We start from the raw sequence: 288,358 nt of genomic DNA, 5'->3' as shown, positions 1-288,358 counted from the left end.
GCACCGTGTGTCTCTCCCCTTCCCCCCCACCGCCCGCTCATGCCCCATGTGTCACTCCCCTTCACCCCACCCCCCGCTCATGTCCCGTGTCTCCCTACTGTTCCCCCCACCCCACGCTCATGCCCCATTTCTCTCTCCACTTCCACCCCACCCCCAGCTCATGCCCCGTGTGTCTCACCCTTCCCCTCCACCCCCCGCTCATACCCTGTGTATTCCTACTGTTCCCCCCACCCCCGCTCATGACCCGTGTCTCTCTCCCCTTCCCCCCACCCCCTGCTCATGCCCCATGTGTCTCTCCCCTTTGCCCCACCCCCCGCTCATTCCCTGTGTCTCTCCCCTCCCCCCAACTCTGCTAATGCCTTCCCCCATCCCCGCTCATGCCCCTTGTCTCCCTCCTTTCCCCCACCCCCCGCTCATGCCCTGTGTGTCTCTCCCCTCCCCCTGCTAAGGCCTGTGTCTTTCACCTTCCCCCGACCCCCCGCTCATGCCCCGTGTGTCTCTCCCCTTCCCCCCCTCTCCCCCGCTCATGCCCCGTGTGTCTCTCCCCTTCCCCCCACCCCTCGCTCATGCCCCGTGTTTCTCTCCCCTTCTGCCCTATCCCCCAATCATGCCCTGTGTGTCTCTCCCCTGCTCATGTCCCATGTGTGTCTCTCCCCTGCTCATGCCCCATGTGTCTCTCCCCTTTGCCCCACCCCCCGCTCATTCCCTGTGTCTCTCCCCTCCCCCCACCTCTGCTAATGCCCCGTGTCTTTCCCCTTCCCCCCACACCCCGCTCATGCCCCGTGTGTATTTCCCCTTCCCCCCACCCCCACTCATGCCCTATGTGTCTCTCCCCTTCCCCCCCACCCTGGCTCATACCCTGTGTGTCTCTCCGCTTCTCCCCACCCCCCGCTCATGCCCCGTGTGTCTCGCCCCTTCCCTCCACTCCCCGCTCATGCCCGTTTCTCCCTACTGTTCCCCCCACCCCCCGCTCATGCCCTGTGCCCCTCCACTTCCCCCCACCCCCCGCTCATGCCCCGTGTGTCTCTCCCCTTCCCCTCGCTCATGCCCCGTGTGTCTCTCCCCTTCCCCCATCCCTGCTCATGCCCCGTGTCTCCCTCCTTTCCCCCACCCCCCGCTCATGCCCCATGTTTCTCTCCCCTCCCCCTGCTAAGGCCTGTGTCTCTCACCTTCCCCCGACCCCCCGCTCATGCCCCGTGTGTCTCTCCCCTTCCCCCCCACTCCCCCGCTCATGCCCCGTGTGTCTCTCCCCTTCCCCCCACCCCTCGCTCATGCCCCGTGTTTCTCTCCCCTTCTGCCCTATCCCCCACTCATGCCCTGTGTGTCTCTCCCCTTCCCCCTCACCCCCTGCTCATGCCCCGTGTCTTCCTACTGTTCCCCCTTCCCCCGATCACTCCCCGTGTGTCTCTCTCCTTCCCCCCCGTCCCCCGCTCATGCCCCGTGTCTCTCTCCCCTTCCCCCCACCCCACGCTCATGCCCCGTGTGTCTCTCCACTTCCCCTCACCCCCTGCACATGCCCTGTGTGTCTATCCCCTTCCCCCCACCCCTCGCTCATGCACCATGTGTCTCTCCCCTTCTCCCCAAGCCCTGCTCATGCCCTGTGTCTCCCTTCTTTCCCCCACCCCCTGCTAATGCCCCGTGTGTCTCTCCCCTTCCCCCCACCCTCACTCATGCCCCGTGTGTCTCTCCCCTTCTGCCCTATCCCCCGCTCACTCATGCCCCGTGTGTCTCTCCCCTTCCCCCCACCCCCGCTCATGCCCCGTGTGTCTCTCCCCTTCCCCCCACCCCTCACTCATGCCCCGTGTGTCTCTCCCCTTCTGCCCTATCCCCCGCTCACTCATGCCCCGTGTGTCTCTCCCCTTCCCCCCACCCCCGCTCATGCCCCATGTCTTCCTACTGTTCGCCCTTCCCCGATCACTCCCTGTGTGTCTCTCTCCTTCTCCCCACCCCCCGCTCATGCCCCGTGTCTCTCTCCCCTTCCCCCTATCCCCCGCTCATGCCCCGAATGTCTCTCCCCTTTCCCCCACCCCACGCTCATGCCTCATGTGTCTATCCCCTTCCCCCGACTCCTCACTCATGCCCCGTGTGTCTCTCCCCTTCCCCCAAGCCCTGCTCATGCCCCGTGTCTCCCTCCATTCCCCCACCCCATGCTCATGCCCCGTGTGTCTCTTCCCTCCCACCACCCCCACTCATGCCCCGTGTGTCTTTCCCCCCAATCCCCGCTCATGCCCCGTGTGTCTCGCCCCTCCCCCCACCCCCCGCTCATGCCCCGTGTCTCTTCCCTTCCGACACTCCCGCTCATGCCCGTGTGTCTCTCCCCTTCCCCCCACCCCCTGCTCATACCCCGTGTGTCTCTCCCCTTCTCCCATCCCCCGCTCATGTCCTGTGTCTCCCTACTGTTCCCCCACCCCAGGCTCATGCCCCCTGTTTCTCACCCTTACCCCCCACCCCCCTCTCATACCCTGTGTCTTCCTACTGTTCCCCCCACCCCCACTCATGACCCGTGTCTCTCTCCCCTTCCCCACCCCCTGCTCATGCCCCGTGTGTCTCTCCCCTTTACCCCTACCCCCCTGCTCATTCCCCGTGTATCTCCCCTCCCCCCACCCCTGCTAATGCCCTGTGTCTCTCCCCTTTCCCCCGCTAATGCCCAATGTTTCTCTCCCCTTCCCCCAACCCCTGCTCATGCCCAGTGTCCCTCCACTTCCCCTCCACCCCCCGCTCATGCCCCGTGTGTCTCTCCCCTTCTCCCCACCCCCCGCTCATGCCCCATGTGTCTCGCCCCTTCCCCTCCACTCCCTGCTCATGCCCTGTGTCTCCCTACTGTTCCCCCCACCCCCTGCTCATGCTCCATTGTCCCTCCATTTCCTCCCCACCCCCCGCTCATGCCCCCGTGTGTCTCTCCCCTTCCCCCCACAACCCCTGCTCATGCCCTGTGTCTCCCTCCTTTTCCCCACCCCCCGCTCTTGCCCCGTGTGTCTCTCCCCTCCCACCACCCCCCACTCATGCCCCGTGTGTCTCCCCCCCGCTCATGCCCCGTGTGTTCGCCCTTCCCCCCCACCCCAGCTCATACCCCATGTCTCTCCCCTTCCCCCCCACCCCTCGCTCACGCCCCGTGTGTCTCTCCCCTTCCCCCCACCCCCCCGCTCATGCGCCGTCTGTCTCTCCCCTTCCCCCCACCCCCCGCTCATGTCCCGTGTCTCCCTACTGTTCTACTGTTCCTCCACCCTTCCTCCCCACCCTTCCTCCCCACCCCCCGCTCATACCCTGTGTCTTCCTACTGTTCCCCCCACCCCCGCTCATGCCCTGTGTCTCTCTCCCCTTCCCTCATCCCCTGCTCATGCCCCGTGTGTCTCTCCCCTTCCCCCACCCCCGCTCAGGCCCTGTGTGTCTCTCCTGTTCCCCCCAACCCCCGCTCAAGCCCCGTGTCCCTCCAATTCCCCCCACCCCCCGGTCATGCCCCGAGTGTCTCACCCCTTCCCCCCACCCGTCCACTCATTCCCCGTGTCTCTCCCCTTCCCCCATCCCCGCTAATGCCCAATGTTTCTCTCCCCTTCTCCCCACCTCCCGCTCATGCCCCGTGTGTATCTCCCCTTCCCCCCGCTCATGCCCCGTGTGTCTCTCCCCTTCCCCCGCTCATGCCCCGTGTGTCTCTCCCCTTCCCCCACCCCCCGCTCAGGCCCCGTGTGTCTCGCCCCTTCCCCCCCCACTCTCCGCTCATGCCCTGTGTCTCCCTACTGTTCCCCCCCACCCTCGCTCATGCCCCGTGTCCCTCCAATTCCCCCCACCCCCCGCTCATGCCCCGTGTGTCTCTCCCCTTCCCCCCGCTCATGCCCCGTGTGTCTCTCCCCTTCCCCCGCTCATGCCGCATGTGTCTTTCCCCTTCCCCCCACCCCCCGCTCAGGCCCCGTGTGTCTCGCCCCTTCCCCCACACTCCCCGCTCATGCCCCGTGTCTCCCTACTGTTCCCCCCACCCCCCGCTCATGCCCCGTGTCCCTCCAATTCCCCCCCACCCCCCGCTCATGCCCCGTGTGTCTCTCCCCTTCCCCCCACAACCCGCTCATGTCCCGTGTCTCCTACTGTTCCCCCCACCCCCCGCTCATGCCCCATGTCTCTCCACTTCACCCCCACCCCCTGCTCATGACCTGTCTCTCCTGTTACCCCCGCTCATGCCCCGTGTCTCCCTTGTGTTACCCCGCCACCCCAGCTCATGTACCTTGTCTCCCTTGTGTTACCCCCACCCCCCGCTCATGCCCCGTGTCTCCCTTGTGATAACCCCCAACCCCCCACTCATGCCCTGTATCTCCCTTGTGTTACCCCCACCCCCCGCTCATGCCCCGTGTCTCTCTTGTGATAACCCCCCGCTCATCCCTTGTGTCTCCCTTGTGTTACCCCCCACCCCCCGCTCATGCCCTATGTCTCCCTTGTGTTACCCGCACCCCCGCTCATGCCCCGTGTCTCTCCCCTTCCCCCTCACCCCCTGCTCATGCCCCGTGTCTCCCTCCTTTCCCCCGCTCATGCCCCATGTGTCTCTCCCCTCCCCCCACCCCTCGCTCATTCCCTGTGTGTCCCTCCCCTTCCCCCCACGCCTCGCTCATGCCCTGTGTGTCTCTCCCCTTCCCCACCCCCTGCTCATGCCCCGTGTGTCTCTCCCCTTCCCCCCACCCACCCCCCACTCATGCCCCGTGTGTCTCTCCCCTTCCCCCACCCTCCACTCATGCCCCCTGTGTCTCTCCCCTTCCCCCCCACTCAACCGCTCATGCCCTGTGTCTCCCTCTTATCCCCCCACCCCCCGCTCATGCCCTGTGTCTCCCTCTTATCCCCCCACCCCCCGCTCATGCCCCTTGTCTCTCTCCTTACCCCCACCCCCCGCTCATGCCCCATGTGGCTCTCCCCCCCACCCCCCACTTATGCCCCGTGTGTCTCTCCCCTTCCCCCACCCCCACTCATGCCCTGTGTCTCTCTCCCCTTCCCCCCCACCCCCCGCTCATGCCCCATGTGTCTCTCCCCTTCCCCCCCACTCCCTGCTTATGCCCTGTGTCTCCCTCTTATCCCCCCACCCCCCGCTCATGCCCCTTGTCTCTCTCCTTTCCCCCAACCCCCAGCTCATGCCCCGTGTGTCTTTCCCCTCCCCCACCCCTCGCTCATGCCCCGTGTGTCTCTCCCCTTCCCCCACCCCCTGCTCATGCCCCGTGTGTCTCTCCCCTTCCCCCCACCCTCGCCCCACTCATGCCCCGTGTGTCTCTCCCCTTCCCCCACCCCCACTCATGCCCTGTGTGTCTCTCCCCTTCCCCCCAACCCTCCACTCATGTCCCCTGTGTCTCTCCCCTCCCCCCCCACTCAACCGCTCATGCCCTGTGTCTCCCTCTTATCTCCCCACCCCCCGCTCATGCCCTGTGTCTCCCTCTTATCCCTCCACCCCCCGCTCATGCCCCTTGTCTCTCTCCTTACCCCCACCCCCCGCTCATGCCCCATGTGGCTCTCCCTCCCACCCCCCACTCATGCCCCGTGTGTCTCTCCCCTTCCCCCACCCCCACTCATGCCCTGTGTCTCTCTCCCCTTCACCCCCACCCCCCGCTCATGCCCCATGTGTCTCTCCCCTTCCCCCCACTCCCTGCTCATGCCCTGTGTCTCCCTCTTATCCCCCCACCCCCCGCTCATGCCCCTTGTCTCTCTCCTTTCCCCCACCCCCCGCTCATGCCCCGTGTGGCTCTCCCCCCACTCATGCCCCATGTGTCTCTCCCCTTCCCCCACCCCCACTCATGCCCCATGTGTCTCTCCCCTTCCCCCCACCCTCCACTCATGCCCCGTGTCTCCCTACTGTTCCCCCCACCCCCGCTCATTCATGCCCTGTGTCTCTCTCCACTTCCCCCCGCTCATGCCCTGTTACCTCCCACCCCCGCTCATGCCCCGTGTCTCTCTCCACTTCCCCCCCACCCCCCGCTCATGCCCCCTTTCCCCTGTTACCTCCCGCTCAAGCCCCGTGTCTGCCTTGTGTTACCCCCCACCCCCCACTCATGCCCCGTGTCTCCCTTGTGTTACCCCCACCCCCCGCTCATGCCCCGTGTCTCCCTTGTGTTACCCCCCACCCCCCGCTCATGCCCCGTGTCACCCTCGTGTTACCCCCCCACCCCCTGCTCATGCCCCATGTCTCTCTCCCCTTCCCCCCACACCCTGCTCATGCCCCGTGTGTCTCTGCCCTTCCCCCAACCCCCGCTCATGCCCCGTCTGTCTCTCCCCTTCCCCCAAACCCCTGCTCATGCCCTGTGTCTCTCCACTTTCCCCCACCCCCACTCATGCCTCGTGTCTCCCTCCTTTCCCCCACCCCCCGCTCATGCCCCGTGACTCCCTCCTTTCCCCATCCCCCGCTCATGCCCTTTGTGCCCTGTTCCCCCACCCCCTGCTCATGACCTGTCTCCCTTGTGTTACCCCCCACCCCCAGCTCATGCCCCGTGTCTCCCTTGTGTACCCCCCACCCCCTGCTTGTTAGGGAGAATTCTTTGTTTAGGCTGAATTTCCTAACCTAGTGAGTCCCCCAGCAGCTTTGCTGGATTTCTGGAGTTTGTTTTTGTCTATCCTGCCAAGAGTGAGACTCTTTTCTCCCACTCTTGGACATGAATGTGATTGATTCCTGTGAATGTCAATGTGTTCTATGGGCTATGGGGTCTTTTACTCCATAGGGTCTCATGTTTTTTGCTATGTGTGTTACACCGCACCCTCCGTGCCTTAACACTGTGGCGTCCTAGAGGATCCCCACCATAGACTCCATACCCTGGGACTGACTACTGTCTCCCAGGGCATGTAAAGTCACCATTGGCTTTACTAGACCTAAAATTACTAACAGAACTAGTACAAACCATCCTATTGTGGACGTAGGGGTAATTCGATTACCCCTGGGTCTGTTATTCGAGGGGGCACTGTCCCGCCCCCCCTCGTCGAGTTTTGGCTGGTGGCAGTGGAAACTACTTGTTATATTCGACCCCGGATATAATTCTATGGGATTCTTCCCATTGTTGGAGGCTAATACTTTTTCCCGTTAGTCTCTAACATACCGCCGGTTTATTTGTCTTAAATAAATCTACCGGTTGGTATTTTCTGCCAGAACTCGGTTTTTAAAATGGCGTATGTGTTCGCCTCTGTAACTCCGAACCAAAGGTTGAGCCCTTTGTTCCACTTTTGGCGGGCTTCTTCACAGAAGCCCTCCAAAGTGGTGCCATTCTGTCTGGGTACCACAGGGGGTGTGGGAGGGGGTTTAGGCACCCTGGACTGAGTTGCCTTGCCAACTCAATTCGCACTCTGGTGTGATTGGCCCAAGTGGTGAGCCACCCCGCTCACCACTTAGCGCGTTTTGATTGACAGCTAGGCTGAATGAATGGGAGTTTCCTGCATAAAAGCAGGGCTTTTGGGACTGGATCTTCAGAAGTCGCCACAGGACCTAAGAATCCGACGAGGTTAAAAGCTGAGCCAACCTGCAACGACGACACCTCCGGTGGAGCCCTGCTGAACCGTCTCACCACTTCCCAACGACAGAGAAGATCTCCCGGCTGGAGAGTCTTCTTCCCCTGACTGGTGGGAACAACCAGTCCCTTTGTTTTTTTCTTCGCTTCCAGGGTGTAGTGGTCGAATTGCTCGTGCTGAGCACCCCGGCAACCAGATAGCCACTAGCCCGTACCGCAACCAAAAGCTGGTGCCTTGTGACGGAGCACTCCGCAGCTGGTCTCTTCCCTGGTGGTGCAACGATCTTCAACTTTCCGTCGACGACAAGATCATCTCATCTCTTGGCAAAGCCCCGACTTGCATCCACCACCAGGAACAACTGCCCCCGTCGGAGCTGCTTCTTCACTTACAAGGTACCGTGTCCGCCTGGCTTCCCTTGTGACGGTTAGCGTGAGGTTTCTTAAATCCTTACCTTTCAATTGGGTCGCCTCCAGACCTTCTGAACATTTTGTTCTAAACTGGTCCAACCTTTCTGTGACAATTTGCTACAAAGACTCGAAGTGCATTTCCACTGTGATACTTTTTGGGACATATCGCCTTGCCTCTCTCCGAGTGGGCCTGGCCTCTGAACTTTGTGATCCACAGTAGACCCTGCCTTACTTGCCTTGCATTTGCTTCGTAAAAGAGTTGGTACCGAGTTGGTTTCATACCCTGCCTTTTCTCTTCCATTCGAACGAATATTGGAGTGCCATCTAGGTTAAAGCATTCACCTCTGTCTGCAAATAAGTGATGCCGTTGAACCTAGACTTGTCAAAATATTGTTAGAGGAGTGAGATACTTATAGTAATTGTAATTGAAGTTGTTTGCCGTATTAGTGCCAGTGTGTTTTTCATAGATGTGTTTTTATAAATAAATAACTATATATCTTTACACCCAAGCTTTGTTCCGTGTCTGCTTGTTCTACTGTGTAAATTGCCCTATGTTGTATACTCCACATACTGCCTAACTCTTCTTGAGGGAAGTTTGACTGCTCAGCCACAGCTACCAAGTGAATCTGTGTGGTACAGACTGCTACCAAGTGGGTTTACTGCCAAACACCTGTAGACCTAAATCTTTTGCAGTGGTCCCAGAGGGAACTACACAGGTTTCCTCTTAACGCTGGTGTACAGCGGTGGGATTTGTATCGAGTATACAGTTTAGAGTGCTTTTCAACACTTTAGGATAACTAACCACAAAGCTTAGCACTAAAAAAAACAACTTTAAAAAACATGTATACTATGGAAGTTTACAGTCAAGAGTCCTTGTAAGGTGAAAATACTGAGAGTTTGAGAGCTCTCTGTAGACAAGAGAATCTTTCTGTAAGAGGCAGGAAAGTAGAACTGATAGCGAGATTGCTGGAAAACCAAAGTCTGGGTACTGGTTCATAGGAACCAACTTCTCCAGTGAATGTAGAAAACAGTGATGGTATTGATCTGAATCAAAGTCTTGATAATGAGTCAGAAGAGGAAAGTGAACCTAATGAAGTTAGTCACTCTGAGTCTCTGTCTGCCTTACCTACTGTACCTACCCATACCAGGTCCCACATGTAACCCTGCTTATTTTGAACTTGAAAAAATGAAGCTCGAATTAGAGTACAAACGGTTTTTTGCCCAATCTGAAAGAAAACAAGAGCTAGAGTTCAGACGGATGAATGCCCAGGCTGAGCAGAAGCAAGCTGAGTTAAGGCTCAGAGAAATAGAACTTAATCACAAGTTCGAGTTGAAAAAGTTATCTGTGGAAAATCTCTCTCCTCTGGTTCCTCTAGAAGTTCCAGTCCCAAAAGACCCCGGATGCCTAAGGAATTAGTGGGTATGTATGAACCTAGATTGGATGTGTTGGATTGGTTAAAACTGTTTGAATATAATTATGGGCTCCAGGACATCACAGGGAATGAGTTACTTCCCTGGTTGTTCTCTAGGCTTCCCCCTGTTGCGACTGATGTGGTAATGGAGTTGGGGGAGGTGGATAAGAAGGATTACGAAAGTGTGAAACTAGCTTTGATAGCTAGGTTCGGGAAGACCCCTTCCCAGTATCTTAAGAGGTTTAGAACCCTCAAAAAGCATGATGGTACCCCTTGGGCTACCTGGGTGAGTGAAGGGTTGAAAAACTTAGAGGGATGGATTAAGGGTTACAAGGTGAACACTTATGAGGGTATGAAGAATCTTTTTATGTTGGAGTCTGTTTATGATGCCTGTTCTCCTGAGCTCAGACAGCACTTGGCTGATTCGAAGGAATTAGATTCCAGGAAGCTAGCTAAGGCTGCTGACTTGTGGGTTGCCAACAGGGCTACTCATAAGGATTCTGGGGCAACTCAGAATAAGGATGAGGGAAAACAGCCTAAAAAAGACTCAAAAGAGAATTCTAATAACTCAAATTCCAAAGAGGGCCCCAAACAAAACCATAAGGGTAAGCCACAAGGAAAACCGCAGCAGAATAGCGTACCTTCTGGTGCCAAACCGGAGGGAGGCCAGAACAAGCCACCATTCCAGAAAGCATTCGGTAAATGCTTTGTTTGTGGCTCAACTGACCATGTGAAAGGAGATCCCAGATGCAAGGGTAAACCTTCAGGGGTCCAGCTTGTCTCCTTTTTTTTTTTTTTTAAATTTCTTTTATTGATTTTATGCAAACAAAAAAACAAAAACCAAACAAGCAACATAATCATAACAGTTCCATTACACATCGAGTTGTCTTAATCACTGCTCCCACTACCCCTCCCTCACCCCGTGAGCCTATTTGTCACTCTCATTCAATGTTTGGCACTTGTGGCTGGGTTTCGTTCTCTTCAGAGTCTGTTCGATCTGATATTACTCCAAACAATTCTGCTATTAGCATTTTCCAAACAGGGTGCCCGTCTCCCCTTCATTAGCCCGGCTACTCGCTTCTTGCCATGCCACCGTTTCAGCCTCTGCCCATTTCTGCAAGTCCTTCCACCTAACATCCACCTTGGGTTTGTGGCATTTCTTCCACCCCATGGCGATCCTACGTTTCGCCAGCACATACGCCGGATTTCTCAGTTTCTCAATATGCCTGAGTTTCTGTGGCCTAAGAAACCCGCCCAACAAGCAGGCCCAGGCCGTGTCTGTGACAAGAGTAACCCCTTTATTAGCCAGTTTCTGCGCCACTTCTCCCCAAAAACACCTAATGATCGGGCACGACCAAAAACATATGTGTTCAGGTCAGCGGTTCTCCAGGTTACATTTAGGACACACTTGTATTCCATCGTTTCGGAACCTAGATATCCTCAAGGGGGTCATGTATGCCCTATGCGTTGCATACAGATGTATTTGTTTTAATCTGGTATTCCTAGACACTTTTTTGTGGTAGCCCAGGGCACGCTCCCACACCCCATCCTCCATCGGAGCCCCCACTTCCGCCTCCCAGTCCAGTGTCAGATGTGTCAAATCTTTCCCCCGCCTTAGCCATCACCATCTCATACAGTCTCGAGATCTCATGACCTCCTTCGGATATATCGTATATTGCTCCCAAAACTGCATCTGGTTCTTCTATCAAAACTGTCTCTGGCCAGGTGTTCTTATCATCCGTACCAACCTAATGTACGTGACATATTGGCCCGTGTGTAGCCCCGCCTCTTCGCTGAGTTCTATGAATGCCTTAATGGATCCATCTTGCCAAACGTCACCTAACGTTGCCAGCCCCACCGATTCCCAGTAGGTCCTAAAAATCACCCTCAAATTGATTATCCCCTCCTGCCAAAGCAACCAGCGGTACCTGCGGGAGGCACGGGCATGGGACTTCCATCAAACGACAAGCCCTACGCCAAACTTTCCATCCAAGCCTCAACATGGCAGGATGCCCCTTCATTTTGGTATCAGACAGCCAAATCATTTCTTTCAAATAAAACGGAGCCGCAGTCCTGTCCAAGCACCCTGTGCTCAGGAGTCACTTCATCAGAAAGCCACTTAGCTACATATTGTAACTGTCCCGCTAAATAATAAACCTCAAAATGAGGCAGTCTGCTACCTCCTTTTTCATAAAAGTTCTGCAATTTCCAAAACGCCACTCTGTTTCGGGTACCGTGCCACAGGAAATCCCTACACATGCTGTTCAATTTACTAAAAAAAACTTCTTGGGTATTATGTATGGGATATTACTAAAGTAATGCAGGAGTCTGGGCAGAACTACCATCTTAAGCATAGCCCCCCGCCCCATCATCTCCAAGGGCAATCTTGCCCAGAACTGCATGCTGTTCCTAATTTTCTCGACGCCTACTTCCGTATTATGTCTGTGTTCTTCTTCCACCGTGTGATATACATCTACGCCCAAGTAACGAAAAGAGCTAGTTGCCCATGGTACCTGTAGCACCGGTAGTCTATCTACAGGGGTCCCCTTATAGCTACCCAGCGGGAATATGACAGACTTTTGGGGGTTCACCGATATGCCCGACAACTCTGCATATCTTTCCATCACCTCAAGTATGTATAAGAGATTTTCTTCTGGGTATTGCAAGTACAGCAACAAATCATCTGCGTACAAGGATATCAAGTGTCATTCCCCTCCTACCTCAATGCCTATCACATCATACTGTGCCCTAAGGCATATCACCAGAGGTTCCAGGCTAAGATGTAAAGCATCGGAGACCAGGGTCACCCTTGTCTGGTGCCTCTACCAAGTTGCCATCTCGCGGATATCACCGCTCCAGTTCGGACCCTGGCAAGCGGCTCATTGTACAGCTTGTTAGCCCATCTGATACTGATATAGCCTGGCCCCATACCATACCCTTCCAAAGCAGCCAATAGCCACGGCCACTTGACCGAATCAAAAGCTTTAACTGCGTCTAGAGACACTATCGCCATCTCACCCTCGTTCTTACTACCCCATTCGACCACCCGATGGAGTCGCCTATGGTTATGTGTTATGTTCCTGTTCGGGACATAACCCGTTTGATCAGGATGTATGAGTCTACCAATCACTTTCTGCAGTCGATTTGCTAGGACAGCCGTGAGGATCTTGCTGTCCTGATTTAGCATTGACAAAGGTCTGTAGGAACCACATCTATGCTCCGGCTTATTGGGCTTGGGCAGCGGTATTATAATTGCCTCTCTGAGTGACTCAGGCAACCGTCATATCTCAAACGCTTCATTAAGCATGTCCAGCATTGGGGGGAGGATTTCCTCTCTATATACTTTATAGAATTCACTGGGTAACCCATCTGCTCCCGGGGTCTTACAGGTAGGCCACTGCTTCACAACCTCCTCTAACTCCTCTAACATGATTGGCTCATCTAACTCCTCCCTCTCCTCTTCACTTATCTTGGGCCCTATGTCTTCTAACGTCTCGATTATCCTGCGTTGGTCACCCGTCTCATCATCTCCGTACAGCACTCTGTAATATTCCACAAATTCTTTGTTAACCCCCTCTTGCGTGGCCACTTCCTCCCCGTCCTCCCTAATAATGGTCCTAATCAGAGGCCTAGGGGTCTCGCTTTTGTATAGCCAGGCCAAAAGGCGGCCTGTTTTATCTCCCCCCGCATGCTGCCTCTCAACATATTTCCTATAATTGAGATTGCAGAGTCTTTCCCAGTGCCCTGCACATTGTTGCTGTAGTTGGAGTACCAGCTCCGTGTCTACGTCACCGCTCTTCAATGATGTTTCTAGCTCGGTTTCCGTCCTCTGCAGGTCAGCCAAGACCCCACCCTGTAATCCTCTGAACTTAGCAATGGCTGCCCCCCGCATCACCACCTTAAAAGCTTCCCATAATGTGCCCGCGGAATCAACACTCCCAGTATTCTCCTCAAAGAAGTTAGTAATCTCTTCCCTTATATCTTCTCTAAAGACTGGATCATTAACCGCCTTCGCTCGGAGGCGCCATGTAGGGATCTTCCCCCTCGGGGGGCAATATTGCCATCCGAGGATCAGAGGCGAGTGATCCGAGAGGACCCTAGCCCTATATTCGATTTGGGTAATCTCAGACATCACATCTGCTGTAGCAAAGACGTAATCGAGCCTAGTGTGCAGTTGGATGCGGGGCTGAATAGTGCGAGTATTGCCTTTCAGTGGGATGTTTCTCCTCCATGCCCCGTGTGTCTCTCCCTTCCCCCCACCCATGCTCATGCCCCGTTTCCCCCACCCCCTGCTCATGCCCCGTGTGTCTATCCCTTGCCCCTTCCCCCGCTCATGCCCCATGTCTCCCTACTGCTCTCCCCCACCCCCGCTCATTGCCCCGTGTGTCTCTCCCCTTACCCCCCACCCTCCGCTCATGCCCTGTGTCTCCCTACTGTTCCCCCAACCCCCGCTCACTCCCCGTGTGTCTCTACCCTTCCCCCACCCCCGCTCATGCCCCGTGTGTCTATCCCCTTCCCCCCAACCCCCGCTCATGCCCCGTGTCTCTCTCCCCTTCCTCCTACCCCCCACTCATGCCCCGTGTGTCCTCTCCCCTTCCCTCCACCCCATGCTCATGCGCCGTGTGTCTCTCCACTTCCCCCCACCCCCTGCTCATGCCCTGTGTGTCTATCCCCTCCCCCCACCCCTGCTCATGCCCCGTGTCTCCATACTGTTCTCCCCCGCCCCCGCTCATGCCCCGTGTGTCTCTCCCCTTCCCCCCACCCCTGCTCATGCCCCGTGTGTCTCACCCCTTCCCCCCCACCCCCCGCTCATGCCCCATGTGTCTCTCCCCTTCCCCCCAAACCCCGCTCATGCCCCGTGTCTCCCTCGTGTTCCCCTCACCCCCGCTCATGCCTGTGTGTCTCTCTCCTTCCCCCTACCTCCCACTCATGCCCTGTGTGTCTCCCCCCTTCCCCCCACCACCCACTCATGCCCTGTGTGTCTCCCCTCTTCCCCCCACCACCCACTCATGCCCCATGTCTCTCTCGCCTTCCCCCACCGCCCGCTCATGCCCCGTGTCTCTCCCCTTCCCCCTACCACTGCTCATGCCCTGTGTCTCCCTACTGTTCTCCCACCCCCGCTCATGCCCCGTGTGTCTCTCCCCTTTCCCCCCACCCACTGCTCATGCCCCATGTCTCACCCCTTCCCCCACCCCCTGCTCATGCCCCGTGTGTCTCTCCTCTTCCCCCTACCCCCCGCTCATACCCCATGTGTCTCTCCCCTTCCCCCACCCCTCGCTCATACCCCGTGTCTCCCTACTGTTCCCCATACCCCCCGCTCATTCCCGGTGTCTCTCTCCACTTCCCCCCTCTCCCCGCTCATGCTCCGTGTATCTCTCCCCTTCCCCCCACCCCCTGCTCATGCCCCGTGTCTCCCTCCTTTTCCCCCACCCCGCCGCTCATGCCCCGTGTGTCTCTCCCCTCCCCCGCTAATGCCCCGTGTCTCTCCCCTTCCCCCCACCTCCCCGCTCATGCCCCGTGTGTCTATCCCCTTTCCCCCACCTCCCGCTCATGCCCCATGTCTCCCTCCTTTCCTCCCACCAACTTCTCATGCCCTGTGTCTCCCTCCTTTCCCCCATCCCCCCGCTCATGCCCCTTGTCTCTCCCCTCCCCCCACCCCCAACTAATGCCCCGTGTTTCTCCCCTTCCGCCCACCCCCCGCTATTGCCCAATGTGTCTATCCCCTTTCCGCCACCCCCCACTCATGCCCCATGTGTATCTAGCCTTCCCCCCCAGCCCCGCTCACTCCCCGTGTGTCTCTCCCCTTCCCCCACCCCCCGCTCATGCCCCGTGTGTCTATGCCCTTCCCCCTACCCCCCGCTCATGCCCCGTGTCCCTCTCCCCTTCCCCCTACCCCCCGCTCATGCCCCGTGTGTCTCTCCCCTTCCCCCCACCCCATGCTCATGCCCCGTGTGTCTCTCCACTTCCCCACCCACTGCTCATGCCCCGTGTGTCTATCCCTTGCCCCTACCCCCGCTCATGCCCCATGTCTCCCTACTGTTCTCCCCCACCCCCGCTCATGCCCCGTGTGTCTCTCCCCTTCCCCCCACACCCTGCTCATGCCCCGTGTCTCCCTAGTGTTCCCCCCACCCCCGCTCATGCCTGTGTGTCTCTCCCCTTCCCCCCACCCCCCGCTCATGCCCCATGTGTCTCTCCCCTTCCCCCCACACCCTGCTCATGCCCCGTGTCTCCCTAGTGTTCCCCCCACCCCCGCTCATGCCTGTGTGTCTCTCCCCTTCCCCCCACCCCCACTCATGCCCCGTGTCTCTCTCCCCTTCCCCCACCCCCCGCTCATGCCCCGTATCTCTCCCCTTCCCCCTACCCCCTGTTCATGCCCCGTGTCTCTCCCCTTCCCCCCACCTCCCCGCTCATGCCCCGTGTGTCTATCCCCTTTCCCCCACCTCCCGCTCATGCCCCATGTCTCCCTCCTTTCCTCCCACCAACTTCTCATGCCCTGTGTCTCCCTCCTTTCCCCCCATCCCCCCGCTCATGCCCCTTGTCTCTCCCCTCCCCCCACCCCCAACTAATGCCCCGTGTTTCTCCCCTTCCGCCCACCCCCCGCTATTGCCCAATGTGTCTATCCCCTTTCCGCCACCCCCCACTCATGCCCCATGTGTATCTAGCCTTCCCCCCCAGCCCCGCTCACTCCCCGTGTGTCTCTCCCCTTCCCCCACCCCCCGCTCATGCCCCGTGTGTCTATGCCCTTCCCCCTACCCCCCGCTCATGCCCCGTGTCCCTCTCCCCTTCCCCCTACCCCCCGCTCATGCCCCGTGTGTCTCTCCCCTTCCCCCCACCCCATGCTCATGCCCCGTGTGTCTCTCCACTTCCCCACCCACTGCTCATGCCCCGTGTGTCTATCCCTTGCCCCTACCCCCGCTCATGCCCCATGTCTCCCTACTGTTCTCCCCCACCCCCGCTCATGCCCCGTGTGTCTCTCCCCTTCCCCCCACACCCTGCTCATGCCCCGTGTCTCCCTAGTGTTCCCCCCACCCCCGCTCATGCCTGTGTGTCTCTCCCCTTCCCCCCACCCCCCGCTCATGCCCCATGTGTCTCTCCCCTTCCCCCCACACCCTGCTCATGCCCCGTGTCTCCCTAGTGTTCCCCCCACCCCCGCTCATGCCTGTGTGTCTCTCCCCTTCCCCCCACCCCCCACTCATGCCCCGTGTCTCTCTCCCCTTCCCCCACCCCCCGCTCATGCCCCGTATCTCTCCCCTTCCCCCTACCCCCTGTTCATGCCCCATGTCTCACCCCTTCCCCCCACCCCCTGCTCATACCCCGTGTGTCTCTCCTCTTCCCTCTACCCCCGCTCATACCCCGTGTGTCTCTCCCCTTCCCCCCACCCCTCGCTCATACCCCATGTCTCCCTACTATTCCCCCACCCCCGCTCATGCCCCGTGTGTCTCTCCCCTTCCCCCCACCCCCTGCTCATGCCATGTGTGTCTCTCCTCTTCCCCCTATCCCCCGCTCATACCCCGTGTGTCTCTCCCCTTCCCCCCACCCCTCGCTCATATGCCATGTCTCCCTACTGTTCCCCCCATCCCCGCTCATTCCCTGTGTCTCTCTCCACTTCCCCCCTCTCCCCGCTCATGCTCCGTGTATCTCTCCCCTTCCCCCCACCCCCGCTCATGTCCCGTGTCTCCCTCCTTTCCCCACACCCCGCCGTTCACGCCCCGTGTGTCTTTCCCCTCCCCCGCTAATGCCCCGTGTCTCTCCCCTTCCTCACACCCCCGCTCATGCCCCTTGTGTCTATCCCCTTCCCCCCACCCCCCGCTCATCCCCCATGTCTCCCTCCTTTCCTCCCACCCCCGCTCATGCCCCTTGTCTCTCCCCTCCCCCACTCCCCACTAATGCCCTGTGTCTATCCCCTTCCCTCCACCACCGCTCATGACCCATGTCTCCCTCCTTTCCCCCCAAACCCACCGCTCATGCTCTGTGTCTCCCTCCTTTCCAGCCACCCCCCGCTCATGCCCCGTGTCTCTCCCCTCCCTCCACCCCCCACTAATGCCCCGTGTCTCTCCCCTTCCCCCCAGCCTCCGCTATTGCCCAATGTGTCTCTCCCCTTCCCCCCACCCCCCGCTCATGCCCCGTGTGGATTTCCCCTTACCCCCTACCCCCGCTCATGCCCTGTGTGTCTCTCCCCTTCCCCCCACCCCTGCTCATGCCCCGTGTGTCTCTCCCCTTCTCCCCACCCCCACTCATGCCCTGTGTGTCTTTCCCCTTCCCCCCACCCCCTGCTCATGCCCCGTGTCTCCCTACTGTTTCCCCCATCCCACGTTCATGCCCCGTGTCTCTCCACTTCCCCCCCACCTCCCGCTCATGCCCCGTATGTCTCTCCCCTTCCCCCCACAACCCGCTCATGTCCCATGTGTCTCTGCCTTCCCCCCACACCCCGCGCATGCCCCGTGTCTCCCTCGTGTTCCCCCCACCCCCGCTCATGCCCGTGTGTCTCTCTCCTTCCCCCCACCTCCCGCTCATGCCCTGTGTGTCTCTCCCCTTCCCCCATCCCCCGCTCATGCCCCGTGTCTCTCTCCCCTTCCCCCACCCCCCGCTCATGCCCCGTGTCTCCCCCCTTCCCCCACCCCTGCTCATGCCCCATCTCACCCTACTGTTCCGCCCACCCCCGCTCATTCCCTGTGTCTCCCTCCACTTCCCCCCTCTCCCCGCTCATGCCCCGTGTATCTCTCCCCTTCCCCCACCCCCCGCTCATGCCCCGTGTCTCCCTCGTGTTCCCCCCACCCCCGTTCATGCCCATGTGTCTCTCTCCTTCCCCCCACCTCCCGCTCATGCCCCGTGTGTCTCTCCCCTTCCCCCCACCCCCCGCTCATGCCCCGTGTCTCTCTCCCCTTCCCCCACCCCCCACTCATGCCCCGTGTCTCTCCCCTTCCCCCCACCCCTGCTCATGCCCCGTGTCACCCTACTGTTCCCCCACCCCCGCTCATGCCCCGTGTGTCTCTCCCCTCCCCCCACCCCCTGCTCATGCCCCGTGTCTCACCTCTTCCCTCCTGCCCCCTGCTTATGCCCTGTGTGTCTCTCCTCTTCCCCCTACCCCCGCTCATACCCTGTGTGTCTCTCCCCTTCCCCCCACCCCTCGCTCATACCCCGTGTCTGCCTACTGTTCCCCCCACCCCCGCTCATTCCCCGTGTCTCTCTCCACTTCCCCCTCTCCCCGCTCATGCCCCATGTATCTCTCCCCTTCCCCCACCCCCCGCTCATGCCCCGTGTCTCCCTCCTTTCCCCCCACCCCTCCGCTCATGCCCCGTGTGTCTCTCCCCTCTCCCCGCTAATGCCCCGTGTCGCTCCCCTTCCCCCCACCCCCCGCTCATGCCCTGTGTGTCTATCCCCTTCCCCCCACATCCCGATCATGCCCCGTGTATCTCTCCCCTTCTCCCAACCCCTGCTCATGCCCCGTGTCTCCCTCCTTTCCCCCCACCACTTATGCCCCGTGTGTCTCTCCCCTTCCCCCCACCCCCGCTCATGTCCCGTGTCTCCCTACTGTTCCCCCAACCCCCCGCTCATGCCCCGTGTGTCTCTCCCCCCACCCATGCCCTGTCTCTCCTGTTACCCCCCACCCCCGCTCATGCCCCGTGTCTCCCTTGTGTTACCCCCCCACCCCACGCTCATGCCCAGTGTCTCTCCCCTTCCCCCACCCCCGCTCATGCCCCATGGCTCCCTCCTTTCCCCCGCTCATGCCCCGTGTGTCTCTCCCCTTCCTTCAACCCCCGCTCATGCCCCCTGTGTCTCTCAACTTCCGCCACACCCCCGCTCATGCCCGTGTGTCTCTTCCCTTACGCCCCACCCTCCGCTCATGCCCGTGTCTCCCTACTGTTTCCCCCATCCCCGCTAACTCCCCGTGTGTCCCTCCCCTTCCCCCACCCCCGCTCATGCCCTGTGTGTCTATCCCCTTCCCCCCACACCCCGCGTCTCTCTCCCCTTCCCCCAACCCCACGCTCATGCCCTGAGTGCCTCCCCACTTCCCCCACCCCCTGCTCATGCCCCGTGTGTCTATCCCCTCCCCCACCCCCCGCTCATGCCCCATGTGTCTCTCCCCTTCCCCCACCCCTGCTCATGCCCCGTCTCACCCTACTGTTCCGCCCACCCCCGCTCATTCCCTGTGTCTCCCTCCACTTCCCCCTCTCCCCGCTCATGCCCCGTGTATCTCTCCCCTTCCCCCACCCCCCGCTCATGCCCCGTGTCTCCCTCGTGTTCCCCCACCCCCGTTCATGCCCGTGTGTCTCTCTCCTTCCCCCCACCTCCCGCTCATGCCCCGTGTGTTTCTCCCCTTCCCCCCACCCCCCGCTCATGCCCCGTGTCTCTCTCCCCTTCCCCCACCCCCCACTCATGCCCCGTGTCTCTCCCCTTCCCCCCACCCCTGCTCATGCCCCGTGTCACCCTACTGTTCCCCCACCCCCGCTCATGCCCCGTGTGTCTCTCCCCTCCCCCCCACCCCCTGCTCATGCCCCGTGTCTCACCTCTTCCCTCCTGCCCCCTGCTTATGCCTGTGTGTCTCTCCTCTTCCTCCTACACCCGCTCATGCCCCGTGTGTCTCTCCCCTTCCCCCCACCCCTCGCTCATACCCCGTGTCTGCCTACTGTTCCCCCCACCCCCGCTCATTCCCCGTGTCTCTCTCCACTTCCCCCCTCTCCCCGCTCATGCCCCGTGTATCTCTCCCCTTCCCCCACCCCCCGCTCATGCCCCGGGTCTCCCTCCTTTCCCCCCACCCCTCCGCTCATGCCCCGTGTGTCTCTCCCCTCTCCCCGCTAATGCCCCGTGTCGCTCCCCTTCGCCCCACCTCCCGCTCATGCCCTGTGTGTCTATCCCCTTCCCCCCAGCCCCCGATCATGCCCCATGTATCTCTCCCCTTCCCCCAACCCCTGCTCATGCCCCGTGTCTCCCTCCTTTCCCCCCACCACTCATGCCCCGTGTGTCTCTCCCCTTCCCCCCACCCCCGCTCATGTCCCGTGTCTCCCTACTGTTCCCCCAACCCCCGCTCATGCCCCGTGTGTCTCTCCCCCCACCCATGCCCTGTCTCTCCTGTTACCCCCCACCCCCCGCTCATGCCCCGTGTCTCCCTTGTATTACCCCCCCACCCCACGCTCATGCCCAGTGTCTCTCCCCTTCCCACACCCCCGCTCATGCCCCATGTCTCCCTCCTTTCCCCCGCTCATGCCCCGTGTGTCTCTCCCCTTCCTTCAACCCCCGCTCATGCCCCGTGTGTCTCTCAACTTCCGCCACACCCCCGCTCATGCCCGTGTGTCTCTTCCCTTACGCCCCACCCTCTGCTCATGCCCCGTGTCTCCCTACTGTTTCCCCCACCCCCGCTAACTCCCCGTGTGTCCCTCCCCTTCCCCCACCCCCCGCTCATGCCCTGTGTGTCTATCCCCTTCCCCCCACACCCCGCGTCTCTCTCCCCTTCCCCCAACCCCACGCTCATGCCCTGTGTGTCTCTCCACTTCCCCCCACCCCCTGCTCATGCCCCGTGTGTCTATCCCCTCCCCCACCCCCCGCTCATGCCCCATGTGTCTCTCCCCTTCCCCCACCCCCTGCTCATGCCCCATGTCTTCCTCCTTTCCCCCCACCCCCGCTCATGCCCCGTGTGTCTCTCCCCTCCCCCGCTCATGCCCTGTGTGTCTCTCCCCTCCTCCCAACCCCCGCTCATGCTCTGTGTCTCTCCCCTCCACCCATCCCTCGCTCATGCCCCGTGTCTCTCCTCTTCCCCCACCCCCCGCTCATGCCCCGTGTGTCTCTCCCTTTCCCCCCACCCCCCACTCATGCCCCGTGTGTCTCTCCCCTTCCCCCCACCCCCTGCTCATGTCCCGTGTCTCCCTACTGTTTCCCCAATCCCCCGCTCATGTCCCGTGTCTCCCTACTATTCCCCCACCCCCTGCTCATGCCCCGTGTTACCCCCCGCCCCCCGCTCATGCCCCGTGTCTCCCTTGTGTTACCCCCCACCCCCCGCTCATGCCCCATGCCTCTCTCCCCTTGCCCCCACCCCCGCTCATGCCCCATGTGTCTCTCCCCTCCCCCCCACCCCCTGCTCATGCCCCGTGTGTCTCTCCCCTTCCCCCACCCCATGCTCATTCCCCGTGTTTCTCTCCACTTCCCCCACCCCCTGCTCATGCCCCGTGTGTCTATCCCTTGCCCCTTCCCCCGCTCATGCCCCATGTATCCCTACTGCTCTCACCCACCCCCGCTCATTGCCCCGTGTGTCTCTCCCCTTACCCCCACCCTCCGCTCATGCCCCGTGTCTCCCTACTGTTCCCCCACCCCCGGTCACTCCCCGTGTGTCTCTACCCTTCCCCCCACCCCCCGCTCATGCCCCGTGTGTCTATCCCCTTGCCCCCAACCCCTGCTCATGCCCCATGTCTCTCTCCCCTTCCTCCTACCCCCCCACTCATGCCCCGTGTGTCTCTCCCCTTCCCTCCACCCCATGCTCATGCGCCGTGTGTCTCTCCACTTCCCCCCACCCCCTGCTCATGCCCTGTGTGTCTATCCCCTCCCCCCACCCCCGCTCATGCCCCGTGTCTCCCTACTGTTCTCCCCCACCCCCGCTCATGCCCCGTGTGTCTCTCCCCTTCCCCCACCCCTGCTCATGCCCCTTGTGTCTCACCCCTTCACCCCCCCGCTCATGCCCCATGTGTCTCTCCCCTTCCCCCCAAACCCCGCTCATGCCCCGTGTCTCCCTCGTGTTCCCCTCACCCCCGCTCATGCCTGTGTGTCTCTCTCCTTCCCCCTACCTCCCACTCATGCCCTGTGTGTCTCCCTCCTTCCCCCCACCACCCACTCATGCCCCATGTCTCTCTCGCCTTCCCCCACCGCCCGCTCATGCCCCGTGTCTCTCCCCTTGCCCCCTACCACTGCTCATGCCCCGTGTCTCCCTACTGTTCCCCCACCCCCGCTCATGCCCCGTGTGTCTCTCCCCTTTCCCCCCACCCACTGCTCATGCCCCATGTCTCACCCCTTCCCCCACCCCCTGCTCATGCCCCGTGTGTCTCTCCTCTTCCCCCTACCCCCCGCTCATACCCCATGTGTCTCTCCCCTTCCCCCACCCCTCGCTCATACCCCGTGTGTCCCTACTGTTCCCCCTACCCCCAGCTCATTCCCGGTGTCTCTCTCCACTTCCCCCTCTCCCCGCTCATGCTCTGTGTATCTCTCCCCTTCCCCCCACCCCCTGCTCATGCCCCGTGTCTCCCTCCTTTCCCCCCACCCCGCCACTCATGCCCCGTGTGTCTCTCCCCTCCCCCCGCTAATGCCCCGTGTCTCTCCCCTTCCCCCCACCTCCCCGCTCATGCCCCGTGTGTCTATCCCCTTTCCCCCACCTCCCGCTCATGCCCCATGTCTCCCTCCTTTCCTCCCACCAACTGCTCATGCCCTGTGTCTCCCTCCTTTCCCCCCATCCCCCCGCTCATGCCCCTTGTCTCTCCCCTCCCCCTACCCCCAACTAATGCCCCGTGTTTCTCCCCTTCCGCCCACCCCCCTATATTGCCCAATGTGTCTATCCCCTTCCCGCCACCCCCCGCTCATGCCCCATGTGTCTCTGCCTTCCCCCCACCCCCGCTCACTCACCGTGTGTCTCTCCCCTTCCCCCACCCCTCGTTCATGCCCCGTGTGTCTATGCCCTTCCCCCTACCCCCCGCTCATGCCCCGTGTCTCTCTACCCTTCCCCCTACCCCCGGTCATGCCCCGTGTGTCTCTCCCCTTCCCCCCACCCCATGCTCATGCCCCGTGTGTCTCTCCACTTCCCCCACCCCCCGCTCATGCCCCATGTGTCTCTCCCCTTCCCCCCACACCCTGCTCATGCCCCGTGTCTCCCTAGTGTTCCCCCCACCCCCGCTCATGCCCCGTGTGTCTCTCCCCTTCCCCCCACACTCTGCTCATGCCCCGTGTCTCCCTAGTGTTCCCCCACCCCCGCTCATGCCTGTGTGTCTCTCCCCTTCCCCTACCCCCGCTCATGCCCCATGTGTCTCTCCCCTTCCCCCCCACACCCTGCTCATGCCCCGTGTCTCCCTAGTGTTCCCCCCACCCCCGCTCATGCCTGTGTGTCTCTCCCCTTCCCCCCACCCCCACTCATGCCCCGTGTCTCTCTCCCCTTCCCCCACCCCCCGCTCATGCCCCGTATCTCTCCCCTTCCCCCCTGCTCATGCCCCATGTCTCACCCCTTCCCCCCACCCCCTGCTCATACCCCGTTTGTCTCTCCTCTTCCCCCTACCCCCGCTCATACCCCGTGTGTCTCTCCCCTTCCCCCCACCCCTCGCTCATACCCCATGACTCCCTACTATTCCCCCACCCCCGCTCATGCCCCGTGTGTCTCTCCCCTTCCCCCCACCCCCTGCTCATGCCCTGTGTGTCTCTCCTCTTCCCCCTATCCCCCGCTCATACCCTGTGTGTCTCTCCCCTTCCCCCACCCCTCGCTCATACCCCATGTCTCCCTACTGTTCCCCCACCCCCGCTCATTCCCCGTGTCTCTCTCCACTTCCCCCCTCTCCCCGCTCATGCTCCGTGTATCTCTCCCCGTACCCCACCCCCGCTCATGTCCCGTGTCTCCCTCCTTTCCCCCCACCCCGCCGTTCACGCCCCGTGTGTCTTTCCCCTCCCCCCGCTAATGCCCCGTGTCTCTCCCCTTCCTCACACCCCCGCTCATGCCCCTTGTGTCTATCCCCTTCCCCCAACCCCCCGCTCATGCCCCATGTCTCCCTCCTTTCCTCCCACCAACCGCTCATGCCCTGTGTCTCCCTCCTTTCCCCCCACCCCCGCTCATGCCCCTTGTCTCTCCCCTCCCCCACTCCCCACTAATGCCCTGTGTCTCTCCCCTTCCCTCCACCCCCGCTCATGACCCATGTCTCCCTCCTTTCCCCCCAACCCCCCGCTCATGCTCTGTGTCTCCCTCCTTTCCCGCCACCCCCCGCTCATGCCCCGTGTCTCTCCCCTCCCTCCACCCCCCACTAATGCCCTGTGTCTCTCCCCATCCCCCCAGCCTCCGCTATTGCCCAATGTGTCTCTCCCCTTCCCCCACCCCCCGCTCATGCCCCGTGTGGATTTCCCCTTACCCCCTACCCCCGCTCATGCCCTGTGTGTCTCTCCCCTTCCCCCCACCCCTGCTCATGCCCCGTGTGTCTCTCCCCTTCCCCCCACCCCCACTCATGCCCTGTGTGTCTCTCCCCTTCCCCCCACCCCCCGCTCATGCCCCGTGTCTCCCTACTGTTTCCCCCATCCCACGTTCATGCCCCGTGTCTCTCCACTTCCCCCCACCTCCCGCTCATGCCCCGTATGTCTCTCCCCTTCCCCCCACAACCCGCTCATGTCCCATGTGTCTCTGCCTTCCCCACCACACCCTGCTCATGCCCAGTGTCTCCCTCGTGTTCCCCCCACCCCCGTGTGTCTCTCTCCTTCCCCCCACCTCCCGCTCATGCCCCGTGTGTCTCTCCCCTTCCCCATCCCCCGCTCATGCCCCGTGTCTCTCTCCCCTTCCCCCACCCCCCGCTCATGCCCCGTGTCTCTCCCCTTCCCCCACCCCTGCTCATGCCCCGTCTCACCCTACTGTTCTGCCCACCCCCGCTCATTCCCTGTGTCTCCCTCTACTTCTCCCTCTCCCCGCTCATGCCCCGTGTATCTCTCCCCTTCCCCACCCCCCGCTCATGCCCCGTGTCCCTCGTGTTCCCCACCCCTGTTCATGCCCGTGTGTCTCTCTCCTTCCCCCACTTCCCGCTCATGCCCCGTGTGTCTCTCCCCTTCCCCCACCCCCGCTCATGCCCCGTGTCTCTCTCCCCTTCCCCCACCCCTCACTCATGCCCCGTGTCTCTCCCCTTCCCCCCCACCCCTGCTCATGCCCCGTGTCACCCTACTGTTCCCCCACCCCCGCTCATGCCCCGTGTGTCTCTCCCCTCCCCCCACCCCCTGCTCATGCCCTGTCTCTCACCTCTACCCTCCTGCCCCCTGCTCATGCCCCGTGTGTCTCTCTCTTCCTCTTCACCCCCCGCTCATGCCCCGTGTGTCTCTCCCCTTCCCCCCACCCCTCGCTCATACCCCGTGTCTGCCTACTGTTCCCCCCACCCCCGCTCATTCCCCGTGTCTCTCTCCACTTCCCCTCCTCCCCGCTCATGCCCCGTGTATCTCTCCCCTTCCCCACCCCCCGCTCATGCCCCGTGTCTCCCTCCTTTCCCCCCACCCCTCCGCTCATGCCCCGTGTGTCTCTCCCCTCTCCCCGCTAATGCCCCGTGTCGCTCCCCTTCCCCCCACCCCCCGCTCATGCCCTGTGTGTCTATCCCCTTCCCCCACCCCCGATCATGCCCCGTGTATCTCTCCCTTACCCCAACCCCTGCTCATGCCCCGTGTCTCCCTCCTTTCCCCCCACCACTCATGCCCCGTGTGTCTCTCCCCTTCCCCCACCCCCCGCTCATGTCCCATGTCTCCCTACTGTTCCCCCAACCCCCCGCTCATGCCCCGTGTGTCTCTCCCCCCACCCATGCCCTGTCTCCCCTATTACCCCACACCCCCGCTCATGCCCCGTGTCTCCCTTGTGTTACCCCCCCACCCCTCGCTCATGCCCAGTGTCTCTCCCTTCCCCCACCCCCGCTCATGCCCCATGTCTCCCTCCTTTCCCCCGCTCATGCCCCGTGTGTCTCTCCCTTCCTTCAACCCCCGCTCATGCCCCGTGTGTCTCTCAACTTCCGCCACACCCCCGCTCATGCCCGTGTGTCTCTTCCCTTACGCCCCACCCTCCGCTCATGCCTCGTGTCTCCCTACTGTTCCCCCCCACCCCGCTATCTTCCCCGTGTGTCCCTCCCCTTCCCCCACCCCCGCTCATGCCCTGTGTGTCTATTCCCTTCCCCCCACACCCCGCGTCTCTCTCCCCTTCCCCCAACCCCACGCTCATGCCCTGTGTGTCTCTCCACTTCCCCCCACCCCCTGCTCATGCCCCGTGTGTCTATCCCCCTCCCCACCCCCGCTCATGCCCCATGTGTCTCTCCCCTTCCCCCCACCCCCTGCTCATGCCCCATGTCTCCCTCCTTTCCCCCCACCCCCCGCTCATGCCCCGTGTGTCTCTCCCCTCCCCGCCTCATGTCCTGTGTGTCTCTCCCCTCCTCCCAACCCCCGCTCATGCCCTGTGTGTCTCCCCCCTCCCCCCACCCCTCGCTCATGCCCCATGTCTCTCCTCTTCCCCCACCCCCGCTCATGCCCCGTGTGTCTCTCCCTTTCTCCCCACCCCCCACTCATGCCCCGTGTGTCTCTCCCCTTCCCCCCCACCCCCCGCTCATGTCCCGTGTCTCCCTACTGTTCCCCCAACTCCCGCTCATGTCCCGTGTCTCCCTACTATTCCCCCCACCCCCCGCTCATGCCCCGTGTTACCCCCCGCCCCCCGCTCATGCCCCGTGTCTCCCTTGTGTTACCCCCCACCCCCGCTCATGCCCCATGTGTCTCTCCCCTCCCCCCCACCCCCCGCTCATGCCCCATGTCTCCCTCCTTTCCTCCCACCAACCGCTCATGCCCTGTGTCTCCCTCCTTTCCCCCACCCCCGCACATGCCCCGTGTCTCTCCCCTTCCTCCACCCCCCACTAATGTCCCGTGTCTCTCCCCTTCCGTCCCACCCCCCGCTATTGCCCAATGTGTCTCTCCCCTTCCCTCACCCCCCGCTCATGCCCTGTGTGTATCTCCCCTTCCCCCCACCCCCTGCTCATGCCCTGTGTGTCTCTCCCCTTCCCCCACCCCTGCTCAATCCCGTGTGTCTCTCCCCTTCCCCCCCACCCCCCGCTCATGCCCTGTGTGTCTATCCCCTTCCCCCCACACCCCGCGTCTCTCTCCCCTTCCCCCTACACCCCGCTCATGCCCCATGTGTCCCTCCCCTTCCCCCCACCCCATTCTCATGCCATGTGTGTCTCTCCACTTCCCGCCACCCCCTGCTCTTGCCCCGTGTGTCTATCCCCTCCCCCACCCCCGCTCATGCCCCATGTGTCTCTCCCCTTCACCCCACCCCCTGCTCATGCTCCATGTCTCCCTCCTTTCCCCCCACCCCTGCTCATGCCCCGTGTGTCTCTCCCCTCCCCGCTCATGCCCTGTGTGTCTCTCCCCTCCTCCCAACCCCCGCTCATGCCCCGTGTGTCTCTCCCCTCCCCCCACCTCTCGCTCATGCCCCGTGTCTCTCCTCTTCCCCCACCCCTCGCTCATGCCCCGTGTGTCTCTCCCTTTCCCCCCACCCCCCACTCATGCCCCTTGTGTCTCTCCCCTTCCCCCCACCCCCGCTCATGCCCCGTGTCTCCCTTGTGTTACCCCCCACCCATACCCTGTCTCCCCTGTTACCCCCCACCCATCACTCATGCCCCGTGTCTCCCTTGTGTAACCCCCCACCCCCCACTCATGCCCCGTGCCTCTCTCCCCTTCCCCCCACCCATGCTCATGCCCCATGTCTCCCTCCTTTCCTCCCACCAACCGCTCATGCCCTGTGTCTCCCTCCTTTCCCCCCCGCTCATGCCCCTTGCCTCTCCCCTCCCCTCACCCCCCGCTCATGACCCGTGTCTCTCCCCTCCCTCCACCCCCCACTAATGCCCCGTGTCTCTCCCCTTCCGCACCACCCCCCTGCTATGCCCAATATGTCTCTCCCCTTCCCCCCACCCCTGCTCAATCCCCGTGTGTCTCTCCCCTTCCCCCCAACCCCCCGCTCATGCCCCGTGTGTCTCTCCCCTTCCCCCCAACACCCGCTCATGCCCCGTGTCTCCCTACTGTTTCCCCCATCCCCCGCTCATGCCCCGTGTCTCTCCACTTCCCCCACCCCTGCTCATGCCCTGTGTCTCTCTCCCCTTCCCCCTACCCCCGCTCATGCCCCGTGTGTCTCTCCCCTTCTCCCACCCAATGCTCATGCCCCGTGTGTCTCTCCACTCCCCCCCCTGCTCATGCCCCGTGTGTCTATCCCCTGCCCCTACCCTTGCTCATGCCACATGTCTCCCTACTGTTCTTCCCCACCCCCACTCATGCCCCGTCTGTCTCTGCCCTTCCCCCCACCCCTGCTCATTCCCTGTGTGTCTCTTCCCTTCACCCCCAGCCCCCGCTCATGCCCCGTGTGTCTCACCCCTTCCCCCCACCCCGCTCATGCCCCATGTGTCTCTCCCCTTCCCCCCACAACCCGCTCATGCCTCGTGTCTCCCTCGTGTTCCCCCCACCCCCGCTCATGCCTGTCTGTCTCTCTCCTTCCCCCACCTCCCGCTCACGCCCTGTGTGTCTCTCCCCTTCCCCCCACCCGCCACTCATGCCCCGTGTCTCTCTCCCCTTCCCCCACCCACCGCTCATGCCCCGTGTCTCTCCCCTTCCCCTCTACCCCCTGCTCATGCCCCATGTCTCACCCCTTCCCCCCTCCCCCTGCTCATGCCCCGTGTGTCTCCCCTTCCCCCCACCCCGCGCTCATGCCCTGTGTGTCTATCCCCTTCCCCCCACCCCCGATCATGCCCCGTGTGTCTCTCCCCTTCCCCCAACCCCTGCTCATGCCCCGTGTCTCCCTCCTTTCCCCCCACCCCTGCTCATGCCCCGTGTGTCTCTCCCCCCACCCATGCCCTGTCTCCCCTGTTACCCCCCACCCCCAGCTCATGTCCCGTGTCTCCCTTGTGTTACCCCCCACCTCCGCTCATGCCCCGTGTCTCCCTTGTGTTACCCCCACCCATGCCCTGTCTCCCCTGTTACCCCCCACCCCCGCTCATGCCCCGTGTCTCCCTTGTGTTACCCCCCACCCCACGCTCATGCCCCGTGTCTCTCCCCTTCTCCCACCCCCGCTCATGCCCCATGTCTCCCTCCTTTCCCCCGCTCATGCCCTGTGTGTCTCTCCCCTTCCTTCAACCCCTGCTCATGCCCTGTGTGTCTCTCCCCTTCCCCCCACCCCTGCTCATGCCCTGTGTGTCTCTGCCCTTCCCCCCACCCCCCGCTCATGCCCCGTGTGTCTCTCCCCTTCCCCCCCCGCTCATGCCCTGTGTCTCCCTACTGTTTCCCCATCCCACGCTCATGCCCCGTGTCTCTCCACTTCCCCCATCCCCCGCTCATGCCCCGTGTGTCTCTCCCCTTCCCCCCACAACCTGCTCATGTCCCATGTGTCTCTGCCTTCCCCCACACACCCCGCTCATGCCCCGTGTCACCCTACTGTTCCCCCACCCCCGCTCATGCCCCGTGTGTCTCTCCCCTTCCCTCCCACCCCCCGCTCATGCCCCATGTCTCTCCCCTTCCCCCCACCCCTGCTCATGCCCCATGTATCTCTCCTCTTCCCCCTACCCCCCGCTCATGCCCCGTGTGTCTCTCCCCTTCCCCCACCCCTCGCTCATACCCCGTGTCTCCCTACTGTTCCCCCCACCCCCGCTCATTCCCCATGTCTCTCTCCACTTCCCCCCTCTCCCCGCTCATGCCCCGTGTATCTCTCCCCTTCCCCCACCCCTCCGCTCATGCCCCGTGTGTCTCTCCTCTCCCCCGCTAATGCCCGGTGTCTCTCCCCTTCCCCCCCCCGCTCATGCCCTGTGTGTCTATCCCCTTCCCCCAACCCCCCGATCATGCCCCGTGTGTCTCTCCCCTTCCCCCAACCCCTGCTCATGCCCCGTGTCTCCCTCCTTTCCCCCCACCCCTGCTCATGCCCCGTTTGTCTCTCACCCCACCCATGCCCTGTCTCCCCTGTTACCCCCCACCCCCAGCTCATGTCCCGTGTCTCCCTTGTGTTACCCCACACCCCCGCTCATGCCCCGTGTCTCCCTTGTGTTACCCCCCCACCCATGCCCTGTCTCCCCTGTTACCCCCCACCCCCGCTCATGCCCCGTGTCTCCCTTGTGTTACCCCCGCCACCCCACGCTCATGCCCCGTGTCTCTCCCCTTCCCCCACCCCCGCTCATGCCCGTGTCTCCCTCCTTTCCCCCGCTTATGCCCCGTGTGTCTCTCCCCTTCCTTCAACCCCCGCTCATGCCCCATGTGTCTCTCCCCTCCCCCCCACCCCCCGCTCATGCCCCATGTCTCCCTCCTTTCCTCCCACCAACCGCTCATGCCCTGTGTCTCCCTCCTTTCCTCCCCACCTGCTCATGCCCCTTGCCTCTCCCCTCCCCCACCCCCGCACATGCCCCGTGTCTCTCCCCTTCCTCCACCCCCCACTAATGTCCCGTGTCTCTCCCCTTCCGCCCCACCCCCCGCTATTGCCCAATGTGTCTCTCCCCTTCCCTCACCCCCCGCTCATGCCCTGTGTGTATCTCCCCTTCCCCCACCCCCTGCTCATGCCCTGTGTGTCTCTCCCCTTCCCCCCACCCCTGCTCAATCCCCGTGTGTCTCTCCCCTTCCCCCCATCCCCCGCTCATGCCCTGTGTGTCTATCCCCTTCCCCCCACACCCCGCGTCTCTCTCCCCTTCCCCCTACACCCCGCTCATGCCCCATGTGTCCCTCCCCTTCCCCCACCCCATTCTCATGCCCTGTGTGTCTCTCCACTTCCCGCCACCCCCTGCTCTTGCCCCGTGTGTCTATCCCCTTCACCCCCACCCCCTGCTCATGCCCCATGTCTCCCTCCTTTCCCCCCACCCCTGCTCATGCCCCGTGTGTCTCTCCCTCCCCGCTCATGCCCTGTGTGTCTCTCCCCTCCTCCCAACCCCCGCTCATGCCCCGTGTGTCTCTCCCCTCCCCCCACCTCTCGCTCATGCCCGTGTCTCTCCTCTTCCCCCACCCCTCGCTCATGCCCCGTGTGTCTCTCCCTTTCCCCCAACCCCCCACTCATGCCCCGTGTGTCTCTCCCCTTCCCCCACCCCCGCTCATGTCCCGTGTCTCCCTACTGTTCCCCCACCCCCGCTCATGCCCCGTGTCTCCCTTGTGTTACCCCCCACCCATACCCTGTCTCCCCTGTTACCCCCACCCATCACTCATGCCCCGTGTCTCCATTGTGTTACCCCCCACCCCCCACTCATGCCCCGTGCCTCTCTCCCCTTCCCCCCACCCCTGTTCTTGCCCCATGTCTCCCTCCTTTCCTCCCACCAACCGCTCATGCCCTGTGTCTCCCTCCTTTCCCCCCCGCTCATGCCCCTTGCCTCTCCCCTCCCCTCACCCCCCGCTCATGACCCGTGTCTCTCCCCTCCCTCCACCCCCACTAATGCCCCGTGTCTCTCCCCTTCCGCACCACCCCACTGCTATGCCCAATATGTCTCTCCCCTTCCCCCCACCCCTGCTCAATCCCTGTGTGTCTCTCCCCTTCCCCCCACCCCCCGCTCATGCCCCGTGTGTCTCTCCCCTTCCCCCCAACCCCCGCTCATGCCCCGTGTCTCCCTACTGTTTCCCCCATCCCCCGCTCATGCCCCGTGTCTCTCCACTTCCCCCACCCCTGCTCATGCCCCATGTGTCTATCCCTTCTCCCCATCCCCCGCTCATGCCCTGTGTCTCTCTCCCCTTCCCCCTACCCCCGCTCATGCCCGGTGTGTCTCTCCCCTTCTCCCACCCAATGCTCATGCCCCGTGTGTCTCTCCACTTCCCCCACCCCCTGCTCATGCCCCGTGTGTCTATCCCCTGCCCCTACCCTTGCTCATGCCACATGTCTCCCTACTGTTATTCCCCACCCCCACTCATGCCCCGTGTGTCTCTCCCCTTCCCCCCACCCCTGCTCATTCCCTGTGTGTCTCTTCCCTTCACCCCCAGCCCCCGCTCATGCCCCGTGTGTCTCACCCCTTCCCCCCACCCCCCGTTCATGCCCGGTGTGTCTCTCCCCTTCTCCCACCCAATGCTCATGCCCCGTGTGTCTCTCCACTTCCCCCACCCCCTGCTCATGCCCCGTGTGTCTATCCCCTGCCCCTACCCTTGCTCATGCCACATGTCTCCCTACTGTTATTCCCCACCCCCACTCATGCCCCGTGTGTCTCTCCCCTTCCCCCCACCCCTGCTCATTCCCTGTGTGTCTCTTCCCTTCACCCCCAGCCCCCGCTCATGCCCCGTGTGTCTCACCCCTTCCCCCCACCCCCTGCTCATGCCCCATGTGTCTCTCCCCTTCCCCCCACAACCCGCTCATGCCTCGTGTCTCCCTCGTGTTCCCCCCACCCCTGCTCATGCCTGTGTGTCTCTCTCCTTCCCCCCACCTCCCGCCCGCTCACGCCCTGTGTGTCTCTCCCCTTCCCCCCACCCGCCACTCATGCCCCGTGTCTCTCTCCCCTTCCCCCACCCACCGCTCATGCCCCGTGTCTCTCCCCTTCCCCTCTACCCCCTGCTCATGACCCATGTCTCACCCCTTCCCGCCTCCCCCTGCTCATGCCCCGTGTGTCTCCCCTTCCCCCCACCCCCCGCTCATGCCCTGTGTGTCTATCCCCTTCCCCCCACCCCCGATCATGCCCCGTGTGTCTCCTCCCCTTCCCCCAACCCCTGCTCATGCCCCGTGTCTCCCTCCTTTCCCCCCACCCCTGCTCAAGCCCCGTGTGTCTCTCCCCCCACCCATGCCCTGTCTCCCCTGTTACCCCCCACCCCCAGCTCATGTCCCGTGTCTCCCTTGTGTTACCCCCCACCTCCGCTCATGCCCCGTGTCTCCCTTGTGTTACCCCCCCACCCATGCCCTGTCTCCCCTGTTACCCCCCACCCCCCGCTCATGCCCCGTGTCTCCCTTGTGTTACCCCCCCACCCCACGCTCATGCCCCGTGTCTCTCCCCTTCTCCCACCCCCGCTCATGCCCCATGTCTCCATCCTTTCCCCCGCTCATGCCCTGTGTGTTGCTCCCCTTCCTTCAACCCCTGCTCATGCCTTGTGTGTCTCTCCCCTTCCCCCCACCCCTGCTCATGCCCTGTGTGTCTCTGCCCTTCCCCCCACCCCCCGCTCATGCCCCTTGTGTCTCTCCCCTTCCCCCCACCCCCCTGCTCATGCCCTGTGTCTCCCTACTGTTTCCCCATCCCACGCTCATGCCCCGTGTCTCTCCACTTCCCCCCATCCCCTGCTCATGCCCCGTGTGTCTCTCCCCTTCCCCCCACAACCTGCTCATGTCCCATGTGTCTCTGCCTTCCCCCACACACCCCGCTCATGCCCCGTGTCTCCCTCGTGTTCCCCCCACCCCCGCTCATGCCCGTGTGTCTCTCTCCTTCCCCCACCTCCCGCTCATGCCCTGTGTCTCTCCCCTTCCCCCCACCCCCCGCTCATGCCCCGTATCTCTCTCCCCTTCCCCCACCCCCACCCCCCACTCATGCCCGGTGTCTCTCCCCTTCCCCCCACCCCTGCTCATGCCCCGTGTCACCCTACTGTTCCCCCCACCCCCGCTCATGCCCCGTGTGTCTCTCCCCTTCCCTCCCACCCCCTGCTCATGCCCCGTGTCTCACCTCTTCCCCCCTGCCACCTGCTCATGCCCCGTGTGTCTCTCCTCTTCCCCCTACCCCCCGCTCATGCCCCGTGTGTCTCTCCCCTTCCCCCCACCCCTCGCTCATACCCCGTGTCTCCCTACTGTTCCCCCCACCCCCCACTCATTCCCCATGTCTCTCTCCACTTCCCCCCTCTTCCCGCTCATGCCCCGTGTATCTCTCCCCTTCCCCCACCCCTCCGCTCATGCCCCGTGTGTCTCGCCCCTCCCCCCGCTAATGCCCCCTGTCTCTCCCCTTCCCCCCACCCCCCGCTCATGCCCTGTGTGTCTATCCCCTTCCCCCAACCCTCCGATCTTGCCCCGTGTGTCTCTCCCCTTCCCCCAACCCCTGCTCATGCCCCGTGTCTCCCTCCTTTTCCCCCACCCCTGCTCATGCCCCGTTTGTCTCTCACCCCACCCAAGCCCTGTCTCCCCTGTTACCCCCCACCCCCAGCTCATGTCCCGTGTCTCCCTTGTGTTACCCCCCCACCCCTGCTCATGCCCCGTGTCTCCCTTGTGTTACCCCCCCACCCATGCCCTGTCTCCCCTGTTACCCCCCACCCCCCGCTCATGCCCCGTGTCTCCCTTGTGTTACCCCCCACCCCATGCTCATGCCCCGTGTCTCTCCCCTTCCCCCACCCCCGCTCATGCCCGTGTCTCCCTCCTTTCCCCCGCTTATGCCCCGTGTGTCTCTCCCCTTCCTTCAACCCCCGCTCATGCCCCGCGTGTCTCTCCCCTTCCGCCCCACCCCCGCTCATGCCCGTGTGTCTCTCCCCTTACCCCCACCCTCCGCTCATGCCCCGTGTCTCCCTACTGTTCCCCCCACCCCCGCTAACTCCCCGTGTGTCTCTCCCCTTCCCCCACCCCCCGCTCATGCCCTGTGTGTCTATCTCCTTCCCCTCACACCCCGCGTCTCTCTCCCCTTCCCCCTACCCCCTGCTCATGCCCTGTGTGTCTCTCCCCTTCCCCCACCCCACGCTCATGCCCTGTGTGTCTCTCCACTTCCCCCCACCACCTGCTCATGCCCCGTGTGTCTATCCCCTCCCCCACCCCCCGCTCATGCCCCATGTGTCTCTCCCCTTCCCCCCACCCCCTGCTCATGCCCCATGTCTCCCTCCTTTCCCCCCACCCCCCGCTCATGCCCCGTGTGTCTCTCCCCTCCCGCCGCTCATGCCCTGTGTGTCTCTCCCCTCCTCCCGTCCCCCGCTCATGCCCCATGTGTCTCTCCCCTCCCCCCACCCCTCGCGCATGCCTCGTGTCTCTCCTCTTCCCCCAGCCCCGCTCATGCCCCATGTGTCTCTCCCTTTCCCCCCACACCCCACTCATGCCCCGTGTGTCTCTCCCCTTCCCCCGCTCATGTCCCGTCTCTCCCTACTGTTCCACCGACCCCCCTCTCATGCCCCGTTTCTCTCTCCACTTCCACCCCCCGCTCATGCCCCATGTCTCCCCTGTTCCCCCACCCCTCGCTCATGCCCCGGGTTACCCCCCACCCCCCACTCATGCCCCGTGTCTCCCTTGTGTTACCCCCCCACCCATACCCTGTCTCCCCTGTTACCCCCCACCCACCACACATGCCCCCTGTCTCCCTTGTGTTACCCCCACCCCCCACTCATGCCCCGTGCCTCTCTCCCCTTCCCCCACCCCCCGCTCATGCCCCGTGTGTCTCTCCCCTTCCCCCCACCCCCCGCTCATGCCCCATGTCTCCCTCCTTTCCTCCCACCAACCGCTCATGCCCTGTGTCTCCCTCCTTTCCCCCCACCCCCCCAGCTCATGCCCCTTGTCTCTCCCCTCCCCCCACCCCCCGCTCATGCCACGTGTCTCTCCCCTCCCTCCCCCGATATTGCCCAATGTGTCTCTCCCCTTCCCCCCACCCCCCGCTCAGGCCCTGTGTGTCTCTCCCCCTCCCCCCCACCCCTGCTCAATCCCCGTGTGTCTCTCCCCTTCCCCCCCACCCCCCGCTCATGCCCCATGTGTCTCTCCCCTTCCCCCACCCCCGCTCATGCCCCGTGTCTCCCTACTGTTTCCCCCATCCCCCGCTCATGCCCCGTGTCTCTCCACTTCCCCCCCACCCCCCGCTCATGCCCCGTGTGTCTCTCCCCTTCCCCCCACCCCCGCTCATGCCCAGTGTCTCTCTCCACTTACCCCCATCCCCCGCTCATGCCCCTCTGCCCTGTTGCCCCCCACCCCCCGCTCAAGCCCTGTGTCTCCCTTGTGTTACTCCCCACCCCCTGATCATGCCCCGTGTCTCCCTTGTGTTACCTCCCACCCCTGCTCATGCCCCGTGTCTCCCTCGGGTTACCGCCCACCCCCCCGCTCATGCCCCATGTCTCTCTCCCTTTCCCCCCACACCCTGCTCATGCCCCATGTGTCTCTCCCCTTCCTCCCAACCCCCGCTCATGCCCCGTGTGTCTCTCCCTTTCCCCCCACACCCTGCTCATGCCCCGTGTCTCTCGCCTGCCCCCCACCCCCCACTCATGCCCCGTGTCTCCCTCCTTTCCCCCCACCCCCGCTCATGCCCCGTGTGCCCTGTTCCCCCCACCCCGCGCTCATGACCTGTCTCCCTGGTGTTACCCCCCACCCCCAGCTCATGCCCCATGTCTCCCTTGTGTTACCCCCTACCCCCCGCTCATGCCCCGTGTCTTCCTTGTTTTACCCCCCACCCCCTGCTCATGCCCCGTGTCTCCCCTGTTCCCCCCACCCCCCTGCTCATGCCCCGTGTCTCCCCTTTCCTCCCAACCCCCGCTCATATCCCCGTGTCTCCCCTGTTCCCCACACCCCCGCTCATGCCCCGTGTCTCCCTTGTGTTTCTTCACCACCCCCCACTCATGCCCCGTGTCTCCCTTGTGTTTACCCCCAGCCCCCTGCTCATGCCCCTTGTCTCCCCTGTTCCTCCCCACCCCCGCTCATGCCCCATGTCTCTCTCCTATTCCCACCACCCCCACTCATGTCCCATGTCTCCCCTGTCCCCCAAACCCCCGCTAATGCCCCGTGTTTCCTGTTGCCCCCCCCACTTTCCGGTCATGTCCCGTGTCTCCCTCCTGTACCCCCACCCTCCCTGCTCATGCCCCATGTTTCGCTTCTGTACCCCCACTCATGCCCCGTGTTACCCCCACCCCTTGCTCATGCCCCGTGTCTCCCTCATGTTCCCCCCACACCCCGCTCATGCCCCATGTGCCCTGTTCCCCCCACCCCTGTAGATGCCTCTTGTCTCCCTCGTGTTCCCCCCACCCCCCGCTCATGCCCCGTGTTTCCCTCATGTACCCCCTCACCCCCCGCTCATGCCCCGTGTCTCCCTCGTGTTCCCCCCACCCCCCACTCATGCCTGTGTCTCCATCGTGTACCCCCTCACCCCCGCTCATGCCCCGTGTGTCTCCTGTTGCCCCCACGCCCGCTCAAGCCCCGTGTGCGCCCTGTTCCCCCCACACCCGCTCATGCCCCATGTGCCCTGTTCCCCCCACCCCCGCTCATGCCCCGTGTCTCCCTTGTGTCCACCCCCTGCTCATGCCCCATGTCTCGTTTGTGTACCCCCTCACCTCCGCTCATGCCCCATGTCTCCTGTTGCCCCCACCCCCCGCTCATGCCCCGTGTCTCCCTCGTGTTCCCCCCACCCCCCACTCATGCCCTGTGTCTTCATCATGTACCCCCTCACCCCCCGCTCATGCCCCGTGTGTCTCCTGTTGCCCCCACCCCCCGCTCATGACCCGTGTCTCCCTCGTGTTCCCCCACCCCCTGCTCATGCCCAGTGTCTCCCTTGTGTCCCCCACCCCGCTCATGCCCCTTGTCTCTCTCCTTTTCCCCCCACCCCCACTCATGCCCCGCGTGTGCCCTATTACCCCCACCCCCCGCCCATGCCCTGTTTGTGCCCTGTTCCCCCCACCCCCCACTCATGCCCCGTATGTGCCCTGTTTCCCCACCCCCCGCTCATGCCCTGTGTGTGCCCTGTTTCCCCCACCCCCCACTCATGCCCCCTGTCTCCCCTGCTCCCCCCACCTCCCGCTCATGCCCCGTGTCTCCCTCGTGTTCCTCCCCATCCCCCGCTCAAGCCCTGTGTCTCCCTTGTGTTCCTCCCCACCCCCGCTCATGCCCCGTGTCTCCCTCGTGTTCCTCCCCACCCCCCGCTCATGCCTCGTGTCTCCCCTGTCCCCCCCACCCGCTGCTCATGCCCTGTGTCTCTCTCGTGTTCCCCCAACCCCTGCTCAGGGCCGTGTTTCCTTCCTTTTCCCCCCACCCTCTGCTCAAGCCCCGTTTGTGCCCTGTTCCCTCTCACCCCCCGCTCATGCCCATGTGTCTCTCCTGTTCCCCCCCCCACCCCCCGCTCATGCCCTGTTGTGTTCTTTTTATACACCCCGCCTTCCCTTTCCATGGTGGCCATCTTGGTAAAAGATTTCCCTTCCTACACCGGGACGCCACCCGGGGTTCCCACTTTGAGGACCTAATATGCTAGTGGTCTTCATCTATTGAAAAGAATGTTATGGTGACGTTGCACTAATAAAAACCTATACAATTCAGTAAAAAAATTGTGTTACAGGGACTTTATGGTTAAGTTGCACTAATAAAAACCTAAGAAATTCAATGAAAAAACTTTGTTAAAGGGACATTATGGTTAAGTTGCACTACTAAAAACCTATGAAATTCAGTGAAAAAATGTTGTTAAAGGGACGTTATGGTTAAGTTGCGCTACTAAAAACCTACGAAATTCAGTGAAAAAACTTTGTCAAGGGGACGTTATGGTTCCAAGTAAAACTGAAAAACCCTTGAAATTCGCTAGTTATGGTAAGCTAAGCAACCATAACTCGCGCCACCACCGTGCACTGTTAAGACTAACACCCAGGACATCAAAGATGACATCACAAATGTCATTGATGACATCACTAATGACATCACATGTCTGGCTTACTCTTTTTTCTTTTGCTGACATATCTAGGCCACATGGTTTTCTTCAGTAACAGTCAGAAACTAAAAATGTAATTTTATTTGTAGACGTATTCTTCAAGTAGGTTCTTACAGTAATTCCCTTAGAGTCCAGTCACATCATATGAAACATATACATACGGGAAGACACAAGCTTGAAAGACAGCAATCCTTTTTGTGCATAAAGATAATCAATAGACTTATGAGCACTTTCTGATAGTTCTGTTGTTTTTTTTATGGCTGTACTCTCCCTGTATATGGTCATATTTGTATACATTGTACTCACACTACTTTCCTTAGGGTCCAATCACCTCAAGTGATACATATACATAGGGTAAATAGCAGCTTTGCAATCATTTATTTGCATGAAAATAATCAGTTAAGTTATGAATTGTTTCTGCTACTAGTTGTGCTTTTTTGCTAACTTCACTTTCCCTGTATATACCCATATTGGTATGTGTTCTTGTGCCTTTGTGTTTTGTCTATAATAACGAAATTATGTAATAAATGTGTTTTATTAGCTACTTATTACATATTTCACAGTACACAAAAATCTATTAAGAAAACAATTTTCATTTCATTATTCAATTTATTAACATTACGATTATTATATCTTCATCTTGTACGCTGCACACAATGTTATGTTTCTGTATGAGTTGCTTAGTATACTAGAAAGAACCCCATAATAGAATGCTATTTATATCAATGCATCGTTCAATGCACTAATTAGGGTATGATATTTATTGCAATGATCCTTGACACTTGTTTCGCAACATTATAATAAGAATCCCTTGTACACATATTTCATGAAAAGTACATACACATGTGATGTCATCAGTGACATCATCAATGACATTTGTGATGTCATCTTTGATGTCCTGGTTGTTAGTCTTAGCAGTGCACGGTGGTGGCGCGAGTTATGGTTGCTTAGATTACCATAACTGGCGAATTTCAAGGGTTTTTCGGTTTTACTTGGAACCATAACATCCCTTTGACAACGTTTTTTCACTGAATTTCATACGTTTTTAGTAGCGCAACTTAACCATAACGTCCCTTTAACAAAGTTTTTCCACTGAATATATATATATATATATATATATATAACACACGGACCGCGGTATTGGCTGTGTAGCTATGGTTAAGTTGCTAAACTCATAGGAAGACCACTTTTTCGGCGGCTTACAACTTCGCTTCCCCTGGAGGAATTGTCATCAAACTTTGCCAAAAAGATATATGGCCAGCTCTGAATTTCTTCACCAAGTTGGGTGAGGTTTTGTGCAGGGGGGGCAAAGTTATAGGGGGTCCCAACATTTTTTTTTCTCCATAGACTGAACGGGGAAAAACTTTGTGCATGGCTAGTGGCCGAACAGATGGACAGATTTTCACCAAATTTGCGGCAGGATCGTGGGCTTGGGCCACAAAGCGTGCTTTTGTCTGTTTGGTGGAAATCCAACCAGTACTTTTGTTGCAAAGAACTGAAATGTACATCTCAATAAATTAGTGATATCTGGGTCCGCTCTGCGGACCCATTTCCCTGTTCGCTCCGTGGACCGAAGTCTCATTGGCTTCCAGTATGCCGTGATGTCGGTGAACATTGGACACAGCCAGTGGTTGGCTGGAGGGAAGCGTGCTGTGCATCAAAGTTTTTGGGAAACGCTGCCATGGTGTTATGGAGGATAGTGATGTGGTGTGTGTGCCAAGGCTCTAAACCATTGTGTGCATGGCTGGGCCTCTTGTACATAGCAGTGTGCCCACTAAAATTAGTCATATCTGGCTCTGCTCCAGTGTCCCATTTCCCTGTTCGCCGCACAGTCAACATTTTGATTGCAACGCAGTGTGCAGTGACATGATGTGTGTCAAAAGTTTTCCATAATGGCACCATGTTGTATCGGAGGAAATGCGGCGGCGAAAGGGCATCAAAAACATAGTTTACGGCATCTGGTGGTGGGAAGAAGGGATGGAAAGGGTGGGAGAGTGAGAAGTGCTTCAAGTGATATATCTCATTAGAAGAAGACGGTGGTTTGCCAGCGGTACCAGTGCATACTACGCCACTTTGCGGTTACCTCCACAGGCAACAATCTTGTGTGGTTATTGCAGGCAGCCTTCGTTATGGCATGCCAGCTGCAGCGGCGTTGCCTTTCTGTGATGAGTAGTGGCAGGCACATTTGAAGAAGGGGATTGCATTCCACAAGACATGAACATTTACAGATAGGGTGTACTATGGTATGCTGTGTGTGGTAAGTCCGTAGCCCCTTTAATGCATGGCTGCAGCACTTGCAAAGAAATGTGTCCATTGGTTGAAAAGGTCTGTCTACTGGTTGAAAGTCAGTGCCACATTGATGATTTGTGTGTGTGTGGTTTGGCGGCATTGCACACATTGTTGGTTGCATGGGTGTGGTGATAGTTAGAACATTCTACCGTTGTCGGTATATGGGTGGAGATGCTGCAGTGACCAGTCGTTTAGTGTGTCCACTGGGTGCACTAATGGAGTAGTGTACATATGGAAGAGGTTACGGTGCAACTGGTTCTTATATGTGGCTGTGTAGTGTGCATTGAGTAGATTAGTATGTGTTGCAGTGCACTATGCAGTATTACTTGTATGCACGTAGTAGAGTGTGTAGAGCAGGACCAAGGTTGTGAAGATTGTGTTGTTTGGTTGCCATTATTACAATGGTTTCTGAATTTAAGTGGGTAGTGGTGCTAAACACTGTTGTGTGTTTGTACATTACAGTCAGTGTAACATGTGTACTTGCATTCCTGCTTTAGGGTGCAGAGGTTGGGTAGAAGTGCTGGTGCCTATGTTGCCTTTCCGAATTGTGGCACATGGATACATGTTCGCCTGCATGGTTTTGCTATGTTGTGGTGGGTGTGGGCAAGGCCTAAACTGTTGGGTGCATGACCGAAGGCTGTAGGCCTGGGCCATGCACCCAACAGCCTAGGCCTTCATCACAGCCACCACAATATAATGTAGTAATGCACTTGACAGTGTGCATGCATGTCAGGTTGGTGACTTTTACGCAATGGGTGTGGAGGACATTGTAGACTTGTTAGAGCAGCAGAAGTGAGATGCTATGCGTACATTAGCATATGGTGCACATCACTGCTTCTGTTGCACAATAGGGAGCCACATGTCACCATTTGCGTTTGCTATGTTTACGTCCTTATAAGACCCTTGCTTTAGGAAGTTCTGTAAGATATTGCAGCATGAGGGGACGTGCTCAGCAGCACACATATAAAGTATGGCCACTGTACACAGCATCCTAAATACCATTCACCACACCTGCACCCAACAGCCTAGGGCTTCATCACAGCCACCACAATATAGTGCCGCCATGCAGTTGTCACTCTGCATGCATTTGAAGTTGGTGACTTTTACACAACGGTTGTGGAGGACATTGTAGACTTGGTAGAGCAGCAGAAGTGAGGTGCTATGAGTTAATTTGCATATGGTGTACATCATTGCCCCTTTTGGACAATAGGGAGCCACATGCCACCATGTGCATTTCGTATGGTTTTCCCCTTGCTTTAGGGAGTGTTTTAAGTTATTTCAGCATGAAAGGACGTGCTCAACAGCACACATGTAAACTATGGCTAATGTACCCAGCCTCCTACATACCATTTAGCACACCCAACGGAACGTTATGCAGCCATGCATGCAAATATGTGCCCAGTGTGAAAGCTGGCAGGCTGAATTGCAGATGGTGAGTGCAGTGCACATGGCATAAGCATTTAAACATAGTGTGTATGATGGTGTCTGCATTCATTTGAAGTTGGTGACTTTTACACAATGGTTGTGGAGGACATTGTAGACTTGGTAGACCAGCAGTGGACAAAGACTGATATTTTTAGGATATTTCTCCTCTGTGAAAGATAGTGAGCTAAAGACTCTGGTTAAGACTCTTCTTGTAACCAGGACTCAAGTCTGGCAGAGAGTCTCCCAGGACCCCCTTGTTATTTGCATATTTAAGTAACTTTGGGTGTCACCATAAGTTACTAGGGGAATCCAGACATGGACCCCTTGCTCATTATTCTTAGAGAGGCACAGCTACACCCTACTGATGAGGTTCAACCAGATGGAAACACATGTCTGGGGTTGCTGTTGATACTCTTGTTCAGAGGAGAATTGCCTAGCATTTCGGTGCTCGACTGCCCCAGGGCAGGACAAACACTGATATGTTTAGGATATTTCTCCTCTGTGAAAGATAGTGAGCTAAAGACTCTGGTTAAGGCTCTTGTAACCAGGACACATGTCTGGCAGAGAGGAGTCTCCCAGGACCCCCCTTTTTATTTGCATATTTAAGTAACTTTGGGTGTCACCCTAAGTTACTAGGGGGATCCAGACGTGGACCCCTCGCTCACTATTCTTAGAGTGGTACAGCTACACCCTACTGATGAGGTTCAACCAGACTGAAACACGTGTCTGGGGTTACTGTTGGTACTCTTGTTCAGAGGAGAATTGCCTAGCATACCGGCACCCGCGAATGGGCAATTACCGGTCCATTCATCTCATAATCGTAAACAATCCGCTCATGTACGTGCTCTTTGGCCAATCCTTTTGCAGATGTATTGTACTCGTGAATCTCTATTCCAAAGAAAAGAGTCTGTTTTTATTATTTTTATATTAAGGATTTTTTAACATGCTAAGGGCCTCATTACAACCCAGGCGTTAAGGGGTTAACGGCGCCGTAGAAGCTGTCGGCGCCGTTAAACCCTTGACGCCTGATTACGAGGTCCCTTTGCAGGCTGCACTTTAACGCCTGCTTTTAGCAGGCGTTAAAAAACCAACCCGAAAGGGACCAAGGAGCTAATTATGGCACCCTAATTTACGGTGCCATAATTAGCACCTTCCCCATTCCCATTGAGCCCTATGGGGCAAAAATGGGAATGGGGAAGGGCCATGGTGGCAGGGGAATTACTGCCCCGCCAACCTCGGAATGGGGTGGTAATTCCCCATTCCGCCATGGCGGAGTCGGTAAGTTACCGGCATGAACCATGGTGCTATTAGCACCATGGTCCAACGCTTGGGTCGTAATGAGGCCCTAAGTGTCAGTTTGGTTGTTGATTAGATCATGTGTGGCAACTACTTATTTTTATGAATGCTATATGTTTGTTTTTCCTTACATTACTATTCTGATGAATTGTGATTTGGGAATTGAATTTCTAATTTTAGTGCTGCTCAAATTGCCGTTTGAATCATGAAGTTAAGCAAACTAGTGTGTTTTTTCTCTGTTATTTATTTTCCTTTTTTTAAAAAGAGAGAGCAATTTTCAATATTTTTTATAGTGTTTACATTCTCCCTTCAGATAAAATAAAGTTATTTGAAGATTAACATGCAGTTTTTATTTCATTGGGTGTATGCGTGGTTCTCGAACTGCATTGTTGCTCAATGTACTTCCCCTCATCTCATTATCGCCTGAATAATTTGTAACATCATAATTTCTTGATTCGTTTTGGGTGGGAATAAAAACAAGGTACACTTTGAAACCATTATTTTATCTGGTTCTCGATTCACAAACTGTATTCATATCTTTATGTTTTTGTTAATTTTTGATCTCAAAACCCAAAGACATAGATAATGTTCATGAATCTAGAACTGCTGCTTCCCAGTCACAGTACTTTTGCAGACCTAAAGCTGAGTATTGTTTTTAAAGAAAACATTAATATTTATAGATAAACCGTAAAAGGAGTTCTGTGTTTGTAATATGTAAGGTATATTGTGTACCATCTCTGTCCTCCACACAATCCCCCCACTAACCATGTCTTGGTATTCCTCATTACACTCCTCAACTACCCCACCTCACTTTTCCTTGTCACCATTCCTAACTACACACCTCACTCTTCTTCGCCCCCATCCTCAACTACACAAATGTAGTTTCCTCATTACAGTCTCCTAACAAGTCCACCTCACTCTTCCTTGTCACAGTACACCATTACCTATCCATTCTTATCCAGTAGACACAAAAAAAGAAATGCTGGATAAACACACTGTTGTGTAGCTCAAGAATATATATTCACTAGCTGTTATATCCGGCATTACCCAGGATTTTTTTTTCTTACAGGTACTGTTTGTTAGAAATACCTTAAAGTAGCTTTACACTTTTTGGAAAGGCTCTATTCGCAAACTGAAAAGAAAAATGCACTACATTTGTGTATTATTTCTCATTTTAAAATGTTTTCTAATAAAGATTACACAGCAGCATGATGGGTGACATGATGCCGATGGTGCCAACAACTATAGACCTAAATATTACTAAAGTACATGTTCATTGTAAGGCTTGTTTATAACAAACATTTTTGTTTCCATTCCCAGGGAACACTGTCGCTTCAATTATGTTGGGCAGCAATTTGTTAACGCATAGCCTTGGGCCATTACACAGCCTAAGTGCGTCGAGATTGTGAAGCAGCATGATGGGTGACCCAACTTTCAGTCAAAGGTGATGTGATGGTATTCCCTTGGGGGTTGAGTGAGTTGAGGAATTCTGTTGGATAGTTTACGACTTTGTTGGCATCCACCACTGTATCAATTGTTGTACTCAGTAACTGCCCGAGCATATCCTGAATATGATCCTAGGGCCTGGACCTCGAGTTTTGTTCCTTGTGTCGGGACAGGTCCTTCTGCCACCACATTAATGTTTTGCTGTTTTCAGGCAATAGTCTCATGTGTGAAGGTGCTGAAATGGAGAAAGGGTGGGGTGTCCAAATGTCATGTAGCTAATAATGTCTGCAGGGTCCTAACAGGTGACTATGCAAAATTTGGTGCAGAATGGTGAAACAGTGTGGAATTGTATAAGGAACAATGCTTCGCCAAGCCACAAACCCACAAACAAATTTTGACTTATGCTGAAATCTAGGTTGGGTTTGTCAAGTGTCATCTAGCCAATAATGTCCTGCGGGTCCCAACATGCAACTGTGCAAAATCTGTTGAAGATTGGTGAAATGGTGTGGAATTGTATAAGGAACAATGCTTTGACCCAAATCCTGCCACATAAACAAACCGCCCTATAGTTTAGGTGAGTCGGAGACACATAGGAACCCCTCAAAATTTTATTGTTAATAACTTTGGATTTGAGTAATGGATGTGGCAGAAATTCCAGAAGTGATTAAAGGTCTGCGGGCCCCTCAAGACTACAACGTTCCGTAAAGATTTGTTACACAATAAAAAAGTTATTAAGAGTCAAAATAATGTTTTTTTCAAAAGTGCGGCCTACTTCCCATTCATTTTCCCATAGACAAAAACTGTCCCTTTTTGCCAAAGCACACAGCCTAAACCGCTGGACGGATTTGGACTAGGTTCAAAGCAACTTTGGCACGAGGCAAATGTGAAATTTCAAGCAACTGTGTGTCCACAGAGCTTTCCATCTCCTTTAATTGCGCACTAAGTATGTCAATAGGCATTTATTTTAGCTTAACAACTCTTCCAAAGATAAAATTCCAGGCAGCAGTGTGCCAAAAGTGCCTCTTCCTCATATGGCTGCACTACAAATTAATCAAAGTGCCTTAATTATATAAGAAAAAGCACTACACATTTATAGTTTGGATGCCGTGTGCCAGAGATACCTCATATCCTTAACGCAGTGCTTGTTAATAATTAATGAGCCCTTGTTGTGAGGTATCTGTGCTTCCATTCAGTCAGTGGACCGTCTGCATTACGCCCGCCAAAACAGCTGACAGGACAGGCCGGCTTGTTTCCTATGCAACCTCGCAGTTGCGTGGCCGCACCTGCGGTCTTCCTATGCTTGTCTTCACAACACATTCCAGCCGAGACCTCAGAGCGCGAACCACACCACTTTAAACAAAGTGGGCCTCATTCCGAGTATGGCGCTAACCAATGGCGCTATTAACGCCTTGGTTGACGCCGTACCCGGACCGGCAGCGCCTTGGTGGATGGCAGAATTACCGCCCCATTCCAAGGTTGGCGGGGCGGTAATTCCCCATTCACCAAGGCTCTTCCCCATTCCCAAATGAGCCCCCATAGGGCTCAATGGGAATGGGGAAGATGCAAATAACGGTGACCGTTCATTACGGTCACCGTTATTGGCTTGGAGGCCCCCTTTGCGCCCTCGACTTTAACACCTGCTCAAAGCAGGCGTTAAGGGCGAGGGCGAAAAGGGAACTCGGAGTATGGCGGTAAGGGATCACCGCCACCGGTCTCGTTACCGGTGGCCGCTATCCCTTAACGCCATACTCGGAATGAGGCCCAGTGTCTCAGAAGAGAACAGGCAAGTTATTGTGCCTTACCACAAATCTCCAGAGTCCGAAAATAAGTACAATGATATCGCAGGAGCACTAATTTAAGCGGCATTCCACATCAGCGCTTAGCCACGCCCTCTGTGCCATTCTAGAATATCTCAAAGGTCAATATTGGTTGGTATTTCACAGGGTCACGTTTGTCCCTTTCTTAAATATCAGAATTACCACTCATCATTTCCAGGAAGGGAGCGTAGGTCTCTTTGACTTATTAATGGTCATTGAAAAGGGTAAACGTATTGGAACCTGTCTTCTTTTGAATTTGAAAGGCATATTTGTATGAGATGGAATGAGAAGTATGCACAGTATAAGAACAGTATTTAAGTTTAACCCATCGATTATGCAGGCTTCTATGATGTGTCTAATTGTCAACCTTGTTCCAGTGCAAATTCCTGTGATGGCATAAGATTGGGTAGTACCATAATTACAGGACCTACTTTCAATTTTAGCTCCTGAAGATGCATTCATCCTACAGTATTTTGCTCTTTTGAAACTAAAACTTTGAGCCGGTAATTAACTGTTCATTGACACTGAAACCGCTCTGCCCTGTGTGAAGATAAGTGGGAGTTAGAAGAAGTAACTTGAAATTATTCTGAATGTTTGCGATAGTGGAAGGTGAAAGTAACCACGTAGAACCGTGATCATTCTGTTTGTTAAAAAGATAGCTATTGTTAAAGTGGAAGGGCACACAGAGGTGCACTTTGCCATTTCCACAGCAGAGTGCAACCTAAAACTGATAAATTGCTTTGCTAAAATGATGACTGTTGGTGAATTGCAAGGGCACACAGAGGTGTACTTTGTTACTTGGACAGCAGAGGACAACCTTACACTGATAAATTGCATCAGCTGAGTATAGAAACATTTGCAGCAGAGATGCTGAGAGAGGTTAATAACGTTTGATTTGCTGGATGAATTTGAATGACATTTTATAAACCAAGAGATTGTCAAGAGACCCCCAAACTGGACATTTTCGGAACAATCATCAACAAATGAGTTAGACATGTTTGCATGTTGAGGATTAGTGTAGTATGCTGTACATTGCTGTAGAAGTGTGGCTGTAGGAGGGCAAAGTGAGTATCTAAGTTGCTATGTGTGATGTAGCTGCTGTGTCACTTTTAGTGACAGGTAAGTAGATGTCAACAGGTGTGAGAATTTGCATCAGGTTAATGTATTTGAGTATTTGCTGTGTATCAGCATTGCTTACATGTAGCTAAGGAAAACATCATGATGATATGGAGATGGACATGTTTAGGGTAGCAGGGACATACATGAGGTGTGAAGATGCAGGGGAGGGAATGGACGGTGTAGGCCCATCAAGGGATGCACTGCCAACCACGGGAGGTTACAGTGTAAATCTGCTGACACTGTCTCAGGCAGGGTGGTCAGTGGAAGGTGTGTGGAGCATGGCATCATTGACTACCATCACCTTGCAGAGGAGGCTCACATAATGTAGCACAAACTGTGAAAGTGACTGTAGAGTGTGCTGTTGGGGGTACAAGTGTATTTGGACACAGGCTGGAAAAACCTGTCTGCTGTCTCACACATTAATGTATCAGCAGAGAAGTAGTCTATCAATATCCTCACTTCAAGTGTGTGATGGGCCTAATGTGATGCGGTATGTGTAGTTCAGCCATCTTTCTGACAGTAGGCTGACTACCTGGTAGAAGACGCTGCTGAATTAGAAATGTATCCAGGCATTTTGAGGGGTCAGAAATGCGAGACAGACACAAAGGTATAGTTTCCTCAAGGTTTGCCATTTTATTAAGGATAAACACATATTGTTCCCTATCTTAACAAGAATGTCCCTGCCTAATAAACAAGAAAAATTACCTAGTGTCCAAAAAGTCCCTGACTCTCAAGTTAATATACACAACAAAATTATACAAGGAATGTTTGGTTGTCTTTTCAACAAAATAATATGCCAATTAAAACGTAAAGGTTTTAGAAGGTACTCCTTGTAACTAGGGTAATCTCCCTTCCTCTGGATCAATTCAGGAATACCCTGAGCAACGTTCTGATTCAACAAAGTTCAGTTCAGTGCAACACAAAAAGTATTTTCCATTCACTGCGTCCTTCCACTTAGTAAAGTAAATGGCCCTCATTACGACCCTGGCGGAAAGTGACTGACCGGAGCGCCACAGCGTAAATAGCGTTTCCGCCATTGCACGAAGGAGCAAAGTGCGGCCCATTCCGACCCATCGGGCACGAGCACCACGCCACGGCGGAAGTGCAAAGTCCGCGATGGCGGAAATGACCCCAAAACGGCCCACACCGCCGCCGTACGGCGCCCTAGGTGCAATACCGCCACCCCTCTTAGCGGTCACCGCAGTGTGCGCCTACCGGAAAGTACGGTGACCGGAAATATACGGAAACGGAAGTTAAAACATGGGCCCGGAACGGGAAACATCCCGGCGTACACCTATAAAAACACTAAAACCACACAACCACTAAAATCACTACCCTGAAACACACCCCAACCCGTCACCCACCCTAGCGAAACCAAGAAAAATGGGAAAAGTAGCGAAGAAAGCGTGCGACCGCAAGCGGCAGGTCCACTTCTCCCGTGAGGAACTCACCGTGCTAACAGAGACCCTCCAGGAGAATGCTGCCGTCGTCTTCTCCACGCAAATGACCAGAACGGCACTTGCAAACAAGAAGACCATATGGGCTCTTGTGGCACAGCGGGTAAGTGCGGTGGGGACCGCACCCCGCACCCCACAGCAATGCCGCAAGCGATGGGAAGACCTGCGGATACGCGTCCGCAGCATACTCTCTGCCAACCGCAACATTGCCACAGCCACCGGGGGAGGTCCTGAATCACCCATCAAGTTGACCCCCTGGGAAGAAATCTGTGCCTCCACCATCGGAATGGAGAGCATAGAGGGAGTCGGAGGGATGGAGAAAGGAGTGCAGACATCCGAAGATTCAGGTAGGTGGCCCAGATAAAACAATGCCAAATCCACACAGTCCATCCATGTGAAGTACCATGCGTCCACATAGTGCAACAGAAACACATGTCCAGGAGAACGTCCACACACATCGGCCTGATAGCGCACGTTAAAACCCACAATAAATACATAAATAATTAAAAACCCCTAATACACGCACTACACGTGCAGCAGGCACACCCAAACTGCAGGCTGCCAAACAACTGCACCCTCACTCCACACACAAATGAAAGCACCTCCAAGGCCCCGACCCAAATCACCCTCAGGTACCACCCCAAAGCATGTGATACAATGCCATTCCAATTCCCACAGACCCATCAATAACCCTCGCCCTCCTTTACTCCACCACAGGGTCCGATCCAAACGACGAGCTACAGGACACCCCTACCAGCACACCTGCAAAGAGGGCCAAGACCAACGGCCAGAGACCCTCCACCTCAGCTGCACGCATCAAGACACGGCAGCAGCACAAATCAGGTGGCAGCACAGAGGAGGGAACATCAACAGGCACACCAGCAGCCAGCATGGCCACAACACCACCACCACAGGTCCCCCCAATGGATGCCACAGAAGGCACTGCCTCTGGTGGCAGCAGCACCATAGGTGACACCCCATTGATGGCAGCATGCTCGGACACAGAAAACGGGGATGTCGAAGTCAGATCCATACATGACCTGTCCCAATCCCCCTGTCTGTCCCATCCCGTACAACATGAGGATACCACGCAGGTGCAGCCACAAGACGACGACTGGCCATCCCCCACAAGCCCTGTGGCAAGGCAACATGAGGACAACAGCCCCTCTGTGACACCCCCGCAAATGGCCATGGCCCAGCAGAGGCAACAGTCCCTCGACAAGTTAATGGTACAAGAGCAGCAAATGGCCACACTCCTCAAGGACCATGCCGATGAATGTGGGGGCACTAAGGCAGACATAGAAACATCAACTGAGACACTTAGGGCAGAAATGGAGAGAGGTACAGAGACGCTAAGGGCACAAATGGAGAGTAGCACCGAGAGCCTGAGAGTCCAAATGGAGAGTAGCACCGAGAGCCTGAGAGTCCAAATGGAGAGAAGCACCGAGAGCCTGAGGGGGGAACTGCATGCGACGTCCAAAGACGTATGTGCCGAACTTGCCGCAGTGCGCCGTGTGCTCACTGAGCTCTCGCAAACCCTTAGGGACATGCATGGACGTGAGCAGGCAGACACATCATCCGTTGCAAGTTCCGTCCAGGGCAGCCCCCAACGTAGATCTGGAAGGAACCTGCGCTCCACAGGCAGGGGTGCCCCTGATACCCGCAGAGGGGGCTTGCAATAGCGACAGCCCACTGACAATGAGCATCTTTGGACACTGGTGTTCGGGGGGGAGGTAGGAGGGTGGAGGGGGTGTGTTGGGCTCACTTGGGTGGCGGGTCGATAGGGTGTTCAACATGATATCACATATGCCATAAAAAGTGCACGATCAACCAATGAGATGTGTGGACATTGATCTTTGTGTACTAGGCCATCATAGGCGTACAGTCCATATTGTGCATGTCCCAGACACACGCAGTGCCACGAGTCCCGTGTCCATGTATCAGCCACCAGGCGTGAGTGCTAGAAGCATACATCAATGAGATGCTGACGAATGTCAGGGGCCTCCGGTGCCTCGCAGACTCCATGAGGTGCTGCCACATCCCCACCCTCATCATGACCATCATCAGGTGCTTGCAGTTCTGCGTCAGGGGGCATGGGCACATTTCTACGTACGCACATGTTGTGGAGCATGACACATGCCATCACCATCTTTGCAACCTTCTCATGGCGGTACAGGAGTGCCCCGCCAGACCTGCTGAGGCAGCGGAAACGAGTCTTCAGTAGGCCGAATGCCTGTTCTATGACTACACGGGTACGTGAGTGGGCATGGTTGTAGTCCTCCTCATGCTGGTCCCGTGGGTTCCGGACTGGTGTGAGGAGCCATCTCTTCAGTGGATATCCAGCATCACCTGTATGTGGACGAGAAACGTATGATGTGGAATGCCATTGATACGTACGCACACCCCCCCCCCCTTCCTGCCAGGTCATTGCCAATTCACATACCCCACATCATCATGCATGTAATGAGACTCACCGAGTAGCCAGGATCTGTTCCCTGCGTGTCGCTCCATGTAGCGTGGTATTGTAGAGTTCCTCAAGACCATAGAATCATGGGTTGATCCAGGGAATCGGGCACAACAATGTGTAATGATCCTGTTGGAGTCACACACCATTTGTACATTCAGGGAATGAAATTGTTTCCGGTTGCGGTACTGGGCCTCCATGGTATGTGGGACGACCAATTCAACATGGGTGCAGTCGATGGCACCAATGCAACCCGGTATGCCGGCTAGTGCATGGAATCCCACTTTTGTGTTGGTAATTTCCTGCTCCGAGCGTGGTAGAGAGATGTAGTCGTCTGCGTGCTGCAGGAGGGCATCGAGCACTTGCAATAGTGTCCGTGAGAACAGTGGCTGAGAAATGCCGTGCAACTGTCCGACTGTGTGCTGGTAGGTGCCTGTGGCCAGGAAGTGGAGTACAGACACCACCTTCAGTAGGGGTGGGATGGCGGTTGGGCTATCAATCATGCTGACAAGGTCAATCCTCTGTCATGTCCACAATGGCGGCTATGGTGTCCCGGTCCAAACGGTAGAGGGTGTGGATCTGCTCATCAGTGAGGTTGAATGGATGTGCTCGGAGGCGTGGGATTGCGGGCTGCCTGCGTGGTGGTAGTGGCTGTGCTGGCGGCCCTTGCTGGCCCTGCCTTGGCCTCCTCCTCCTCCTGCGTCTCCTCCGTGCGGCTGGTTGTAGATGGTGTTCGTCTTCTTCTTGGAGTCGGAGCACTTGCAGTGCTATCAGGTCCCCCAGGGCCAACATCGCGAGTCCTGCCGGTAGCATTTCGGTGTGGTTGTGGGAGGAGGCTGGCTGTGCAATTTATGTGTTTTCAGGCTGTATGGCCTCCACCTGTGGTGATTAATTCCACCTGTGCAAACTGCTCTCCCCTTTGGCCGAGCACGTCCTGCGCACAACGCTGCAATTCGGGGAATGGTATCTTGCTATTGCAATCATGTATTTGTACCCGATGGCCGTGTAAGATTGGTTGATATGTTCATTCTGCTGTGGTCCCATTGTTTCCCATACTATCTGTGCAGTCGCGAACAGACTTGTGAAGGGTCAGTGGAACGTAGTACTCGAGTAACGGTGGGCCCTCATGCATCACTGTACCGAGTTGCAACGACGGGCGGGGCGTCCCATTTGTGGGTGAAGGCAGTTGCCATTTTCACACACAGCCGCACTCGATTGAATAATTAGTGATTTCAAACGGCCACAGATGCCTTTTCGACGTGATGTTGCAAATGAGGAATTCGAAGGGCGGCGCTTTCGGTTTCCAGCTAGCGGCGAGGAGATGCCCACAGGTCTGACTGCAAATATAACGTTCTATTGTTCAGTGTCCTTGAGACAGGGCCCATGGCGAGGGAGCAATGATTGATATGAATAGTTTGGGATGCGCAATAGCTACGTGGGCGATGAGGCCGGCCGTTCCCAGATACATGTTACTTCACAACACTGGAATTACGGCCTGGGGCACTGTGGATTTAGCAGGCTGCATAACGCACAGACTCAATGGATGTTTCTAATGTCATGTGAGTAAATAATCAGGCGTTTTGGTCCCGGGATGGGGGAATGATGAATGGATGCATGGGCAGGTGATTTGATACAGAGTTTGCCATGTACTTGGCTTCTTGGGATCTTTCCGCCTCCCCTACGCTATGTGATGCAGGGCTGCCTTAGTGGGACCATCGTCTATCTGGCCTTGTTGAGCCCTCCCTGTCTCGAGGCGCACTCAGACACTTGTGTCCATGCACGTTGACATTCCCATCTGATGGAATCTGTTTTGACAGACGCATGCACAGGTACACTCGTTTGTGATGGTGTTTGCACCTCGATATAGATGGTTATGAGTCGCAAGTGGTTTTGGGGTGGTGATGATCCTTTTGAGTGGGCTAGCATGCATATGGCTGTGGATTTCGTGTGATCATTGAAGTGAGTTGTTGGAATGTAGTTCTGATGGCCATTCTGTTCTTTTTCTTTTCTTTTGGTTGACAGGTATCTCCTCCCCTTTTGCCACTGCCATCTGTATGCCACTCCTGCAGATGGGGTTTACTCCCGACACCTGCTGCTTCGTGTTAATCAGTGGAGCAGCATTACGATCTTATGGGACGATCGCCAATGGGCCACATGCCCTTACGCAGTACTGGTGGCTCGGAGCAACATTTCGGCCTTTCAGCTGGACTAGTGCCTCCCCATTGGGACGGCCCTGCGGTTCTGTGCGCTTCCATGTTGCCTTTTCGTACGTGAATGTGGCTCTGTGTACCATGGGGGAACAGGGCGACACACAGGTAGTGGCTGGTCATTTCTTGCGGATGCAGCCCACGATGGTGATTAGTGTTTTGGAGTTCATGGCCTGATGGCTGTATGGGCTTGGTGACTTTGATGTGCATTAAATTTCTATTCTGATTTGGCCCGTGTAGCGTTTTTCTTTGCAAGTGATGTGGCATATGCCGATTTGGGGGGCGATGTGTTGTGAGGAGATCTGCATTGGGTTCCAACTTCGGGGTTTAGTTGCGTGGTACTGTGCTGGGCGCGTTTGCCTACGAAGCCCAGTGAGGTCAGGGATGGGGGCTGCCAATATGACTGTTTGAATGTTGTCATGCTCAGGGGCGGGGGATTGGGTTTTGTGTAACAGATGCCGGTCAGCCAGGTGGACTGGTGGAATGATGTGATTTTCGGAATATTGCTGGTCTCAGGTGCCTGTGTTAGCATGCGTTTCTTGGTGGGGGACTGTGGTCATGTCCATTGGGATGGCTTCTGTATTCGTGCCATCTGTGCCCTGCAGCTCCCATTGGCCCCTCTTGTGTTTCTTTTGTTCGTTGCCATGCATGGGTGACTTGTACATTTCAATGGTTGCATTGTGACTTCATTGCACCTACGGGGAGTTGTACTTTGTGGGCAGGGAGCGGTGTACAGGCACTCAGTGGGGCCGTTTACGGTTGATTCGCGATGCCGTACTTCTCGCCATGGCGGAATGGTACATTACGCCATGCCTGATGGCGTTAGGTACATGTCCGCTAGGGTCGGAATTGGCGTACCCTTGCGCCATGGTGGTGTTTGCGGTTTGCCATGGCGCGCGCGCGCGTGCTTGGTGCAGTTAGCGTTGGCGTTCACTACGGTGTCGCTAATGGCTTCGTACTTTGCGGTGACGGGTCATAGTCGCACCGAGCGCTATTCGATGGCGGTATTGCATTTCCGCCATCGTTTTTCGATTTCCGCCAGGGTCGTAATGAGGGCCAATGTCTTTTTCACAAAAGCTTGGGCACAAAATCAAAACAATTGTTGTTCCCCACTGGATCCTTCATGGTAAAGTAAGTGTCTCTCTCTCAAAACACAAGTTCATAAACCAAGACAATTACTCTTTCCAGAAAGCCAAGCAATTATTAGCATATCACACGTATTCTACAAAGGAAACACATTTGTCAGGAGAGCACAGCAACTTAGTTTGGTAATGCAAGAGTTTGCCAAAAAGGTGATAGAGTTTAGCAAGTTCCTTCTACCACACATTTCTACCACAAACACACTTATTCAAATCATCTTCTTCTTTCCTGGTATACTAGCCTGCCAGGACTAACTACAATTGCTCCATTTCCTGGTTTGCTCGCCTGCCAGGTTGAAAAATCCCCCAACTACAATTGTGCTTAGTGGCAATATCTGTTCCAAGATTCTCCACACCAGTATCGTATTTGAGGAGGTTTCAACAATGGCTGCTTCTTTTTATATTCTCTTGCCAATGTGGATTACATATTTCCTCAAGTTAGAATCCCAGAAAAGGGAGATTGTGCCCTTGTTGCCTCTGTATTACTCTTATCTAGCCTTTTGGCTGTTGACAATGCATGTTACAGGTTTCCCCCAATTGGTGTCCCATATATGGAGAGTTGCACCTCTGCTGCCTTTGTATTACGTTGGTGAAGCCTTTTGGCTGCTGGCAATGTAGGTTACAGATTTCCCTGAATTGGTGTCCCATATAAGAGGAATTAGACCCTTGCTGCCTTTGTCTTGCTTTACTTGTTCGGTATTGAAAAATATTAGTTGCTTCTAATTGTCTTGTTCGGAACACCCTGGGGTTACCTGTCATTTCATACCAACTCACCAGTTTTCTCTGGTGTCTCCTTTTCACTTGCTAGTGCTGGGGTCGATCTTCTGTGGTCTGTGCACTCTGCTGCAAGCTCCCACATGACTGTTGTGGTGAACACAATTCTTCGGTGGAGCTCTGACAACTCTGTGGAGTCTCCACTTGCTCTTCTTCACCAGAGCGGCTCACAGTGTGTTGGGAGCTCGTCTCCCATATGGCTGTGTTTCCATTTCCGTAGGCGCCACAATGCTGCGCTCTCTTTGCACTGTCGTATGCCTTCTCACAAATCTGCTTCAGCTGGCACTTCTTCTGATTTCACAGCAAGTCCTGCATTTCGACCTGCTGCTACCTCTACAACTCCTTCAGTGTCTCCTTCCCCCAGCTGCAACTCATTCCTGAGTTTAAATGTCCAGCTCAGTTGTCTCACGCTGCAACAACTAGCCTGCTCATTATGTTTAATGGCATCTTTGATAGTCTGTGACTCTGAGTCCCTCTTCCTCATCCCAGTACCACAGGCATTATGGATACTGACGTCCATAGTGTTTTATATAGCAGCAACATTAGTTGGTTCTATTTTACATTAAGCCATCAATGTTTCAGAGAGAACAGCGGAATCATGAGGAAAAGAGATCACCAAATCCCCCCTGATATGAGTTCCCTCCCATGTGATCTTCCCACATAATACCACCCGAGGTTCAGGATCAGGTAGCAGCTGCCTTTGCCTGGCCACATGAGAGGAAGTCAATATCGGGGTCTTAGTGATGATCTCACTAGATTCATCAGAGCTTGCAATGGGGGACAGTGTGTTGACATTAGTGTGATGTTCATGACGCCTCACTTGCTGAGTCCATTGATAGTTTGTGCATCTGTGTGTGGGTCACATTTCAAGGGAAGGAGGTTAGTTAACTGAAGACTTCACATAAGCCTATTGCACTCCCAGGTGGGAGGTCACCCTGGGTAACTTGACTGGCCAGAGGGTTGATACAACAGGTTGTAATTGGGGTTCTGTGTCAGATATTGCTACTGTGCCCACTCATCCCTCTGCCTCATCCCATTACCAAACATCCTGGGGTTTAGCATGCAGGGGCTGGTCAGAGAGTATGTTTGTCATGTCACCAGACATGTTATGCAATGTAGCGCACATCAGTAGGAATGGTGAGTCAATGAGAGGAACTACACATGGATTTTGCAACCTGTCTGCCAGGAGTCCTTGTGGACTTTGGTATTACCAGTGCCTTTTCAAAGCTTTTGGTCCCCTAATGGTGACTTGTTGATAGGCATTGAAAGCGAGGAATGTGGCACAGGCAACCGAGATGTCTCATACAGCATATGCCAGTGATGCCCTACGGTGTTCTTGCTGTGTGGATGAAGGAATAAAGGTGCATGCTGCCTGCGGCTTGACAATTGTGTAGCTTGGGGTGGTGGGAGTAGCTGGACTGCCCAGTGTCTGTTCTGTAAATAATTGTGTGTTAAATTTGTTCATTGCCGAGTCAGGATGTCTGACCCATGCCCAGACTTTGCTTCATACATATGTTGGAGCACTGCTGCAGAATAGTTTTGTCTCAGCTTGTGTGTCGTAGTTGCTGCACAACAACAAGGATGTTGGCATAATGCTCACTGTTCCCATGTTTGCTGTGTTGTCACAGGTGAGTTCCCTGTCTAGGTTCTAAGAATAGTCTTCACAAGACAGGAATCATCTTGCACCATTTGTGGTGTTGAGGTTGGCACTGTATGTTGTACAGGTGTGTTATATCAGTAGTAGTATGAATAGTAGTAGTAGTTTATATACCAAGCGCAAAATCAATTACCAATAAAACTAGTTTCAAGGTGCCAAAATAAAATCAAACTACTAACAAACAATATATACAACATAAAACAGCAGCTTCAAACAAAACACTACCACGCAGGATTCATCGTTTATTGTACTTAAAGGGACCCGAAATATTGCCTCAGACGATGTTTGAAGGTATTTTGTGTAGTGCTGTTCCTATTATCAATTGGTTACGTATTCCACAAGCAACAGCCGAGGACTGCCCATTATTCTTCACCCCAGATTGTTTTGTGGAGTGTTCCCACCACAAGCAGATTGTTAGCACTATATCTGAGTGAATGAGTTGGCTGATAGGCTTTAGCCATATAGGATAGATACTCAGGCACGATTCAGTTCACTATTTTCCATATTCGATTGAGGGATCATTCCTTGATAGTATCCTCAATCCGTAGCCAGCCGAGCTCTTGACATGCTTGGGAGATGTAGTCATATTTGTTCATACCAGAAATGGTGTGAATTGCTCTACTTTGTACTGATTGTAGTTTAACATTTAATTTCTTTGAGATACCAAGATAAATTGACAAGCAGTACTGCATTCTGGGAAGAGCTTCTGCCTGGACTAGAACTTTCACATCAAATTGTCTGTGTCAACGAGATGCCTACATCTGTGGATGTTGTATAGATGAAAGTGGACTGCCTTAACAACCGCATTCACTTCGGTGTGAACGTCAAATAGCACACCTACATTTCGGACCATCTTCACGAGAGCTGGTGGACTCCCGAAATAGGCAGGCCAGGGATCCTTGAAATGGAACAACTGATTAAGTTTCACTGCCTAGCAGGAGAACGTCTGTCATAACTCCATTTAATCGTAGACAGTTATCCCACATCCAGCGCTGCATAGCTCCTAAACAATCTGTTACCTTACTGCCTCTGCGAGGATCTCAATGAAGCTCAATCAGAATCGGCCAGCTCCATATTGTTGACACTCAAACCCATATTTCTCTATCAATAGAGCCAGAGGGAACATGTACACATTGAAAAGGAAGAGAGCAGTGGAGAGCCCTGATGTACTCCACAGAAGAGACACAATTTAACATTTTTACTTGCTGGTTTCTATCTTTCAGGAAATATTGCAACCATTGCAATGGGGAATCTGTAATATTCATCACTGTATTTAAATGTTGAATTAAGGGTATTACCCAAATTGTTCGTTTACAATTGTTCGAATGAACAATTGACCGAATTTAAAGGGTCACAATTGACCTTTTCACAATTGACCGAATATATATATATCGGTTTTGTTATATACATTCGAGCAGTTGTAAAACGAACAATTCGTATACAACCGAATTAAGATACCCTGATTCACAGTGTCAAACGCTGCTAAGAGATCAATGAAAGCTGTTGGGTTGCCCTTATCTCTGAGTTTCAGGAGTTTCTCCCTAATGCATAGAACAATTGTTTCTGTGGGAAATGGCCCAAAATGTCGCCCTCACAATTGCGACGGCCGAAATGGGCGATTTTTTTTTTAAACACCCCTTTTACATCACATATATATGTGGGGGGTATGGGTTATTATAATAATATGAGGGGGCCAAGGCCATCACAATTATACGTGGTTGCAGTGATGACATAGATCGGTTTCTGTGCTATCGATAGGACGAAAACATGATTGTACACTGGCTGAAATGGATCCCTTTTCCAGGAAGTTTGACAGTTGGGAAGAGGCTCCTTTTTCCATAATTGTATTCAAAAACAGGATGTTCAATGAGCCTCTTTCAAATGGGTGGGTCAATTTTGGTAGGACATTGAGGTCTAAGCAGGGTCCTCATGTGGAGGTGAGGTAATTGGCAACGAGAGCAAGGACATACACGGCAACTTTGTGAAGGAACTAGGATGGAGATGTTCTCACAGCAAGCAAGAGCAAGAGCAAAGAGTTTACAGATGGTCTTTCTTTAGGGTTATTATATTTTTTGGGACTATAGTAATGGATGGTAGGCATTTCTTTTTTTGTAAAATCGAGAGTCCCACACAAGAATATGGAGGGTTAACATATATGCAAGGGTGAGAGTGACAATATGGATTCTCACCTCACCTATCATTGCTTTGGTCAATGTGGGCTGTGAAACTTCAGAAATAGATGTGTGTGGCACTTTAGATACAGTAGTGTTTTGTGATGTTGAGGGTGATGTATGCCTTCGGTATGATGTAAACTCCTGGGCAAGGTGGTTGGAGGTGCCAACCCTGCTTTTGGTGTGTAATTGGCATTGATCTGCGTTTATGATGGATGGTGCCTAGAGGCTAGGCTCATGTCATACACACCATAAGTATATGTATGCATTGTCTTGAACAGGTAACACCAGGGGGTATGTGGATAATGGTGAGAGGTTTGAGGTGACCAGCGTGCTGGACATTTGATAGTGCATGTTTTTGGAGATGGTGTGAGGGAACGCCAGGTTGAATAATTCTGCCCAAGGGAACATGCACTAGTAAAGGTGATTCCAATTCTGAAGGGATGAACTTTTAGCAAGTGTGTGATAAGACACAGGTTTGGGGAAAATGATTTGCGTAATCGTGGACCATGCGTAAGAATGTGGCCGCACGTTTTACACTCAGCACAGGAAAAGGTATTTGTTTAATGCGATTGGTGAAGAAGGTGGCAGGGTGGCTTGTGGATTGCACCTTCTGGGAGTGTGAGGTGGTCGTGGTGGTATGGCAGTTAGGTGTGGTTACTCAGTGAACTGCAGGTTATTTTGAAATTATACAGCACCTGTTGTGGCCAGTGGGGACATAGGTGATTTAATGATTTTTTGTCAGAAGATTGTTTGGTGCTTTACACTGACGTATAACAGGTGGTGGAATTGGGTCGAAGGCTCTGTATTCACTATGCGACATTAAGTGTGCATTTGTACATTTGCCAGTACACACAAGTGATTATTGAATAGTGTGGACGTAGTTGGTGGACCAAATATATGACAAAAGGCCCTGTCTATGTTACTTTATGTATCCTGAGTACTTTTTGTGCATTTCACATGGTTCCTGCTGTGGTATTCCTCTTTCACAACAGAGTGCAAGTTTTGAAGGTTTAGCATTTTTTGGGTTTGACTGCAGCGCGTGCGATGGGAATTTTGCCAGGACAATGCTGAGTGCTTGGTTGTTTTGATGGAGGAGTTGGGGATTAGTTTGGCAACATGTAGAACAATTTTGGAAAGCATGAGTCTTCACCCTCTGGCAAATCTCTCTGTAATAAGGGTCCTGTGGGCTGCCAGCAGCAATGGTGCAGAGGTTCTCCAGCATTCTGGGTGTGACTGTACCTGCGGGGAAGATGGATTTAAGTAAGGATCAGCAATGGATGCCCTTTTGTGGTTTTCATGCAAGGGGTTTATCATGATACTCAGAATTTTCAGAACTGTTGTCATGTCAAAGTGAGGGCAAAGGTTTCAACATCATCGCTTGCAGGTATTGTAAGGTGTACAGGAGGGTGAAATGGTGTGTTTGACTTTTATTCTAGGGTTCAATTGGGTGTCCATGTGGCTGTAAGAGGTCCACCAGATTTTGGGGATACAAATGTTTGTGGAACGTCTGGTGAAGCTTGCTTAATTGCATTCCAGGAAAGAAGGATTTGTGATTTGATGTCTCCAGGTCATAGGAGGATGGATGGCCATTGTAGGAGTTACTTCCAGTTGTTTGGGCAGACAGGGAGTTCAACTTCACTGTTTATGAGTAAGAGGTGGTGAACATGATGCACAGACATAACCTGACTAGGGTGTGTATTGACTTTGAACTTACTTAGTTCAGATGTGTTTGAGGAACAGTGCTGTGTTTCTGGCAAAGCACCAGTCCTGAAAGGCTAACTGTCACACTGATGGGTTGTCTCTTTTTCAGTAGCAGATGTACCATGGATTGTTACCAGAAGTGGACACAGAAGTTTGGTATATCCCGGAGGAGCTGTGCCTTGTGGGCACTGGAGTAATATGGGAAGTTCATGGACAGAGGTTTGCAGCCCATTAACAATAGCGCATTGATCTAATGGTGTTGATATTAGGCAATATGTTTGGCAGGCAGTCATGATGTGGATGAAAGGGGAAGACATGATGTAATTGCATACATGCAGAGACAGATGCATTTCAATTGGTACAGGATGACAATGAAACCTACATTAGCTGAGATGATGTGTTTTGGGGGAATAATGCTGGCTCTGTCAGGTGATTGGGGGAGAGATGAGCAGGAAGATGTTGTGAGGCTGGGATGGAGAGAGAGGTCGGAGTTGGCAGGGAAGAAGCCCTTTACAGCTGTTGTACTTGGCGAGACCTTTGAGGTTTAATGGGAGTGTGTGTTTGTCCTCAAGGATGAAGCTGCTGTTTAGAGGCATACTTACAAGTTATTTATTCATGGGCTTCTGAATGTTGGGCCTATCTCAATGGAAAGGTGTGGATGGTGTGCTGTGAGGGAATATGAGGCAATGAAACAAGGTGCATTATATTTAGGTTCAAGGGGGGTTAGCAAGCGATAGTGTGGTGGTTCACTACTGGTGGTGTGGGCAACACAGTCATGTCCACTAGTGATTGAGCAGGTATGGAGGTAGATTTGCAGGTCAGCATTGATGTACTTAATTAAGACTCAGGAAGATGAAGAGATGATTTTCAGTCATGTTTTGAGGGTGTTGTGCAAGGCATTGTTGTCATTGTGGGGAGACGGCCGTGGTTATGTGACTCTTTATTTCAGGATAGATGCAGCATTAGAAGGGAAGTGGCTGTGGATGGGGAAGTAGGTATTTCATGTATTGGGGCCCTGAAACTCAGACAATTATGAGGGCTGAGTGAAACGTCAGGGGTGAAGGATTTGATGAGAGGGGTAGGGTGTGGATGGCTGGGTGCTGGTGAGCAATGTATTGTTTTATGTTGATTTTGGAAGCATAGACAGCTTGAGCGCAAATGGAGACTTGGTTATGACCCAGTTGCCAAACTTGCATTAGCACGGGTCGCTACTCAGTGCCATCTTGCCATTGCTAGTGGCAAACAGACACACTATGCCTCACTTATTGAGAACTCCATTAACCACACTAAAGAGTTGTTTAAAATTGTACAGGGTATTCCCTAAGCTGGGGGGCCTGATCTTGTCCCTTCATTGCAGGACCTGTGTGACTACTAAAATTATCGGGTCATCGTCTCTCCAGTCATTGGCCCCTCTTCCGCCTGCTATAGGGTACCTGTCCACCAGCTCATGATCAGTATTTTCTGACTTTTCTGCCCAGGATGTTTCTGCAACCGTATTCAAATTGAAGTCTGCCTCCCCCTGGGACTCGATTCCACTCTATATAATTAAGGACATCCTGCCACATTTTGTCCATTTATTGACTATAGCTGTGAATTCCTCCTTCATGACTGGGGTGATCCATCTGTCCCTCAAGCATGCTACCGTTATCTCCCTGTTGAAAAAAAACATCTCTGGACCCCCTGATCCTAGCAAATGTCAGGCCTATTTCTCTCCTCCCTTTCCCTGTGAAACCTTTTGAATTCTTGGTCTGTCCTTTACTCACGCCTCACAGTCCTCCTTCTTTCACACCTCACAGTCTGGTTTCTGCACAGGATGGGGAAACAAAATGTGCTGGTCTCTGTTATGGATGATCTGGTGCAGACTCAGAGCAAGGGTGGCATCAACGCTTTGCTGTTGCTTGATCTTTCGGCTGCCTTTAATACTATTGATCATGGGGACCTGCTAGATCGGTTGACAGGGACCGATCTCTCTGGTATCGTCCTGGCCTGGTTCTTTTCTTCTCTTTCGGACAGTCATCAAAACCTTTCTCTCCCTCTTTTCCTCTCTCAGGCAGCAGACCTCATCTGCAGTATTCCCCAAGGGTCCGTCATCTGCTCAGTCCTAGTTCACGCCTACGTTCAACCCCTGACCAAATGTATCTTCTCCCACTGCTTCCTCTGCTATTCATACGCTGACAACACACAGATTATGGTCTGCCTTGACCTTTCCATCACTGAGTTGGCGACCAGGTTCCATGTCTGTCTGAAGGCCATGGGGGAATGGATGCACATCAACTGGCTCAAGTTGAACAGCGGGGGTACTGAGGTGGTGGTGGTGTGCCCCCCTTCGGCATCCTCTTTCTGGACCTCTGATTTCTGGCCTTCCTCCCTGGGCCCTTTTCCTGCGCCTGTCTCCATTGTCAAAGATCTTGGGGTGAAACTTTCTTCTTCTCTTTCTGTGGAGCCACAGGTTAGCACGGTTTGTCAGCAGGGCTACTTTCAGCTTAAACTAATTTCTTTGTGTTCTTCCTTTTAATCCCAGTGCAGCTTTGCACTCCTGTAGTCTCTGCTCTCGTCATCTCCTCTATTGACTACTGTAATTCCCAATTTCTTGCCCAACCCGCCTATATCATACAATGCCTACAGGTCCTCCGAAGCTCTGCTGCAAGGTTGGTTACTTCTAATCCTGCTATGCCCACATCTCTCCCATTCATCAGAAACTTCATTGGCTCTCAGTAGCCCAATATATCCATTTCAAACCCATTTGTCAAGTGCACTGGGCTTCATATGGCCAGGGAGCCAAATATTTACAGTCCAAGTTTTGGCCTTATGTTGTGGGCCACACCTTCTGGTCTGCCAATGTTTATCTAATCCCCACTCCCAAGATTAAGTGCAGTGGCAAGGAGTATACAGAGATGGAACAAGTGGATCCTGCAGTTCATCAAGGTATCTGTTGTACATGAGGTGCATGTCCCCGATATTAAGTATTAAGTGGTACATTGTTTTATACAGGTCAGAGTTTGTTTTTCGATTTGTGATAAGAGTTGTATGTTTTGGACCTGCAGATAGTAGTTCATAAGGTGGTGGTGGCCTTGAAAGGTGTAGGATTGGTGGGGTAGCACTAGATTCTCTGGGCATGATATTCTTTGTGAGTGGGCGACTGCCAGCTGTTGGAATTGTTGGGTGAAGTTTAGAGTTTGTTATGTCATACAAATATGCAACTGGGGTGCTCAGACAGACAGACAAGGCGAGGGGTACTTTATAGGGGTGGAGACATTCAGGAGGATCATGCTCCTGATTGGTAAGATGTTAGGCCAGTTAGGATTTACATTTTGAGGGTTGATGGGGGGGTAATGGGAAATGGAAGTGAGTGAATATGGGCTGGTGTGGCTGGGTGTTTGCTTAACAATGTTCATTTAGTAAAGTCCATGTTGATTCTTTGTTCATCTGTGAGGCCGAGTGGCAAGGTTATCTGGATTTGTATGCTTGGGACAGTGACATTAAAAGTGCAATTTCAAATCGAAATGAGTCTTCCCTAGTTTCTGCACTTTATATCAAGGATGCAGATGGGACGATGTGTGCTTTTTTGGTTATGGAGCACACACTGGGCCTGATCACGACTTTGGCGGTAACCCCGGCGGTATTACCACTGGCGGTATTAGCCCTACCGCCGAACTCCCCGGTGCTGATAGCGCCGGATCACAAATTCGGCGGTAATGTAATTCCCCATTGAGCCCATTCGGGAATGCCCCATTCCCCATAGGGCTCAATGGGGAAAATGTGTGCTCTTACCACCAGCGGATTTCCCACCAGCGGTAAAAGCGCGAATTTTCGGCGGATTTCCCCCAGCCAAGAGCTGGGGCGAAATCCGCCAAAGTCCTGATTTGGCGGACCCTTAAATCCAGCAGTAATAGCGCGACCACCGGATTTAAGGGTTACTGCCAAAGTCGTGATGAGGCCCACTGTGTGTCAACCCAAGACAGGGATTCTCAGGGTATCATTTATGGGCAAACTGTGGTTTCCATGTTTTTTGATTGAAGGCCATCAAGGATGTGGGTTTGGTGTGTGTATTCCACTCATGATCTAATTCATATGAAGTATGTTTGAACAACCTCATTGTGTGTGTCCTGTCCCCTTGCCCTCTGGCCTGCTAAGGGAATGGGTACTCCCTGTGGCTGCAGGCACGGCCCCTTATGCACCTCTATTGGTATGCCACCACGGGTGGCAATATTATGCAAGATGCAGCGGGCCAATACAATATTGCATACAAGTGATGCACACAACAATATGAGTGATTTCAGCTCTCCTAATGTGCACTCCTCTATGCCCCTAGTGGCAATGTTTGCTGCATTGTAGCGGGAATCAGCTGGGTTAGCAGGATTCCTGATGGCATCATCATGAATGGTGATAACAGCTATGCATGCAGTGTCCACTTCAAAAGACAAGATAGATATTGTTTTAGGCGTAATTTGATAGTTGCATGTATAGGATGTGATAAAGGGCTGATGAGTGTGTTTGTGTGTTCATGAAGGTTGATACTCACCAATGAGCTTCTTGTTGACAAAGGTTTCCTATGTCAGTGCCTGGTGGAAGGGGGAATGGAGAAATATATAGCTGTCATGCGTACATCCTGTTTAGTTGGCACTCACATGCATGATGGGTCCCTTGACATCACATTGATTGAATGCCAATTTTTTCTATCCCGATATATATATGTATTTGGTGTCTCATGGGGTTTAAGAGCAACATGGGTCGATGGCTCCAAGTAACCATGGGAAGTGGGCAACTGCATAGAATCCATGTGCCACTCTTTGTCTTGCCTGCAGAGAGCACAATGTCTATGTGGCTGTGCATGTGTGCTATAATGCAGCACAGGTCCTGGTGGAGGATGTCTGGGGATGTGAATTTCCCCCAACCATGGCTGTGGTCCACTGGAATGAATCAGTCGCCAGGAACTGGAAGGCAGATAGCAATTTCACCAGGGGTGTCACTGGATTTGAGCACATGGTGAGTGACACAAAGTCATTCTCTCACTCCCTGACCAATTCAAGGATGACATGTGGGGGAAGCGATATGTACCATAGACATCTTCATCTGGTATCCTGAAAATAGGTGTTGGTGTATGGAACATTGAGGGCTCCGCCTCCTTCTCCTCCTCCTCCTCCTTCCATGCAGTACTATGAATGCAAGCAATGCAGGAAGGGGCATGATCGCGAGATTTTGCTGATATTGCATAGCACGTTGTATACTTAGAATTGCATGGAGCAGTTCAACTTTGCACCTGGTCATGGGTAGCGGTAAGATTTGGCTCCTTTCCAGTTAACGTAGAAGCGCGATTAAATCCGTTAATATGGGTACGTTTGCACTTGATGTGACATATTTGTATATTTGCACAGGGTCGCCTTCCCCATTATACCTAATTTTCCTACTTTAAGGAGGACGATTGCAAATTCTGACCCCTTCTCCCTTTTTGCGCTGGCCCTTCTCTCTCGCCTTGCGCTAAATGCACAGGCATTGTGTATTGTGCAAAGGACCAGTGCAAAGTACTATCTATGAATCAGTTAAATTAGATTTGCACTGCGCAAAGTGCAGTTTTGCAGAATAGAGTGCACTCATGCCACGCAAAACATTTAGAAAATTATGCCCAATGGCGTCAGAGAGGGGGATAAGCGGGATGCATAGACACAGACCATATATTAACTCAAACAACATGTAGAGTGCTGCCTTTAGTGTAGAAAAAAAGGAACATTCGTAAACTATGTTTTGTGGGGACAGAGTGGCTTGATCACTCGTCTAACCATGAGGAGAAGCTGGAAATATTATTTAGATGAGCCATTTTCTTCCCCAGGGTATATTTAGCTTGGGTTGATATCAGACCAGCATACAAGGAACCAACTGCCCATGATTACCTTTTGACATATTGCTCGTAGATGACTCGGATTGTCATACTGTAACAATATTTAATGAAAAGCACATAGCTGCTTGCTACTAAGCCAGAACACTCAAGAGAACAAAACCTGCTTCTTCCTACATGTGCACACAAGAATCTGTAACTTTTGGAGTGCTCAATTATTTGCCATGTGAGGAGGTAGCCCGATTATCTAATTAATGAAACTTTTTAATTGCCACTTTGGTTTTACTCTATGCCAAACATTCTCAATTTCCAAAGCAGTTACTTTTAAAAACATGTCTGCCATTTTCTGGCATTCATTGTGGACTTTGAATCCTTTCTCTTGGGTAGATTATCTGCTGGTTTTGGTTTTGTTTGGAAAGAAAATACGCAGCAGAACAACGTATCCATGATTTTCACCACAGACAAAAAAAGTTATAAAAATAATAAATGAATCCATTGGTGACTCAGAGCCAGGCTACCCTGCTTTTGCATTTGGCATGGCGGCTGTTCAGCATCATTGTTGTTGCAACTGAAACCTCTGCTATCTTTGCCAATTTACTCAAATAAACTTCTAAATTATATGTGTTTCAAGGTCCCATGGGTTTTGCAAAGCAACACAAATGATTTGCCAGCAAGTATTAGTGTCTGAGATTTTTCATTGTGCAATTTAAGGTAATGTAATGTGGTTTTATGAAGCAAAAGATCTGCCATTTTGTCGGGCTTTAGTGTGCAAAATCTATCCGAGGTGTACATCCGAGGTGTACAGTTAGGTGTGGCCAGCCATGTTAAACATTGCACATTTCAATTCAGAAATTATTTCTTTTATAATCTGTTTGCCAAAACGTATGTTGTATGGTGCTTATCTGTTATGTTACATTGCAGAACCCTTATAACATGCAATATTATCTATTTTCCCAGAGCCTTGAGACTGGCGGTTGTCTTGTTTAGTCTTGCGATTTTCCAATTGGACATGAGCTTGAAAAAGCGGATTTCCCTATGGAGGAGGAGGTCAGGGGTTGGGTTCTGTTATGTGTCTTAGTGGGAAGCATAGTGTTTTCTGTTTTGGGATGCGTGTCAGGGACGTCATTTCACCAAAATGCCAGGGGTAGTGAAAGTGACATCACATGCCCCTTGACCTCTGACGACCTCCGAGGAAGTGATGTCATGTGACCCCACCCAGAAGTGACATCACAGGAAGCGTTGGAACATGACCTTTCACCCATTGACAAAACAGGAAGTGGCATCACATAGCATTGTTCCTAAGTACACTACAAATAATATGGTTACAATATCACTATAAAGTTATGTACATTTCTTACAGGATGGATCACCATATGTATCTTTAATATCATTATGTATAGGCCAGGTTTGTCCAACTCCAGGGCTTTAGGGCCGGGATCCATGTTGGGTTTTCAGGATGTCCATCATTAAAATCCATGAGGAAAAATGTGCATATGTTTAGAATCATTGTATGCAAATGTATCTCATGAATATTAATGAGGGCTATCCTGGACACCCAGTATGGATCCAGCCCTCAAGGTCTGGAGTTGGACATTCCTGGTATAGGCCCATATTACCAAATTACTGTGAATGTAAGCAGACGTCCAAGGCCAAATGATAATGGTGTGTTATTGTATAGCACTTACGCTTAAGCACGTTATATTGAACAAATATGCATACAATATCATCCAACCTGTGTTGGTACCCATTTATCAACCTCAGAAGGATAAAAGGCTGAGTTGCGGTGTTTAAGAACAGACTAAATCAGTGACTCACCCCCTAAAGTGTGCCTGAAATAAACCTTTAATGAATCTTGCAATTATTGTACAGAATTCCAGAAAGACATGGGCCTCATTACAACCCTGGCGTTGGACCATGGTGCTATTAGCACCATAGTCCATGCCAGATTCTGCCATGGTGGATGGCGGATTTACCGCCCCATTCCAAGGTTGGCGGGGCGGGAAAATCCCCATTCACCATGGCCCCTTCCCCATTCCCATTTTTGGCCCATAGGGCTCAATGGGAATGGGGAAGGTGCTAATTACGGCACCGTAAATTACGGTGCCGTAATTAGCACCAAGGTCCCTTAGCGGGATGGACTTTAACGCCTGCAAAAAGTAGGCGTTAAAGTGGGAATCTGGCGTTAAGGGTTTAACGGCGCCGCAGCCTTTTATGGCGCCGTTAAACCCTTAACGCCAGGGTTGTAATGAGGCCCATATTATTGGTTATTCCTATTCTTTCCTTTTTAGGGTTAGTGTTAAAAGTGTTACACTTTTGGTACCCCCTGTTTTTTTAAGGGGTCTGAACAAGAAAGCCAGCCACTCCAGGAAAAAAGAGCCATATGTCACTGGCCACAGCCCAGGAGTTTGCATGTAAAAAAAGGAGATGTTTTTAAATTATTCTTTTTTAGGGGTAGCAAAGGAGACCACAGGGGTAGCAAGGGAGACCTCACCTGGCGACCCCCAGATGACGTCCCTGATGTGTGTGTGCGTGTTGTGTGTGTATGTGTGTTTCTGTGTGTGAGAGCATGTGTGTGCACGTGTGTGTTTGTGTACAGCGTGTTTATATGTTATGTGTGCATGTGTAGATTATAATGTGTACATTTTCTGGTAGGTGAGTTTCACTGAGTTATTTGTAAGCACTTAGTGCAACATATTTGTTGACATGTTTGTAGGTAAAAGGCATACATAAAAATAATGTTGTGGTGTATATTAGAATATAAGAGGGAGACTCTAAGAGGATAGTCTGTATGCCCGAGAAACTGAGAATGCAACAAAATCCCCAAGATTCAGTGTCAGACTGGGATAGTTCCCAGGTATGCTCTTAAACCCACTCCAAACAATGTTAACAGTCAAAAGGGCCTCATTATAAGTTTGCCGGTCTGGGAACTACGGTACCAGTAAGCTTGCCGGTGCCGTAGTTCCTGGACTGGCAACCTACGAGTTGTGCTCGAGGGTGCCTTTCTGTCCGCTAGGTCTGACCTGGCGGGCAGAGCGGCACCCGCGAGCACAGCATGTCGGATGCACCGGCACCGTTTATAACAGTGCCAGTGCATCCGGCTTCCCCATTCCCATTAAGCCCTATGGGGCTCAAATGGGAATGGGGAAGAATATTTTCTGGCGCCCAGGAATGGGCAATGCCACAATGACCCGGTTATTGTCCATTCCTGGGTGCCGGAAAAAAAGAAATACCAGCGGCAGCCTCCGAATGAGGCCCAAAGTCTCACTGCACCCTTTTTGGCTTACTGCACAAAAACCCAGACTCATTTAAAAGTGGAAAAGGTTGCTTTAATGTGACAGGCCAAAGCTTACAATTAAACGCTTACCTGGCTCCATGGTATTACAGACTAAAGAACTATTTTAAACAACCAATTAAATAATTAAACATTTTCATTTTCCCCCAACAATTAAATAATTAAATAAAACCACTTCCTCCCTAACTATTCCTTGGACCCTACCATCTCCTTACCCCTTCTCCAAGCGTCCCGCTTTCTCCCCGGGGCCATGCCCCTCTAGGCTCAATACCTGTTCCCCCAAGGTAGCCCGTTTGTGCAAACAGCACCACCCCATCCTTTCCCGTGCCATTTCCCCATTGTGTTTCCCTCCCCCCACATCTAAAGGGGCCATGCCCCCGGCAACCAGAACCACTTCAAGACCCCTCAGACTCCCCTCTACACCAATCTCCCCCTTCTTATGACCTGCAGCCAGTCTGACCTGCCACATCAGCAACAGAAACTTTACATTACAACTTCACTAGTGCCCAGACCTGTCACACAAAACTACTATACAATAGCTCCTTAACAGACACCAAAAACCCAGTAAAAACTTGACATGGAAAATAAAACCTTGCAGAACCCAAGTATCTGGTTCCCCCCCCTTAGAAATAAAACCAGATACCAGACCTAACCCAAAAGAAAGGGGTGGGAGGGAGGGACAATATCAAAGTCCAACCGTCGCCTTTCTCCCGAACCTTCCCTGACAGCTTAAGTACCCAAAGGGGGCGCTCTACCCCCCACGGCCACTCGCTGGCCGTGTGCAGCACCAAAATACACCCTGGGGGGAAATGCTTTGCGTTCCCCCCGGGACCCCACTTTTGGCTTACTGCACAAAAACCCAGACTCATTTAAAAGTGGAAAAGGTTGCTTTAATGTGACAGGGCAAAGCTTACAATTAAACGCTTACCTGGCTCCATGGCCTTACAGACTAAAGAACTATTTTAAACAATCAATTAAATAATTAAACATTTTCATTTCCCCCCGACAATTAAATAATTAAATAAAACCACTTCCTCCCTAACTATCCCTTGGACCCTATCGTCTCCTTACCCCTTCTCCAGGCGTCCCGCTTTCTCTCCGGGGCCATGCCCCTCCAGGTTCAATACCTGTTCCCCCGGGGTGGCCCGCTTGTGCAAACAGCACCACCCCATCCTTTCCCGCGCCATTCCCCCATTGTGCTTGCCTCCCCTCACATCTAAAGGCGCCATGCCCCCGGCACCAGAAAAACCCTCCACCGAGGTGTTCTCCCCCCCCCACTAGTTTCCTAACCTCCAACTCCTTAACCAATCTCCCAGCCAAGAGCTCAAGTCCGCCAGATAATGATTATTCCCAAATACCGATAAGTGTACACCATCCTCTCTAAATCTAATGAATCCTTCCTTATGGTCCAAAACCTGTACCGCCACCGATGCACAAAATTCTACCCTCTCTCTGTTTATCCCCTTCCTTGCCCGCTCTATCGCAACCACATTCCTCGCTCCCCTCCAAACTCTCCGCGGCAACCACTTAGTCCCCACTACACAATCTTGAGGCCACACTTCTGGGACCCATAAAAAAATCCCTTTTTATTTTCCTAAGAAGAGCCACACCCGTATCCCATTCCAGATCATTTTCCCCACCATGAATAATCACCCCATCTGGAGGCCCATAGCTTTCCCTCAACCCAGCCAACATAGGAAACAACTGATCCCAGCACAGCCCCCCAAACCCGGACCCTCTTACCACAACATCTTTATAGCTGCAACCCAGTTGCCTGCCAACAATCCTTTTCTCAGCTTCCTTCCCCGCCCACTTAACCATAGCATGTCCCACAAACTAGATTTGTGACATCTCACCCGGCCTCCTAGCAGCATCCGAAAAGAAAATACAAAATCAGTTACAAATCAACAACATCCTAATAAATGCAACACTCCTGCTATCTACTGAAAAATTTAAAGACATCCCGTTTGCCCCAGTCCCTGAAATACCCTTTGTATCTCCCTTACTTACAGCGTCCCAAACTTTCCACCTACTCCTCTGAATAGCCCAGCCTGCTACCTTCAGATGCTGCACACCTCCTAAATGAATGAGTTCCAACCTTCTAACCTTTCCCACACCACTAGTAACACCTTCCTCAGTAGCCTATCTTTCCTGGCCATCTCCTTATCCCTCTCAGGATTACACCCCCGGTCCTCTCCTACCTGTCCCCCTATATTTCACACCTTCGCCTAACCTTTAAACAATACACCTAATCCCACTTAGACCCCCTTTCTCCTCTAACCTATAACCCTCCTGCTCACCCTTGCCCCCCACCTTCCCTCACCTTACTAATATGGCCCTGCGTTGCCCAACCTGCCCCGGGGGCCCACGTGCACCCCCGTCCATGCAGGCCCTTTTCTTTATTACTCCTCTTCGCCACTGCACCAGGGGCCAAACCTGCACCCCGTCCATGCAGTCCATTCCCTATAACTAATCTTCAAGCTCCTTGTGTCCATTATCACCTGTTTCCCCCCTGCACCAGGGGCCCTAGTGCACCCCCGTCCATGCAGGCCCCTTTTATGCCTTACTCCTCTCCACCGCTGCACCAGGGGCCAAACCTGCACCCCCGTCCATGCAATCCATTCCATATAAATTCCTCTTCCAGCATCTTGCTTCGTTGCTCCATTTTTTCCCCCAGCTGCACAAGGGGCCCTAATGCACCCCCGTCCATGCAGACCCATCTCATCACTTCCCCCTGATGCACCTGCGGCGCTCCCGCACCTCCGTCCATGCAGCCTAATGCTTACTCACCTTGTCGTGCGGCAAGCGTGAGGGCCTCACCACCGTCGTCCATGCCCTCCAAACGACGACCACCACCCCTTAACAATTTCCATAGTTACATTCCCCCTGCTGCCCTCCCCTGCCCTACCTCAGTGTCTTCCTCCTCACCTCTCTCCTACCCCCTTTGAATTGCCCCCAAAACCTCTCATCAAACCTTGTGCCCCCCCCTCCATTTCCAATAAACTGAGCCCGACCTACCAGAACACACCAATTTACCGGGCATGCCGTCCTTCCCCCCACCTCCTTGCCCCGCTCCTCACCCTGACCCACTGTCCCCTGCCTGAAAACAATCTGTAACCGGATGCCGACCCGCACACCTGCTGCACTCGTGTTTAAATTTGCACATCCATCTCGTGCAGCCTTCTTTTTTTGAACGCCCAACATGCTGCTGAGGGCTGTCCTCTGCCTCCGCCTCCCACCCCCTCATGGGCGGGGCAACCAAGAAAGGGCTGGTAAGGCACAGGCAGACCACTTGCTGTGTGCAATGTCGGGGCAGGCCTCGTTGGGGCCATCCATTGCAGCCAAAGATCCATGTCTATTTCTCCCCACACAGCCTGATTGTCCTCCGCCATTCTTGCTCTGAATTCCTCATCATAGCGAACCCAGGCAAAACCCCCAAAACTCGTGAAAGCCTTCCTAATTACATCCACATATTTGAGCAGAGCCACGCATCGCTCTGGGAATTTCTATATGCTGGCATAAATGATAAATGCCAACTTCCAATTCTCAATAGCCACTGGGACCCTTGGGCGCGACGCCAGTTCCCTTTCTTCTTCCTTAGACCCCTCCTTTGCTCTCACTTCCCTATGGAGCAGCTTAAAAACATCTACAAATTCCCCCGCCTTAATCTTCTCCCTGGTCGCTGCCATCAAGTGCGCCCCCAAAGGTTTTGTGATACCCATGTACGGCAGTTTTTTCACCTTGCCTTTCACTTCAACCTCCTTTTCTTTTGCAACTTGCACCTCGAGCCCCAATGGCTCCATCACCTTGTCCGTTTGAACCTCCACTGAGCAAATGCCCTTCTCGTCCCCCAGGGCTCCAATGGCCTGTACACCAACTTCTTTCCTTCCCCCTTGCAAGCCAGACCTTTCATTACCCGTCCCCATTCTCGTGTCCCCTCTCTGCCATGCAGATGACCATTCCCTTTCCCGCTCACCTCTTTCCACACAGCCCGTCTGTGGTCTGGCGTCCACGCCGATGCTCCTCATCTCTTTTCTTAGAGGGCTCCTACTGCGGGGACAAAAAATGTCAGCAGACTCACCCAGCCAATTGTTCCCCCGACCTCTTGCCATCTGACCGCCCTGCACCTGTCTTTCCCACTCCCCCTCAAACTTCTTCTCTCCTCCCCCCTTTCCCTTACAGCCCTATAACCTTCTTCCTCCCACTGCCCCACATAATCCTCCAACCAACTTCATCACCCCTTAAATACCATTGTGGATGTGAGCTCATGCCTGAGTTGAGAAGATCTTCTTCCTGCGAGCCGGGGTGTCCGCCCCGCCACTCCTTTGACGTCTTCTCGGCGGGGCCGCAGAAACCCTTGCCTGGTCCTCTTCTCTCGGGCGAGGCATGCAGTCCTCCACCCTGTAATCCTCCTCGCTAGGGGCCGTGCTGCACCCTCTAGGCTCTCCTTGTGCTGATCGGGGAGGGGCCGTTCTTAAACCCTCTCCCTCCACCCGAACAGCGGGGGCTGCGCAGTGCCCTCTGCCCTCACTCCTCCTACCCGGGTGGGGGCTGTTCCGCGCCCCTCTCTAACCTCCTCAATTGATGGGGACCTCTCTCTCCTTCTCCCTCCTGCACTCTTCCGCAGGTATTTACCCCCTTTTCTCCTCTGCCCTGTCACTCCCTTCTGTGCCCCATCACCGCACCCACCGTGGTTCCCTTGACCCACCTCTTTTTGAGCACTGCTAACCTCCCCTCAGCTATCATTAACTCCCTCCCTCTCTGGCTCCCCACCCGAGATCATTTCTACCCCGGATGCCATCCTATCTATTTCCCTCCTCATCTTACTGCACCTGGATTCCCAAACCTCCCCTCTCCCCGCCGCAGGGGTGCAAGCCACCCCTGCCACGCGAGCCCTATCTGCCGCTGCTCTATGCTGCGGCCTACCACCTCCTAACTCCCCCTCTCCTGTGACCTCCCCCAACACCCCTTCCAATTGGGCCTTAGATGCCCTGCTAATGATTTCCAGGGCCTCCCTCAGAGGCCTAGCATCCACTAAACCCTTCTTACTAGCTCCCTGGCCCACCATCGTGCCACAACTAACCTGCTGTGCACTGAACCATGCCCCTCTACCTCCCAACTAACTAGCCTAAGATCCCGAGCCAAAAACTACCCGGGGACCTCTACCCAGATTGACAAACTAATAACTTTGAACAGAGTTAAATTAACTCCTAATAAAACCGAATTGGTAATATGTAATACCCAACTGATATTCTCAAAATGTATTTATTTATTAATTTATTTACTTATTATTTTCTTATTTTCACCCCCCCTAAATACTGCCCACCAATCAGTCAGTGCACTAAAATACAATCTTTCTGTTCAACTAGCTGTGCTAAGCCCCCCGAGCCGGCACCTACCTGTGGAACAATAACACACTAACGAAAACCCTGAAAAAAGAACGTTTTTTTTTTACAGACCCTGCCACTTAAAACAACCCACTGGCACCAAATTGCCCACAATATTAATAACACCCCACCCGATCTGCCCTTATCAAAAATTTGGGGTCAGCAAAGACAGAAAACACTCTGTCCCCGAGCTGCGCAGACACAACCACGTGGCTATTACAAAATACAAAAAATAACAGTGCGGTCCCTTTAAGGGATCCGCACTCCATCTCCTGTCACACGGCTGCACACACACTACGCGAGGTGCTGCAATAACAAAAACCAAGCTGTACAAAAACAAGCACAGCCCCCGTGTAGGACGCGACACTTACCCAGCCCCCACAGGGACCCGAAAGCGGGAGATACCACCGCGGTGGGGGGCTAATAAAACAAAGCCCACACAGAGAAAGCCAGCTCCCGACGCTCTCGCCGACACCCAAACCGATAACCCTATGGGCTGAAAGAAAACATGTTTAATAACACGGCAGACCCAGCACCAATTCCCCTCAGCCCCGAGCCCTAACAGAGACCAAAACGGCAAATCGAGGAGCTCCTAAAACGAAAAGGTAAGGAGGAGGTACCTTATTTACGGTACCTCCATTAATAGCAAATTATTAATATTATTATTATTTTTTTTTTATGCAATATATACTGCTAACTACCTACCCAACAACTGCCTAACCCCAACTCAATCCTTCCTCACAAAAAAACCCTCCACAGGCCTGAAAAAGGGAAGGCTCGAGAGCAGGCGACCAGGACTGTCAATCTCAAAGTCCAACCGTCGCCTGTCTCCCGAACCTTCCCTGACAGCTTAAGTACCCAAAGGAGGCGCTCTCCCTCCACGGCCACTCGCTGGCCGTGTGCAGTGCCAAAATACACCCCGGGGGGAAACACTTTGCGCCCCCGCCGGTGTCCGCCTTCTCTCCCTATCTCTTCCCAGTTTGTAAATCTAACTGCATAGTCTGGCACTGAAGAAAGCAAAACATGTATAGAATCCATCATTTCCTCCGTGCTCGGGCCTTTATGTGCATTGAGGTGTCAATCTGATATGTTCCCTTAGAAACCCAAAGGTGCTGGCTCAATGAGGGCTGTGTTGGGTGAGGTCTTCAGTGGGGATTTTGGGCAGAGCTGTAGTTTATTTGGGTGTGGGGGTGAGGCCTCTAGATCCTTTCCCCACTGTGTTAGCTCCCACATCAAAGCAACAGGGATTTACAATGAAATTAAATTAAATTAAATGATATTTTATTTATATCGCGCTCGTACGCAAGTGTTTCGATGATTGGAATGTGTTCTGGTGGCATATACATTGGAGAAGCCTGACTTCAACAGGCATATCTTCCATCTGCACAACCTTCACCCCTCACCAGTAAACACACACCCACTGCCACATAACTCCCAAACAGTGGATCTCAAACCTCACTATCAATGAGCGACACCTAGTTGCATCTTATCTTCCGGATTTGGGTCGACTTTCATTGGTATGCTTTGGAATACATGACAGCAATTGAAAACATTTACGAAATATATGTTGTAGCAGATGCAATAATATGCATTTAAATTTGTGAGTAAATGCCAGGAATTGACCCTTGAACACAGGGTATTGGACACATTCTAGAGTAGGTCATAATATTGGCAAACCGGAAGTGCTTCCAGCTTCCTTGGCTTTCCTATTTGTAGCGGTTGCCAAGCTATCAAAGTTCAGCTGCTCAGAGAGGGGTGGTGAAGTTTAGCGAGAGTACGTCATGTCTCTTTTCAGCTTGTGATCTACACTAGGCATGGTACAATTTGTGTATCTCATGAGTCAAACAATAATCACATCTCTCATGCAAACGAGTTAGCAACAACCAACAATAAATGGGCGGTATTAGCCAGAGTGGCTGCATGAGTCTTCCTGTCTAAAAGGGAGAAGGGAAAACGAGAATACTGCTGAGGTGGCCATTCACACGCACACTGAATGGCAGACACAGGAGCCATTGCCTCTCCAACCTTCCCTTTATTCCTCCATGCTCTTACTGCCGTTTCCCTTCCGTTGCTCCTCCCCTTCCTCCTGCCTCCCGCTCCTTCCCATTAGTCCCGGGCTTCCCTCTTAAAGGGGGACTGTCCTTTTCCCACTTACAACACCTCCCCCTTGCTTAACATGAGACTTCCCAGGTCACATTTGTTCGATGAGACGTTGGGGTCTCTTTGTGGCCCGGTGGGGCCTGCTTGGTTGCTCGTGGGTCTCTTCCATGCTCTCTTGTTGCATTGTTTCATAGGTCTTTGCTCTCTCCTCTTCCTTTCTCTCAATCTCTTCTCCCTTCATTGGTTCCTGCTCTTCAAAGTATAGCTCGTGGAGGAGGGAGTCCTTTGGCGTCATTTTGCCGTGGTTCTCTGTCATAGTTGTCACCTGCTCTTCGGGCACGTAGTCCTTCTTGTGGGTTACTTTGAATGACCTGTAGTAGACTCTGATGAGTGCGTGCTGTAGTGCTGTCCGGTGACTGAGACGGCTGTGTCCTCTGGCGGGGCTCGGTATCATGCGGATGGTGTCCGGCACTCTGCGGTCTCCTTGGTTCGGGTCACGTCGTGACTGTCCTTTGGGCTGTTTTGTCTGTGCTGTCCTCCATTGGGCGGCATGGTCTTGGGGTTTGTCTAGGGGGTATTCTTCCACCCTTGTCTGGTACGGTTGCTTTGTACTGCAGTTTTCTGTGACTTCTATTCCCCCCTGTACGATATTTCCAAGGACACTGGGCGGTTGCGAAGCTCATAGTCCTCTCGCAGAACGGGTGGGGTTCGTGTGCCAAGTGCTGGTCCGTAAGGGTCGAGGGGTTTTGCATTCCTGAGACTTCTGGGTGGGCTGGTGTTCACAACCGTGATGTCTTTTCTGATGTCTAACCGTGCTCTAGGTGTACTCGGGACTCTTGCCTGGGGTGTGGGTTGGCATGTCAAGCTTGTGGGTGGTCTTGTCCTGCACATTCTCTGAAGGTGACCTTCCTGGCCACAGCGCCAGCATGTTCGTCCAAAGGCTGGGTATGGTTGTCTGTGGGTGTGTTTCCACCCTCGCCCGTGGCATTGTTCTGTGTCCGGGCTTTCTGGCCAGTGTCTTCTCGGTTTCCTCCAGGGTCGAGTGGGCTCAGAGTATTGTGGTCGCTCTTCCGTGAGGGCTGTGATGGCGTCGCGTTCCATTTTCCTTTCAATGGTGTCTGCCTGTGCCTCAACTCTCTCGTATGTTTTTGCCATATTCAGTATTTTCCCTAGGGGTAGGGGCTTTATGAGAAGGTGTTTCCTGAACGTTGACGAGGTGCACCCTTCTATGATCCTTAGTCTTATAGCTTCTTCATCATTGAAGTTGGCAAAGTCAAAGTCTCCTTTCTTCTGCTGGAGACGTATGACGAACTCCCCAATCGATTCGTGCGGACGCTGCCTGTGTTGGTTGAATGCAAAGCGTTCGTAGTCTTTGTTGGATCCTGTTATGAGTTTGTCGTTTAGTGTATCGAGGAGACGTTGGTACGTGGTTTTGTCTGTAGCTGGGATTGTCTTGATGATGTCCTTTACCTCTTTTCCTATTTTCCTACCAAGTTCCTAAGTATGCTGAGTTTGTTTGGCGGGTCTTTGTTCCCAATTGCACCTAAGAAGTCTTCAAATTCTTCGACCCATTCCTCCCATCTTGTTCCTTGGTCATGGTGCAGGATCAAGGCGAATGGGTTGGGCCTTCTCATGATGGTGGCATATGAAGTGGGGCCCAAGTCTGCTAGGGCTTGCGCACTTGCGTCGGCATCTGCTTGCGCTGGGTCAGTCATGATGGCCGGTGTTTAGTTTGGGTATGGAGTCACGGTGCGCTTGCGTGTGATCTTTGGCGGCAGATCATTATGTTTTGATCCTTTGGTTTGTATGGGTGGCGTTGCTTTTACTTTTGCCGGTCCTGTCTAGTACGGGTCTTCTCTGCTGCTGGTACACATGAATTTGGGCGGCTTTTCATGTCTGTCTTCTCTTTCTTTCCTGTGCGTGTCCTTGTGGTGGTGTTGGCGTGGCTGGTTGTGGGTGCCACTGCGTTCTCGTGTCCCTCCCGTTGCTTCCCCCGTCTCGTATTGCGTTGGTCGGGGTGGCTGGGTGTTGGCAGGGTGGGTGCACTCTTGTGCTGGCTCTGGTAGTGGTGCTGCACAGTTGTGTTGGTTTTGTCCTTCTGTGGGCCTGTCAATTTTCTGCACCGGTGGCCTGCGTGGTGGGGGACACTAATGTGTCCCTTTGCTGTTGTAGCGCTGCATGGGGGTTCCAATAACATAGATCCACTGGGTGGGTGGCTCTGGGTGTTTTGGCGTGGTGTGGGTGTCCCCGTTAGTGCTCTCTGTTTACAGGTGTCTGGTTGTTTTGCTCCTGGGGTGGTACTCCCCTCTCTGTAGCAGTCTTTCTGTCGTTCTTCTTACCCCTCATTTGGGGCACCGTTGTGGAAACGTGCGTTGGTTGGGGTGACCGAGGGTGCTTTGTTGACGGCCTATGGGCCGTGTATCTGGGTCATGGGCTTCCCGCCCAAACTTGCTAGTGTTGTGGCTGTGCGCATTAGGTAGGGGCAGCCACGGGTGCTGTGCTGACGACCTCTGGGCCGTTTATTTCATTGGTGGGCTTCCCATCCAAATTTCACCAGCTTCACTATGGTTGGGGCAGCTGGGGTGCTGTGCAGCGGGCTTGCGGGTCGTTGCGGGCCGTTCGCTCTAAAATGGGTAGGGCGGTGTGTTCCGTTTCTCTGATCAGAGGCACCGTACCTCACGTGTGCGTGTGGCGCTGTGGTGCCACTTATTGCATGTACCGGGTGCACGTGTCCCTTGTGACCAATATTTTCTTGCTCGTCGGTCAGGGTATGGCCACTTGCGGGTTATTATTTTTTTTTCCGTAGTGTCACTTACAGGGAGACGCGGGGTTAATGCTGCTGGGCCCTGAGTTTTGGCTTTTATTTTCACTGCTTGGGTTTATTATTTTTTTTCAATGTCACGTTGTGGGAGACAAGAGGTTAATCTTGGTAGGCTAGTGTTTCGTCGCTTTGCAATGTCACGTTGTGGGAGACACGGGGTTCCTTTCACTCCCAGCCCCCGTCCAAGCTCCTTATTTGAGGTGTTGCGACCGTGGCGGTCGGGTGATTACTTTCTCCTCTGCGGGTGGGCGGGATGGATCAGCTGGGCAGCCGGGTCTGCAGCGCGGTCATGGGTGTCGCAGACGCGGTCTTCTCCTCTCCCTCTCTGGCGGCTCCGCAGTTGCTGGGTCTCCTCCCGCACGGCTCCACTTCGGTCCTCGGCTCCTGCGTAGGGCACATGGGCCCTTCTGGAATGCTGGGCGCGTAGCCCTCCAGTAGGGCACACAGGCCTCTGCTTAGTTGCAGGGCGCACCGGCCCTCTCGAACTGCTGGGCGCACGGGCCCTTCAGCAGGGCATACGGGCCTCTGCTTTCACACGGACACGGAGGTCCACTTAAACTGCTGGGCACACGGGCCCATCGACAGGGCACACAGGCCCCTGCTGAGGGCACACAGGCCCACACGAACTGCTGGGCGCACGGGCCCTCCAACAGGGCACACGGGCCCTCCATTAATGCTGCAGAGCGTGGGGTCGCATCTGTCTCGTCGCCAGTTGTTATACTGCTGAGGTGGGCCATTCACACGCACACTGAATGACAGACACAGGAGCCATTGCCTCTCCAACCTTCCCTTTATTCCTCCATGCTCTTACTGCCGTTTCCCTTCCCTTGCTCCTCCCCTTCCTCCTGCCTCCCGCTCCTTCCCATTAGTCCTGGGCTTCCCTCTTAAAGGGGCTCTGTCCTTTTCCCACTTACAACACTAGACCAACATTTGTGGAGGAGAAAAGTACAACCATATATGTCAGCAGTCTTCCCCCTAATTAGGGATGTTATCAAATGTGGCTAGGGCTGTTTTTTTAGCGAGCAGAAAAGAAATTGGGTCTCATTATAACTGTGGCGGTAAGGCAACAACAGTGCCGGTAGTGCTACCAGCGCCGTTGTTACCTTGCTGCCACATTACGAGTTCTGCTCGCGGGGGTCGCTTTGCATGCCTGGTCACACCATATGTGCAGAGCGGCACCCGCGAGCAGAACAGCATGGTAGCAACGGTACTGTTATGAATGGTATGGTACGAATGGTACCGTTATGAACGGTAACACTGCTACCATCCTCCTCATTCCCATTGAGCCCTATGAGGGCTCAAATGGGAATGGGGACGTACCGGCACCGGGTCCCGCAAAAAAGGGAAATTCCCAGGCCCTCCAAGGGCAAATTGTGTTATTCTGGGCAGATTACTTTATCTAATTATCTACTTTTGATTGCACATGTTTAATCAGCAGTTCGTTTTCTAAATCCCAATGTAGATTGTGCTTGTACTGCTCTTCTATATTCATGTAATCCACCCTTCTCATCACATCCTGTTTTCTCGGATCCAGTCCCAACCAGGTCCCATACCCTTCTATCATAGGATGTCTGTGGGAGTGTTAAATGAAGAGTCAATGTATATGAATGTCAATATGCTATGGCAAACCTTTTCCTTCTGAGCATCCTGGGACACGTAAAACATTAATCCTTTATCGCATTAATTAGAGTCCCCAGGAAGCGCAAGCATCAAGGTACACATGTTGAGTCAATTTGGGAACACGAAGGCCCGTTTGAACTTGTTTATAACATAACTCAGACTGAAGTTAACAGGAACCGTTACTAATGTACTTTCTGCCTATAACTTTGCAGCGTGGCAACACATGGCAGTTCTATAATCTAGGAAAGCTGTTTAAGTGAAGCATATAGATATCTTTACACAATAATGTACAGCCCTTCATGTTTGGGTTTCTACTGCCTTAAAATAATCCTCTATGTAAGACACCCCACTGCTCTATCCGCTGAGCCAAGTCAGCCCTATGAATAACCAAAGAAACAATAACTATGGACCTGACTTTGTTATTTAACTAGTAGAAGAGTTCCAACCGAGGACAGCGACATGCAAATATTTTCGTAGAGGCAAGAGGAAGCGGCCAACACAATCAGAGAGATCTATGTCAGTTAGAAGTCAGCTAAATGCAGAACAAGTTTGCCGGTGGGGTGGCCGGAATTACCTGTAGCTAAGAGCCAAGCATCCTACTCTCAAAAATTGCCATTTCTCTAATCTGCAATCATGAATTTTTCCGTGGCCCAGTTTAGATGAGTGTGCCATGATAAATGTGTTTATTTCGGACGCCAAATGGGATGGATACATCAACGAGTGAATAAGAGGAGCGGACCTCTGTTGAGATGCAATTATCCACCTCCTGTCTCCTTAAACCTACACTTAACTTTCCATACTGTGCCCTTTATAAACCAGGAATATCATACTTGAATTTATGTATTTATTTGTTTTATTTGTAAGACGTGGAACAAGAGCCCTTTGGTGTAGGGGCGCCTAGACAAAGCACAAAAGACACAAAACAGAAACAGAAGTAAGAGCGTGTAAGTGTACAGGGGCTCGCTATTACAAATCAACTTCTGGGGCATCAGTGGTCCATGGATGAATATCGGTTTCTAAACCATCAATCAGCCCCACACCTCTAGGACACCAGAAGGGATCCGAACAGATTGGAACACAAGTCAATTATAAACCTCCCTTTGGCAATGTGGGTGGAACGGTAGGCTTATCTCTGCAAGGTGGTGGATCTTTGGTTAGTTGCAACGAAAATATAATTGTTACCCAATGGTAAAAGGGACTGTCTAGTCCAGGTTGTATTAAAATATCTACTTTATTATTATTACAACAGACAGTTGTAGAACACTACAAAATAAGACCCACCCTGTAAAGGAACACAGAGAACAGACTGTTTCAGAAAGGAAAGGGATGCACTCTGGATACTGACAGGAGGGTAGTCGGTAAAGCAATCAGTCTTAACTGTTCAAGGTTATTTGGTTTCAGCACCAAAGGAGCAAGGGGTCCTAATGTCACTAGGGGCCTTTGGAGAAGGACCAGGGGGACAGAACCACAATGTACCTGGTGCCTGAAATTTTCTGGATGCTCGAATGTGTCGAGTTGGTTCCAGGACACTTTGCAGCTCCTGCGACAAAGTTCAAGACAGGAGACAGCTGCGGGTATCAGGGAGCAGGCATTTCGGCAAGCAAGGTAGGACGGACGGCTACAGGCGGCTTACACGGTAGCTCAGGGTCAAGAATTATTGTCTCTGTGCTGGTTGGTGTATCTGGAATGCTGGTTGAGGCGTCTCGGATGGCTTTAGTGACTGCAGCATGGCAACAGTCAGTGGTGCAGCCGGTCGCAGTATGAGGGCTCGACTACCTCAAAAATGTTCTTTCTAGGATGAACCCTGGTTGATGCTCGTGTGGCACTCCTCTTAGCTTCTTCGTAGGGTTCGAGGCACCCTTTCACAGCAGACGTCCCAAAGCTGAGGAGTGTGCTTGCAGGCAACGTCCTTGTCCTTTGTTCAGAGACTCTCTGGCACTACCCACCTAGGAAGCTTGCTGGAAGAACCTAGCAGAGAATGCTGTGTGCTGGCTGGGTACCGGTTCTGGAGCTGCTGGACGGGTCCTCTGAGTCGGTTATCCCCTCTGTTCCCTGAGAGATGTTTATGGGAGGGATCTTGCTTCCTGCTTGGAAATCCTGGCCTTTCCTCACAGGCGGAAGATGCAAGGCAGACTCTACCATCAGCCAGGGTCCAAATGAGTCCTTCTTCTTACCCCTTTTGATGTTTTGAATGATCTGCTAATTGAGGGGCTCAGCACTCTTTGAAAGCCAAATGGGCCCATGATTGGTGCAGGCTAAACCTACCTTTGAGGAACCAATCCGGGGTCCCATGCAAAAACACTTCTGTCATGCATGAGGTCAGGACCAGAGTGCTTTGCAACAGGAAAGGTAAGAGGTGACAACAGGTACTCCTATGTCCCACCCATGTGTGTTTATGTTTATGTTTATATGCTTATAGCGTGCCGAAAGCATGCAGGCATCCGGGCGCCCATCTTCCTGTCTGTTGTAGATCAAAGTGTCTCTCTGGTTAACGGAGTCCTCTGTGGCTCTTGATCAAAGCGCAGGTCTCCCTTGAAGTTTGTCGTGAGAAGAGACTTCTGTCTCCATCAAATCACATACTTCGTCCCTCTGAAAGGGAGTTTGCCTACAATAAACAGTTGTCCCAGACATGACATTCACTGCCCTTCGTACAGAGGGGTGGGAGCTAGCTTCAAGGTGACACATTGCATATCAAAGAGGTGTTCGTTTTCCTGGCCATTGTTAAGTTCTGTGACCTGACCTATTTGCAAGCCTGCTTCAATTAACTCTCATCAATAAATGCCTCCATCACAATAGAACAGGGCGGATCCATGGAGCCTTTTATATTTTATTAGGCTTGCCATGGGAGGAGGAAAGTGTTGCGCTTTTCCTTTGGATGTTTTTGTGCACTCCTCGCTGTCACCTGTCAAATCAATGTGACAGGTGAGGACTTGGCCTGTAGGCTGTGTCCCCCAGAGTACACTGGACTATGTGTTTGTTGTGCCTCGAGCATTAGAACATATGTGCAGATTAGCCCCACACATTTTCGGAGGTGGATCTCCCATTATTCCATTTTCAAAAAAATCATCAAAAAAAGCCCAGGTTGAATCCCTCACATGCCCCTCAGCCTCAACATGTGAACAACCACCCTACTGAGGGTCTGGTTCGTCATTAAAACGAAAGTACCAGCTGAGGCCAACTGCATTTCCATGCTGATAACCTGGCTTGTGCTGGATGTCCATATCAAATCGATGTAGGGATATGGCCCAACACAAAAGCTTAGGGTTCTCCCCTTGCATGGCCATTAACCATCGCAGGGGCCTGTGGTCCGTCTGGATCGTAAAGTGGGAACCAAAGATGTAGGGGTTCAGCTTCTTTACAGTCCACATGACCGTCAATGCCTCTTTTTCTACTACAGCCAGTTCCTTTCCTTTTTTGTCAACCGCCTGCTAATGTAGGTGACAGGTTGCTCTTCCCCTTCAGAGTTCAGATGCGCTAACACTGCTCCAATCCCAAAATCACAAGCGTCTGTATGGATAATCAATTCCTGACCATAATCTGGGACTTTCAGAACTGAAGCCCTGCACAATCCATTCTTTAAATCCTGAAAGGAGGCTTGACAGGCGTTGGTCCAAGTTACCTTATTCTGCATATTCTGGGAAGTTACATCATTCAGGGGCATGACAATAGTTCCAAAACCCCTGATGAATGACCGGTAGTACCCGGTGAAACCTAAAAAAGGCTCTCATCTGCTTCTGTGTGGCAGGGATGTCCCACTCCTTCACAGCCAGTACCTTCGCTTTTAGAGGTTGTTTCTTAGCTACACTGACCAGATGGTCTAGGTAAGTCATGGTACCCTGCTCTATTGATAGTCAGACCTGCATTCTGCAGCGCTTGAAGTATTTGTTTCAGGTGGGATAAATGATCCTCCCAGGTCTGGCTGAACACAGCAATGTCATCTAAATAGGCGACGCTGAAGTTTTCCAGACCAGACAAAAACCATCCGCTGAAAAGTGGCAGGGGAATTCTTCAATCCAAAGGGCATCACAGTGAACTGATAATGTCCTTCCGGGGTTGAGAATGCTGACCTCTCGCTCACTCCATCTGTCAAGCTGACCTGCCGATAACCTGCCGTGAGGTCAAAGGTACTCATGTACTTGGCAGTGCTGAGCTTGTCAATGAGCTCATCTGCCCGAGGAATGGGGTGAGCATATGTCTTCGTGACAGAAATGAACCCCCTGCAGTCCACACAAAAGTGAACTTCAGTTCTCCCACCAATGGTCTTTTTAGGGCAAGTACTACTGAACTAGCCCAGGGCTGTGTAACGGCTCTATCACTCCTAGGGACAACATCTTGGAAACTTCCTCCTTGATGGTGTCCCTGACCTTATCGGACATCTGGTGAATCCTACTCGTCACTGGCTTACTGTCTCCAATGTCTGCATCATGGGTGCACCAATCTACATGACTGGGAGTCAGTGAAAACAGACCAGCAAACTGTCCTGGTAAACGTTGGTCGGTTGCAAAGTATGACACCTTCAACTGACCCATCTGTGGCTTCACTGTGCAAGAGGTCTGGGAGGGGACCGGTCTCCTCCTCAGTCTCTCCATCAGTCACTAATGCCGTGACCAAGTCATCCCAGCTATAATGGGGTTGAGCCGGTTGACATGAAAGATACTGCACATCTATTTATGTCCTTTCACGTCAATGAGAACATTTACCTCACTGACCTTTTCCAGCACACACTAAGGCCCAGTACACTTGTCCTGAAGGGCACTGGGTTTGACTGGCTCCACAATCCACACCCACGGTCCTGGAGAATAAACTGTCACTGTGGCCTTCTGGTCATGCCAGTGCTTCATCCGCTCCTGACTGGCCTGTAGGTTCTTGGTTGACTGTTCCATGTACTTTGCCATTCAAGACTGAAGGCCGAGTTCAGTCAACCACATCCCATGTAGGGGATGAGGGTTTGCTTTCCCATGCGTCTTTCAGTAGACTGAGGGGACATTGTACTGGGTGCCCAAAGAGAAGCTCAGAGGGGCTAAACCCTACTCCATTCTGCGGCACCTCCCTGCAGACAAACAGAATAAATGGCAGGAGAGTATCCCATTTTTTCCTCAGGTGCTCCTCCAAGCCACCAATCATGCCTTTCAGAGTCTTGTTGAACTGCTCAACAAGCCCATTGGTTTGTGTATGGACGGATGTAGAGAACCTATAGGTGACTCCACACTCTTCTCTCATGGCCTTCATATATGCTGATATGAAGTTTGATCCCCTATCATAAGCGACTTCCTTGGAGAATCCAAACACAGGAGAATATTCCAATCAGAGCCTTCTCAACCACGGGGGCTATGATGCTCCTCAGAGGGACACCCTCAGGGTATCTTGTGGCGTGGTCTACCATTACCAAGATGTATCTGTTCCCTGAGCTGGTTTGAGGATCCAAAAGACCCACAATATCCATGCCTATTCCCTCGAAAGGCCGCCCAACCACGGGTAGTGGAATTAAGGGTGCCTTTGTGACACCATCTTACTTGCCAGACGCTTGATTCCTTAACCTTTGCGCCAAACTATGTCCAGTAAAAGTGCACAGACAATCGGTCTGATGTCTCAGTTACTCCCACGTGACCCGCTAAAGAAATATGGTGAACCAAATCCAAAAGGAACTATTTGTGGCATTGGGGAATCACCAACCTCCTTGTGCCCTCGCCCTCAGTGTATTTTGGCTTACTGTACAGGAGTCCATCCTCCCAGTACACTTTGATCAGGCCAGGGGCCTTGCCCTTAGCCTTCTCCTCTGCCTGCTTCCACAGACCCACCATAGTGGGACACTCTCTCTGTGCTGTGAAGAAGTCAGCCTGACCTGGGGCCCCAGCTGATGCAAACTCATCCAGATTGGACAGGCCCAGATCTGTGCCCACCTGGTCCTCCACCTCAGGTTCCTGTGCTGCGTCAGGCAACTCTGAAGTCACTGAGTCCCCTGCTACCAAAGTAGGGTACTCAGTGGCTACTAGCCCCCTCCCACAGGAGCAGGCGATTCAGTAGTCTGTGGAACTGCACTAGGGGCTACCGGCTATGCTGGTCCTTCCAACAAGCCCTCAGGAAGCACTTCAGACCCTAAGGCTCTGAGAGTGTTCAATCTGGCAATCCCTTTGGCCTTTGATCAGGTAGCTGCTGCAACTATCTTGGGATCAGGAAGATCATTATCCAACAAATATGGGACAGGGATTGAGTTTTTCACTGCTACACAGCGCTGGGTCATTTCACCTCGCCAGCTGAACTCAACTATCGCCAAGGGGTACTTATTCTTTCCATCAAATCCACTTACGCTACAATCAGGCCCATCAATATACTAGCCTGGCTGTACCCACTGCCAGGGTGACAGCAGTGAAGCTAGCCGCAGTGTCTCGGACCTCAGGAGTTTTGTGCCCATTGATATACACATGTTCTAGACAGAGTTGAGTATTATTGGGAAGTGGGATCTCTTCTGGAGACAGGGTACCATTCACACTCAGTGTAACCAATCCACATTTGGCCACTCCTTGACCTAGTCGGAAGTCCTTCTCTAAGAGGCCTACACTAATCATGGCCTCCTCCATGAGTCCAACATTCACTACGGCTTGCTTGGGTAAGTCCTTGCAAGCAGGATCCCTTTTACTATGTCCCAGCTCCTTACACACAAAACAACCTTTGGATGGTGAGAACGCAGGTGTCCCAGTGTTAGGGGTGCCTGCGCTCTTCTTATCAGTGTGCACGGCTGAACTAGAGTTTTGGGATTTCCCTCCATTCTTTTGGGGATCTGACTTCGAATAGGATTGGGTTGGACCTTTGTCCTTCCCATCCTTGTTTACTTTTTTGTCTACAGATTTCTCTTCCAGTGTGGGTGTGCTCGCCTGAGCCTTTTTCTGGACTTGAGTACTCACAAACCTGTCAGAAGCCTTTGCAAGCTCCCTAGGATCTTTGATAGTCCTGTACACAAGATGCTTGTGCAGGTCAACCTCACAATTTTCAATACATGCTCACATGCAATAAAATTGCACATCCCTTTATATGTGTCAACTTTGTTACCAGTCACCCGCCCCGCTCAGATGGTTCAGCGACAAGTATGTAAATGCTTCCAATGTCTGCCCACTTTTCTTTGTAAGCTCTCTGAAGTTCTTGAGATGCTGTTCTGGGGATTTACAGAACTTCCTGAGGGAGGCTGCATTCATGCTCTCATAAATGGGCCTTTCCTCAGGAGTTAACTGAAGAATTGCATGAGTCCTTGGTGTCGGTAAGCGATTCATCAGGACTGCACCCAACAGTACCTCATCCACCTCCTGTAGCTGGAAAGCCAGCTTGAGTTCTTCAAACTAGTCAAAATATCCTTCCACACTTCATAAGCCTGAACTAAGTCTTTGGGGATGTGCTGTCTGGGCTTATTCTGGGCACTCAGGTTTGAGCTACCACTGCTGTTTTTGATAGAGGTGGATCTGTTGGCCTTCTTTCGCTATTCAAGTGCTAGGTTGCGCAGCTCTATGATGACCTTGTCCCACTGTTTCTGTTCCTCTAGTTCTAATCTCATCTCCTCAAGCAGGAGCTTTCTAGCCGCTATCTCATTAACTGCCAGAACAATTACTGGGCCCCTTAGAGATTGTGCTGAGGCCTGGGACCTGTGGGACGCTGCACTAGCCCCTGTCCTCACTGACACTCTTGAGTGTTGAGAAACCACACTTGCCCCCGGTGGGATGATTGGCAAGAAACACTGCTCATGCTGTCTTCCTCGTACTTTTTCTCCTCCGGAAGGTCTTACCTGTTTGGGTACACAGGGCCTAGCCATCCCCAGGGGTCTTCTGCCCAACCACCCTCACTTCTATCTAAGTTTGGAGGTTGGTCAGCAACTCAGGCTTATTAAACTTAGTGCTGTGGGGAAGCCCTCTCTCTTGACATAAGACGTGCAGGACATCCTTGGTCGTGCCTTTTACAGTCTCCATGTCAAGCTGCATGACTATTACTAATACTTAGCAGTGACTAAACATTGCCTCCAACAGTACTTTTATCATTGGGAGACTAAGCTGTGCGCAAGGCTCCAACTGATCCCACTGCTTGCCACCCATGTGACAAATCAACTTCCAGGGCACAGTGGTCCAGGATTGAATATCGGTTTCTAAACCATGAATCAGCCCCACACCTCTAGTACACCAGAAGGGATCCGAACAGATTGGAACACAAGTCAATTATACACCTCCTTGTCCAATTATGGTAATGTGGATGGAATGGCAGACTTATCTCTGCAAGGTTATGGATTGTTGGTTAGTTGCAACACAGCAAAAATACAATTATTACCCAATGATGAAAGGGACTGTCCAGTCAAGGTTGTATACAAATATCTACTTCATTATTATTACAACAGGTATTTCTAGCACACTACAAAATACAACCCACCCTGTAAAGGAGCACAGAGGGCAGACAGTTTCACAAGGAAAGGGATGCACTCTGGATACTGACAGGAGGGTAGTCGGTAAAGCAATCAGTCTTAACTGTTCAAGGTTATTTGGTTTCAGCACCAAAGGACCAAGGGCTCATAAATGTCACTAGGGGCCTTCGGAGAAGGACCAGGGGGACATAACCACAATGTACCTGGTGCTTGAGATGTTCTTGATGCTCAACAACATTGAGTCAGTTCCAGGACACTTTGCAGCTCCTGCGACAGAGTTCAAGACGGAGACAGCTGATGGTATCAGGCAGCAGGCAAGCAAGGCTGGACGTATGCCTGCAGGCTGGCCTACATGGCGTCTCGAGGGTCAAGAATAATTGTCTCTGTACTGGTTGGCGGATCGGGAATGCTGGTTGAGGGGGATTTCGGATTGCTTTAGGGATGGCAGCTTCACATCAGTCAGTGCTGCAGCCGGTCATGGTTCTAGGGCTTGACTGCCTCAAAAATGTCCTTAAAACATGAAAACTAGTTGATGCTTGTGTGGCACTCCGAACTTCTTCACAGGGTTTGTGGTGCCATTTCAAAGCGGACAGCCCAAAGCTGAGGAGAGTGCTTGCAGGCAACAGACTTATCCTTTGTTCAGAGACTCTCTGACACTTCCCACCTTGGAAGCTTGGTGGCAGAACCTAGCAGGGCATGCTGTGTGCTGGGTATGTACCAGTTCTAGAACTGCTGATGGGTTCTCTGAGTCTGGTATCTCCCTCTGTTCACTGGGAGATGTTTAGGGGAGGGATCTTACTTCCCTCTTGGAAAACCTGACCTTCCTTCATTGGTGGAAGCTGTAAGGCAGACTATACCCTCAGCCAGGGTCTGAGTGAGCCTTTCTTCCTACTCCTTTCAAAGTCGTTGGATGATCTGCTATGTGAGGGGCACAGCCCTCTTTTAAAGCCAAATGGGCCCCAGTGATTGGTGCATGCTAAGCCTACCTTTAAGGAACCTATCTGGGGTCTCCACCAACAATCTTCTGTAATGCATGAGGTAAGGACAAGAGTGATTTGCTACAGGAAAGGTAAGAGGTGACAACAGGTACTCCTAAGTCCCACCCATCTTCCTGTCTGTTGTAGATCAAAGTGTCTCTCTGGTTAACTTACCCCTCTGGGGCTCTTGATCAAAGTGCAGATCTCCCTTGAAGTTTATGGTGAGAACATACTTCGTCTCTCTGAAAGGGAATTTGCCTACTGTAAACAGTTGTCACAGACATGACATTCACTGCTCTTCGTACAGAGGTGTGGGAGTTAGCATCAAGGTGACACATTCAATATCAAAGAGGTGTTCGTTTTCCTGCCCATTGCTAAGTTATGTGACCAGGCCTATTCGCAGGTCTGCTTCAATTACCTCTCATCAATATGCGCCACCACCACACAAAAGTTAGACAGTAGAACAGGGCGGATCCATGGAGCCTTTGATAGTTAATAAGGCTGGTCATGGGAAGAGGAAGGTGTTGCACTTCTCCTCTGGATGTTTTTGTGCCGCCCTCGCTGTCACCTGTCAAATAAATGTGACAGCGAGGAATGCACCTGTAGGCTGTGCCCTCCAGAGTACACTGGTCCACACATTTTCAGACGTTGATCTCCCATCATTCAATTTCCTAAAAAATCATCCCAAAAAAAACAGGCGATCCCCCACTCCCTGTGCAGATGGTCAAATCCCTCACAGTCGCCTCGTAAAACTCACCAAAAAATTACAAAAGTAGTCAAAAAGGTGCGTATGCCGGTGCAAGAAGTTGCACAGTTTTATTCAGGGCCCCAGACACAGCTGGGACAGTAAATCTAAACAGATTGTGGAACACAACTGCATGAAAAGGCGCTGTCAAAGAAACGCCCCTAAGGTTAGAACTTTTATACAATGTAAGTAATTAGTATTCGTGATCTTTTCTGCCCTGCCTGTGCAATGAGTGGGCATGTTCCTGCAAAATGTCAAAAAATCCCACCTGCTAAGCACTGTACTCTGAAACATGGAGTCATTCCCCTGTATCGCATTCCCCTTCCACGTGCATAATATCCTCTCCCATTCTGATACTGTCCCTGTACCCATTTCCCCCTCCTGGTTAGGGAGGGGGAAATGGGCACTGCATGACCCTTGGCTGCTGAGCATTTATGAACGTGGGCTGCTGCTGCATCTGTACCGTTCCCCACTGCTGGTTGGGTGGCATCTGAGTGTAACCTCCTGGCTGCATTACCGTGGCTACTAGAAGTCCTCCTTGCTGAGCTTCTGCAACACCTGGCCCTGTGAGTACTGCTCCCTCGATACGTATTTTCACCAGTTTATGCTGTACCAATTTGTTTTCTGCTTTGGTTTCATTATCGACTGTCTCCTTATCCTTCACCTTCTTCCTTTTGCAATAGTGTACAATTGTCTGTATATCAGGCCTCCCTTTTGCCTCAATTCCCTCTATCTTTTCTAAAGAGACCTGCACATCTGCGGTGATCCCCCTCACTAGAATGTGGTAAAACAAGGGTATTTATTGTCCCATGACTGTTTATTTTCCTGCATCCACATTTCTTATATGAATCGTATGTATTCAACCGGATTTTCACCAGGCCTCATTTTATGAGCCAATATAGAACCCATGTCTGACATGTCTGGATACAGCTCCCTTAGAGCCTTCCTAACCTGTGCTCGATAATTGTTGAAGGGTGTGTATATCAGAGCTTAATTTTACCTCGACGTATCTAGCCTGTAGCCATATTTTCTCCCCGACCAATACTGCCAATAAACTTTTATATCTCTTATGGGCAATAGAATTCCCACTGTCTCCTTTTCGAAAACATAAATCCACTTGTTCACCCCCGCCATTAATGAAGGTGAACTGTAAACCAAATTGTCCCTGTCCATTGTCTGCCATGGTGTGTAATGAACCTTCGCGCTCGCTGTCTGTAAAAGGGGCATTTGTGTGCAAGCTGTGTATGTAGTGCCATATTGTGGTCTCTTGGCTACTGCTATTCTGTTTTTTCTGCTCTGGGGCATATTTCCCCAGTCAACCAGTGATTGTTCTCTTTCTTTCTCCTCTCTCACATCTCTTCTCCTTTCCCTTCTTCTGTCTGTTAGACTGTGTGTCCCTATTTCATCATTCGCATGATCGCTGTCACCACTGTCTTCCCAGTCCATTATGGTGTGCCCTTCTTCTGCTGTATCAGTTTCACTATGGTCCGAGTCCTGTCCCCACTTGTCTATTTTAAACTTTATGCATCCTGCCGTCCACCCCTGTTCGTTTGCTCCCTTATTGTTTTCCTTTACTTTCTCTTCTATTTCCCTTTCCATTGCTTTTTCTGCTTCCTTGCACACACTGTCAAGTTGCTGCCGCAAGCTCTTTTGTATGTCATTTAAATATTTCCTCTTCCCTTTCTCGTCCTTGCTGGTAATGCTACTGTCACCCTCTTCTTTCTTTTTATGTGTTTCTTCCTTGTCTTGAGACACTCATATTAGATTTGTTTACCCTACAGCTGATTTTAATAACAAGTGTATTGTATGGGGACGGGGTGGTGCACTTCCCTGCTCCTCCACCTCTTTCCCTTTCTCTGTCTCTCTTTCCTTCTTTTCATACAATTTCAAAAGCCCCAGAATGTCCTTTCTCATTTTAAGCTTTGCTCCTTTGTATGTAGCTGCCAAATAGGAATACCTACATTGTATAATGTCTTTAATGAATGTCCCCGCTCCGGACCATTCTTTATAACACCCCCCCACTGTGTTGTGTACCCATTCAAAATTCTTTTTTTGTCACAATATCAAGGCATTTTTTGCACCAGTGGTTAAATGGACCATCGATCCAATAGGATGACATTGTCTCCACCTTATTCCTTGTTATTTAAATTCTCTTCTCTCCCTTTCCATTCCTTCCGTTCATTATTTTAAACCTCTAAACACTCAATTCCTCCTCAAGCAGTCCCATTCACTCCATTTTTATACTTACCACTTTCATTGATCGTCCTAGTTTCACTAGCTCAAGTCTTCTATGCAGGCACTGCCCTTTCACACCTTGCACTCAATGCTTGCACACAATGGCCTTCTCCACAGGCCCGCCTAGTTATATCGTATTAGTACAGAAATGGCCTTCTCCCCAGGCCCACCACCTTAACAACGACAGCCTAAATTAGTTAGGAAAAAGCAGCTACTCCTCCTCTCGATCAACTGCATAAGTTACTTGTGCTACCCGGCTCTATGCTATTTGCAAGTTAATTTGACTCTGGCACTTCATTTTTTTTCCAAAGCCAGATAAAACGAATACTATGACCACTTTCCACAACACTAAAAACAATCTGCCGTTATTCACCAACCACATGCGCGCATGTACCCCAAAATAAGTTTCCCCCAAAGAAAGATAAAATGACGCAACTATACCAATTGCCTGCACTACATGCAACTCTTATCTAACAAGGTCCGCCACTTACTATGGAACCCTCTGATCTAGCGCAGATGTGCAACTGTCTACCTGCTTCCTATCGGAATGGCAGACCTAACATTTAATGCTACTAGGGTCAATCGCCCTCCACCACTAATGAGGATGTGTCCTATACACCATAAAAAACAGTACCTCACATGTGTGGGTGCAACTACCTGGTCACAAAGGGAAAAGGCTAAAACACTGGTAACCGCAAGTCTTTCGGCAGAGCAGATTTTCATGAATTCTGCTCATGCGGACAACCTACAGATTTGGGCCTCGGGTGTCGAAGCCACCAAGGAAAGCAGGGAACCCCATGCATTTACGAAAAGCGGACACCCGTGACAATCCACAGAGGTCTGACTTGCACGAATCTGCCCCGAATTTATTACACACAATCCCTGGCAAAATTCCGAAATGTGAATAAAAAAACTCAATTTTCACATATTTCACTCTGCTCACCCACCAAACACGCTGCCAACAACACATGGCCTACATTCCCGCGTTCCCACAGGTGTCCCAATGAAAAAATGGTACCTCACATGTGTGGGTGCACATAACTGGGCACAAAGGGAAAAGGCTAAAACACTGGTAACCCCAAGTCTTTTTGCCGAGCAGATTTTCCTGACTTTTGCTCATGCGTACAACCTACACATTTGGGCCTAGGGTGTCAAAGTCACCAAGGAAAACAGGAAACCCCATGCATTTGCAAGAAGAGGACACCCGTGGGAATCCATAGAGGTCTGACGTGTGTGAATCGGCCCAGAATGTATTATCCACAATCCCTGACAAAGTCCGAAATGTGGCGAAAAAAAACACAACATTTTTGCAAATTTCTCTCTGCTCACCCACCAAAACACACGCCAACAACACATAGCCTGCCTTTGCGTGTTCCCACAGGTATTCTGACAAAAACGGTACCTCACATGGGTGGGTGCACCTACCTGGGCGCAAAGGGAAAAGGCTAAACCACTGGTAACCCCCAAAGGTTTTGGGGCAACAACCTACAGATTTGGGCCTAAGATGTCAAATCCACCTAGGAAAACAGGGAACCCCATGCATTTTAAAAAGAAGATACCTGTAGGAATCCACAGATGTCTGACTTGCTTGAATCGCCTCAGAATGTATTACCCATAAGCACCAGCAAAGACCCACATGGGAGACGGGTGCCCAAAGCCAGGGACATTACTACAGACTTTACTGGAGCACTGGCTGGCCTGTGTTACAGCTTCTCCCTCCGGGAAAGGATAGGGAATGTCCTGTGCCTTCCTGCAACCAACGCTGGGCTTGGGGACGTTCAACCCACATGGGAGTCAGCCTACCACCCTGGAGCTCTGGCTGGGATGCGTTACAGCTTCTCCCCTCTGGTAGAGGTTAGGGACCCTGCCGAGGCTCCCTGGGACTGCCGCTGCACTTGGGCATGGTTAACCCACATGGGAGACAGCCGCCCAAGGCCAGGGGCATTACCCCTAACTTTCCTGGCGCTGTGGCTTGTCTACGTTACAGCTTCGCCCTCCGGGAAAGGTTGGGGACCCTGCCGGAGCTCCCTGAAACCGTTGCTGTGCTTGGGGACGGTCAAACCACATGGGAGACAGCGCCCAAGGCCAGGGACATCAGCCCCAACCATCCTGGAGTGTGGGCTGGGTTACGCTACAGAATTTCCTTGGGGAGGGAAGGGGACCCTGCTGGGGCTCCCTGGAGCTGCCGCTGTGCGTGGGACAGTACACCCACATGGTAAACGGATGTCCAAGGCTGGGGACATCACCTCCAACCGACCTGGTGTTATGGCTAGACTGTGTTACAACTTTTCCCTTCAGGGAGATATTGGCACACTGCCAGGACTCCTTGGTGGCGAAAAGCTGCAACACAGGCCAGCAAGAACTCCAGGACGGTTGCAGGTGATGTCCCCAGCCTTGCACATCCATTTACCATGTCGGTGTACCGTCCCCAAGCACAGTAGCAGTTCCAGGGAGCCCTGGCAGGGCCCCCTTTGATACCCCAAGGGAAATTCTGTAACGCAGCCCAGCCAGCTCTCTAGAATGGTCGGTGGTGATGTCCCTGGACTTGAGCGGCTGTCTCCCATATGGGGCGACCATCCCCAAGTGCAGCAGCTGTCCCAGGGAGCCCCGGCAGTGTCCCCATCCCTTCCCCAAGGGAAATTCTGTAATGCAGCCAAGCCAAAGCTCTAGGATTTGTCGGGGAGTGGGAGAGAGGGCCACCTCCCTTTCATTATGAAAGAAATTACTGGTGGTCTAGTGGCCCCCCACCCCAACCCAAATCTTAATTTATTTATGTTTTTTTTTACCCCTTCCATACTGGGCAAATGGGCTCCCATCTGATCCCAGGGGGGCCCAAACCTGCAGCCCCATCTTTTTGGCGGGCCTGCATCCAGGTTTTCTGGTGGCCCACTGTGATGCTGGAAATGCATCAGAGGGACAGGGGCTCCGTATCCTTGTCCTTTACTGCTTTTTATCATGTGTTCTCTTGTGTTTTCCGTGCAGGAGTTCATGTGGGACTCCTGGTGGTGCAGCTCTCTCCTTTGCTTTTGGTGAACGGACCCCATGGGATACCCTTATGGCACCCATGGGTGGGGGTACAACCCTGTGCCCCTAGTGTATGTTTTGGGCACCTGTGTGTGGCCAACAGAGCAGGGTACGGGCTGGTGGCAGCTCTGTGCTGAATTGACTGGTGCCAGCATTCTCCATTTTGGGATGCCCAGGCCCCGTCATTGGAACAGGTAGATTCCTGATGGAGACAAGATGGCCCCCATGGCCTCTTGCCTTCCATTCGCCTGTTACCTTGCTCTTCCCAAAGTCCCAGGAAGCCCTGACTCTGTCCATTCCCCCTGACTGGCTTTTGGGTGCAAGTTCCAAATATGGTAGTGTGGGGAAGTGCCTAGCATACTGGCTAGATCCTTCCCAACGACCGTATGTTGTGGGTACGCCTATGGGTGGGACCTGGGTGAATGGAGTGTGTGACAAATATGCATTCTGTGTTGTGGATGTCTAGTATCTGGTGTTTGACACAATGACTGAGACAGCCCTGCCCGAAACTGATATGAATGCAGTGTGGGGTGTTGAATGGCTCTGTACTTGTCCCAAAACACATAACTTGTTGTGAGTGTCTGGAGAGAAGTGAATGGCCTGAATACACTATGCACCTGATTGGCTGCCTGCCTGCATGAATGCTGACCGATTGGTTGCCTGAGTGTGACCCAACAGAATGAATGGGAGATCAACTAGTATATCTGGGGACCTCTGACTGCTAAAATTCGTGTTCAGAAGCTGAGGTCCACTACGACGAGTATCTGAAGCTTAACCTTGAAGCCCTGCTGGAAGCGAAGAATTGCTGTCACCCTTCTTCGTCGATCTGAAAGCTGCTGTGTCGCCAAGGACTGACCCAGAGAGGACCTGGTAAGGCACCCTCTTCTCGAGCTACGAGGGACCATCGTGCACCAGCTGATCTTTGCCAAAGCTCCCTGGTAGTCAGACCTATGACAGGCTGCTGACCGGAGTTAGGGACAGCTGCGAAATCCCAAAGAGAAGCGCCTGGACTGTTGTCCGCCAACATCGATGACCGTTGTCGCCGACCAGAGCCGCCGTGCTCCTGTTTCCTAAGAACTTCATTTGATCCAAGGACGCTGTCGTCTGCACCGCCACCCGCCTTATCCTGCCGGAGAAGGCCAGGCCCTCGACGTGCCGAGGATCATCCGCCGGTGGGCTTCCCGTCACCCAAAGATCACAGAAACGCCGGCGACTCGACGCCCTTGCTGGGCCACAGTTCTTCAAACTCTTTGCGGTCCAGAACTATCGACATCCAGGTGCCCCGCACGCCTCTTCCTTGCAGGATGTTTACGCTTCCCCGTCGACGAGCACCGCTAGGAAAGAAGCTGCCACTTCAACGTTGTAGTTCAACCTGTTCTCCATCGGACGTTCGACGACCCGTGACTCCTGCCTTAAATCTAGGGCACTCAAGAAGGGCCGTCGATTCCCCAATGAGGAACGCTACAACGCCAGGTACCTTGAGGTTGCAAAACTATTCGGAAGATTCTATATGGACTGTGCTTGTGATATATCTTTATTCTACAGGTTGCCTAGGTGGAGGGATCTCTACACAGAGCTGTGTCTAACGGTAGGGGCCAGTATTCTGCCAATTGTTCTAACCAACTGCTTTCCTCTTATATCTATTGTTGGTTTCCTTTACAAACTAATTTGTGTGACATTTAACCGTACAGTTGATGCACTTTAAAGAGATCGAATAGTAATAGTGGTACCACGTAGAACTGTATATTTGCCATTATAGATAACCGAGTACAATGTGAGTTATTGTGATATTGTACATAAACTTGAATTATAATTATATAAAGACTGTGTTTTAACTAATACAGTGTGCGGACATTCCTTTGTGGGTGCTTGGGGACTACACTGTACTTAAGAACCAGCCTGCATCACTTCCTGAGAAGCTAAGCCTTGATTGCTCGACCACGTATCAGTAAAAGAGAATCTTGGCTGGGGTCCTCTGTGCCTCTCCTCTACCATATAGAGAGCAGAAGTACAGACCCCCCCTCCGGGTCTTTACACTGGTGGCAGCTGTGGGATGCTTATGGTTTTAAGAATCAGTGTATAATCGTGCCTCGTGAAGCCAGGGATTTAGACTTTATGGATAAGTCTAGGGCTTAGCTGATAGCTGCCCTGGTGGACTACTGGACTGATGGTGAAACTCTTGAAAGGGGGGATGCAACCAATGAGGACTCTGCCCCGAGGGTTGTCACTGAATCTGTTTTCTGTTTCTGGGAATGCAACCATTCTTGCTGTCTCTGTTCTGACCCCCAGCAATTCCGTGGAACTTGAGTTATTAAGGATGAAATTGGCCTTTGAATACTGTAAGTTGGAAATAGAAGCTGAGCTTAAGAAAGAGGAGCTGGCACAGCAAGGTGAACTCAAGAATAGGGATCTTGAACTCAAAGACAAGGACACTGAATGTGAGAGAATCCAGCTAGAGAAAGCTAGAGTGGAGACTTCAGATAAACCAGTTGAGAGTGTTAGGTCCCCAGCAATCAAGTTTATGAATGATATGGTTGGTGTGTATGCAGAGGATTCTGATATCCTCCAATGGATTTAAGCGTGTGAGATGGCTTGTGCAATTTATGATGTTGATAAGAGTGATTGGGCTGAGTGTTTGTTAAGCAGAGTGCCTCAGACTGGATATGACTGTATTCTGAAACTGAGTGTGGAAGAAAGGGGTCAGTATGAGTGCATGAAGTCTGTTTTGATTGCCAAGTTTGGAAAGACACCTACCCAATACCTTAAAAGGTTCAGGGAATTTAAGAAAATAGAGAATGTGTCTTGAATTGACTGGGTGAGTGCTGTACACATGAACATCATGGGGTGGATTGATGGTTACAAAGTGAAAACGTTTGTTGAATTGTCCCACCTTCTGTTTTTTGAGCATTTTTCAGAAGCCTGTTCACTAGAGCTGCATCAGTATGTTGCTGACCAGAACATATTGGACCCCTTTGAGCTGGCTAGGTTGGCTAACAAGTGGCTCTCCCATCAGGTGTCCCCTAAGGACTCCAGTGGGAAGGACAAGGACAAAGAAAAGGCGACCTCTCAGAAAGCTGAGGAGTCCCAGAAGCAATCACAGTTGGGTAAAACGAAACATTCCTCTCCTAAGACCCAAAAACCTAGTGGGGATAAGTCTGTTGTGGGTGGGAGCAAGGGTAGTGGTCTGCCTGCTGCAAATCAGGGTCCCAGTGGCTCTAGCATTGTACCCCGCACTCCAGGCACTTATTGGGATTGTGGGGCTCTGGATCACCGAAGGGGTGACCCCAAGTGTAAGGGTAAGGCACTTGGAGTCCAGGCTATCAGCCTGACATAGCCCTACTCCATACCTGAGGTGGGGGCCACTGTCTTCCCCTGCTCTACCAGGACCACATTCGGTGCTTCTGTAGAGATTTCCTTAGTGTCCCTTGGGGCCTGGGACCAGTATGCAGAAGTACTGGCAACTATCCCACAGAACACTCGTAGGTTTGTGAGAAGTATCCTCTTGAATGGCCAGCCTTCTACTGTTTTTAGAGACACTGGGGCAAGCATGACAGTGGTGGACAGGACCCTGCTCAAGTCAGAGGACTATGTAGGTGCTCCCAAATTATTGCCTGTAGCCTTAGTCAACATTCCAATTGGAGACAAGACAGCAAAGCTTCCTTTCCTGGTTTAGGACAACGTGCCTGCGAACATATTGTTAGGAAACGATTTGGTTGAGTTGGGGATGATCATGGATGGTCTACACATGGCTGCTGTGGTGGTCACCCAATCACAGGTCACACAGGATCCATTCGCGAGCCCGGTATCCTTGCCGACGGGGAAACCCAAGGCACGAAGGGAAACGGAAGACTAAGAAGGCCACCTCTGTGGAGGGGGCTCCTGCTCTTCCTGCTGTTCCGACAGCAGCATTGGGATCCAGGCTTCGGACAGGCTGGGTCCAGTAGTGAACCACATCTCAACTCCTGTGGGAGAAGAGCCAGAAGACTTTCCTGTGGGAGAGGTACTCAACCCAGAGGAACACCCGACCTTCAATGCTTGTTAGCTGAAGGGGGACCCTCCCGAGCGGACTTCTGTAAGGGACAGAGAGAGTGACACTCTCTAGAGGGTCTGAGGAAGCAGTCCCTGTCCCAGGCACAAGGAGAAGTTCCTAGGACATTTTGGATATATTGGGAGGGTTAGCTCCTTGTTAGTGAGCCCACTAAGCCTGAACCTGGTGCCCTCAAGAGGTTGGTGGTACCCCAGGTTTACAGTCCCTTGCTGCTGCAGTTGGCACATGAGGTGCCCTTAGCTGGTCATCTTGGTACCAAGAAGACTAAGCAGAGGCTCTCTGCCCATTTCTACTGGCCCCGGATTGGAGTGGAAGTGGAGTCCCACTGTAGGACCTGCCCAACTTGTCAGTTGTCTGGCAAGACTGGAGGCACTGTCATTGCCCCACTGCAGCCATTGCCAGTGGTTGGCACACCATTTGAGAGGGTGGGCATCGACATTGTTGCTCCCTGTTGACCCTCCCTCTTCAGGTGGACATTGGTTCATCCTGGTCTTGGTTGATCATGCCACCAGGTATCCTGAGGCTATACCCCTTCGGACTATTACTGCCAAGGTGGTTGCCAGGGCTCTACTGGGCATTTTCACCTGTGTTGGATTCCCTAAGGAGGTTGTCTCTGACAGAGGATCCAACTTCATGTCTAGTCACATGAAAACCATGTGGAAAGAGTGCGGGGTAACCTACAAGTTCTCCATCTCTTACCATCCCCAGACCAATGGTCTGATTGAGAGATTTAATAAAACTCTCAAGGGCATGCTAGGCGCTTTGGAAGAGCCCCTAAGAAGGAAATGGGGTGCTGTTCGCTTACAGAGAGGTACCTCAAGATGCTGTTGGTTTCTGCCCCTTTGAGTTACTCTTTGGACATCCCGTGAGGGGGCCCCTTGCTTTGATCAGAGAAGGTTTAGAAGCCACCCCTCCAGGTCCCGCAAAGCAAGTTAGGCCTCATACGGAGGATGACACAGATGATGGGTAAGGAGACAACAAATCTCAAGGCCAGCCAGGAATTAATTAAGTACTGGCATGACCTTAAAGCATCGCAAGTGGATTGGACTCCGGGACAGGAAATCCTTGTGATGGAGCCTACCAAGCCTAGAGCTTTGGCAGACAAGTGGACTGGACCCTTTAGGATCATCTCCAAGGTGGACAAAGTCAATTATCTGGTTGACATGGGAGCCCCGGGGGTAGCCCCTCAGGTATTCCATGTAAACAGGCTCAAGCCTTTCCACAGGTGAGCATAAGTCTCATGTCTCTTGCTAGCTTCAGAGTAAGAAGAGGATGAGAGTGAGCTCCTTCCTGATTTGCAGCATAGCAACCCTCAGGATGGCTCAGTGGAGGGAGTGCATCTCTCTCCCGATCTGACGGCAGAGCATCAGAGGGCCTACAGGGCTTTGCTCCGGCAGTATGCCTTACTGTTTTCACAGACACCAGGCCTTACACCATGGTGTAGGCACGAAATTGACACTGGTGACAGTGTGCCGGTCAACAGCAGGTGCTACTGCATGTCAGATACTGTTAAGAACCACCTCCAGGCTGAGGTCACCAAGATGTTGGATCTGGGTGTTATTGAACCCTCAACCAGTCCCTGGTCCAGTCCCGTGGTCCTTGTCCCCAAGGCAAGATCCCAGGCAGGTACCAAGGATTGGAGGTTCTGTGTGGACTACCGAGGAGTCAATGCCGTCACCAAAACGGATGCGCACCCATTACCCTGGGCTGATGAGCTCGTGGACACCATTGGTGCTGCCAAATTTGTGGGCACCTTTGACCTTACCTCAGGCTATTGGCAAATAGCTCTGACGGACCATGCCAGGGAAAAGACGGCATTCTCAACACGTGAGGGACTCTACCAGTTTAGGGTCATGCCTTTGGGTTGAAGAATGCCCCTGCCACCTTCCAGAGATTGGTCAATCATGCGCTCAGTGGGCTGGAAGCCTTTTCTGTGGCTTACCTAGACGACATTGCCATCTACAGTTCCACCTGGGAAGAGCATTTGACACATCTGGATAAGGTGTTGCAGGCCTTGAAAAGGGGTAACCTCCCTATCAAGGCCACCAAGTGCCAGATAGCTCAGGGGAAAGTCACAAATCTTGGTCATGAGGTAGGAAAGGGTAAAATCCAACCTCTCTCCAGTAAAGTACAGGAAGTACAGGACTTGGAGACTCCCACTACTCAAACCCAGGTGAGAGCCTTTTTGGGTCTCACTGGGTATTATCACAATCTCATGGCAGACTATGGAACCATAGCTGCACCCCTGACAGCTCTGACTTCACCCAAACAGCCTAGGAAGGTAAATTGTTTGTTTGTTTGTTTGTTTGTTTATTATTTATAGCGCGCGCCAGACCCGAAGGTAACCGGGCACGTTGTTCAAGGATACTTTAAACTTTACAGGTTACGCATGTTTACAAGTAGTGGTTATACATGGTAGAAATTACATAATGCAGGACAGTAAGGAGAATATACATTGTGCATAATATATACATATAACATAATATATACAGGAAATATGCAGTAGGAAGATAGAGAGTATATAATTATGTACATAGTCCGTCTGTAGAACAGTGGTTATGTTGGTGTAGGGCAGGACTATCGGTCATTTTCTTTGATCCAATTGATACAGTTAGATCTGAAGAGAGCGTAGGATTGGGGAGAAATTGGACTGAAGACTGTCAGAGTGCCTTTGAGGGCTTGAAAGAAAGTCTGTGTAGGGCACCTGTGTTGTGTGTGCCTGATTACAGCAAGCCCTTTATCATTCAAACTGACGCCTACGACACTGGAATTGGAGCTGTCTTGTCCCAGTTTGATGACAAAGGGAGAGAACACCCGATCATATTCATCAGTAGACAACTCAAGGGTAGAGAACTTAGGTGGGCTACTGTTGAAAAGGAGTGTTTCAGTATAGTCTGGAGCCTTAGGCATCTTAGGCCCTACCTTACAGGTCTACCTTCAAGGTCCAAGCACATCATAAGCCCCTGAAGTGGCTTATGCAGATGAAGGGTGAGAACCCGAAACTGCTCAGGTGGTCCATTAGCCTGCAAGGGCTAGACCTCACCATAGAACATAGGCAAGGGAAGATTCACAATAATGCAGATGGCCTTTCCAGAAGGTATGTTGACCACCTGGATGAGGGTGTCTATCTCGTGGGAGATTAGGCACCCTAACCTCAGTCTGAGGGGGGGGCGACTGTGATGCTGGAAATGCATCTGAGGGACAGGTCCTCTGTATCCTTGTGCTTTACTGCTTTTTATCGTGTGTTTTCTGTCGTGTTTTCCTTGCAGGAGTTAATGTGGGACTCCTGGCGGTGCAGCTCTCTCCTTTGGTTTTCGTGAATGGACCCCATGGGATACCCCTATGGCACCCACAGGGGTGGGTACAACCCTGTGCCCCAGTGTATGTTTTTGGGCACCTGTGTGTGGCCCATAGAGCAGGGTACAGGCTGGTGGCAGCTCCGTGCTGAATTGACTCGTGCCCTGAGTATCCTCCATTTTGGGATGCCCAGGCCCTGTCATTGGAATCGGTAGATTCCTGATGGAGACAAGATGGCCCCCGTGGCCTCTTGCCTTCCATCGCCTGTTACCTTGATCTTCCCGAAGTCCCAGGAAGCCCTGACTCTGTCCCTTCCCCCTGCCTGGCTGTTGGGTGGAAGTTTCATATATGGTAGTGTGGGGAAGTGCCGACCAGACTGGCTGGAGCCTTCCCAACGACCGTATATTCTAGTTACGCCTGTGGGTGGGACCTGGGTGAATGGAGTATGGGACGAATACGCATTCTGTGTTGTGGATGTCTAGTATCTGGTGTTTGACACAATGACTGAGACAGCTCTGCCCGAAACTGATATGAATGCAGTGTGGAGTGGTGAATGGCTGGGTACGTGTCCCAATACCCATTACTTGTTGTGAGTGTCTGGAGAGAAGTGAATGGCCTGAATGCACTATGCACCTGATTGGCTGCCTGCCTGCATGAATGCCCTTCTGACCGATTGGTTGCCTGAGTGTGACCCAGCAGAATGAATGGGAGATCAACTAGTATATCTGGGGACCTCTCACTGCTAGAATTCATGTTCAGAAGCTGAAGTCCACTACGACGAGTAACTGGAGTAAACCTGAAGCTTAACCTTGAAGCCCTGCTGGAAGAGAAGAATTGTTGTTGCCCTTCTTCGTCGCTCTGAAAGCTGCTGTGTCTCCAAGGACTAACCCAGAGAGGAGCTGGTAAGGCACCCTCTTCCTGAGTTACAAGGGACCATTGTGCACCAGCTGACCTTTCCCAAAGCTCCCTGGTAGACAGACCTATGACAGGCTACTGACCAGAGATGGGGACCGCAGCGGAATCCCAAAGGGAAGAGCCCGGACTGTTGTCCGCCACCGTCAATGAGCGCCATCACCGACTGGAGACGCCCTGCTCCCGTTGCCTAAGAACTTCATTTGATCCAAGGATGCTCTCATCTGCACCGCCGCCCTCCTTAGAGGCCAGGCCATCGACGCGCCGAGGAGCATCCGCCGGTGTGTTTCCCGCCACCCAAAGACCACAGAGATGCAGACGACTCGAAGCCCTTGCTGAGCCACAGTTCTTCAAACTCTTTGCGGTCCAGAACTATCGACATCGAGGTGCCCCGCATGCCTCTTCCTTGCAGGACGTTCACGATTCCCTGTCGACGAGCACAGCTAGGAAAGAAGCTGCCACTTCACCGTCGTATTTCAACCTGTTCTCCGTCGGACGTTCGACATCCCGTGACTCCTGACTTAAAGGGAAGACACTCAAGAAGGGCCGTCAATTCCCAGACGAGGAACGCTACAACGCTAGGTACCTTGGGGTTGCAAAACTATTGGGAAGACTCTTGTGAACAATACATGGACTGGGCTTGTGATATATCTTTATTCTAGAGGTTGCCCAGGTGGGGGGATCTCCACACAGAGCTGTGTCTAACGGTAGGGGCCAGTATTCTGCCAATTGGTCTAACCAACTGCTTTCCTTCTTGGTTTCCTATATGAAATGATTTGTGTGACATTTAACCGTACAGTTGATGCACTTTAAAGAGATCGAATAGTAATAGTGGTACCACGTAGAACTGTAAATTTGCCATTATAGATAACCAAGTACAAGGTGAGTTATCGTGATATTGTACATAACCTTGAATATTAATTATATAAAGACTGTGTTTTAACTAATACAGTGTGCGGACATTCCTTTGTAGATGCTTGGGGACTACACTGTGCTTAAGAACCAGCCTGCATCACCTCCTGAGAAGCTAGGCCTTGATTGCTCGACCACGTACCAATAATAGAGAATCTTGGCTTGGGTCCTCTGTCCTTCTCCTCTACCATATAGAGAGCAGAAGTACAGACCCCCTCCGTTATTTAGACCCTCTCCCCCAACCCCAAATGGATGGGGGGCATCTCATATAGCCCTCCCTGGGGGCAGATAGGTGCATGAAATCTTCCCCACTGAGGAGGGCTACATGAGGTGCCCGGCATCTACTTAGGGTGGGGGGAGAGGGCCACCCCCTTTCATTCTCAAAAGAATCCTGGTGGCTAGTGGCCCCCCACCCCCACCCAAATATCCTTTTATTTTTATTTATCTTTTGTTTACTATTTTTGTGTGCCCCCTTCCATGGGGGCAGATGATCACCCATCTGCCCCCAGGGGCACCAAACCTGCAGCCCCATACTTGGTGGTTGGGAGGCTGCACCAACATTTCTGGTGGCCCTCTCCCCCACCCTAAAAGGATGGTGGGCATCTTATGTAGCCCCCTTGTGGGCAGATAGGGGCAGAAATCTCCCCCAGGAAGGGCTACATGAGGTGCCCCCATCCGCCTAGGGTGGGGGGGACATTCACAGAAAAATCCTGGTTGCTCGGGGCACCCAAAACTCTTTTTATTAAAATTAATTATTTTAATTATTCTTTGTACCCCCTTCCCTGGGGGCAGATGATCACCCGGTGTTTCCATGTATTTTTGTGCACCTACTGAAAAATGTTTTGTATATTTACTAAAACTTCTTCAAAGCATTCTGAATGTTTTGCAGAAAAATCTGATTACTTAAGTAAGATGTACTTGGTTTCTGCATATAATGTTGGCAATGTCAAATGTAATATTTTCATTTTGAAAAGACATCATGCTAACATCTCCACACACAGCCTTTTTGACATTGCGCTTCGCTTTCTCCATTTGTGGATCAAATGAAATTTGAGCGCATCCTCATCTGTCTCTGGGCATTGCACGTAAAAATCAGTCTTGAATTGAGGATCATTTTCTTCAATTTTCCAAATGTCTCCTTCATTGCAAATTGCAATGACATTTCAGTCACATATCCTAAACTGTTCCCTCCACAATGAACATTGATAATGTCAGGATGTTTCAGTGGGACCATATTTACACACAATGGGAGCAAGTCCACCCACGTCATGTCGAGCGGTCCATACCATTCTACATGAACATCTTCAAATGCAAGATTTTCAGCCACTCCACAGTGCTCAACATACACCTTCAGCCAATAGATCCATAAGTCCCCCAAAATCCATACACTCTGCCTCCTGAAAAACAAAAATCATATGCAGTCCTCTCAACAGACTAAGCTTCTGCTAGTCTCTCTCCGTGTATACCACACACAGGAAACCTGACTGGCTAATCCCCTGGGCTGTACAGTCCCATTTCCATGCCTGGCATCCTCAAAAGACCCGGATGTGGCACGTGCGGTTCGCAGACTACCGCAGTGTCCACGGACAGATCATCCAATTTAAGAGGGTGGGGAGGGAAATTAAACACAAAGTAAGTTATTTAATCTTTAGTGGTGCTCTGAAAAGAACCTTTTTTTTCTTCAATTATGATTTATTTGTGGGCTTTTTAGTTTTTTTTCCTGCATCTACTTAGAAATCTTTTCACATGCACTCAATGTCATTTTTACAGGAACTTTCTAAGTGCATTTTGAATGTGTTGGAGAAAGATTTAATTTCCAAAATCAATGAAAGTCATGACATCACTCAAAATATTGTGTGCACCATCCAGCTCAATGTTCTCATTTGTGAAAGATATAATCCCAAAACCATTCAAAAATGTACATACCCCTTTTTTTACACGGCGCCTTCCTGATTCTTCTTGGGGACAAAACACATTGGTGGATCTCCATAGTGCCCTATGATGGATTTGTGAAAAGATTATCTTTCCACGTGGAAGTAATTCCATTAATGCTTGCAGCATATCTTGCAATGCAATCTGCAAAGATATTGCACTAATGTAGCCCAAACTAGGTCCACCACAATGTACCACAATCAAATCTTGACATTGAAAATGAGACATGCTTTTGCAATATGCAAATAAACTCTTCCCGTTTTTGCCTGGCATCCATACCAAGAAAACTCCACTCCATCCAATCCAATGTTAGCAGAAATGCCCCACATTTCTGTGTACCCTTTCAGCTTTAGCATCCAAGTATCTCCCACCATCCACAAAGTAATCCTTCTCATAGCAACAACCACAGCCATCTTACCTACACACAGCAATGAAAAGAATTGCTACCCTCTCTTCCTATAAACCACAACCAGAACACCTCATTGGCTAATCCCCAGAGTCCCCTTTCCATGCCACCCATCCTTAAAAGACCTGGATGTGACACGCCCTGTTCGTGGACTACTACGCTGACTGCAGTCCCCGAAACACAAAGCAGCCTTTCTTTCCTTTCCACTTTAATCTTTGCAGCACTCCCTCATTGGCTACTTTAAAGCAGTCACACACCCATCCATAAATCACATCCAAAAACTCTACATCTTTCACAGTACATGTCTCCTGTTACTCACAAGTAACTGCATCAAAAAGTACAGTTAAAAATCTCCAAGATTTCTGTTTGCAGATTCAACCACATCTGCATGCTTATATTTGGACAATTATATTTCCAACTTCTTTACAAAAGCAGCCACTTTCCCTGCATTAACCTACTCAATAATCATATTCTATTTTGTCCCATCTCCTGACATCAAGTGGCAGTTACTTACAATGCTGTCTGGTTACAAAGTTTTCTTTTAATGAGCATTTTCATAACAGTTTAAAAATACAAATTTGCAATTTCAGCAGCACTGTCTGTGTCTTTTTTGTGAAAGAAAAGAAAACCACATGTAAAACATTTCTTCAGTAGGCTTAAATGAAAGATCCTGTGTGAAAGTTCAATATATTGACCACACATGCATACTAGCCAATATGACACATTATAATCTATAAGTGTTATTTTTTCTTTTCATTCTGTCACTTTTAATACCACTTCTACCAATAACAAAGTTACACTGAAACTCTCACAATTTAAAGTGAAAACGAAAACTGCACGAATGTTACTAAAGCATGGCATCTATATGGAATGTAAAATGGCAAAATGCAATGGGTTTAAAAATATTTATTTCAGCGCTATTCCAAGTACAACTAATAAATGCATGTATACATTTACAACAGTACTGTGTTCAATTTTTAAAAAAGAAATGAAAGAAAATGGAAAGATATGTGCAACATTTTGAAATAACATTCAGTAGTCCTCATTACAAGTTTGCCGGTCCGGGAACTATGGTACCGGTAATGTTGCTGGTACCGTAGTTCCCGGACCGGCAAACTACGAGTTATGCTCACAGGTGCCTTTCTGCCCGCCAGGTCTGACCTGGTGGGCAGAGTTGCACCCACGAGCACAGCATGTTGGATGCACCAGCACCATTATAAACGGTGCCGGTGCAGCCAACCTCCCCATTCCTATTCAGCCCTATTGGGCTGAATAGGAATGGGGAGCATGTTTTTTCCGGTGCACTCAAATGGGCAATTACCAGGTCCGACAGGGCCGTAATGACCTGGTAATTGTCCAATCGCAGGCGCTGGAAAAAAATTACACCAGCGGCAGCAGTGCCTGTATTACCACTGATGTCATAATGAGGCCCAGTGTGTGCAATTGTATTAACTTTGACACACATGCATACCTGCTAAAATTCCTCTTTCTAATCTGCACATGCTTATTGGCTCCTACATTTTTGTCTGCATTCCTACAATACAAACAAAATAACCATCATTTAATAAACAACTACACATTGGAATGCTTCACATTGGCAAATATGCATGCACTGACACTATAGTAAACTTTCACACAAGTGGCACTTAAAAGTGTTCTACAAATATTTTCCATCTCCACTTCTTTTTTTAATGAAAAAGTTAAACACATTGCTGTTTTAGATCCACAAAACCATTTTTCAAAGTTCATGTACAGCCTCCCAAAAAGGACTGCTTTTTAAATTCTCATCATTTTCCATTTTGTATTGTATACATATTTCACACTTTCTAGTTGCATCCCTGTTAGGCATACTTATCACGGTATCAACGGCCACATTAGCATCACAGCCAGTGCTCCCGTGTCCCATTCCCATAGAATCCTATGGAACTCCACAGGTATAGGGACTAATATTTTATGGCACCTGACTTTTCAGGCCAAAGGGACTTCTAATGGCCTGGTGGCACCGGGAAGTTAGGTGCCAAAATTATTTGGAATCTGGTGACAACTCTTCTGCAGCACCAGCAGGGTTACCGCCATGCTCGTAATGAGGCCCAATGTTATTAACTCTTCTTTACAACAAATCCTCCTACATTCATAAATAATGTCTTCTTGTACTAAAATGACTTCACCATTACCATATACACCCACTCATTTTCTTTTTTTGCAATTGCAGTAAAGTACAACCTCCATGAAGACAACAAACCGAAGAAAACTACTCTTCACATCCTACAAAGTAAGTGCATGACTGTAGTAGTATTCTTTCTGTTACTCATATATTACAGTTTAACCGCATAACTGGATTCAGAGCCACAAGGAGTGCAGACGCCATTTTTGAAGGCCACCACCACCACAGGCCCTTACCCAGCCCTATTTGGCCAAAACACCTCTGTGTCGATGTTTTGTGGCACAACCTTTGTATATATGTGTTGATGGATAGTGTTGTGTACACTATTTTGTTGCATACCCCCGGACCTACTACAGTCCTGGGTCACACCCTGCACAAGTTCTATGTCACTACCTATCTGAATTGTATACTCATGCACCACTGTGGAAATTGTCTCTCGATAATTGAAGAGGACTATACTCACCTGTATATCCCTTAAGAAAAAACATCTGTCCATACTTTCGTGCTTATCGAAAGTCCTGTAAATGTTTAATTTGATTTATCTGTGCAAAATTGTTTTGAAGACAAAATAAAATAACTTCAAAACAAGACAGCTGTCTACGGATCTCCCATCCTGATTTCTAGCATTTTACATACCGAACCAATCAGTCCAGTCAACAAATCGCCATGCAGCTCAATGTGTAACATACGCCAACAATCCTTCAAATCTTTACGACAATTCCTTAATCACTATATGAAAGTAAAAGACTAAATTAGAATAGAAACTTTACAAACCATGGACTCATGTCCAGTTCACAAATACACTGGACTGCGAGGATATTCATTACCCGGCATTTCGGGTACTACTTGCAAAAGCACCTTCCACCACATAAAAATGTTAGGAACACCCCAATCCACTATACGGAATGTTCAGCAGAGACTATACTATGCAAAACATCATGCTTTACAACTGCAACATTTTAATAACATTCTCCTGCATGGAACAGCCAAATAACTCCTTCAACAAATAGAACACCTCCAAAGTAAATATTTTGGAAGTGAAGATGACTTTATTCAGTAACTTTAGAAAATATTAGCAGAAGCCTTACAGACATCAATCTTCTAACAAACATAAAGAAAAAAGAAATACCAAAGTATAAAAGCACATCTGCTGAAGTACCAAACCAAGTGTGTGTCTGTTGTTGAAGAATTCTTTTATAAAAAGAACACAAAAACTGTAGATATGACTTACAAAATAGAGGACAATGAGGAATCCCAATAGTTCCAATTAGCATTATATTTTATAACAGCAAATAAATACAAAATAAGTGACCCCACAATACTTTGCACATACTGCAATACAAAACTTGATAATAACCAAATGCCATCACGTGATGTCACTAATAACTTGGAAATATTCCCACTTCCAAAAGCTCTCCAAAAGCTTATTTTGTATAAGAGCACTATAATCCAAACACTAAACCCATTTCAAGCTATAATACGCCTTCAGCCCAAAACAGCTAAATTGCCTCCTTCTGAATAATTAAAGGCATTTGTGGCAAAGTAGTATATTTTCCATTAGATCTTAACGAAAATGTAGTAAACTCTAGGAGTGCAATGGTCAATAGATCAATCGTTGATTATCCTAGTTAATGGTGTACCAACAAAGGAAACACAAATTTGGCAATAACTAGTAGACTTAAAAAAAAACTTTAGAAAACCCTACAATATCTAAAAGAAAACAACAAGTACTACACAGATATAAACAGAGGAGATAACTTAAGAGAAACCACCCAACAAAATGAGGATTCATCGCCAACTGGCCAATTTTAACGTGTAGATCCCACTACTGCAGCCAATATTTTGGATCAGTACACAATTTGCCCAGTGCAATCCAAAAACACCATAGAAGATGCATTAGAAACATATCAAAGGTTTCAAGCCAAAGGATCTACAATTAGCATTTGGGAGAAAAGTGTAAAAGCACGTTCCTTTCCGCTTCTCTTTCCTACAGGAAAAGGAGGAGGATATGATGAAAGATCCACACAAATAACAGCATCAGAATATTGCTCTTTATGAATGTATTCTGAAGACCCCATATTCAGATAAAATGTAGAATAGATATTCCACCTCCTGTCCGAAAGTGAACTAGCAACTCTATGTTATGGAGTTGCACACACATTAAAAACAGGCTCTAATATTTACAGTGTCTCAGAAATAAGGTGAGAATTGGACGACTGTGAAGGAATGGTCAAAATCACCATAAACACACAAAAATATCCACAAGGATTTCTAATGTACTTACTGCAAGTACTGGAAAACAAAAACATACCTATAAAAGAAATCTTCCAGATTTCATACATGTGAAAGCATACATGCAGTCTCTGCAACCCTGTTTCACAAGAGCACATCCCAAATGAACGATTTGCGTATCTATATATACCAAATTTTGAATCCATTCCATTTCATCAGCTGGTGCACATTGCAAATCATGCCATATTATGCACTTTCTGCAATTCAGACACTCTTTTCACCTTGCACATAAACTCCCATAGCCAATATCTGATTGTAATGCTTTTAAGGTAAAACTCAGATGGAAAAATAACTGCAGGCTTACTAGCTTCACACACGGGAAAGTATCTCTTGGCAAGAAAACCTTCAAAACAGTAGGCATAATCTACCACACTGGTGCCACAACCACTGCAGGTCACTATATTGCATACATTAAAAAAAAGATGTGGTTGGTTTGAATGTAACAGCACTTCCGTTACTCTGAAACAGAGATTACCAGCTCATCTAACAAATGCCTACTTTGTATTCCTTAAACCTAAATGTAGTTACTGGCCTGTGAAACTATCAACAGTTAGTGCACTTTAAACATCCCCTTAAGTACTGCACACTTCAAAGAAACGTATTGTGAAAGTTAAACTCACATAAATGTAGCCTGGTTTTTGCAATGCTGTATAGATTTATTTTCCTAATAACCCAATGATTATGCAAACAGAAACAACAACTGTGCAGAACACACAGTAATGTTGTGTCAAACCTAGTACTTTGAATTTACTGATTATGAGGTCTACAAAGTTTAGTCACAGACCTGTGGAACTATCAACAGTTAGAAAATGCCAGCTGGTATCTAACTGTATCCATAGGACTGCAATGCTACTTTTGAATAGCAAATTCTTTAGAATACACCAACGGGTACTGAACTGCTTCAAAAAACACCCCTCAAAACTATGAAGCAGTTAGAATATGCCAACTGGTATCTAACTGCATCCTTAATACTGCAATGCCACTTTTGAAGGGTTGGTTACCTATAGTTAACAGACTAATGTCTAATACATATAGGTCTTGTCTTGACTCTATAAGGACAATCACCTTGTCTATACATTTGCGTTTGCACTAGAAAATGCATTTATTATTCATCAGTCTATAACTAATGTGTTTTCTTGATGAAGTATAAGTACATGCGAATAACCTACACTTCTGTAAACTTTCTGCTGCAGACGGTCTTTAGGATCCATGTCTCTAAAATGCTACCTGATTGTTCTCGAAAGCATCAAGTTGCCATACCTTGAGTGTTGTTGGTCGATGAGTTTGTTGTAATAAATTTACATCTTGTATAACTTTTGTGCTAACATGTACGAATGAATGTGCGTGTAGCTTTCACCGCCTTGGGGTCCTTTAGACTTTGACACAAGTTTAGATTAGTGGTGACCTTTGCAAACACCACAACCTCCTTTTTGAATAAAGGTATACAGTACCAAGAGTATGCTCTAACTATTGTCAGGCGGCTACCCCTGTATGTGATATGATGCTACTTTTGAACAGCAAAATAGTTGTAATATGCCAACCGGTATCTAACTGCTTGAAAAAATACCCTTCAAAACTATCAACAGTTAAAATATGCCAACTGGTATCTAACTGCATCAATAGTACTGCAATGCTACTTTTGAATAGCGAAATAGTTAAAATACACCAACAGCTATTGAACTGCTTCATAAAATACCATTAAAAACTATAAAACTATCAACAGTTATAATACGCCGACTGGTATCTAACTGCATCCATAATAATGCAATGCCAATTTTGAATAGCAAAATAGAATACACCAAAAGGTATCGCACTACTTTAAAAAAATACTTTAAAACTATCAACAGTTGAAATACGACAACTGGTATCTAACTGCATCCATAATACTGCAATGCTACCTTTGAATAGCAAAATAGTTAGAATACACCAACAGGTATCGAACTACTTCAACAAATACCCTTCAAAACTATAAAACTATCAACAGTTAGAATATGCCAACTGGTATGTAACTGCATCCATAATGCTGCATTGCTACTTTTAAATAGCAAAACAGTTAGAATACGCCAACAGGTATCTAACTGCTTCAAAAAATACCCTTCAGAACTATAAAACTATCAACAGTTAGAATATGCCAACTGGTATCTAACTACATCTATAGTACTGCAGTGCTGCTTTTGAAATGCAAAACAGTTTCACTACACCAACAGATATCTAAGTACTTCAAGCATACCTTTGAAAAAAAGACTAGAACAGTACTTTTGAAAAGCAAAACAGTTAGAATACACCAACAGGTATCTAACTACTTCCAAAACACCCTTCAATATTCTTCATTACAAATACACCCTTACGATTCTTCCTGCTGCAACAATTCTTGTAACAACAAATGCACTTATTTGTGAACTTTAAACATTCCCTTAAGTACTGCACACTTCAAACAAACATACTATGAAACTTAAACTCACATACATGTAGTAGTTTTAAAAAAAAATCCTGTATGGATTTTTTTTCCCCAATGACCCAATGATTATACAAACATAAACATCAACTGTGCAGAACACACAGTAATGTTGTTTCAAACATATTACTTAGAATGTACTGATTATGAGGATCTAAAAAAGTACATGAATATGTGAGATTGTGTGCAATGGGACATTGTAAATGATCCTGCCTAACATATTATACTGTGTTTTTTTCACAGAAATAGAAGCAAAGATTTCTCCTCCATTACCATGTACAACACACTCAACCTGTACCCCAAGTGGTACAGCAATCATAAGTACTATTTGCACTTCAACATATTATTATAATGGATATATCCAGTGGCCAGATTCAATTTCTGTACACATCTTATTATAATGGTTGTGATCAGTGGCCAGATTCCTGGGTGCATGGTCGAATTATGCAATGGTGGCTGTGGCCAGATGCTTGGAACATGACCTGCAGCCACGCGCCCAAGTATCTAGCCACTGTCCACAACCAGCACAACATAATACGGCCATGCAGCCAAGAATCTGGCCACTGGCCACAACCACCACACCACAACTTGCCCAGAACCTCCCAATTCAAATGACATCTGCAGACATCGAAATGGAGTGCCAACCCTATTTTTCACCTATCAAAACATCCCCATATCATCTATATTCAACTCCCCTACCCTGACCAAGCCCTCTTTCAGTCACCAAATAACCCCAAATGTGCTTCTCAAGTTGTCTGCTCAAGACTCTGTTTGTGGACTGCCGTACCACCCGTACGCTCTTTTTTTACCTATACAAAGATGTCCATATCATCTTTTTTCCACTCCCTCACCCTTCCCAGCCCCTCTTTCTAACAGCAAATGACCCAAAACGTGTTTTCCAGACTTTTCCCCCACCAATCCGTCCGCAGTCAGTTGCATCTGTCCGCAGGTCCAACATAGTAGAAGTTTCAGAAAATATGACGCACCTCACATTTTTTATTGACCAATCAGCGGGCTTGCTCGATGTCTGCAGACCTCACGCCGCCCTCCGGGCCAATCAGAGGTACGTCCGCGGACCGAACAGGGAAGTTAGTCTGCGGACCGAACCCAGATGTCACTATTTTTTTGTAACCTACTTTTGGGCCATTTTAAAGAAGAAGACTATATGGATTTATGCCAAATTACAAATGCACGCTTTCGGGACCAAACCGCCACTCCTGCCTTAAATTTGTGAAAATTCCTCCAGCGGTTTGGGCTCTAGACGTGAGCAAAATGTTTTCACATTGGGTCTATGGAAAAAAAAGAGACATTTTGGGACCCCCACTATAACTTTTCCCCCCCTTGACGGAACCTGACCAAACCTCGCAGAATCAATCTGATGGGGCCATATACTGTTTTCTCACAGTTTGGTAAGGGTTCGTCTGGGGGGGAAGTTATAAGCAACCCAAAAAGGGCTCTTCCTATGGGTTGAGCAACGTAACCATAACTGCAGGGCGGCTACCGCAGGCCCTGTAATGTTCACTCGTTTAAGTGTACTTCATACTTATGTTCATATCTACTTTTAGTTTATGTTATTCTGCTTTAATCAAGGTTATACTATGGAGGCACATGGCACTGTGTGCTTTGGTAAAGGTGTAGGTACATGATTATTGTGAAGGGACAGCAATGCGAGGCAGACAACCTTTTGACGAATGTGAAACATTTTCCATTTTTTTAAAGTATAAATGATATTAAATGCCTCACTATCCATACTCTGCTGAGGATTTTCCTGCCTAAGAAAACTAAAGGGGAAACTCTCTAACACAGGATGTCTGGCCCTCACACGAATCATCAAATATTCAAAAGAAACTACACATGGCAATTCAGATAACATAAACACTTATATTCACAGTTTTATAACCTTTTAGTAACCTGGGTGAACTTCCTTCCCCAGGATTCAAGACAACTTCAATGTTCATCAAAAGAAATAAGGAAATACACATAGGTAGCAAAGTCTCAATTTCCCTTCTTGAAGTTCCAATGTTAAGATAAAGTTGTGTTAACCAAAGTTCCAACAACAACAAAGTTCTTCTTCTTGTTGACAACATGTTCCACTTCCTCAGAATAGCCTCAATGTTATTCCCAGCCGCAATGCTTTTCCACCACATTCAGTTACCCAAGAAGACTTGACACAGTTCAAAAGAAATACAACTTCTAGTATGTTAGTGAAACACAAGTCTTGGTTAACAGTAATTATTCTTCTGTTCAAATTAGGATTCACAATAGGTATATTTGTCAGGATAACTTTACAGTTCTGCTGCTTCTACTCCAACAACTTCATTTCTATTAACGGTTATCATGAGAGCATTCTCCTTAGCCTCATAGCATTCTACTGAAGTCTTGCATCCAATGACAATCAAATACACCACAACAGCTTCAGTATTTTGTGCTTCGACCACAGCTTCAATACTTGTGAATCAAAACAGGTTTTAGTTCTGAAAAGATTTACATGAAGGCATTTCAACACCTTCAAACAGGCAAGGCACTCTTCCTCTGAATATCTCTCTTCAAAAGGGGCAGCCACTTTACCTCTCTTGTCTGTCTGCCACAACCACAACTTAGGTTTGCCTGTGTGACCCACTTCTCTTTGTTGTTTAAAGTTTTTGGCAATTCAGATTGTGTCAACTTCAAATAATATTCATGAGCAGCAAGTTTCTCTTCCCCAACTTTGCCTTCATCTCTCGGCCAACTGTTAGCCAAAATTATTGCCCAGAAGCTTGCTGCCACTCTTTTGGCTTCAGTTAATGCTTGCACACCTGTATCTTAGGCAAGGTTTAAGTTCTATTGGGTTCCCAGTCTTGGTTAGTTTGTTTTCTGGCTTTAGAAAGGCTTCTTTCAGTTTTAATAGGGGAATACTCTTTGCTTGTGTAATGCATGCTCTCTCTTAAATTGTAGATACAATATGTATAGCTTTACTTCTTTTATAGACTTTCAATGTTCGTGTGAATAATGATGTAAAGGTCACTCTTCCATTGAAAAGTGAAATTAGGCACAAGCGACCCCTTCTTCATAGAGCTTAAAATGTTTAAAGAAGTTAACAATGGCTTTCTGCAGCGTTTGCTTTTCAGACGAGGGGAAATAAATATTACCAATCACACGCAAGTGCTACTTTCTCATTGCCCCATTTTTAAAAGGTTCAATGAACAACTTGAACTCGCTGCTGCTTATACGTAAGTGAAGATTGGACTGGATACTGTTGCCGGCAGTGCTCGTGCAAGGAATCAAAACGCCAGGTTTGACTCACCAGCATCTATGATCCTTGTTCTGCAGGTTGCACAACTTCCAGAACCTTGGGCACAATTTCTACTGCTTCTGGCTTCACAGTGACCCACACTCTTCCTCATTGAAGGTGTCTCCAGTCCGGCCACTTGACTAAGGAGCCCCTCTCACTGCTGAGACCCTTCACTTGCTTTCAGCTCCTTGCCTCGGTCTCCGACATAATTCTGGGACCGTGATCTACACAATCACACTCACATGGGGAAAATGCAGCCTTCCTGCTTGCCTTCCACTGCACAGCCTCTGCAACTCAGAGTTTGGGGGAACAGGACCCTCACAGAACAAGCAGGTAAAATCAGTTCCATCAACATTTCAGTATCCCTTTGGTACTCCCACCTCTGCTTGGATTGCCAAAAACAGTGTCTTCTTCTTTCTGACTCTGCTACTACAGAACGCACTCCAGCCACATTTCCAGCTCCTTCCTATTGTCTGCACCTAATGGGGCCTTTTATGCCTTCCAGGTTAATTCAGGTGTGGGCTGTTATGCTTGATTGCCTGACTACTGCTTCAGTCCTCTCGTCCCAGTACTCATAGGATTATGGAACTTGTAGTCCCAAACAACAAAGTTAGTTCTTTTAACTTCTGCTGTTTGGCAAACGGCCATCAAAAGTGTTGGATTACAGCGAAAGTTAAAAAGGGGGGTTTCCCAGTCTTTCTGGCCTGCCCCACTCATGTGATCATCCCGCAGTACACTACCCTCAGGGTCGGGATCAGGAAGCATCTGCCTTTAACTGGCCACATGAAAAGGGTCTTAGGCCAGGTTTCTGGGAGGAATCATTGTTGATTCATCACATTATCCAATGGGGATTGAAAACCCTTTGAGAAACTATCAAAGGCTTTAACACACATGATCCATGAAGCTCCTGGGAGATGCAAATATCTGATGTCTTGCACTACAGGATAAATTGAGTCCTTCCCAAAGATGGTTTAGGTCTTGTTAAAGTCTTATTTCGGGGTCATAATGGCAGGACCAATAACTACTGAATTAGTATCTGACCATATGATAGAACAAGGCATGTCTGCTGTTATCTGCTAAATTGTAACTCACACAGTGTGTCACTTGATGTGAATGGCCACAGAGATATGTGAAAAGAAGCTTTAAACAGGTTCATGAAATGACAGGTCCAGTACACCATCCATACAGAGTTGAGATCCCCACAATAGTAAGAGTGCAGAATAGGACATAAAGTGAGGCCATATAATCTAGGAAGATCTGAAGATGTTGTGATTTCTGACATCTTTAACATAGCAAACTGGAAAGAACACACCTGACACTCAGAATGTAAAACTGACTTCAATGTGTATATGGTACTCTATTATGAAATAGAGCGATCTATTTAAGAGTAATTCAAGGTGCAGGGGAGAAAAGAAATCAACCCTGGCATATGGGTTGTACAATTACACAAAGACAAAAAAGAACCCTATTAGGGAACTCCCGTCCCCTGCACTCTATTAATCGCTTAAACAAGCTGAATAAAGGTTTATTCCCAAGAGGGGAATCAGAGTAAATGGAGTAAATCAATTTAAAGTGCAATGAAACAACATAGTAATTCAAGACATCTGTTTAGTATCGAAACATATTCATCAATTCAACGAAGAGTTGGTTATCCAATCTGGATTTATTTTTCAAAGAGCAAATGCCCAACGCGTTTCGAGATAATGTTCTCTTCGTCAGGGGCTGTAGTTATTCGTTGTATCAATCACAGTAACTCTAGAGAAGTATATACAAAATAATAATAATGTCAATTTACATAATAATGATATCGACTTAATGTTTTAGAGACAGTGATTTATCCAATAAATCATATAAGTTCTTAAAGCAAAAGGTAGTACACTAATTAGAGGAGTCTGCAATCATGTTTATAAAGTAACAAGGAACAAGAGTTAATCTCGCTATAGCAGAGTCTTCATCCTAAACAATTATGAATCAAATGTAAGAAAAAATAGACTATTGCAAGAACCACTAGGTGTATAAAGAGTAATAAACATACCGTATGTTACATTAAAGGATAGACTGGGTCATGTCGTTACACAAGTATGTCATCCCAACAAGTTGTAGCTGTCTGGGTCCCCTATAGTATAACCAAAGAGGCAGAAGATACTAAATGAGCACTGTGCTTTGGAATCAAGTAAAAATTGATAGATGAAGAAGAAAGTCTGTTAACTTACTAGCCAATCAAGAATTGCTTGTATCTGAATCCCTCAGAGGCTGAGGGGACGTGTTGGTGTCAAAGGAGAACAGTATTTTCAGTCTGTGCGCGGTACCTAAAAGATGGAGGCGCCACTCGTTACAAATAGAACGACCAAACAGGTCTACAGTGTCAAGAGTATCCAACTAGCGTCAAAATTGAAAAATAGGGTTATAGTAGTCTGGCCCTGTCCTAGAATAAGTGACTTACTGTAGTCTTTGTAAGGCAGGAAAGACAGGTAGGAGCGGGGAGATTCCGCAGTCGCTATAGGCCTCCAAAAAACATGGCGGTTAATATATACGTCATTATTGTGACGTCATCACGCTGTAACGCACATGACGTCGCCAATGTAAACACCATGTATACGTGCGTTTAAAGAGACGAGTCTGGTAGCAAAAAGTGGCCAAGAGGTAAATACGGCTGAATGTGAAAAGCTGGATGTGTAAAGTTTACCTGAGTCATTAAATGTGACACAAAGGTCTATGTATGCAGGAAAATGCGTATGAGGGGAGTCTAATAAGGAGTGTCATTAAAAGAAATTAGTCTGGTTTATTTAATATTCTCAAAAAGTCTGCACATGGGAAAGTACGTGTGAAGGGAGTCTAACAAAAGATGTAATTAAGAAAACTAGTGTCATTGCAGGGGTATATTTAAACCTTCAAAAATGATTAACCCGAATATCATTAGAGGTAATACATAGGAGGTGTAAATACTAAACTGCATAGATATATTAGACATTTGTAGCCAGATATAACATGCTATACATAAAAAACATATGCATTTGTAAATGTAAACATACTAGAAAAGTCATCCATAGAAGTCAAGTAAATAAATAGTATCAATATGATAAACAAGGTATGCTGTACTGCTGTACTCTGCCTCATATCAGATGAGTGCACAATCTGTTGAGGTTAAATGTGATTAGCTCAGATGCGAACCCAAAACTGAATTCTAATACCTCTGGGGGGGAAAAGTTGATGCCTATATTTACACTTAAAGGCTATCGATGTGATAGAGCAGATCTCAGCAATGGAGGAAAAAGGATGTTGCGTTAAAGGAGAGGTGTTTCAAAGGAAAGGACCTAGGTAGAAGTCTTTGTTAAGTCCTTTGGGATTAACTGAGTCCAATTTATGGATCCAGTACAGTTCTCTTTGTGCTAACTTCTTAGCAAAATCTCCTCCTCTTGGTAGAGAATGTACTGTTTCTAAAATAACCCATCTAAGTTGTGAAATGTTATGACCGTTCTCCTTAAAGTGTCTAAAGACTGGTGATTTGTCGTTCTGTGTTCTAATATTCGACTTATGTTCAGTCCAGCGTTCTTTCGCTTTCCTATTAGTTTTGCCTACATAGTATTTCCCACAGGGACATCTTAAGGCGTAGATGACATTTTTGCTGTCACAAGTGGCATGATCTGATAGGAATATTTTTTTACCATTGTTAGGGTGTCGGATGTATTCACCTTTAATTATGTTAGGGCAATGCTGACAGTGTAGACATGGGTAAGTTCCAGATTTTTTTTTTCTCAAAGTCGTTTGTACTGATGATGTTTTCTTTTCAGCTTTAACCAAACTATCTCTCAAGTTCTTACCTCTCTTATATGCCAACATAGGCGGTTCAGGGAATAATCTGTTAAGATTAGGGTCTGCTTTGATGAGGTCCCAATTCTTGGTTATTATTCTCTTGATCTGATAGCTCTGACTGGAAAATTTCAATGAATGGATGAGTCTGGTATTAATCTTCTTAGGTTTATCTTCCAGTAGGTTGGATCTTGAAAGAGTCGCGGTACGTCTGATAGCTTTATCAACGGTGGCATCAGGGAAGCCTCTCTTGATCAACGGTGGCATCAGGGAAGCCTCTCTTGATAAACCTTTGTTTCATATCCTCATATTCTCCTTGTAGTTTATTAGTGTCAGATGTAATCCTTTTGAGACGTAACATTTGACTGAAGGGTAAGTTGTCCTTCAAGTGGGTTGGGTGGAAACTTTCAAATCGTAGTGTACTGTTACAATCCGTGGGTTTCCTGTAAATACTGGTTTGTAGATTGTTACCAATGATTCCAATATTAATGTCCAGACATTATGTATAACATGTTATATCTGGCTACAAATGTCTAATATATCTATGCAGTTTAGTATTTACACCTCCTATGTATTACCTCTAATGATATTCGGGTTAATCATTTTTGAAGGTTTAAATATACCCCTGCAATGACACTAGTTTTCTTAATTACATCTTTTGTTAGACTCCCTTCACAGGTACTTTCCCATGTGCAGACTTTTTGAGAATATTAAATAAACCAGACTAATTTCTTTTAATGACACTCCTTATTAGACTCCCCTCATACGCATTTTCCTGCATACATAGACCTTTGTGTCACATTTAATGACTCAGGTAAACTTTACACATCCAGCTTTTCACATTCAGCCGTATTTACCTCTTGGCCACTTTTTGCTACCAGACTCGTCTCTTTAAACGCACGTATACATGGTGTTTACATTGGCGACGTCATGTGCGTTACAGCGTGATGACGTCACAATAATGACGTATATATTAACCGCCATGTTTTTTGGAGGCCTATAGCGACTGCGGAATCTCCCCGCTCCTACCTGTCTTTCCTGCCTTACAAAGACTACAGTAAGTCACTTATTCTAGGACAGGGCCAGACTACTATAACCCTATTTTTCAATTTTGACGCTAGTTGGATACTCTTGACACTGTAGACCTGTTTGGTCGTTCTATTTGTAACGAGTGGCGCCTCCATCTTTTAGGTACCGCGCACAGACTGAAAATACTGTTCTCCTTTGACACCAACACGTCCCCTCAGCCTCTGAGGGATTCAGATACAAGCAATTCTTGATTGGCTAGTAAGTTAACAGACTTTCTTCTTCATCTATCAATTTTTACTTGATTCCAAAGCACAGTGCTCATTTAGTATCTTCTGCCTCTTTGGTTATACTATAGGGGACCCAGACAGCTACAACTTGTTGGGATGACATACTTGTGTAACGACATGACCCAGTCTATCCTTTAATGTAACATACGGTATGTTTATTACTCTTTATACACCTAGTGGTTCTTGCAATAGTCTATTTTTTCTTACATTTGATTCATAATTGTTTAGGATGAAGACTCTGCTATAGCGAGATTAACTCTTGTTCCTTGTTACTTTATAAACATGATTGCAGACTCCTCTAATTAGTGTACTACCTTTTGCTTTAAGAACTTATATGATTTATTGGATAAATCACTGTCTCTAAAACATTAAGTCGATATCATTATTATGTAAATTGACATTATTATTATTTTGTCTATACTTCTCTAGAGTTACTGTGATTGATACAACGAATAACTACAGCCCCTGACGAAGAGAACATTATCTCGAAACGCGTTGGGCATTTGCTCTTTGAAAAATAAATCCAGATTGGATAACCAACTCTTCGTTGAATTGATGAATATGTTTCGATACTAAACAGATGTCTTGAATTACTATGTTGTTTCATTGCACTTTAAATTGATTTACTCCATTTACTCTGATTCCCCTCTTGGGAATAAACCTTTATTCAGCTTGTTTAAGCGATTAATAGAGTGCAGGGGACGGGAGTTCCCTAATAGGGTTCTTTTTTGTCTTTGTTTAATTGTACAACCCATATGCCAGGGTTGATTTCTTTTCTCCCCTGCACCTTGAATTACTCTTAAATAGATCGCTCTATTTCATAATAGAGTACCATATACACATTGAAGTCAGTTTTACATTCTGAGTGTCAGGTGTGTTCTTTCCAGTTAGTTAGTTTATTTTCCCTTTACGGGTTGGCATAAATTAACACCTGCACCAACACCAAAGTATGTCATTCTCTAAAATAAATACTTTAACAAACAAAGAAGCCACTACACTAGCATTTACAGAAGAAGAGGCTAAAAGGATCCTTAGCCTAATAAAAGATACCGACAAAGAGAAGTCAGGAGATGACAACCCAGAAAGACTAATCTTTAAACTTGAGAAATTGATAAGAAGAGAAATATCTCAAAAATTGCATGCTACAACTTTAGCACAATACTACAAAAGCAAAAAAATCCCCCGCGGATTAAGAGTTTACCTCAGACCTACCTTGTGTAGGGACAACCAATTATTTGTTAAACGTTGGGAGCAAATACTTAACAAATGCTCACTGGACTTAATTCTTTTAACCATTGAGGAACTAGCAGGATCTCTCTCATCAATTAATCAAGAGATTGAGGATTTAACAGCACAACTGTCTAAATTTAAAACAGCAGAGGATCTAACAACCATCCTTGAAGATACCAATCGCAAACTTGAGAGTTATAAACGCGACATTGAACAAAGGAAGATTAGGAAGTTCAGACGGGACACACTAGACTACGCCCGGGACATTGTCTACACTTGGCAAGATTTCTACAATAACACCCGACCTGGTCCTACTAGACCCTTGAGACAACCTGGTACACCGGCACCCATCAACAATAGTGACAGCAGCGATGTAACCAGTGGCGAAATAGATACGCCTAACCCAATACGTCCATCCTTATCTACAAATATACCTCTAGATTCCACGGAACCACGCACACAACCGGATACAGCCACTCCTACAACATCTACAACGCCTTTTTTAGGCGGAGGAAAACCAGAAGAAGCCAAAAGAAAACCAAGGCAAAAGAACAAATAATAGAGTCCAACATTTTAAATATCTCCTCCAAAATTCTAACTAAATCACAAATGGACACACTGAACTTGGGCCTATCATTTATTCCCACATCCAGCACTAACAACTTTGAAGAAGAAGTGAACTTATTTAAACTTATACGTAAAATGGAACTCAAAGTATTCTTTGATTCACTTCCTGAACCGACTGGACAACACAAGGAACATGAGTATCTTGAATTAAAAAATAAAAGTTCTTTTCATCCTCAATTAAATCATCCAGTCATCAATCTCTTCAAGTTTAAAACCTCAAAAGAACTAAAACGACTCAAATACAATACTCCTAAAAAAATCAACATTAGGAAACATCAACTCAAATTGATAAAAGAATTGGCAGAAGACTCATCTATCACACTGAAACCAACCGATAAAGGCGGGCCTTAGTACTGATGGATACCAACTTTTACAACTCTGGATGCCTTAATTTATTGAATGACCAAGGCACATATTTGGTATTGGACTCTGACCCTATCCTGGCCATTAAAGACACTATTAAGAAAGCAGTCGAGAAAGCATCAGAAATGGATTGGATTTCTGACCACACCTGTGACTTCCTTATTAAAAATTTCCAGTGACCCCGGTTTTTTATGCTCTTCCAAAAATCCATAAAGACAAGACTAAGCCACCATTCAGACCTATTGTTGCGGGGACTGAAAGTGTGTTTCACCCCCTAGCTACTTATTTGGATCAAGCACTCCAACCATTGGTCCAACGGACATCCACTTACCTGAAAGACACTGCTCATTTCCTTAGAGTTATCAATGAAGTACAAATTGACAATTCCACATCTATTCTATTTACACTAGATGTTAACAGCCTGTAAACCTCTATCCCGCACCAACAAGGGATAGAAGCGCTGGAATGGTTTCTTTTGAAACACAGAAACACCAGGATACACAAAGTATTTGCTATGGAACTTATTCACATCATCTTATTCAACAACTATTTTAGGTTCAATGATAAATTCTATCTACAAACGGCAGGCACATCGATGGTGTCACCAGTGGCCCCTTCTTACGCAAATATTTTCATGTTCCATTTTGAAGAGACCTATGTATTGAACACAGAACCGTGGAAAACCAAGATAGCTTTATGGAAAAGGTTTATAGATGACATCTTTGGTATCTGGCTAGGCACCAAGGATGAACTCAACCAGTTCTTCCAATATTTAAACAATTGCCATGAAAGAATTACCTTCACCCTAGAGATGGGCACACCTAACATTCATTTTCTGGACATTAATATTGGAATCATTGGTAACAATCTACAAACCAGTATTTACAGGAAACCCACGGATTGTAACAGTACACTACGATTTGAAAGTTTCCACCCAACCCACTTGAAGGACAACTTACCCTTCAGTCAAATGTTACGTCTCAAAAGGATTACATCTGACACTAATAAACTACAAGGAGAATATGAGGATATGAAACTAAGGTTTATCAAGAGAGGCTTCCCTGATGCCACCGTTGATAAAGCTATCAGACGTACCGCGACTCTTTCAAGATCCAACCTACTGGAAGATAAACCTAAGAAGATTAATACCAGACTCATCCATTCATTGAAATTTTCCAGTCAGAGCTATCAGATCAAGAGAATAATAACCAAGAATTGGGACCTCATCAAAGCAGACCCTAATCTTAACAGATTATTCCCTGAACCGCCTATGTTGGCATATAAGAGAGGTAAGAACTTGAGAGATAGTTTGGTTAAAGCTGAAAAGAAAACATCATCAGTACAAACGACTTTGAGAAAACAAAAATCTGGAACTTACCCATGTCTACACTGTCAGCATTGCCCTAACATAATTAAAGGTAAATACATCCGACACCCTAACAATGGTAAAAAAATATTCCTATCAGATCATGCCACTTGTGACAGCAAAAATGTCATCTACGCCTTAAGATGTCCCTGTGGGAAATACTATGTAGGCAAAACTAATAGGAAAGCGAAAGAACGCTGGACTGAACATAAGTCGAATATTAGAACACAGAACGACAAATCACCAGTCTTTAGACACTTTAAGGAGAACGGTCATAACATTTCACAACTTAGATGGGTTATTTTAGAAACAGTTCATTCTCTACCAAGAGGAGGAGATTTTGCTAAGAAGTTAGCACAAAGAGAAATGTACTGGATCCATAAATTGGACTCAGTTAATCCCAAAGGACTTAACGAAGACTTCTACCTAGGTCCTTTCCTTTGAAACACCTCTCCTTTAACGCAACATCCTTTTTCCTCCATTGCTGAGATCTGCTCTATCACATCGATAGCCTTTAAGTCTAAATATAGGCATCAACTTTTCCCCCCCAGAGGTATTAGAATTCAGTTTTGGGTTCGCATCTGAGCTAATCACATTTAACCTCAACAGATTGTGCACTCATCTGATATGAGGCAGAGTACAGCAGTACAGCATACCTTGTTTATCATATTGATACTATTTATTTACTTGACTTCTATGGATGACTTTTCTAGTATGTTTACATTTACAAATGCATATGTTTTTTATGTATAACATGTTATATCTGGCTACAAATGTCTAATATATCTATGCAGTTTAGTATTTACACCTCCTATGTATTACCTCTAATGATATTCGGGTTAATCATTTTTGAAGGTTTAAATATACCCCTGCAATGACACTAGTTTTCTTAATTACATCTTTTGTTAGACTCCCTTCACACGTACTTTCCCATGTGCAGACTTTTTGAGAATATTAAATAAACCAGACTAATTTCTTTTAATGACACTCCTTATTAGACTCCCCTCATATGCATTTTCCTGCATACATAGACCTTTGTGTCACATTTAATGACTCAGGTAAACTTTACACATCCAGCTTTTCACATTCAGCCGTATTTACCTCTTGGCCACTTTTTGCTACCAGACTCGTCTCTTTAAACGCACGTATACATGGTGTTTACATTGGCGACGTCATGTGCGTTACAGCGTGATGACGTCACAATAATGACGTATATATTAACCGCCATGTTTTTTGGAGGCCTATAGCGACTGCGGAATCTCCCCGCTCCTACCTGTCTTTCCTGCCTTACAAAGACTACAGTAAGTCACTTATTCTAGGACAGGGCCAGACTACTATAACCCTATTTTTCAATTTTGACGCTAGTTGGATACTCTTGACACTGTAGACCTGTTTGGTCGTTCTATTTGTAACGAGTGGCGCCTCCATCTTTTAGGTACCGCGCACAGACTGAAAATACTGTTCTCCTTTGACACCAACACGTCCCCTCAGCCTCTGAGGGATTCAGATACAAGCAATTCTTGATTGGCTAGTAAGTTAACAGACTTTCTTCTTCATCTATCAATTTTTACTTGATTCCAAAGCACAGTGCTCATTTAGTATCTTCTGCCTCTTTGGTTATACTATAGGGGACCCAGACAGCTACAACTTGTTGGGATGACATACTTGTGTAATGACATGACCCAGTCTATCCTTTAATGTAACATACGGTATGTTTATTACTCTTTATACACCTAGTGGTTCTTGCAATAGTCTATTTTTTCTTACATTTGATTCATAATTGTTTAGGATGAAGACTCTGCTATAGCGAGATTAACTCTTGTTCCTTGTTACTTTATAAACATGATTGCAGACTCCTCTAATTAGTGTACTACCTTTTGCTTTAAGAACTTATATGATTTATTGGATAAATCACTGTCTCTAAAACATTAAGTCGATATCATTATTATGTAAATTGACATTATTATTATTTTGTATATACTTCTCTAGAGTTACTGTGATTGATACAACGAATAACTACAGCCCCTGACGAAGAGAACATTATCTCGAAACGCGTTGGGCATTTGCTCTTTGAAAAATAAATCCAGATTGGATAACCAACTCTTCGTTGAATTGATGAATATGTTTCGATACTAAACAGATGTCTTGAATTACTATGTTGTTTCATTGCACTTTAAATTGATTTACTCCATTTACTCTGATTCCCCTCTTGGGAATAAACCTTTATTCAGCTTGTTTAAGCGATTAATAGAGTGCAGGGGACGGGAGTTCCCTAATAGGGTTCTTTTTTGTCTTTGTATCTTTAACATAGCAGCCAACCTGAGATGATATTAAGGGGGAAAGGCTCTATGATGAGTAGACAGTCCAACCCACTTGAGATAGGTCGGAAAGCTAGTTTTAAAATCTGCAATGAATTTCTATTAATCAGAGCCACCACTTCCACTACACCATGTCTTCTGTTCGCCAACTGTATTACAAATCCTGGTAGTACTAGGTCATCAATGAATGGATTAGATGTAGAAGTGAGCTATGTCTGTATTCTCTGTGACCTATGAAAAATTCATGTTTAACAGCCTGTTGTGTGTCTAACAGCCCACAGATTATGAGAGATCTGGTCATAGGGATGGTGAGGGAAGAAGCAGGAGAGTGTAACGTGAAAGATCACAGGATTAGTAACAAGGCTATACTGATAGCGATAGAAGGAGGGATGGTGTATTTAGCTTATCGGTCAACAAAATGGTTTGACCACGTAGACAAGTTACAGTACTCTTGTCACCTGCAGTCAATAGCAGTCAATGGTAATATGCCCATTGTACCAGTCCTCTACCCCTATGGTATCAAAAGGATACCAGTCGCAGCTCGGGGATGATTTCAGCATCCCTGAACATGCACCAAGAGCAGGGAATTGTGGAACATGAAATTCTCACACAATGTTCCACACTACCGTGGTGATGTCACAAGTACAAAACATGTGCTGAAAATCCAAATACAGTGATTCAGGGCTCTCAAAATCTTGGGTCACAGATCTCTGGCAAACAATCATTCTGTTGTCTTACATATAGCTCCATACAAGCCTCCCTTATATAATATCTTTCCACTGACAAAAAACGATCCCATATCTGAACCAAAATGTCTTTTTTTTTTTTACTTGACTTAATTGTTTTTATACAATTTTTGCAATACTGAACTTCATTAACTTAAAAGAAAGCGAAGGTGAAGGTGAAGGTGAAGATGAAGATGATGAGCCCAAGAGACAGATCTGGGGAGGATCCACTGTTCTAGTCATTGTAAAGCAAGTCTGTTCCATGTCATCAGGACTTTTAGGTTGACTGAGAATCATGAGATTAGTGGTTATATTGAGCCAGATAGCTCTTCTCTGTTCCTTCTGTTGACTCGCCAAGGGTCCTGCTCCCGTGTTTACTTTACATTTGTTTAAGGGAGTTTGAGACCGGAATGTTCTGTCTCCAAACCAATATTCTGTAGGAATTGCCCCACTGCAATGACTTGTTTTGTAATGAGGCCGCTCATCAAGAGATTCCACCAGTGCTCCTCGTCAAGAATGGTAACAGTCCTAAAAAGATGTCCCATATAAACCTGTCTCTTGCCTGTTATTCCTATACAGGTGAGTAGTAAATGTCTTAACATTTCAACTGTGTCTCTGTGCCCACAGTAACGACAGGTGTTTGCCTTCGAGTTTCCTCTGATGGCCAGAATCTCATTTGTTTTTAATAGATTTAGCTTTTCTCTTAAGAAAGTTGATCTCAGTTTCTTGTTTGGGAATTTGACCAGGTAATCTATTGGTTTGTTTATTTTTTGTGTATTTATTGGGAGGTTTATTCTTCACAGCATCTTTTAGGGTTCGATTCCAGTCCCCCTCTTTCATGCGTCTTTAGTTTTTTCAGGATTGTATTCTAATTCCATCTCAGAACTTCCAATCTCTTTCAATAAGATCCAATTAGTTTGTGCCCAACTGGTTAGCATTTAGTTCTTACCACTGGTCATTTCTTTATAGATAATCTTGTGTATTTTTTGTTTCGGGGCTCGAATCTTTATAAATAGCATCAGGCCATTTAGTTCAACAGTGCCTTTGAGAGACCCCAGGCACAGTTCTCTCCTAATTGATGCCATAGGAGTCGACAAGGGTAAGTTTAAGACTTTCCTCCAGAAGTATCCCTCAATTTGAATCCAGATGTTTTTAGGGATTGATGGCATTGCTTCTACACCATAGGTGATGGCGGGTAGAGGTTTATTGCTGGGATCAATGAGAATCGACCAAATTTTCAGTCTATGATCTTTTTTTGTGTAATCAGACTACTGATTTTCAAAAAGAGCGCTTCTTGCATAGGTGTCTCCTTTATTATAAACCCCAGATATTTGAAGCTTTTAACTTTCTCAAGGTGTTCACCGGCAATGTGCCAGTGTGTTTTTTAAATGCGCTTGGTTGTTTTCTCAAGGATCATCATTTTTGTGTTTCTTGAATTTAGCTCGAGATCTTTTTCGTGTAGGTAGACAAGAAGACTGTCCAGTTTTCATTACAGACCAATAGAGTCTGATGAAGCAAGATGATGTCATCGGCATAGAGTAGCCTACTGATGTTTTCTATTCCCAACTTTGGAGGGAATGATCTGATCAATTTTTCCAAGGCCTGATAGTCTCTGATGTAAGCGTTATAAAGTGCTGGAGCTAGGGGGCACCCTTGCTTTACTTCCCTGAAGGTTGCTATTGCTTCCGAGTGTTGTCCAAAACCACTGAGCTGGACTCTCATTGATGTCCCAGGGTATAGCTCTTTGATCGGATCGAGGATTGAAGTTGGGCACTTCCAATTGCTTAGCTTCACCCATAGTTTTTCTCTGTTCACCTGATCGAATGCCTGGGTTAGGTTGACAAACAACAGAAACACCCTTGGGCTGCCCTCCATCACTTTTGCTTTTAGAGAGCTCAAAAGCATGATGTTGGCCGAGGTACCCAAGTTCTTTACCAATCCTGTTTAGAGAAGGTCAGTGCTCTCTGAGGAGTTAGCCCAGCCTCTAAATTTGCCAAGTAAAAGAGACCCAAACAGTTTTCCTACAACATCGAGTAGGGCTATAGGCCTGTCGTTTTCAGGGTTCCCTTTATCCCCTTTTTTATAAATGGGAACCACATTTGCTGTTTGCCAGGAGTCCGGAATTGATTGGGACTGCACACAGGTGTCGATTATTTCCTTGATGAGGGGGGCCCAGACTCTCAGATTTTTTTAAGATCCAGGTTCAAGATTCCATCGGGCCTGGGAGCTCTTGAGTTTTTCAGTTTAGCGATTTTTAGGAGAATCGACTCGATATAATGTTCTATTTCCCATGAATTGGATGGTTGATGAAGATCTTCTTCGCAGGGTGTCGATGGTTTCCGAAAGAGATTGGTGAAGTGGCCCACCCAGTTGTTTTCTCCCACGTTGTTGGATAAGGTTTCTTGAGTGGCATTTATAGATGGACCTATTAATGACCAAAAAGCCTTTGCTTGTTTCCCACAGCGAGTCGGTAGCATTTGCTTAGAATTTTCTTGATAAAGGGCTGTTTTGTGCGATTTGATCCAGTTTTTATAGAGCTTGGAAGCGATGTTGGCTTTCTCTTTATTTGCAAGGGTTGGAAACCTTTTTGCTCTCCTTGTCATTTGTCACAATTCTTTCCTTTTAGCAATCAAGAGTGGGTACTTGCTGTATAAATGGGCTTTCTTAAGATTAATGTGTTTCCAAGGCCGTTGGTAGGGAGTTAGCAATGGCCGATAACCATTCTTTTTAAGCCCAGATAAGCTGCTGTTTTTGAGTTTCAAGTTTAATATTGCTCTGTTATTTTTTTTTATCGTAGCAGTGCTCAGTCTCAATCTGTTACCGCCATTGGTCACTTTGATTGAAGATGTCATTTGTTTTCTTATTATAAATGACTGGGCTGCCCATGAGGCAGTCAATAGATCATGGTCACTGTTGACAGTTCTTATCACCTCAAAAGTTGATATCCTTGCCAGTGATCCTTTGGGCATGTATATGTAATCCAGCGTAGCATGTCGTCCATCTTGTTCCCAGGTAGGGATTTGGGGCATGTTTGAGGTCTTGAAGAAATGTACATTGTGGAGGTCTCTCGAATCCATGAGAGATGATCATAGAAGACCTCTCCGAGCAGGGCCCGATGATTTGGCTCAACTGTTCTAGCCCCATGATCGACTAGCATATGGTCCGTGATTCTTTTCATCCCTGGATTTGGCACCTTCCGTTGAGATTGTCACAAATTATAATATGTTCAATTTTGGTGGCTTCCATGGACCTGTGTATAATTGATTTGAAAATATCTCTCGGCTAACGCTTTGAGGTTCCACTGTGTATTAATCACCAGGAACATCTCCAACCTGTTTGCATCCTTTTCTGCTGTACTGTGTTTCCAAGAGACCAGGGTAACCAAGATGAAAGTGTCAGTCAAGAGAACGCTTTCCAAGTGCAACCCACTTCCTGAATGAAAACCTGAGACCAAACCAGACGATGGGATCCCTGTTTTGTCTTTATTTGCAGAGGAAGAGGCGATCTGGAAGCTGTTTAAAGTCGGTGGGTTGAGGAGCAATGTTTCGTGTAAACATATAAGGTCAAAAGATCCTATGTTTACATTACTAGGTGACGTTAAGTGGTTAAAGCCACGAGTGTTCCATGATCCCATATTCAGTGGGTTTAAGTCATGTTTTACACATTCACTGATTTGTTGACTTGACGACGAGACACTTTCATATTTTAGTGGCTAATGTCTGGTGGGATGGGCTAAGGCTTCAGGTAACCGAGACCATTTCTCCACATATTTAGCCTTCAGACTCTGTGAGAGATTGGTTCCTGTCTCCAAGTATCTTTTCCTTTGATGGTCTTGATCGATGGTGATTTTCCAATTTGGCTGGGGGGCAGGGGGCAATGGGGTACTCGCCCTAAATCGAACGAGGTCTCAAGATCGATGGTTGTAGGGCGAGATGAGGCTCTCTCACGAGAGTTAGACTCTTTCCGCTGAGCATCCGTCTTATTGCTGTCAGTTGTATTTAACTCTCTTCTCACTTGCTCAACTCTTCGAGATGATGGACTTTGTCGGTCCTTGGGGCCCCACCTACCCCTTTGATCAGAGTCATTTGATGTTATTCGATCTTTTTTTTCAGGGCTCCTAAAGTGGTCTCTTCTGTATGTGCCGACTGATCCTACTTGCGTCTTGTCATTGGACCACTCTTTCTCCTGCTCTCTATGTCCCTGGCATCGAGTTTCAGTGGACTGAGGATTGAATGCTCTTTGAGGGGTTCTTCTTGATGTTGCTCTCTCGCTATCATTTGTATACTTTTTGATTTCTCTTAAGTCACAGCCTAGAGTTTTCAAGTTCTCCCCCGCCTCCCTCTACATTTATATTGCATCCAAGGAGGAGATATGCAGGTACACACTCTATGGATAAATAGAGTTGGTGTGGACAAATTCAATGGTGTCTATGTCGTCCGATTTGAATGATTTCAAAGATGGAATATGATGGAAGAGTGACATTGTAGTTTTCCAATTTAGAATGCTATGACTGCCTTCATCCAATAATTGTTCCAATTTAAAGGAGCGTGTCTGAATTGATCTTCCATTTCTCGCTAATTGTGCTCTTTTAGCTTTCTATCAACTGATTTTCCAAACTTCTCATGATCAGAGCTGGCAGAGTCTTCACGAGCATTGATCTTTGGCATAAGTTTAGTTTTCGCAATCGAGGAGATGTTTAAGTTGGTGCCAGTTGCATCCATTTGATGACTACTTGAAGGCTTATCTGTCTGACTAATGGAGTTTTGAGTGTTATTGTTCTTATTGGACCAAGTTACTGTTTTTGTTCCATCTTGCTTGTTTTTTGCCAGATAGAGGTTGTTTGGGTCTTTCTTTACCACCCTGCTTCTTTTTTCATCCAGAGTTAGAAATGGAGGTGTGACCACTTCTCGACTCATCAACTTCCTTTCTGGTTCCCCCAAAGGGGAGTGCGTCTTGGAAGATTCAGCTTTTCTCTTGCCCTGTGGGATAGGACCTCGTTCACTTTCTGAATCCTCGATCGAGTATTGACTGAGATCGTGTAAGTCGAACGAGGGATCACTGTCATCCGAGAGAACCTAGGTCGGTGGACTTTTAAGCTTGTCATGATTCGTACTTGCTGGGGATTGAGATATCTTCCGAATACCTTTTATGAATTTTCTCTTCTCCACCGTTGTGGCTGTTTGTTCTGTCTTTTCGATGTTGTTTGTTTTCTGTAAGCCCAAAGACTTATGCTGGGTCGACGTAGGGCATCCTGTCTGGGAGAAGAGGCATAGCACTGGGCATGGCTCTTCCCTTGTGGGTTTGAGCTGATCTTGATTTTCAACTATTGAACATCCGTTTGTCCAACCCCCTAGGGATAAGGGTTTGACTCAGGTTTTTGGTTGAGCAACCTGTGGTAGGGAGGAAAAGATAACTGGCTCCCATATTGGATTAAAGTGGATCTTAGACTGTGACCTCTGCTTGACTTGTTTCTTTCCCAAGGTTGTCTTTGAACCAACGTCCAAGCCTAACAGTGCCCTTTTGGCCTTACTTTGTTTGAATACGTGGGACACTCCTCATTATTTGTCCCGGCCAGACAGGCTGCCTTTAGTTTGGGGTTTTCTGTCTGAGAGGTTGAGCTCACTTGAGATTTCATTGTCGGACCCACTGTTTGAGTTTCTTTCTCTCTCGTGTTACATTTATGAACTTCCAGTGTCATAAGATAGCCTTCCAAGTATGTCAATTTTGCATGTGTCAAAGCAGACAGAGTTGAGTGGTCCTTTAAGGTGTCATTAAGGGATTCATACAGTTTGGTAAACAGCACCAATGCTATCATTATGGCGGACATGATTGCAAACAGATCCAGTTTCTTGGTAGGTGTTGCCTTCCCATCAGTCTGATGGATCTTGCTAATTCTTTTATTTCTTGTCGGTGTGATTAGAGGATCTTGGGTAATTGCCTGTGTTTTTGCCGGATCTTTACCCAATTTCTCCTGAAGGAGCAAGTCTCCTGTTTTTGTGCTGGGAAGTACGGTAGCAGGTGTGAAACGCGGGTCGTTTGATGCGGGCTCAACTGTGAGGCACTTCTGGGGGCTTATTACTAAAGTGAGATTAGGGTTGGAATCGGCTGATTCAGCTTTACTGTGACCCACTGAAGTGTCGATCGAATGACTAGAGTGGTTGGCTCTAGAGTTCTCCAGGTCTAGGTCTCCTTTGAATACTTTCCACCATGGCTCACCTAGTTCCTCACTCAAGTGTTGCCCCCCTCCAGGATATTTATTGTCAGTTGGAAAAAGATTCACTGGTGCTTTCCCAAAATGCCACCTTTTGGGAGTGAAGCTTCATTAGAGTTGGAAGTGACCACCTGCAGGTTTAGACCGCGGTGAGCAGCTATCGATTAACTGTGCTCAGTCTCACTCACTTCCAGTAGTTCATCATCTAATAGTTCATTACGATGGACTGCTGGCGGCTTGATGCTTTTGAAGAAGAACTTGTCCAGTGCACCGGATGAGAGAGAGTGAGATGGAGCCGGTTTAATCAACTTGCCATCCATTTTTAGGAATGTGTGTTTGTGGTGAGAAAACGGTCTAAGGTTAGTGCTGGTTCCTGCTTCAGTTACCTGAGGTCTGGCGAGTTTTTGTTTCTGATTCTGCAATTTGTGTAGCCCCTTTGTCTAGTCTTCTTGTATTTTGCCGAGAGGGCCCCCGGTTCAATGCTCTGCTTTTCTTGGGGATTAGTAACAGAATATTCTTAACGTCCTGTGCTGGTGTGCTAGACACTTAAGGTATGTTGTCTGTGGGGTTCTTGGCGTCTGCCCGTGTCATCGAGCTATCCGATTCCTCAACCGTGGAGTATGAAAAATCTGTCCCACAGTCAGAACCGTCAGAGATATTTAGAGTATAGGGAGGATTTACCAAATCTGATTTAGCAACAACTGGATGTATCTTTATTGCAATGTTTAACTTCGGTTTTGTTGGGAGATCGGCCTCCTGTATTTCCAGTTCTGTGAGCGCGTCTGGAAGTTGGTCTCCCAAAATCAAAGTTCTTGATGCAGATGTCAGCAACACTTTGCTTCTGACTGTAGTGTCATACAGTTGCACAGGATCCTTTCCCACTGTTGGCAGGGACCCGCTCAGATCTGGAGTCCCACCCCATCCATCACGTTATGTTGGGGGAGGCGCAGGGTTAAGTTTTTGGGAGTAGCTGTGTTTCGAAAGGGTGGCTTGCCGCCCAAGCTTTTGATACTTGGTTCCTTAAATGAGACAGTGGAGTCACCCTGTTCGCCCTGATGCGGGCCCCCAGAACCTACTATTGGTGGTCTTTTTTGTTCGAGTACCACACTTGCTTCAACTTCGGCCTCTGAGGAGCACGTGGAAGTAACACCTGATTCCAGGATGGGGGGCTGGGGGCAGGCGGATCCCCCAAATCCGCTGGGTTTGTAAATATAGGGTTACCATCACAGGGACCCGTCTGATCAATAGGGGACAGCGGGGGAATCTCACCTGAAGTTGAGTTTACCTGCTCTTCCGGGATGACAGACTCGTCCTCCAAGGGGCAAGCAAGCCTTTCTGGCAGCTGTGCAGCTCCTGCTTCATCGCTGTATTGCCTTCCATGTTTCACACAGGGGCCATCTGGTTTCGGCTGGTACTGATTCAGCGTCGCTGTCCCGAGGAAAACTCTTTCCACAGTCTGAGTCACTGTATCCTGGCCGGGAGGATGTAAGAACGTTTTTCGGAAGCGCAAAGGAGATTTAAGTGGACTTCTATGTTCCAGACCGCAGTCCTCGCGGCGGGTTGTATTGCTGCGAAGCCTGCGGCCATCGTCGCCTTGAAATCGCTTTGATGCCATTGAGGAGCTGGAGCCGCTTGACGGCTGCAGACTGCTGCAGACTGCAACAACCTCTGCAACCAGCTCCGCGGACGCTCCGCGGCTCGAAGTGGGATTTGTAGTCTGCTCCTCTATGGTTAATAAAGGTAGTAGACAGACTGCCAAGACTGCCAAAGTCACGAGCCAAACCAGCTGCTGCAGACTGCAACAACCTCTGCAACCAGCTCCGTGGCCACTGCACAGCACGAATGCGAATTTGTAGGCTGCTCCTCCCTGGTCAATGAAGGTAGTAGACAGACTGCCAAGACTTCCAAAGTCACAAGCCAAATGAGCTGCTGCAGACTGCAACAACCTCCTCAACCAGCTCACTTATAAATGTCTTATTTATAAGTGAATCACAACTCTAGATTGGACTAGAATGTAAAGGGGTCTTGAATATTGATTCCCTACCATTTTGACATTATCCTGGAACATAGCTCTGCAATTGAGGTGTGAAGTGAGGTTAGTGGGAGTAGAGGGAGAAACAGTTGCAAACTCTGAGGTGTTGATGGGTGTTAGGTGGAATTACCAGAATCCTGGGTGACAGTTAGAGTGCAGGTGGTTTGTGGCAGTGACACCTATGTGTCTTTTTTTATCTAGATAGGAGAACACAAGACCTATAAGCTGCCAGTGAAAGGTTGCTGGGAGGGCTACTTGTGTGTGTGTGTGGGGTGTGTAATATGGCTTAAGATCTTGAGGCATGTGCAGCAAGCACTCAATGGTTTTGAGGTGGTTATTAAAGTGTTTGAGTACAAGCAGGCATTAAGCTGCATTGTACATGAGTGTTTGCGTTTGTGGTGTACAGATGCCAAGAGTTGAAAGGTCAGTTAGTTGCGGGGTGGGAGAGCTGATTTGGGAGCTTCTTGAGGAGTCCTGTGTCCAAGGTTGACTGGATAGATAGGATCAGTTTAATTTCGGTCTGCTGGCAAGGTGAAAACAGGGTGATCATATGCTGTTAACATAGCTCAGGAGGGCAGGTTTTGTGTTGTCCCTCATTCTGTTTTATGATGATTGTTGGAGGGTGGTAGTTCCAAAGCTTCTTGATGAATCCTGTCTCTGTGGTTGATGGGTTGGACCAAACTGCTAGGGTCCCAGTTATGGGGCAAGCAAACGCCGTATTTGGGTGGAAGAGATGACTTCAATTTCAGTGTGTGATGAGGAAGGGAGGTGGCAAAGACCAAGTTGGTTTCAGTGGGATCTGTGCTATAGTAATTTAGGTCCCAATCTGGTCTTTGTGAAAGCAGAACAGGGTGTTTGTTCAGAGGTACACCAGAGGGGGTTCACTTTGTAAGAAATTGGTCTTTGAAATGTAACGTTGTGTCTTTAGTGGTGTTGTAAATTAGTTCCCAAGTTTATACCCATGAAACACTTGCCCCTTTATCTATGGCATAAAAGTAGATGAGAGCTGATCTTCGGCCGAAACGGTATGATTCATTGAGGGTCTAGTAATGAGACCTGAACTGCTGTGTATTTACCTGGTAACCCCATGATTTGTGAATAGGAGTTGTGGATGCTTCAAGACAGAGTCTGTGCAACATTGCAGTCTTTAAGCTTAACCTGCTTTCAAAATGATGCATGCTCTAGTCACAGGTGGGAGTTGCCTGCAAAGTCATCCTGAGAAATGGAACGTAAAAGAATAGAACATGTAATTTACAATTCCTTTGCAGAACATCCCTTAGAGATGTGAAACTAAGAACATTTTGAATACAGTTTTAGAGATAACCTTTCCTATTGGAGGACTCCCAATAAAATTCACCGAAAAGTGGAGTGTAGACAAAAAAACAGACATACTATAAGAAATGCAATAAGTAGGAAGCATGCCCCTTTTCCCAGAAACCTGTAGTGTTATCTTTCCACTGAGACATAACAACACTTTTTAAGTTTTCTTTTCCTGCAAAAATATGTTTAAATTAATTGAAATAACATAGATGATTTATCGCGAAGTTTTGGCTCTGGCTGTTATTTTTCCCACACCTGCACAGATCACTTGGCAGCAGCGAAAACATAAACAATTGCGAGCCAGTCCTTTGAAATAGAATAGGCTGCATCCCTCCGGGAGATTAGGGGTTAACAGTGGCTTCATTGAAAGCCTCTGCGGGGCAAGGTTGCAGTCATTTCTGTTCCCATTAGGGGATTGTACAAAGACGTACATCAACAGGAGCAAACCATTTCATTCCCTTGAATGGGCGAATATCCATCAGTGGCCGAGATCTATTCCAGCAGGCCTCAAGATTGACAAGATATGATTATTGTTGTGCCAAGGGAACAAAATGAACAAAGCAGTGTCCTGATCCCACTTCAACAATGAGGCCCTATTCTCTTTCAATGCACCTGAGCTCCGAGGTCCCTACGCCAATGAACTTTTCATTGTTCTGCTCGCAGAGACGTTGCGGCCTCCCTCGCACTTAGCCCTTGGCCATACAAATATTATTTCCGCGCACGGGGGCCCTTCCCTTTATCAGGTGCTTTGAAATAAGTGATGTCATCACCTTCGGCCAACCTCCTGTGCAGACTCTGTCCTACCCGACACCGCTCACCTCCGTGTGTATTCATTGATCCATTCTATCTTTTTCTTTTTTTTTATTAAATGCTTGCTCTTGCACACCCCAAAGCAACAAGCAGCACAAAACTTGCATTCGTGAAAAGCCGAGATTAGCACTGCGCGCTCTAGGGGATTTGTGAAATGCCTGCTTTTGTCAAAGGCCGAGGAGACAAACGTGGAGCAGCCGAATTGCGAGTTCAAATGGAAGCTTGCGAGGTTAACAGGAAAGCTTCATGCCACGCTGAGTCTTGCAGAACTCAAACTGCATGGAAGTTGCTGAAGGCCCAATGGAAAATTGCGAGGTTAACAGGAAAGCTTCATGCTACACTGAGTCTTGCAAAACTCAAACTGCATGGAGGTTGCTGAAGGCCCAATGGAAGCTTGCGAGGTTAACAGGAAAGCTTCATGCCACGCTGAGTCTTGCAGAACTCAAACTGCATGGAAGTTGCTGAAGGCCCAATGGAAAATTGCGAGGTTAACAGGAAAGCTTCATGCTACACTGAGTCTTGCAGAACTCAAACTGCATGGAGGTTGCTGAAGGCCCAATGGAAGCTTGCGAGTTTAACAGGAAAGCTTCATGCCACACTGAGTCTTGCAGAACTCAAACTGCATGGAGTTTGCTGAAGGCCCAATGGAAGCTTGCGAGGTTAACAGGAAAGCTTCATGCCACACTGAGTCTTGCAGAACTCAAACTGCATGGAGGTTGCTGAAGGCCCAATGGAAGCTTGCGAGTTTAACAGGAAAGCTTCATGCCACACTGAGTCTTGCAGAACTCAAACTGCATGGAGTTTGCAGAAGGCCCAATGGAAGCTTGCAAGCTTTACACGAAAGCTAAACGCCACGCCGAGTCTTGAAGAACTCGAACTGCATGGAGGTTGCTGAAGGCCAAATGGAAGCTTGCAAGCTTAACAGAAAAGCTATACACCACGCCGAGTCTCGCAGAACTCAAACTTCATGGAGGTTGCTGAAGGCCCAATGGAAGCTTGCGAGTTTAACAGGAAAGCTTCATGCCACGCTGAGTCTTGCAGATCTCAAACTGCATGGAGGTTGCTGAAGGCCCAATGGAAACTTGCGAGTTTTACAGAAAAGCTTCATGCCACGCTGAGTCTTGCAGATCTGAAACTGCATGGAGTTTGCTGAAGGCCCAATGGAAACTTGAGAGGTTAACAGGAAAGCTTCATGCCACGCTGAGTCTTGCAGAACTCAAACTGCATGGAGTTTGCTGAAGGCCCAATGGAAGCTTGCAAGCTTTACACGAAAGCTAAACGCCACGCCGAGTCTTGCAGAACTCGAACTGCATGGAGGTTGCTGAAGGCCAAATGGAAGCTTGCAAGCTTAACAGAAAAGCTATAGACCACGCCGAGTCTCGCAGAACTCAAACTTCATGGAGGTTGCTGAAGGCCCAATGAAAACTTGCGAGCAGGACAGGAAGGCTACAGGCCACGCTGAGTCTTGCGGAACTCAAACTGCATGGAGGTTGCTGAAGGCGCAATGGAAACTTGCGAGCAGAACAGGAAAGCTACAGGCCACACTGAGTCTTGCAGATCTCAAACTGCATGGAGGTTGCTGAAGGCCCAATGGAAACTTGCGAGCAGAACAGGAAGGCTACAGGCCACGCTGAGTCTTGCAGAACTCAAACTGCATGGTGTTTGCTGAAGGCCCAATGGAAGCTTGCGAGCTTTACATGAAAGCTAAACGCAACGCCGAGTCTTGCAGAACTCGAACTGCATGGAGGTTGCTGAAGGCCAAATGGAAGTTTGCGAGCTTAACAGAAAAGCTATACACCACGCCGAGTCGCGCAGAACTCAAACTTCATGGAGGTTGCTGAAGGCCCAATGGAAGCTTGCGAGCTTTACACGAAAGCTAAACGCCACGCCGAGTCTTGCAGAACTCAAACTTCATGGAGGTTGCTGAAGGCCCTAAGTCATGCAAAAGAGCTATACTCAAAGTCATAGGTGCCTGCACTAAAAGAGTGCACAAGCCTTGTAGTGCTCGACTCGAATCATGGTTCGAATGATTAAAATGAGGTCTTGAGTCACCCGTAGTTAGACACATCCCTCCAACGTTGGCTCACAAGAGTTTCAGATGTTGCCCTCGAACATGACATTCGAGGATTTGAAATGATACACCTCCTTGAACTCTGACTCGTAAGGTTTGGAAATATTACACTGCTAAAATGTTGATTTGCAAGGGATGCAAATGTTACAACCCTCCAATGTTGAGTTGGAAGGGTTACAACTGTTAGAACCCCCTCCAGCATTGACTCGAAAGGGTCTATGATGTTACACCTCTGGAACACTGACTAATGGGGGTTTGAATGTTACGCCTCTCGAGCACTGGCTTCTGAGGGCTTTGAATATTAAAACCCTCAAACATTCACTCGCACGGGTTGTAAATGTTACACTGCTCTAACATTGAGTTGCAAGGTTTCCAATGTTACACCCCTCAAACGGTGACTCAGAGGGTTTTGAATGTTAACCCGCTTGAGCACCGACCGTGATCCAAATGAAGTCTTAAAGTGCTTTAATTACCTTGTTTATAGTTCGGGGAGAGGGCTTGGGTTCGAGGTTTGCGAGTTCCAAGACATTTTCAAAGATCGACCTGCCAGGTAGCAGATGATCCTGGCAAGAGCATACTTATGACATCCAAAGTTCCGGAGAGTGAGACGGAGATGGGAGTGGTCAGCAGTGTCAAAAGTGGCAGGAAGGTCCAAACGGATGAGAATAGAAGAGAGTTTGGAGTGGTGAGCATTGGAGAGAATGTTGGAGACATGCATGAGTGCAGACTCAGGGGAGAGTTTACGCCGGAAGCCAGACTGAAGTGAAGATTGGTGTAGGCTAGGGTGATTGGTACATATGCAGGTGTGCGGTACAGGGGGTGGGTCGGTAGGTGCGTATGAGGGTAGGTGTTTGGGTGGGTGGGCTGGTGTGGGGTAGATATAGGGTTGGATGCAGGGTAGCAATTGTGGTTTATTAGGCAGGTGTGTTGGTGAGTAAGCAGTGGTTAGGGTGGGTGTATGGAGAGGTGTGGCGTAGAGTACATAACAATGGGACAGTGTTGCATTATGAATGATTGCATGTCTGAATGACAGGAGGGAATGATGTTGTGTTTGGAAGGATGGATTAATTTTCAAACCGGCCAGATGTGGCAAAGTCTCTGATGACTGTCTTACGTTACAATGTTACTAGTCCAGTCCATTAAAAACAATTCTATTGTCCTGTTTGTAAGTGTCTGCATTGGCTGGCCTCTCTGTATCTCATCGACACAATTCAGATAATCACCCTAACCAGATTTCTTACGATCCACACAATACAGCCTTTTGGTTATGTCTCCTTCTGGATTTAAATTCAGGGGTGATAGAAGATGTTCAGTAGTAGATCCTGCTGAACCCCTATGGAATGCCATATCTGCTAAGTTGCCAGGATGCACGATCAATAGACAGAGCATAACATATTGGTGGTGCAAAGTATACTTTTGGGGCCCCGGGGTAACATGTAGGAAGTGGAGGACGTCAGCAGACAATGATGCGTGCGGTTGGTTGCCATAAAATGGCAACACTCAGTACTTCTTTTACATTATGACAATCTCTAATGCAAAAGAAAACAAGATTTGAACTTCTTCCATTAGTCTCAATGTTCCAATCTGTATAGGTTCCGTAGAAAATATGCACTCTTTGCTTGGGTATTTTCTTGCTGGGGGTCTCTACAGCATTCCCAGTTTCAGTCTGTGGCAACACATGTCATCAACCTATACCTTGACATATTCTATCAGTTGCTTCATAACTTGTAGTTTTTAATATGAGCTCTTTCAAAATAAAGTTATTTTTCTCTTGGCTAGACATACCGAGTGGCCAATTGAGTCAATGGGCCTTATTACGACCCTAGTGCTCCCGGATTGAAGGGGGCCGGTACAGCACCGCCCCCCTTCATTCCGGGAGCACCGATTACAAGCTTCCCATCGCGGGACCCGGGTCGCACGCCTGGTCAAACCAGGCGTGCTTTCTGGGTCCCGCGAGGGTAAGAGGGAGGCAATAAAGGGCCAGATGGCCCGTTATTATCTCCCTCCCCATTCCCATTGAGCCCTATGGGTGCTCAAATGGGAATGGGGAAGGGTTCCTGCATGGAGAACTTACCGGGTCCTCCTATCTCGGAGTAACCCGCTAAGTCCCCATTGCTAATAGCTCCATGGCTACTGCCGTTCTCCTAATGAGGCCCAATGAGCCTGATTAACAGAGTGTTTTTCTATGAGATTGCGCCATTACAAAACGCTTTTGTGAATCACGCCCATTGTGTCAGCTAGATGTGGGTATACGTTTCTCACCTTGGGCACTTCAGATCATGGTCTGTGAGTGGATTTCACTTTTCTAATGGAGCCCCACTTCTCCACATCCATCACTTCTCCACCTCCACATGTGAGTACATTGTCCATATTCATTGATTAACTTCTACTGTCTGCTGGGTTCTAAGTCTTGTTATTGAAAGGCTTCACATTTCTTGTAGGCTTGCCACCAGATAACATATACCCTCAGAGGTATCTGCCACCTAGTGCATGCACATCTTATATTATGAGGACATTTGGGACAATCACCTCAGATCATCTCATAGCCCCGTGGTGGAGAGGGCAGGAGTCCTTCTCCCTGTGCTGTAGGAGCCACTAACCAGAGCCACTGTGCAACCACTGCAGCCAGCTGTACCTGAGTGACAACCGTGCTCAACAATTAATGAATTTTCCTGCAATCCTTGATGGAAAAGTGAGGCCTTCCTGAATGCGAATTGCCCCTTATCCGTAGCATTTCCCACAAAATTCTTGTCTGTAACATGATTGTTTCATATGTATTGATTCACCGTCTACTTCTAAAATGGCAGGCGCAACGCGGCCCCACACCAAGGCTTTTTTCATGTTGCTAAGCAACCGAGTTCTTCTTATCCAATCCTATCCGCCCACAGATGGAAACCGGTCTACAGACAAAGGCCGAAGAAAAAGGCCCTGTTTGCCTCCGGGAGCATCGAGTATCTGATCAACATTACCCAGGTGAGTGCATTCGCCCCCTACCGTCCGCATTCCCCTCAGCCCCCAGCCCACCTCCCTGCGGTCTATTCATCGCAATATACATACACCGTCGACCAACTCTGCCTGAGCCTGCCGAACCTGCTGTATCTCCAGACCTCGCGCTCTAACACTATTCTGTACCCCCTAATCACACCTACTTATTGGGACACTCAAACTACAGAGATTCTAAGCATAATGCATCACCTAGACTGTCGCCTACCCTCGCAATATGCTGATTCAGCCTTTGTGCTGTCCGTTACCTCCCTATGGCGCATTGATTATCTATATTCGTGAAGCCTGCAGCAATATGCATCCTACTGTGATTTCTGTGTTAAACTGAATATTAGCCATGGTGCTATTGAGTCCCCTGCATTTTTTTCTTTGCAATTGACATTTAGCTTTGTTATCAAACAGCGCCACCTAGCCCATCATGCCTCTTAGCAATGCTATTCTGTTATCATATTCACCTGCACCAATTTGCCCTGTGATACTTAATCCTCTGTGACTTCTTAATATACCATTCAGCTGTATTAGTCAAGCAGCACCACCTTGCCTATCATGTTTCCTAATCTGCTGTGATCCCTATCATTGCATATTACTGTGTTATCAAATCTGCTGTGATTCTTAGCATCGCTTATTACGGTGTTACCTAATCTGCTGTGATACCTTGCATTGCTTATTACTGTGTTACCTCGTCGGCTGAGATACCTAGCATTGCTTATTACTGTGTTACCTCGTCGGCTGTGATACCTAGCATTGCTTATTACTGTGTTACCTCGTCGGCTGTGATACCTAGCATTGCTTATTACTGTGTTACCTCGTCGGCTGTGATACCTAGCATTGCTTATTACTGTGTTACCTAGTCGGCTGTGATACCTAGCATTGCTTATTACTGTGTTACTTAATCTGCTCTGATACTTAGTAGTGCTTCCTAGCGGTGTTATCTTGCAATGCTTTTAGTTGTGACTTCGTAACCATTGTGACATCTAGCTGTGCCATCTTGTCTGCTCATCCTTCATCCTCATGGCCTCTCTACGTAGAGTTACACTCATCATGGCCTTAATCCTCCCTTTGTTGCACTCCATCACACCAACAAACTTTCTACTCCCTCTTCTCCCACACACCTCACTCAAAGCCACCACTACCGCCGATAGCACTAATAATTCCAGCACTACTAGCAGCCCATCAGAATGGATCCAACTTTTTGCATTGCCACCCACTCCACTGGTATCCTGCCCAGTGAGTGCCAGAAACAAGAGACTAGGGTCTCGTTTCTTTAACCACAATACCTTCACAATACCTTCACTAGACCTACTGGTCTGCCACCCACAACTAAAACCTCTACTACGCCATCCACTACCCCAAGGGTTGGGACCACTAAGACTAATGAAAATTCCAGCCCAGTGCTGCCTACATCACAGCATCTGGAAGCTCCTCACAGATCCCCTCCCACTATCAAAGGAGCCCTTATCAATGCACGATCGCTAGTGCCACATGCACTCGATATTGCTGGTCTAATGTCCACCAACTGCCCAAACTTCATCGCCATCACCAAAACCTGGCTGCACCAGGCAAAATGCTCTCCCTGAGGCTTACGCCATCATCAGGTCAGACAAAGTCACTGGCAAAGGAGGGGGTGTTGCCTTCATAGCCAAAACCCACCTTGGTCTCAGAGCTGTTGCCCATGTCTGTCTCCCTTTGGCGGAACTCCTATCAGCTAAACTTCCTATCTCACCCACCCAAGCGATCCTGTTGCACCTAATCTACTGACCTCTGGGTCCCATCTCATCCTTTGAGGAAGACATTGCAGACCCTCTAACTCAAAATACCAAGCCAGGCTCTCATATTATCCTGCTTGGAGATTTCAATTTAAGCCTGAATGACCCTAATGACACTTACGCCACTTCGATGGAAAACTCCATAGCCCAGCTGGGCTTCAAACATCATATTTTGGGGCCCACGCATAACAAAGGCAGAACGCTGGATTGGCTAGCAGATCTCAATTGCTTGACCACAATCCTTCAAAATGAACCTATCGCACGGTCAGAAAATCACTATATCTCTTTCTCCATCCATGAGAAGGCACCGGCCAATCCCAGTTCCACCATTGCCCCACAAACTCTAGCCAGAAATAACCGGAACAAAACACTTCAAAACCTACGACCCCTGCTCCATTCCATCCTGGATTCACCTAACTACAACGACCTAGATCCAGATAAATTGGTTGACCTCTACAATGACACCTTAGAATTAGCCTTAAACAACATTGCCCCAATCAAACAAAAAAAAGCTAAACCAGCAGCTCACCTTAACAAATTGTTCATGCCTGAACTAAAAACCCTCCACAACGCCAAAAGAGCTGCCAAACCTTGTGGAGAAAAACACCTTCCACCCCGAACATGGCAGTGTTCGCATCGGCTGCCGCCTCCTATAAATTGGCCATCATTAACACCAAAAAAGAGACATACAATAACAGAATCCTAAATGCCAAATCCTGTACCACGGAGCTCTTCAGCATTCTGAGAGAACCGGAGACTCCAGCGTCACCAACAGAAGAATGCGTCAAGGATGCGGATTGGTGTGCCAAAATTCAACAAGCCCTCTCCAAAAAAATTACAATGTTACAAACTAAAATTGAGGCAAAAAAAAACAGTCTAGCCAAAAAGCTTGAATAAGAGGACCCCACTGGTCCCTCCCCCTCCTGCCTGCCCTCCCTTCTACTTCTCCTCAGTCAGCCCGAAGGAAGTGGAAGACATTATCCTAGGCCTGAAAGTCAAGGTGCGAGGGAGATATCTGTCCTGCACCAGTCTTTAAGGAAGGCGCCAAAGATTTGGCCCCATTCATTACCGCTGTCATCAACTCCTCATTCAATGCCAATGCCAACACCAACTCGGTCCCTAGCAACCTCAAGGAGGCCTGCGTTATGCCTCTCCTGAAAATAAAAAACCTGGACTTCAATTATAGGCCCAGTACTACTGTCCCGTTCCTTTTAAAAATACTGGACAGAGTGGCCTTTCTACAAATCCAAAAACATCTGGACGACAACAATTTACTAGGTCTCTGCCAATCTGGCTTCAGACCGAGACACGGCACAGAAACGGCCCTCTTGGACCTAAAAATCCAAATGGATGAAGTCAAAGACAAAAGCAATTTGGCCATCCTCCTTCTGTTGAACCTCTCCACAGTATTTGATCTGGTCAATTATGCTGACTAGTTGCTATGAAGATGATTCCAAATTGATTAACGAAATCTACCTGGAAATTCAGACCTGGTCGGTGGCACACAGCCTGTGTCTCAATGATGAGAAGACAGAGCTCTTGATCATTGTCTCCCAAGCACGTCTAAACAAACTCGACCCTTGTTATACATCCATCAATATTGATGGAACACTATCAAGGTTGCAAAGGAGGTCAAAACATTGGGAGTATACCTAGACTCCTCTCTCTCACTTAAGAAACAAACAAACGTCACTGCCTCAACCACCACCTTTAGAATAAGCTGATTAATGCCTGAAAATCTTACTTGTCCCCAAACAGCTGCATCATGTTAGCCAGGGCTCCAGTCTTATCGAAATTAGACTATTGTAATGCTCTCTACTTAGGCTCCTCAGAACGGAACCTCAACAAACTGCAGGTCCTATAGAATAACGCCTTGAGATAAGCGTTAAATATCCCCAGACATAACCACATAACAAGCTTCAGACGGGATGGCCACTGGCTCACGGTGCACGACATAACCGCACCCTGCACTCTTGTTATCACGCATAAATGTCTCTGAAACTCTGCCCCTAAATAGCTGTCAGACACATTCTCCAGAAATCTCCCAGCCAGTCCTACCAGATCACTCTATTCACACTGCCTCAATATCCTGAGGTACAAACTAAAAACAGCAAGAGGAGCCAGCTTCCCAGTTCTAGCCACCAAGTGCTGGAACGCTCTCCCTCTCACAATCAGAGCTGAACCCTCCTTCTGGTCTTTCAGAGCCAAAGCGAAGATCTGGCTCTCAGATAAGAATCACTAAGAGGCCCTAGGCTCATCCTGGTCTACCCCCTGCTGTAATTCTAGTACCTTACACACGTTACACTGTACTAGCATTGTTTGCCTGCACTGTCGTCCAAAACTGTAACTATCGGCGACTTCTCTATGCACTTACCTGTATCTATATGCAAGCCGACTAACCTGTAACCTTTGGTCGACAAGCATTGTTGTATTATGTACTCCTTATGTATGCATCTGTAACTTTGTCACAAGCTCAAGCACCCAGTTACGCCAGGGTTAGGTACACGTTACAAATATTAAACTAAACTAAACTAAACAATGATGCAGCCGGAAAAACACGGAAAGTGGCAGCTGTTTGGAAGTTTTAGAAGACGGCTGGTGCCTCTCCTTCTTTAGAATTAGTAATGCGGGTTCTCGTTCAACTCCCCTGATACACGTCACCTTACTTGTACTCCATTGCTTTCCGGCTAGGATTGTACTTTACACATTCCATGCATGTATACATGCATACATAAATACAGTGTTTCAAAGAGGTACTTACAGTGCCTATTATAGGACCTTAAACAGATCGCTTCACGATGATGGCTCCTCCATGTAGGCATGGGGGTGCTGCTCCCTCAGGTAACTCTGTCCACCCAGGTGCTTTATTTATATAGTGGATTGTGAAGCCTGTGTCTGAGCAGGGTGTGTCGCCCCCACTACTTACTCTTTTTTATAATGCTGAGTCCATTGGGCTTTCTAAAATACATAGGCCGCAATAATGAGAGGCCATTGGGGTGTAGGAAGCCTCCTCCAGATGGTTTCTCATTATTGTGCTAACAGCATAAACACTCTGACTTACTGAAGAGTAGTTCTCTCCTGTTAGTCAGAATGGACATGCTACAGTGAAGAGGGCTGAGCCATTCGGTCCTGTGTTGCGGTGACAGTGGTGTTTTGAAGGTGCATGCAGGTAAGTAAAGTATGATTTATGTGAATGAAATTTGTTTGAATGTATGTGTGTATGTTTGTGTGTTTGTTTTTAGATATGCTTCCAAGCAAGGAGTTGTCTGAATGCTGTATGAATGTGCGGGTGATTGAGATAGTGTATGTCATGTAAATGAGATCATGTGTGCATGCATGTGTGAATGTAGCGTGATCCTCTCAATGTAGGGGGTTTGGAGGGCTGCTGGTAGCATAATCTATGCTACCACTGATGTACAGTAAAGATTTTTGTGCAGCATGGATTTCTTTACTGTGCATCAAGGTTAAAGCAAACACAATGTTGTTACACAGATAGCTTGGACTACCTTGGTGGCACCGGTCTGTTTATACTTTTGATGTGGCGTGCATTTTTAAATGCCGTCAAGTTTAAAGCAAACATGATAAGTGTTTTTACATGGGTAGAGTGGTCTACTTTGACACAGCCAGTCTGCATAGACATTCTTACTGTGGCATGGCATTTTTTACTGTGGATCAAGGGTAAAGCAAGCATAAGTTATTACCTTGCTAGACTGGCCTACATTAGTGGCGCCAATCTGACCATATATTCTTACTGTGGCGAGGCACTTTTTTACTGTGCCTCAAGTGTAAAGCAAACATGTTAAGTGATTTATATGTGGAAAGACTGGCCTAATTTCATCTCGATGTTTGCATAAACATTCGTACTGTCGCATGGCATCATTTACTAGGTATGAACAGTAAATCAAACATGATATGTGATATGACATTGCTAGACTAGCTAACATTGCTGGCACCAGTCTAAAAATACTTTATTAGTGTGGTATAGCATTGTGTATCAAGTATAAAGAAAACATGATAAAGTATTGTTTTGTGGCTAAACTGCCCTACTTTTGTGGTGCATGTCTGCATACACTTAATGTGGCATTGCATGTTTTACTGGTAGGCAAATAACCTGCTGGTCCCTTTTGGCTGGGTCCCTCACCTGCATCCTCCCCAACTATGTGGAGCCCCTGCATTGCCCTCAACCCACTCTCACTTGCACCCTCACATACCTGCTGTGGGGTCGACCTCTGGCTGCCTCCTTCTTACTGTCACACCGCAACCCCGAAAGCCCTACGTACAGCACGTTGCACTTTTGTACTTGACATTTTATGCCTCTGGCTTCTGGGGTTGCAGTATCTAGACTGCAAACACATTTTTTATACTGGTATGTACTGAGGGCAGAGTCATCATGAAAATGCATTTGAAAGAGCTCCTGCGCACAGTTGGTGACTTGAACCTATTGAATTTTTTCATGTCCTATCATACAAAACCGATTGCAAACTGTGTGGCGTTTTACCCAATTTGTTACTAATTACTTTAAACTTATCAGTGGGAGAACCTCCCCATCCGCTCCACCAATGCCCCTTGTTTGGTCTGGGGTCCCCCACTAAGCTTGGTTGCTACTGCATATTCAGGGACATTTTCTTTTATTTATGCCCTGCCAATAAAATAAAACACTAGCCCCCACTGCTGCATCCTGCTATTGACATTGATATTTTATTTCTATCGCGCTCATACACAAGTGTTTCAGAGCGCTCTCTGCCTGAACCTTCTTTGCATGTATTTGACACTAGTGGGAGAGCAGTATCAGTATAATATAATATAGAACACATTTTGTAGTGGGCTGTTCGACCTAGATGTTAGCTTAATTTCACAGGGTAGCCAGATGTCCACCCGTCTGTTCTTTAGTGGATACATTATCTTATCCAGTAATGAAAAGGAATTACACAACTAATTTGTCCAAAAGCTCTAGTTACTGCATGTAGAAGTGCTCTTTTTAGAACTTTGCCATCCTCTTTACAGTGACTGTTCTATTTCATTCTCAGTGAACAAACACTGAGCTCTTGGAGAGTTCTAGAAGCTTTGTGGAGATCACCATCTCCACAGGCCAGTGCACCACCAGAAGCCACGACATTGCCAGGCTGCAAACAAAGAAATACAAGAGGCAGCTAAACCGTAAAATAGCATTTGACTGTTCTGGACCCTGTCTCTGGAACACATTACCAACACAGATAAGACTGTCCCCCTCCATTCCACACTTTAGGAAGGACCCAGAAACCCTTCTCTCCAAAGAACATCGTGCCAATCGCTGATCGCTCCACTCAACCCTATTCTCCCCCTGTGGAGGGTTTCCCCTCCTCTGTTCCCCCTGCCCCACCCAGCTCCTCTGCTTCCCATGTGCTTTACTGTAACCCCTAGATACACTTCCTTTCTACAATACTCTGTTGCATCAGGCTAGGTTTGCACTTTGTGAATCCAATACATACGAATCCTACATAAAAGCGTTAGGCACACATTGTACAGCTCCTTCCCCGAGGTCATCTTTCCCCCAAAGCCAGTCACTAAGACTTTTCTGGCTCTGCAGTGTATGTCTCATATTGAGTTGCAGCATCAAAGGCAGTTTGAGTTATAGGCATTCGTTTGTCCCTTTCATTGTACTTTTAATTGCTTGGTATTACCCATAGCATTCTGGCGGACAAATCATACTACATTGCAGAAGGGCTGAAGCCCCCACATTTGCCAGTAACAGTGCTCGGATCACTTTAATAAAGACATTTATGCAGTAGGCATGAAAGGAGATTAGAACAAAAAATCAACAATATACACAGCTTTGCAGAAGCTCAGGGGCTTCAAGACCAGGCACTGAGATAGATATGCTCCCTGCACAGCCCATCTTGCCCAACAGATGTAAACACACGATAAACTACTGATAAGAAGGAAAAAGGAACAGCATTGCTACCTGCAACTTTGGTTCCCGATGAACACTGTGAACCTCCTCACACTGCTTTAGTGGGCACACTCTGTAGTGTCGAGTGGTCACTGAAAAACACAAGAATAAGTGTCTCCCCATTAAGATTTTCAGGAGATGACTTTGGCGTTCAAGATGCCAGAAAAAAACAGAGCAGCAGTTATCCACCAACTGTTGTGATGTAAAGTCCTTCTGACATGGTCTACAGCAGAAGGCACAGCAAGAATAATGAACATTTCAGGTCTCCTGGTTATTTATGATACGGGAGACGTAAAGGAAAATCAGGTATATTTCGTATCTACATAGAAGGAGCACCTAAAAAGCAGCTTAAAGAAGTTCAGTCATCTTTTTACAGCTTGTTTGTGTTTATGACACCATATTGTAACGTATTTTCAAATCATACAGTTACATTTAGAGTGGCCAGAAGAGAAAGGAAGAGCGGGGACTGTACGTGACCTTGCGAAAGATGGCCAATTTCGTAAATACAACAAAGACTCCCTACAAAAGTGCTGCTAGAAATTAGTAAGGTTTAGATTCTTCTCTGCTCCACACTTGTGACCTTCTGAGGACTGAAGAATTTGGATTTGAGCTTTTTTCCTCTAACCAGTAGATGGACATCTTTTTCCTACTCACAGAATGGCCCTCAGTGGCTTTTACAAGGTTTTTCACTTGCCATCTCCAGTCATCCTCTCAGACCTTGACACTGCATATATACCCCTGTGGGTCCCAGCACTGACTGATGCTATGCATTTGGGCATTTGACACACTATAAGAACTGTCTGATAAGCAGCCTTTGTGCTGACTCTATACAGTGTTCTATGTATTTGAAGGACAAACAGTGTTTGCTATATTCCCAACACATAGCAAATAATATGTTTCGTATTGTTGAAGAATTGATAGCAACCAATGTGCTACTTGCTGTGTGTTTATTTAGGTTTCTTGTTTAATGGTGCTTATATAGCACTTTCATCCAAAACATTTTACAGTAATGAAAATCACAGTACATTAAAAATTGAAAAGATAGTGTAAATAAAATCCAGCAAGAACAAGCTCTTATGACGCTTCCAAGATTAGACAGATTGGAGTATAATCATTTTCAACATGTTTTAACTGTGCCTGAAAAGAGCAAGAATGAATATCAAAAGCTAAAGAATTCCAGAGCTTAGGCGCGAGAAGTGGAAAAGAACGGAATCATGAAGAGGTACTAGGAGGTTGAGGGATAGACAGCAGATATTGTGATGCAGAATGAAGATTTCTAGAAGGATGATACAACAGATCAGAGAACAAAGATACAACGGCGCTAGAGCAGAAATACAGATATTGAAAAAGACACTGAATCAGTGGAACTGCCCCGTTTCGTTTAATAATTTTCCCCTGCAGTCCGCTTTCTCCGAACAATGGCTCTTGGGAGAACACTGCATGTGCAGGAACTGGGGAGGAGGTAATGTGTGTATATATATATATATATATATATATATATATATATATATATATATATATATATATATATATATATGTGTGTGTGTGGGGGTGCATGTGTGTGTATTAATGTATTAGAGTATATGAATGGTGGGTGGAGATCTGGGGTGGCGGGGGTGCCCCGCCGAACTAGAGATAGGGCGTGTAGGGAGGAGGTCAGAGAAAGGAACAGGGCAAGGATCTAGCTGAGGGGATGTAACTACCCCACTGCTCTAAAACGGGGCCCAGTGTACCGGGCTTCGGTGAAAGCGGCCTGTGGGGAAATCACATAGAGTAGAATCAACAACCAGTGGAGATGGGCATGACAAAGTGCAGAGTATGAAGAGAAAGCAAGGCAAAAGAGAGCCCTATCCATGGAATGGACAATTGAAAATAAAGGAAAAAGAGCCCATCTAGGAAGACCTACATAAGGAGAACAGCAGTAATGAAGACGAGATAAAACCATAGTTTGCAGCAAAACCTTATTAGAAAAAAAGCAAGCCGATTTCATATTTTTCTAATATGTATGTTATTGCTATTATTCACACAGGACCACTCAAGTTTGTTAGAACCACACATCATACACTCTGGTTGCACAAAACCACAAAACCAGAAACAAATTCCACGTCTTCCCCTTTCCTGAAATATTGAGACAAAGGTCATGTCAGTATTGGTGATGCAAACCTTGTTACACAACCATATAAATCTCTCTAGCGAATGGTACAGACTTGTTTGCTCATTAATTTGTGTTATGGAAAATCAATTTGTCTTTCAAAGGGTGTTCCTCATACAATAGTATCATGCATGTGTGGTGAATGATCATTTCAACTTCGTAAAAATAATCAAATACTCCAAAAACTCACTAAAGTTTACATTTAATGAAAATACCCTGATCTACTGATCGGGTATATGACTCAATCTTATTAATTTATGTAAAGTGAGGTTAAAAAGCAGGCAAGTGTTTGTTTCTTCATACAATCACACCTCGTGTTCGCGCATCCTCTCCGCCCTTTCTCTCTCTTGCTATCTTGCTGTCTCTTTCTCGTTCAAGCTATGTTTCCTCCAACAACCCTGAATTGTAATGTCTGGCAATTGAGGTTTCCAATTTTTTTTTATTTTTTTAATGTATTTATTTAGCATAATATAGCCTATTAAGGCATTTCATTTATATTTATGTATTTATTATTACAGTTGTTTGTCTTAAACATAAAACTTTCACCCCATACACTTAAATATGGAACCAAAGATGCACAATTTACAATCCCATCTATACAAGATGAAAACTGCATATATCAATACATATTTAATCAAAACCTTCTGTTTTAATAATCATAAAAGTAAAAATGTAATTAATATCAATTAAAAGTGTTGCTCCAACCATATTGAGGTGGGTCACATAACACTTCTCCCATTCTGTTTTTTAGACCATACCTCAAGCCCTAATTTACCACACACTCAGTCTGGTCTTATATCCTCCAGAAACCTAATCAAAGTTATCACCATTTTCAAACGTTCACCCAATATAAGAACCTGCCACCAATCATCTAGGCTATATGTCTCCCTGGTTTCAAAGACCTTTCTTAAATGTAAGGTTAGTTTTTCGACAGCCACGGGCAAAATAGAGATAGATGTTGGAAGGTTTCCCTGGAGCCTTTGTTCTTACAAAATCTACAATGTAGATCATCTCCACTCCATTGTTTCCTTGCAATTAGAATCTCTTTCATCAGATATAGATTCATACGGAACCTAATAAACTGGAATCTGTATCGACAACTACGAAACAATCTAAGGTAATTTGGGAGGCAGTTGTATGATCTACACTGCATACCTATTTCATGGTAAGCCTTGAACTGGCACCTCTGCTCCATTGTTTCTTCCCAATCTTTCTGCTATAATTTAGTTTTTACTCAAGTAGGATTGAATATTAACATATCTTTGGAGACATTTAAATCAGCCATAATGCCAAAGAAAGCTATTCTCCAAGCTTCTAAAATTGGCTCAGTATGGCTTTTTATACAACAATAAACTAATAATCAGTAACTTAAAATGAGACTAATTAAAAATATAATAATTCAATAATTTGTTCAATAAAGTGCCAATGGACAGATAAAAATTCAATATCAATGATTTGTTCAATAAAGTGACACATTTTTGTTAAATGATACATTCAAACCACATCGTTGCCTTCATAAAAACCTCCTATTGCTTCATTTGATCAGTGTGATTCAAGTCACAACAGCAAGCCAGTAATGTACTCCTTCTAATATCTATAAGCTCCCACATTCAAGGATTAAATGTTTTGTAATTTGGAGAGTCAGCTCACCACATAGTCTGCTACAGTAATGAACTCTAGACACACCTATTAATTCCCTCATTACCTCAAACAAGGAGACTTTGTTACATTTTAATTTCATATAGTAAATATCTTTTCAGCTATTTCTATACTCTACTAAAAAGTTATGTGGCCGATTATAGCATAAATACTGGGCCATATATTCATGGCTGAGCGATTTAGCAGCAAGATCAGTGAAAGATTGTTCAACATCAATTTCATAAATCAATTTCTTATAATGTGATTTGAATCGAACAATTGGAATACTAGAAGGATTAAGCTTCCAGCAGACACACAAATAACGAGCTTTCTTATCTAGTATGCTTAAACCATTACCGGTGAATCCCGGAGGTCTTTCTATTGTTAGAGCATAGTTACAATGTAACAGATTATTTTGTGGAATGTTTGAAGCTTCCAAATAAATTCATCCTTCTCAACTATTGATACTGTTTATACCTAGTTCCAAGAGTAAGTATTGAATTGGAGTGGATCCGGGCAATTATTTAACTATTGTTATGAGGCATCTATTTTCCAACAATTTTATTTATTGTGTAGGTATTTACCACCCCAAATTTTTGCTCCATACAGAATTACTAGGCGAATGTTAGCCTTGTACAAAGTATTCATTGGTTTTAAAGAATCGCCTGAATGTTTTCGAGCAAAGCTTATGATCACACCTAGTTGTTACCTTAATTTAGCATCTATCTTATTGAAGTGATGTTCCCACGTTAATTTGTTATCTATAGTTAGTCCATAATAATTGTAAAATTCACCAGCTTGCTGTGTCTCGATCCTCTGTATGACCTTATCTATAGGCTTAACCGCATACACACTATGTATTATGGTTGTAGGCTTAGCAACATTGATGCTAATGCCATTGCGCTCTGAATATGCACTTCATTTATTTAGTAAACATTGGAGTTCTGTCGGCGTAATGTCAAAAATGAAAAGATCATTGGTATTCCCAAGCCATTGCACCCACATATTGCCCAATCTAGATGGAAACGAGTTACAAGAACTAAATTCTTCTGATCAATCGGCTAAATATAGGTTAAATAACATAGGTACAAGGATGCAGCCCTGTTTTAGTCCAAAATGAGTGGGCATGTAATCGATGGTCTCCAGTGCACTTCGCAAACTAACTGTCACTTTAGTATTGGTGTAGAGTCATATAATCATATTTAGGAGACCTGGTGGTATCAAAGGCTGCACTAAAGTCTATAAAGGCAGCATAGATATTCTGGCCTCTAATGCGCCATGAGGATTCAACCAGGGCAACCAAGGTCAAGGTGTTAGTTAAAAGACCAGATTCTTTACGAAACCCTGTCTGGTTCATGGATGTGATATTTTTTTAGTGCCTATTTATTTAACTCCGTGAGTAGAGTAGTACTCTGGCAAACATTTTTGCAAGGGCACCCAGCATCGCAAGTACCCTTTTTATGTATTGGGACAATAATACATTCTCTGCAGTTAGGAGGAATAAGACTAGTATGAATGATAGCATTAAATAAGATAAATAGCATATAGGACGACCAGTTCTGATTAAGCTGTATTAGAATTTTGCAAATTCCATCTGTGCCCGGGCTGAAAATTTTTTAAGGACCTGATTATTTTGGCCAGGTCTTCGGGCAGCAAAGAAAATTCCCATTTGGTTTGCACGAGCTCTTTATCATAGTCCATGGTTACTTGCTGACCAATAGTGGCCTTTATATGATTTTCGCAGTCCTCCTTGGACACACCAGCCAACGTTAATCGCAGGCCCGAGAGGTCCAACTAGCTGCCAGAAGAGTTGGGAATTATTATCTCTTACTGCCATGGTCAGAAGTTGCCATTGTTCAGTTTTCAATGCTTTATGGTAGGTCTTTATCCATTTAGTGTGTTCCTTCTTTCTGTCTCTAACTGTACCTGCTAATGTCTGTCTACATTTAATACTAATTGTTAATCTGTGTCAATCACTTTTAAAGCTTCTTTTGGCCTCTTGTATGTTTATGTCAAACTTATGTTTGTTTTTAATGTGGCCGAAGTGCAAACACAATCAAGATGTGATTAGCGAAGACAACCGACAAGAATAACCAAGACTCATGAAGTTTTGCATCTGTGTGAATGTATTATCAGGGTGAGTGGCATGGGTTTACTCGCAATAAGGTAATGTTCAAACAATCTCCAGCTTTTGTTGTTAAGGCACAAAGATTGAATTTCAATCAATGTGCAGTTGGCCTTCTGAAGGTGAATGGGATTCCACCTAATTCTATTTTTACTTATCTTCATTTCCACACATCCGATTGCATCTTATGGCAAGTAAGGAAGCGAAATGTCCACCATAACAAATAATGGGTAATGATCGCTTTCTTCTCCTTGTACAATAAACATATCCAAATCCATAAGAAAGAGCGATTCAGACCCTCAAATATAATCAATTGTGATGGCACTCTTGCCAAAAACTCTGGTATAATTTGCAGGGGAATTGTGTTCATAGCGACCATTCCACATGCATAAGCCTTAACGCCCCCCGTAGATGTGCCCAATCTAGAATACATGTGTCACAATTTGTATGTAATAATTCAACATCAACAATACCTTTGTGTGTATAAAGGTGTGAAGGTATTTTGGAATTACAATCTCTCATTAACAATATTTGAAATCGATACAAATGATATTCTATTAAATTCTGGACAATGTGCATCATCATCCTAGAATTCTGACACTTGCCTGGAGGATCATATATATTAATAACATTAAAGTAAGTAAAGTTTCATCCCATCATTTCCCAGTTTAAATGCCTGCCAGCATTGATTCAGAAGGGATGTTCAAATGAAGTAAATGAATATAATGACTAATGCTAATGAGTAAGCCACGTTTGGGTCTACCCAAAGAGACTTCAATAGCTACCTTTTGGATGGTGTTGACCATCAAGAACGATTTCATCAAGCAACCAATTTTTCTTTTAGAGCAATATTGCTAAATAATTTGGGATGATTAAAAAGCCAGTCTACATCAAAAAGAGGAACAAAACCACATGTGTTCCAAGGGATCCATTTAATCCGCTGGTCAAGGTCAATGTCTTCTCTATCTTGGGTTAATTGATATCTTCCTATACACCCTCTAAATATATGACTGGAATTCCAGGGGAAGAATGGTTGTCCTGTGATAATGCCTTTCAATGTCTAGTAAAATTTGTATTACCCCCAACCTCTTGTGGGGTTGTGATTGTCCCTAATGTGCAATCATATTCTAATCTGTCAAAATCAGACTCACATTTGAGTAAAAAGTCCAAAGTGAACTCATGATAAAAATGAACAATAAAAGTGGCATAAAATGTGTGCTCTAAATTTTCCATAACTTAACTTCCATATCTCTAGAATTAATTTTGCGTAATGGTAGTAATGGTAGAACCTAATGGCAAAGATTCAAAAAGGTGGAACGGTTTAATAGATATTCATCATTAAGCAGTAAAGACTCTGGATTCTAGTACCTCTTTTAATATAGTCAGCCGAATTTGTCCAGGGGAAGGAGTCAAACAGCGGGTGCAAGTAGCGCCTACCCAGAGCACAGGGCAAGCAGCAGGTTTGGTACTCTTGCCTTTGTCACTGGTTGCAGTTGAAGCTTCTACTTTATGTAAGTAGTACAGAATCTGCTCATTTTTCCTCATTGTACATTATCCAGGGTGGGGGCGAATTGTCAGTGGGGTGTGAAGTAATGGGGCCGTATTATTAATGGTGTGGGTGGCAGTGGGGTTCTTGCCTACATGGAACAGAGCTCTGGCAAGACACTTTTATGCCTCCCTGTGCATGGGGGAGGGTGGTATTTCAGTGATATAGGCCACAATTGCAGGGTTAGGCCATGAAATGCCCCCAATGCTGGCAGAACATTGCTGTTCCCATGGGAGGGCGATTTGGAGGGTTGGCACACCATTTTGCCCACCCGGAGGCAGCAATGGCCACTAGACAACCTGGAAATCTATGATATGACATGATAGTTTATTTATATAGTGCCTATACACAATGTGTTTCAAAGCGCTTCAAGGCAAGGGGCGGAACAAGGGAAAAAACAATGACATTCTTACAAGCCATGAACAGTAAGGATGTGAAATTAACTATCGTACTCGGCCTGACGACATTTCAGATAGTGCAAGAGCTAAGACATAGATAAGGAAGGGAGGGGGAGAGTGGGAAGGAAATGGAAACAGACAGGCGACTACCGTACTAGGCCTGACGACATTTCTGGTAGAGCCGGGAAAAAAAACAAGAGGTGAGGGAGAAGGGTGCAGAAAGGTAGGGGAGGAACAAAACAAGCAACTATCATATTAGGCCTGACGACATTTCAGATAGTGCTGGAGCGGGGGTGGGGAGGAAAAAACCAGTAAGGGGAGGGAGGAGGTTACAGGCGAGGTTGCTATCATACTAGGTCCAGGGACAATTCTGATAGAGTAAGTGCATAGAAGAAAGTAAGGGGAGGAGATAGGAAAAGGAAGAAGGGAAAGGAGGAGAGAACAGAGAGTTAGCAGTCAAAAGAGTGGAGAAGCAAGAGGGGAGAGTGAATACAATTGCAGAAGTCAGTAGTAACACATAATGTTGCAAGCCAGGATACAAGATGAAGATGGGAACAGCATGAATCAGGGCCACAATGAGTACAAGATGCAAAAGAAGTTCACCATGAGAGTTGAGAAAGGGTGATGCATCATGAATGAATGAAGTCCATAAAAGTCAAATCCAGCATTGTCCACAAGGCGGTGATGGTGAAATCAGATTGTATCAGGACAGACTCCTGCAGAAGTAGGCTTTAGTGGGGTGAGGGGGGAGCAGGGTAGAAGAATCAAGCAAAACAGGGAACACCTGTGTGCGAGAATGGGGGGCAGAAGGGAACATCACAGGGGGACCATAGGGAGTAACACATGCTGAGGGAGTAACTACCTGGTGTCTGAGCAGGGGGTCGGGCCCTGGGTCCTCCAGGTCCAAACAGGAATTCCCCTTTTCTTCGTCTGCCCTTCGCTTAAGACGCCCGGGCGAGAGACGCCCTTGATCTAATAGTTAAGAGCAGGAAGGAAGAGGCAGGGCTAAGAAGGTGGGTGGTGCTTGCTAAGTGGTGAAAAGGAGCGGCAAACAGGAAGGCACCAGGTGGGCGGGGCTTGCTAAGTGGTGAAAAAGAGCGGCAAACAGGAAGGGACCAGGTGGGCGGGGCTTAGGCCAGGTGACCTAGATCCACTTGCACCTGCTCCCCATCTGCAAAGGAAAAGAGGCTGGAGGGCTCCTTAAGTAGGGAAAAAGAGCGGCAAACAGGAAAGCACCAGGTGGGCCGGGCTTGCTAAGTGGTGAAAAAGAGCGGCAGGCAGGAAGGCACCAGGTAGGCGGGGCTTAGGCCAGGTGACCTAGATACACTTGCACCTGATACCCATCTGCAAAGGAAAAGAGGCTGAAGGGCGCCTTAAGTAGGGAAAAGGAGCAGCAAACAGGGAGGCGCCAGGTGGGCGGGGCTTGCTAAGTGGTGAAAAAGAGCGGCAAACAGGAAGGCACCAGGTGGGCGGAGCTTGCTAAGTGGTGAAAAGGAGCGGCAAACAGCAAGGCACTATGTTCTTGGAAGTGGGATTTCTATATGACCCTTGCCCTCATCCCCATTTCCCATCTAAGGCATGAAGTAATGACAGTTTGCAGTTTAGCCTTCCTTGGTGAACATTCATCTGGCAAAGGAAGTGTGAAGAATCCTACAGAGTCCTCACAAAACCCCTAAAGTCTCTTCCCACATGGCCTGGGGAAGGCAGATGGTTCCTGATCCTAACGCTGAGGGCGGTATTAGCCAGGAAGATCAACTGGGAGGAGAAGGGCCCCATGGGAACAGGAGGACTGCATGAGATGAGACACAATATTTATCTTTGGCAAGGAAGGAAATATCCTTGATGACAGAATGTGTAATGGCTTGCTGTCAGAGAGAGTTTTTCGTTTCTCAAAATAACTGTCAGAATGGGGCCGAAGGCAGTTATAACCTGTCATGTATTAGGAGTAAGAAAAACCATTTAAACATTTCTCTCATTCATAGAAATGAAAACCCCTCTGAGTCCTAGAGAATTAAGGAAGAGGAGTCTTTAATGGTTACCAATTTCAAACCCCTTTCATCTGTAAAACTAAATACTTCATGGAATCCTTACAGTACTTCTTTGGGGATTATGTATGAGGAGAGTAATACATTTGATAATGATAAATGTATTGAAAAAGCTCAATTTGACATTGTGGAATTCAAGTCCCATAAGTCCCAAGGTACAAAACTGCAAAGTGCATTCAATTAGGAGTAATGAGCCACACCTGAGGAGGACTGAGATGCATAAGGCATAAGAGGGAGCGCAGAAGTAGAGGGTGGAGTAGTTTTCCTACCACCACGTGGCATCAGAAGCAGAAGTCAGAAGTGATCAGTGATGGTTAGGCCACTGTGGTGTGTAATTTGGATGGCGGTCCTGTGGGGGACTTTTATACTCAAGACCACAACTGCAGAGTTTGCGCAGCAGGAAGCACTGAGAGTAACGACTCTCCGTCTGAGGATCGAAGCTTCCCTGGTCAGACCCTTCCCATAACCCCTGCCACTCTGCCTCTGTCTCTCCCATTTCTCCTATGACCCCCAACCAGACCCGTCCAGCACTCGCAAGCATAACCCACCAACTCTCTTGTGCCCTCATCAATGCCAGGTCAGTATCCAAAAATCACAGAAGAAAATCCAGACATCCTTTTCATCACGAAGACCTGGTTTGCTGACGATTATGAGCCCATTGTGCACAAGACGTTCCCACCTGGGTACAACCTTACTGTTTGGAACAGATCGTAAAGGGGTGGAGGACTTTAAACAAAAACACCAATTCCCCATATAATTAAAGATACCTCAACCAACACCACAGACTACGAATCCCTTCTGGTAAAACTACAAATCTCACCCTCATCCTTGCACAGCTTCCTACTTATCTACAAACCCCCTTGCTACAACAAAAAACTTTGCAGATACACTCAGCAACGCTCTGACAACCAACCTCAACCTCCATCCAACACTCACCATCTTAGGGGATTTCAACATTTGATTTGACTCACCCTCAAACCCTATGACCTGGTTTGTCAAAGACAACCTAGAATCCTTTAATCTGAAGCAACACATCTCCACACCCACCCACACTGGAGATCACACCCTTGATATGATCTTCAGCACCACAAACATATCCACACTGACTCCACACCCCCTATCATTGACAGATCACTCAGCAGTCTTCTTCTCCATACCACTGACCAGTGCGGCCCATGCACTGGCATTGTTCGACCACCTGCAACCTCAACACCTCTCACTCCACTATGGAAAAAGTCATTATCACCCCTGATCTAGCCAACTGCCTCCTGACCTCACTCCCAACACTATTCCTCCTGGAAGGGCCACCCCCCATCAAACTCTTCAACTTCTGGCTCTCGAGCACCCTAACAGTCCTCACCCCCACAAAACGGACCTCCCAGAGATCAGGACCCACACCGAGGTGGTACACTGGAAACCTCAAATCACTAAAAACTGTCAAACACTGGCTGGAAGAGACCTGGAGAACAATCCGTATGGCTCAGAACAAAACCGGCCTAGCAAGACTAACAAGAGCATATAGATTAGAAATCAGAAAAACCAAAAACACATTCTATGGGAACAGAATCTTAAATTCTCACAACACGAGCAAGGAACTGCATAGAATAATTTCCGAATTCAACTCCCCAGCCTGCTCTTACCCTTCCCTACCCATCTCCCAATACCTATGTGACACCCTATAAGAACACATACACAATTTCACTATCGACAGACACTCCGCCATCATCTCTAAACTGGAACACATGCCCCTGCCCACCCACAGTACGACCCCCATTGAAACCCCTGTTCGATGGAAACCTTCATCTCTTTCTCTCCAATCTCACACCAGGTGTTCCTCTCACTCCAAGCACAAAGCCACCCATCAAGCTCCCCTGAGGACCCCTGCCTGCCCCCAAAAACATCCTAACCTCAACCTGTGCAGTCAGTATTGTATGCTCAATCCTTAATCACTCCCCAACACCAGGAACCTTCTAAGAAGCCCTAGAAGCCTCATACATGAAACTGCTCCTCAAAAAACCTACACTAGACCCACTCCTCCCCCAAATCTACTGGCCCATCTCCAACACCCGCTTCATGGCCAAACTCATGGGCTGCACAGCACACAAGCAGTTTAGCCTTTTCACTGAAGCCAAAAACCTATGTGACGCTGCACAATATGGCTTCAGATCCCTTTGAGGAACAGAATCATCCCTAGTGTCCATCTTGGAGAACCTAAAAAGAACAGCGGATGCAGAAGACTACGCTGTACTCATCCTTCTTGACCCCCCTGCCTCCTTCGATACAATCAAAGACACCATCCTCCTAGACAGGTTAGGTTACACTCTTTAGGAATCAAAGGCACTGCCCTCTCTTGGATCTCCTCTTTCATCTCTAATCGATCACAAATCATGCTCCTCCACCCGTTCACCTCCACCTCCTGACCAGTAAAAAAGATTGATCCCAAAAGGAGCATCCCTATCTCCCCTGTTCTTCAACGTCTGTCCAAACCCTCTCCCTGCATCAATCTGCCCCCACAATCTCACCTGTTACAACTATGCAGATGACACCCAGATCATACTTAAAATACCTAAATCGCCAGGTCCCAATGATCCAGATCTGTCATCATGCCTCTCTGATATTGACTACTGGATGACGACCAACCACCTCATCCTCAATCCTTGGAAAACTGAAATCCTAGTCTCCAGGAAAACAGCACTCTGCCCCCAACCTATTTTCTGGCCACAATCTCTAGGACCCCCCCTGGCAACCTACACCTCAGTGAAAAACTTTGGATGCACACTAGACACGGATGTATCCCTCTCTCAACACATCAACTCTGTATCCAGAACCTGTTTCTTCCATATACGCATCCTCAGGCATTTTTTCCCTTTCCTTACCTATCCTCACCATTTCTCTACCATCATCTCCATCATCCTCTCCTGCATAGACTATGCAAATTGTCTCTATCTAGGCGCACCAGTGTTTCAGCTAAGGAAACTGCAAAGAATCCAAAACGCTGCAGCCTGCCTGCTCATTAACCTACCTCCCAGAGAACACGTCAGCCCTACACTAAGACTCCCTTTTGGTCAACACACCACCTTTAAAGCCATGTGCATCACTGACTGGGCTATCCAGTACACTGTTCTGGAATTCCTTCAATACAAAGTCACTTGCTACCACCCCTCTAGGAGACTCGGGTCTGGCACAGCATCTCTCCTAGTTGTCCCACATTACAACTGCTCCAGACTGGGCGAATCATCTTTCTTCGTCCAAGCACTGATCATCTAGAACTCCCTACCACTGCACATTCACAATATTGACAATCACCTGGCATTCAGAAAGGGCCTCAAAACCTGGCTTCCCCCCTACTCTTGAATTCCTCTCACACTCTAAACTATCGATAGGTGCACAGAAACCCTGATGCAAACACAACAGTCCTATCCAACAATACCCCACAGATGCCGCAGCGTTCGCAGCCGCATACCGAGACAAACTACCATCCCTCCCTCAACCCCCCCCCCCCCATCCCTCCAGGCTCCTCTCCCACTGCTCAGACTTTCGTTCCTGGGAAACAATGAACAGCAAGATCAGCCAATCGAAGTAGACCAAGGAAAAAAACACTGCAGTCGAACTCCATCCAAGCGTACAATACGTATGCCTTACACCACATCTGTGGGAACAGGCCACATGCACATCCACCCATCCATGCACACTGGAAGGCAGCTATAGGTATCCTATTCTGGTCCCACATCTCACATTGCCATCCACACTGAAACCCCTGATGTACTGCAACACTGCTGCCATACAGCGACAACCTACAAAAAATAATTTGGTCTATCTGAGCACACATCAAATCTTCAGCACTAGCACTCTATCCCATACTACCAACATCACCCACACATGTGCCACCACATGGCTACTTGAACCTAGCCAGTCAACCTAAGTCTTAACCTGGCAAAATGCACACATACATCTTTTTTAATTTAAACTCTTAGTACCTCCTGCACAAGGACAGCGGTCACCAAGGGTGTTCCAACCACAGAGTGCATTGCGGACATACAAATGGGGAAAAGGCACTATATAAATGACAAATACAATACAATACAATGTCCTTTCCATGGCAATCAGTGTTAGAAAAGCTCACTTTCGTTATATTGGATAAATTATCCCTAGTACACAAGCTATTAGGGCACTCAAAGGATTGTGTGCAACCTGAGTCATAACCATATCAGAGGGATGGTCTTTCTACTAAGAGAACCGGAAGGTAAAGTCATGCTAACAGCGTTCCTATTTCTAGCACTTGTGACTTGGTGAGTGACTGCTGTTCTGTTTGTTATAGGTTTTAACTGTTCGAACTGATAAAGCTGTTGCATATCTTCCAGAATGGCACAGTCATCATTGGGATAATTCGTTTTATTCATATCAGTCTGGCAGTTAACATGCTTCTTAACACAAGTGGTACTGCCTCCTCCTAAGCATTACTGTATATCTTTATTGTTTTTGTAATGTATAGTTTTATTTTCTCACTTATTGAGATAGATTTCTTCTTCTTCTTCTTCTTCTTCTTCTTCTTCTTCTTCTTCTTCTTCTTCTTCTTCCCTGATGTGCAGTCAAAACCCTCAATTCCATATATATTGGGTTCGTTTTTACGAGTGTGATATGAGAGGACCTATCTGTCTTTTCCGTAAGATGTTTTTTATCAGTTCTCAATTTCGCTGCTTTCCTATTATTCCACCTCTCAAGTACCTTGGGGCTATTAATTTTACTAAAAGCATGTCAGTTACAGAGATTCCTTCAAGTGCATTAACATCAGTGTCATCCTTCAGATTTATGAACAATTTGTGTTTTGCAACCTGACAGGCTTGGTTCACGTTTTTGACTTTAGAAATTGTCTTCGAAGTAGGAGTTGAAGTGTGTGTAACAATATGGGGAAACTAGACACCACCAATGTAGTAATGCCCTTACAACACCGATAATACAGTTTCAATAAACAGCACAAAAGAGGAGCATCTCAATAGAGGACGGTGGACAGATAGGCACGCAACTTCATAAAATGTTCAATCTTTATTTCATACAAAAACATTGTTTTTGAAAAAAACTTCTCACATACATAATCTCTATTAAAAAACAAACTATTTGTGCTCAGAGGGGATAGCAAAGTGCAAAGTGCTAAAGTGCAATGCCAATCAACATCCTTCCGCAGATATAAATCATAGTTGCTTTTCTGTTTAACATCATTGTAAACATATTTGGCTGGTCTCTATTGCATTAAACAGAATCACTGCAAGGTAATCTAACTCAGAAATCTACACATCATTCGGAGTGAAGCTGATCATGACATCTGTTAATGTCAAACTCTCACAGCCTAAATACGTGACCCTCAGTAAGTACCTTCATTCACCAGTCTTTATAAACCATATACATTTGACACCATGCGTTTCGACCTCTTCACGAGGATAAAGTCATCTAACTCTGTTCCTCTTTGGAATGTACCAAGGCTTTCATCAGGACAAACATACATTATATAACAACAAATGTGCCCCTTGAATCTCTTCTTTACAATGTGTGTTTCAAGGTGTTATATCTCGAATTGTCATTAATGCCGCAGAACAAGTGAGCAGTGAGACACTGCATTAACCTGATTGAAACGGGAGATGTGATTCCGGGATTAGGAACTTCCATCCTCGAGATTCGGGAGGAAATAATAATCCTGTAGTGAGGTGGCAGATAAATCAGCCACTTAATGAGAGACTCTTGATTGTGTATCTGGTACCCTTACACTGATGAGATATGTGTTGAAGTTCAGCATCAATCAGGTATCAAGTTATGACAGCTTGAAACACGCACTGTAAAGAAGAGATTTGTGTGAACATCAATCACTTCCTCAATGGAGATGTCTTTAGCACAAGACACATTAGTAATAGTTAGTAGTGGGCATAACTAGTTCTAAAATGTTCTTAGGAATGGTAATGTGGGTTATCCTTGTGTGCTGTATAGTTTAACATAGTTTGACCAAAGTGGCCAATAAACATTCCAGTGCTTGGAATTGTAATTGTATTGTATACCAACATAGCCACCTGTATACCTGTATCTGTATCCAGTGCAACAAATTGCCCGGACAGCCCTTCATTAGTTAAAGTAGAGTTGTGTAGATATAGCTGTGAAGTGTGTAATAGGCTCCTCTCTAGAGCACCCTCCATAATAGAGTGCCTATCAAATTCCTTGTGATTCAATTCTCTAACTTGATTTTCGACAGATCTGTTGTACCCTCAACAGATGCAGAGGGTTTTTGCAGATTTGAAATATGTGTACCCAGATTGTTGATTATTGGGAAAAGAGCAGTACACATGCAGTCTGTGTTGCCCAGACTTCCGTTGTGAATAGGAACAATCACTTTCACTATGTTTCGGTTATTCTATTTCCCAAACACCTTACGGAGGTAGTTAAATCATCTTCCAGAGTGGGAAAGAAGACTGAATTCCCTTGTAATGGCGGTTGGAAAAATGTTATATTTTTACCCTCTGTGTCTGATAATGGTATAGATGAGGGAATAGATGGGCCTTTGATTGTTTTAAGAGGGCAAGTTCTCGGGTGGCGTTAATCATAAGAGTGAGCATTCAAAGATGGTACAGTAGTAATAGCACATCTTACTGCATCATCCGAGTAGGGCATTGACACATGGGTCACTGTTGTCGGGGGAACAAGCTCACTATGTTCAGTCCTTGTGGTGTTTGCTGTGTTGGCCCTCCTCAGTCCTTCAGCCATCTGGATGATAGCATGATGGCAATGTGTTTTGTGTACACACTGCTGAAGTGAGGCTTCAGCATAGTAGCCCTGATTTTATCCAGCAGCGGTTCAAATGACTCCAGGTCTGCAGTCACCACACCTGGTGAAGTCGCCCGGATTTCTGAGCAAGCGAGTACTAGTGAAGAAAGCAGTTGCAGCCAGCAGGCAAGTAAACACAGTAGAATAACGAAGTATCGCTTCAGCATAGTAGCCCTGCTTTTATCCGGCAGCAGTTCAAATGGATCCAGCCCTGCAGTCACCACACCTGGGGAATTTGCCTGGATTTCTGGGCAAGTGAGTCCTAGTGAAGGAAGCAGTTGCAGCAAGTAAGTAAAAACTATAGAATAATGAAGCGCTGGTTCTGCTTAGTAGCCCTGTTTTTATGTGGCAGTGGTTCAAAGGACTCCAGACCCACAGTTACCACACCTGGTGAAGTCCCCTGAATTTCTGGGAAAGCAAGTCCTAATGAGGGAAGCAGATACATCAGATATGTAAACACTGTAGAATAACAAAGCGCTGATTTACCATAGTAGCCCTACTTTTATCCAGCAAAAGTTGAAAGGGCTCCAGATCTGCAGTCACCGCATCTGGACAAGTCGGCTGGATTTCTGGGCAAGCAAGTTCTTCTGCTTCCTAGGTGGCACAAATGCGGTGCTCGGCCCTCAGACTTCCCTGCATTCTCTGCTGGATCTTCTTTGGGAGAGTGCCTCCGATCTCCAGCTGTCCATGTCTTCCGTTCCTATGTCTTCGATGGCCTACCAGCCTCTTTGCTCTTGCTGGCGTTGTTTTCTATTCAATTGTTTTTTAAATCTCTCTCTCAAGTTCATGATCTATTGCACAACTCCAACCTGGCTGTCTTGGAAATGGCACACTCGTGTTATTTTTTTTTAATTATTGATCTAAATCTCTTTTGTGCAGGTTTAGTAAATGAGAATAATGACTATTAATTATTCTCTGAGCCAAATTCATAATACGCCAATAAAATGAAGTATACTGAATGACTATCATGCCTAAACTAATCCCGCTTTTCTTAAATTACTTTTGTCAATAGTCAACAACAGCCATAAACCACCCTTAACCGGTGTACCAAGACTAAAGAAGCTTCAGCAGTTTATGCAGTTTATGCCTTTTACACCAATACACATTTCTGCAGAAGCTTTTATAGAAGTGTGGGTTTGTGAAGTCTGGGGTTTCAGATAATGTGATAACATCAGTTGCAGCATACCTCAAGCTCTAAGGTTCCAGTGAATAGGTGTAATCTATAAAGAGTGCCCACCCGTGTAAGAGGTCAGGGCCCAGACCCAGGAAGAAAGGAAGGAAGGAAGGAAGGAAGGAAGGAAGGAAGGAAGGAAGGAAGGAAGGAAGGAAGGAAGGAAGGAAGGAAGGAAGGAAGGAAGGAAGGAAGGAAGGAAGGAAGGAAGGAAGGAAGGAAGGAAGGAAGGAAGGAAGGAAGGAAGGAAGGAAGGAAGGAAGGAAGGAAGGAAGGAAGGAAGGAAGGGAGGGAGGGAGGGAGGGAGGGAGGGAGGGAGGGAGGGAGGGAGGGAGGGAGGGAGGGAATGAAAAAAATGAAAATTTAATCTCATCTGCATCCCATCTTGTATCTTTTCTGCCTTGCCAGAGATAATTTACTGCAGAGATATCTTTGGAAGAATAAACAAGCAAATTATATTCAAACAGTCTAATGTTAGATTAGAGCCGGCAATTAGAAACATGGGGAAATATGTCACTCTGTATTGTTCATTTTAATTGCATGAATATGATCTAATTAAAAACCAAAACACAAGTTAATGAGTCCCATTTAGGGACACAAGTTCAGAAGGGAACTATGGATCCAGATGCATTTCAATCCTCTCTCATACAATAAAAAAAGTGTCGGCTTAATATGAAAGAAACTAGACATACATATATATACATATATATATATATTCAGTAAAAAAAACGTTGTTAAAGGGACGTTATGGTTAAGTTGCACTACTAAAAACCTATGAAATTCACTAAAAAAAAGTTGCTAACGGGACGTTATGGTTCGCACTAAAATCGAAAAACCCCTGAAATTCGCCATTTATGGCAAGCTAAGCAACCATAGCTCGCGCCACCACCGTGCACTGCTAAGACTAACACCCAGACATCAAAGATGACATCACAAATGTCATTGATGACATTCGTGGACAGTGTGGAAATACACTTTATATTGATGTAGGAACGTCCACCTTCAGCATTTCCCTTGCACAGCTCCAACACTTATTCGTAGTCAGCCATTAGCAATGTAGTACACATTACATAATTTTAACAAAAGTTCTAGTTGTCTGAAAACGACATGAGCTAAGCCCATCCCTCCTCCCCAAAAAACAGCACCACTGCTGTAATGAAGGAGCATGAGAAACACTGCCCCTACCTTACAAATAACAAACGCACTACATTTTCCCCCCTGCACGTACCCCCCCATATTACTGTTTGGTGCCTCTTTCCTCATTTCCGTTTGCAAATTTCCTTATTAGCTGTTCTTTAAAAAAAAAAATAGACATCCATAAACAAAGTAAATTTTCCTCTAAGAACCACCTTTTACAGTGTAAACATATTTTTTAAAAAAAGTTCCATACACTCCATCTACTTTATATTTCTCAGTAAAGGACATAGAGCAATAAGATTTGCAATTAACAATCTAAATTTGCAAAGCAGTAACGTGTGCTACTAAAAAGTAGGATTTTGCGTTATTATTCGGGACGCCTGTGGCGTCCCGTATTGCAAAACAAAATCCTTTTCCAAGATGGCCACCATAGAAAGGGAAGGCGGTTGTTCCATACATGGCCCCTCTTCGCTTTCCATGGCAGCCTGCAAAAAGCAAAACTACGTGCCGTGAAGCAGAACCTGAAAATGAACACAGCGACGTACAACGCAGCATGTTACATTTTGAAATAATAAATTGCTTTGTAAAAGAAAACATTAAAATTTTAGATTTTGTAAAGTACTTTTATTTCACAATAAACTGTTCAACACCATCTGACTATTCCCATTTTCAATCAATTACTTTGTTTCTTGGGTCGTTTTCGAGAATGTTAATCGGGATGCACAGGTTGTTCTTTTCACATAAGCAAAGTTTTTGCTTTCGATAAAGCAACCGTTTCGGTCGCACAGTGATTTCCAAGACGTCGGCATGCACTTCGGCCTACTCCACCATAAAACATGTTATGTTACTCCTAATGGCCACTCCAGTGTATGGACAAATGGGTCCGGGCCTGTCGTCCCACAAAACCGTAACGGTTAGGCAGCCGGTCACGTGTACGTGCATCTGGCATGGAAAGAAACCATCACTTGGCATTTGGAATCCATGGCAATCACAGTACGGCAGAATGTAGCTGTTGAGAAAATGTAACAGAAAATGCATATCAATACCCAACCTTCATCATACAATTGCAAAAAAGACAAACATAAAGTGGAAACTGCTACACAAATCTATGTGCTCATACATGACATTTTAAAGAAATAATAGCGGTGAACATGGGTTAACCTAGTGATAGTGTACAAACGGTGAGAATCTGCACTCTCATAAGTAAAAAAAAGAAAAAATTCCAACTACACAGAAAGATAGTACCTCTGTTACAATGCCAAAGAATTGTTGTGGTAATAAAAAATTTAAATTGGCTCTGATGTACAGTCGTCAAAAATAAACTTACACAATATTTACCATCTACATTGTCTTCGTTAAACCCAGACAGCTATGTACGTGCACCAAACAATCTTTTTAGAACTGATATTACATGAGTCTTACAAACGTTTTGAATAAGTAACCTTATCAAATGGTATTTTTTCCAAACTTTCACTCCCTGCATTCTTACTGAATTTTCCCGCTGGCTCAAGGTCAGAAAACAATTGACCCTTATCGGTTCAGTCGCATGCGTGGGCCTACTGAGCTCGCAACCAAAAAAGCAAACATTCTGATTTTGCAACAACATATATGAATGCATGCATGAGAACTGGTACTCCCATACACTTGCAGACGCGCTGTTTCCATCAAACAGTGCAGGTGGCTGCCTCAGATTTCAAACTCTAGGACGCCAGTCTGTCTGCAATATTATTTTAAATACATTGTAACACAGACGCAGTAATCCTTCGCCTGTACTTAGTGGACACTATATGGAGCAGCAACTTCCAATTTACCGTATGACTTTGGTGACAATAAACCCCACTTTGTTTCTTCCTGCTGCCACACCCCATCCCAGCCTCATGAATCCTCACCTTCTGAAACAGTATTTCCTAAGGTTAACAAGTGCAATGGTGTGTTGTTTTATGTGTTAGCAGCGATGTCTGCGTACACCAAGACACGAATGAAAGATGGCGGGTGTAGCGAAAGAATCTGACACACTTCACGCCGTTCAGCATCCAATCAGTGAAGGTGCCACATGTCCGCGGACATGATGCTACGGATTAGCCAATCGGTATCTTGTCCGCGGAGCAAACAAGGAAGTGTGTCCGCGGAGCGGACATAGATATCACTAATTTTTTGAGACACACTTTCTGGTTGTTTTAAAGAAAACTTCTGGACGGATTGGCGCTGCTCCTGCCGATAATGTGTTGAAAATCCGTCCAGCGGTTTGGGCTGTAGGTGTGCGCAAAGTTTTCCCCCCATTCAGTCTATTGGAAAAAAAGACATTTTGAGACCCCCCATAACTTTTCCCCCCCTGGACCAAACATCACCAAACTTTGCAAATAAATTCACATTGGGCCATATACTTTTTTTTGTGGATTCGTCCAGGGGGAGCAGTTATAAGCCGCCCAAAAAGTGCTCTTCCTATGGAAACAGCATATATATATATATATATATGTATATATATATATTACATGGCCACGGTAGTGGCCATGTAGTTATGGTTAAGTTGGTGTTTCCACAGGAAGAGCACTTTTTGGGCGGCTTATAACTTCGCTCTCCCTGGACGAATCCTCACCAAACTTGATTCAAGTGTAAAACACATCTGTTTTTAAGGATGCACTGAGCACTTTATCATGTTCCGACATAGGATTCTGTCGTGCTGCTAAATGCACTAGGCACTTTATAAACTGTCAAATTAATTTTCAGGTTATCAAATGCACATAGCACTTTAACAACATTTGTTGTACTTTGCAAATTTTGCACAGCTCGTGAATACCAGTTCAGGTGTTTGCATGGGTTAAATTAAGTACACTTGAATCGAACAATTTGAAAGAATGAGTGCACTACGCACTTTATTTTAGATACTGCATGTAATTATTTATTCACTCATTTTTACTAGAACTTACCTCACATAAAGCGGTTTTTTGTTAACAATAACCATTTGCCCTGGGTCAGCCGAGCATGTCCATATAAGCATGTTTTGTTTTTCTTTGCAATTAAGCTTAATGAGTTTAACACGCTTTAACCCATTCCAAGATGGCGTACTTCTACAAGAGACAAGAAAAGAAAGTGTGCACGACTCTCTACACAGAAGTAATATATATATATATATTACATGGCCACGGTAGTGGCCATGTAGTTATGGTTAAGTTGGTGTTTCCATAGGAAGAGCACTTTTTGGGCGGCTTATAACTTCGCTCTCCCTGGATGAATCCTCACCAAACTTTGCAAAAAAAGTATTTGGGTCACTCCGAATTTTTTTTTGCACAGTTTGGTGAGGATTCGTCCAGGGGGGGCAAAGTTATAGGGAGGGTCTCCCCTTCCCCCACCCCCCGCTCATGCCCCGTGTGTCTCTCTCCCTCCCCCCCACCCCCGCTCATGCCCTGTGTGTCTCTCTTCCTCCCACCACCCCCCGCTCATGCCCCGTGTGTCTCTCTCCCCTTCCCCCCAACCCCCTGCTCATGCCCCGTGTGTCTCTCTCCCCCCCCCCCACCCCCGCTCATGCCCTGTGTGTCTCTCTCCCTTCCCTCCACCCCCGCTCATGCCCCATGTCTCTCTCCCCTTCCCCCCAATCCCCCGCTCATGCCCTGTGTGTCTCTCTCCCTCCCCCCACCCCGCTCATGCCCCGTGTCTCTCTCCCCCTCCCCCCCACCCCTCGCTCATGCCCCGTGTCTCTCTCCCCTCGCGCCCACCCCCCGCACATGCCCCGTGTGTCTCTCCCCCTCCCGCCCACCCCCTGCTCATGCCCCATGTGTCTCTCTACCTCCCCCCCACCCACGCTCATGCCCCGTGTGTCTCTCTCCCTCCCCTCCACCCCCGCTCATGCCCCGTGTCTCTCTCCCCTTCCCCCCACCCCCCACTCATGCCCCGTGTGTCTCTCTCCCTCCCCCCCGCCCCCCGCTTACGCCCCGTGTGTCTCTCTCCCTCCCGTCCACCCCCGCTATTGCCCCATGTGTCTTTCCCCGTCCCGTCCACCCCCGCTCATGCCCCGTGTGTCTTTCCCCCACCCGCCCACCCCCGCTCATGCCCCGTGTGTCTCTCCCCCTCCCCCCCACCCCCCGCTCATGCCCTGTGTGTCTCTCCCTCTCCCGTCCACCCCGGCTCATGCCCCGTGTGTCTCTCCCCCTCCAGCCCACCCCCGCTCATGCCCTGTGTGTCTCTCCCGCCCACCCCCCGCTCATGCCCCGTGTGTCTCTCTCCCTCTCCCCCACCCCCCGTTCATGCCCCGTGTGTCTCTCGTCCCTCCCCCCACCCCCTGCTCATGCCCCGTGTGTCTCTCTTCCTCCCCCACCCCCTGCTCATGCCCTGTGTGTCTCTCTCCCCTCCCCCCGCCCCCCGCTCATGCTCCGTGTGTCTCTCTCCCTCCCCCCACCCCCACTCATGCCCTGTGTGTCTCTCCGCCTCCCGCCCATCCCCCGCTCATGCCCCGTGTGTCTCTCCCCCTACCGCCCACCCCCTGCTCATGCCCCGTGTGTCTCTCCCCCTCCCGCCCACCCCCTGCTCATGCCCCGTGTGTCTCTCCCGCCCACCCTCCGCTCATGCCCCGTGTGTCTCTCTCCTTCCCGTCCACCCCCCGCTCATGCCCCGTGTGTCTCTCTCCCTCCCCCACCCCCTGTTCATGCCCCGTGTGTCTCTCTCCCTCCCCCCACCCCCACTCATGCCCCGTGTGTCTCTCTCCCCATCCCCCCACCCCCCGCTCATGCCCGGTGTCTGTCTTCTGTTCCCCCGGCTCATGCCCCGTGTCTGTCTCCTGTTCTCCCCACCCCCCGCTTATGCCCCGTATCTGTCTCCTGTTCCCCTCATGTGCCGTGTCTGTCTCCTGTTGCCCCCCACGCCCCCCGCTCATGCCCCGTGTCTGTCTCCTGTTCTCCCCACCCCCCGCTCATGCCCCGTGTCTGTGTCCTGTTACCCCCACCCCCCGCTCATATCCCGTGTCTATCTCCTGTACCCCCACCCCCTGCTCATGCCCCGTGTCTGTCTCCTGTTCTCCCCCGCTCATGCCCCGTGTCTCTCTCCTGTTGCCCCACCGCTCATGCCCCGTGTCTATCTCTTGTTTCCCCCCACCCCCCGCTCATGCCCCGTGTCTGTCTCCTGTTCCCCCCACCCGCTCATGCCCCGTGTCTGTCTCCTGCTCCCCGCACCCGCTCATGCCCCATGTCTATCTCTTGTTACCCCCCACCCCCCTGCTCATGCCCCGTGTCTGTCTCCTGTTCTCCCCACCCCCGCTCATGCCCCGTGTCTGTCTCCTGTTGCCTCCCACCCCCCCGCTCATGCCCCGTGACTGTTCTCCCCACCCCCGCTCATGCCCCGTGTCTGTTGTTCCCCCCACCCCCCGCTCATGCCCCGTGTCTGTCTCCTGTTCCCCCACCCCTCGCTCATGCCCCGTGTCTGACTCCTGTTCTCCCCACCCCCCGCTCATGCCCCGTGTGTGTGTCCTTTTCCCCACACCCCCCACTCATGCCCCGTGTCTGTGTCCTGTTCGCCCCAGCCCCCGCTCATGCCCCGTGTCTATCTCCTGTTGCCCCACACCCCCCCGCTCATGCCCTGTGTCTGTCTCCTGTTCCCCCACCCGCTCATGCCCCATGTCTGTCTCCTGTTCCCCCCACCCGCTCATGTCCCGTGTCTCTCTCTTGTAGCCCACCACACCCCCGCTCATGCCCCGTTTCTGTCTCCTGTTCTCCCCACCCCCTGCTCATGCCCCGTGTCTGTCTCCTGTTCCTCCCACCCCCCCCGCTCATGCCCCGTGTCTGTCTCCTGTTGCCCTCCACCCCCCGCTCATGCCCCGTGTCTGTTCTCCCCACCCCTCGCTCATGCCCCATGTCTGTTGTTCCCCACACCCCCCACTCATGCCCCATTTCTGTCTCCTGTTCCCCCACCCCTCGCTCATGCCCCGTGTCTGTCTCCTGTTCCCCCCACCCCCCACTCATGCCCCGTGTCTCACCTGTTGCCCCCCACCCCTGCTCATGCCCCGTGTCTGTCTCCTGTTGCCCCCCACCCCCCACTCATGCCCCGTGTCTGTCTCCTGTTCTCCCCACCACCGCTCATGCTCCGTGTCTGTCTCCTATTCCCCCCACCCCCCGCTCATGCCCCGTGTCTGTCTCCTGTTGCCTCCCACCCCCCGCTCATGCCCCGTGTCTGTCTGCTGTTGCCCCCACCCCCTGCTCATGCCCCGTGTCTGTCTCTGTTGTTCCCACCACCCCCTGCTCATGCCCCGTGTCTGTCTCCTGTTCCCCCCACCCCCTGCTCATGCCCAGTGTCTCTCTCCTGTTGCCCCCGCCCCCCGCTCATGCCCCGTGTCTCTCTCCTGTTGCCCCACCGCTCATGCCCCGTGTCTGTCTCCTGTTCCCCCCCTGCTCATGCCCAGTGTCTGTCTCCTTCCCCCACCCGCTCATGCCCCGTGTCTCTCCTGTTGCCCCCCACCCCCCGCTCATGCCCTCTGTCTCTTGTACCCCCCGCCCTCTGCTCATGCCCTGTGTCTCTCTCCTGTTGCCCCCCATTCCCTGCTCATGCCCCGTGTCTGTCTCCTGTACCCCCCACCCCCTGCTCATGCCCCGTGTCTCTCTCCTGTTGCCCCCCACCCATGCCCCGTGTCTGTCTCATGTTCCCCCCACCCCTGCTCATGTTCCGTGTCTGTCTCCTGTTGCCACCACCCATGCCCTGTGTCTGTCTCCTGTACCCCCCACTCCGCGCTCATGCCCCGTGTCTCTCTCCGGTTGCCCCCCACTTCCCCGCTCATGCCCTGTGTTTGTCTCCTGTTGCCCCCACCCCTCCGCTCATGCCCTGTGTCTGTCTCCTGTTTCCCCCATCCCCCGCTCATGCCCCGTGTCTGTCTCCGGTTCTCGCCACCCCCCGCACATGCCCCATGTCTGTCTCCTGTTCTCCCCACCCCCCGCTCATGCCCCGTGTCTCTCTTCTGTTGGCCCCACCCCCCGCTCATGCCCCGTGTCTGTTTCCTGTTGCCCCCCAACCCCCGCTCATGCCCCGTGTTTCCCTCATGTTGCCCCCCACACCACTGCTCATGCCCCATTTCTGTCTCCTGTTCTCCCCACCCCCTGCTCATGCCCCGTGTCTGTCTCCTGTTCCTCCCACCCCCCGCTCATGCCCCGTGTCTGTCTCCTGTTGCCCTCCACCCCCCGCTCATGCCCCGTGTCTGTTCTCCCCACCCCTCGCTCATGCCCCATGTCTGTTGTTCCCCCCACCCCCCACTCATGCCCCATTTCTGTCTCCTGTTCCCCCACCCCTCGCTCATGCCCCGTGTCTGTCTCCTGTTCCCCCCACCCCCCACTCATGCCCCGTGTCTCTCCTGTTGCCCCCCACCCCTGCTCATGCCCCGTGTCTGTTTCCTGTTGCCCCCCACCCCCCACTCATGCCCCGTGTCTGTCTCCTGTTCTCCCCACCCCCCGCTCATGCTCCGTGTCTGTCTCCTGTTCCCCCCACCCCCCGCTCATGCCCCGTGTCTGTCTCCTGTTGCCCCCCACCCCCCGCTCATGCCCCGTGTCTGTCTGCTGTTGTCCCCACCCCCTGCTCATGCCCCGTGTCCGTCTCCTGTTCTCCCAACCCCCGCTCATGCCCCGTGTCTCTCTTCTGTTGGCCCCACCCCCCGCTCATGCCCCGTGTCTGTCTCATGTTGCCCGCCAACCCCCGCTCATGCCCGTGTTTCCCTCATGTTAACCCCCACCCCCCCGCTCATGCCCCGTGTCTCCCTCGTGTTCCCCCCACCCCCGCTCATACCCCTTGTCTCTCTCCTTTCCCCCCCACCCCCACTCATGTCCCATGTGTGCCCTGTACCCGCCCACTCATGCCCCGTGTTGTCTCCCTCGTGTTCCTCCCCACCCCCCGCTCATACCCCATGTCTCCCTCGTGTTCCTCCCCACACGCTGCTCATGCCCCGTGTCTCTCTCGTGTTCCTCCCACCACCGCTCATGCCCCGTGTTTCATTCCTTTTCTCCCCCACCCACTGCTCATGCCCCGTTTGTACCCTGTTCCCTCTCACCCCCTGCTCATGTAAAAGATTTTCCTTCCTGTGGCGTCCCGGTGTAGGAAGGAAAATCTTTTTGTTTTTTTTACCACCTGGCGTTTCCACTTTGAGGACATAAGATGTTAGTGGTCTTCATCTATTGAAAAGGATATTATGGTGACATTGCACTAATAAAAATCTTTAAAATTTAGTTAAAAAAAAATATTACAGGGATGTTATGGTTAAGTTGCACTAATAAAAACCTATGAAATTCAATGAAAAAACTTTGTTAAAGGGACGTTATGGTTAAATTGCGCTACTAAAAACCTATGAAATTCAGGAAAAAACGTTGTCAAAGGGACGTTATGGTTCCAAGTAAAACCGAAAAACCCTTGAAATTCGCCAGTTATGGTAAGCTAAGCAACTATAACTCACGCCACCACCGTGCACTGCTAAGACTAACACCCAGGACATCAAAGATGACATCACTGATGACATCACATGTGTATGTATTTTTCATGAAATATGTGTACAAGGGATTCTTATTATAATGTTGCGAAACAAGTGTCAAGGATCATTGCAATAAATATCATACCCTAATTAGTGCATTGAACGATGCATTGATATAAACAGCATGCTATTATGGGGTTCTATCTAGTATACTAAGCTACTCATACAGAAACATAACATTGTGTGCTGTGCACAAGATGAAGGTATAATATTCGTAATGTTAATATGTTGAATAATGAAATGATACTTGTTTTCCTAATAGATTGTTGTGTACTGTGAAATATGTAATAAGTAGCCAATAAAACACATGTATTACATAATTGCATTACTATAGACAAAACACAAAGACACAAGAGCACATACCAATATGGGTATATACAGGAAAAGTGAAGTTAGCAAAAAAGCACAAGTAGTAGCAGAAACAATTCATGATTTAACTGATTATTTTCATGCAAATAAATGATTGCTCTGTTTCAAAGCTGCTATTTACCCTAGGTATATGTATCACTTGATGTGATTGGACCCTAAGGAAAGTAGTGTGAGTACAATGTATACAATTATGACCATATACAGGGAAAGTACAGCCATAAAAAAAAAAAAACAACAGAACTATCAGAAAGTGCTCATAAGTCTATGATTATCTTTATGCACAAAAAGGATTGCTGTCTTTCAAGCTTGTGTCTTCCCGTATGTATATGTTTCATATGATGTGACTGGACTCTAAGGGAATTACTGTAAGAACCTACTTGAAGGATACGTCTACAAATAAAATTACATTTTTAGTTTCTGACTGTTACTGAAGAAAACCATGTGGCCTAGATATGTCAGCAAAAGAAAAAAGTGAGCCAGACATGTGATGTCATCAGTGATGTCATGAATGACATTTGTGATCTCATCTTTGATGTCCTGGGTGTCAGTCTTAGAATTGCACAGTGGTGGCGTGAGTTATGGTTGCTTAGCTCACCATAACTGGTGAATTTCAAGGGTTTTTCGGTTTTACTTGGAACCATAACGTCCCTTTGACAAAGTTTTTTCACTGAATTTCATAGGTTTTTTTAACAAAGTTTTTTCACTGAATATATATATATATATATATATATATATATATATATATATATGGGAAACATTTAACCAAACAATGATTCTCTGTTACTTCCATTTTTCAGAACAGCAAGCTGCCTTGCCAAAAACAAAAACATAGCAGTAACTCAGCATCTGTTTCTTAGTAACCATTTCATAAAGCTGGACTGAGGGATAAAAGCTATAGCTGACCAAACATTTCCCCTTGACGATTGCACATATTCAAATGGCAGAAGGCACATCCCTATCTATCTACAGTCCTCATCACCATCTTGACTCTATTCAGTTTCTCAAACATCAAAGAGAGACAATATGCTAATAACAACAATACTTGGTTATTTATAACGCGCTACCCAGAGGTTTCTAAGCGCGGACCCAGGGGTCGAACCTGTGTTGCTCCACTTCGTCTTGTTTCCAAGGCGAGCGTGTTGCCACGATCTATCCTTCCCGAGCGAATATATATCAGTGCAGACAATAAAAGCATACATAATAAAACAAGCTACAACAGAAGAACAACAAAATTACAAGGTTAAAAGACACAAAATAAAATCACATCACTACAATAAAAAAGGCACAGTAAAAACAATGATGTGATCAATAAAAATCTTAGATTGTATGCATATGACAACAAAAAAGATGGAAAAGACAACAGAAGATCAGGGCAGAGTGGTTTGGGAACCAAGCCAAAATGCTTGCAAAAGGAATACATTTGTTGGCAGAAGTGGATCGCAAAACAGTTGCAAATGACTACGGATGGCTAACATTGACCAAAACCATAGTTTTATAAAAAGAGGTAAGATAGTGTTCAAACAAATATGTTTTCAATTCGGGCACAATACAAATAAAAATTAGCTACAGCCTCCTCAATGCCTTTCTAAGAATCTCACTGCTTCTGTAAAATCTGATTTCTTATCTATTGTACATTCTTTTGTGATCAAAAGAGCACTGTTCCGTCCTGTATATAAATGATGATAATGATGAATATGATGATGATGATGATGATGATGATGATGATGATGATGATGATAATAATGGCAAAAAGGGCCATATGTTACCTTGACACCCCCTCTTAGGGAGAATTCTCCAGAATGGCTAATTTTCCTTACCTACTGAGTCCCTCAGCAGCTTTGCTGGATTTCTAGGGTTTATTTTTTTCACTTGGTAAGAGTGTGAGCCTTTTTTTTCGCCACTCTTATATGTGTTTTGCTGTGTGTGTTTAACATGTTTGTGTTCATAGACTGTGGAGCCTCACCTACTCCATAGGCATCATCTTTTTTACTGTATGTTACACAGCACCTTTAGTGCAGTGACATAGGGTTGTCTTTTTCAGACTTCCCACTTAAAACTCCATTTTCTGGGACTGACTACTGTCACCCACAACATGTAAAGTTGCCATTGACTTTATTAGTCCTTTTAAATTCACAGACCCAGTACAAGCTATCTTACATAGAGTTCTGGAAAGGGTTAATAGTTATACCTTTTTGTCTGTTTCTCGTGGAACATTATTTCGTTCCCCTTTCTTTAATATTTGGCTGATGGCAGTGGTATCTACCCTCTTTTTACTACTTTCAAATAGACTTGGTACTGTTTTAGGCTAAGTTAGTAGCCTCAAACTTAAATCCGGTGGACCCTATTTACTTTCATTTGGTTCCGGCTGGGTTTATTCGCCATTTCTTTTTGTAAAGGTGTTTCTCGTGTTTTACTCTGCGCGCCAAACCAGGTTGGTTCCTTTCTTTGCCGTTTTGGTCAGCTTCTGCACAGAAGCCCTCCTTAGGTGCCCGAATGTCTGAGGGGGACAGGATGTGAGGGAGAGGTTTGAGACTCCCTGCACAGGGTCTCTTTGGAGACCCATGTCGCATTCTGTATGATTGGCTGTGGTGACTGTCCCGCCATGACAGCCACCCTGCTGTGTGATTGACAGCCAGGCTGTGTGAATGGGGGAAAACTGCATAAAAAGCAGGTCTCTGAGATTGAGAAGGCTGAGTCGCCACTGGATCGCGAGAACCGAAGAGAAGCTGACAGAAGAGGACCTCTACCACGACTGAACCTCCCGGAGAAGCACTGCTGCGGGTCCGAATCTCCAAACTTCCATGACAGGGAAGATCTGCAAGGAATCTTCTCCCCTTGAGCTTCTGGGACCAACCAGTTCACCAAACTGCAAGCCAGGCCTCCCTCCTCTGGTCGAATTTGCTGTGCACAGCTACAGTGAACAGGATAGCCAGGAGGACAAGACCCTGCTTGGGGTTTTAAGACGCGCAGCTTTTATTTGTTGCTTTGCTCTGCTGCTGGTTTCTTCCCTGGCCAGTGCAGGACCCTCCAGTCTTCCTACTACGTGTCAGTTCGACAGTCGCTTCAGGAACCATGAGCCTATAGGACCTGCCATGAACGTCTGCCTCAGCTACGACCTTCTTCTTCATTTAAGGTACTGTTCAAATTCGGTTGTTCGTTCCGTCCGACCATGGTGAAAGTGTTTGAAATCTTTCGCCAATCCGAGGGCTTGTCCTTCTCTATTCTTTAAAGTAACTTTTCTTCCGACCAACTTCGTTCCAAACTCTTGGCAAAGACTTAACCGCGAACTACTCTGGTCCATTGACTTTGGGCTCAGTCCTCCTCATTTGATTTCCTCACCATAGTAGCCTTTTCTAGATTGCCCTGCTTACTTGTTGGTGCTGCTCAATTTTTGTCTAACCTTGTCTTATCCTCCCTTTTAAATTGCTGGAGTCCCATTTTTCTCACACTTCATTTTGAGCTTAACTTGTCCAGAATCTATTGGGTGGTGTGTAGTATATTAAGAGTGTGATTTTTCTACTGCTTTACTTGAATTGTATTACAACTGATGTGTAAATAAATGCATATTCTTTTTCTCAGAAACCTTGAGTCAGTGTTTGTTTGAACCATAGTAATTACTGTCCTTTTTGAAACTATTGATACTGCTCACTTTACTCTTGAGACAAGTCTGGCTGCTCAGACATCGCTACCACTTTACTGTGTAGTACAGGCTTGTACCAAAGGTGAATTTGTACTGTCACTTGTAGTCTTAATTGTGTGTGGTGTTCCCAAAGGGTACTGCATATGATTCTGCCTTACACCCCCTTGTACTAACTCCTCAAGGTGTTTCCTATAAAGTGGCTAAACAATGGTTCCCTTATTGCATCAGTGTTGCAGGTTAAATAACCCTTAAATGGACTATCAGAAGGTGCAATATATTGCAAGCTGACGTAGGGTTGGCTTATCTTCCTCCACTTGTTAAAATGTGAGTGTAATAAGTTACGGCGTCAGGTGTATCCTCCTTGATAATTACATTAGGAGGGAGATACCACTGGTGATGGTTGATTAAGTGCTTCTCTGACTTTATACGATAAAGGCAGACAACCTTTGGAGATTTTCTGGCTCAAGACTGTGTACTTGCTGCACCAAAAAGACATCCATAACAGTGTTGGACAAGTTTTAAACATTTCTCAAACTTATTCCTGAGCTTGTTCGTTATAAAGATGACACATTAGGATATAATAAGAGTAAAAGTCAAATTTGTTTTGAAAAGGCATCTGCAGTTGTTTATAGATGATCTGCGTTTTACCATCCCCAAAGATCTGAGCCCTAAAATGCTATTGCTCCTGCCTTTACATTATAAACACAAATCTACAGTATGAATGGCCATTTCCGTTATATGATCTCTCCATTGGTGTATACAGTATTGAATGTTCTTAATAGTGGGAGGGCTCTCTAAGTGACATTGAACTGTGAACACCCAAATCATTTTGGGTCAGGGTGGATAGCTCAGGGGCAAGACATTTTTCTTGGAAGCAAAACAACGCATCACAACACAGCAACACGTTTGGAAAACATATCCCGTGCTTAATAAAATAACAAATATAATTATCCTTTAACCCATATTGACTGGACCCAGCTATAGTCAAACAATAATGCCTCAGTTCAAGGCATCTGCTACCACCTGCTCCATTGTGGATCCTTGAGTAGACAGAAGTTGATTGATTTGTTCATTATGTTTGTCACAGATGTCCAAATATTCTGAGTTACTTCCATCATCCTCAATCAGTCCGAGTAGGTTCTATGGGGGTTCAGATTGATTGTCCTGGTTCTAGCAATGGATGGTGGTGTGGTGTTGTTTTTTGATGTAAGGTATCATTTACGGTGACTCCTGGACTGACATAACATGTTTTTGGAGGGGCGACCGCTTGAAGATTTAATAAGGTCCACACAGAATTATCCTGATATATGCTGTAGTTTCTATTTTTTTCTGTTACTTCACAGTGCACTGATTGGAGGTGATAGTTGAAGCCACTGTGGGCAAATGTCTGGAGATCTTTTGGGGGTGAAAAGGATTACCTCCATTGTACCTTATTGATTGATTAGCAGGCATAGTGAGAGCATACCCATTAGCTTTCCTTCTTTCTTTAATTCTACTCCTGCTAAAATGTCATGATTCAAGCATATTGTGGTCTTGCTGTGAGAGGGGTATTGCGAATAGGAGAATTCTGTGAGGGAAGGTCTTATAAGGTTCACTGAGTAGTTTGGTAAACTTATCTTTGAGCACTAGTCCTATTTGCTGTCTCTTGCATTCCCAGTGAGTTAATGGCTAGAGAGTAGGAAACTAGTCTCTCTACGTAACAGTTAATCTGATTAAACAGCAGAATGACCAGTCTATGCAAGGTTTAAACCAGTTGAAGAGCAGTTAAGTAGTTGAAGTAATTACATTGGTGATTAGATTAAGAAACAGAATGGTTGGCTTTGTAAAAGCAGTGTATCGATTCAATGACACATTTAATTAAAATATATCTGGGTAGGGAAAATGAGTCCGGCTATTGAACAAGTGATCTGGTTATGACAAATATGGCAGCTGTACATATATTTTTCTATGTGACAGCTGCTTTGGGTAAGCAACAAAGTGTGTTAGCCTGAGCAAGGTTGTATTTGAATCAACAAAAAAGAAACCTGGCTATGCATGATAGGCTAGCTATGCAATAATAGATTTAAGTCAGCAGTCTGGATATTCCACAAGTGATCTGGTTATGGCAAATGTGGCAGTGAAACCAATAGAAATAACAATAGAAATATAAGGGTATGTGACAGATGTTTTGTCTAAGCAACAAGGTGCAAATTGTCTGGCTTGCAACAATCTGATTTAAGCTGAGAATGAATATAGATATGGTCTTGGTCAATGCTGACCTAAAATTGGGGGACCAGTTTAATGAACATGTTTTAAAGTGTCGTTGCTGACAAAAATGAGGGTGACCAGCATGAAACATATTTTAAGTGGCACTGCAGTCCTTAACTCAGGTAGCAGCATCAATTTGTCTGACAGTCCCTCATTACAAGATTGCCGGTCTGTGAAAATTGCAGGTAAATTCCCAGACTGGCAAACTAGGTTTGCTGTTGGAGGTTCACTGAATTACCTCCATCCACTAACTGGAGTAAATCGGGACCCTACCGGCAATCCCCTTCATTGAGTCCTATGTGACTCATGGAATGTGGATTTTCTGTCGTTGCCGGCACCTGTAGTATCCCGGTAAAACTGGGATATCAGGCGCCAATAATGGTAGGAAATACCGATGGAATACCAGCAAACTAGGAATGACCACCATACTCTGGGGACCAGCTTCATTAACTAATTTAACTGTCATTGCTGATGTATTTTAGAGGCAAGAGACGTGAAACAGATTTATAGTGGCAATCCTGACTTATATTTGGAGTGCCAGCATCATACATATGTTTTAAGGTGACATTGATGACGTATATTGAGGGCATGTGTTATCAAATAGATTTACAGCGGCAATGCAGATTAATATTGGTAGCATCACAATCATGGACATGTTTTAAAGTAGCAGTGCACAATTATTTTAGGTACACCAGTGTCATGAAACAGATTTAAAGTGCCACTGCTAGCATATATTTGGGACCGGCATCATGAAACAAAATCCAAATGGCACTGCTGCAAAATATTAGTTGCACCTCCTTTATGTTTTTTTTTTTATTGCTACTGTTGACATGTTATCTGGGCTCCAGTTCCATGAACATATTTAAAGTGGTATTGTTGAAATGTTTTAGACGCCAAATAGACATAAAGCAGGTTTAAAGGGACAATATCATCTTACTTTTGGAGCACCAGCATCATGTGCATGTTTTAAAGTGGCACTGCCTACATATATTGGGGGGGTCACCAACATCATGAGACAGATTTAATGGACACTGCTGATATATACTGGGGGCACCAACATCATCAAGCATTTCAAAGAGCGAATACATTTCAAGTGGCACTGATGACGTATTGGAGGTGTCAGTATCATGAAACAGATTTTAAGTTGCACTGCTGATATATATTGGGGATGCAAGCATTATGAATAATTTAAAGTCGAATGGCTGACATATAGTGGAACACCAGTATTAATGAACAGATTTAAAGTGGGAATGCAGGCACATATTGAGAGCACCAACATCATGAGCCAGATTTAAAATGGCACACTTGACGTATATTGGGGGCACGCTATTATCCTGAGAACAAATTAAAGTGACCTTGCTGACATATTAAAGCATCAGCCTCAATAAAGAGATGTAATGTCACAATACAGGAATACATTTTGGGCATCAATGGCATGAACTTAAATAATAGTGATACTGCTGACATATGTAATGTAACGGAGGACAGCCAAGTGGTGGATTTAGGAAAGAGGGCAGTTTTGCTACAGATCATGATTTTTGTTTTCCTGTGTTGAGATGCAGGTGGTTAGCTGTCATCCAGTGGCTGATTTCTGTGAGGCAAGAGATGAGGTTGGGGTGTTTTAGGGATCTCAAAGATGATCTTGGTGTTATCAGAGTAGTTGTAGCAGTAGTTGCTGCATCCCTGAATCTGAGTGAGTTGATTCTGTCCTTAAGAGTGTGGCGGTCAATGGTGCCAAAGGCCGCCGAGAGGTCCAGTAGGATAAGTGTGGTGCAACTTACCAAGTCTGAGGTTCTTTTGAGATCGTCCCAGATGGATAATTTGGATGATTCAGTTCCTCAGAGGGTTCTGAAGCCGGATTGCACAAGGTTGAGGAGGAGGTACAATTCAGAGGACAGGCATAGCTGGGAGTAGGCTGTTTGGTCAATTACTTGACTATGAAATGGTTGTTTGAGATTGGTCTGTAGTTGGTCAGTTGAGTTTACAGCCCTTTGGAATGTGCATATGGAATGGGTGGGATTACACCAGAGTAATTCTTAGTCCAAATAACGGAACCAACTCAAGAATATGGCAAAGTACTGTTTTATTAACAATTATCTAAAACAGGGAGGTGACAACGAACATCAATGGATGTACCGTTGAGGCTTTTACTGCCACTTTCTCTCCCCCTCCTCCACCTGTGGATGACTTTCATCCTGACACTGCCCTTTCCAAGCTCCAGTCTGCTATCTCTGATACTCTCGATGTTCTTTCCCCTGTTATGAGGATCTGCTTGAAGCCCAAAGCCAAGTGCAACTCTTGGTATGACTCTGACCAAGTCACCCTTAAACACAAATGTAGGGTGGCTGAGATGAAACTGTGGGCATCCTCTGACAAACTGGACTGCCACCTGCTCCAATGGCAATACCGGCTCTCTGTCCGCACTAAGAAGAGAACCCACATACAAGCCAGCATCTCTGCGGAATCTAACAACTCGGCCAAACTCTTTAAAATCTGCAAGGAGCTGGCCTATCCTGCTGCAGTCTCTACCTCTCCTGTGCCTTCCCAGGCCCTCTGCACGGCCCTGGCCTCTCGCTTCATCTCTAAAACCCAGGACATCCTGTCCACCCTCTCATCCTCTCCTGCTCTTCCCTCCTCTCTCTCTGCTACCTCTGGCCCCCCTGCAGCCACCTCCCCTCCCTCTTTCCCTTCCTTTCCTCTCTTCTTCCCTGTTGAGATTTCCAGTCCTGGCAAGATCTATCTATGAAAGTCTCATCAAAACAGGTTCTTTCCTGTTCGTCCAAAACCATCAAGAACCATATTGACACTCTCGCCCCTGCTCTGACAGACTTCTGCAAACACTCCTTCACCACTGGATCCTTCCCCTCCCCTCTAAAGCACTCTCTTGTGACCCTCTTCTGAAGAAACCCACTGTTGACCCCTCCTGCCCATCTAACTATCACCCATTCTCTATCACTCCTTTCCTGGGCAAACTCCAGGAAAATCTGGCCATTGCCTAGCTAAATCTTCACACTGACTCTGTTGGTTGTCTCCATGACCATTAGTGTGGGTTCAGAGCAGCCAGAAGGACAGAAACTGCTCTCCCTAACATCCGTGAAGACCTGCTTTCCAACCTTGATTTTAATCTCCCCTCTGTCCTCATCCTACTTGATCTCCCTTCTGCCTTTGATACGGTCAACCATGCCATCCGGCTTAACTGCCTCTGTGATAATCTGGGTATGACTGATCAGGCCCTGGCCTGGCTGACCTCCTTCCACTCCAAACGGCCCTCCCAGGTTAAACTTTGGTCCTTCATTTTTGCTCTATATTACTCTCCACTTGAGGTGTTCGCCAGGGATCTAACCCCTCTACCTGGCTTTTCAACCAATACCTGGCACCCTTCGGCCACCGCATTTTTGCTCACTGCTCCAATTTTCAGTGTTATGCGAATGACACTCAGCTTGTTTTCAGGCTCCCCTCTGCCACCTCTTCTCCATCTCTCATCTTTGACTGTCTCTCTGTAATCCAGTAGTGGTGTACCGCAAATGACCTCTGCCTTAATGCCAGTGAGACAGATATCTTTCTCATCGGCACTCCTGCACCTTCCTTTCCTGTCACTCTCTGGCCGGCCTCCCTTTGCCCTCTCTCTGCCCCCATCTTTGAGGCTATGAATCTCAGGATCATCTTCGACTCCACGCTTTCATTTTCTCCACACATCTCTGATGTCTCTAAGAAGCTAAACTACCAACTGCACCTCCTCAGAGGTATTCTTCGTTTCTTCACCTTCCCCCAGAAGCTCACTGTTTCTAGTGCCCTGGTTCTATCTAGGCTGGACTACTGCAACAGCCCCTTCCCAAATCTGCCTGCTACTACTCTCTGCCCTCTGCAACTCATACAGAACAGGACTGCAAGACTTGTTCTTGGCCTCAAGCCCAGGGATCGTATCTCTCCAGCCCTGAAATCTCTTCACTGGCTCCCTGTGGCTGCAAGAATTAAGTTCAAGACCCTTTGCATTGTCCACAAAGCCTTGCAGAGGAGGAGCCAAGTACCCCCCTCCAAATGCCCCACCCTTATTACCTATACAGTGGGAACCAAAGCATGTGATGTATGCGGAACAGTTGAACCAGCAAAGAGCAGAGCGTGGACCCTGTACAGTACCCATAAGAGTACCAGTACCTAAGAGAATCTGGGAAGCAATATACCTATTGAGAAAACTGTACCTGCATGCAAGATGATGGCCATTTGAATTAGATTCCTGAAGAAGCGGAGCAGATGAAAGGCAAGGATGAATGGTGACGTCACACAGAAAGAGATAACGCACACAGAAGAGATGCAGGGACTAGAGAAGGCATCCACGACCACGGAGAGGGCAGGAGCCTCTCTCTCTACCATCCGAGCTGCAGGAGCAGCTGGATCCCGCGCTGGTCATACACCAGAAATTTCTTCATTGCAAGCAAGTTCTGAGCACTAAGGTGAGCACATTGCATCAGCAGACCCGCAATGTGTTACATGCTCCCACTAATCTAATGCTTCCTCCGATGCTGAGGAGCACAATCCCATCAGCTGTTCTGGCCTGCTTTTAAAATGGCCCGATGCTTGCTGCACGGTGTAGACTGTGTCGCCTAGCAAGGACAGTCGTGGTGCGGCCCACCCCCTTTCACCATGAACAACTAGAGGTATGCCCTTGGACTAACTATTGCACATTCCAACAAACCCATACCTTCACCCCCATGCCAAAAAAAAACTTTGGTACCCACCGTATGAGTACTGAACTATATTAATGACCACTCAAATTGTGCCACCTGCCCCCTTGATTGCCCACACGGTGCCACAGGCCCCATGATTGCTGTACTGTATTTTGTTCTATGATTGCTCTCATTGTGCCACCCGCCCCTTGATTGCCCACACAGCGCCACAGGCCCCATGATTGCTGTACTGTATTTTGTTCTATGATTGCTCTCATTGTGCCACCCGCCCCTTGATTGCCCACACAGCACCACAGGCCCCATGATTGCTGTACTGTATTTTGTTCTATGATTGCTCTCATTGTGCCACCTGCCCCCTTGATTGCCCACACGGTGCCACAGGCCCCATGATTGCTGTACTGTATTTTGTTCTATGATTGCTCTCATTGTGCCACCCGCCCCTTGATTGCCCACACAGCGCCACAGGCCCCATGATTGCTGCACTGTATTTTGTTCTATGATTGCTCTCATTGTGCCACCCGCCCCTTGATTGCCCACACTGCGCCACAGGCCCCATGATTGCTGTACTTTATTTTGTTCTATGATTGCTCTCATTGTGCCACCCGCCCCTTGATTGCACACATGGCGCCACAGGCCCATGTAACCACTGTTTGAAGATCTGCGCCCGGTAGCCTCCGGGCCTGGTTTGCGCTATACAAATAAAATAAATACAAATACAAATAAATACAAATACAAACACAAGGTATTGGCAATGTTTATGTAGAAATAGGTCACGTTCTTCAGCAACACCCGGGCAGATCATAAACAAATGCCATAATGATTCTCTCATTTGCTTGTTCTTGCAGATTCGACAAAAGTCTAGCGATTTATCTAGAACCTTTCTAGTGATCATTATTTCATCTGTATTCCACAGATTGAAGCGAAAACGCAAAATCGCTGAGCGAAGTACTGGGGTAGGGTATCGAAGTAAACAAGGCTCACATTGGCCAAGTTTCTTCTCGGCAAAGGGATTATTTCTGAATACTTTGTATCTCAGACATGATTGACGAGTTTTAATCCAATCGTATAGATACAGCTTTTTTTTTTTTGCTCTGTCTGGATTTTCAACAAGGAGTTGCACAGATATATCTGCAGCTATCACGGTGTCTAATACATTATTACACCACTGAGCTGGAAATTAATGTTTGGATTTTAACATACACCCCGCAAGTATCGATAGCAAGGTTTCAGATTGTCCCGCTAACAAATATTTCCTAAACAACGCACATTGACGCCACTGAAATCTGGCAAAAAGGGATAGCGGACCAATTTTGTACCGAATCTATGCATTCGGCGTGCACTGGGGAGATTTAAGACTCTCCTCCAAGATGTACCTTCGAATTTCTCGAGAGTAGCTCTTTCCATTACTTTTCACGTTTCTAGACCATACAAGATTACTGGGACAGTCTTCTGATTATAATAGGTAATTATGGATTTTGTTGAGAATTTCCCAAATTTGTATAGTATGATTTTTGCTTGGGAAATAGCTCTTATTATTCTCTGTTTCAGAAGCGCCAAATGTTCTTGGTTAGGTTGTGGAGTGCTGATTTGCAACCCGAGGTAAGTATATTGTTGGACTATTTCTAAATTAGTGTCTTCAATGACCATGCAAATTTATTTGACTGCCTTAGTTGCGCATTATAAATCATGATTTTTGTTTTACTAATATTGATTATGAGTTGATTTTGCAAAATGTAACCTTCTAAGGCATTTAGTGCTTTTTGTAAGCCACTCAGAGTTTTTGATAATAAAATCTAGTCATCCGAGTATATTAAAGCAAGAATCTTGACTAAGCCCAGTGTTGGAGAATCACATGCCAAATTTTGAAAGATGTCTGGGATATCGTGACTAAAAAAATTAAACAAGGCGGATGCTAGGATGCATCCCTGCCGCAGCCCATTATTAGTAACAACAGAGGCTGAAATTAGACCTTCCTCATTCAGTCTAACTTGAACTGATGTATCAGAGTGTAATTAGTTAATGATGTCCATAACAATTGCTGGGCATTTGGCTCTTTGCAACTTCTGCAGCACGATCGCCCGGGAAACTGAATCAAAAGCTGCATGGAAATCAATGTAGGCGAAGTACAGGGGTTGTTTATTAATTAAAGCCTGATGCTGGATTGCATATAATGACGTCAGGTTGACACAAGTGCCCATCCCTCGTACAAAGCCTGTTTGGCATGGGTCTCTCTTGTGATACGTTTTAGTCCAAGAGTTAAAATCCTGCAACACGCATCACGAGAAAATGTTACCAATGACATCCAGCAGCGATATAGGCTTATCGTTCTGCGGCAATGAATGATTTCCCTTATTGTATATTGGAATAACCATTGCTTTATGTCATGTTTCGGGAATTTCCTTTTTTTTAACAACATTCACAAAGATAGTATGTAAGATCTTAGCCCATTCGTGTGGGTGTGCTTTCAGGATGGCATAAGTGAGACCATCAGGCCCCGGAGCTCGTGAACTTGAAGACTTAATAATGAACTCCTCGATGTCTTGTATTTCAATATTTAATAGCCACTTATCACATTTAATTATTGGTGTGGTTTGATTTGGCCATTGTGACACATTATATAATTCATGGAAATATGTGAGCCATTGCTCTTCAGTCAACCCATTGATTTGTGCTGCAAGCTGATTTTTTCCTGTGATGTTATTCAAAAGTGCCCACATTTCCACTGAATTTTTTGATGACCATGTTTTCAGCATGGTCTCGCCGTCTCTCTGATATTTAGAGGCTCTTCTTGCCCGGGTCCAGTTTCAATAGCGGCACTTTATAGATTGCAGGACTGCTTTTCTGTTCTCCATAGGCAAGAACTTCAGAGCATTTATTTCTCAGCGTTTTTGTGCCTTTCTTTACTTTTGTTCCTGATCGAACCAGTGAGTTTTGACTTTATGACTGAAGTTTTGTCCATTACCAATCTTAAATTCCAACAGTGCAAATGTGTAGAGTGAATCTTTGAAATGTTCTACGTTCCGCTTCAGTTTGGTTTCAAAATGAGCTAGTTTTTCTTCATTCCATCTGAATCTCGTTTTGTTGTTATTGATTTCCAAGTTGTGGATGTAGTGGTCTCTTTGATGGACTGGACACTTTGTTTCCCAGGACATTGTCAAAATATTGTGGTCGCTGAAATATTGCTCAATAACTTCAAATTGGGTGATTTTTTTGAATAAAGATGTATCGGTGAACATCACTTGGGCCTCTTGTCCAGGTTGCCTTTGGGGGTATATCACCCTTGATTGCACCATTAAGCATTTTTAGTTGCCGCTCTTCGATTAAGTTCTTCCATTTCATATTGTTGGTTTTAACAGCTCTCTTTTATCTAAACAGTGCATGTTCAGATCACCAGCCACAATGATATTTGTAACCTCCTTATACAAGGCTATTAGATCAAAAATTTCAATAATGTTCCTGAAGAAGAGGTTATCACTAGTGGCAGCTGGGTTTCGGTAAATATTAGCCAAAGCAATCACCTGCTCTCCAGTTAAAATCTTAACCAATTGTATACATTGGTTAAGAGTAGCCCAAGGTTGCAATGTGCACAAAGAACTTAATTTAGTTGCCACCATCAGACCCGAGGTGGGTCTGCCCTGGGAGGCCCATAAGGCTGCCACCAATAAAATGTCGCAATCATTCCAGACTGGCAGGTTCCTCAGCCATATTTCTTGAAACGCAAGTATGTCATAATCTATAAGATGTTTTGCAAAGGAGAACATTAAATGTGAATGACCTCTTGTATTCCAACTAACAAGTTTAGTACGTGATGTTTTCCCGTATCTCTTAGCATGATTATTGTTTGGTTATGAGTGATGTACAGCACAATGTAAGCCAGGGGTGGTTTGCCGGAGACCACTAATGTATTTATTTATTACAGTTTTGGTAAAATCCGGGGGCTTAGAGGTGACTTGATCTTGTGTAATAATGAAGCCTAACTCAAAGAGCTCCTCCTTTGCTTCGTTCTCCCCACCAAAGCTGAGGCAATCCACAATCTCACCGTCTCCGGGTGGAACAAATTCGGAAATTCCACTTGTACCAGGCCGACTCTGGATACGTCAGTAAGCAAAGATGTGTCTTTGAAAATGTTCAGAATATTTGCTCGACCTGATGTATATTGTTGAAAACGTGCAGGCTGACACTTTACAATGAAGGTGAACTGATCCTTTTTTGGTCTTGGATTTGCTTGCTTATATCTGTCTTGGTCCACATTAACAGCCAGAGGGGCTGGTTTTATAGCATGCTGCGAATTTGCTGTGGCAGATGTGTAAAAGTCTCTTCTTTCTTGAGTCGTTGGAATCGCTGCCATCTGTGTCATTTGGCATGAACAAGTCGTTGAGTGTGACAGAGCCTCTCTTGTGTATTCTTCTGGATTGAAATTAGATCTTCCATTAGTTCCTTCATAACTTTTAGCGGTGGAAGGATTCAGCTGTGAGTCACACGATGCTTGTGATTCTAACTAAGCATCCACTGTTTCACAAATCTCTTTTCTGCGTAGAGCTTGGTTCAGACTTTCTTGTTCATCCAAAGTCTTTGCTCATGGTGGCTCAGTCTGTATTTCGGAATGTTACAGGTGCAATTGCTACTGCATTATTGCCTTTCACCGGTGGAGGCTGAATTTTAGATATTCATTAACCAGTTAGTCTAAAGGTTGATATGCAAGACTACCTCCCGCTTCTTTACCCAGGACAGGTGGGCTCCTGTTGTTCTTTCGCATTAATTTATATTTATTTATCATTGCCTCACTTGCCAGTGAAGGTCGAGTCGTTCGTAGTCTTTTAATGAATTGTCTAGTGGAAGAATTAGAGGTTATTTCGGAGTTCTTAATGTTCTTTGTTTTCTTTTTTCCCTTAGATTCAGACGGAATTATCTTTTTAGAATACATCTTCAACGATTCCTTTCTTAGGTTGAAATATATGGAACATTTTCTGAGGTGATACTTTCAGTCCCGTGTCAACTGGGACTTGGCTCGCTTTAGCTTCCACATCTAAGGAGCTGGGAGAATGGATCACATCAGAAAATGTTGGAAGAACTGGCCTAGGGGCTACGGAGGTGTTTTGCTGAGGCATCACTAGTCCAGCAACATTATCATTGTCATTAGTTGGAAGCTGTTTCCCATCTTCCCGAAGACAGTTCTTTTGGATTGTTTCTTTTTCAATCCATTCAGCAGTACGGGTGATTTGAGACGCTTGGTACAAGATCTTTTGGTCAAGCGTCTCAAATAGCTGTCCTAAAGTGACAATTGCATTGTTATTCACAGCAAGTGTGATTTCAAATAAAGGGGTTTGAGGGGTCACTTCAGGTGCCGGAGGCGAAGGTTTTGGGCGCCTGGGAGTTGGGGCTATAAAGGAAACAGAGGGACAGGTGGAAATGGAATGGTTCTAGTTATGTAGTTGCAGAGAACTTGCCACATTTTCTTCATGTAGTCCATTTGAAAAGCTAGCATGAAGTGATAGATCAGAAATGGATGTTTGGGCCAAATCAATGGGAGGGGCCCCACTGTTCATCATTGGGATAGAGAAGTTGTTGTTCTCCTCTACTTCCGATGCGTCGGAAATTGATACATGGGTGACATTGCAAGAGCTGCGATTGCAATTATCGCCTTGAGGGCTAGGCGATACAAAGTTTTGTCGCTTACTCGTATTTGTTGGACTCTGGTCTTCACCTGAATCTTGTTCACCACCAAATTTGGGTCTATTTTGATTGGGGCAAGACTCCTCTACAGATCTCAAAACTTGGGACTGTTTTCTTCCTCTTTCTCTCCCGGCTCCCAGATTTGAGCCACGAAGCGCACAATAATTCCTGATGTTATTCATAACAACGTCTTTTTTCACCGCCGGGGACAGAACAATATGTGTTTGGGTGATTTTCCATGGTAAGGAGGCACACGGACCACTCTCCGCCATTTTAGAGCTAGTTGGCGTGTCTGGCATGTTGGTTTTTAAGGTATACATGCTAGAGCAGAAGCTAGCCTGATGGCTTAGGACTCTACCAATAAATGATGCCAATAATAAAAGGGAAAAGGGAAAAAAAAACCAAATAAAATAAAATATAAATAAAATAAAATTAAATTGACCATACAATTAAAAGGAAGGAGAACAACACCCCACAATAGGAACCAAAAGAAGGTCAAAATATGAGCAACGCCCTCAACACCCGTGGACAGCCGTAGATAGCCCTTGTCAAACAGTGCTTCTCAAAAAGTGCGCGTGCATAAAGCGCAAGATTCCCAGATTAAATGGTTTGTGGTATGGAGGGGCGGGCCCACGCTGCTCGAAAAACAGTCCTTTCTTTGTTTCTCTTTCTCTTTTCCTTTAAAGTCACAGGGATCAGAAAGGCACAGCAAACAGCAATCCTCAGCGGGGAGCAGCAGGTCCAGCCATAGACAGCCCTTGTCAAACAGCGATTCTCAAAAGGCGCGCCACACTGCCTATCCACACCACCACCAAAAAGTCCCTCCTCTCATACGCAACCAGCTCATATCATATGCCGATCCACATGCCAACCACTAACAGACGCATCAGGCTCAGAGCACGTACTCACCTTCTAGAATTTATATGCCTTCCTTCACCCACGACAGCTTGCAACCTCCGCCTAGGCTCATGTTTCACATGCAATCACATCTCACACTTCGAAAGCCCTCTCACACCTATTCACACACACAGGCACCTCCCAACACACCACTTTGCCAACCCACCCACTAATCCTCACTCTCCTGGCGTCCCCACTACCACCAAAACCACAACCCTAACGACACCTCACATTAAATGTGCCTTCCTCAACGTTAGATCACTCTCCGCCCACGCACTAGAAATACACAATCTCCTAACCAATCATAACATTGGCCTACTAGCCATCACTGAAACCTGTGCTGGCCATCGCCCTTGCACTCCGAGCTGGCTACACCATTCTCAGACAAGATAGACCTGTTCATCAGGAGGAGGAGCCCTCATTTTCAAAGAAACTCCCTCCCTCAGATCCATTAGCCACATATTGCTGAGCAACTCAGACATGCTCTCTGTAAAGCTTACACTGTCCCTAATAGCACCATCAACATACACACGCTATATCGCCCCCCAGGTCTCCCATTAGACTTCCAGGGACACCTCATCTACCTCAGCAATAATATCAAAGGCTCCACGAAGACCCTCCTTCTTGGAGACCTCAAGCTAGGATTAAACGACCCCAAAGACAAAGCTGCTGCCAATCTCACCAAAGAACTCAATGACCTAGGATTCACCCGAAAAATCTCTACCCCCACACACAACAAAGGCTGCACCCTTGACTGGGTAGCGGACCATAACTGTCTCACCACCATCACATCAAACACAGCGCTGCCTTGCACCGACCATAATTGTATTGAATTGACCCTGCCAAACACCCCCAGTTCAAAAAGCTCACACCTGCCCCGCCTTCACTAGTGAGAAGCACCAAAAAACATACTGTAGACAATCTAAGCCCTTACCTTAACATCCCAGCACCAGCCCACCCTTTCTCGAATGACCCTAACACCCTAGCGGACATATACAAAGATAGGCTTACCAATGCGAGCAACTGCGCCATTGGTAAACTAGAAAATGAAAAAGAAAAACGTCTCTTCACTCAAATTCCTGGTTCATGGAACTACAATCTATGTGCTCCAGCAAGAGGGAGGCACTAAAACAGTGGCAAATCAACCCACACGATAGTACAAAGAACTGCTTTAATCTAATCTCTCACCAATACAAAGATGCCATCACCAAAGCTAAAGCTAACGCCTTTAGCACTCAAATCTCTAATGCAAACTCACAATCTACGGAAATCTTCACTATCTTTAAGGAACTCACCTCCTCCCCCAGCACCCCAGACGAGAACATCAAAGATGAAGCCTGGTGTGCCAGTATCCAAGCGGCCATGCTTAATAAAATTAACCTCTTGCAAAAGCATATCCAGGACCACCACAACGCACGACCTAGCCTTCCAGGGGCCAACCAGTCACTTTCCACTCCTTCTCCCACTAAACCCACTCCTTCTCCTGCTAAACCCCTTTTCTCTCTCAGAGACATGTCGGAACTTGAAGTCATCAACATCCTCAAAGACTAAAAACCCTCAATGTGTAAAGGGGACATCTGCCCACCCAAGCTCATCAAGCACTGTGCAGGCAGTCTTGCTCCTCTACTAAGAGCCTTCATCAATGCTTCCTTCAGAACCAGCATCATCCCCACCAGCCTCAAAGAGGCGTGGGTACGCCCCCTTCTGAAAAAGCCTACCCTAGACCCCACCCAACCTAACAACTACTGACCCATAACCACTGTGCCATTCCTCCTCAAGATCTTGGCTAAAGCTGCCCACTGCCAAATCCAACAATTCCTAGAAGCCCACTCCATCCTAGGGACCAGACAATCAGGTTTCTGCAAGGGACACGGCACTGGAACTGCTCTGGTGGGTCTAAAAAAACAGATTACCCAAATGATGATAAAGAAAAGCCAGCTCTCCTGTTATTCCTAGACCTCTGAGCTGCTTTCGATCTTGTGGACCACAAGACTCTCACTTCACACCTCACCCAATCAGCCAACTTTTCCAAAGAAGCAGCCTTCTCCATCACCTCCTTCCTGGAAGGTAGGGATATGAAGGTCTTCTCTAACATAGCTAATGCAGCCCCCACCACCATCCATTGTGGAGTCCCACAGGGCTTCTGCACAGCGCCCACTCTATACAACTTGTTTACAAAGCCTCTCTTCGACAAGCTTGATGCCTTGGGTATCGCGTATACCAACTATGCCTATGATACCCAGATACCCTTACCACTCTCTGGCGAATACCACAAAGACGCTGAAGCACTCCACTCCATCTACTCTACCATCCAGGCCTGGATGGCGGACAATGGCCTCTGCCTCAATGGGGAAAAGACTGAAATCATCATAATAGGTCAAAAAAATACTTTAGCCAAACTCAACAAACTGTACTCCAATTTCACCATTGACAAAACCATCATACCCCTGTCCACCTCTGTGAAGACTTTAGGAGTCTACATAGACTCTACTCTATCCATGACAAAACAGGTCAGCGCCATCTCCGCCGCCTCAGCACACATTACTAAACTCCTAAATGATATAAAGCCATACCTTTCTAAACCCAATCGTCTAGCGATTGCTAGAGCATCCATTGGTGCTAAACTGGACTATTGTAATGTTCTCTTAGCAGGTACTACTGCTAAAAACATTAATCGACTCCAAATCACACAGAATAATGCACTAAGAGCAGAACTCAGCATCCCAAAAAGAGACCACATTACCCAAGCAAGACAGGTAGCCCACTGGCTCGGGTAAAACAGCGCATCACTTTTAAAATCCTCCCTTTCACCCACAAATGCCTCACCTGCACAGCACCATCATATCTATCTGATACCATAACGCTCTCCACCTCTACACGACAAATCAGGACACGTTACACCAACCAAATACACACCCTTTACATCAAAAAAGCCAGAGTTGGAGGGTTAGGCGTCCCATACATAGCCGCCAAGCTGTGGAACTCTCTATCTTCGGACATCAGAGATGAAAACTCCCTCCTTGCTTTCTGAAAAAAGCTCAAAACCATTATTTTCACCTAAGCCACTACTCCCACTGCTCCCCACGCTGCCGGCCCTGAAAAGAAAATTGCAAATGTCAACGTAACTATAAATAAGAAAAAATGTCTATAACCAGTGCCACGATGCCTACGGGCTGCTGTGCGCTCAACAAATGCGAATAAATAAATAAATAAAGTACTAAGGATAAGTGACATCTTGGGATCAAGGTGAAGAAGCTTATGCCACAGACACAGATGAAGACATTAAGCTAGTTTATACGTGTACAGATGCCACAGAAACGCAAGCAGCAAAGTAATCTTGAAAGCTAGCTACAAGCTTTATAGTAAATAGATCGTGGCAAGCAACAATGTATGTATATAGATGCATATGGAAAAATAAAAGATGGATGTTTCCACTATGCATTATAAAGCAGTGGTGAACAGAACAAGAAGGCCTCACTTCAGTGTGTCACAGTTAAAGCAATTTTAATTAGAAATGAATCTCAAAAGAAGGAGTTGGATGAACCAAGAAGTCATAGTCTTATCAAACAGGAATTAGCTGAGATTGGATACAAATTGTGTGAAAGACAGAAGACTCCTGTTCAGAAGGCTTGAGCAAAACAAAAGACGTCAGAGGACTATTAAAATATAATATTAAATACACGAAAAGGCTCGATTGCATGGTGTTCAGTCACCTGGAAGGAGGGAATCGGACGATCGAGGTGGTCACAACTGCGAACGAGGACAGGCTGTGCCTTCACTCCTTAAAAATTCTCAGAGCACAGTACAAACTCAAGGCCAAACTTCAAAGCACTAATTGACACTGCCCCATTGAGGTGATGATGGATAGATATATTAATTGGTGGGAAACTAGTGTTTAGATGAGCTCACTAGCACCTGTATGTTCAGTCTGTGTGCTGCTAGACGTAGGTGGAAAAGTACTGATGGGGGTTAGAAGCCAACCAATTATAGAGGACTGCATAATTAATTGTCCTATAGGTTATGTAGCCAGTGGAACGTTGTGTATTTAGTGATGTTCATAGTAGCCATTTTGTGGGGAGGGCTCAGTTGCCCCACCTGATGTTAAACACCATATCACTTTCCTTCACGGTTCTATAGTGATATGGAACTTATACTTAGATATCCATTTGGAGCCTATCACTTTCCTCGATAGGTTTTTGTAGTCTGGCACGTAGCTAGTGACACAGGTCAACACGTCACTGATGACGATTTTATGCAATGTAACTTCAGTTTCTACCAAAGTAATTTGAGTAAGAGGACCGAACGAATGCTGATGTTCGATGTACTGTTTTATATACTTGTTAATAAAACAGACTCCCCTTGTGCCAAACTTTGGTTATTGATGTATGAATAAAATCTGCAACCCCATCCATCTCCAGGGTGTTGCTACTCATTTTAAAGGGCTGAGCAACCCAGTTCAGCCTTCTGGGGCCTGGGTCTGCAATACCTTCAACTCACCCTTCGAAAATACCTTCCTACTCAAGCTCTTCACTGTTCCACCTACAACTCACTCAGGGTCAGTTGCATCTCCAAGCAACAAGTTGGGGGCAAATCTCTTTCTTTGGCTTGGGCCTCCCTCTGGAACAGCCTGCCTGCCTCTCCGAAACTTGAGGAGAACCATCTTGAGTTCCGGAAGCACCTCAAGACCTCCCTCGTTGCTTCTGCCTTCTCTCTTCCTCTCCCCTGCTGATCTCTGTCTGTTTCAGCATCGGGCACCTGGCTACCCTCTGATTTCGGGCCCAGATCGCTAGCCACCCAGCCGCACACCCGCATTGCCTTCTAGCAACCCTTGCACTTGGGTCTGTATCTGCAACCTTACAGTCACTTTCCTGCACTTATTAGACACCTGTTGTCTGCGCCTTATTCTTCCACTTGCCACCTGCTGGCCACAGTACCTATTGCTGTTGATCACATGTTCAGCACTTTTCCAACCACCCCCGCCCCTTGTACCTTCCCCCCTCCATCTCCCCTGCATGTGCACATTCTCAATGTCACTGGGCCTAGTATGATCATTGTTTTGTTCCTCTGTTGAACCCCTCCCTTGCCTCGTTGCAACCTGAAACACTTGCATATGGGCACAATATAAATAAAATATCATATCATATAATATGTACGCTCAGTCTCTCAGTGATCTCCACACAAATTAAAGTTCTAATACGAGATAATGCATCAGACGGATGGCATACTACATGGCAATAGCGAAAAACCTATCAATGGTCGGGATTGGTTAAGGGAAACATCCACGTATATAGCTCTATAGGAGCTAGGATTGTTATTGACTGCCTCTTATCAGGTGGACATCTTATGCCTATCTCTAAAAACATGTAATTTCAGAAATATTGTATACACCGTTTCTCATTGGTTTTCAAACTAGGGGCCTTCGTTATATGGGCTGATATAATTGGTTGGCATGCTTTTGCCATGTCTGGAACATTCAGTTCATCTAGCAGCACGTAAGCCCAGACCCAGGTGCAAGAAGATAGGACATGAAACTACCTCACCACCAATTAGCCCAGCATCTCTCATCGCCCATGCCTTCTGCCATGAAATTGTCTTTGTACTTGGCCTTGCAGAGTATCCCTGTCTTTGGGAATGCACAGTAGTGAGGTCGCTCGCTATCACGTCTGGAACTCCAAGTTCAAACTCTATTTCTATCCATGGCTCACGTGACAGGAGACCATGATTTTCCAGCTTTTAAATGCTCTAAATGAATTCAAGTTTGGCATCCTATGTGTTCTTTCTTGAACCTTGATGTATGAAGGTTCTTCATCAGCATACTCATTCTTCTTAAGAAAAGATAGCTGACCTGGTTTATTGAATCTTGATTCCAGGCCAGGCAGCCTCCCCATTCAACTCCATGAGCCTATTGTTTTTGCTGCAACACAGTTTTCCATTCCAGCTTCATGGGCTCTGGCCTACTAAATTCATTATACCAATGTTCACTTTGTATACAATGGTGGCTTCACCTGCATTCTATTTACTGCTCATATCTAGCTTCTATGGTGACTTAATCTATCTTGCATTTCAGCATCTCTACATGTATTGAACGGTTGTTTTCTGCAGCACGTCGTGCATGTGTAATCTTTTCTTTTATACTTGAAAGTTCACTTTATCCTTTACTTCACCATTAGCCCTCTAGGATACGTACAACATCTTCAGCCAGTGTTTCGAGGTGTTGTGCATACTTTTTTATGACATCATCAGTTCACCCGTCCAGCTTCTTCTGATACTCCCTCAGGGTTTTCCTCCTATAAGTTATCATCATGTTAAGGGTACATTTGGTAGGGTTGTCACAATGGGTATTTTCTTTCAAAACCTCGCTGCAGTATTGGTACTATAGCTGGTGTCAGACATGGCACAATCTCATGTCTCCAATACAGGGGAGATAGCGGGCAGGATCTCCTGCAGATGTACACAGCTGCTCCTCTACATTCCCCCCTCTGGTCAATTCCTCAACCACCTCCTCAATTCTCTCAGTGTCCTTATATTTCCTTTTGAAGAAATGTCTCTTCGGTGTCCATATCTTTGTCACCCCCATCAGGGTGCCCGATGTTTTGATGTGTTCATCCACACTCCTGGTCATGTAATTGCATTGACTATTTGTGGTACAGTAGACCCATCGTACCACGTAGTTCTCATGATCCTTTGGATAACAGAACTTTGTTCCTTCAGGTGCTACAATTCTGGCCTTTATTCTCTGATGGTGTCATCAGTCAGCTCATTTGCTTCTGGCTCTTCCTTGGCATCAATCATGATCTTCATTCCTACTTCTTTCTTGACAGTCTTCTTACATTGTGCAATTATTATCCATATAATACAGAATCTGAATATGATTATCACCAATATTGCTCCAAGGAATTTGAATAAATTTGCCATCCAATAAGGAATCCATGAGAGCAGGAAGGCGTACTAACTGCCATGCTCAATAGCTGCGGTCTCGTCCACCATTTGAATATGTAAATCTGTCCACATCGATATGGCCTCTGTCAAGATCCCATTCTCTCCATCATGAGATGGTATGAATGTGCAACATGATGGCCCAATCTTGGTGCAAACACCTCTTTCCATAGCTGTGATCATGTCGAGGACATACATGTTCCTGAGGGTTATCAGCCTTATGGCATGGCCATCAATTCTTCCTTTATAGCGTAGAATCTTTTTATAGTGGCATTGATTGTTTGCAGCAGCTCACATCTGTTGATTTGTAACCACCTGGCGTTTACCACAGTCTGAACCCCAGGCAAGAACATGGATGTGAACAACACTGCAGTTTTACTGAACAATTTGTGCTCATCAGGAATATTGTCAAAAGCTGCTTTTGATTTTCCTGAGAAGCAATTTGATCTTTTCTTTCACCGGAGTTCTATTGACATTCTTCTTCTCAGGTGGTCATCTACTTCTGTGCATTCTTGAATCTTCAGGTCACTTTTGGGATCACCAATTCTGAAACATGGATGTAGACCAGAGAGGACTCTCCACCACAATTTCTGCGTAATTTCAAATATGCTCTAAATCCACAGGCCCAATACCGATCCATTAGGACAGCCGTCCCTCTCCTCATTCCTGGAACGTCCATGGTGTTTTACACCCCTTATTATGTCTGAAATAGTTCTTTCCCTTGCTTAGAAAGCACATAGTCGCATTTATTAATGGGACTACGGATACTGGCCCAGTTTCATCCTCCAACCCATGTCAAACGTTTAGAGTACTTAGACCATGAATTCAAGCACTCATTGTTCACCTGTTGTACTCTTTCTACTGCATCTTTTCTCAGTAGATGAGCTGCACATGACATAATTCCTTTTTCCCATCCTTTACTGGTATGCACTCGCCATTAGATCAGCAGCTGAGACCGTTCCCAGCATCCAGGCATTTCAGTCATCTCTGTCATATGCAAGCAGTTCATTCTCTTCATTTCTACAACGATCACCGCATCATGGCCTATAGCAGGATGCACAAGCATCCTATCTGTCCATCCAGGTTGCATCGTCATATGTGTTGTTTTGATATAATCATATTGGTATGGGAACCACTGTCTTGATCTCCAGTGCAGCATTGCCTAGCTCCTGTAGAACTGTCCTCTGGTAGTACATGCCACCAGATAACTGAGGCACTTTAGCATCTTGCGCCGGCATCTCTGTTGAAATTAATGTTTTGACAGTATTCATGGCATAGGGGATGAGAGAGCCAACATAGCAATTATCATCAGATGCTCTCGCCCCCACTTTTTTCATGGGTTGATACCACATGTTATTCCCGAGGTGAGCTGCATTATCAAGATATGTATTTATCCCCTGATTATCTTCTTCTGCACTTCTCCTATGTCGTACAACATTCTCATAGAGATTAACAAAATTATCATCATTTGTACCTGCATTTGTGAGAATCACGGACATTTTTATTTTCAATTCGGTCAGCAGGAAAATAGATTTTCTGAAATGTAAGATACAGAAATATGAAGAGAATACACATGTATATATATATATTACACATAAGAGTCTGGAGAATCATTTGTTGTGCCATCCTAATGCTTGCTGAGCTAGTACTCGCTCCAAACCCATTATCCTCTTCTCGAATAATTTGTAATTCAATCATTCAATTTCACATCTGTAATTGCACTATTTGCTCAATGATTGCTGTTAAGAGTCCCCTTAGCACTAGACCATTCTTGGGATCATTTAAAAAGGTGTGAATGTTAACATCTCTCCTAACAAGGGCAGGGTAAGATTGGAGTATGAACACAAAAATAGCAACCACAATACTGTTTGTGTTGCAGTCAACAGGTACTATATATTTTATCAAATTAAAACAGTTGTTCTGCATGAAATCAATCTGCATATTGATCCCTCTTCCAATTTCTAAGCCAGAACTGGCGTTTAGGCATAACGCTGATGCAATATTTATTTCTTCAAAGAATTAAAGTTTGTTTCAGCCTCTGGAATTTCTCTGCAAGTTCTTGCACTCCCTGCTAAAATATATAGGAGTGTCCATTCAATCCAGTCCAAATCTAATATGTGCTAATCACTCGCAGTTTTATCGTCCTTATTCTTGATCATTGATAGAGTCTGCACATAATTCTTCTTCTTGTCTTGCTTCTGGGTCAGCAACCGCTGAAGGGAGGGTCTCACCTTTATAAACCTTCACATCACCTAGATGCAGCCAAGCTCGTCTTCCCGATACCTTAACTGCAGAAGGGGAGACTTCATCAACAACAAAGGGGCCATTGAATCTAGGTTTGTGCCACTTTCTAGTGAAATTCTTTATTAGAATTAGGTCTCCAACATATCATTTTGGCAGTGGCAAAAGTTCAGTTCGATTGATTACTGGATCATCCATTTCGAGTTCCTAGACCTCTCCTCCCGATGCTTGACTTGATCTGAAATAAAAGAGATACTGGTGGTCATACATGTCAAATAATCGTGCATTTCGTCACCTAGAATCTTTGCTACACTCTGGGCATCACTCGTTACCCTAGATGGCGTCCTCATGAGACGCCCTGTTACTAATTCATGTGGAGTGAGATGGTGGTCAGAACAGGGCTGATTCTGAAGGGCATATAAGGTTAGGGGTAGGCAATATAGCCAGCCCTACTTTAAAGTCAATTTATCCTAGGCGATCCTCTCTTTGACGAGGTTGTTGCGTCTCTTGCATATCCTGTTTGCTTGCAGGTGATACGCAAAAGAAAACATGTGCTTTATACTCAATAGAAGCCCTATTTGTTCAAATAGCTCATTAACAAAATGTGGTCCATTATCAGATCTTCGTACTACACACACACACCACCTTGGATAGACTTTGCTCACTAAAAACCTTTCTGCACAAGTGGCATCAGGGTGTACACATGGACCGGCTTCGATCCACCTAGAGAAGAGACACACCACCACTAATAGATATCTGTAGCATATCGACACAGTCGATATGTAAATTCTGAAAATGACCATTCGGTTGTGGTATTACTCCTCTAATTGTTCTCAGTGTATGCTCAGCAGTAAAACATTGACATACGATACAATTCACCATGAACTGTGCAGTGTTCCAGTAAATTAGAAACAAACCACTCTTCTGCAATAGTGGCAGCACGACTCTCTCTGGTTATATGCATGGGTTAATGTAGTTCAAGTCCGACTTTCTGGCTTTCCAGTGTTTTCCAGTCACCATAAAGCTTCAAAGGGGGATAAATAACACCTGTTTCAATAAAGAACACCCCTTTTGTTTCCATAGATCTTGCTCTTCTTGTGGGGCTTTTCCCTGAATCTCTATTAGTTGCGTAATTGATAGCATATTAAACCCCCTCATACTGACATGCTTCTAGTTAACCCTTCTATTTCTGCGGCTTCATTTTCTGCGAGAAAAAAAGTCTGTTTGTTTAGTATGGGCTCCTCATTTTATCACCACTATGGCCACTGGGAGTTGTAGTGCCTTGATGAGCATGTCCAATAAGGATGTATGTTGTACTGGAGAGCCATCTGTGCGGAGATAGCCCTTCCTTTTCCAACATAAAAGGACTGCATGTACGGTTGACGTCATATAGGCGGAGTCACTGTATACTGTCACTTCCTTTCCTTCATGTTTCTTGAGTGCGACAATAAGTGCTACTAATTCTGCTGCTTTAGCTGAAAAATGACACAGTAGTCTTTGCACTCGGCACTACTTCAAATTCACCATTTAATCAGTGTCTTACTACTGCAGAGCTTGAATTCCTCTCCCCGCCAGTCTGAGCAATTATTTAGAAGAACCATCAATAAAATGAATTTCCCCCGCCAAAGCATTTTCTTTCACACAGGCTATTTTATCATAGAATTCAACATAATTTGCAAAGTCATGCACCTGATCACCTTCTTCTACTGGTTCAGCTACGAATGTGGCTGGGTTCTCTATTTTACATCTCACGATTTTAATCGTTGGATTGGAAATCATTACTTCACTTCATAAGCGGAAGCTCTTTGGGATGTTAATGTGTCCTTGGGTTTCTCTAAAATGGCAATTAAGGCATGCTCCACGTAAAGAGTCATAGAACAGCCCATGACAATGCTTGCAGACTTTTCAATTGCAAATGCAGCAGCAGGCAAAGATTGTTCGCACAGGAAATGTCTTCTCATAACTGGATCTAAAATCATGCTATAGTATGCCAAAGGTTTGTACCCCAGTGTCGTCCTTTGTGTGAGCACTGCTGTCATTACTGCCCCATTTGTGTGCGAAAATAAATAAAATTCCTCACTGTTGTTGGGAGTACAAGGTACTCTTTCAACTCCTCAAATCCTTCCTCTTCAGTCCATTTTATCTTTTCCTTATTGACTTGTGCCTTTTTTAACGCTTGCAAAAGTGGCTTGGTATATGTGGTGTAATGAAATACCCAGGCTCTGCAGTAATTGCAGAAGCCCAGAAACTGCTGCATCTGTCTCACTGTGTTTGGTTTTGGTGTCTTCATAATTGCCTCAACCCTTTCAGGTGTCATCTTCTTCCCCTCATGTGAAATTAACTGACTTAAGTATAACACCTCTTCCTGACAATACCGTAATTTCTCCATGTCCAGTTTATACCCCTTGTCTGCTAAAATAGTCATTAGTTGGACGGATCCTTGCCACATGCATCCTCTGTTGCACTACAAATCAATATGTCATCTACATACAGTATCGCAGCACTCTTAAGATCGATATTGCCTAGGTCCATCTATAGGACTCTGTTAAAGATCGATGGGGACAAACAGTACCCTTGAGGAAGATGAGTATGTTTTAGTCTTTTTTGTCTAAATGTAAAGGAAGTTAGGTCTTGTGAGTCCTTATGCAATGGGATCGATCAAGTTGATCACTGTGAAATACTGAGCTTCGACTGGGATGCTGCATAATATTGTCGCAGGATTGGGAACTATAGGAAATTCTGCCTCTACAATCTGATTAAGAGGCCTAAGGTCATGGATAAATCTCCACAACCCCCCCTTTAGATTTTTTAATCAAATACACTGATGTATTGCACAATGACTCCGATGGCACTAGGATACCCTGATTCATCATTGCTGAAATAGTCTGAAATATGCTCTCATCAGCTTCTTGGGAAATGGGGTACTGTTTTGCTCGGGGTAAAATTGCTCCTGGTTTGAGCTTTATTTTATCCTCGTCTATTCCCTTCAATAGATCTACGTCATAGGGGCCTGCTATCCACTTGGCACCTTTTCTAAATCCTCCTGAAAAAATGCTGGTCATTGCCGCATTATCACCATTTGCTGTGGAATTTCTCTTTTCTCGATCCTTATCCATTATGCAGTGCTCACAAAGAACACCACTACATCATCAATACGTTCTTCTCTGAACATATCTTCATCTGTTATGTCAGTCAATCTGTACCCCTCTTCAAGGGCCATCACCGTTCTCCATGAGCTTCCTTCATCATCCACCCCTTCAAGCATTGCTATTTCCACTCGTACAATAGCTGCTTCCATTTCTATAGGAATAGTTTGCCCATCTTCCTCATCAATATATATTTGTGGTCTAAATAGAAGCTCATCAGGTATCTTCACAATCTTCCCTACTAACCCAGGGAGCCATGTCAACAAAATGCTCACTCCATACAGGAAGACTTCCAGATCTACCGGGATTCCTCGCAGCGCCACTTGCCCTGTGAACGCCAGTATAAACACTCTGATGTTTAAATAATGTATTCCTGGAGTCGAGCACACTATTCCCTGATCAGTGAATGAGATTGTCATGTTAAGTTTTGTCATTAAATCTCTTCCCAAAATGTTAACCAGTGTCTGTCGTGAATATAACAAAGGAACAGATATGTCACATTCTCCAATAGAATCTGGTAGCTTATCAGTAAAAGGAATTAGATTCGTAACTCCAGAGAATCATGGCAATACCTGACATTGGATATTTTCTCTCCCTTATGCACGAGTCAGTCGCCCCAGTGTCTACAAGAAAAGAAAAGGATTTTCCCCCTATCATCACATCGACCCTTGGTTCCTATTGGGGGGCTGGTGTCACAGATAGTACTGAACACATCAAGTCACCCTGTGAGCTGTCCTCTCATCCCTGTCACTGTGAAAGTGTTTCCTCCTACCACAGTAACACCCGCTATCATAGGCATGAACATGTGTCCTGTATTCACGTTTTGCTGTGTTTGCATAGGTGCTTGTTGTGACTGCCCTTGCAGTGGGTACATTTTTTACTTGTCCCTTCTGTGTTTGTGGTGTCTGTGCCTGATTGGATGTGTGATCCTGGGCAAAGCCCTCTCTTGTGTGTACTGTATGGTGGTGGGTAATCTGTCCCCTCTTGAAAACTGGCCATTGTGTACAAACCCTCGGCTCCTGCATACGCGTGCAATATGCCCTGTTGTTCCACAATTCCAGCACACTGCGGGTGGCCATCTGGCACACCCTCCTTGATTATATCTTCCCTGTACATTTCTGACTCTCATTAAGTGTGTCCTGAAATCCACCCTGGTGATTCTGAAATCTGCCTCTTCTTCCCCTAAAACCTCCACCTCTGCTTTGATATGATATGATATGGCATTTATAACGCGCCTATACACAAGTGTTTCAAGGCGCAACGAGGCAAGGGAGGGGGAACAGAGGGAGGACAGACAACGCTCCTACTAGGCCAGGTGTCATTCAGATCACCCAAGTGCATGGGAAAGGGGGAAGTGCTGCGTGGAGGGGACAGTGCAGTACATGGGATAAAAGAATAAATAACAATAATTAAGTACAGCCAGCAGGTAGTAAGTGCAAGGCTCCCAGTGGATGCAAGGATTACATTCAAAACCCTCTGCACAGTCCACAAGGGTTTCTGGGGCCTGGGTCCAAAATACCTTCAGCTATCCCTCCGCAAATAACTCCCTTCTCGAGCTCTTCGTTCCTCTACCTTCAACTCCCTCAGGGTCAGTCGTTTTTCAAAGAAACGAGCTGGGGGTAGATCTCTGTCTTCGGCTAGGGCCTCCCTCTGGAACAACCTCCCTGCCGCTCTAAAACTTGAGGAGAATCATCTCTGGTTCCGGAAGCACCTCAAGACCTTACTCTTTTCTTCTGCCTTCGCTCCCCTTCTCCCAGCTGATCTGTTCACTCTTGGCACCGTGCACCTGGCCACCCTCTGTCCTTTGGGCCCAGCTACCTGCTCACCATGCCACCCTCCCGCTCTGCCCCCGGGCCACCCCTTGCACTGGGGTCTGTATCTTTACCCATACAGCCCCCCTTTTTCTTCCTGCACTTATCAGACCTACCCTGTCTGCTGCCTTAAACCTAGCACTTGCAAATTGCTGCCTGCATTACCACTGTTTGTTGCCTTTATTATGTATTTATTGTTATTTATCTGTTTCTCCTCTGCTTCACACTTTCCACTTCTCCCCTCTTCCATGCACTTTTCCCCTCACCCCTCTCCCATGCACTTACGCGTTGTCAAAGTCACTGGGCCTAGTAAGATCACTGTTTTGTTCTCTCCTGTTCCCCTCCCTTGCCTTGTCGCACTCTGAAACACTTGTGTATGGGCGCGATAGAAATAAAACATAAAAAAAGGGTAAGTGCAGACAATAGTGTAAGTGCTGGTAGAGGGGCTGTGGGGATGCAGAAAAACTTTCCCCAAGAGAGGGGGTTGCCAGGACCACAGTGTTGGTGTGTGACATGAGGGGGAGGTACATGGGCCCGAGATCAGAGGGTGGCCAGGTAACCAGTCCAGTTTAAGTTTCAGCTAGGATGTCAACAGGGGAGAGGAGGAGAAAAAGCAGGAGCAAAGAGAGAGTTTTTGAGGTGTTTCCGGAACCAGAGATGGTTCTCCTCAAGTTTCAGGAGGCAGGGAGGCTGTTCCAGAGGGAGGCCACAGCCAAAGAAAGAGACTGACCCTGAGGGAGTTGGAGGTGGATGAGCGAAGAGCTCGAGAAGGAAGATATTTGGGAAGAGAAAGTTTCAGGTATTGAGGCCTTGTGGACAATGCAGAGGATTTTGAATGTAATCCTCACAGCCACTGGGAGCCAGTGCAGAGATTTTAGTCCTGGAGAGATATGATCCCTGGGCTTGAGGCCAAGGACAAGTCTCTTAGTCCTGTTATGGATGAGTTGCAGAGGGCGGAGAGTAGAAGCAGGCAGATTTAGAAAGAGGCTGTTGCAGTAGTCCAGCCTAGAAAGAACCAGAGCTCTCGAGACAGTGAGCTTCTGTCTTTCACTCTTTGTGCTTCTTCCTCCTCTCCCTTTCATTCCTTCTTGTTCCTTTCCTCCATTGCTTTTTGTCTATTATCATACTTTCTTTGTTCCTCCACCCGCTGTTCATCTTCTTCTTGTTCCTCCCTGTATATCTGTTTCCATCGATCCCTGCTTTTCCTTCCTTGCTCATCCTCCCTGAATCTTGTTTCTTGTCCGCTGTCCTTCTTTTCTTGCTCATCCTTATCTTCTCTCTGCCTAACCTCCATGGTGCTTTTCCCATCTAACTTAAGCAATATCTGTCCTCCCATCCATTAGTCTGTACGAGAGTTACCTCATCAGCCCTGTCCTTTTCTCCCTTCCATCGCTTAATTTCTCAGTCTATATCTGTCGATATAATCAACCGCTCGCCTTTTTCTTCCATACCTCGTAAAGATTTACAGATGTCTTCCTTTCTTTTAATTTCTTCGGTATTGTCATCAATGCTATAAACAGAGGGGTTCATTTATCGGGTTACTATACTCTGCCACTGCTTTCATTTCCTTTAGAGGATAAACTCCTATCTCTTCTATAGTTACACTGTTTATCTTCGACAAGATAAGAGGAGCCGAGGTGCCCTCTCGCTTATGCTGATGAAGCATCCACTCCTCCAGTGGCGGGTCCTCCTTTTCCTCTTGGTACATCTTGCAAAGTTCTAAAATTGCCAATCTTTTCTCTAGCGTTTTCCCGTGTGTATGCAGCGTGTACATATGTGGTCATATGTTGCAATATTGCCTTTGAAAATGATCCCCCTTGTGGGCATGGCATGAACATTTTATCAGCTGTGCCCTTTACCCTTTCTGCACTGTACTGTTTGAGCTTGGGCGCATTTTTTGGCAGTGTCTTACTAAGATGCATGAGAGGAGTGTCGTCCATAATGACAAGTCTCAATTTACTATCAATACTTACCAGATCGTAAATAAAGTTTTTAATCCAATTCAAATAACCACCTTTAGTTTTTAAAACAATAAATATGAGCAAGCACCAACAATCGCTGCTCATTCCTCTTTTATTTCAATGACCTATCTATCTTTTGATTGGAGCCAATCATTTACTGCACCTTAACTTCAAACACTGTTACTTTCAACCTTTTACAGTTCTATTGCTTCTTGATACTTCACACAGCACATAATATTTAAAATAATCACACAATACACATTAATAACCCCTGTGATCCCCTTCCCTTCATTATTAACCATTTATAAGAAGGGGTATACTTCTCTGGACCTCTACTTATTTTACCCTATACAGAGTTTAAGACGTCACCTTTCACAGTCCTGGCCATGCGTTGTCTCTTTTTATCACTACTCCTACTACTGGAGTTTGAGACATCTTCCAATTCCCTTGAACTAGGATTTCTTTTAGTCGTTATCTTTATCTTCATAAAATTTCCAGTTACTTAGAATATCACAATCCCTGCCCCTTTATATTGCCATTAACCTCGATCTAATTACATTTGTTAATCAACTTAAGGCCTTCGGTATCGACTCCTCTTTTAATCCGACCATTTCTCCTTCCGTCCGCAGAACACCTTTGGAAACCAAGCAAGGATTTCTTCAAAGAGGGACCTGCCCACCATCTCGATTCTTCTTGCAAGTTTATTTCTATTGGCCGCTCTCCACAGGAAACTCTGCGATCTTCGAGCTAATGGCGGAGGATGCCCGATCGTCCAAAATACTGGAACCAAACTTGTTTGGATCTGAAACCATCACGCTGCTACCACTTGAGTTTATGACCCTTAGGAACATGTATATGTTATGTTAATGTTAAAGGATATTTTTACTGCTCACTATCACCCCCGGAGTGGTCCCCTGATGCTCTGGCGGATCTGCAACAAAGGGGGGTAGTTTAGGCGTGTTAGTAGGACAAAGTTTGGAGAAGAGCAAGGGAGCTGTGAAGTACTGTTGGCAGCTTGCGTTCGGTTAACACTGTTTGCCGAGCATGTTGGTGTGTTATTCGGTTCTGAGTCCATCGTGTGCTGTTGTTTGGGGTCTGTGTGGTGTGGTTGTCGTTGCGGTGTGGTAAAGTGTGTGCTGGTTGCTGCGGCTTTAAGAGTTGTGGTTGTGTTTGGTTAGAGTGTGAGAGGTGTATGAGAAATGGTGAGGTTTGTAGTAGTTTTATTTTAAGGTTTGTTATAGTATCCTTGTTGTTAGGAGAGATGCATATTTCTATTGTGTCTCCTTCATGGTTTAGAGAAGGTTGTTTCCTTTCGGTGATTTAAGTTCCAGCACAATAAGGCTGTCTCATCTCTCTGTCATTATGTTAAGTTAGCTACTTCATGTTTCCGTATTTGTATACGGTTAGCCCTTTCATCCCAGTTTGTCTTTGCTGTAACCTAGTTTTTTGGATTGATTTACTTGTGAGCTACGCCCGTACCCTCTGTCATTTCTGAGTGGGTAAGGTTGTTGGTAGTGTTGGGCATGTATGCTAATTTCTGTCCTCATGGCATTGTCACTTGTGTTCTTTTCCACCTAGTGTCGTCTCTCTTGTTCTTGTAGGAGTTTCCCTTAGTCGGTTCTGGGAGTTGCCTGTGCCATTATATATTCTGTGAATCTGTTCTTTGTGTTTCCTGTTTGATTGTTTTAGCTGTTTCAATTTGGTTCTGAGGTGTTGAGGAGCCAAGTTTTTAGAAGTTTTCTAAATTTTAGGTGGTCTTTGGTGTTTCTTATTTCTTTCAGGAGGTTGTTCCAGGTTTTTGCAGCTAGGTGGGAGAAAGAGGAGCCCCCTAGTTTTTTCTTGATGTATGGTTTGGGTTCCAGACGGATTTCATTGCTTGATCTGAGGAGTCTCGTTGGCTTGTAGATTGTTATTTTCTTTTGTAGGACTTGTGCTCCCTGTCCGGTGACTGCCCTGTGTGTTATGCACTTTGTTTTGAACGTGATACGGAATGGACATATGGAATGGATGGGATTACACCAGAGTGATTCTGAGTCCAAATAAAGGATAAAACTTAGTCAGACGGCAAGGTAATGTTTTATTAACAATTATCTAAACAGGGAGGTTACAACGAACATCAACGGATGTACGCGCAGTCTCTCAGTGATCTCCACACAAAATACAGTCCTTATACTAGATAATGCATCAGATTGATGTCATATTACGTGGCAATGGTGAAAAACCTATCAAGTGTCAGGGTTAGTTAAGGGAAACATATAAGTATACATTTCCATAGGAGCTAGGATTGTTATTGGCTACCTATAAAAACATGTCATTTCAGAAACATTAGATACAATGTTTTTCATTGGTTTTCAAACTATAAGATCCTTCGTTATATGGACTGATATAATTGGTTGGCAAGCATGTGCCAAGTCTGGAACATTCAGTTCATCTAGCAGCACTTAGGCCCATACCCAGGTGCAGGAAGATAGGAAATGAAACTACCTTTGGAAGATAGGAAATGAAACTACCTCACCACCCAAAGTAGCCCAGCATCTCTCATCGCCCATGCCTACTGCCATGCAAAATTGTATTTGTACTTGGCCTTGCAGAGTAGCCTTGTCTTTGAGAATGCACAGGAGTGAGGGCACTCAATATCATGTCTAGAAGTCAAAGTTCAAACCCTATTTCTATCCTTGGCTCACGTGACAGGAGACAGCAATTTGGTCCATTTTGCAGCTTTTAAATGCTCTAAATTAATTAAAGATTGTCTCCTTTCTGTTCTCTCTTGCACCTTAATATGAGAAGGTTCATCCTCTGCATACTAGTTCTTCTTCATAATAGATAGCTGACCTCCCCTGAATTTTGACTCCAGGCCAGGCAGTTTCGACATGCAGCTCCATGAGCCTAATATTTTTGCTGCAACACAGTTTTCCATTGCAGCTTCATGGGCTCTGTCCAACTAAATTCATGATACCAATGTCCAGTTTATATACAATGGCGGATTTTCCTGCATTATATTCACTACTCATAGCTAGCTTCTATGGTGACTTAATCTATCTTGCGTTTCAGCATCTGTACATTTATTGAACAGTTGTTGTCTGCAGCATTTCGTGCATGTGTAATCTTTTTCTTTTATACTTCTTGATCCTTTACTTCACCATTAGCCCTCTAGGACCCATACATCATCTTTAGCCAGTGTCTCGAGACGTTGTGCATACATTTTTATGGCATCATCACTTCACCCGTCCAGCTTCTCCTTCTACTCCTTTAGGGTTTTCCTCCTGTAAGTTATCATTACATCGAGGGTACATTCGGTAGGGTTGTCTCAATGGGTATCCTCTTTCAAACACTCACTGCAGTATTGGTACTATAGATGGTATCAGACACAACACAATCTCATGTCTCCAATACAGGGGAATTTGTTGAGTGTCAAATGCTTCAGAGGATTTTGCCCCTGGATGAATCTGCCTGACATGTCTTCTATGGCTCCTCTCCTCCTCCCTCCTTTCCACACATTGATGTTGGGTGCTAAGCTGAAACAGAATTAAGTAATTAGGGTTAGGAATATCCCCCTCTGATGGACCAACCCCACTTCTGCTCCATGATTTGGACTACAAATCCTGTGATCCGTCTCTGTTGGCTTTGATGTCTAGGGTTTATGGGAGCTGTGTTCTAAATCATCTGGAGAGCCAAAGTTTGCAGGTCCTTGTCGATGTGGATGGTTACCAAGTCATTTTTCCACTTACTTCAGTACCTCTAAAGCCTTGCTCCACACTACCTCTACTGTTTATATATTCAGCAAGGTGTATCTTTCAGTTACCTGTTGCTGACATACATAAGTTACTATCTAGAAAGTGTAAAATGCTGTTTATTCCAAATCTTCCTGTTACAGATGCCTCTTCTATACAAAAGAAGTATCTGCCACTGTTGTATGATGAATGCTTGAAGTTTGCAAACATAAATATATCAAATTGATAGAGGCATCATGCTTTCTTTGTGCTGTTTCTCTCTCTCTGCGCTGTCTCCCTCTCTGCGCTATCTTGCTCTCGGCACTCTCTCTCTGTGCTGTCTTGCACACTCTCTTTCTCTCTCTCTTTCTCTCTGTGCTGTCACTCTCTCTGTGCTGTCACTCTCTCTACATTGCCACTCTTTCTCTGCACTGTCACTCTCACTCTGTGTTGTCACTCTCTCTGCACTGTCACTCTCTGTGCTGTCACTCTCTCTCTGCACTGTCACTCTCTCTTTCTGTGCTGTCTCTCTCTGCGCTGCCACTCACTCTTCAATGTCACTCTCTCTCGGTGCTATCACTCTCTCTTTATGCACCCTGGCACCCTCAAAGATATCTCCTCTTGCACCCGCATTCTATCTTCTCCAACTCTTACCTTTGCTCACAGCCCTTTTTCTCTCATCCTTCCTCTCACAACCTCCCTTTTTCTCTTACCTTTACAGTCTCAACCATTCATGTTTCCCCCTTCTCATTCTTGATGGCACCCTCTCTAAATGCTCTATGTCTCTGCACTTTGTCTCTGCACTCTCTATCTCTGTGCTGTCTCTCTCTCTATGATGTCTCTCTCTTTCTGCATAGCCTTTCTTTCTGCACTGCCTTTCTCTCTCTCTGCACTGATTCTCTCCCTCTCTGTGCTGCCTCTCTCTCTCTCTCTCTCTCTCAATCTCCCTCTTTTGCTGAGCTGCCCCTCTCTCTCTGCATTGCCCCTCTCTCTCTCTCTCTCTCTCTCTCTCTCTCTCTCTCTCTCTCTCTCTCTCTATCTGTGCTGCCTCTCGCTCTGTGCTGCCTCTCCCTCTCTGCACTGCCTCTCTCTCTGCATTTTCACTGTCTCTCTGTGCTGGTTCTCTCTCTTTTCACCTTTCCTCCTTACATCCTTGCACTCCCTTTCACCCTGGCAACCTTGAACATTTCTCTTCTCTCACCCGTATTCCTTCTTTTCCAACTCTTACCTTTGGTCCTAACAGACCCTCGCTTTTTTCTCTTACCTTCCCACTCTTACCTTTCTCGTTCATGTTTCCTTCTTCTCATCATTGATGGCACATTCTCTCAATGACCTCCTCCTGTGCTCTATTCCCCATCTCATTCCCTGGCACACCTGTATTTCTTCTTTCATCTCTCTTGAAATATTGCACTCCCCTACTTGTACCCTGGTGGCTAAAAATGTAAAATGCAAATAACAGCAGTAAATGCCTAAACTATTAGCTTTGCCAATGTTTGTTCCAAGAGTCACAATTGAACTAGAGTCAAGTATTGGACTTTCATTTTTCAAAGCAATATGACAGTTCAGAAAGCAAGTGTAGCAACATTTTTCATCATAATCTTTTATTAGTTCCCCAGCCGTGATCAATGTGGTTGGCCTCTCCGGTTCTATGTATTTGTCTTGGTCGTTTTGTGTTTTTCCTGTATTGAATCTAGCACTTTCGATCAGTGGTGGATTTAATCTGGGCTTGGTTCACCAATCTAGAAGATAATGGGCCTCATTATAAGTTTGCCGGTCCAGTAACAACGGTACCGGTAAGCTTGCCGGTACTGTTGTTAAGGGACCGGCAAACTGCAAGGTCTTCTCGTGGGTGCCTTTTTGCCCGCCAGTTCTGACCTGGCGGGTGGACCGGCACCCGTGAGCAGACCATGTCAGATGCACCGGCACCATTCACAAATGGTGTTGCTGCATCCGACCTCCCCATTCCCCCTGTGTCCAATGGGACTCAAATGGGAATGTGCAGTAATATTTTCTGCTGCCCAGGAATGGGCAATTACCGGGTCTGTCTGGGCTGTAATGCCCCGTTAATTGCCCATTACCGGGGGCCGGAAACGCCGGAAAACAAATGACACCAGTGGCAGCAGTGCCGGGTTTACCAGCACGGCTACCACCAGAGTCATAATGAGGCCCAATATGTCAGTTATCACCAAAGAGATGGATAGAATGGCTGGTTTTGTATGGTTTTTGATACAGAGAATTTATTTTATTTTGATAGCCTCCCCTACGCCCTACTAATATTAGCCTTTTAATATACAGTTCAAACTAATAACCTCCCTCTAAACATTGTGCCTCATTACGAGTTGGATGGTAGCCATAAAATGCAGGCCTAATGTTGTTACCGCTGCATTTAAGGGCTGGCCCTATCACAAGTTGGGCACTAAATGGGCTATTTTACCTCCAGCTTTTTTCTGGAGATGAAAATTAGTGCCCTGTTCTTGGAGTTAATATGGGTGGCTGTATTAGCGCACAGTATTTGTGCTGATAAATTCCCCATTGGGTTCAATGGACCCAATGGGGAATGGGGATTTACTGTTAACACCCAACCCGTGATCTGGCAGTAATACCGCAGGACCGGTTGGCGCTAACACTCATACAGTTGGGTGGTATTACAGCCGGTATTCCGCCCAACTCGTGATGAGGCCCATTGTTACTTATTGTTTAAAATGATTACAATCCATTCTTCCTTCAGGTTTTCTTGTTCGTCCTTATTCTGAGGTAATCTCATGTGAGGAATTGACTTTGCCCTGCAGGAGTATAAGGATGAGAAGAGGCTAAAAGCCCACTTAGCCCTCACACTTCTCTAAACCAAGATCCAACGCTATCATCAAGTTCAAACTGGCACAGTGAAGAAATAGACCTCCTTTGCTTTCATGTGGGAAAGTGGGCCCATGGAATGCTATACTCTTAAGAGGGGTGTGCATATAGTTCAGTTGCAACCCAAGCAGTGAAGTATAACAGTCCAAAATAAAGGAATGTCAAACCAAGGTTATATAACAATATATACTTTAATTAGACACGCAATGAACAGTACTAACTAACTAGAAAACCCACACTTGTAGAAGAAACACAGAATATGCACAAATAGATTAGATGCAGCACACTGGGTGAGGAGACAAGGGGAGAAAAGGGGAGAAAAGTCATTTATAAAACCACAATGCTCAAAAGGATATTTCTGCAGATTGCAAAAAAAAATTAAAAAGCCTTGCCAGTCTCTAGGTCCCAAAGCTGAACCAGGAGGGCAGACCTCAGTCAATAAAACCTTCTGCAAATGTCTTGGTGTTTTGACAGTGTCAGAGCAGGCATCTCAGCGTCAAATGCAGTGTCAGCTGGGGTCACAGATGCAGAAGTTGCAATGGTCCTGGGGCAAGCTGGCATCGAGGCAGGTTTGAACAGAAGGGGAGATGCAATCTCAACGCAACTACTCAAACTCTGCAGATCGGGTGGTTACCATGTCTGGTTCAGCAATCAAGTATTAACAGCAGTCAATTTGGTATCAAGATGCACAGGCAAGTGGGTTTGATGTGGAGGCTTTGAGGTTGATGTTCGGCGGAACACCTGCATCGGTCGGTCAACTCACAGAAGCTGTGATGAAGAAGCTGTTGTTTCGGGTGGCGACTCGGGCAAGGCAGCGGTACTTTCTATTTCGAGCCGAGGCAATGAATCGCTTTTGCCAATGTGGTGCAGTGGCGAATGAGGCTGAACAATGGATGGCAGTTTGGAGAACAAAGGGCAGAATTGTTGGGTCTTAGAGGATGGCTCGACATCAAGGTGTACTCGAATCACGGTTCGGAGCGAGACATCGACAACAATAAGGATATCAACTATTCAGACTTCCAGGTGCTGTGAGTCCCACTCAAGGGTGTCGAGGGCCAATGTAAGTCCATTGGCCCACACGTTCAGGGGTGCTGCAGCACAATGAGGTCCAAGGCACAGGGTGGCTGGCAGAGAAGCAGGCTTATGGACAAGCAGCAGTGTTCACCCTCAATAGTCCCTGGGGGCTAAGGGACACACCTTGCTTCTGCGTTTGGAACCTCTGCTTCAACTTGAGGACTTTTGAAAGGACTGGTCTATCAGCAGGCAATGTCCAGTGACATCTTTAGACTGGTTAAAGATGAGGCAAGATGAATCAGAGAAATGGTAGGAGTCCCCTTCTTTTATAGGCAAATGCCTCCAGGTGATTTGACTAAGCTAGTCTGCCTTCAGTGTCTATCCCTGCAATTGAAATGAGAGTACTTTTCCCTTCTGATGTCACACCCAAAGTGTTTTGTTCCAGAGGTAGTAGAGTGGACAGGAAAGAGAAAGAGAGGCAGAGAGAATCAATATGGTAGGACCCTCCCAAAACTGTGCAGCTCCCTCTCTGGCTCACCCTAATTCTGCCCTTTTTCCCCACTCAATAGGATCAACCGCCTTTAGCAATGCAGCCCCCTGGTGTGAGGCCTTGATCTCTGTGAATGGCTGTGCCTCTTGGTTTCTGTTCCCATGCCAACATCCTGTGGAGTGGCTGTCCTGGGGAAAGGGTGTTACCTGCCCACCAAGTCTAGTCCTCCCAGTGGATGGTGTGGGCCGGGGGCTTGTCTGGAAGGAATACAAAAAATCGTTCCACAGCTGAACTGGGCCCACAGGGCTAACACATGTGCAAAGTCAATGTAAAATGGTCGGGATACTTAAGAAATGCTGGAAACCATACCTTAAATCTGGTATGGCTTATATGTACAGTTTTATGTGTCAACAGGACAACATACTCAGAGTTATCTTGTTTTTTGGAACAGGGTGCATATGTTAATTGCATCCCTGCACTGCAGAGACTTGGGTGTCTCTACAGTTGTTAAGAGGGCACCTGTGGCCTCTGAACCTGCTCTGTGCCACTGGTAGAGCAGGTACTGTGACTCAGGATGCTGATACAGCAATGATAGACACACTATGCTTTTGGCATGGAGATTATGAAAGGGGAATATGATTACTGGATTCCCCTTTCAGAGGTGAAATTACCCATATCATTTTATTATTTAATACAAATCAAAAATCCACAGCTTTCAACCTTGCTGTGAAAATGCATCCATTCTGTGTTATTCTGTGTTAGCCTGAGTGCACATATTGAAATGCACCCTCCAGACTCGATTTTGGTTTCTTTGCTCGCTCACTTACTGGGTTTTCATGTCACATGCAGAAAATTATCACAGCCTGAAGGGCTGGTGAACGTGTTCCTACAAAGGAATGCTTAGCTAATGGAATTCACCAGCTTCGAGCTTTGAACATACACGCACAGACAGAGATAAAGGGTAGCCTATGTGTCTTCCTGTCTCCTGCTTTCCGAAGCTAATTGCGTAACCAATGTTTAGGAAACAGGCCATGCACATTCTAGGAACGGAAAGATAATTAAACCACCAAGCCTAAATGTGAAGTGCCCTGTTGGAACAAGGAAAACATGGATAAAGATAGGCCAGGGATGTCCCCTTGCACTGATAACAGGGGGAACCCTATTGCCCTGACAACAGTAAATTGGACAGACATGACGTAGAACAAGGATCCATGTGTTGCCATGGATAATGCCCACGTTACGCAGGTCGTAAACAACTTGTAATTACAACAACTAATGCCGCTCCGAACGCTATAAAGAGGCTAACTGGCCGCCCTGTAAATTGCTCAATTTCTCTATGACTGTTCACAGACATAGCTGAACCTGAGACAGTTTGAAGCAAAAATACACTTTTGATATATATTTGTTTTGTGACTGGTGTTCTTCATTGATTTGCAGTAATTCATTTTGGGACTTAAATTGCCAGATGGCAATTCATCACACCACAGCCGTTGGCCCAGATGTTCCCTCTATTTGTCTTAGAGTAGATCGTATATGACAGCTTTTCAGTAATTTTATATGGACCCTGGTTTGTTCTCTCTGAGCCCCATTTGGAATTTAGATCCTGAAAGTAACAGAGGAGATTTTGTCTACAATATCCACAAAGGAAGAAGCGTCTTCTTGTTGAACTGTTTCCTTTGAAAGTTACAGAGGTAGCTGCTATCATATACCTCATACTCCTTTTTCTTCTTGAGGTCATAGTAAGTTTGCATATTCACAGCAGACCTTTCAAGATTTCATCGGGCATATACAAAAGCATTCTGAATGAAATGTAGTTGAGGCATAGATCAATTCTGTACATTTGTTCATTATATCAGAGGTAAAATCATCTTTCTACCGGTCATGAGTTTAAATGGGGAAATCTAAGTAGTGAAAGAAACAGTAGATCTTCGAACCATTTAAATTGGGAGTAGTCACAAGTCTCAACTGGGCCCAGAGTCAACCATAAGCTTCTTAATGACACCCACTATTGTTTAATTTTACTGCTACACTCCTCTGGTAGATAAAGGGTGGTAGGCAATGTGTATTGTTTTGTTTTGTACAGTAGGCCCAAAAACAGATAGGAACAAATAAATCCAAGGAAGCAATAATAAAGTGCACAATTTCAAGAAAAACTGTGATAACACATGCAACTAACATCCAGAAAGGTCAGTCAGCTCCATGGATTTGAAAACTGAAAACGCTCTCGACCCGCCCACATTGAGTTACAGTATTTAAAGACAAAAACCACAAAATCTGAATACATTACAAATGTCAAGGTCATGATAATTCCACTATACAGAGATCTAAACACAATATACATTATTAGGCCCTACTAGTAAGTACATTCCCCATGACCATCCTAAGTGCAGCCCCTACAAATGAACTAATCGTTAATTCAGCAGAAAATACTCCATCCCAATTGGCTAAAGTTATACATTGGTCATTGTTTGTTTGTTTGTTTGTTTGTTTATTTATTTATTGTGCGCCGGACCCTGAGGTAGCAGGGCGCATGAGAACAAGTAGGTTTGCAGCTTGGTTACAGAAGTTACAAGTATACAGAACATGGGAAAACAAATGTTCTTAGCACCACAGGGTGAGGCACGAACAAGTACAGAAGATGCACAGCCAAACAGTCATCACATAGCTAGCGTTAACATAATAACGCATTGAACAGTGAAGTCAGCAAATGAGACACAGTAATATCCTATCCCATGAGATCACTCAATGTGGCAATCCAGGCATTTCTCAGGCCTTGTAGCAGAGTTCTTTGCAACAATTTTTGCAACTCCCATTCTTTAGGCTATCTCTTGGGAACAAGGGGGCTTCATAAAAAACATGAGTGGGGCTCCACTCTTTGGAAATTAATTTCTCATATTTATTGTGCTACCAAAAAATCTGTTGCAGACCCAGTTGTTCCAACACTCCCTAGGGGGCAGTACAACCATGATCTAGTTTGATGCTTTGGCAACATGTCCACTAGAGGCTTTGTTGATACCAAGATATGTCTTTCACAACTATAGTACTTCTTTATCTTCAGGAACACAAATCTTAATTTTACATTTCACCAAAAGCTCAGCCCTGCAATAATAACTAATATGTGTGCTGCACCGCACCCTTCACAAAAGGGCCTTGGCATGCTGAACACTCACTGGGAGAAGCATGAATAAAGTTTAATTAAATGACAAGACAGGGGCTCAGAACTGCAGCCTACTGCTTTGTATAATAGAAATCTATAAACTCTGACGGGGTACATTTCCAAATGGCAGGACTATGGCTAATGTGGCAAGAGACCCTTCTGCTAATGCAAACCAGTAACAACATCATTTCCTGTCCATCATTTCACTATGTGCTGGGTAGCATAGTGTTCTCTAGAATATGGTAAAATCTAAATGCGATTCGAGAATGGCCTAAAATGCTGTGACAGAAACACTGACACTAAGAATGACCAAATATCCATTTTAAAAGTATATCTCAACTTGTACTTCCCTACATGGCACCTGCATCCCAACATTCCCCCCTTTAGTTAATTCATTAATTATCTTGCTTGCTTCTTTCATTTTGTCAAATCAGTTTTTGGTACCCATACATTACTAACATAATGCAAGTTGCCTCCTTGCGTAGCATATTCCTATGGATTATACATCAGAAAACAGCAACCCCCATCCACTGTGCAGTCAACATATTCTTCCCAATAGTTCTCTGAGTTTGGAGGAGGATAAGAAAGTGTTCCTAATGGACCAAATGGTTGTTCATTCTAACCATGCAGTGCACAATCTCAACATTCCATTTGTCTGTCTGTGTGTGTACATGTTTCAAAAGGGGAGTGGCCTCACATGTTTTGAAGTAAGTGACATCAGAGGAATTCCCTTGACCACAGTCTTTCTGCAGTAACACATAACCAGCTGGCAGGTGCAAAAAAGGATAAGCAACAGAACAAAGACAGGAAACAGTACATTAAGTATATTTTCCAGCCACAACGGTACTCATGAACACATAATTGAAAACCGATCTTGCTATCTTGCTCTGTGACCCCCCTTCCTTCTCCATCCTAGTACGCAAAGTGTGTAGTGAGTTAATTGCTTGTGTTAAACTGTCGTTTTCTGCATCACTGGAAGGTAAGTGCAACAGAAACTACCTATCTTTGCACAGACGACACTCTCCATGGCAGTTAGTATGACATGGACATACCTATTTTGGAGGGTGGTCAACCTAATTGCCCACAATTCCTCTCTAATGCATTTTGTCCCTTTTCTGTTTGGTTTGCCAATTGGATGAGCTCCCAACATGTTATTTGGAGCCAATTTGCATTGATCGCTGCCTGTATACAGGAAGCAGGAAGACAGGAAAAGAATGTCTCCGCTTTACTAAACAACCTAAACTCCTCTGGAATAGCAATTAGTCTGTCACGGGAGTCCTGGCAGAAGAAGTTGCTGCATTGATGACGTTGCAAGCCCAAAGAGTATCGGGACACAGATGCACGAGGTGCACTGGTCTGAACATGGGGTGTTTCCTGATTGTGTTAAGATGGACATCTGCAACATTGAGCATGGGAGACTGCACAGTTGCCAAAGAACATACACCCTTCTAGAGTTGTGGCAAATGGCTGTAGGGCAGACCCCCACAAACCCAGTAAATTTCAATGAGTGTTGCTGTCCTCCTTTCAATGTATGGGAGATTGATGGTCACGTTGCACTAGGTGTTAGTCCCCACATTCATTCTGCTGTTGCCTCTTAAACACAAGGAGAATCTATCATGCAAATTATCTTGCAATGAAAGTTACTTACATTGGATGTTACTAATCCAGCCTATGTGAGAACCTTAGAGTATTCAGAGTTTAGGATGGTCATGCTTAGGCTGGCTAAATTCACTAGTGCTTGGAGGGCAACCAACACTAGTACTTGCCCCATGTGTGCCATGAGCGATGAAACAATACCTCATTTTATGTTCTTCTGTTCTGACATTTTAACATCACAGTAGCAGAAGTCCATGTTTAGGGAAAGAGGCATTACATCCATTCTTGAGGCTTTTGAATGCTGCAGAAGCAGTCCTTGGTGAATTTGGTATCAACATTTGTACATCGCTCTTGGTTGCATAGGTCCAGGATGAAAGAGTATATCTTAGCTTATCTGTAAAATAGTATTGCTATTTTATATGTTTATTAGGTCACAAGCACATTCTGAAATGAAATATGTTTTACTCTTTTAGAAATGTTATCTCGATTTGAAATCCCTGTGGGTGCTTTGTTTTGTATTTGTTTAAGGATTGCTGTACTGATGCATAGGGATTTTATGGAATATTTGCTTTTAATGAATTGTGTGTTCTTATAATTGATTAATTGTTATTCAGTTGCACCAATGTATTTTTATTTCTGTCTGTGTATCAGTTGTATGGCTTATGCCGAATAAAACAATTTGATGATAATGCTGACAAGGAGAATCGTGTGAGTTTCAGTAACTGGGTAGGCTTCTCATGCTGGTCAATCTAGGTCTATTTTGTAACATAGTTCTCCCAAACATCAAAACAAGTCATATTTGTTTGCTTTACTGCACTCTTTTATAGGCCAACCCTCTTTATGGCACTGCGCCCTATTTGTCCTTTGACCCACTCATCTCTATAATAAACAGCACTTCCATCTGCAATAATGGTCTTGTTTTGCACTAACGCTGTTCCTGTTCTACTTCCTTAGGACACCTGACCAGGCGCGGTACCATAAAGACAGCTTTGCTTTTCCTATACCCTACTGTCTGATAGTTCAGTAAAAGATTCTTGCAACTCTCCGTATCTGTCATCTTCTTTATCTTTATGTAGTTATCTGTGTACCCTAGGGTGTCAACTTCTACTGAGTATGATTTGACACTGTGTCCCTGAATCAATCCCACCACACTATGAAAGGCAAGATGCACTAAACATTGGACTAATTGTGGTGTCAATTCTTGTGGTATAAAGAGTATGGGAGTGCATGTTGCATGGGGATTAAAGAACACACATAACAAGAATCCCTTGACTACCATCTTCCCACATCCTTCATTTGGTTATAACACATATTGTCAATTTCGGGATGATGCACATCTTTAACACTATTTGAATAAGCTTCTGGGTTTGAAACATCCCTTCTATTTCTGGTCATGGATACACTACTATTCATTGGTATATATACAAGGCATAATCCTTTTAACACTGTCGGTTATTTGTGAAGGCTGTGAAGATGTTCTAGCATCAATCTGCGTGAGGGGTGCATTGAGTTCAAAGAAGGTAAAGTAATAATGTCACTCATCTTTTTCTCCACCATTTTCCTCCTGCTGCTGTGGAAGTGGGAGTTTGGGTCTGTTGTCCTTCCGGGTGTCAGTTATATGGATCCACGTCTTCTGACATGCAACCATGACTGCTGTGGGCGTGGCCTAGATGGGGTCCTTCAAATTTTGGTTGATTCCACTTTTGTACACAATTTCTAATGAATATTATATCACCAGGGAAGAGCTGTACCTGTTGCTGCTGCTACGGAGGTGCAGTGTCCCATTGTGCTGCTGGAGTGTCCATTGCTGGTGAATGGAGCTCACTGCATTTAAAATAAATCTGTCAGATTTTAGCTCCCTAAAATATCCCGGAAATTGATCACCTAGAATATGTGCAGAATGTTGTGCATCAGAGGCTGTGCATGCAGCTGTGAGTGGAGTTTACAGCCTCCTGTCAGTAATGATCTTGTGAGAAGTAAGAGGATGATCTCAACTTGGCTCGATTGCAAGACGTTGTTTAGCAAGACTGTTGGCTCGTAGGGGATAAATTGAGCAAAATGTGTGGGTTATGCCCAATAAAAGGGACATTTCTTTGAAGAGCTCTTTAAAAAAGTGTGTCCCATTGCCAGACCTGAGGATATCACATATTCCCCAGCGATTCGGTATCAGGCTAGAAACAGGGACTGCTCAAGCCAACGAGAGAAGGGACACACAACAACAATTAGATAACTGAAGTTAATGCACATGTAAATCATGTGCACATAGCACATAGTCAATGTGGAGATGTCCAAATGGTTCAGATGGGTGGGGCGATGGCACTTTCAACATTTTAAGAGTGTGACCTGTAGTGTACATTTGACATGTGGTGCAATTAAATATGAAATCCTCAAGATGTTCTTGGAGGTTGTGAACAAACCATTCTTCTGTAAATCAGCTACAATGTACTGCTTTCAAACCTATGGAACAGACTCAGCAATCCTTTTTGTCTTGAGCCGGATCTCCTCAAATTCCGGTACCTCCTCAAGACTTTAATTTTCACTTTCTCCTTTCCTCCCTCCTTTTCTAAATCCCACAGCTGCTGAGATTGGTGACCAGGGCCCTCATGTGTTCTCCTAGGTCCTGGCCTCCCACACCCAATTACCTGTAGCCTACACCTATCACTAGGCACCCACTGGCCTATGGCACCACAGTGCAATAAAGAGAAGGGGTACCTGTTTTAAAGTCCCTTGTTCTACAGGTCAATCTAACAAAAATATCACAGGATTTGAACTAGTAGACCAAATACAAAGATGACGGAGTACACAAGTGGTTTTAGCTTGGTTTACAATTCCCAAGTTTATTTTCTTTAATTATGCAAAAAATGCTATATCAAAAAATATATATATTCGACATTTCATATAATTCTGTGGCCCATGCGTGAGAACTGTGGGAATAACAGAACACAGACTTGTGTAATACCCCAAATTGGTGGGGATGTTTTTCACAATGAATTGTAAACATATGTAGAGATAACAGATGTTTTTACTGTTTTTTATATACAGACCATTTTTTCAAAGTATGAAGTGCAGAACGAGAGATTGATGAAGAAAGTATAAATGTGAATGAATGAATTAAGAGCATGGGCCACAGAATTATATGAAATGTCGAATATATATATTTTTTGATATAGCATTTTTTGCATAATTAAAGAAAATAAACTTGGGAATTGTAAACCAAGCTAAAACCACTTGTGTACTCCGTCATCTTTGTATTTGGTCTACTAGTTCAAATCCTGTGATACTATGGCACCACAGGCCTGCACTCAGTTATTTCTTGGTGGCTGACCACTCCACCTAGGCACTTACAGCTGGTCACTCCCTAGCAATTTCCTCTTGATACACCTAGCACTTACCACCCCACTCATCATCCCTTCTCTTTCACTGCACTTGCACATTCTGAATGCTCACAAGGCCTAGTAGGTTTGTTTCTCTTTCTTCATTGCTATATTTGAATTTATTTCCCATGCTCCCTCCCTGCTGCCCTGTGGGTGCTTTAAAACACAATTTACTAGATATTTAAGCACCTTACAAATGCACAATAAAATACAAAATATAAATGTGCAGAGTAGTGCAACTGCTCGAGGACAACTAGTAGTTCTCGGATATCACTGGTTTTCCTGAAATATTCTGTCTCCAAATTAATCTGTGGTGGATAATGAACAACCTCTTTTGATTCATAACTCTTTCTCTTGCTGTGGTGCCTGTGTCTGTAATTCAATAATCTGTCACTGGAATTGCGTTGTAAGCAATCTTTAGTTCTACCTGCTGTAATATTACCTCAAGGTACACTGTGGGATTTGGCATTTCCAAATATGCTGCTTCTTTTGCTGCTAAATCTGCTGTATCATTACCATAAGAAATTGGGTCCGTATTCTTGTTTTGAGCTGTGCACTTTAATACAGCTACTGCTGTGGGGAGTGTTAATGCATCAATTAACTTGCCCGGGTGTGCCATCTTATTTTCAACCCTTACCTCTGAAGAAGCCTTAATGTACTGTTGATGTGACATCAGCTGAATCTGAGTTAATGGTTTGTGAAGCACCCTTTTGATATGTTTAATGCTGTTATAGCTAAGTAGTGTGAGGGCAGTCGTACCTTAGATATCACTTCTCACTTACCCTCTTCAATCCTCACTACTGCTGACCCGTGTGCCTGACCCCTGTGCTCTGATCCATCGTCGATGACCTGTCATCTGACATGTATTCGTATGTGGCACAATCTTGTTCTTTCTCAACTTGTTGTGCTGGCTCTGCATTGAATGTTGCTGAATTGACAGTGTGACATCTCACTACGGGAATAGAAGTTTTGGAAAAAATTAACTCGTATCCTGATGCTCTTTGTGTGGTGAGAGTAGATTTTGATTTCTCTAGTATTTCAGAGACTGCTTGTTCCACGTACAAGATGACAGGGCATCCCATTGTGAATGGGGATGATTTTTGTACTGCGAAAGCAGCCATTATTAGAGCCTGTTAACATGAAAAATGTTCCTACATTTCTGCATATAAGAGATCACTGTAATAAGCCAAAGGCGTGTGTCCCATTGATGTCTGTTGAGTAAGGACAGCCATAATCACTTGGCCATTTGAATGTGAGAACAGGAAGGTCATTTTTTGGTAATCTGGTATTGCTGAAACAGGTGCATTACTGATTGCAATTTTGAGTTTCTGAAAAGACTGAACTATCTCATCTGTCCGGACAACAGGTCGCTTAACCTTCTGAGCTTCTTTTAAACCCTGCAATAGAGGTTTTGTGTATGTAAAATAGTCAAATATCCAGACCCGACAACAGTTACATAAGCTTAGAATTTGAAGCAGCTGTTTGACCTTGGTCAGCTGTTGGGTGTAGTGTGCTTATGCTGTCCTTTCTGGCGTCACTCTCTTCCCTACTGCAAATATCATCTGCCCTAGGTGTGCAACCTCTTGCGCGCAGTATTGCAATTTCTCTTTGTCGACCTTGTATACATTTGCTGCCAACAAAGTCAAAAGTGCCACTGAGTCATTTCTACACTGCTCTTCTTTCATGCTGCACACTAGGAGGTCATCTACATACCAGATAACAGTGCTCTGTACCTGTATGTTTTAGAAGTCCATTTGTAATGCTCTATTGAAAATGCTCGGGGACTCACAATACCCCTGTGGCAAATGAGTGTGTTGGAACATTTGTCCTCTGTAGGTGATTGCTGTGAGATACTGGGAGTCAGGGTGCAGTGGGATGGAGAAAAATGCATTTTGATGTCTATTACTGTGAAATCAGTGGCTGTTGTGGAGATATTGCAAAGGACGGTGGCAGGATTGGGGACCACTGGGAACTCTGCCTCTACAACATTGTTTTATGGGTATAAGTCCTGAACCATCCTCCATGACAACCCTTTCGCTTTTTTCACTGGGTACACAGCCATGTTGCATGGGGGCTCTGGTGGAACTATTATGCCCTGCTGTGATAATGCTACAGTGGTGGGATAAATCCCTTTTTTTTGCTTCTTTGGTCAAGGGGCACTGCCTGACCCGGGGCAACACTGCCCCTCATTTCAGTTGGATACAAAATGCCCCTATACCTTTGAGGAGAGCTACATTGTTGTGGATACTAGTCTACAACTCTCTGGGCACCTTCTCTAAATCTCTGCTCAGATCAGTTGGCAGTGTCTTGGCAAGGAGTCTGGTGTGGGGGACTTTTCTCTAATCGATAATTATCTGACAGGGTATACCAATTTGAACCACCATCTCTCCTGTGTCATTGGTGTCTCCGAACAACTGCTTGTCAGGCACCGCTCGCAACTGCTGTGCTCAGTCAATACATAGGACTGTGCACCATTCAATGTCATTCTCATCTGTGCCAGACAGTATTACTTAGTCTTCCTCAGTGATAACTGCGTCTAAATCTAATGTGATAATGGTGCATTTTGCTACCTCCTGGAGAAAAGCTGGTCTGAATAGAAATTGTGCATGTATGCATAGTGTCTTGTTCTCAATCTCAGGCACCCAACCCAGCAGAACTGTCACCCCATAGAAGAACAAATCTGGGTGGAGTGAGATGCCCCGCAGGGCACTGTGGCCATAAAGTGATTGTATTACTGCAGTAGCTCTAGCATGCTACGTGCCCAGGGTAGAACACACTATGCTCTCCTTAATGAATCAAATGATCATGTTCATCTTGCTCATGAAGTGCCTGCCCAGGAGGTTATCTGGGATCTCTTGTGAATACAGTAAAGGTGTAGTCAATTCTTGTGTACCTATGATGATGGGCCAATCCTCAGTAAACATAACTGATACAATAGTCCCAGAGAATCCCTGTGTGTCCATTATTTCACAGCACAAAGCAAACTTCCCTTCCTTAATGCAGGACTTGGTAGATCCTGTGTTGACCATAAAAGAAAATGTTTGATCCCCTATCATCACTCCAACTCAGGGTTTCTCTTCTGGGCCCGAATTTACTTATAGTACTAGGCATGTCAGATCGCTCTGTGTGTCTGTCCTATTGTGGCTAAACATGTGTGCCTGGGAGTGGGAAAGATTTGCCCCCTATCACACTTGCACCTATGAAATTAGGTACTGTGCCCTGTGGTTGGGGATTTTTATCCCAGGGATGAGCAGGTGACTGTTGCATGTGTGTCTGGGGGCATTGGTGCTGGGTATTGAATTGGCTGTGGCTGCATGGGACGTGGGGCAGGTGGGAAAATGGGGGGCTGCATTTGGGACCGTGGGTAGCAAGTGAGCTGATGTGCTGGACTGTTAGGGCTGTTGTAGGACAAGTGGACCTACTTCTGAATTCTTGTGCAAAGGGTCCTATCTTCCCACAAGACCTATGCTGCCCTCTGAACCTAGGTCTCATTCCTCCCCATCCAGCCCCTCTACCTCTATGGTAACTGCCCCTTCTTCTCTGGAAACCTCCCATCTCCCATAGCCTGGCCCTTTTGTCCATTTCTGCTGGGGGGACTCTGTCACTGCTGCCCTTCTGTGGTGTTAGTAATCACTGCACACTCCATGCTGAATTTAAGTAGCCTTTTCTGTACTAGTTTTGCTTCTGCCATATGTGCTTGTTCTACTCTCTCCTTCAGCTTTGTTTGCCTCACTCTACAATAATGTACTATGTGTGCCTGTATTTCTGGCCATGGCTTTGCTTCGATGCCAACAACCTTATTCCAATCTGCTTGGACCTATTGGAGGAGACCCGTAAGCAATATGTGATAAAAGACAGGTAAATTCTTGTCCCATGCCTCTCCAGTCTCTAATCGACATATCTCCTGTATTTGGTGAATGTAATGTGCAGGGTATTCATCTGCCTTCATTGTGCGGGCCATGATCGAGTTTATGTCAGCTGTGTCTGGGTATCTGTCCCTCAAAGCTTTCCATATGTGTGCTCAACATTTGTTAAATGGTGTACCATTGTGAGTACTACTGTTCAATGTTAACCCTTTATACCCTGCTTTGCTCCATATCTTGCGCGCCTGCTTCCCTAACAAGGCGGCAAACAAGCTCTTCATGTCCCCTACAGCTAACATGATCCCGGGTGTCTGTTTTTCGAGGGCATACCTCCACTTGCCTTCTCCCTCTGTAAGGAAGGGCAAGGTACACATTAGGTTATCCCGATCCATGTGGGGCCAGGGCACATAATGAGCTCTCCCCAGTCCCTTCTGTAGCAACAGGAAGTGTGTTCCCTCTTCTTTACTCTGGGATACTTGCTTCCTATCCTTAACTAGGGCAATTCCCCAGAGCTGCGGTACAAGCAGATTGCCCTATGGTGTTATTTCCACAAGCTCAAGCAGAAGCAGTTGCAACCGGAGGCCAGGGATAAAAGGAGGAGGAGGAGGATGGGGATACAGGTGATGGAGGTGGCGAGACTGAGGCGTGTCATGATCTCTCACACAAAGGCCACACCCTGGGCCCTCAAAGACAACCAGATGCACACCCTCTATCACCTTAACAGGGAGACCATTCATGACCTCCTGACCTAATCCAGGATGACATTGGGTGCAGGATCGGCATCAGGACAGCCATAACATTGCTGTAGAATCTGGTGTTGGTTCTGCACATCCTGGCCACTGGTGTGATCCTTGTTAACAAAAAAGGGGTTTGCCCCTAATAAAGCAGCTTTCGGTGGGGAACTGTATAACACAAAACATCTAAAGTTTCCAAAAGTCTGATTATAAAAGTATACATTTTGCCCAATTTTTTAAATGAATTCAATCTACTTTATATCAGTATCATTCGATATCTGTGGCCTAATGTTACCTTTGTAGTTAAAATAAACAATCAGCCAGAACAAAACAAAATATGAAAAAGGAATATTTTTAATTAGTGTGATTTAATTATTAGTGAAAAATGAAATAAGAAACATTAAAATCTTGAAAATAATATAAACAGATTATTATATCCAACAAGAAACATTGAAAAAAAAATGTGTATAATTCTTGCAGGCTAAATAGTCACAGTTTCGAAATTGCCTGAATAACCAAATTCTCAATTTATTTGAAACAGGTTTGCCATGAATTAGTAAAGCATGTTTGTCTACAACAGGTTTGCCTATGTAAAAAAACAACTTAACATTTGTTGATTATGAGGTCCGATGAGGCTATAGTTCTAATTTGTTAAAAGTCCCAAGATGTTTTTTGTTAACTGATGACCTCAATTACTTTTCGGCGTGACCACCTGTTAGGTCAAAATTTCACAAAGTACGCCTTCCTCAGGGCAGTTTTTTGAAGGGAAAAGCAATCCCTATGAGGGAGGCAAACAGAAACAGAAGCCTTGTTTAAGAGAGATGTTGTTCTGACTGTGTTTAACTTCAAAGGTAAATTGTGTCAAAATTAAAAAAATAAAAATGATTGTTGACTAAAATTACTGCCAAAATTCATACCATCCAAGTTTGTAAGGTATTGACAGGGGCAGTCTATCCCATAACCGAGACCCGCTGTCACTGGCTTGTGGGGTTAAATATTTTACAAACAAAATTATTGGGAATGAAAAGGAATTCATCTCCTTCCTGTTATCTTGAAGTTTCTAAATGTGAAAAAGATAAATAACACAAAATAAGCTTATGAGTTGCCTATTTCATAGATATAAAAAGCTGCAAACAAATAACAGCTTAGGATAAAGGTACTGTTTTTACCGTATATTTCTTTAGACCATGCGTATGCGGATAGTGTTTCAGTTCACATCCAGGTAATCGAAGCAACAATTAAGTTTCGTGTTTCTGTTTTAAATGTAGTTCTCAAGGTCGTGAATTAGTTTTTCGGCATCAGCAACCCGAAAAAGACTGAAAAAATAATAAAAATTCGAGAAGAGAGGTGTTTTAAGATGCATTACCCCTTTAAATAACAGGCTAATACATTTTCTTTATCAACAAAAAGTGACTCGTAATAACAGATGGTGACTTGAAAAAGAGAGGGTACTGAGGTGCGCTGTTAAATCAATAATTTTCATATTTGCTAATTACGAGTACCCAATCCTAGTCTGTAATTTGCAAAGTCAAAGACAGACAATGTGATTCCATTTTAGTAGCTTGCTACGAGAATCATATAAATGAGTTATGGCCAAATCGTTGGTGCCAGAGCAAACCAAATCCCACATCAAGTCACAGAGGAAAGTTACGGGGTGAGAAAGTGACAAACCTTCCTTCACTTGAAATAAAAAACATAGGGTAAAAAGACTCACCCTTTCATTTGGAATTCGCAGCAACGTTCGTTTGGCTCCAATGTTCCAAGTAGACGGCTGTATACACCGACTAACTATTACGTTCACAACACGTAGTTGTTGCGGGACGTATGCTCACTGTTCATTGGATTTAGCGATCGCTTCCGGGACTCACGTAGCAGTGTAACGTAGCGTAACACGTTCTGCCCGTTTATTGGATGCTAGTTTTATGTGCTAGATCACGTGTCACTGTACCTAGGTGTGATCGAGCAATAGCATTTTTCAGCCTGCCTTCTTCAGAGTTCTGGTGGTCAAAAGGACATCCACATGTAATTCACTACAGGTACCAGAATGCAATACCCACCCCACTCAAATGCCAGTGAATCTGTATACCAGGCCACCTACGGACATGAGATGTATTTCCTGGTGAGAAATGGGCTGTGCATGCACAGACTGACCGTTGAGATTCCGCTGTCAGAGGCAACACCACTGCCGAGCATAATTATGCACACTTGTAAATGCCAATGTCAATGTTAATGGGTCTTCTACCATGCACTGTTGACACTTGCGTAGTCTCTTGGTACCCTTGTGGGTCTGCAATGGAAGGAATGTTGGGCAGTGCGTTAGTAGGATTGAGAGGGAGAAGAGCAAGATAGCTTTGATGTGCCATCCGCAGCTTCAGTTCAGACAAAACGGTCAGTGAGCATTGGGGCGTTTACAGTTCGTAGCTGCCATGTGGTGTTGCTACATGATTGGGTATGGTTTGTATTCATGTTGGGTGCTGTGAAGCGTGTGCAGTTAGTGGTGCGGTTGAGGTATGGTTGCGTTCAGTCCAGAGTTTGAGGGTGTTGGGAAATTGGAAAAGTTTGAACTTCACGCGCCATACCACTGATGGGGCTGGACACGCCATCATCGTAATTTCTGTCACTTTTATAAATTGCTACAGATTTTACAATATTTATGGTAAATGGGATAAGTGTTACATTTAGGTTAGTTTGTGTTATTTTGTGTAGAGGTGATACATTTGCATGCGCACAGAAACATAACACTGAAACATTGTCACAAGGAGTGCCCCTCCCCACTCAAGTGAAGCAGGAAATCAATATGTGCACGTGGAGTTTAGCTGTATGAATGGCGGTTATGAGAGGAGATTATAATAGATATAAAAATGCACACATAATGGTATGCATGTATTTTTCGAATTTAATAAAAGATGTGAAATATATGAGGTGTGGTTGATCTGTGTATCATGGGTCTTCGTATTGTGGATTAGTTCGAAGGGTTTTTGCAATTGTGGCAAAGGATTGCAAAGGCCCCGTCAGCAGTAATGAAACAGGTTTTGTAAATTGGTCAAGGGAGTGTTTGCGGTCAGTTTGCAGATGGCTCAAGTGCTGGAGGGCGAAGGGAAGATAAGATCTCTGGTAAACAGGAGAGCTCGTTGTTGTAAGGGATAGGCATTTTGTGAACTTGCAGGGGTGTTTGGAACAGGTGGCTTCTCCCAGGGCACTTACGGAGATCAGTAGTAATACATTTCAGGAGATCGATTGTGTTGTCAGAGAGTGAGTGGAACTCAGCTGAATAGAAAAGGTCAGTCACGCAGAAGTCACAAAAATTGGAAACTGGACAGATCTGGGCAATGTGAACACGAATATGTCAAAAGGGAATCTATATGTCTTTCTCTCATCTTCATGTGCTTAGGAATTCTTGGGGCAGGTCTGTGTGCATCAGTAATAGGAATCATTTTGCTGTGTAACTATGAGGCAAGGCTGCTACCAAATATGGAGCAGTTTTTGGGAAGGGGTGTGTTGGAAATGTAATACCTTGTAATTACACGTATTTAGGGGATTGAGTTATAATCTCTGTGTCCAGTGAACTCCATGGGTTTTAGATTTTTCTGTACAGGGCAACCAATAATGTTTGGGGGTGTTGCCTTTGTAGCAGTATCTGGGGGAGTGTATTAACTGTTGCAAACTGTATATAAAGTGTGTTCTTTGTGTGGTTCAGGGAAACCAGGGTTAGTGTGTGACTGTTAGATGTCATCACTTGCTATAGGACAAAAGGTGCACTTACTAATTCTAGAGGTGAGCCTAACTTGGGTAAAGGGGGGAGCTAATATTCCACGCCTAAAAGGGTACGTATGCAGAATGGTGACTTTAACTTACGGTTAGTCAGTGGTAATACATTTCCTACCAGCAATCAATCCCAGTGTGACACACTTCCCACCCTGAAACAATCCATCTAGATGTGATACATTTCCAGCCCCCAACAAAATATCTCAGGGAGCAGAACCCAATACGATACAGATGTTGCACAGTGCCTGTCTCCAAGTGCAGTAGGGAGCATTAGGCTTAGTTATACTATCAGTCCAGATGCATAATGTGGCTAACCTACACATAAAGACTTAGTGTAAAATATGGCTAATTCACACAGTCGGCTACATACAAGATAAGGCAAACCTTATGTCCTTACCTTTGCAGGTGACTCAGGATACCCACTGCTTCTGTGGCTGATGACCCCTATGAGGGATCCCCAGATGCATGAGGAACTGGCATACAACAGGGCACATATGACGACAAGGGCTACCATTGAGCAGACCTTTGGGCTCTTGAAGGCATGTTTCAAATGCAGAGACAGCACTTGGGATATGCTCATGTACAGGCCAGAGAGAGAAGGTGGGGCAGACAGCCCTGGCCTATGCAATATTGCATAACATTTGTGTCTGATACAACATGCCACTGCCCCAGATCTGGACAGTCCTACACCAGAGTATTATGATGAAGCTAAAGAGCTGGGAAGGTCCATGCATGTGTGCATGTAGGCCAGGGATGAGTGCATGGTCTGTAAAGAACTCATAGATAACTTTTTCAGAGTACCCCTTTCACTCTGCACTTCCCTTGCACCTTACTGCATATGATGCACACACACAATAAATACTTGCACCAAAATAAGGAATGTCCACTCATTTTTTCAAGTGTAAACTATTCTGTACAAATTACAACATTCGTGCCCGCTTCCCCTCCCCACACAGCCCGTCCTCACACTCCCCTCTCCTCCTTCGCACTCTCTCCTCCTCCCTACACACCCTGTCCCCACACACCCCCTCCCCCACGCTATCCGCTCCCATTCAAACCCCTCCCGCTCCCCACTCCACCCTCCCCACACACCCCAATCCCACATCCCCCTCCCCACACACCTCAAACATCAAAAAGTCACAAAGTCAAACACTGTAGTGTCATTCCAAGAGTAATATTTCCTGCCTTGTAGTCATGGGGCCTTTGTATGGTCCAGGTGTTGTTTAAATCTGCTGGGAGCAGCGCCTTGGGCTGCCCTGCTGTGAGCTCCCTGGGGTGGTGATGGTTGAGGGTGGGTCAGACCCCTGCTTCAGGGTAACTTGCAGGGTATTGGAGAGGGATTCAGTCATGGCCAAGAACCCCTTATTCCCCTCACAGACCCTTTGGGTAAGCATGACCAGGGCAGCAGAGGTACATCCCTGTGTCTATGCGCTCCTGCGGCTGCTGGCCTGTATGCACTTCTGCAAGAGCCGCAGCTTATTGCGCTGTTGCTGGGACAGTTCTGCCATTGCCCCATGCAGGTCCTCCATAGCACAGACCCGCACATCCATGTCCATGGAGGGGGCTGTGCAAAGTGGCTGGGCTAAACAACAGGGTCAGGTAAGGGGTGTGCTCATCCTACTCCTCATCCTCCCCCCTGTGCCATAATTGCCAGCACAGGGTGGTGGCTGGTTTGGCAATGGTGTTGTGTAGGGCAAAGGATGGACAGTGGAGCCGCTGGGGACAGGTGTGGTGTTGTTGGCAGCAGGAGGTGGTGATGCTCGTAGCTCGGCCGTGACAACATGAGGAGGTGGTATTGGTAGTGCATCTATTACAGCAGGAGGTTGGGGTGCTGCTAGCACAGCCATGACAGCAGAAGCTGGTGGAGCAGCCTTCCCGCCTGTACGTGCTTGGCCTGACGCCAGTCCAGCCGTGTAGCTGTCAGAGGAAGTGCCTGTTGGGGTGAGATGAGCATGCAGTTAGTCTTCTGGGAGTCACGTATGAGGGATTGCATTACACGCATTCTACGTTGTTTGTGGCCTGAACTTGTCATGCTGTTTATTTTGACTTTTAACTCCGATGTGTGCTTCTGCATGTGAGTTGTGGGAGTGCCTTGGGACTATGATTCCTGTCCTCTTCTCCCTTGGTGCACAAGAGCACATGTCATTTGTTCATGTGTGGGGCACTGCATTTTGACTACAATGCTTGTGCATGGCTACATCTGCCCGGAACCCCTGGCATGTCTGTGTGATTGGCCCATTTGCTGTGATTGACATGTGTTGAATCTGTTCCCTTGCCCATTTAGCATTTCTCTGTCTGGGGATGCATTTATTTGACACAAAATTGTTTATATGGGGTTTGTTGTACTTACCACCATCGCCTTGGGTCCCAACTCTGGCCTCTGCTGCCCTGACTCCATCAATGCCCTTCATGTGCAAGATGGAGTGGCACATCCCTTCCCAGGGCATCAGGGTTAGGGGTGCTACCGTCCCTCCTCCTGTTGCATTATATTCCCTCCGATGGGAGGCTAGGATGTTAAGGATGTTACAGACCCTCAGCCGCAAGTCGTCCCAGCGCTTGTGGCCATTACGTGTTGTGTGTTGGACGATTCCCACTGTTGTCCATTTGTCGACCCCTTCCTGCCAGATGGCCGTCTTTCTCCTCTGGCTGGTCCAGCGATTACGCTATTTCTGGCAGTGTTTATTCTGACAGTTTGTGTGCCGATATCTTTGTTTCTGGAATATTTTTGACAGAAACACTGCCATTCATGTGTTCTGATAATTCTGGCACACCAGTACTACCGTTTCCAGCAGGGGAGTACGGATGCAGTCAGGCTGGGAGGAATGGTACTACTGGTATGCCGGAATTACCAGCATTATTCCATAAAACATGTAATGAGGGCCATAGTCTACTGTGACAAATCCTTTGATGTTGTCCCTTCTTCCCTGATGGGAGACCCTTCCCATGAGGTCTGGGATGTGAGGCCACTACCCGATAGACCCCATGAAGGTGTTACTCAGTGGGTGGATCTCATGTGGAAGGATTCTCCCTATGGGACTAGGGATGGCTGTCTTGGAAGAACACAGTATGCCCAAAGCATATCCCCACCTCCCTCATCCTCCACCTTATACAGGGTCCCATAATCCCACACACTTCCATGTATCTCTGTAGGGTAGATGATCTGACCTCCCTAAAAAGTACTGGGAGGAGGAAGAGTAGGGAATAACTGTGTGAGTCATATACAGAAATTGGAATGAAGAAGAACACATGTAACCCAGTTGAGGATGAGAACATCAATACTGAGATGGGGCAGAGCAATCCAGTGCACCACGGAGCAAACATGCACAGCCTAAACAATTTGAAACAAGTAACTCCAACCCGATAATAAAAAGGGAATAAGGACTTCACGGGTTGTCAGACCATTTCTGGTTGAACCGGGAAACTCGAAACGTGCTGGAGGAACAGAGACACCGGGAGTGCAGAGACATGTACACTTGGCTGCTGGCAGAGGTGTCCCTGACAGATCTGCTACTGTAAAACCAATGAAGGAGGCAGAGACCAGGGCAGCAAGCTGACTGGGAGAACACCATACACAGAGAGGTGGAAACGTGCAGCCAAAGAGCAGGGGAACGCTGCAAGGCCATCGTAGCCCCACCTAATAATGAACTACCTCCTAAGTCATCTTCATGGTCACAGTACCTGGCAGGACAGGAGCAGGTCTGCAGTATCATGAGAAAAGAAGCTCACAGATTTGGGACCTGCACCTTCGTATGAAGAGTAGCTTAAGGCATCTTCATAGTCACAATACCTGGCACGGAAGTGAACCAGGTGGGTTGTGGGACAAACACCTAAGAAAGGCCAGGGAAAGGTAGTCATTCCCCCTTGTATTGTGACCATTGTGAGAAGCCTAAGAAAGGCCAGGGGAAGGGAGTCATTCCCCCTGGTATTGTGAACATTGTGAGAAGCCCGAGAAAGACCAAGGGAAGGGAGTCATTTTGAGTCGGAACTTTGCTTTATTTTTGAACTGAGAAATTATCAACATATGGACCTTTGTGTGCTGCCTTTGAAAGATACTGCAACCTGGAGAAGAGAGTTATTCCCTCAGGAAATAGTCTGCCCAGACTACTGGCATGGTGGTTGACTCTACAGAAGAAGGGAGCCATTCTTCTGCATTAAGAAGACTCACCATCCTTTTAGTTTATTTAGAAGTGTAAGGGAAGGACATATATTTTGACACAGGATGGTGGACATTTGGTTACAGACTTTCTGACATATCCTTAGTATTAAGTTGAGGCAGGGATACCCCTCTTAGTAATAGGGCCAGGTAGGGTTTTTTCCTTTATTTTTTTTCAAGAATACAAAACATTTACAACAATCATGCTATCTGTGTATCATCCTCCTCCTTTCACACCTTTAAATATGGTTTCAGGAATTGGTACTGACCTACTTGACACAAACTGGGGAACCGTCACAGACAGTAAGCTGGGTAATGTGATCTCTAGCCCCATGGTTGCTACACCCGGAAAAGAGTTTACCAATGTCATATTTTCCACCAGTATATCATCTACCCTAGAAACAGAGACCAAACAACCCCATTTCATAGGGTCAAGACCACAAGGTCAGGATTGGCTGAGAAGCCATGAACCGCACAGACATCTAAACCCTAGAATGGGGCTCATCTTCCATCTATTAACCTCACAGGCCAGTCTTCCGGTAAGAAAAAACATAGAAAGGAATAATTATAATCTTTTTTGTCCCTGAAAGCATCTGGGTCCTGCCCAAGATAAAATCATCATCTCTCTAGATCTACGGGTAAACCTCCCCACTAGTTTTGGCATCTATATTATGCCTCCTGCGGAAAGTGGGCAAAATAAAGAGCAAAAATGACTACCCCTTCTATCCGCTAGAGAGGAAATGAAGAATGCATTTTTGAGCTTCTCATCAAGCCCAGAGAATATTTAAAGGGGGGAGTTAATGGGACACTTGATATCAGAATCTTTGGGAGTTTTCAGCCAATCAGGCCCACAGAGAGAATGAGTAAGATCACCATGAGAATCAATCTGGGGAGAGTAAGACTAAAGAAAATGTTTTCTATCATTCAGAAGGGGAGGCTGTGCTAGACTTTAACTTTAGTTTCAGGCTGAGGGTGAGTCCTCGTGGGAAAATAACAACCTTCCCAGTTCTATAAAATCTTTAGAAAGATTCTTCCCCATGGCATTACAAAACCATGAAAATGTAGAGTTTAAAGCCTCAATTTCCTCCCACAGGGGTGACACCACTATGGGATTTGGAGGAACTGAGAATACCACTCCATATCCTAAGAAGGTTAAAACACCTGAACAATCAAAGGAGAATGCCCAGCCAACTCTCCAAACCAATGAATCCCTAATTAGGATGCTGGCCAGGGAAAGTAACAGTCTTCCCGATTCCCCATATTCTTGGGAAATGTCCTTCCCCCTTAAAATAGAAAACTGTGAGATTTCCAAGGTCAGTCTTCCTGTCCCCCTCCCAGGACAATAACCCCATCAAATCTGGAGGAGAGAAGGAGGATATTTCTCACCATAAGAAAGATAACAGACGAGAACCAACTGGACTATTAAAACCTCCTCAGAATTCCCAGGATTTAGAGGCACCCAGCAGATCCCAGGATAGTGAACAATAGTCCAACATTACTGTAGTGGGAGGTTAAAATTGAGACTTGCCATTATCTATATCCCGTCTCCAAACCGAGACAAGATATGTTTCTCTTCTGGGGAGTCTTGTCATCTTGCAAGTTATTGCCCGTTAAATAGGATTGGTGTCCCCACCATGCCCTCATTTAAAGAACATCACCAGAAGGGGGGAGTTAGGGAATTGAAGACTGAACCATCACATTCTAGCATCCTCTATGCCCAGCCAAGCAAGATAAAAAAAAACATTAGGTAAAAAATCCAGGAAAATCTCTAGCTAAGGGGAAGAAAAACAAAGATAGGAGAAATTAAACCTGATTCCTATATGTAAAAGATAACACCATATACTGGCCGCCCATTACCATCCAACACAAACATGTTTGGGCCCAAATAGAAAGTGAGAGTAAAAAGTGTGTCATCAGACCCAAATTAATATCTCGAGAATGGCAAGGGGCCCATGCAGAAGAAATTTGCTGCGTACATGAGCACATGGAAAGTTACCATTTTGTGAGAGTCTCTATAACCACCTTTGGAAATGAAATCTGGGTGACAGTTGCCGTAATTCCACAGCTACCAGCCCAGATCATCACAGGGAGTAATCTACTCCAGTTTTCCCAATGCTTATCATGAATAGCCCAGATAGACCATCAAGTAAAATCCACAGTGCTGTATGAGGTCGCTGTCCAGGAGAAACCATCCAGAGTGAAGGGAAAGAGAACTAAAAACTGGAAAGAAAAAAAGGGTACCAAAATGATCTAGTACCAGAGTAACTCCACCACAACCCTTATTTGAAACCTGATGGGAAGCCATCATCCTAATGTAAAGGGTATGTGATGAATCATTGGATGTCATCCCTTCTCCCACGGTGGACTCCCTTCGCATGAGGCCAAGGTGGTGAGGCTGCTACCCGATACTCCCCCAGCAGGTGGATCTTATGGGGAGGGATCCTCCCTATGGGACTAGGGATGACTGGGGAAGAGAGTCATTCCCTCAGGTAATAGTCTCTCCAGACTACTGGCATGTTGGCCCACTCTACAGAAGAAGGGAGCCATTCTTCTGCATTAGGAAGACTCAACAACCTTTTAGTTTAGTTAGAAGTGTAAGGGAAGGAAATAGGTTTTGACACAAAACAGAGGACTTTTGGTTATGGACATTCTGACATATCCCTTGTATTAAGTTGAGGCAGGGAAACCCCTCTTAGTAATAGTGCAAAATAGGGGTTTTCCTTTATTTATTTCACAAATAAAAGTATTTAGCAACAATCATGCCACCTGTGTGTCAGTCTCCTCCATTCACACCCTTACACTACACTATCATGGCATTCTTTACTATCTTGCAGACCTTCTGGACCCTCCCCTGACTTGGTGAATTTCTCATTTGTGTGTACCCTAAGATCTTTGATAGCGTTACTGTCTTTCCTGAAGAGAATCTGTCCTGGCCTCCATTAATCTGTGCCTATCACCGCACACTGCCCTTCCCCTTGATCCTCTGCCTCTTTTGCTAGCTGCTCTTCCGCCTTCTGCAATGCTGCCTCTAAATCTCTGTAAGCCTTATTTTCTATTTCCATAATTAATGGTTCTCATGTGGCTTCCGTGTGTTGCCCTGTGTTCCCTTTTTATCAGTTGGGGCGAAATCCAGGGTTTGGTGTACCCTGCGGTAGGCTGTAAAAGAAAAACCCATAAAGGGGTGGTGGACTGTATGTGTACCTGGTTGGTTCCCTCTGTACTGTCATGTGGAGTGTTCTCTTCATCCTCAAACATTTTCCATAAGTCAAGTATACTCTGGCTATTTTTCATCTTTTTTCCTTTTTAAGTTGACAACAAATGTGTATACATGTGTTCGAACACAATGTTATCATGTGTGCCCTGAACCCACTCTTGGTGGTACTTCAGGATCTTCTCTTTATATTGCGGAAGTGTTTCTCACATATGCTCTAACAGAGTACCCATAACAGAACGAAGTTCCAACCTCATTCAAAACAACAAAAACTCCACAGACCCCGGACCTGCAGCACCTTATTTTGAAAACTCACAACACCCCAATGAACCAATTACTCAAACTCCCTTTCTCGAGCTGAGGGATATCCGTCCTTTCGTTAGATGACCATCTCTTGTATATAGCACTGTCTTTCCCCATTTAAGAGGAGGTTCCCTACATTAATTCTTCACTTTTACTACTCTATATGTTGTCATCTTTCCCCTTGGCGGAGGAGCTTCACCAGAATACTAGTCAAAACTCATGCAATAACAAACAATGTTGTCTTTAATCATTTTCAAGGATCTCCCCCTTCTATCACAATAGTAATTTACAAGCAACAACAAAAGATACCAACAACACAGTGTTCTATGCAAATGCACTCACATTCTATGTGTATTCCTAGTTCCCCTGACACCTCGTCCCCCACCGACTGCCTGCGTAGCCCAACCTGGCAGCCCACATTCTACTCTCGGGATCAGACAGACATTAAGAGAAACATGGTGGCTGCTCACCTCTCGGTTTGAGTGCACAGAAACTGCTCTCAGGAGGCAGGTCTCTGTAGCCCAAGATGTGCAGCCAGAGGACCATCTGCGTCTTCGAGAAGCACTGGAAATCACGTCATTTGCAAGAAAAACTGTTTTAATACATGCACACTAAGGCCATGAGGGTCAGTCAGCTGTGTGGAACTGAAAACTGAAAATGCTCTCGACCCGCCCACATTGAGTTACAGTATTTACAGACAAAAACCACCAAATGTGAATATATTACAAATGTCAAGTGCATGTTAATCACAAGTTCCCTATTGGCTCCCACCTATGCAGAGATCTAAACACAATGGGCCTCATTACAACCCAGGCGTTAAGGGGTTAACGGCGCCGTAAAAGGTGTCAGCGCCGTTAAACCCTTAACGCCTGATTACGAGGTCCCTTTGCGGGTTGCACTTTAACACCTGGTTTTAGCAGGTGTTAAAAAACCAACCCGCTAGGGACCTAGGAGCTAATTACGGCACCGTAATTTACAGTGCCGTAATTAGCGCCTTCCCCATTCCCATTGAGCACTATGGGCCAAAAATGGGAATGGGGAAGGGGCCATGGTGAATGGGGAATTACCGCCCCGCCAAACTTGGAATGGGGCGGTAATTCCGCCATTCACCATGGCAGACCCCGGCATGGACCATGGTGCTAATAGCACCATGGTTTACCGCTGGGGTCGTAATGAGTCCCAATATACATTAGTATGTCCTATTAGTTAGTACATTCTCCAGGACCATCCTAATTGCAGCCCCCTACAAATGATCTAATTGTGCAGTCAACAGAAAATACTCCATCCTAATTGACTAACGTTATACATTTACTAAAATGGCATACCCTCACTGGTCAAACGAAGTTCAAATATCTTCTGATGTGCAGTCCCACTGAAACAACATAATCATGTAATGAGTGTGAACAGTGAAGTCAGAAAATTAGACACAGGGGCTGATCACGAGTTGGGCAGTATCCCGAGTGGGATACCGCCCAACTTTATTTGCGTTACCACCCACCCGTCCGGTGGTATTACTGCCGGATCATGGGCTGGGTGGTAAACGTTATTCCCCATTGGGAATTTTTCCGTGCAATTACCGCTGGCGGTATTATCGTGCAGTAATTGTGCTGAAAATCAGGATTTTTACAGCGTGTTTACCCCCAGCAGTGAGCTTGGGGTAAACACGCCATACTCATGATTGGGCAGACCCTTAAATGTGGCAGCAACCACATTACCACCGCATTTAAGGACTACTACCCAACTTGTGATGGTATTAGTACATTTGTTTATTTTTATTTGGTCGAATGGTACATTTGACTGAATATGCCCGGTACCATTTGACTGAATACAAATGTACAAATAGACTAATACATAACAAACATGTGGAGCGGAGGTTGCAGGGGTGTCCCAGCTTCCTCAATATTGGAGGCGGGGAACAGAAAAAAAAAAAGAAAAAAGAAAAGAAAAAGGGACCCTGCGGCGTTGGATCCAACCTGCATTTGAGGTGCAAGTGAACAGGTAAGTAGGGAAGGGGGTTTAGGGGTGGGGGATTGGTGTGAGTGCGTTTGATCCTTTGAGAACTGATCGCATGCAGGCTGGTTTTTTTTAACAGTTTGCCGCAATCAGTTCTTAGATGGGGCCCACAGTAATATCCTCTCCCATTAGCCCAGTCAGTTTGGCAATCAAGACATTTCATGGGCCTTTTATTAGTGTACTCTGTAACACTTTGTGCAACTCCCATTTTGAAACATGTTTCTATCCCTCGCGCACATTCTGCTGGCTATCTCTTGGGAGGCAGATGGTTTAATAAAAAACATAACTGAGGCTCCACTCTTTGGAAATTAATTTCTCATATTTATTCATGCTACCAAGCCATTCTATTGCAGACCCAGTTGTACCAACACTCCTTAGGGGGCAGTATAACCACAATCTAGTTTTGTGCTTTGACAATGTCTCCACTGAAGGATTCCTTCACACTAAGATAAGTCCTTCACATCTATGGTACTTCTCTATCACCTGGAACACAAATTGTTATTATACTATTCACCCACAGCTCCAGAGCACAGCACAACCCTGCAAAACAATAACTAATATGTGTGCTGCAACTCACCCTTCCGCCAATGGCTTTGGCATGCAGAACACTCACTGGGGGAAGCAGTGATAAAAATGTATTTCAATGACAAGGCTCAGAACTGTGGCCTATGTACCAAATATTATATTTTTGAAATGTCATTAGCACTCACAAATGTTCCATTCCCTGATTATGTTATTCAGTAAGGGAAAGATGACTGGATCTTATAAGAATTGATAATATTTTCTGCATGGTAAATGGCTATCAACTCTGCCAAGTTGCTACTCTGTTGAGCAATTCTGTAATCAACAGATGACTCAGGAGTATCATCTATCCAATAACTTCTAATACCAGAAACTAATTCCATCTCAACATTTTTTAATAATATGGAAGGAACACCCATCCATGTAAACTATGGGTATCCCCTGACTGCTGTTTTCTTCATACATCATATGAAGGGAAGCTAACCATGCTTCCACATTATCAGTTGTCAACTTCTATAGAGTATTATCTGGTGCAATCATGTAGATATGCCAATCCATGAACACTGAACCTGTTTTAATTTGACCATAACAGATCTCTACATGATTGCCCTGAGCATAAACAATCCAGGGTGTTATTCTGGAATTAGAGGCATTCCCATCTTGTGTTCCATCAAATATTCCAGGAGTTAATAGGTGGTCTCCACTACTATATGTTGTCCATGAACCAATGGACAGTACTTTTACGATGCCCATATCATTTCCAGGTTTGCTTTTATGTGTTCAATATACTTTTCTTCTACACATGACTATGTTTTACTTGCTTAGGAGATTACCCTATTGATCTGGTTATGTTTCTAACACAATAAACACCACAGCCAAGCAGGTGTTTTAGAAAGAACTGCTTGTTATGAATGGGGAAGACACATAAAAAGCTTGGGACAGGCATATTTTCATTTTATATATTTTATTTTTGCATTTATACAAGCACACAAAAGTCCAGGGGCATCTAGGCACCAATTACAGTGAGGATGGAAGATGGGTTAATTTTAGTTGTTTTACCACTACAGCCCCTGCCATCTGGAATTCTTTTTCACTCCACATCCACCACATTGATAACCACCTCTCATTCAGAATGTCCCTCATAACCTGGCTGTTCCCTATTGTAACCATAAGTCCTCCTCCCCAATTCATTTCTATCACCTTAGCCTCATTCTCAAACACCAGCCCCACTCATTGAACCACCAACAAGTAACATTTGCAGCGGACTCCAGCTGTTATTGCGATGGCCCACCCTACATACATCAATCACTGACAACCTCTTATACACAAACCCACAGGTGGATTCCAGCCATTGTTGCAGTGGTCTGCCCTGCTAACTCAACCCTGAGACCACCTCTCGCACATGATCACATACCAGCACCGGGCCTACTTCGCTCTGACTGGTGTGCTCAGGCTACTGGTATACAACACCTTACAGTCTGATGGTAGCTTGTGCGTTACAAATGAAAGGTTTCAGGACAGTCAATCAGGACATGAAATATGCACTGTGTTCCCGTCCTCACACCCACCTCGGCTGCACACATAGAGGACCCATTCTGGTATACCTATTCATGTCAAAAATCTAAGGGGATTGCCAAAAAGTGCTCACAATGTTCGATTAGATGGATTGCTGGGGGTAGGAAATGTGGTGCACCTATATGGGTTTTTGGGGTTAGGAAATGTGACACATGTAAGGAAGGCATGGTATCAAAGTAAGACACAAGCGGGAGCAAGCTATGACCATCAAATAATAATAATGCAGTCCTAGCTGAGTCTGTCAAAATAAAAGGGCCTATTTTAATAAACCTATTGCCAATCCTCACTTTAATGTAAAAAAATATGTGGGAAATAAAGTTATGCAAAAAAAGTGTTTAAGAAATAATATGTCAGGATATTCAAGCCATTGGCTTTCCTTCCCCACATGTTCAGCACAGGACAAGGCAACACACTGGAGGTTAGCACACTCTCTGACTTCTCTAGCATGAGGATGAAGTTCAGAACTTCAACATTAGGGCCTTCTGTGCCAAAATCTTTTTCCCATTCAAAGTCTCTTATTTCAGAGGTCCTGATGCAACGTGAAAAAACATTAGGTGTTCACCCCGGGTCCCGCTCCGCCGGGATCAGATCCACTTTAATACAAAACCTTCAATTGGTCTCCCTCTGCCGGGCTTGGACCAAATTCATGTACTTTTCCAATCTTTCTCTACTTTATCAAAATTGAAGACTTTCGACTAAGTGCAGGATTGTGCTTGACTCATCGCAGGACCACTTCGATTCACATTTATTTGTTCTCTTTCAATTGCTGTCCCTCCACAGGCTTGGACCAAATGTATATACTGTTATCACTTCCCAGTTGGGTACCTTACAGAGACCTTTGATTGAGCACCCGCAAAAGTAACAGTTCCTTGTTGAAAAGCCCAAGGGAATTTCCCTCTTGCGATCCCCTTTGTTTTATCCGTCTTTCTTCACTTGGTCAGTTGCCATCTCAAAACTGCTATTTCCTCGTGTGCTTTACCTCACTCAGAGTGTGCTCTCATGCTCCAACTTTTATCTGTGTGGTGAAGTGCAATGGAAGTCAGGTGTTTGTGATGGTCAGGCAATTGCCTGACTGTTGCATTGGGACATCTCAGATATACTGATCGGGTGTTAGTCTGTATTCTCTCATAGCAAGCTGTTTGTGAGAAAGTGTTTGTGTTGTAAAAGGGGCAGGGAGTAGAGTTCCTAAATATACCTGGTAGGATGGGGTAAAGGTGTTACAAGGAAGGGGATACTGTGTCTCACCATCCGGTGTCCCACTCCCACTCCCACTCACCAAAGACCCCTCAGCCAGGTGATCCTCTGGCACTGGTCCACCCCCAGGGACCGGATCCAAAAGCGATGGCTGTGTCCTGGCCACCTGGATGACAGATCTCTGGTGACTAGTGGGTGAGACACCTTCTGGTGTCTCACACCCCTCTGTGCTTAAAGATATGTCAGGAGAACTTTTCACTGATCCAGGGCCTTGCTACTTGGTTTCTTTCCCATTAATACATGTAAGAATAGCCATGGGCTTGTACGTAGTTAGGCAGGCAGTCTGGCATTGCAACTTGATGAAAGCACATGCAGGTTAACACATGTGTTAAACTGCTAGCATATACGCCTTATAATGTTTAGTTTGTCCATGACACTCAAAAATATATGTTGGTAACCCACCATTGCACTTATAACTACTTAAATTAGTCATTGTAACACACAGTGGTTATATGCAGGTATCCTTGATAATGCACTTAGTAGACCCCTTTGGTTAGTAGATATTGCACTTAGTAGACCCCCATGTGTTAAACTTATAGCATATACGCCTTATAATGTTTAGTTTGTCCATGACACTCAAAAATATATGTTGGTAACCCACCATTGCACTTATAACTACTTAAATTAGTCATTGTAACACACAGTGGTTATATGCAGGTATCCTTGATATTGCACTTAGTAGACCCCTTTGGTTAGCGTTTATAGAATTTGGATGATATGTACAATGACTATAAAGATATCCTGTATATTGTGGTTAAAGAATCCCATTATCCTAGTTTCTATGGTAGCCTGTCGGTCCGCCTAGAAGACGGTCTAGGACAGCCAGTCTATTGCACTTGGTAAACTCAAGGGTAGCATGTCCATAGTGCCTAGAAAAGTCTACGAAGGTAGCTTTTTATTCTTCCACACAGACGATTGGATGACACAGCGTCATCAAAAGCTCTATTTTAGGGCCTCATTACACGGAAGGGGGTAATGGCTAACGGTCACCTGATTTTTGCAGGCGTTAAAAACCAACCCGCTAAGGGACCTTGGTGCTAATTACGGCACCGCAAAATTGCGGTGCCGTAATTAGCACCTTCCCCATTCCCATTATGCCCTATGGGGCAAAAATGGGAATGGGGAAGGGCAGTGGTGGAAGGGGGAAATACCGCCCCGCCAACCTTGGAATGGGGCGGTAATTCCCCTTTCCACCAAGGCGGTGCTGGTATTTTACTGGCATGGACCAAGGTGCTAATAGCACCTTGGTCCTCCGCCTTCCGTGTAATGAGGCCCTTAGTTTAAGGTATGTATAAACCCATCCTTTGGTGGACATCCACCGCAGGCACGGCTATCCATCCGTGCACTTGAGAATGAAGCTATGACTATTAGAAATTCGGTCCAGCTGGTCACATAACCATTTTGCACTGAAACACCAGACTTTCCTCAACACCTCTGCCATTACAATACAGCGACAAGCTATGACAAATTGCATTCTAGCTGGGTACATATTGAGTCTCCTGCACTAGCGCTCTGTTGTGGCTTCCCTCAGCACCCGTCCACATGCCTGACCTCTTGGGTTGCTTACTGGAGCCTAGCCAGCTTTCCCAAGTCATAATCTTGACCAAATGCACACATGCATCTTAACCCTCCTCTGAGAACTTTCCCATACCTGGACTTCGTCCCCTACGACGCTCCTATCACAATATGCTTTGAAGACAGTCAAATCTAAAAAGGCGTTATATAAATGACTACTACAAGACAATACAATACAGCTGTGTGGGAGTCCCCCCACTTCCACTGCACCTCTCCTTTCAAAAAGTAGACTAAGAGCTAAGTGATCTCTGCATAATCCTCTATAAACTTTCCAGTGTAACTGATCGATCTAAAGAGGATTCATAATTCACAGAGATTTGTACGGTTCTTTCATTTCAGTTAGGCTTTAACCTGCTTTTTCTGAGGCTTAAAGCCTTCAGCTGTAATTTCATGTCACAGAATGATTTCTTAGATTCTGCACAATTGAGCCTTGTGGAATGATAATTTAGCACCAGCTTTCAGCAATTGCCCTAGCAAATGATAGCTAGCTCTCCCAAAATGATTGTGTATGGCTTTTCTTTTCATTAGGGATATGAGGTCATAGAGGTCAGACATGGCTTATGTAGGAAGCTATTAAATTAATTCCCCCTGTTGATGTATCTAAAGGGCAGACAAGACCATGGGCCTCATTACGACCCAGGCGCTAATGGGTTAACGCCGCTGTAAAAGGCTGCAGCGCCGTTAACATATTAGCGCCTAATTATGAGGTCCCTTTGCGGGACCCGACCTTAAAGGCTGGTGTAGACCAGCCGTTAAAGTAGGGACCCGCAAAGGGACCTTGGTGCTAATTACGGTGCCGCAATTTGCGGCACTGTACTTAGCTCCTTCCCCATTCCCATTGAGCCCTATGGGGCAAAAATGGGAATGGGGAAGGGCCATGGAGGAAGGGGGAATTACCGCCCTGCGAACCTTGTAATGGGGTGGTAATTCCCCCCTTTCTCCATGGCGGAGTCGGTAACTTACCGGCATGGACCATGGTGCTAATAGCACCATGGTCTTCCGCCAGGGTCGTAATGAGGCCCCATGTGTAGTGTTGCCCACGAAAGGTAAAGACAAGTTTATATTGATGCTCCCAAATCACGGAACTGGATTGTTAAAAGTACAATGAACAGGACATATTATTCCACAAGATTCTTCCTTCATAATGTGAGTGATTCTATGGATGTGTGAGACGACTGGTACTACATAACAAATGCTGAAGCCATATCCAGGATCGTGGTTATTGTCCTATAATGCATTGACCGAGAGGTGGACTGGCCTATAGGAAACTCTGGAGATTTCCTGGTAGGCTTCTGCACCCTGGCCCTATTTTGTGTGGTAACCTATTGTAATGTCCGCATTTTCTCACAGGAAAAGGGTTGGGCATGCTGAAAAGTGTAATATGGGGCCACTTTGAATATTATTTTCAGGGCTCCTTTTGGTTACCAGTCCACCCCTGCATGGACCTATGCCCACAGTCATGGAAATCAACAAAGAAGAAATTCTGGAAATTCTAAAACACCTGATTCCATTGTTGTCTCTGTTCATCGGTCTCACAGGTATCATCCAGAATTATCTGATCTTTGACCATCTCAAGAAAGCCTGGGAAATCTTTGGTGTGCTAATTTTGCAAAGATCTCTTGTAATGGGGTCTATCCAGATGGATGACTCTTTGGTATTGGGAGAGTTACTTGTAATTGAATTTCATGTTATCTTCCAAAGTGTCTCAGGTAACATCTTCTACCACATAGAGGCACAAGGAGTCCACAAAGAAATTTCCTCCTTGTCAAGTGTAGTTGGTTTTAGATCTGAAACCATCAATATTGTCATATAAATCTTTAAGCATTGAGCCAGTAAGTGGATTTGCTAAATCCAATCGAAAATATTGTCAATGGACATTCCAAGAGAGATGTCTTTGTACAAAGTGATACTTTGTGGACTTTCATTATCAGACAATATTTGACTGCGATCATCCATCAATATTGTCATACACATCTTCAAGCTGAGCCAGTAAGTGGATTTGCTAAATCCAATCGAAAAATATTGTCAATAGTCATTCCAAAAGAGATGTCTTTGTGCAAAGTGATACTTTGTGGACTTTCATTATCAGACAATATTTGAATGAGATCATCTCAAAGGTCCATAGGTGGTGTCAGTGTAGCATTCAGAGTAGCACACGTACTGGTTGTTGAGGAATGTTATTGAAATTAATGAAAGCTTCTTCATTAGACAAGGTTTTCCCTATCTTAATTTTTAGAGGTAATGTGTTTTCTCTGGCATTTCAAGTAACCTCTTCTTTGACTTGGACTTCAACAACAGACGACAGCAATTGTGCAGGGACTTCATTTCTATGGGGAGGCCTCCATTTGGCAGAATCCAGGGTTGCAGATCAATAATAAGATGGTAAGCTGGAGGAGTTGGATGAACAAGGTTATATTACTTATTAGAGACATATGGGATGATGACGGTATGATATCTTTTGAGTCTCTGAAGTGGAAGTTTATGCTACATAATAGGGAAATGGGGAGATATAGATTGTTGAGAGATTTGATTTCTGAGAGAGTATTAATGCTTACTGACCATTTGTTACAAAGACCAGAAAGGTGTAGTTTTATTGTAGTTGCGCCTCGTGCAGTGTCTAGTTATTTGAGGTTGCTCCCGGTAGAAGAGAAATTTAGATCTTCATGGAATGCTCTTCGACTTATGTGGTGTGATGAACTGGGTGGAGATATTTCTATGCAGGATTGGGAGGTTCTATGGAAGGTTCCAGTTAGGATGAAAATTGATCTAAATTTACGATATATTCAACAGAGGATTTTGGGGCGTCTGTTTTGGACTCCAGTTAAAATGCACAGATTTGGCTTAAGGGAGGATAGTATGTGTTGGAGTTGTTCTACGGAGGAAGGCACTTTGCTTCACATGTTATGGAATTGTTCGAGGTTTAAAGGTTTTTGGAGTGAGGTTTTGGATAGAGTTGATTTGGTCGGGAACATCTCTTTTCCAAGGACACCATCATCAGTTCTTTTGAAATCACCAGTGGGCACTTGTCACTTTAGCTATGCGACTCTGTGTTGGGCTAATAAGGTGTTTTTGGTGGCGACTCGTCAAATTGTACGCCTCTGGAAGACGAGAAAGAAACCAAGTATTGATGAATGGTTATCGCAGGTGCAGTTGCTCTCAAGATTTGAGACGATTAAGTATTATGCTTTACATAAAGAAGAATTTTATAAGGAACAGTGGGAGGCTTTTAATGAACTCTATGTGTGAATTAAGTGCTGATGGGCGATGGTTTTTGTTTCAGAGTGGTTAATTTACTATTGTGTTCTTTTTATTGTGTTTGTCTTGTGTTGTGTGGTTGTGTGTTTGTGTTTTTTGCTTTTTTAATTTTATTTTTTTAAATTTTTTCTCTTGTTTTCCTCTGATTTTTGGCTAGTTATAATTTCAAATTAGGTTTGTTGCGATTAGTAGAGATAATTGATAGGTTTTTCTTATTTATTCTGTACTATTTGTATCAACTTGTATAATGCTTTTTTCGTTTTATTTCTCGTTTTCTTGTTATCATAATTGTTGTTTTGGAATGATATGTATTTCTTTTGATAAATCTTTAAATAATGTTGTAAAAAAAAACAAAAACAAAAACAAAAAAAAACAAAAAAAAAACAAAACAAAAAAAAAATACTTTCTGAGTGTTGGTGAAATCTTTTGGGTTACCTCCTGTTCTGGAGTATATCATTACTTGGGATGTGCCAAATAGTAGGTTTAAGTATTCATCTGAATACCGAATAGTTGGACAAGTATTCAGCCAGGGCCGAATACGGAGAGTTGACTTTTTAATAAAGTTGCGTAAATAAAATTAAATTCACTTTGTAAATGTGAGCACACTTTAAAATATGTATATCCATTCTTTTCTGCATTTCTATTCTTAGTTCTCTATGGAAGATGGTTGCGTAAACCCTGAAAGGAATACATTATCAGTAAATAAACTGTTTAATAACAGCAAAGATTTATAGGTGTCACTTGTTGGGCAGGGCCCACGTAACTAAAATGAGCCCAAAAACATAGTAATAACGTATGCAATCACTGTGAGGGGAGGCTGGAATTTGTCAACTCATACTTTCAAATGTTCCTTTTGGGCCGGCCCATATTAAGCCTTCTGTTTCCAGCAAGGTACTCAAAAACAAAATGAGTGATTACATCAATTAGCACGCTGCTGATTGATGAAGTGCTACTGAATACAAACCTTTGGGATGGTAAAGTCATGGTTTCAATCTGTGGAGTGGGGATGAGGCATTTGAAAAATGTCTTTTCATTATTAGATAGTATTTTTCTTTCTTTTTTGGGTGTGGCGTGTTTGTGGTGTATTAGGTTATGGTAAAAGATACCAGACAAAAATATATAGGAAATGTGGAGTCCTGCATGGTTCTCGGCTGACCCTACAGGGAAGGGACTGTGCTGATTTTCAGATCTTTAATTGGCATGTGCATGTTTAGTTTATTTATTTGTTTCATTTGTACATCTATTTAGTCCAATGTTTTCTAAATTGTAAACTTGTATCTCCTCATCTTTAATACACACATATCTGTATGTTTTAACTCTCTAATATTGAGAGGAATATGTATGCTGCCACAGACTGGGGCATTTGGGTAAAATAAAATATAGCCACGTTCTTTGGTAACATGTGTCACTTTTACACAATTCAAAGGGACTCATTTTGGCAACATGAGAAAGTTGGAGGACAGGAATTGTAACCTATGTTTCAATATTACAAGCGCATCTCTGCTGAAGGCACCCTTACCTCTGAGCCATCTTACTTGCTTTAAAACCTTAGCCTGCAGGCTGAATACAGTTCTTTTCTGCAGGCACACTACATCCTGAATTTTGGACTCAGGGTATGTTACATCAATATTGATCCATATAATTATATTATTTGGATAGGCAATTGGTGGGATTGAAACCTGTGAAATTCAGATTTCTCATACATTATAATCAAATAATTAAGCACCTAACGAAAATAAAATGTTCCATTGCTGAGTTCACAAACTATTGTTCAAGCTCAATGGTTTGTTTTTATGTTCAGGGTTGGCTCCTGCCCCATAACAGTTGGTGGGCTCACATTTTGGCCTAAGGTCGAAATACCAGTCTGGAGTGTACTTGCGATAGTTTAATTCGATCGGCCCCACCCATTGCCCCTGCACAGGGCGGGGTCGAGCCCTGTGCTATCAGTAGGGGCGATTTCAGGAGATTAGCGATTTTGCGATTGTTTGTTCCAGTCCCACAACAGTTGGTGACTTTACATTTTGGCTCTTGGTCGGCATTCCAGTACTGCCGATAATGAAATTTGTCCAACCCCGCCCATTAGCCCTGCCAAGGACAGGGTCCAATCCTGTGCTATCAGATTTGTAAAAGTGTGTTTGTATGTTCGGGGTTGGCTCCAGCCCCCAAAACAGTTGGTGGGCTGAAATGTTGGCCCAAGGTCGGCATGCCAGTCTGGGATATACTAGCGGTAGTGAAATTTGATAAACCCATCCATTTATCCTGCACATGGCAAGGTCCGGTCATGTGCTATCAGCATGGGTGATTTTGGGACATTGCCAATTTTGCGATTGTTGGCTCCGCCCCACAACAGTTGGTGGGCTGAAGTTTTTGTCCGAGGTCGGCATAGCAGTCTGGGATTTACAGGCGATAGTGAAATTTGACCAACCACACCCATGTGCCTTGAACAGGGGTGGAGCGGGGTCTGGCCCTGTGCTTTCAGTATAGGTGATATCAGGAGATTGCCAATTTTTGCAATTTTTCATAAATAGGAAGTTTGGACACAATATAACATACACAAGGCTATAGCATACACCAATGTGCATGTCAGCTACAGACCAGGGCAGCACCGGGTGGGTACTGCTAGTTCAAAATATCGAGTGTTTTGCTTGAGCTCCCCCCTCCCCAGTAAACCACCAGATGAAAGTCTGTCTGTTCAGCACATGAAGGGCAGGGACTTTGTGTGCACTTTTTCACGTCTGCTCTGCTTTTACTCAATCAAAAATGTGACATCAGCATTTGTTTAATAATCCTTTTAAAGGATAAACATGACATGCATGAATGATTCCAGGCATCAATCAAAGCAGTACTTAATGTATTTTCTGAGAGAAACTATTCAGCTTTGAGTGATAATTGACAAAATATTGAGGCAAAGCCGATATCTCATTTTCACCTTGAATTCGGCCGAATACTTACTCAAAGCTGAATTTTGCGACACTCCTAATCATTACCAATATAAAATTCAGAAATTGCATTTGTTACAATCCAGAAACTATGATCCACAGTTTTGGTTCCTGCGGTAAGTATCAACATACACCTCTTTGGACCCAGATGTTTAGAATTTTCGGCATCCTGTCTAAAATGTGCACTAGAGTTCAAAGACTAAATGAAGGATGTGTCTGTTGTTTTTGCAATTTTCTGAACAAGGTTTTGCTAATAAAATTAATTAATTCAATTGATTTGATTTGATTGGGGAAGAATACCTAATCTCCCTTGTGTTGAATACTAATAGTTAGACTACTGATAATGGCTTCCCAGTTTGCTTCCCAGTTGTGGCAGCCAAAGGCTGAAACGCCATACCTTTAGACATTAGATCCAACCCTTCCCACACTTCATTCTGCAGAAAATGCAAAGCCTGGTTCTTCACCTCCAATGTGTAGCCCTCTGTGCATCAATGCTCACAGCATCATCCTTATACAATATGCTTCTGTACATTCATTTGCTATACCTCATTTACAAACTACCTATGTGAATTCAAATGTATATGTAAATATCACTGATTAAGTACTGATGGGAAGAATGCATCTGTAAATATCTTATGTCTGTAAATATGATGCCAAACCTATGTTATCTATTGTCGCCTGTGGTAGCCCATGTAATGTGTTTTATTTGCTCTCGAGCGCCCAGATACCTGGTTTGGGGCGCACTACAAATAATATTTCCTCCTTATTCAACAGTCGACATTAAAACTGATCAATGTTCGCACTTCAGTATATTTCAACCCAGAGCAGAGAACCACTCATTGTTGGCTGGAAGATTTAATTTCAAAGGTTATTTTAAATTAACTTATCGTCATTCTGTTCACTAATTGATATAAATATGATGTCAGGGATTTGTTTTACACTATAATGAATTTCAATTTGATTTGACATGGCTCAATCAAGACAGATTCCATTTTGTCTAACAACTTTTCTTTACCTCGATTGGGCAGTGTGTTTGGGTCCAGAGGACCTAGTTCAAACACTCAATCAAAGGCAATAACCTTCCACGTAAATGTTTCCCTAGTGCAAACTGTGCAACCGCGGGAGTTCTGATGATTACTGAATGTGTGAGCCAGTGTTGTCCCATTTTAATATCCAATTCTGTTGCTCAATCCACTGGAATTCATTTTCCATCAGCAGTATGTAATTCGCCAAGAAGAGGTTTAAGAGGTAGGTGATTATCCTCACTGCTCCCTTCATTCAGAATGTTGAATAGATCTCATGTGATCAAGGCTGCTTTAAGCCCTGTATCCATAAAAGCAAAGAAAAGTATGTTACCCCTGTACCAGAACAGGAATGTAAAATGTGTCATTCTTCACCTATAATCTATAGAGAAAGTGTCAGCTATTGTATAATTTGGAATGTATCTTGTTTGGATAAAATATTTCACGAACTTGATCTTGTGTTGCCATAATATATGTACTTTCACCAAGGACAAGTTCAGGTGGGTTCAATCAGGAATATGTCAGAATGAAAATATTTTTTGAAGTTAGATAGGATGTAGGTGTATCCCCCTGATCCACTGGCTCTATGTCACTGCCCCCATTGGGATTTAAGTCCGATGAACAACTAAGGAAGGCATGTGCATCTTATTTTTGTATTCTTTCATAAAAATCAATTTTGGTTTCTTCATTTTGAATGTTGTGTCTTGTGGTTTCTTACTTAGTCTAATTTTCATTTTCGGGGATGTCTGTCACATTCCCTATAGAAAAGTCTATTTTTCTTTTGGAGATGCCACTCAAATTAAAATTATGAAACAGAAAACTCTTCATCCTGTCTCAACCAAATTCTCGCTTTGTCCAAGGTGAGTGTTAATGTGTTTCTTTCATTAAATGTACTCTTGTTCTCTCTTTGCTTGGAATCAAGTGGCTAAGCAGTGTTGCAGTCAGCCTCTACGTCTATGTTAGCAAAATCAGGGGTATCTTTATGGGTCATAAATAAGCTTCCTCTAGAGATTGGAATGCCCTATTCACTACACTCCCTTTTCCTCTTTCCCTTCTTTGTTTTTATTTTGAATATTATCCTCCTGTCCTTGTCCACTTGGAACAGTGTATTCTTTCTCTGTGTTGTTTAATGGAATATTAGTATTATAGGATCCAGCTGAGACCTCAGCATTTGGTGAACACATTTGGTTTATACCTCTGCTCCTCGCTGGGAGTGCAACTGTTTCTTCTAGTCAATCAGTTAGGTTGCTTCTAGTAGTTTCTGTTTTAATATATATTAGCTTTTACTCAACCTAGAAGTTGTATCTATTGTCGTTAAAATTCAGAGGAAGAGGAGGTCTTTTACTTTCCTAGGTGAAATTTTGATTCTGTATCCCTGGGACCTGACACTGGTTTGAGATTATCCATCCTTCATGGTGTAGTGTATTGGTAACCCAGGCTGGGCCTAAGAGCAAGATATCAAGGACTAATGTAAGTCTTTGTCTGAGCAGGATCTGTTTTTATAGGCCAGGTGGAGGTGAACTTTTCTGCTGGCTTTGGAAAGAGAGTTTTCTCATGTTAATATGTTTAACAGCAGAGAAATGGTTGTTTGATCCCCAGGTCTCCATGTCCAATGGAGTAGTATTCCTCACCACAGCTACCTTGATGCCAGTCGCACCAGTGTCTGTTTTGCCATATTTTGTGCATTTTTGGGTGCAGTAGGATTTTGCACGTAATGGACCCATGTGGTCTGAGTTATTATTTGCTCCAATGATCTTGTTTCATCCACGTCTTGGAATAACTGTGTAATCACATATTTTGGAAGAAAATTAGAGAATGTGGTCTTGCAGCCCCAGCTATCAGTAATGGTATGCCTGGAAATCTGTGCAAATGCATGCTTCAGATCCTGATCATATTCTCTAGGTGACTGATCTTCAGCACACTTACAACTTCAAGCAGCTTTTTTGGATTCTTATGGTTTCCTATGAATTAAAAAATATTTTAAGATTGCATGTAAGCAGACCATTTACTATGGCTTTAGTCTTCGGGCCTACAATGAAACTGAGAAAATGTCAATTTTATTTAATCAATCTTATTTGATCAATATTCACCTAAATTATGCCCTTACCTCTTTATACAATTCTAAATGTTCCCAAACAGAACATTTAACATTTTTTGTTATGGAGTAATTCATAATTGTATGTGTTTGATTTGTTTGATTGTGTTGATGTTTATTTATGTATTTATTTAGTTATTTATGTATTTGTACATTTATAAAGAAACGTGCAAAGCCCATGGGCATCTTGGCACTGGTTACAAAGGCATTGAAACAGTTGGAGTCATGGAGGACATGGGGGCAGCGGGGGGTAAGTGTCATTCGAAGAGGTGGGTCTTGAGGTTCTTCCTAAAGGAGTTGTAGGAAGGTTTGTCTTGCAGTTGAGGTGGGAATTTGTTCCAGAGGGCAGATGCGTGACTGGGAAGCTGCCCCCCCCCCAATCTTTTCCGGTTGAATCTGGGAATGATGAGGTGATGGTTGTAGGCTGATCTTATTCACCTGGCCGAAGAGTGTTTCTTGATTTTTTTGGGCAAGGTAAGGGGGGCATTGTTACACAGGCATCGATGGGTGAGGGACAAAATCTTGAACTTTTTTTCTGTCCTTGACCAGGAGCCAGTGGGCAGCTTTTCTGGCTTCCAAAATGTGGGCATGCTTGCCAATGTCTATTGCCGCTCGGAGCACATTGTTTTGCACTTTTTGAAATTTGTGCATGTTTTTTTCTGCAATGTCGCACAGATGTGTCTTACAGTAGTTGAGTTTTTTCTATGAGGGCAGAGGCAACTTCAAATCTGTTTTTGACAGACAAGAAGGGTTTACTGACATTGGTGAGTTTGGTGGCATACCACAAGGATGCAGACATGTGGTTAACCTGTTGAGTCATGGTTAGTGACGAGTCAGGTTACACGGCCAGAGTCTTGACAGATTTGGCAACAGAAATATTGAGGTGTCCATTGATGATGAAGACTTTGTAGGCCTGGTCTAGTTTAGCATGGCGGGCTGTGGGGCTGATGATGAGATGCTCTTTCTTTTTCTCATTGAGACATCAGCTATTTATGACCATCCAGGATTGGAGGGCTATGTATATCAAGGTAATTCAAAGAGTGTCATTGGAGTGGTCGCCCTTAAGGGGGGTAAGGATCTGTGTATCGTCAGCATAGTTGGTGTAAGAGATGCAAAGTGAATCCAGATGGTCAAACAGTTTTATTTTTTATTTATTTATTTATTTTATTACATTTGTTATACGCCCAGACCCAGGGGTATCACGGCGTAGTTACAGACAATGGGAGAATGCAATCTTAGAAAGAACACAGAGGTCCACAGGAATAGCAATCAATAATATACAATAATATACAAAGCAGTCAGGGATCAATAATATACAATAATATACAAAGCAGTCAGGTATAAACAGTTAATTGGAGGGGATTAGTGCTCTTGTTCAGTTAGGCACAGGATCCTTGGGGTATGCCACAGGAGATAGGTGTGGGAGTGGTGACTGCGTACCTTGTGAAATCTTGAAACAATCCTTCTCCCAGGAAGGAGGCCACCCATTTGCCGGCATCAGGAGAGAAGTGGGCAGCAGAAATGAGGGCCTAGCAGAGAATCTTGTGGTCCAAGAGGTTGAATGCTGCTGAGAGATTGAGTAGTTAAAGAAGTGAAAGATTGCACTGATCGTTTGCATCATCAAGCAGATTCTTCAGGTCTAATAGGGCTGTTTCAGTCGCATGTTTTGGGTGGAAGCCTGATTGGCGAGTTCCCAAGATATGATGGGATTCGAAGAATGCCGGGATTTGCAAATACACCACTCTGTCCATGATTTTTTGGAGGACCAGGGCCGTTGTTATAGGTGGGTAGTTGCTGGGGATTGCAGAGTCAAGCAAAGGCTTTTTGAGCAGTGGGGAGATCCAAGATTCTTTCAGTGGGATGGGATCAGTGAGAGTGGCAAATGAAGAATTTATGATGACGGCAATGCGTGGGAGAAGTGCTTCTACACATTCTTTTACCAATGAGGCTGGACAGGTGTCTTCTTTACAGTATGAATGTTTGAGGCCTTTGATAATAGTGGCCAAGATGGACGTTCTGGTGGTTTGGAACTGGAAGAGGAGGTTGTCTCTCTGATCTTTAGGTGATGGGGCTGGAGGTGAGCTAGTTGGTATGCATGTTAGTTTAGCTTTTATTTTTGTTTGTAGTTGTGTGATTTTCCTATGAGGGTATCTGGGACACTGTTGCACCATGCATTGTCTTTCGTGATGTTAGAGGGAAGAGTGATGGTCTCCAGTTCTAGGAGGATTGAGAACAGTTCATGGGTGCAAGAGGCTGCCTTGGAGACCCTCTGGTTGTATGCGACAGCTTTGAAGCTGTGGATTGATTTTTTGTAATGGAGGGAGATTTATGAGATGTATGCTTTGTTTACTGCAGTATGGATTATGAGCCAAGCAGCTTTGCCAGCCTTTTTAGTGGTACGAATGGCCCAAATATCAGGAGTGAACCAATCGTTGAGGTGAGATGTTTTCTCGATATTTTGGGCTTTGAGGGGGGCTCGAATGTTTACCGTCTTACTTATCAGGGCATTGTAGTGAGCGACTGAGGAAGTGGTGTTGTTGGCGCAGGTGCTGGGGTGGTTGAGAAGGGCATGATCTTGTCACTCCTCAGGTTGCGGGTGCTGTGGGCCATAATGGTGGATGGGCAACTGCTAGCCTGGCATTTTTGGTGGTTATGGGGTTGGTAAAGGTGATAGTCTGGTGGTCTGATCGTGGGCATGGAAGGTTGGATATAATGAAGATATGGCTGTCGGGGTTGATAAGGCAGTCTAGTATGTGACAATGGGAGTGTGTAGGGACTGCGATATGCTGTATACAACCTAAGGCTGCCATGTTCTCAGATAGGGCATTGGCCTTGGTATCCAGGGGGTCATTAAAGTCAAGGTTGTGTAGTAGGCTTTAGGTTAGATGACATGAGTAGGATGAGATCATCCTCAGAGGTATTGATTGGGCCTGGAGGGTGATAAATGAGGTGGAGGGTGGTGGTGGAGTTGTAGGAGTATATTAATTTGAGAGAAAGATATTCACACTTCGGGATGGACTCCTTTTAAATAAAAGCAAGGTTGGGTTTTCTTTTTCTTTTGTCATCTAACTTGTGTCCAAATTCACTCATCAGAATTAGAGCTGACACTTGAACCTCCTTCCTTGCTAACATAGCTATTCTACTAGTGGTGTTCACTGTTAGAATCTTTCTTATGTGCATAGTATGAGGGGTCCTCTCTTTGTTATTTTCTCTTGTGCTCTTCTGGGTGAACAATCCACACTCCTATCTGAGGGGTCGACTAATATGACATTTCTCTGTTGTTGTTTGAATCGTGTGTTTCCTCGCCTCCTCTAACATCCTGAAGGTCCCTCCTGATCCCTCAGGTAGGAAGAGGTTTTCAGAATGCCTCTCTGGGTGGCATCCCTTGACTCCCAAGGTTAGCATTGATAGAGATCAACCGAGAGTCTCACAACTCTATGACACCTTCATGAAGACCCTGAAACAATCATATTTCCTGTACCACATTAAAGGCCAATTCTGTTGCAGTGGGACGTTTAACCAATCTGATAAAATGTGCCAGACTTTTAAGTGAGACAATCACAGCCAACAGGGCTGACTATCCAAAGGATGTTGGCAAGTTGTCTATATAATCTAGTGAAGGGATCTGACAAGGTTTATCTTGAGTGGGCAAAAAGTTTAAAACATGTTGGAGCACTCCTGGTATTTTTAGTGTTGTACATATTTTCTTAAGGCTACATAGGCTTTCACCTGTTCTTTCATCTGAGGCCACCAAAATAATCTAGGGACCAACTCTATGGTTATGTTTTATGTGTGTGTCCTGCTAGTGGTACCTTGTGACACTAAGCAATGGCTAATAACATGGGTTTATTAGCTGCCAATAACATCCTATGAGTGTGAAAAAAGAATCCTGTTGAATAGCATGAGACAATGGCTTTTTATTTAAATGTTCTTGTCTCTTAGATGTTGTAAACTGGTTTCTAGCCAAAGTGTTCAAATCCTTTGATGTTATTAGTAGGTTTACCATTCTTGCTCTCCTTAAGTTCATATAACCTCTATAAGGCATCCACATTTTCAATTCTATTGTGATGTCTGTATGTAAACATACATCTAAAGAAGGACAAGAATAGTATCAATCTGGTGTGTCTTAGGTTCAGAAACCTGATTGTTTCTAAGAACCCCACATTATTATGATCAGTCCACAATGAGATATGTTCTGGTGATCCTCCTAAATAATATATGCAGTGTCCAAATACTTCATTCATTGCCAACAATTCTCTTTTGTCCATGGTATAATTGTGTTCTGTATTGTTTAATGTCCTTCACAAGAATGTCAGTGGATGTAATTCCGGCAAATAGCTGTGTCTTTGTGTTAATATGATGATGATGGCATTGTTTGAAACATCTGTTTCCACAATAATTGGTATATTGAAATCTGGGAGTAGCTAGATAGGAGACTACATGAATGTTTTCTTGAGCATGGAGAAGGCTTTGTCTAGTGAATTTCAAACTAGTTTTAGTTAACTTTACAGGGGGTGCTACTACTGAAGAGAAACCCTGGATAAACCACCTTGTAAATCCTAAAAGTATCTGTATTTGTTTCACTGATTCTGGGATAGGGTATTGTAATACTGCTTCAATCTTAGCACCTTTATCCCACAGCTTTAAACACAGAAATTGTAAATGTACAGTTTCAAAAATGTCTTTTTCCAGTTGTGTGTATACTTTGTATTCTCTAGGTCTAAAGAGAATTTCTCCTACATGTATCCAATGTTGTTAGGTAGGCTGTGACCAAAAATAGGAAATCCTCTAAATACACTATTATAAAATGCATCCAACATGTCTTCAAAAATATCCTTGGTCAAATGTTGCCTATTCAAAAGCATATCAAATTATAAGCACTTCTACAATCTGATTTTTTAATGGTGGCATTAGTGGTAGTGGATGCTGATCGTGGACAGTAATCATATTGAATTGTCTATAGTCCACAAATGTCTTCATCTCACTCCCTGTTTTCCATACAAAATATGATGGATGCTTCTGCTGGATTTTATATTTCTAATAAATCCTTTAGTCAGATTTCCCTTCACATATTCATCAACTTTGTTTACTGTAGGGGGGACAGATTTTACTATGAGGTATATTGGCTCTGATTTTGCTATCAATTAGACAATAATATATCATGTTTGGGGTAGCACCACTACCATTTCATATTCATAGAAGATGTGCCCAAATTCTAAATATTGTTTAGGTATTTCTTCTCAATGTCTTGTATTGTAGTACACATCAAGTTCTGTGTGTAGGTCTTGGGAGTCCATTTTAATAAAGTTTTGTGTTCACCTGTTTGATTGTAATGTTATTTGTTGTAATTCCCAATGTATCATGCTGATCTGTAACATCAACCACTATGTACCTAAGATGGTAGGAAAGTCTGGAAAATGAATGAGGTCAAATTAAATGTTCTCCCGATGTACCTCTTTTGTCTATAAAAATATGTTTTCTGTGTCCCAACATATATTCCAAGAATATAGTTGTAATCCATCTGTTGATCAAATGCTTTCTAGTTTGAATTGTATTGTCATGTGGATCTGTAAATTGTTTATCCACAAATTCCTTTGAAGTTTCTGAGTGTAGTAAGGCAAATGCAGTTATGCATCCTATTATTTTACACAGTATGATACGCAGAAGCTGGTGCTCTTCTGTTCTTATAAACCCAATCATATTCCCACTAATACATTCGGTGATTGGTGTTTCCTATCAAAATGGGACTTTTACTGATAAAATGTCAATGTTTCCTATGATACAGACAAGGGCCCTTATTACAAGTTTGACTGTATCCCGTTGGTAATTCCGGCGGGATACCGGCAAACTGCCCCTAACATTACCGGCACCCGATATCCCGCTATTAGGAGGATATTCCAGGTGCCAAAAACGGCAGGGAATCCCCCTTCCATAGGGTCCCAAAGGAGTTAATGGATGGGATTGCCACAATTACCGGCACCGGTAACACTGGTGTCAGTTGTTGCAGCATTTTTTTGCTAGTGGGGTCCTGATTTACCAACAGGTCAGCACTGGAGGTAAATCTGTGGCCCCCACCGGCAAACGTGTGTTTCCCTGGTACGGTAAAAATGCTGGTGCAGAATTAACCTCAATGTTACCGGCATTCTTACCATACAGCAGAAACTGTTATGTGGCCCAAGGTCTTCCTTTCTTCTTCTAGAATTCTCTGTTTTTGTAAGCTTTATTTTCAAATGTCCTCATTTGCAAAGGTTGTACCCCATCACCAATATTAGTTGCAAATGTGCCAATGGGTGAACGGGACTACGTCCAATTACTTTGGTTATCACTCTTTTCCGTTTACCTTTCCTTGACTGTATAGAATGATGAACTTGTAATATCAACTTCATTAATCATTTGGTGGGTTTGGGCCATCAACCATCACCAGTTGAGCATCCTTTAATTCCTCTTTAAATCCTGTGGCTTATTCTTTCAGTAATTGTGCTTCTTGAGCTAACTATTGCAATTTCACCACACAAGTCAGCAGGCCTTGCCCTCTTGTTTTAAAGTTAACATATGTTTTGATTCTTGAGATGAGGATATGTGTGTGATGTAGAGTGATTGTGGTATGCTTTAAATTTTGTTATGAAGTGATGTTCATGTATTGATCGAAACTACTTATTTACTGTCTGTCTCCTGTTTTGAAGAAAAAGTTCTTGACTAGATATATGATTATTTCAATATATGATTACTCTGAATAAACTTTTTGTTTCTTAAATTGATGCTCCTGGATCCTTTTCTATATATCACTTTCTTTTTCCATTTTCCTGGGCATAAGGATGCCACATTTTCTGTTTTTCCTGCAGTTGACAGCAACAGCTGGGTGGCTATTGCACCTGATTACGTGACTATCACCCACCTAGAAAGAGATAGAGACAAGTGAGACAAAGAGATATGGAGAGAGAAAGAGACTTTCACTTCATTTAGCTTATTCCCAGCTACACCGCTGAATTTCTGCACCTGTGACAGAATCTTGCTATAAAAAAGCTTTGCATTAGCTGCTGCCAGCACTATCAATCAACAGCAAAGGCAGCAATTTTCATTGTACCCCATCATTCCGATATACATTATACATTTCATGAACGAGGGTGAAACCTCTGATGAATGGATCAAAATATAGTTCAAGTTATAGTTGAGCCCTTTCAACCAGGAACAAAACAGAGGGGCAGCCTTCAATAGTTGCCTTGGCCTAAGGTTTCTAATTCAGACAGCGGGCCTCATTACGAGTTTGGAGGTAGCCATGCCATTCTTAGTGGCATGGCTGCCTCCAAACTCGTGTTTGGGTCCTGAAAAAGGGAATTACCGGGCCATTCTGACTTTTGCGGGTCCGGTAATTCCCTTTTCTCGGGACCTGGACCCAGTACATCCCCATTCCCATTCGCGCCCCCATAGTGCTCAATGGGAATGCAGAGGATGCAAAAAAACGGACCCATTAATGACGGGTTTGTTGTTAGCATCCTGGACTGCTCACGGGTGGCGGTATGCACATCTGGTCTGGCCCAGACGTGCATTCCGCCACCCATGAGCAAACTCGTAATGTGGCTGCCCAGAATGAACGGTGCCTGTACCTTGCAAGTCACCACTGCTGCTCATGAAGAGACCTCCTTTGTCAGAAGGTTGTGCTTCCCTCTACCACTCGGGACCTACTTTCCCAGGCCACAGCATCAAGAATAAAAGTAACTTACAGAATCAGCAGTCAGGCAGAGTGAACTAAAAGATTAGGTAGCATGACAACCTGCAATGGGGATGCTAAATCTCCTACTAAGGACTGCAGGAACTAGGGCCATTTCCTTCTTCTCCCAGCAATTTTGCATCCACTAAACAGTTTACTGAAAATGCACCACTTTCAGGTCTGAGCCCAAAGTGTGTCTCTGACCCAGGGATAGTGTGTCCGCCTTCCACCTCGATTACCTTAATAGGCTTTGGGTGAGCTGCTGATGAGTCTAATCCAATGCTTAAGAATGGTCAGACCCTGCTATCTCTGGGTAGTTTGCTAGCTTCTTCCCTCCTCGATGTGGCAGCAGGTTGCAGAACTTCATGGCATAGCACATGGTAGGGCCAATGTCTTCTCCCACCCCTGTAAGCTTTCACCATTATTGAGAGACAGTACGACCTCTGTTGGGAAGCTTACGACACCACAGGGGTGTTGCGAGGTCTGGAAAAGATCCAGGTCTACCCTAATGCCAGGACTGTTGGGCCTCTGAGCTAGCTAGCCTTTTGGTTGCAGCCCCTGAGATTCTATCCGTGGCTACAACCAAAAGACCAGGGGCTATAGCCACCTTAGCCCCACCACCCCCCTAGCAACGCCTCTGTGACACCAAGCCCTCCTCCAACACATTGCTGCTTGGCAGAGACCTTAACACCAAGCACAGTGAGATAGGACCATTCCCAGGGGCTCCAAGAACTTACGGCATGTATGGTCGTTTGGGAAAATTTGGGCATGTATGGTTTATTGCCATTGGGTAGGCATGAATCACAGAGAGGAGAAAGGTCAATACTCTCCCCAGAAGCTAGTCTGCCACCATCTTGCCAGAGCCATCTTGTTCCATGACCAAAGTAGAGTAAATACAATTATGCAAAGAGGTTTGCTGCCTTTCTGCCGCCCAGGGAGGTTCTAGATAAACATCATCCTATTTTTCTCGTCACGAAAGAAAAACATTTTCCTTCCCCTGTCCTTCATCCCAGAGTGAAGAATCCGCCTTGTTCGGAGTCACTGTGATACCCTACAATGTAAATCCACAGTATCCCACTGGAGCTACCCATGAATCCATGTAGAAAAACATACAACACATATGAAGCCCGTTCTTAGGCTAGTAGCTATCAATTTGAGTTTTTCTTTCAGGAGAAAAATAAAATGCACACTTACCTCAGTGCAGACGTCGCTGCGTAGGGATCAATCCCTTTTACTTCTTACTACCGATTAGTCACGCAAATACCAATAGAGCAACGCTCTCTTGTAACGTCGCCTCGCTGGGATCTAACCCCTTCACCTTTTCGACTTCAAATGCTTACGCATATGCTAATAGAAGCACGATCTTTAATTTTCACCTGCAACTTGGTGCTATTAATTAACCCATTGGAACTGTAACAGTACTTACTCTCCCGTATTTCCGGGTTCTTACTCGGGTATTGAACCACATGCCGGTTTGAACTTGAAGACGGATGCTTTTGTGACCTCATCTTCTCATCAATAACATTGCTTCACCCAATTATTTCACGGGGACAAGCTGCTAGCTGTGCCTTGAAAACGACCTACGTGGTCGAAACACATGTCGGCTGTTCATCTCATCATTAAATCTTCATATTATAAATAATAGAACTGTATCTGTGATTCTAATTTTGACCAATAACTCTAAAACAATTCAGGCAGTGCGCGTTGCAATAATACAATCCTATTGTTGTGTACCTCAGTGCATGCAGAACGATAATTTCTACGTGTTTTAAATTGTTTATTTATAACTCGTTTAATATCCAGAGGTTTCTAAGCCCGGATCGAACCTGTGTTGCTATCGCTTCCCCATGAGCTATCCTACCAAGACGATGCTTTGTTTTGCAATGCTTGAATCTGCCCCACTTACAAACAATCTGAGCTGTCCGCACAGTACTCCACATTGAACCCTAGGAAGGGTGGACTGGCCTACAGGGAACTCTGGGGATTTCCCACGAGGCCTCTGCACCCTGGGGCTCTTGTGTGTGGTAGCCTATTTTATTTTCCAAATGTTCTCTTAGGAAAAGGCTTGTCCCTGCTGAAAATGTGTGATATGGAGCCACTTGGAAAAACATTTCCGGGCCTCTTTTATTTATTTATTTCCCAGTCCATCAATGAACCCTGAACCCTGTACAAAGTATCAAATTCAAGAAGCAAGATAAGTGTCACATTTACAGTAATCCAAAGAATATATTATATGTATGGGGGCTATACAGCGCAGCCTGGTAAATAGTCCCAAAAGCAATAGAAATCGGCCAACTAAAGTTGCAACATTGAAATCTGGCAGCACTTGTATAAATGGAACTCCTAATCTTTCACGTTGCCAACAACAGTAAAACCCTGAAAGAAATCTTTGACATTGCATAGCACAAACCATTTGAACTCCCTGGCATGCGAAAACAAACACCAAACAAGAACGCTTTTGAGGTTACTGAAATTCAACAATTTGTTTTCGGTCTTCTTAAACGCTAATGTGTGCCTGGAGAGCTGGATAACTCGTATATACAGTTCCATAAACAATGCCAGGGGTCTAATTCTTTAAGAAATCACATCTTTTCGCTGTCAAAATCCATCTCTTTAAAGTTCTAAACGAGCTGTGCGAAGTACATGGAAGCATAAAGTGCGCAACACGGCCTGGTTCTAAATGATGGACTGACGAGAATAACAATAGGCCCTCAGTAGTGGGTGTTGAAAATGTGCAAAGCAAAGGCAGCTTAACGCGAAAGCTCCGAAACCACACTCAAGTCTAGTATTCTCCAGAAAGGGCCAATATCAACATTTTCTGATTTTGAGTTCAATTCATGAATCTTGATGCGGGTTAATAATGTCCAGATTATTCCACTGCTTTTTGAGGTTTGCTCGAATACGCCATTCATGGAACAGTCCGCTATTGAACAGGCTTCCGTTTACTTTCCATGCAGACATTCTTCTCCTAAAAATCAGGTTTCGTTCGAAAGACGTCATCCCAAATGGTTATATTCTCTAAGCGTATCAAAGGCTTTTTTGATGCGAAACGGATAAAGTAGTACGTTGTAGTGACGCTAGTCGTGACTGGAGGTTCACCGTTCTGAAATTACGTCTATGCATGTATTGCTATTTATTGGTGCCATAAAACTCCATTAATGGAGAAGCTGTCTGAGGCCTGCTTGCCAAGAGTCACTCTTTGGGTATGGTGCCCAAGCCCATGTCAAGATGGCCTCCTGGCTGCGTCCTAGTCATAAAGTCAATGCACTGCAAAGGAAAGGCCATTGACTCGGTCTCCGATTCTCGCCAATATCTTATCAAGAAATGGAAGTATTAGAGAAGCTTCTCTACCGTGTACCTTTGACAATGGGGGTTATTAAGACCCTTGCGCTCAGGGGTTAACGGCGCCGTAAAAGGCCTCGGCGCCGTTAACCCCTTAGAGCCTAATTACGAGGTCCCTTTGCGGGACCCGACCTGGACCTGAAAGGCTGGTCTGGACCAGCCGTTAAAGTAGGGACCCGCAAAGGGACCTTCAAGGTAATTACGGTACCGCAATTTGTGGTACCGTAATTACCGCCTTCCCCAGTCCCATTGAGCCCTATGGGGCAAAAATTGGAATGGGGAAGGGCCAATGTTCAATGGGGAATTACCGCCCCGCCAATCTTGCAACGGGGTGGTAATTCCCCATTGAACGTTGGCGGACTCGTTACCACACCGGCAGCAACCATGGTGCTAATAATTGTAGAAAATTGCAGAAAACAAAAACTATGTTAAATACCAAAAACATGAAGGGATGTGGAGATACTTATGAATATCTGGGTATTAACTTATCATGAAGCAATTGATTGGTGGCCATTTTTGATTCGCAAACGACATAGGCAGCAGTCCAATAAAGGCAATGTTACCGGTTTGCAATATCAAAAACAGTAGACACATCTGCCTATGGTGCAGCTATGTGGGGCAATGCTAATAGTGACACATAGGGGACATGTGCAAATGTCTTTTTAAGAATGTTGCAAAGAGTTTCAAAAGTGGCTACAATGTTTTATGTCCACAAGTAATTGGGCCTGATGTATTTCATAAACTACATTAGATTTAAACCCCTTCTACTATGGATTTCTTTTTGGACAAATCTATTTGCCGGTTTAACACAACATTTACTGTATTATTTATTAAAAACTGATATAGTGAATTGGATTCACTGGCTGAAATATATTAAAGATCGTTTAACATGGTTGGGACTGGAAAATTGGTTTGCAAATCCCCATCTAATGACTGTTCAGTCAAAATATGTACTTAACCCTCGCTATAGCAAGTACCATAGTCTATGAAGAGAAGAGCAGAATTTAGGGCAGCCAAGGGTGCCGCAAGATTACAGGTTGAAACTATCCAGCTTGAAACGTAGCTGTCTAAGCACTAAACTGTAAGCTGTGAACTAGCCAAAATAGTGCTTTCCAAAATGAATCCTGAATTGAGTGATTGAGGAAAATAAAACACGACTCACATAAAAGGAAAAACATTGACACGACATGAAAAGTAGATTTCAGAGAAACTACATGAATTCGAACACATCGGTACATCAGAAATTGACAGTAAAGGACATCATGTGAGGCAGATGCTGGTACAAAATGGCTTCAATTACCAGCTCTGCACTTTATGGAATTCCACAAGACAACATTAACCTCTATGCTCATCTGTACATTCATCCGGATGCACAACAAAGAACGTTTGAAAAATGAGTTATGTTATAAGTGGCAATGCAATACAACCTTTTTCCTGGTGACAGATAATACATAGACTATACTGTGTTCAAAGCACACAGCAACAGGAACACGCACTGTTAACTGTTCCAAATGAGGGTTTCTGAAAGTAAAATAAATAACATTCTACTTCATCCTTTGTAATACTTGCAAAGCTTCAGTTAAGTGTTTTCTTGCACTTAAGTGGGTTGCTTGCACCCTCGTCGAACATTGGTTGGAGGCCTAGAGGAGGATGGCATACCCTGAGCTAATGCCTTCGTGGGGCATCCCCACACCCAAGAAAGAGAGAAGTCCAGAAATGGGACAAAACCACTGCTTTAATAATGAGCTCTCAGAAAACAGGGATAACATGGACATTTCAGGATCTCCAGTGCTCTCAACTGGTTACAGGCTTGTCACAGCTTTTAAGTGACTGCGATGACACATATAAGAGATATATTTCTAAAACCGCAGATGAGATGGGGTTGGGTGAATAGCATGGCTATATATGCATTCTAGATAGGATGGAGGATCTAATTGGTCGGCTAAATCAGGTAGCTCCGCCTGGGACCACCCAAGAGAATGTTGAAAGTGAAATGATGTCATGCTAGTGTGTTGTGAGTGGCTGTTGCAACAAAGTGTGAGTGAGCGTTAAAGGCTGGCAGATATTGGCCAGTGTCGGCTTTCAGAGCCTTGGTGCCTTGGAAGGTTACCAGCACATGAGCACAAAAGGGGGTGGTGAGAAGGGCCGCAGGGTGCCGCGTGTTCCAATAAGGTTACCACTCTCTGTCTCCCCTGGCCGCACGCAAAGACATTCTAGCTTTCAACTTCATACTGTGTTGTATCTTTTGTCCCAATAAAATGGATGGGAATGAAAGTCTATGAATAGGCATTTTCTGCCACTGCAAGTCACGTGTGTAGTGACTGCATTTCATAATATCCTGCTCAGTATTTTGTGAGGATTTTAGCTAGTTTTACTATCGATGTTATTACCTCCAATAGCCTTTGGGGACTTGTTCATGCTGTTTCCTCCTCTGTCTCAGGTGTAAGCTGGTGAGAACCTGACAGTTCTGCAACATTTGTTTGTTTGTTTATTCAGATATGTCTCTCACCTTGGATTTTCTTATAGTATGTACTTTTCCAACGCTGGCTCAAACCTGCCTTCTCATGATGACTTTGGCACTGTGCACATGCTGTCTGCGCTGTCCGGGCCTGGCTCTTTTATCTGGCTCAGCAACACTGAATCTTTCTCCCCATAGTGTTAAGGCTTCTCGATGGCTCCCATTCATCTAACATGGCTGCGTCATCCATCTTGGTTTACATGGCCATTCAGTTTAGTTGCGTTCTGCATCAAGCAAGCAGTTATGTGTATTCTTGTGTGATTTGCATTTCCGCATATGAGAAATAGGGTATATGTGATCTCTATTGTAGTGATTGTAAGCGTGTTCTTCGTGTCTAAAAGCAGTTTGGTTTAAGTATCTGTGTAGCTTCGTGTAGGAATGCATGTGTGCTTCATGTCTAATGCGTCTATGTATGTTAGTCTGTGTGTGTGGGTGTTCAGCCATGTTGCCGCTTCACGATTACAACTCATTTAGTTATCCCATCGCCTGCAGGATCATTGCTTCAGTGATGTCATCCTGTTATGGATTGTAGGGCTGCTTCAGTGAGTGGTGTTTGTCGATTTGGTGGTATACTGTTGGGGGGGTAGACACCAGCAGCGATATGCTCCGTTCATGTCTGTCACGCCGGAAAGTATGGGCTTGTACACTCCACATCTTTATACAGGGATATGCCTATTCATTTGCTTTGGCAGCCCAGCTATCAGTGCAGACTGGGCCTGATTTACAAAGCATTTTTCACAGGGTTTTCTGATTGCAAGAGACTTTTTAAAATGAAGCTCACTTCTCTCTGTGGAATTAAGTAACGCAACCTTGTTCCTATAGAGTTTCACAATCATATTGTCATCCTCCAGTCTAACCACCACATAGACTGGGAGACATGGAATAGGCTGAATTATTTGTCGCAGCACCAAACAGCTGGTTCTGAATTTACATCTAGAACTGATGTTTCTTTCATTGATTTCCTTTGTGGCACTAACTTGAGCCAGTATTCCCTTAGTCAGATTACGCTGGCCTGGCTTGCAGTAATCAGGTTTTGCTGGTTCTTCCACCTGCCCTATTAAAAGACATACATTTCATAGTAACTATTACAGTATAGACTTCACAGTGAAACTAAAAGCACACCTATATCAACACCACAACAGTACATAGAGAGGAAGCTGTCAGTCAAAAAGGTCATGCAGAGTTCGGAACAGTTGTGTTGTTCAAAGTCTTCTGATGTATTTTCACCTTGGAAGCTTTCCAAACTGCCCATGTCTGCGATGGTAAGTACTTTCTTCTTGATAGAGGCCAGTTTAAGCACATCTGGAGACCCACCACACTTGTTTCATGTTAATGTTCCTTGACTTCAAGGACCATCTTGGAAACTCTTCAACAAAGGCCATTCACGTACTTATGGCTTCATTTGGTAGTGGCAAATACATTTACTTGAGGTTCATCTCCCATATTGTTGCCGTCATGCTTTTTTCACTTAAAATGTTTAAAAGGTTCCCTCACTTTTCTATAATTTGCACTTTGATTAATGACCATCAATGCATTTGTGTCTGCATAAACGTAGCGGAAAAATGTACCTGGGTCTCTCAACCAAGCTGATGACATGCCTGCAGAACTCCCAGGATATGGCTTCTAGGCTTCTCCTTAGACAATGCAATTTCAATCATATTTCTCTTGGGCTGTCAAATTTCCTTTGGTTCTTGCTCAGTAAGGGGTATCCTTAACATCTATGTATAAAATACATCAATACCTATCTAGAGGTATATACAGGTCTACCAGCAAGAAAGCTTTCACCCTGAGCGAGAGGTCCCTTTCCATCATGACCTCTCCCTCCAAGAATCACCATCACGATACATATTGACTGCCACTGCGACAAAAAAAAAACATGTTGGGTCAGGAGTCGCCCTGATTGGCTGATTTCATCAGGTGATACTTTCGTTTGCTTAAACCCTAGTGTTGGGTCAGGAGTCGCCCTGATTGGCTGATTTTATCAGGTGATACTTTCGTTTGATCAAACCCTAGTGTTCCATTGTCACCTTTCCAACTAAGAGCTGCAGAACAAAAGGGCTACATATGGTTGACCCTGTTAGAATCTGGTAGGGATGCTGGACACGTTACTCAGACTTTTCCAGAACCCACAACCATGCCACAATGACCTGCATGTGAGTGACATCCTCTCCTATTGTAATCTTTCATCTATGAGTTTTGCAGCCTCTCTGTACAAGACAGTTCAAGGCACTGCCTCTCTGCATTCCATTTATATCCCTATCCATATCATATGCAGTTACACTAAAGTATCCCTGTCCAGTGCAAAAGCCAATCGTATCTACTACATGCATTAAAAAGTATTCATATATACATTGAAACATATTTGTAACCTGTTCTTTCGAAAACAAGCAAACATGTTAAAATCGTACGTGCCTACAAATGTAATACTTGCCCAAGTCCACGTGACCTGGAAAGCCACGCATACATGTCATCTACTGAGTGTTCTTGACAGCAGAATTCTTGCAGAGCCTGCTGATCTCACCAGGGACATACCCGTTTTTTCAGCACTGATCATAGAGAAAACGGGTAGGCTTTTGTTTCAGCACCCCTGCCTCCTCCGTGTTTGCTTCACAGTATTGCCCTGTGTTTGGTGCTGTTTGGTTCTTGGTGCCTCCTCTTACTGCTATGATGTTCTATGCACTATGCTGTTTCCTCCTTGGTGCTTTCTCTTGCAGTTCTCTACATTTCGCTGCGCGTCCTACTCCTTTCCTGCTAGCGGAGTATACATCAGATTTGGCTGATCTATGAACAAATACCTTAATATGGCTGCCAAGTGGCCGGGTTGTGGAATGTTTTAATTTCTACTGTGGCCCCTGCAATCTTTGACAACTGTTTTCCGATTACCTATTGCCCTGATTATATTCTTAGCCTGCTAGATAAAAATAAAGGAACAAACTCCCAGATGTAATTCAGGTCTTCCAACTACAAATACATATTTACACAATTAACTGGGAAATTGATAAAATAAAGTCTACTTTTTACCCATGAATCTGGGGTGCTAAAATCAAACATGCTGTTTGTTCTCTCTGCCACTAAGTCTGTGGAGATAAAAGGAGGCATGAGGTACAATATAATCTTGGGTTGTCATGCATGCAATAAAGTGGCTATTAAAATCTACAAGAATGGTAACACCATGATACAGGCGAACCAACATAAATATATTGCCTTTGATTGTGTCATTCCTCACCTTCCCCAGTGGCCACTAACCATAGCTGTGACAGGATTATCCTCATAAGACCATGATTGTTTAGCTGCACCCATCATTGGCGTATTCCAGAGAATCAGAGAGCCCCCTTGGAGACTTATTTTGGGCTCCTGCTGGCTCATTGGTCCTGCCAGTCAATACAATAGGAGTTACGTGGGTGTCTGGATTCTGTCTCCCCCCAATATATTTTAACACAACATGAGCATAATCAATTTTATTAAAATGGTTAAACCTTTATCTTGTGTCCTTAGCTCTAACTTAATGTCCCTAAACAGAAAAGCAATCTGTTCCTGGTTTTACCCAGGCAACAGCCAAGGGGGCACTCGCCCTATCCTGGCTCACTACTTTCCTGCAAAAAACTAAAAAGAGGTGCACGCCCTTGGGAGTTAACGAATTTCTTTAATTATGTTGCTAACCCTCTGTGTGACTTATACATAAAAAACACAGCAATCCTTGGCCCACAAAATTATACTTGGTCCAATTCTGGCTATGTGTTAAAAACACACAATGGATAATTTTCCCAAGCTCATATATTGCTTCTGTATGAGTCAAGTGGATCAGGATATCACCCCGAGCCTAAAACCGTCAACCGGTTTCAGCGGAGACAGTTGGTTTGCCGCTTTCTTCAGGACTTTAGAAATAATTGTCATGCTCTATACATTCACAAATGGACAGTAATAACTATTTTCTGTCTTGGGATTTCTTTTTCTGGATCCGACGTGTTCCACTTTTAGATGGGACATCTCATCTGAGTAACAGCTCCCTGCAAGGGAAATATATACATCAGGGGCCTTGAAGTCTATGACTATTATGTTTACTGAACTGTTCTAAGACGTGTTGTTTCTTACCAATATCTGTCGTCTGGGATAGTGGGCCATCAATTCAAATTGTTCTTTTCCTCTCAGGGGTTTCTTTGTTCTCTATTGAGTAAGTGAGAAACCCCTGGTCAGTTGTATCTATATCTGGATCTTAAACTGGTGAATTTTTTAATCATTGTCTCGCTTACCGTCACTTGGTTTTTTCAGTGCGCGGTATTCACATCAAATTGTGTTTGTTCGCTCTTCTTATGTGTGGCAGAGCTGTCATTCCTGCGGGATATAAGTGAATGATGTTATGAATGTCCCGCTTGTCTAGTGTTAGATCAACTGGAATTGAGGGATAGATACTATATCCCTCAAGATTTTATACTGCCAATTCTAATGGGAACGGGATCTACATAATGTGTCATTATCGATGTGTAATGTAGTGTCCCTTGGAAAAAAATACACAGCTAGGCATGGTCAAAGTATTACTCCCTGTCAATCTCATAATTCGGATCTACATATAACACACCACCCATAATGATATAACATATTCCAAAACACATGCAGTAACGTATACCTGCCCCATTGATGACATTCATAGTTATTCTTAATGTGAAGAATAGCAGAGAGTGGGCCGGGTTGTAGGCAATATGTGTCCCGCAAAGACCCGTCTCACTCTTTTGCTTAGACTAAGTTGCAGGCACTATATATTCGCAGCGTTTCTCTGAGCCGCCCATTGTTTACATCTGTACTGCACGAGGCATTTCTCTAGATTGGAAAACACGCCGCGTGTATTATGTGATAGCATACTGTTATCACCCTTGTTTATATACCGTGTATACAAACAATAAACTAAACGGTATAACCAGCTTCTCTTTAGTAAAGGCGATTGTTCTCTTACCTCGCGCTACACGTTTCTCTCTGGGCCGGTTCCATTCACTGATTCTCAACACGGCCGCCATCTTAGGAAGGGATACTTATACCCTTGATCATAGCTGCTAGTCCTTTCTTTATTTTGATGTTAATTCACTTTTTCATTTGTTTTTGAGCGAAGCGCCGTTTTTGATATCGTGTTCTCTGATATGTGGTTCAACTGACATAGCGGTACCTAATCGGGTGACTATTGTTATTGCAAGTAGATATTTGATCACAGTCTTAGACTATTTGCAATAAATATTTCTGTTTATTATTACCAGTTATTTACATCCATATACGGGACTCTATAAATGCAAATTGGTCACACTATTTTAGTCAGGTGAGTAACATATATAATTCCATATTGGATGTGACATTGGTCACTAGTTATAATTGCTGGTCCTATCTTTATTAATTAGTGATTGGTAGTGAACTTCCTTAGTTGTCACGATTCTGGTTCCCAGTGTTTGCCTTAACGGCATATACCTGTTACAGTACCAGGTATATTAAGTACCTCTTCTCATTACCAGTCATTTCACTATTCAATCACAGTGTGGAGTTGTTGTATACCATATTTGTTAGAGTATTATAGCCTGTTGAACTTGTCACAGATTCCCGGATTACCATTAGGTAGAGGCCACATGAATTCCATTAACTCGTTCTTTTGGACCAGTTTCTTAAAGGGCTCATTTCTGTACCGTTTGCCAGCATATACCTTCATTAAGACCCGTGGTATGGCTTTTTAATCTGAAGATCCAGAGTTGCTCTCGTTTTAGCAGCATGCCTGCTAGATCTCCACCCCTCCGCGGGGTTTTAACTTTTTCAAGGATAGTCCAGTATATGTCATTCTCGGAATGCTTGTGCAATAGATAGTGTTCCACTAATGGTGCATTGTTTTTTCTTGTCCTTATGTTGGATCGATGTTCCCTATTAATTTTTTTCAGGTTGTCATTCCCATGTAGATCTTATTACAGGGGCATTTAATGAGGTACACTACATTGGCGGTGTTGCAATTCGTCAGCCTCCTTTGTTGCCAAGGTGTGTTCCAGCCGATATCCACTGTTGTCGACCATTCTGTAAAGGGACAAGCTGCACAGGTTCCACATGATGTGTGTCCTGTCGGTTTTGTTGTATTCCATATCGTTTGTTGGTTTTCATTTTCTTCCTTATATGTATGTACCAGGATGTCTCTGATATTACGCCTCCTCTTGATGGCAAAGATTGGAGGGTTCAAAGTATTTTCTCCCACATTCAAAATGGGCCAGAGTTTCTTTACTTCTTTCTTTACTCGATTAATGATGGGGGAATGACTGAAGACAGCCGTAATCAGGTTATCATCTCTTTATTTCTTCGGATGCTGTTCCAATGTTGTTGCTCTTGGGATGTTGCGTGCCCTTTTCTTGGCATGTCTTATTATCTTGCTGACTTTCTTGCAACTTTCTAGCCAAAATTTCTGCTTGGGTGTCATACTCCGTTGTTGTGGAGCAGTTGCGCCGAAAGCGTAAAAACTGTCCAAAGGGTAAATTTTCTTTTAAGGATCTCTGATGGAAGCTGCTGAATTCCAGTAACGAATTGCGATCCGTAGGTTTCTGGTATACTGTCGTTTCAATTCTTGTTCCTCTTCTCACCAGTTTCAAATCCAAAAAGGTTGCTGTCTCTTTGCTGGATTTGGACATGAAGTTTAAGTATGGATTCTGTATATTCAGCCATTCTGTAAACTCTTTCAGAGTAGCTTCATTACCTTCAAAGAGCATCAGGACGTGGTCAATATAACATCTCCAGCTCAAGATGTTTTTTAGAAAGGGGTTAGTTTGATGGTAAATTACTTTCTCCTCAAATTCAGCTACATTTAAATTTGCTATGGATGGAGCAAATGTTGCCCCCATGGCTGTCCCAGAAATTTGTTCAAAGAATATGTTATCCAGCAAGAAATAGTTCTTCGTCAAAGCAATCTCTGCCAGTTCTATGATAAATACAATTGGTATCTGTATTTCTGGTCTCTTTGCATGTAGTACCTTTTCTATGACTTTCAATGTCTCGCCCTGTGGTATCTTCGAGTATAAAGATTCTATATCCATCGTTACGATGTAAATATCGTTGTTGGGTAGTACCAGGTTTTATAGATAGTTAAGGACAGCAGTGGTGTCTTTTGTATAGGATTTCATATGCATCACCTCGTCTTTTAGAAAAAAATCAGCAAATTGAGACAGGGGTTCAAGTATGGAGCCGATCCCTGACACAATTGGGCATCCTGGGATTGGTATTATGTTTTTGTGAATTTTTGGTAAAGCGTAAAAGCTGGGCATTTCGGATGTTTTGGTGAGAGGAAGTCTGCCTCTTTTCGGCTGATGTATCCTTCTGCTAGACCTTCTTCAATAATTGGATCAATCATTCTCCTCAATGATTCCGTGGGGTCACTTCCTAGTAGTCTGTATGTGGTTCTGTCAGTAACTAGAGTATTGACCATTACTTGGTAGTCCTTTTTGTCCATCAGGACAATAGCTCCCCCTTTGTCGGCCGGCTTAATTACAATCTGTTCATTATTCTGTAATTCCTTCAAAGCTTGTTGTTCCTTTTTCTTGAGATTGCAGAATGAGTGACTCTCCTCCTTCTCGATCTCTGTAATCTTTTTAATATAGCTCTTTCGAAGGTAATTGACTCTGGCGTACTTGAATGCGGTGGGGGATTGTACTGCGATTTATTATGGAGATTAGTGGCTCCCTGGTTCAATGGAGACGCATTGTCCATGAAGAAATGTTTTAGACGTATTTTGCTCATCAATTGTGTCACCTCAATACGTAATTCAAAGGGATCATGTTTAGTAGTAGGAACAAATGATAGTCCTTTTTGTAGAACTTCCAGTTGGTCATCACTTAATATCGTGTCGGATAGATTAACAACCAGTGATTGTTCTACTGGTCTATCTTGGTTTCTCATATTTTTTCTATGCTTCATAGTTCTTGGGCGTTTTGGGCGTACCATCCTCTCCCTCTGTTGCGGGTGACCCGTGGCGATTGATCTTGTCGCCATCCTCTGGACTTCCCACGGCCTCTGGGCTGTTGATAACCCTGTGCATTCCCCCGTTGATTCTGCTGTTGGTCCTCAAATCTTAGGGATCTTACTGGCCTCGTGTTGTCTTCATCCGAGCTGCCACTGGAAAAATTCCAATTATTTGGTCTTGGTCTGTTGTTGCGTTGATAAGGTCTACCCCTCTGTTGTTGCCCGGTCTGTTGGTTCTGGTTACTATTCTTTTCTATTTCTTCATAGTAGTTATCCGTGATGTAGGGATATTTTTTCTCATGCGTAAACACTGCAATATCTTTCTTGAGTTTGATGATTTTCTTATTAAGTTTAAATTCTTTGAATTCCTTGATTGTCACATCCAGTGCTTCCATGCTCTTCAAATAGTTCTCTACAATCATTTTCATTGCAGGGGCATCTTGTTTTTCTATGATTTCAGTCATAAGTTTTTTGGAGACTGTTTTTGCTGTGTTAATTATAAGAATTAACCAGTCCCTGGTACATTTGTTTGCTATGAAACTCCAGTCTTTTCTGAATTGTATCTTGTCTAAAAAGATACGTGGCTCAATTCTTATTATTAACCCATTGGGGGGATGTTTGTGACCTCAAATACTCCGTCATGATCACACCATGAAGTTCTGTCCTTATAAGTTGTTTTCGTAAAATTTCTAGTTCGTTCCATTCATCGCCTTTGGGTTGCAGGCTCGTTTGTTCTTCAATCCCTAGAATAGATGGATTGGCAAGTATGCCTTCTACCAACTCCTCTGCATACGCTAGAAACGTTGCTTCCGCCATATTCGTGTTGTTTGTATAATTGGTATATCCAATATTTTATATAGTTAAATACTTTTCAGCCCTGATTACTACTGCTATTTTAAACTAGTTTAAAGTGTCTTTACCTAGTACACTAACAATGGCAGGGAAATTCGTCGGCCAGCAATTAATCACACATTTGGAACCCACAACTTCCAGGAAGATTACAACATGGGCATGTGGGGGAACAGGAACTGGGTTTTCTGACAACTACACTGCTTCAAAATAACTTCCAACAAAATCCTCATTATAGGTGACCTTAACCTGTGGTTAGATTGAGCGGGGAATGCCTCCACTACTCACTTCATTAAACTTTGTGATGTTCTTGGTATCTCCATTTTGCTCTCAGCCTCCTCCCACACAGGGTCTAATCCAATGGATGCTATTCGCCCAAGGGGACTGGTACTACTATCATAGACACTTCATATCCATGATCAGATAACATTATACTCACCACCAAGCTCAATAGATATGACAAAATCCCAACCCCATGATAAGGGTGCTGATATCTTTCAAGTTCGATCCATGAGACATTTGTATTAAAACCTCTAGCAGCTCTGCCCTCTCTGTAGGCCTCTCAGGTGATGCCCTCTTTTGTGTACACAATGTGATTACCAGATGTCTTAATCTCTTGCACCCATTCCCATGAGGTGAAAACACTGCCCTACTGAAAAAATAAGCAACTGGCAAGACACAGACTTTACAGACATGGAAAGAATTTAAAATCTGATGGTGAAAGACTTACTGAAAGATAAGAGGAGCCTATTGAGACATGCCAGTGGCCACCATTTCACCATTAAAAGAAGGCCCTCTGTAATAATCGCATCATGCAGGACACAAACATGTCTGCAGAAGTGTTTTTTTTAAATCTAGAAAATAACTGTCCTCTCCTCCTGAGGGATCCTCAGTCCACTTGCTTTCCAAGAGCTGGCCAACAACCTTTCTTCTTTCTTTCAGGAAAAAAATGAAACAATTGGAATCACCATCTCCCATCACTTGTGTTCTGCAGCCCCATCAGCTTCTTGCTTCTACATTGAAATCTTACTTTGCTTTGTTTGACTGTGTGACCCCTTTTCCGAATTATTTGGGTATTTATAATGCGCCTATACGGCAAATGGTGTTTCAAGGTGCAACAAAACAGGTGGGGGGAGGGGGCAGAGAAAGATTTTAAAAAACGGTTACTAGGCCTTGTGTCATTCGGATCAGGCAAGTGCCGATAAAAGAAGTGCAGGGGCGAGGGGAGGTGTGGGGAAGTGCCGGTCAGAGCTGGATGTGCTAATGTTAGGAGGGAAGGAAGTACAAGTCAGAGTAGAGAGCACCCAAGTATGGGGTGGTGGGCCCTAGGCGAGTATCAAGTGGAGGCGGGGGGTGGGCCCCTAGGCTAGTGCCAAGTGGAGGCCAGGTGGACAAGTGCCAGGGGAATGCAGAGAGTGCGGGGGAATGAGGTGCACATGCTAAGCGAGAGGAAGGGGCTTGATGGGCTCAATAGGGGTGCATGGCCAGGTAGCCTAGTGCAGGGGGGAGGTAGCATGGACATCATCAAGGCTGTATGGAAAAGAAGAACACCATGTAAATAGCTTCACCCTCTGCCGTACAGCCATTATCAAATATAATATTTGGACCCTAGCACCTAGCTTGGCAGTTCCGTATTCCACAGACTCTAAAGAAACCCGATATCAACACTTAGTGAAGGAATATTCTGATGACCCATCGTTCCTAGCCAACTGCAGATCATTGCCAACGTTGTGGGTAAAATAATGGAGAAAATTGCTTCCCAACAGATGTTTTCCTGTAGTGACTCTAATAATCTACATCATCATCATACATCTAGGTCATGGCCCTTCAGGGAAATTGAATCTCAACTGTTCTTTATGAAGGACAAAGTTATGCTCTCCCTGAATGAAGGGACACAGCAATCATCATCCTATTTGTACTTTCAGA

Source organism: Ambystoma mexicanum, chromosome 4q (assembly GCF_040938575.1).
Source record: "Ambystoma mexicanum isolate Mex_15411 chromosome 4q, UKY_AmexF1_1, whole genome shotgun sequence".
Taxonomy (NCBI): domain Eukaryota; kingdom Metazoa; phylum Chordata; class Amphibia; order Caudata; family Ambystomatidae; genus Ambystoma; species Ambystoma mexicanum.
Note: the sequence above shows the minus strand (reverse complement) of the source record.